Below are 288,358 nucleotides of genomic sequence, written 5' to 3'. Positions count from 1 at the left end.
TCAGTTTATTTCAACCAGGTTTTCTTGTTTTATACTCCCACCAAACTCTACTCTTTTCCTCTCCAACCCTGATGTCAATTGGCAAATAAACATTCCTGAGCATGATGTGGATTAACGTCTTCCTTCTCCTCTGGCCTCCAAAGCCCAAGAGAGGGGGACCCATGTTTGTTTGTTTGTTTGTTTGTTGCACTGATTTATCCTTAGATCCTAGCACACTACTCAGGACAGAGGAAAGCCATTTACTTTTAATGGAATCAGGTCGCATACACTCGCAAGGAAATCAACTGTTCGGAATTATTACAACCATCTCTGATGCTTAAACCTGGGGGGGAGTTGATAGCAACCCAAAATCCTGGTCCACCAAGATGAACAAAACAAGCACTGATGTCATCCCAACTGCAAACCCAGTAATCAGGGTCTTGCCTCCTGTGTCTCACTCAGTTCCCAGGGTGGGCCAGGGGAAGACCTGCAGAGCATGCCACAGTGGTGACAGGTGGATGGAATGCGATACTCTGCAGGTACACTGCTCATGGCTGATGGTCTGGCTTAGTCCAGAGTTCATTGGTAGCCCTCAGAGGAATAGATGGACTCTATATACTCCAGGCCATATTCCAAGGATATTGTTTCTCTCGGCCAAACTTTTGGAAAAGTACTGCACATCACCAGTGTTTTTAAGATTTGACTCACTGGAGGGTAGTTTGGGTGGGTTCCAGTAAAGGGTGAAACCTTATGCTTTGCAAGCAAGCCAGCCTAGATGAGAAACCTAAGCCCTGAGTAAGCTGCCCAGGGCCTCCTGGGATAGCCAGGGTTACATCTATGATCGTTTTCTCACTTTCTGACCTCCCTGATCTGCAAGCCTGAAGCTGTTAGGCTCCAAATTTGCGATAGGAAACAATACTGAAGGCACAAGGATTCATGTAGTGGGGAGAATGGGCGTTGAGCATGGATCATAGTTACCCGGGTTCAGAGTCTGCCTGTGCCATCAGCCAGCTGTATTCCAATGAGTAAATGATGTAAACCCTCTCTAACCACCGGTTTCCTCAACTGAGAATGTTAAATGTGTTGTTTTAAAAATTAGGGATAAATAAATGTATGTAAAATGTCCAGGTCATAAAGTACAATAAATGCTATTTTTGTTGTCTTCCTTGACTCCTGATTTTAATCAGCTATTATTTTTAAGAAACCTGAAGCCTCCCATATTACCACAAAGTAATGTCACAGGAATTTTCATTTGTGAAGCAAAGCAGATTTGAAGCCAGGCCAAGCCTGGCTACCAGCCTTTGTTCCTGTCCCCTCTAATGCCTTGAGAAAAACCCAACAGAAGCTTTTTTCAAAACACTAAAATAGAAAAAAGTGATTCCCCCAGGGCCTAGTCGATGATGGGGCCTAAAAGAATCAGGCTGCCTACTGCTCTCAGTAGGTGACCGCCGGGGAGGCACCTGGTCCCGCCTCAGAGGCTTTTGTTCACAGCTGAGTCCTGCCAAGAAGGGTGACCCCGAGCACCTCGTGGCCAGGTACTCACCTGGCCCGCGCAGCCGCCAGGTCCCCTCCCGGTGGCCTCTGCAAGGAGGTTTAAGTTTGGCAGCTCATTTTTCACTGGCAGCATCTAACTTTGGAAATGGCAAATGGTCTTCGGCCGCCCCCAGCTCTGATCAGCACACAGCACGTTTTTTAAACCGACTCTCTCATTTTTAATGCAGCTTGCGGAAAGTACTCAGAGCGTGGGGAGCCAGGTTTGGACCCGCCCCTGCCTCTGAAGGGGCGGGAATGGCCCGCGCAGCTGCGGCCAAGGGAAGGACCGGGCCGTAGGAAGCACTCGGGAGCTCAGTGGAGCGGCGGCCTTTGGAGTTCAGGGAGGGGTGGGAGAACAGCTCAGGCAGACGCTGGAAACAGGCATTAAAGGCCTGTCTTGTTCCAGGTTCTTACCATCTAAGCCTGGAGAGCGTGGCCGGGGAGAGATTGTTTATGAAACGCCACTCCCCCTCTGGCCAGCTCCGGAAGGGTGGAGAGAAGATAACGGAGGCACAAGTAAAACACCGGTTGGGATGTTTCGAAGTACTTTTTGAAATAATCCAGATTTTAAAATTACATATATATATATGTGTGTGTGTGTGTGTGTGATGTAATTATATATACTATATAAAATGTACACTTATAATATATAATAAATGTAATTATACATAATATATAAAATATAATATACGGTGTCCCAAAATATGTATACACACTTCAACAGCTGATAGCTGTTAAATGAAAATGAAATGTACAGGGTATAAATACTGCCTTTATAATGATTCAAAGTGTGTGTATACAGTTTTGGGGACACCCTGAATATAATTATCCATAATTATATATAAACATGATATAAATATACTATACATATATAGATAATTTAAAAAATATAAAAATATATATGATTTGAAAAAGCATCTATATATTCTTTCCTTACCCACTGCCTAACCAGGCATACCTGCGTGTGCATGAACACGGCCTAAACAGAGGAATCACAGTGAGGATGGAGAATGGTCATTATGTTGAGGAAGGGAGTCTAAGGAAAAATCAATTGGATGTGGGAAGAGATGGGGGAAAGAGCAGGTTTTTTGTTTACTGGGGTAGTGTGTCTGAGTGGATAAGAAAATTATCTAGAGGGAAGCTCTGAACAAAAGTCCTTCCCTCCAGTGTGCTGCTTCTGCCATTTGTAAGATTAGCAGATTGGAGGGCAGGCCTTCATCGGGGGAGAGGGAATGTGTGATCTTCGCTGCCACCGCGGCGATGCCCAAGGTGGCCTCTGGTCAGCCAGCAGCAGCTGCATTTTTGGAAGGAAGTTGGTGATTTGAATTTTCAGCACGAAGCTCTACATGCAAATATTTAAAAGCCAGGGTTAGTACTTCAGGGCTTGCTGCATGTTTGAACACCAGGATAAGAACATTTAATAATCTCATAACCTGGGATGATAAAGCTGGCTTCTCAGTGTGCCTAGGCTGTTTAAATAAAAATTCAGCCAAAGACACTATTTCCCAAAATGTTGAGTTCTCTGCAACAGGAATCCATGAGCTGGTTCTGTGTCCTTAGATAATTTATGTATGCCGCCTCAGCCTTCATTTCCTTAACTCTAAATGGGGTTATTAATACTGATCTCATCAGACTTCAGTGAGGACAGAATGACAGAAAGTGAGAAAAATGACCACCATACTTTTTAATACAGAGAGAGGCTCACTTGAAGTTACCCCCTCCATTCCTCTGTTTACAGGGTGCAGCCTCATGTCATGAAATAGACGATAATTTGGAGTCAAATAGGCCTGGAGCCTATCTTATAAGCTTCAGTAATTTCCCTGAGCCTCAATTTTCTCATCTGTGAAATGGGGATAAGAGTAGCTGCTTTACATGGTTGATGAAGTCCATGAAGGCAATAATCTGGTCCCATTTACCCTCATTCAACATAGGGTCTCAATAAATTGGATCAGCTGTTACTGAAAGAGCTGCAACCGGAAGCAGAGCATGGTAATAGCCAGTCCAGGAGAGGAAAAAATGGGAACATTCTCTTTTTAACTAAGTTAAATGGTGATGAATGTGTGTGTGTGTTGGGGGAGTGATGAATATGTGCAGGAAATAGACGCCTAAGCTCTAAATCATTGGGAAAGAAACACGATCTAAATTTTTTTCTTATACTAATAACAAGATTATAACAATTCAATTAATGGAAAACAATTTATAGCAGCATTGATCAAATACTACGTGGCAGACACAGCCCTAGGTTTTGAGAGAAACAAGAAAATACCAGCTCTCGCCTGCTTTCCACAAAGAGTAACCTACAAGCAAGGAAGAGCAGGGTGGACTCAGTCTTCCAATTAGCGGTAAGCACATGTGTGGCAACCCACAGAACCTCTTTCTTAGCTTTCTTTTTTTCCTTACGTGACCAATACTTGCCTTTGCAAGGAGTTAATTCCTCTGGAATAACCCAACAACTTTGACTTTTAAAGAACTAAATCACAGAAGTAACAGAAGATTGTGCTCTTCACAAGAGGTTCACGCAGAGACTCAAAAAGACCTTGAACATCTTTAAAATATGGGCCTCCATCGAGGGAAGCAAAATGCATTTTTCCATTTCTACAAACTTTAATATATTTTTCATCTGGGGTTATTTCTATACTGTCAGCAGAAAAAAATCTTTGCATGTGGCTGTATATTTATGAGTGAGTTTTATCTCTAAACAGATTTGTAACTAAAAACAGAAATATCTTTTTATGGGAGACAGCTGGTTGGGAGATTAAAGATACACATGGTTGGGGGGGAGAGGCTCAAATTAACAAACATTCCTAGACATAGAATGTCTGTGAGTATTAGGAATCTTTTAACTTCTGACCTAAAAAATATCTAACCCCCACCAGTTTCCCAGGATAGATTTCAGCCTATTTGGCACTTAAAAGAAAGAAAGAAAAAATCTTGGAAAGCCTAGTTATAGAGCTATAACTCTTCAAAATCTTAAGGAATCATAGATAACCTATAAATACTATGTGAACATAAAATTCCTAAATACGCAGTTCCATTTATGGCATTCAGAGAAAAAAAACAAAAAAAACCACACAGTCAAATTGGGCCAACTCTGGGCTTGCTTTCTCCCTCTTAGAATACAAAAAAGATGTGCTTCTGAAATTTTGGATTTGATCAAATTTCGAGCATCTGCCACATCTTTGTGCTGGGAATGTGCCGTCATTGCAATGGAACTATTCTTGGGTTTATTTTCCAAAGGGCACTGGCAAACATGAATCTTCCAACCTTTTCATTGAGGCTGGTGAAACCCTTTGAATTTGGTAAACCATTCTCCAAACTGGATCTAAGACACCAATGATCAAACCATCCCCAGTTATTTGTTTCCTAGTCCAGGAATGGATTTTAAAATACATGGTCAGAACTCAGGCTGACTTCCCCTGTGGCTGTGGCCACTGTCATGGGAACATTGGTGGGACAGGGTTTGAGGACAATCACTTTCACGTGGGGAGCTCCATGCCTCAACTCAGGAGTCCCATGGGTTTGAAGCTGACTTAATATTTAGTATCATCTGAATTAGACCAAGGCATAGGATTGGCTATGCTTGATTTTAACATTAAAACCAAAGTTGCAATCACCAGGGTTGGCAGATGCAGGAGAAATTATTTTTTGCCAAGTCTGTTTCCTACATTTTCCCCAGTTTAGCTGGGTATTTCTCATAATTCCATTATTAAAACTGATTTCCATGTTTTAATTTGTTTGAAAAGGGAATGTGTGTCAAATATGGAAACCCAATATGAATTGCCACAACTAAAAGGTTATGTAAAAATAAATACAATAGCCCTGGCTGGTGTGGCTCAGTTGGCTGGGCATCATCCCCATGCACTGAAAGGTTGAGAGCTCCTGGGGGGGGCATGCAGAAGGCAGCTGATTGCTGTTTTGCTCTTACATTCATGTTTCTTTCTCTCCCCTTCCCTCCCCCCTCTAAAAATCAATTAAAAAAAATTAAAAATACAGTAATAATAAAACAAACAAAAGACTGCTATATATCATTGCTTCCTGAAGACTCTCAGCCTGTGGTTGTTACTGAGTAAAATGGGGTAGGCAAGGCTTAATAGATATTAAAGACCAATTACCAATAAAGTCATTGAATAGACTGATCTATTACTGATCAAGTTATACTTTTACGCCCTGTAATATTTATTGTCATGTGCTCATATTACCATGAACCACCACCATGAATACTCTCAGGGGTTAGTTTTGGGGAATCCTTCTCTACTGGACAGCTGCTGCTACTACACAGAACCCATATCGCTTGATGAGGCACAACGTTTTCAGGGCTTATCAATCATGAGTCCCTGGGAGTGGATGAATTTTAGATTCTTTCTTGATCTCTCTCCTGCCCAAACCCTTCCTGCCTTATCTTTTTCGTTCTAGAATTCAGACATAGGGTGAAACCTTCCTTGGCTCGTCTGTCTCCACCTCTCATATACATACATTGCTTCTACAGCCTTGAAAATTCCCCACCTTAAGGAAGTTCTTACTCCCACAAACATGTCTTTGTCCAGTTAGGCAACTTCCACTTATCCACTAAGACTCAAAGAACCATTAGGGGGCAAGTTGATCATAGATGTTAAATGTGCTGCCTATTAAGGAATCTATTAATCAGAAATACTTCTGTAAAGGTCTAAAAATATGAGTACCAGAGTGATTATTTTAGCAGTTTGAAAAAACACAAAAATGGAAGTAATGACAATATCCATAAATATAAGACTAGCTAAACAACCAGGATTCCTCCATAAAAGATAATATTTTGAACTGGTTAAAAATAATGGAGTCATCTGTATACTTAGAGGGGAAGATAGCCACCTGATCTATATAATTTTCTGAGTGCCTCCTTGCTATTTACTTGGATTAATTTATTCATTGAAACTTTACAAATCACGAAGGAGTAGCAGCATTACCCCACCTTATAGATGAGGGACCTAGGACATAGGGAGGAAAGGAGGCTATTTGCCCAAAGTCATCCTGTTAGTGTAGAGTTAAGATTTAACCCTAAAAAATTTTCTTTTCTTTTTCTATTTTTATACATTTAATTAAAAAAATTTTTTTTTAGTTTTTATTTAATTTATTGGGGTGACATTGGTTAATAATATTCTATAGGTTTCTACATTTCTATAACGCACCATCTGTATACTGTACTGTGTGTCCATCACCCAGGTTAAGTCTCCTTCCATTACCATGTACCCGCCCCCCCCCCCGACCTCCTCCACCTTCCCTACCCCCTTCCCTACCCCCTTCCCTCTGGTTATCACATGCTGTCTGTCTATGAGGGGTTTTTCCCTTTGCTTAATCCCTTCACCTTTTCACTCAGCATCTCATCCCTCCCCTCTGACAACTGTTAGTCTGTCCTCTGTGCCTGTGCGTCTGTTTCTATCTTGTCTGTTAGTTTATTTTGTTCACTAGATTCCACATGAGTGAAATCCTATGGTACTTCTCTTTCTCTGACTGGCTTATTTCCCTTAGCATAATGCTCTCCGGGTCCAAAACTCAACACCAAAAACCCCACAAATGATCCAATTAAGAAATGGGCAAAGGCTCTGAACAGACGCTTCTCCAAAGATGACATACGGATGGCCAAGGGACATATGAAAGGATGCTCAACGTCACTAATCATCAGAGAGATGCAAATTAAAACCACAATGAGATGTCACCTCCCACCTGTCAGAATGGCTCCATCAATAAATCAACAAATAGCAAGTGCTGGCGAGGGTGTGGAGAAAAGGGGACCCTCGAGCACTGCTGGGGGGAATGCAGACGGGTGTAGCCACTGTGGAAAGCAGTATGGAGTTTCCTCAAAATATTAAAAAAATACAGAACTGCCTTATGACCCAGTGATTCCACTTCCAGAAATTTAGATCTAAGAATTTTCACGACTTAGCGAGTTCTTTTAAATTTTCGACTGCATGGTAAGTCTTGAAGAATATACCTCAGATTGTTAACTTGATTTACTTTGGAAGGAAGTGGCAGATTCCCAAGGGTTATGTCTGCATCTCCAACAGAGGACATGGTGTTTTTCCTCATTGTCTAGTTGGCTGGCACCATTAAGCCCTATTTAGAGGTTGGAGACATGAGAAAGGACATGTCTATTTATGTTCTGGGTCCAGTACCAGGCCCATAACATTACTCTGTGAGCCCCAATGTCGGGGGTGAAGGTCTGAAGGGACTCAGCCCTGCAGGACTGGGTTTTCACAGCCATAGTCTAGAGATCTCACTGGGGCTCACTGGCTTCTAGTCATGACTCCTCGCCACTTCCAGTCTCCTTGACCACCTCGGTCTGGCAGTTTTTATACCTAGCTCCCCTAGCTCCGTCTCATTTCCACCTCTTCTAAAAATTGGTATTCTTAAGGCTTCCTGAATATCAGAGCCCAGCGTATCCCTCCTTTTTTGTGGCGGGGACATTTTTATTTCCAGAGTAATGCTGAGCATACATTGCTGTCCCCAAGTTAGCATGGGCGGGGCTGAAGGTGACTGCAGCCGGTGGCGCTCGTCTCTGGATCCCATCTGTGTTTTCAAGGTGAAGCACAGAGATATATTCTGGGAGCTATTGGTGAAGTCACTGAGGCAGCGGCTGGCTTATTTTTAAGTGCATTATAGTCATTACTGACAAATCTCTCTGATAATCTTTCTTTGGAAAAGAAAGCCTGGGGTGGTGTGACAAGTATTGTGAAGTACCACCTTCCCACTGACAATAACATAATTACTATTATAGGTGTTATTATTCCACAGAGGTTTATTTGCAAACTTTAAATGGCAAGTATTTTTATCTAGTTTCATGCCAGATTCCAGGCGTCCCTCTCCCTGTCTTGGTTAACAAGCATCCATTGGAAATAAGTCTGCTCCTCTGTGAACATTTCCATGATACCGAGTGGCAAAGATGACTGAACATCAGGGGTCTGAACTGTGGCCACAAGATCGGCCTTCCCGCTGGGTCTGATGATATGGGGCAGACACTATTGTGTCCTTCATGTTCAGAATCTCTCATGGTCTCAAGAAAACATCAACACAAACAATCCGCATTTCAAAGACTGCGATATTGAGGAGTCATCTGATTTGACCAAGGTCGTGAGCAAGTGGCAGACATGATTCAGACGTGCAGACTTCCTGACCTAAAAACCCAACATATTGTCTAATTCCAGCTTTCAACGCCAGACCACAGAGTTGCTCGGTAACCTCCCATCTCTGAAAGGAGTTTCTCTAACAAATCTGAACGCTAAGAAAAATCCTGTCTAAGTGCTGGGTTGTGGCCACCCTGAAGCGGTAGGGACCTACGGGGTAGGCACCGCTGGCTGGGTCTGCTGCCGGGGAGTGGGGTCAGCCAGAGGGTCACTTGTGATGGAAACCGTGGGTGATCTTTGCAAGGTGGCAAGGGGGGATCTCTGCCAGGCCTGCCCTTCCTCTGCAACAGTCATTCCCAGTAGTGTGTTGGGAGCCCCTTGGTCCCCTCCCCAGGTCCTCTGCACAAGCAACAGCTAGTCACAGTTTGCAATGCGATAAGTTTAATATATAAAAGCTTGGGTAGGACTTTGTTTTGTCCTTCCTAATGACAGCTATGCATTTTGGAAGCTCCCAAACCTCAGCCCTGTGCTGTATCAGCACACAGCTGTGGGATGTCTTCCAAAGAAGATGTTTATTTTTACTGACCCTTCCCCTCCCACACTTTAGCTTTATTATTATTATTTTTTATGGGTTTAAGTGTGAACAGTCACCATCCACATGAAATCTTCCAGCTGCTTCTGGAGCTCTTTGGAGACTATGGTATGAAAGCCAAAGTCTACCCTGCACTGTTGGAGATGCTCTATGAGGGCAGAACCCTAGAAACAGGGGCGAGGCCAAGGCTGGGAGCAGACGGCAGGGAAAGTCCAAGCCAAAGATGCCTCTGGACCCTCGGTGGCGGGGGGATGGTCAGCAGACATGCCAAGTCCTGGTGGCTCTGCTCCTGTTTGTTTCCCTGCTGTCCTCTGTGGATTTTAGGACTTGCTTTTTCCAGTGCTTTCCATTTCTTCTAAAGCGAGGGGGCCCCAAGCTTTCTATCAGGAGCTGCAACTTTTAACCTGATGGGAAGGTAATGAGGCCTACTAGATACATTCCAAGTGTGTGATGTTGCATTACACACTTTTTAAAAACTTTTTTTTTTTTTTAGCTAAAATTCACATAACACGAAATTCGCCATTTTAACCTTTTAAAGCTTACAGGGCAGTGGTTTCGTTTTTGGAGCGCTCAAAGCAGCCCTTGCCACTGTCTAACCTCAGAATATTTCTATCACATCGCCTCACCGACTCCCATCAACAGTACGCTTCACAGAGGAGAAACCGGAGCCTCAGAGACCTGGAGGGACACGACCACCAAGCTGGGCAGTGGAGCTGGGGCTCCCATACTTGAGGGCCTCACTTCAGAGCTAGCTGAGCCCATTCACTGCAGGGCCACTCACAGTGGGGTCTGCTGACACATGGAGACATTTAAGTGCCACTAAAAGCAGTGATTTACTTCTCATAAGAAACCCAGAAAATCAGATGAGGAAGAAACAAGCGGTGGCATCGAGCTTGAAATCTATCAGAAAAAATTAGAGAGGTACCCCGGGATTGCAATCTGTCACTTAGGATGGAGCTTCTTTCTTTTCGCTGCTGGACTATTAAGGCCCTGGGATTCTCTTTCCCCCAGTTTATGTCAGTTTTGGGGTCTCAAGTTTGCAGCCGAGCCCTTGCATCTGAGCCCTTGTCCTTAATTCTGTTTCCTCAATGACCGCGCTTCAATGACATATACTTCCTTTTAATACCCCATTCTACTGAAATTTTCCCATTCAGAAGGAAATATTTAAAAGCACTGCCTTGAAGAATCAACATAGTAAAAATGTCAATTCACCCCATACTGATGTATAGGTTTAATGCAATTCCTATCAAAATCCCAGCAAGACAAACTTATTCTCAAACTTACATGGAAAGACAAAGGACTTAGGACAGGTGAAACAATTTTGAAAAAGAATAAAGGAGTCACTCTATCTGATTTTAAGGGTTATTTTGTAGCCGCAGTAAAGAGAGAAAGGGTGGTATGTATGAGCAGAGAGGGAAAGATACAGAGCAAAGGAACAGAACAGAGACGCCAGGTACAGGCTCATGTAAATACACCCAACTGAATTTTGACAAAAGCACAAAAAGACAGCCTTTTCAAGAAATGGTGCGGGGACAATGGGACATCAGTAGGCAAAACAAACAAACACACACAAAAAAACAACAACCCACTTTGACCTAACACTCACAACTTGTATAAAAATGAACTGAAAACATATCACACACTTAAATGAAAAATCCAAAATGATACAACTTTTAGAAAAACAGAATAAAACCATCAGGATCTAGGGCTACACAAAACATGTTTATACTTGACACTAAAAGCATGAACCCTAAGAGGAAAACACATTAAACTGGACCACATAAGATTTTTAAATTGCTCTGTGAAAGACCCTGATAATATAAGACAAGCTGTAGGCTGGGAGAAAGTATTTGCAAACCACAAACCTGGCAAAGGATTCATTTCTGCAATGTGAGGAGAACTCTTGAAACTCAAGAGACCAAAAACACACAAAACAACAACTAACAAAACAATTCAATTAGAAAATGCACAAAAAACATGAAGAGCTATTTCACCAAAGAGAATATATTGATGCCAAATAACTACATGAAAAGATGCTCAGCGTCGTTAGCTATTAGGGAAATGCAGATTAAAACCAGGAGATATCATCACAACCTATCCAAATGACTAAATTACAAAACAGAAAAAATACCAGATTCTGGCAACAATAAAAAGCACCCGATTCACTCCTCCATCCGTGTTGGGAATGTAAAACAGTACTACCACTCTGAAGGCCAGTTCGGCAGGTTCCTATAAAACTAAATATGCAACTATTACATAACTCAGCCATCGCACTTGGGCATTTATCCTAGAGAAGTGAACATGTATGTTCACACACAAACCTGTACATGAATGTTCACAGAAACTTTTATTCACAACAGGCAAAGCTTATAAGCAACCCAAACGTTCTTCAACAGGTCACTGGCTAAGCAAACTGTGGTACATCTCTACTATTAAATACTGTGTGGCAATAATAAAAAAAGATGACTACTGATACACATAAAAAGTTGCATGGATATCAGGGGAATGATATTGAGTGAAAAAAAGCCAATCTCACAACAGTAAATACCATACAATGCCATTTACATAACATTCTTGCAATAACAAAATTATAGAGATGAAGAGATGAGAGTTGCCAGGCCTTAGGACTGGGGTGAGGGGATTGGTGGGTGTTGCTATAAAAGTATAATGTGAAGAAGCCTTACGGTAATGGAACAATTCTCTACCTTGATTTAATTATGGTGGCGGTAGTGGTTACACAAATCTACACATATGACAAAATTGCATGTAACTATACACACACACAAATGAGTGCACGTATGTAACTGATGAAACCCGAATGAGCCCTGTGAATTGTACCAACGACGTTTCCTGATACCAATACCCTACATAGTGATACAAGATGTCACCACTGCGGGAAACTGGGCAAAGGATATATGAAATGTTCCCAGATATTATTTTATAACTTCCTATGAGTCCATAATTATTTCAAAATAAAAAGTAAAAAATAAAAATTCCCTTGAGCGCAGTAGCTCTACAAATGATCCCCATTTTTTTCTCCCATGAAAAGGAGCCTAGATTTGCCTCCCATGCTCCTGGCTCTCATTAAGTCTATCACTTCCAATCTCCTTTCCCTCCTACCAATCCATTCTAATTATTTTCCTTGAGGTCTCCGGCAATGCTTTGGTCTCTTCTGGGTCTTCTGGAGGGATCTGATCACGTGGTGAATATTCACCAAACTGTGTCCTGCAGAACCACTAATTAAAGACATTCAAGTAGGGAAATGTGCAGCCGAGTCTGTTACTCAAATACATTCCTAACACATTGAGTGAAACAACTTACTTTGCTGCTAAATTTCCCAGAGCCCTAAATAAGGTGATTTGCTCTAAGTCTGTAAGGATCTGTCAGAGCTTGGAGAAATCCCCTAAGTATCTTTTCACATCAGCCTTCTCTCAGGGAGCTGGCTCCTGGGGCCAGTGCTCCATAGGAGAGCGCCTTTGGAAACTTAGCTGTGCAGTCTACAGCCGCACACCCTACACACTCACACGCACTTCCACGCCATTCTTTTTATGTATTCTTCCTCTGACCTCTGTGTTTCTTCATGATTCATGTTATTTGTTCTATTACTGTCTCCCTAAAGGCTCATTATATTTCTTCCTTGCAACCTCCCATCCTGCTTCCACAACTATGATCCCATTGTGCCGTGAGATTCAGGATTCAGGATGCACACCTCTCTATTCTGCTTGTCCTCTCTTGATGTCAATTTTCATGGTTTCATCTATCTCTATTGGCTCTCTTCTAAATTTATCCTACTCAGATGTCACCTCTCAAATGGGGCATGTGTCCAATCAACAACTGGGCATTTCCATTGAGTGTTGTGAAAGCGACTCCAAACCAACGAGTCCAATGACTAATTGAAATTTCCAAATCCTAGTTGTTATGGGCTGCATGTCTGCATCCCCCACAAATTCATATATCAAAGCCCTAACCCTCAACGAGAAAGAGCGTGACAGCGAGAAGAGACTGACGTGAATTCAGGTCATTGCCCACATTCATATCTTGAAAGAGTCGTGAAAGGATCAGTGGAAGGGTGGCTGTACTGATACAAGCACACGTGGTTAAATAAGTAGCAGATCATGGTGTGTAAGAGAATATTCCTTAAATATGTGGGGGGAAAAGAGCTAAGTTCCTAGATCACCCAACCTGAGACACAAAACAGGGAGAACTGCCTTTGCCGATCTCCTACCAATAAAGGCACAAACCCTAGCATTACTGAAACCCTAATTCTAGAAGTAACGGTTGCCTACAAACTCCACATGAAACAAAAGATATATGGAAAAACCATAAAGCCAATGGCAAGATATACTGTCCTGCCTCATCAGTGGATTTCCTGTAGACTTTAATTTCCTTATCAGGAAATTGGGGACATTGGATGAAGTAATGTGATAGGATCACCCCACCTTAATATTCTCTGGGCTTTCTGCTGGTGGATCGGCTGGGATTAAAGCTCTTGCTAGGGTGGCTTTCACTAGCTTGGCCTCAAAGAACCGTGGATCACTTCCAGCACGAGCAGGATGGGACTATGGGGCCTCAGTAGATCACCTGCATCTGTCCGAGCTCCCCTTGGGCAACCCACCCATCTGTTCTCATTTCTATTGCAGGTTTAGTTCCCGAAGATGGGATCAATGACTCAGGAACCTTATTAAGGAGCACTCGTGGGATCAAAACCTGTGGAGGGATAGGGAAGGAAGCAGAAGTGGGTAGAGGGAGAAGTCAAGTGCAACGTAGTCTCAAAAAGCATTCAAGTGACTTCATGAGGAGCTCAGAGACTTGGACGGCCTTTTAGAGCGGTCCCCAGTTGGAGCAGAGAGACAGGCCTCTCAACCCTGTCAACCAGGCATCGGGTAAGGCTGCCCCAGTCGAGCAAAGCAGTTCTCTTCAGCCAACACACTTCTTGGAGAGGATGGGCTGCTGGGTGCTACCTGGCAGTGACACTTTCAGTGGCTAGACAATGAGCTCTTTGTCCCTAAAAGGAGGTGGGGTGGCCCACCATAATGACGGATTCTGTTCCCAGGTAAAGCGGTGTCTGGAAATCAGTAATGCCTCTCAAAGAAGCAGGAAGGCCTTGTGCTGGCCGAGGCATCTTAAAGACTGGTTGGAATTCTCAGTGGTTGGAATTGTCATTGACATTCGTAGAGTCATTTACTGGCTGGCCTGTAACCTCTTCCTCGCAGTCTTTTATTGCCTGGCTAATTTTATCAGAACACAGCATTTTCACTCCCTTCTAAATTAGGTCTCCATTCAACATTCTTTTGGATAGATTGCCTGACACAGGTTGAATCATATAAGGTTGACTTGATGGGAAATCAATTTGATGGAATAAACTAGAAAAATGGATGAATTTATGAATGAGTGGATGGGCCTATTTGATGGAAAACAGAACCCTCTGCCCAGTTATCTTCAATTCTTCCCTCTTTTCCTTCTGTTGCAACATCAAGGAGAAATAATGAGGTTAAAACTGTAGCTTTGGTCAGAGAGAAGGAAAGTGAAATAAGTACACCAGGGCAAAAGGGGATCAATCTTGTTGATCTCAAATGCACCGGCTCTTGGGTCCGTCTCTGTTTATTTGCATAGATAGTTCACACCATTTGTGATTTCTTAGCCTCCACTCTGGTTTCATCCAAATCCCATCCATCCCTCCTGATCCATAAGAATTCCCCTAGATCGCTCTGTCCTTAACAATCTATGTTGCTCTAAACCAATTTGGCTCACTGCCTGACTAACAGAACTCAAGGTAAGAAAAATCCATTGATCACACATTCTGCAAGTGGATTGTGTTAGGACTTCAAGACTAAAGAGAGATGGCCAAAGCTCAGTTCTTCTCTCAGGAAGTTTCTTTCCCTTTTTAAGATATTTCACAGCTGTGCCACATGGCAGTCGTTACCGTAGAAGATACAAGGTGTGCTAAGGGCAGAAGATGTATAGTAATACTATTTTTAAAAAAATAAATGAATCAATGTATAAACAGGTTTGCATTTTAGCAAACCATTCCGGGTGGATGGGTAAAGTTATGATGGAGGAAGACCAGGTCGAGGGAGTTGCCTGAAATGAGATCCGGAGCTAGGATAGTGGCCGACAAGTCAGAGAGCTACCTGGATAGTCAAGAAAACAGTGCCCTACTTAGGGACACACACAGCCCCTCTCAGGGATCTGTCATCACAACATGTCGGGTCAATGAATGAATGATGACAGGTCTGCACCCTGTCACATCCAAAGTAATAAATCCACAAATTTAAGGCGAGATTATTTTCTTTTTCTTACTATTTTAAGTCTTCCTCTTCAATCTTCACATTTCTCCCTTTCCCCCAAGTTGCAGCAAATGCAATTATAGTTCCGTTTAAGTAACGAAGCATTTTACATAGTGATATTTTTACATTTTGAACTCTGTTGCCCTAAACATATTTACATTAAGACATTTGGGGAGCAAATTTGTAGTCTGCCAGGTATCAACTTATAGTAAAGCTTCATTTCAGCAGTTTACCAGTGAAATAAAAGCAAATGAAATTGGAGTTGTCTAATTATCATTTTTGGTTTAGGAATGACCAACTGAGAAGGTAAAAAGGCTTCCTCTTAAGCTCAGTGCTATAGCATTAAGCATCTCATTTATTGGTTTAATACATGTAGTTTTGAATTTTAGATTTAGAAAAATTGTGTCTCTTACCCATCTCCCAGTCTCACATGCTTACTCTCACCAGGCTCAAGCTATAAAAGGTGACTCATTTTGTCCCCTAAACACCGCATTTTCATTTTTTGTGCTTTTGTTTATGGGTTTCTTGAGTGATAGATGTTTTCTCTAACACTCCTTTCCCTGTTACTTAACTCCCAGGTTTCCACTTTGAGAATTAGCCACTGTCTTCTCTGTCCAGAATACATCATATTAATATGTGTCATTATTAATGTTTGGCACGAAGGATGTGTTTAGTAAACATCTATTGAATTAAGTGTGCAGAGGCCATGAGAGAAAATAAAAGACTAGGAAAGAAATATATATGTAAAATCTCAATAAATGTACACTTCAGATTTTTGCATTTCACTGTATATAAATTTTTACATTGAAAGATAAATATTGTAAATAAATATTAAACTCTGGTTAGTAGTACAAACTGAATTAGGGAGGGGAATTGTACAGTTATCTACCATTTACTTGGAAGGGCATAAAAAACGGATGGATTGATTGACAGTGGATAGAGGGATGGATAAACGGACAGACATGTGATGTACAAAACAAGTAAAATGTTCATGGTAGAAACTAGTTGGTAGGTATGTGGGTGCTGACTGTAAAAGTCTTTCAGCTTTGCTGAACGTTTGAAATTTTTTATTAAAAAAAAAATAGTTGGGTAGAATATCAAGGTGGAAAGGAAAGATTAACCAAAGAATGTATAAATGCAAAGTAATCAGTACAATCCCTCCTGACTCTGATAATCAGCATTAACACAATTTTTTCCATTAACTTATTTTTAAGTATCCACTGCGGTTCACATACAGCGTTTTGCCCCAAGATAGATAGAAAAGAGGCTTTGTAGAATATTTCCATGTGAGGAAGAAACCATAAAAGGTCACCCAGGTGGTACCTCTCTTTGCGCACACTTACCTAAATATTTAGGCATCAATCTCAGATGATACCACAGCTCATAAACGGAGAGATTAACAGTGGCTTATGTGTTTGGAGGTGTGGGCAGGGGCGTTTTATGGAAACAACCAACCCAAGATTTGTAGCAGGATCACAGGGAGCTCTGGCCTGAAGCCATTACATCATTCAAATACAGTATTTTATTTATTTGAATTTCAAGGAAATAAATTAAGGACACATTTGAGGGGTGAGAGTGAAGCTTCGGAAACCACATATATCCTTCTTCAGACTTCAGGGTTTAGAGTAGACTAATAAATAAAGGGCTAGGTTGGTTAGACTTAAGGGAAGTAGAGAAAGCAGTAAAAAGGACCTAGTTTTAAGGCCAGAGTCAGCTAGTCCCTTGGCAAAGGCACCTAATTCACAAGTTAATTCGCTTTATTTGTGACTCAAGTATACTATAAACTCTCCATAAATCAATTGCCTCATCTGTAAAATGGAGCGATAGGCTCTACCTGGGACTGTCATAGGCTTCCTGCTGAACAGGAACGTGGCAGATTGAAGACCCCGGTTTGTCTCTGGTCCCTCCCAAGAGTTCATTACAGTAACAGGAAAAGACTAAAAGAGGCACAAGCCTAAAAGGGTAAGAAGAACAAAGGAGGAAATCGAGAAGAGAAGAAATGGAAACAGGTTTTGAAGATAGAAAGCAGATGGAAAGGTAAAAACTGACTTAGTGGAATGGAAACAGTTGGGGGAACCAACAAAAGCGAGCCACTCTGTGTCTGAGAACTTGAGAAAGGCTCTGAAATTGGACACTCCAGTCGTCTCAGAAGGCAGAGTGAGTTGCAAGAATGAAGTCAGGAGGGTTTCTTTAATGCCTTTATGAGGTTGCTCAGATCCTCCGGTCACTTCTTCCACTCGGCGGGACCAGGAAACCACCATTTCCCAACTGCAGTGGGCTGTGAATTTAATACTTAGAGAAAGTGAACCAGACACTCCAGCCTCAAGGCCATGAGGCCCAGATGAGGGTTTAAATGAGTCAACATATTAAAAGGAAAGAGATGAAGTGTGAACAGCTACAGACTGAAAGGTGAGACTCCAGCTCAAATCCCCTTTCCTTGTTTGGCTCCTGTAATTTTGGTGAGACGTCTTAGAATTCTAGGAAATGTGAGGGTTCTTTACTGGGGACACTAACCAGCTCAACAGAAAGGGGAAAAAGATAGGTTAATAGATGAAGGGAAGCCTGGAAAGACAGAGAGGCAGAGCGGGAGACAGAGAGAGACACACGGAGAGAGATATTGTATAAAGCTTTTTAGGAATGTGGAGAGCGGGAGAGGGAGATGAAATGTTTGACAAGGGGAAGTGGCTATAAAAGTCCTGAATCTCATCTTCATGCCAGGAAGTCAATAGAGAGTATCTAAAAATGAAAAAGTACAGTATGAGTGTGAGCATATTATTTAGAAATATGAAGGTAAATACTTGGTCAAAAGGCGAAAACAGCCAACGGATCTGACAGTCGTTTTTAGAAATATAAGGGTGGGGAGGGTTTGAGCTGGGAACTGTTAGTTCTGTTACCTACGTTACAGAATTATGTGATTTTTTTGGTAAAACTATGTCCATATTTTACTTTTGCATATGCATTAGGGCTCATCTATAACACAGGCGCCTGCACGTGGTGGCGGTGAGTCCTGGTGGGTGAGATGTGAGCTCTGAGCTCCGATGTTGTCTGGATTCTTAGTCTGGCTCAATCTTTTACAAACTGTGTGGCCTTAGGAAACTTACACTCACGGCCTTAATCCTCTCGTCTGTAAAATGAAGACAATTTCATAATAAAACAAAGGACTTATTTCATAGCTTTGTGTGGGACTTAAAGAACTAGTACATTTCAGTGGATTTGGATAGTTTCCAACAAGCACAAAGTGCTCAATAATGTAGTTTCATTACTATGCAGGGCCATTTAAGAACGATGTTCATGTGTAACCGTACACAGCCAATAATAAAACGAAGCTAAGGTCTATATTGAGAAGCCAGTTATAGATTTTTAAAAATAGGAAAATCCTGGAAATACAGCAACACAGAAGAGTGATTTTTTTTTTCTCTCTCAGTTGTGAGGTTTCCTGCACTTTAAATTTCTCAATAGTAAACATATCTCACTTTTACAATCAGAAATTAAACCATGATTTTAAAATGCAAATGAGCTTTGGAAGATAAATCTAACTGTCAGAGGGAGAAATGATATGAAGATTAAATGAGAAATGGTAACATCTGGCACATCCCGACAAGATACTGGCTTTGTCCAAAGGTAACGTTCCGAAAGCAAGGTGACTTAACTGGTTTTGTCCAATCTGGGCTCCAGCTGTGACCTGGGGTCCTGGCAACACATATACCCATCCCCACAAGTATCTGAAGAAATTCCTTTATTCATATGCATGTGCAGCAACGATAAGTCATTTAGCCAAAAATGACTTAAACCATTATTCATAAGCACTGCTGTATACCAGTGTTTGATAGGTAGTAAACCACTTAAATATATTTATTGATTGAACTGATAAAGAAATTGGGATAAGCATTACATACAATTTACTCTATTCTTCTCTCACATGTAATTATGTGAAGCCACCCAAATGAGTCACTGATTGTATTCCTAATACAGGCTCTCAATTCCCCACTCACTCAGCCCCATCAACCGCTATCATGGGGCAACTGTATCTGTTCTGGGTTTTTTTTGGACTTCTTCCCACGTGCTGCCCAAGTTCTGCTGATTGGCTCCTGTTTACTGCTCTGTGTTCCTTTTCTCATTGATCTGTATTTTCATATTTCACATTGACCACTCTCATATCAGTCCTTGTTACCCTCTGCATAAAACCCCTGGCTTTTGCTGCCGTTCTCATTAATGTTCACTTTATGTAACTTTGTTGTTTTTATTTTTTAAGCAACTCTTTTTTTTAAATATTGATTTTAGAGAGAAGAAGGGAGAGGGAGAGAGAGAGAGAGAGAGATACATCAATGACGAGAGAGAGGCATTGATCGGCTGCCTCCTGCACACCCCTGCTGGGGGTCGAACCCGAAACCCATTCGTGTGCCCTGACCGGGAATCGAACCGCAACCCCCCGGATCATGGGTCGATGCTCAACCGCTGACCCACGCCAGCCCGACCACTTTATGTAACTTGTAATCTGTCTTGTTTAATGTTTTAACACTGTTTCTCACATAGTAGGTATTCCACAAATATCAGTTGAAAAGATAAATTAATGAGTGGCCTGCAGAAGGGAGCCAGCGTTCATTGATCTTTCAAGTGAAAAGGCTTGATGAGATGGTTACCAAGTCCTGATTCAGCTCAGAAATGCTGTAGCTACGTGTCTAATGGATCTTTTCATAAGAACGTTGGCCTCTCTGGGCCTTCCTTTTACTTGCTTTCAACTGTTTCAAAAAAAATGCATCAAACGATAAATCAAGGGCCTTCAATCAAATACTTTACTCATTGTGAAACAGGCAGTTCAGACCCATTCTTGGGGCCTCAGCTTTGATCGTCTCCAAAAGAGAAACGGCAACATGCATGGGACATAGAGAAGGCACTTAATATGTATTAGCTGGATGAAGGAACTCAGCAGAAAACTAAATAAAATAACCTATCTATACTGCCTGCATAAGTGCTCAGGTGCTCGCTTCTTCCAAGCGTGTTACAATCAGTTACATACAGGTAAATAGAGTGACAGTCAGAATGAAAATTCCTCGAAAAAAACATGCACTACATCACATATTTAAAGGCATAAAACTGCACAACTTTTCTACTTTCCACAGAATTTAAAAAGAGCAAGTGAAACGAGACAAGCAATTTATTAATCCATTTCACAATGGGCCCATATTACATTATCTTTAAGGCCTTTTAACAAACAGAAATTAATTTCTAGGCACATAAGTTGTTGGCACGTTGATAGACTCCTTAATTATAGGGTCTTTGGTTTAGAAAATAATGATTGATCATTTTAAGCTATATTTCACTTAGTTATGGATGAGACCCTGAATATTTGCACAGAGAAATTAGTTCAAAGTTATTATGATTAATAAGTGTTATAGACAGGATGTCTGAGTTATTGCAAAATCGGAGACAATGAAAGTAATTTTTGAGAGTATCCGAAAGGGCTGTTCTGAGGTTCACGACAGGAAATTGGGAAAATAAATTGTGTTTCTGTTTATTTATTCCACAAATATTTATTTGACGCTTTCTAAATACGAAACCCTGTGTTAGACATTAGAGATGTAAAGTTAGATGAGACATGATTCCTGCTCCAAAAAAATAAAAATCACTGTGTGATGGAGGAAACCAAATCTTACACAGATAAATGCAGTGTGGTGATAGGGGTGTCACGACAGAGTTCAGAGCAGGGTCTCAAATGTGCAATTTTATCTGATGTGCTAGAACAAGCAAACACTGCCTCCCAGATGCGATGACATGAGCTGAAGTTAGATGAGGAGGGGCCTCCTGGGAGCACAAGGGCAGGGAGGAGATGCCAGGCTGCTGAGATCACATGAGCAACGGCAGCACTGTGTGTCCGGGCCCCTGCCAGGGGTGGGCAGTACCCACCGGTGGGCGACAAGACTGAGACTAGGAGGTGAACTGTCCACTGCAGGTTGGCCAGCAAGCAAGGGATGAGATCACAGTCACGCTTTGTTGTTGCTGTTGTTTTAATATTTTTATATTTTTTTATTGATTTCAGAGAGAGGAAGGGAGAGGGAGAGAGAGAGAAACATCAATGGTGAGTCATTGATCGGCTGCCTCCTGCACGCCCCCTGCTGGGGATGGAGCCCGCAACCCGGGCATGTGCCCCGACTGGGAACTGAACTGCTATCTGCTGGATTATAGGTCGATGCTCAACCGCTGAGCCACACCGGCCGGGCGGTATTTTCTACAGGAGATGATAAAGGAAGACATTATGTGCTTCAGAGAAGAGTGGGACTATCAACTTGATTTGGGTTCTCTAGAATCAGATCAGCTTTTTCCCCTCTGTTCTCAGATCTATTTAGGGTTGTGGGGCTTCAAGGGTAACGGGCAAAAATATTTGAGTAATTTATCAACCCTCCACATGGCTTAGACTGTTCAGCTCTGGCCTGAGGGAGTCCAACCAGGAGCCTTGCTCACCAATGAAGCCCATCAATCATTCAATCCACCCTTGTCTCCAACCCACAGAGAAGAGCTGGAGTAGCTAAAGGGAAGTGTGCTATTATTTAGGGACCAGCCCGCACATAAATATGGTCATTTAAGATGCATGCCTTTTAAAGAAGAAATTGTTTTGCAATAAAGAGGAGTAATGATTATCAGGGCAAGAACCATGAAGTAGCAGATTGAAAATAAAATATGCTTTTATTAAGCCTCCATTTCGATGTGGCAGAAAGCGAAATAAATAACAGAATGCAGAGCTTGGGGGGCTGAGAAAATATTGCTAAGGGTGGAGTCTAACGGCTTGACTTTGAAACCAAGTCCCAGCTTTGGAGAGAGTTAACTGCATTGGTGAAATCAGATGGAGTTTTCAAGTTATCCACTGACCTTACAGGCAGTGCTTCTTTATTTCCTGAATTTTAAGCTCAAGAAGGACCCTTTTCCTTTTGTCTTATCTCTCTTGATTTCATTTTAAGAAGTAATTAGCCATTGTTAGGCTCAAACAAATCCTCTGATTCATTAGGATTCATTGAGACTTTATAATACGGTGTTTAAAATAATACCGCAATTAACATTCTTTATGCTCGGTGTTTTTATTGTCTGGTAATCTCTCTTTTGTCTCATTTCTGCATGCTGCCTTGAAGCTATCATGGCCAATTTCATATATATATATATATATATATATATATATATATATATATATATCACACATGTAATGTTGCTGGGAAGTTGTCTAGGCTAGATTCTGACTGCTTTTATTTTGTAGGTCACTTCAAAGTCATATCCCTAGTGAAGTCTTTAGAAAACTGTGCTTTGTGCCAGGAGAAAAGCAGAAACACGTTAATTTTGCTTCTCTCCTATCCTTAAAAAAAAAAAATCTCGTATTTAGTCCCTTGATGAATTTATAACTCAGGCTTTAAGGTTTTATTAAGTTTCAGGTAACAGTAAATTAAAATCTCACCCACCAATGCTTCATTAATTCCATTTGTTACCAATAAATGCATCTACATTTCCTGATACATTTGAATGAGTCCTATAAATATATATTAATAATGAATTCTCAGCAAGAAATATAGCACTTTGTTGTGTAAAGCGTATTGTAATGACAAGTATTTTTAAAGTATGTGTTTAATATATAATTCAAGTGATCAAAATGTGGGAGTACAAATCACAGCAGAGTTTAGAAATGAACTTTTCAAATTTGTATATGCAAATTTCTGGCAAGACTCTATTTTTCTTGTGAATGTGTGGGTTTGAATAAGTGCTTGATAGGCATCCACACATATTAGTGGTTTCTAAGCGTGTCGTAATTAATCCGTCCTTCTGCAGGTAATGCCAAGGTAGTTTTTCTTTAAATCACAGCCACAGCTATGATAGAAGTGCCACAGCCTATGTTTGCCTTGTATAATATCCTAATTCTGTATCTGGCTTCCCGCTTGGTTCAAAGGGCAGTTCAAATGCTGGAGAAGGTGGGTCATTACGCTTGGGTTTGTGTAAGTCAGACCAGACGTAGAGATGAAGAATTTGGAGTTTAGACTAAAGAATAAAGGAGCCAGGTACCTCCAAGCTGTCTTCTCTCCCTGGATGCTGTAGCATCAAATGTTTATCCCGAGGGTGTCAAAAATAAGAACCGTCAGCAGGGACATGGCTCCCAGCAGATGGTATGAACTCGGTCTCATCACAGGGCCTTAACCGTGAACCTATGAGCAAGTGCAGCTAACCTGACTCTAGAAAGAACGTCCGACCACTGACCAACCCAAAGTGTCCTACCATGAAGGAGGCAGTCTCAGAGGCAATGAGGTTCCTGTTACTGGAAGGCCGAGTTTCCACTTACAGTACTGCTTGCAAAGAGCGATGCAGTTGGCTGGGGGTCGTCTCCTACCCCTTGACAGGGAAGGCGGTTTCCCCTGGATGACCCTGGATGGTTCTTTCAACTCGCCATTTTATGATTCCCTCCCTAGGCCAAAGGCTGCCGAGGGAGGACCCCAGCCCTTGTGGATTCCTCACTCAGCAGGCCAGATATCCTTTGGTCACCTCGGTTGGTTTAATTCTCTGTGAAATTAATTTAGAGTCTGGTACCTCAAGATCTTAAGAGCCTTGAAGCTCAGGGTACTTCCAGATGTTTTCTGGCAAAGAAATAACAAGTCAAAGAAACGGGTGTTGAAGGACAGAGGGTAAAAATTATTTAATTAAAATTATACAGTAAATTAAGGTAGGCCTCGTTATGGGTTTACTTGTGTTCCCAGGAATTCATACGTTGAAGTTCCAACCTTCAGTACCTCAGAGTGTGACCTTATTTGGAAACAGGGTCCTTGTAGGTACAGTTAGGTAAGATGAAGTCAGTAGGGTGGCCCTAATCCAGTATGACCGGTGTCCTTATAAAGAAGGGGGGCTATTTCAGACACAGAGAAAGATGCACACTGGGAAAATTCCATGTAAAGATGGGAGTTATACTGCCAAAACCCAGGGAACTACCAGAAGTGAGGAGAAAGGTCTGGAGAAGATTCTTCCCTAGAACCTTCGGAGGGAGCACGGCCTTGCCAACACCTTGATTTCAGACCCGGTGGTCAGACCTCTCTTTAGAGTATGTCCAATTCGCACCCAAGTCTGAAGACTGATCACGGAAGGTCAGCTTTCCTTTACATCTAAAATGATATCCTCTTTTAAATATTTGGAATAACATTTTAAAAAATATTTCTATTGATTTTTAGAGATAGACAAAGGGAGAGGGAGAGAGAAAGAGAAACATCTAAGTGAGAGCAAAACATTGATCAGCTGTCCCTACCGGGGATCGAGCCTGCAACCCGGGCATGTGCCTGACCGGGAATCCAACCAGCAACCTTTCAGCGCACAGGACACCCAACCAACTGAGCCACTCTTTGTTTTTGTTTTTATTTCCCCCCCAGGGCTTTATTAATTTGATTTGATTGACTGATTTTTATTAAATTTATTGGGGTGACAGTGGTCAATATGAACATATAGGTTTCAGGTGTGGGTTTCTATGTTACAACATCTTCATATTGCTCCGTGTGCCCACCACCCAAAGTCATATCTTCCATCACCATATATTAGGAACCCCTTCACCCCACACCCCCAAGTACTCTTTGAAAGAAGTACTGTAAATTAAAACCCTCCCAAGACACAAAGGATGAAGCAAACCTTTACTTATTTTCTCGCTCCATGTTGCAGCTATGGCCAGCGGGTCTTCCTATCTTAGGACAATCCCCAGTCTGTGAGGTGAGTAGACACAGTGGCATCTGATACCTGGATCCCACTGGACTTTTGTTTATCGGGGTTTTGATTTGCCAAACACTTTGACACTTTTACACCTAATCCCTTCCTGTGATCAATTCTAGAAAGTAGGCAAAGAGTCTAGGACTTCTATTATAAATAAAAAATTGCCTCATTGGTGGAGAGATTAAGTGAACTGCTTAAGATCACACAGGAAATTAATGACAGAGTAGGGACCCGTGTACTGGTATTTGGTGCCAAATTTTTTGGCTAGTAGATGTCTGCATGGGTTCTAATTCTCTCCTCTAGTGCTCCTAATGCTTCCTCGTATATGGGACTCCTAAATATGCATTGTGTCTACCTTGGCAAGGGTTAACTATTTTGGCTTCACTGTCTTCTGGTCTGGATATGTGACTTGCATTAGTGAATGAAAGGGAGTGGAAATGACATGTTTATGTCTATATTTCAGTCACTGTGCGGTCCCAACATGCACAATCCCTCTGGCAGGAGACTGGCAATATTCCCAACAGGAAATTCTCTCTCGGCCTAATGTCTGATATACTGGTGGTACAGTGCCGGCCGCATCCAACCTGCTATGGTCGTGTAGAGTGTACGGGAATAATACTTGGTTGTAAACTATTGAGACTTGAGGGCACTTTTTTAGCACAGGCACCTGACTGATACAGGCTTCAAAGAAGGCATCTTCTCTAAATATTTTTAAAAGGTTCTTATCTGAGAATGTGTCACCAACGGCGCTGTTCAAGGTGCTGACCTGTCAGCCATTCAGAGGTGAGAAAACTACTAGAGGCAGCGGGTGTCTAGTGGCATCAATTACAAGGTCACCGTGGAAGACAGTCTCAAGCGGTGGACTTGCCTCCCTAGAAAGCTGCGAACCAAACCAAGAAGTGAGCGTAAGACGTATCAACTGTCATCACTGTGGATTTGAAAGTGGAGGAAAGGAGGAGGAAATGAAGAGCGCCGGTCCTCCTGTCCTGCAGAGGGGAAAACTGCTTGGGGAAGGCCGGAGAGGACTGTAAAATGTGCCTGAGATCAACTACACAAATTGTACAACATAAATCACGCTTAATTTTTTTTGGGGGGGGGGGTATCAGTATAAAACTTAAAACTATTTCAACAAGAATGAAAAGAAAGTGACAAAGAAAACTTGTAACAAACAGGAGAGAGAAAGGTAGAGGTTTAGGAAAGAAATCGGACCGTGTTTCAGGTTTTAGAAAAACATGGGCGTGTGCGTGTGTGTGTGTGACATAGAGATGAACAGGAATGGTTGTGAAGGTGAGGTTGGCCAGAGGGTGAGGGAGGCCTTGCAAACATTTCTTTACAGTTATGCTTATTCTATGACCTGTTAATTAGAACCACTTGCCTCTGCACCCCTTCTTGCTAAAAATCACAGTTCTTTCTAGAGAATCCAGTAGGGGAGATTCGTGTGATGTGATAAAATGAAGAGAGAGGCATTTGCAGGAATCCTTTCTGCCCCCTGTGGTTTCACATCCTAATGAAGCTCACCCACATTCCCTAAGTAGAATCCTAATGACTGAGGTCTTTTGACTCTCTCTTTGAACATTTTAAAGCTACGCTAAAGTGTTTGATAATTCATTATACTTTATTTGACTTCCTTTCATTGTACAGAAATAAGGAGCCCCTAATGAAATTCTGGAATCAACCTGTTTCAGGAATTGCACCGAGCAGAGTGAAGGAAAATCTTTTAAAAATGATGCTCCCTGGACAGTTCAGCATCTATGTACACATATATGTTCACCCCATGTGCAAGCGTGTGCATCCACATGCTCACCTGTGTATCACCCATGACATGGTTACACATTTCCAGGGAAGCCAACCCACCGCACCTTAAAAATAAGGTCTGCCCAGCTTTAAAATAAAGCATGTATGTGGCAAATTACATAGGGAGAGGAAAAAAAAAGTAAAAAAGAAAGCAATCCAGAAGGGCAATAGAACAGAAAGTAGTAGTTAATTATGATTTATAAACTTATTAACTTGCTAAGCATTGTAACGAACCAAAGAACAAATTTAATTTTAAATAACATTAAAGTAGCAAAGTTGCCTAGATGGAAACCCGAACCGAGGAAATGTATTTAAAGACTGAGAAATCACAATTTTTTTTAGGAAATAGACCAAATGTCACCTTTTAATTCAGCTTTCATCCATTTAACGTGAACACAAGTAGAACTAATACAAAATAATAATGATGCAACATTTCCTGGATAATTGTTATTAAGTGAAATAATGTGTGTATTTTTCCTCCTTTGACACAAGTTGAGTATTATTTTCAGGACCAAATTACCACGGCAGCTTATAGTTCTGAACGCCAATGTTCTTTGTGCACCTACTGTGTGCAGATCATGGTCTGATCGTCCACACATTATGCACGTACAACGGGCAGAAGAAAGCACTGCATTCTCTACTTTGAAAGCAAGAAAAACATTAAAATAGTACAGAAATGTTCATATCATAGAAATCACGTGCATAACACGTCCTCACACAGGTAGCTTCCTTATATTTGATTATATAACGTTATACTTGAGTTGAATTATAACTCTGAACTTCGCTGTTTTTGCCAGTTTGCATGTGACACAAGAGGAAAATTATAGTGAAAAGCAAATAAAAATGTGCTTCTTCAGGTGCACCCCCTACTTACGAGTGTTTGGCACCTGGGAGAGATGCTCTGCACCAATCTCTTTGAACATGGGCTATCAGAGGGAAAGAGGGATGCTAGCATGTCTCTCTATACTAAAAAGTTTTAAGGAGCTAAAAACTTAACATACCCTCGTCCTTCTTAAAATGAATACATTCCTACAAAGCACTCAAATTTTAGGCTAATTTCCTCTTTGTTTTTCTGAACTCCCCAGGCGGAGTTCATCTGTACCCTCACCGAATCCAGCCCTTCTTTACATGCGATAAAATCTCACACGCGTTGAACGCTTCCTCTGTGTCGGGTGCTGTGTAAAGTGTTTTACAGAGATCATCTAATTCCTCAAAAACTCCATTCACTGAAGGAGAAACTGAGGGTTACAGAGTTTATAAGAAAGCTTCCTAAACACATCAGGCTGAACGGGTGGAGCTGGGAATGGATCTCAGCCAGCTTAACTCTGTACAGTGTTCTTAAGTATCACGCTGTTAGTGCAGTAGGACGCACTGGGTGGACGGCTGGATTACTGCGGGGTTGGTCAGTTGGTCAGTTGGCTGGTTGGTTGGTTGACTGGTTTGCATGCCTTTTTAAATAGACTGGGAGCTCCTTCAAAGCAAAGATTACCATGTTTTCATTTATCCTGGAAACAACAATTGTCTACTAAATACTAGACACTGTTCTGAGTAATTGGGATATAACAAGAAGAAGACAGAAGAAACATCACCACCTGCTGGAGCTTACCTTCTGGTGGGGGAAGAAAGCCAAAGACTTTACACATGGGTAGGTCGTGTGCCTGGTGCTGTAACGTGCTATGGAGAGAAGCCGCCCAGGAAACGGAATGGAGAATGTCAGTGGTTAGAAGGCCGGGGAACTACTTTATGAGCGGTGGTCAAGGAAGGCTTCATAATAAGGTGATATAAATCCAGGCAATGGATCGATTATTGTAAAGGCCAGGAAGCATGACTCTGTGAACTACATAGAAGAAAAACCACCAGGAGCAGGTAGTAATAGCAGCATGGGAGGTCAGGAGAGTAGCTGGATGAGGGAGATGCCCATCAGACAGTGCCTGAAGGCTATATCGAAACCTTTAGTTTATGTATACAGCTGGCTCCCACTCAATAGGTTTTACTATTTTCAAAAAAATACCAAAAAACAAAGCTTGACCTTGACCTTAAAAACAGGTCACTCCTTGTCTCACTGATTGATATAGATAAACAATAGGGCGGGTAATGGATTCCTTGATCTCTGCAAATCTGATTTTAGGATTTTTATGTAGATGTGTATTAGTATAAAAACCTATTCTTTAATGACTTGATAAAATAATAAATTTTTCAACCTAGGTCAATAAATTCCTGAGAGAGAAGTAACCTTAGACTTGTCCTAGATGGACTATACGATGCTCAGGACTATGGTTTATGGGATAATTTAAGATGTGATATGAGGAATCAAGCTTAACTAATTGACACTGGCTGCTGGAACACTCAGCAGAAGTGACCAACCTCTGGATAAGAGTGCCAGCTGCACGTGCCAGGCTGCCGTCATTGACAAGTTACAAGTTAAGGGTGGCAAAACGTGAAGTGGGCAGAAACCCGGTCCCGTGGGGTGATGTGGAGTCACTGAGTTAAACCCTCTTGGACTTGAAGTGGCAGTGGTGTCCTTTAAGCCACTCTCAGATGGGTTTTCTGTTTGTTGCACCTGAAAGCCAACTAAGTAATAAAATTCCCAAGGTAGGTGACCTCCTTTCATCCACCAAATGCTTAGAGGGCCCTCGCAACCCTGCTAGAAGCGCAGGGTACACGGTAATAAGGTTTCTTAATCCCGCTGAGACTTAACTTACAAATCTGCAAAGTGGTGCTGCTGATACTGACCTCACAATCTTGCTGTGGAGATTAGGTGATTATCATTAACCTCGAGCTTTGGAAACTGTAGGAAACCCGCGACGGGATCACTGTTGTGTAAGTGGAAAAGCTCAATGGATGTCCCTGGCCAGGAAAAATAGCTCCCATTCAAGCTCTGGTAACTGAATGATGGCCTCTCTTCAGGACATTCACACCACACGAGAAAGTCTAAAATGTAGACGAGCCTCAGTTTTTACCTTGAAGGAGCCTAGGCTACCGTTGAGGTGTCATGAAGAGAACACAGTTTGGAATCTGGCATCCAGACGGCTCTGTGATTTATTGTTATGTGACTTGGGAAAAGAACATCATTTCTCTTGATTCACTGAGCAAATAGAAGCTCTATCAGAAGAGAAATTCCACCTGCGTCCATCACCAAACACACCAAAGTCCCCGCGGCTGCATCCCCGAGGGGGTGTCTCTGCTCCTGTTATGATGTGTGAGCTCGGCTCACCTCCCCAGCGTGCCCTGGGCCCTCTGCAGATAGCTCTTTGGCTGTTACCTTCTCTCTTGCTGGCGTTATCAAGTTTCCCTTATTTCTTCTATCACTCCTATCATGAAACCAAACGCCCTCAACATTCTCCATCTCACCATCACCTCCGTCAATTACTGCCCGGCATCTCGGTTTCCCTTTGCAACGGAACCCTTAGGAGGAGATGCACACTGGCCGTGCTGGCTTCTTGCCCCGTGTCCCCTTGGGCCCACGCCAGTGAGGCTTTGAATCGGACCTCTCCACTGGGACCACTCCTGTCACTTATTTGTCTCCAAACACCGTGCTCATGTATTAGTCCTCATGGCACAAATCAAATCGGCAGCCGCTGACACAAACCCCCTCCATCTTTAGCCACTTAACTCGGCCTCCAGTACAACCACCCATCCGGCGCTCGTCCTGTGTCACTGGTCATCACTTGTCACTTTCCTTTCGTTGTCCCTCTGCCTCCCCAGCTCCAAAGAGTGAAGTGATTCCTGGGACTCTTCTCTCACTAACCGCAATCCCCACGCTAACTCCTTCAGCCCTTTGAGAGCTGACCTCACGTGTGTATCTGGCCCTCTGACTAAACACCTCAAAATTAATCCATCCCAAGCCAAACTCCGGGTTCCCTCCTCCCACCCTACCTTCAGACTGGCTCCTTCCACAAGCTTCTCTTGGTCCATGGCAGCTTTATCTCAACGGTTTCTCAGTGCACAGGCCTCGCTGCCGAGACCGGGTCCCCTTCTGTCCTCACGTCCCATTTCCGACGCGCATGCAAACCCAGTCACGTTCAGCTCTTAAACATTTTAAACCCAAACGTCCCTCATGCTCCCCCGCTGCTATCTTCCAGCCCAAGCTACTGATTTCTTCCCTGATTCTGGTTTGCCCACCCTGCTCCCAATCTACTTCCTTCACAGCAGCCAGAATGACCCTTTTAAGACAGATCCTGCTGCACCTGAGCTCAGAGTCCTGCCAGAGCTTTTCATCTCTTTTAATAAAAAAAAAAACAAAAAAAAAAAACTCCTGAGAATTGTCTACATGGCTCGCTTGATTGGCCCTCCTGCCAACTGCCACCCCCAGACCCCTTGTCCTGGAGCTTTCCCTCCTTCCCATCAATCAAGTCCATTTGCTTCCTTTTTGCCAAGTACCCCCAGGGCCTTTGCACGTGGTGTTCTCTCTGCCTGAATGTGTGTCTCCAGCTACCTGCCTGGATATCTGCACCACTTTGTTCAGGCCTCTACCTAAAGATCCTCTTTCCCAACATACATAAAATAATCCCTCATCCATAGCATTCTACCCCCTTCTCCCAGGTAATTCCCTCCAAAGGCGTCTCATCAGCTAATATACTATAGGGGTGGGCAAAAGAAGGTATACAGCTGTTCGTATGGAAAAACATATAATACAAGAATAAATAAAAATACAAGAATACACTCTGTGTTTTGGGTACTCACAACTGTAAACCTACTTCTGCCAACACCCGTATATGCTTATGTGTGTCTCCAGGCCCTCCCCCCACTATAATGTAAGCAGCAGGAGACAGCAGATTGTCTGATTTTCGAGGCTGTACCTAGAACTGTGTCCACAGTGTGGTCACCTCTCTACAAACGCCGACTGGAAGAATAAACGAGGGAATGTAATAATCACCCGTGGCCTACAGATCATATACACAAATACCAGTGGCACGTAAGAGTGGGTTTAGCATTAGCGTACATTTCCTTCTTACCCTTTCCTATCTCCACATATACCTTTGTTTTTCTATACAGCTGTCTTAGAGTGAAGACCTTATAATATATCCCATTTTCTATTCTAATTGTTTCACTTACTGGAAAGCCAAGCCACCTTCACACATTATTCTGAACTTGTCAAAAATGAGTCTTTTAACACTAGGGGTGACCTTGCTCCAAACAGATGAGTCAGTTTACTTATCCAGTTCTCCACCACGGGACAGTTAGGACACTTCCCTCTTTTCTTCTCATTAACAGCACCGTAAGCATTTGCATCAAATAATTTTTTACTGTTTCAAATAATGTCCTTATAACTTGGTAAAAACAGAAGGGTTGGGGGTGAGCTCTCTGAGTGAGATTTAAAAAAAAATTTTTTTAAATATATCTTTATTGACTGTTCAGAGACAGGAAAGGAGAGGGAGAGAGAGAGGTAGAAACATCAATGATGAGAGGGTCATTGATCAAGCCCATAACCCGGGCATGTGCCCTGACCGGGAATCGATCGCCTGGATCCTAGGTTGATGCTCAACCGCTGAGCCACGCCCGGCCGGGCTCTGAGTGAGATTTTAAAGACTGTTTCTATAGCCTTCCAGAAGGGTGAAACTTGCTTGTACTCCACCACTGGGTTTCCCTGGCCAGCATTTGACTCTGCACTGATATGAATGCATGGTCTTGGTAAGCTTTTTCCTTGTATTGTTAATAAATTTCTTCTTATTAATTCTCCACGCCTCGTCATTCCTAGAAGTACATGTTTGAGTTCTGTTTCCAATGCTCCAGAAAGATGATGACTATTAAAATGCATTTTTCTTGAAGGAGCTGGATCACCTTTATTTTGATGGTCAGTGAGGCTCACGTTTTTTGTTGGGGTTTTTTTTTTTTTTTTGGAAAATACATGATGGGAAGTAACCTCACTGTTTTTAGCACCTTCCTGCTTCTACAATTTAAGCATTTCCTTCGATCTTTACATGCTGTGCTTTCTCTCTGCCCACTCAGCTCACAGAGGGGCTGCACTACTGAAAAGTGGTTTCCCCAACCGGGCTGGGGCTTCAACTTTGTCCACACATGAGTGCAGGAGTCACTGTGTTGTCTTGGGAAGGGCGTGGCGTTCCAGTTTGCTGGGCACTGATTCCAACACCAGCTCTCACACATACTAACTGTGACCTTAGGCAGGTGCCTGAGCGAGCCTGCACTCGGCTTCCTCACCTACAGGCACAGCAGAAGGAACAGCACGTAACTCCTCGGGTTGGGGGTCAAGGCTGAGTGAGAACAGCATATAAAGTTCCTGGAAAATACATTGTAAAGACGTTTGCTCTCTTTCCCTCTGTTCACCCACTTGTAGATGATTATACTTGGCCAACTATTCCAGTTAACCATTGTCGTTGCGGGGGCCACCTTTAAAAGATTGAACCTACCCTGTTAAACTCTAAGGGCCACGTGAACACAGGGATGAGTCATCTCTAAGCAGAAGCAACTTGGTCAAGCATGTCTCGTCGGATTCAGGTCCGGACAGCCAAAGGAAGCCTTGCTCTACTAGCATGGGCCCCAGAGTGAGGACAGCAGAGGACAGAGCCATAGCTGACCTTCAGTGGACACATAGCATATGAGAGACCAATGAACTCTCCCATTTGTGGAGTCACTAGAATTGGGGGACATCTATTACCACAATTTCATCTAGCCTATCCTGACCATCCAACGCCCCTCCTCCCCAAAGAAGCATCGAGAGTGTGTCTACGTGGAAAAAAAAAAATTAAAGCATACAAACAAAGAAGCCATGCTTAATTAGAACCCAAGTATGACCATGGCCCTTTGCGAGTTATTAAAACTATTTATAGATGCGACTTGCCCTCAAAGAGATCACAGTCCATTATTTCAGCATATGTCGTCGGAAATTATCTCTTTTTCGTTCACGCTAGGGAAGATGTTCTCTGACCTGGAAACATGAAAGATGTGTCTCCAAAAAAACGTCCTTCTGCCAAGAGGGTGTGGAGTGAAGAGAGATTTTTCTCATTGCACCCACACCGTGTTCTGCATATATCCCACAGTGGCTAGCTCACTGCGGTGCCTGTGATTGTAGAAGGACAGAAAGCAATCCCACAGCTATTTTAGTTTTCCTAATGGAAAAACTAGATGCTGCAGATGAAAGAGTTATTAGAAAAATAAGTCTTAGCTTTTCTATAAAAGCATCCAAAATGTGCTGCAGATCTGGGCCAGTCCATCAGCGCGGCGAAGGTGTACATTCACAGACAGGATCTCTAATAAAAATACATCTTACACATACAGACTTCTTCCCCCTGTAGGAAGTACCCAAGGAAAGGGGGCCAGAAAAGACCCCTGAAGTTGAATAAATGTGTTTCAGCCCCATTTTCGAGGTACCCTGTTTCCTCAAATGACAGACAGGAGCCCTGGTATCCACCCACGCCACTCACCAACCTCTGTCTTCTCTCTTACCTTCCTTGGCACGATGATTCCCTACCTCCACTCTCAACTTCTGCTTTGGATGACACCAAAGGATCAGGCTTCTCTGTCCCTGTCCCTTGCTATTTCTTCTTTTTCTGTGTAAAGTTTTAATTGTGACAAGCTACACGTGATATAAAATGTACCGTCTTCACCATTTCCAAGTGTACAGCTCAGTAGCGTTAAGTACGATTGTGCATTCGTATCACTGCGCAACCCTGTTTTCAGAATTTTTTTTATCACGCAAAACTGAAACTCGGTGCCCATTAAACAACAACTTCCCATTTCCCTCTCCCCAGCCCTGGCAATCACCATTCTGACTTTCTGTTTCTACGACTCTGACCACTCTTGGTAAGCTACGGATCAGACCAAGCAAAAGCTCCTTTATTACTGTCTCTCCGAACCTGAGGAGCAGGCCAAGTTCCATAGCTTAAGTTATCATCAACTCTGCCCACAATCCTGCCAAATATATCATTCTTTGAAACGCCCCTTTCTGCGAAAATACATTTTTCATGGCCAAATTAGTTTTCTGAGTGATCCGTTGATCACAGCTAAACAGATATTACTTGAGGATGTCTAGGAACATATGTATCCTCATGGGCCAATGTGTCTTATAAATCTCCGAGGGAGGCGGAGCCTGCAGTAGTTTCATATTTAAGCACGAAGTCACCTTTCCAAGGACAATCCAACTCAGGCATCCACAGAAATGCCCAGACAATCTTAGGGAATGCGTCTCAATAGACTTTCTCGGAGAAGACGCACGCAGCTTGTGAGAAGGTAAACTGAGCACAGGCCTGCTGACACCAGCTACAAACTGTCACTGCAGAGAACCGAAAACTGCTCACTGGCCACTCGGGGGAGGAACGTGTACGTTGCGTGGTTTAACTTACACCCGCTGTTAGGTCACACCCAGCTTCGAGTGGGATGGAGGGCGAGGGCTGTCCATTATCCTTCACAACCCTTTTACAGGCGATAGGCATGCACCGCCTGAGAAGCATCGCTTTGCTAATTTCATGTTCACGTTCATAAAATCATCACTTAGAGTTGAAAGACAGGGTCAACGCTGGCTGCATAAGAGGGTGGGGAAATGAACTGAAATCGAGTAATCCGAAGGCATGGAAAGAGGCTTCTTTCTCTCAGCATTATGATGGTGAAATCCATTCCTCCGGGTGAGGCAACGACGGGGAGTTTCCTTATATTATAATTATATATTGGCAGGGCAGTGGTCTTAAAGACATCCTATTACAAAGAGGAGGCACAGCTTACTGGTTACTCTCCATACGCCGGACCCTGTGCTAAGCACTTACGGGGACGATCGTTTTTAATACATATGACAGTCCCATGAGGTAGAAACTGTAATTACCCACATTTTGCTCAAGAGGAAATTAGGTTCAGAGAGGGTAAGTCACTTACGGAACTCACGTGCCTAGTAAATCGCGGCGCTTGGACCAGCGGCCTGACCCGGGCTGGCTCGCAGCCACTAGAGGCCACAGCCTTAGCCCCTCTGCCTCTGCGCATCAGCCTGCGGCCCGCTGGCCTGCGGCTGGGAGCGAGCTCAGGCGGCGGGGATGCCAACCCCCGGGCCCGGGCCAAAGCGCGCGTCTCAGGGGCATCAGCGCACAGCGCACAGACGGGCCGGCAGGACCGTCGGCACTGATAGAACAGCTTCACACGTCTCACGTGCCTAACGGTCAACGAGAAGACAAGGAAAAGCACGCCATGGTGCAGGGGGTCATCCCCGCAAGGGGACTGCTTCCCAGGAAAATGGGAGGTTGCGTCTCTCTCTCTACCACGTGGCGTCCGCAAACTCCCAGCGAGAGAAAGACGCTTAGAGGTAAACGCTGCTCAAAGCCTGACTGCGGCCAAGACGTTCGCTCTACTTCAGACCCACGTCTCCCCCCACGTTTCTCAGCTCCCTTCCGGGAGGGCCGCGGGGTGAGTCCTGACCCACGGGTTTGGCAGAGATCTGAGAGCGAGTGTAGGCTCACCAGCTCTTCTCTTTCCCCCTCCGAGGATATACACATTTCAAAGGCGGATTCAAGGACAGAGAGCCCTGGGTTGCTACTGCAAAGAGGGCGCCTTCTGAATACTCTCCCGCCGGGTGGATGCGATGTCTTCTTTATCCATTCATCTCCGGATGGACCCTTAGGTTGTCTCCATACCTCGACTGTTGTGAATAACACCGCGATGACTGCGGGAGCGCGGCGATATCGTTAAGATCCTGTTTTCCTCTCCTTTGGATACATACCCAGAAGGGGGATTGCTGGGTCACATGGTGGGCCTCTATTTAATTTTTTAAGGAACCTGCGTACTGTTTCCCCACCGTGGCTGCACCAATTAACATTCCCACCAACAGCGCATAAGGGTTCCCTTTCCTCCACATGCCTGTGGAATCGACCAAAAAAAACACGCTCAGAGAAGCAGAGAGTAGAACCACGGCCGCCGGGGGTTGTGGGCGGGGGGAATGGGGAGATGTCGGTCAAAGCATACAAACTTCTAGTTATAAGATGAATAAATTCTGGGGACCTAATATCCAGCCTGGTGATTATTGTTAATAATACTGTATTATATGCCTGGAAGTTGTCAAGGGAGTAGAGCTTACATGTTCTCACCACACACAGAAAAAGAAACGATAATTACGTGAAGTGATTGAGGGGCTGGCTAACCTCAATATAATGTATTACATGTTATAATATATAAGTGTTTCAAATCAACATGTTGTACTCCTTAAACTTACACAATGTTATACATGAATTATATGTCCATAAAGCTAAAAAAAATAAAAAAGTAAAAAGAGGACATCTTCTTTATAGAGTCACCCAAGCAGTGTATTTGTAAGAATACACTTGAATGTGATAAGTTCCTGATATTCATGGTTAATTTGTTACCACAGCATTACACAGCCTCGCCTGACAAATACCCGGTACCAGGATCACCTAGGAAGCGTACAAAAAATGCGGAGTCTACGCCCACACTCCGGCCTACTCCATCAAACTTCTAGAGATGGAGCACGGACCCCTGTCCTTCCAAAGCTAAGACTCTAATAATTAGCAGTTTTGAAAAACACTGTTAGGCTAGGCCCACTCAGCCTTCCAATCTGTTTCCTCTCCAAACCCTACCATTACAGACATCAAAGAACCACAAAAGAAAATCCACAAAAGCTGAAGCTAAGCCTTGGGTGTGCTGGCAGAGCATAGCAAGGCACGGGGGCTGGCCTCCCAGCCTCGCTGCTGCGGTGGCCCTGGGAAGATTGTTTAACTCTTCCCAGCCTATGTTTTCTCATCTAGGAATCAGATCTAAAAATAGCGTCTACTTCTGGGGTGATGGAAATGTTATCTTCTTGACTGGAATGTCGGGACAAATATATACATTTGCCAAAACCTATGAAATTATATAGCTAAGATATGTGCATCTCATTGATTGCAAGTTCGACAGCAATAATAATTAATAATAATAATAAACCTACTTGGCAGAGGCGTAGAGAGCATAAAATCAGATAACCATGGTGCCTGGCATTTTGGGGATGTCTGGCTACTATTAGAAAATAGTAGCTATTAGTATGTTTATATTTTGAGTTATGTATTATTTATTAGGTATCATTATCAGAATATCTTCCAAAGCTAATTAAACATACCTAAAGCCATGGTAGATCTGGAAAGCTGGGAGGAGAACTATTTTAGACTGTGAATTGTGTTCTCAAAGTGTATTTCTTCATGTTTCAACTGCATAAATTCCCTTTACCAAAAATATTCCGAAAAGCAAATTTCATACTTACTCTGCAAGTTGCTTACAGAATGTTTGGATTCATACCTCTGCTTCTACATGACTTATAATTTTGCAAATGGTGCCTGCTCCCACACACAATGTATATTTTGTTATGCCTTTGTTATAATTAATCAAGTGAAATAGGAGTATTATGTTTCCTAAGGACAACTTTGTGCCTGCAAAGAGAAACCTTGCCACAGTTAATACGGCTGCATGGTCGCCTGCATCAAACTTGCACAATCCTTGATTCTAATTTCAAGCTTTAATTGCTATAGGCCATAATAATAAAGGATTTTAAAAATACATTCCCCACAGGTATTCTCTTTAAGAAATGCAACGCAGTAGAATGATGTATGACACACAGAGAACAACAGGATAGAGACCACCGCGCATTACAAATGTGTTCCCAGAGACAAAGTTGCTACAAATTTTAATTTACTGGAACCCAAGAAAATGCATTTAACAGCCACAGACTTTCTAAATAAGGCCAGAGTTTTTGTTGTTAAGAAACATGTGAAAGGTAATATTGACTCCTCTGTCAAGGGTACCCTAGGACATATTTATTGAGCTTCTAGTCTGTGCTAGAAAGGCTGGGGGTGCCGACCATGAGAAAAGCAAGACGCCTTTCCTACTTTCCTAAGAAGCTCACACTTCGTGTTGGGAACGTTGCCTGTGGTGGTTGGGGGTTTTTTGATATGTTATAAGTCTCCTGTCTCCAGATCTCAGAACAACAGCAACAACAACAAGCTCCGAGATGAAAAACCTTAAAATAAAATGAATGATAAATGTGATCATCGCAGAGAGATAAATGACTCCTGGGCGACGGAAAGATTTGGCTGTAGCAAAATTGTTTATATTAACATATTTGAAGAAAAGCGTGGCTCTCAAAAGAGAGAGAAGCAGGAGATGAGAGAGATTTCCAATGTGTCCCAGCGAGGCATGGGTCGGGGGGGAGCCAGGCAGCCCACGGGGGGCTCTCCCCCCTTTGACAGGGCCCGTCCTATTGCAGGGATGGCACACGGGCTAGGAGTCTGAGGCCGTTAACGACCTGGGTCGTCCCTGAGTTCTGCTTCATTAGCGAGGCTCCCCCAAATCTGTAGTTACAACAGGTCTTTTCGTACCATTCCCGGCACTGGCGCAAGGACCCAGACGTCTCATCGTTACCAACCCCGTTAACGTGCTCAGTGTCCTGCGAGTCGTTCGTGTAAGTTGGTTTTCCCACAAGAAGACAGTAAACACGTGTGAAGTAGCTACCATTTCCAAACAGCTTATATATTTTTTGTTAATCTTCTTAACAGTCCCCAAAGCTGGATATCGTTATCTCATAATTACGTGGAACCCACATGTCCTGTCCTCTTTGAGTTTATAAGCTGCAGAGAAATTACTCGGTTTCACTGACGGCAACTCAGATTCTTAACTCACCGCCCCCCCCCAAAAATAAATAAAACCCCCAAACAATCCAGGGTCATCAAAGCATCATCAGATAGGATAAAACTGACTGAATGTATCCGGCTGGAAAACAGAGGACTTACGTAGCATCTATATGAAAACAATCCCCACTAGAGAACTGCTCTTTCCCACAGTCACCTCCCGTGTTTGATGCCAGTGGTGTACCCGAGGTTGTACGGCTGAGAGTTATAAAATAAATAAGTCACGGGGATGTAACATACAGCACAGAGAACATGGTCAATAACGTCATCAGCACGCTGTACGGTGACAGACGGCTACCAGTCATCTCAGGGCGATCCCGTTGTAAGGTAAATAAACGCAGAATCACTAGGTTGCACACCTGAAGCTAACACCGTACGTCAACTATACATTAATAAAAAAGTGAAGAAAAAAAATCTGCCTCGGCTCTGACTCCCAATGTTTCATTTCTCAACCAATCAAGGTGCTCAGTCACAGCAGAAAACTCTCTGGGCGCTATGGTGTCCTTGAGAAGGCAATTTGGGAGCCATCTGTCTTCACCGGAGTGTTTTCTCGCCGCTCACCATCCGTTCCCCGTATTATTTATTTCTTCGAAACACACATGGGGCTCCTCTTAGGAGGAGTTCTGGGGAATGAGGTTGCCTTTGTTGCCTTACAAGTAGTTGGGGTCGTGAGTTTCTGTTTTCTCCAGATTTCCTCCACTTCACATTAAGATAACTCAGGTGTTAGGAAAATGCAATAAATGCTCTCATCAATCATCATTTCTGGGACTCGGACAAGACTGAATTCCTGGGCACGTGATGCTGAAGGTTCAGTGTATTCTCAAACGTCAGATTCCCCGGGCAGTTACCCGAAGGCCTCCAGTGGGCCTTTCTGGTGATAATGCAACTTGCCACGTGCACTTCTTTCCACTTGCACGGGAAAGGAAAGCAGACGCAAAAGAAAAAACATCCACCAGGACAAGACAGCGTGTGGTCCTGAACCTAATTCTGTGATGTGGAGGGTAACTTCTACAGAAGCTTCAGAGGGAACCCAGGGTCAGAGAAGCGAAAAAAGTCTTCACAGGGGCGGTAGGTCTTGAAAGACGGCTGGGGAGCGTCCGACACATAGAAAGGACATCATTTGTGAAAAACCGGGCACGAGCGCTATTTATATGCTTTCCCTACATTTATTCCCCTGAAGCTTGGCATGTCTGTGTGAAGCGGCTCATCCAACTTGTGTTTTTAAGCGCCCTTGGGCGGAAAGAGACGGCATCTATCAAAATTGCTTTCAGATACATATTTAATTTCACTGTTCTTGACGTGAGGATGCTGTCCCCGAGTCTTCCCGCTACCTTTGATCTCCCAGTTCCTGTTCCAGTTATTCCACTTGTCGTACCTAAGTCCCTCCTGATTTCCTTTTGAGAAGAGGCACAGGAGCCACACACATAACCTGAGCCATCCTCACGCAGCGCTTCCCACGAAGAGTGCGGGGGCCGCCGCACTGAACGGACCCATCGGCGAAAGCGTCGGACGGGGGAATCCGGGGTTGGCCGTGACCGTCTACGCGAACAGCAATGCCCAGCCAGATGCACGAGAAATTAGGACATTTCAAGAACAGAGTCTCTTCTTTTTCCCCCAAGCAAATCAGGCTTAAGCCTCGGATTATTTTATGTTAGGTCTCTCCTTCGATTTCCTCTCCTCTCTGTTCCTCTTTTCTTCCCCCTCATTCTCTCTGTAAAACAGAGATAACTGACTTGCAGTCAGACGCGCCCGGGCTTGAGTGTTACTATCTGGATAACAGTGAGCAGATCACTTCACCTCCCGGAGTCTCGGTTCCCTAAAACTGCGACACGGGGCGGATAACGTCAACCGTTCAGGATTGCCGGGTGGGTTAAATCGCAATGTATGCAAAATGAAAACTGTCTCGCAGAGGGAATGTGTACCTTTTAGGCAGCGGCTACCCTGCAAAGAGTAGCTATTATATGACTATTAAGAGTAACTATAGCAGTAGTGGCACTAGTGATAGTAGCTTTAACATTAGCAGAAATAAACTTTTGTCCAAGGCATATGCTGCTCTAACTAGACTTGTTACAATTTCTTTTCTTTTTTTTTCTTTTTCTTTTTTTAATATATCTTTATTGATTTCAGAGGGAGAAAAGGAGAGGGAGAGAGAGATAGAAACATCAATGATGAGAGAGTCATTGATTGAGCCCACAACCCGGGCATGTGCCCTGACCGGGAATCGAACCCCGATCGCTTGGATCCCAGGTCGACGCTCAACCGCTGAGCCACGCCCGGCCAGGCTAGACTTGTTACAATTTCCATTACAGTTTATACCTAGAGGAGACCCTGGCGGTCCTGTAATATGCTCTCTCAACCACAGCAGAAGTCTCCTGCGACACAGGACAATGCCTGTCCCATGGACATCCGGCCTGAATTTTTGTGCCTGAAATGACCCAAAACTATTTATTGTGAGGCGCACAAGATCTAATGGCAGAGACCTTTCTGGCCAGATACCCTACAGACCTGGCGGCATTCTCTCTGCCTCCCCGAAGCTTCCACCCATTCGTCCTGGTCTTATACCCACTGGGGCCCAGCCGGCCAAATAAATCAAATCACTCTTCTTCACCACAGCCCTGTAGATATTTGAACAAAGTGATCGCGACCTCTCAGGACACCCTCTTCTCAAAACTACACATCCTCAAATCATTTCTCCATGTGGCTCGCGTTCGAAGCCCTTCAGCGTCCCGAGTGTTGGTGTGGCACCCGGGGCTGACAGCTCTAGCACAGCCTATGGCAGACGCAGAGGGTGGAGGGCCACTTAGGATCTGCACTGTGTGACTGTCAACGCAGCTACACAAGTGCCAGTCTCTTTGTGTTGAAACTTCTCAAGTGTATAATTAAGTTGAATATCCAGATCAGGGTGTGTGTGTGTGTGTGTGTGTTTCCACAGGTAAGCTACATATGTATTTGTGTAGACACTTCCCTTTCTCCCTCTTTCCATCCTTCCGTCTACACACGAAATGCTTAGAATGGTGCCCGAGCCACGTAAGCGTTCCATGAACGCTGGTTATTATTGCTTTACCCTCACATGCATCGGCACGGTCCATGTGCCAAGGGCTGTCTGGTAAGTTCTGGGGATACACAGGATGGGCACAATATGGACCTCACTCTTAGAGCAATAAGCACCTTGGAAGGAAATCTGGTAAGCGACAGGTCAGATGCTATGTTAGCATTAGGTACAGGGCGTGTGTGGTGCCCATTAACCCAAAGGAAGGATGTTAAGATCTGGTGGCCGGGGAGTCAGAAGGGGAAGGTATATCAGGAAGATATTTCTGGAGACCAGGACCTCTGAGCATGCTTTTCAAAGACTAAATTGGAATTAGGCAGAGCATGAAGGAGGGAGCTTATTTTCAGCGCCGGGGAAAGCGTATGCAAAGATGCTGCCGCCGAGGGCATCTGGAGATGGGCAGAGCTTGACAGGCGCCCATGCACGTGCCTTCAGGATACAGATGGGCTCTCGGACGTGCAACGTCCAGTGTACAGGGGGAAGTGATCCCATCAGGCTGAACGCCTGCCAGTTTCCATCTGAGAAACGCCAGGCGTGAGCAAGCTGTGTGTAGACACCCAAGCCCCGCGAGGCCTGAGCTGAATGAACTCGGACGTCCGGCTCATCACCGGGCACTGTGGGCTCTCCACCAGCAAGATGAGAGCCACGAAACTCAGCGATAACACAGGGAAGGCGCCTCCGTCCCAGCGACTGGTCAGGATCCACCGCCAGGCCCACTGCTGCCGATTTCCATACAGGACACGACCGTGAGGCCGACATTGGCCCAACGAAACACAGAAGCCTTCTAGAAGCCACGCAGTGAACAGAAGGAAAGTAAAAGATGTTTATCATGGGAAAGCAAGTACTGGCTGTTAGGCACCAGGGTGAGAAACGGGGTGAGGAGAGAGGGGCTGGGAGGACTGACTGCCGCCTGTCTGCGTTGAAACCCTCCCTCCTTGGAAGGGATGGTCTGGCTAAATCTCTCTATTTCTTCCACCAGAATCTTTGGTAAATACACAAACTTTTAGCTGAAAAAAACAGCCTCACTTCATTTTAGATATCTGCCACACCCCAAACAGTTTTATCAGATGATGGATTATTTTGTAGGCCATCTCCCCGTGTTTGCTTCCGGGACTCATCTGACTCAGAAATTAGCCTGTCTGGCGGCTTTTTCCCCCTTCCGCGGATGTGAGCAAAGCTGAAGGAAGGGAGCACTTCCGACTGCAAATACGTGGTAAGTTTTGCTGCTTTTGGTAAACATTTACCAGCCAGTCAAGAAGTGCTTGCGCTGAAGACTAAAGGAGCTGTTAATGCAATGTGGGCCGGCTAATGGATGCTGATTTTACCCTATTTCCCCTTCACGTTCTACACCAAAATCTTCCAGGAGGATCTGACATGACTTAAGGGATTTCTTTTCCTCCTCTTATGTCCTCATACCCTCTTCCAAAATCCCTTCTTCAAATATCCTCTTTGGCATAGAGGTTAGCACACATTTATTGAACACCTAGCATATGCCTGTGTGCTGGAGATACAAGGAAATATTAACCCTTTGCGGTCGTTTGTCTACTCTCAGCCACCAAAGCTTTTTTACCGTTCCGGTCGTATGTCTGCTCTCAGCCACCACAGCAAGGAACCGTACGAATCTTAACTCTATTCATTCATGTATCAGTTCATAATTTCTCTGAAAGCTCTTAATTCCGACCAGTACGACACCCATGTCCAAATTTAATATGACTGCAAAGGGTTAATAATTATTGGTCTCTCGATATCTCTTGCAAGGACACAGGGGTGAGACCGACAAGCATAGGGAATAAATACACTGTGGCAAGATCAAATTAGGAACATGACTCTCTGTGGGAAGGGAAAGGTCAGGGGATTTTTAAAAAAAACATATTTGACCCCTTAGCTTTCTGAAAAATAATAGATAATGAAGAGTCGTCAGGAGGGGAGGGGAGAGCAGAGGGCTAAAAACATTTACTATTTTTTATATTCTGGGCACTATGAATGGCCACCTTTCTAACTTATAATCATTCTCTGAAGTAAGCACAGATGTTGTTACCATTTTACAGATGCGGCAACTGAGGCTCACAGAGGTAAAGAGTTTTCCCACAGCAAGCGAGGGCCGCAACCAGAACTGCAGCTTGAGCAGCCCGACTTCCAAGCCCACTCTCTGTGCCGTGGAATCCCGCTCTCTGCCCTGAGGGGAGCAGAGGAGAAAAGCGGATGAGCCCTGGTGTGGGCATTTTAGGCAGGAAGGAGAACCAGTGGAAATCTGTGCATGCCATGAACATGGTCTTGAAAAGCTGCGCCTGGCGTGATCGTAGTCTACACACAGGGCGTTGAGGGGGAACCGGGAACACAGAACTCCTCCTCATTTTAGACAAGAAGAGGCGCAGAGTGAAGTATTTATCCAAAGCCAGAGTCCAGAATCCAGGTCTCTTGCTCAGAGTTGAGTGATTTCTATTTTTAACTAAATAAGCATCAGACAGCACAGCCTTCTGGACCCAGGAGGACCTTTGTGGGCACAGGAAAGGAGAGCAGAGCAGTGCTCACAGTGGTTTCATAAAACTGCAGGTCGGGGAACCTTACCTCCCACACCTGGCCATTCCCCAGACTTGTCCTAGTTAATAAGAGACACCGCTCTCTACCCAACTGCTTGAGTCAGTCACATGAAGATGATCCTTGACATCTTTCTCTCTCGCGCCTGCCATCAGCAATTCTGGGGATACACACGATGTATAAAATATGGCCCTTACCCTTAAGGCAATAAGTGCCTTGGGAGAAAAAAAACTTGTAAATGACAGGTCAGGTACTACATTAGAATTAGGCCCACGGCGTGGTGCGCTTAACACAAAGGAAGGATGTGAAGCTCACACTGGCAGGGGAGTCAGAAGGGCAAGGGATGTCGGGAAAATATTCCTGCTGTCAGTAACTCAACGTCAAGCCCCGCTTCCATTTCCAAAACACGCCTAGAACGGGCGCCCCTCATTGCTGCCACCGCCTTAGTCCAGGGCAGCCGCCCGGCTCCTGTAAACGGCGCCAGTCTCCACGCACCCATCTGCTCGCATCCGCTCACAGCCATAATGCTCTTTGTCAACAAATGCAATCAGATCATTCCTTCTTTAAAAAAAAATTCCACAGCCGCCCACTGCATTTGAGGTACAATTCACGATTCTTTCCTTCACCTACAGTACAAAGCCTCTGTGTGCTTCCTCAAAACTCAGTCAGCATCGGCCTGATGGCTGTTGGGTCCTCAGACGCTCCAAATGCCACCTTGCCTCAGTGCCCTTACAGTGCCTATCCGTCTATGGAACACTCTCTCGCTCGCTCTTCTGCACATTTTAACTCTCAGCTTAAAAAAGAACACGTTTCAGAAGTTCTCCACTCACCTCTCCTTACCGCCTCTCCCATATAAATTAGTTCCCTAGTTATATTCTTTTTTTATTACACTTATTGGGGTGACATTGGTCAACATATAGGTTTCAGGGGAAGATTTCTATGGTACAAATTCTGAGTATTAATTACATTGTGTGCCCACCACCCAAAGTTAAATCTTTTCTACTTACCTCTCCTTACCACCTCTCCCATATAAATTAGTTCCCCAGTTATATTCCCTTGTAGATTCTGAGCAATTAAGTCACATTTAATGATTCATCTAGTAGCAAACTGTTTGAGTAAGCTGTTCAATTCTCCGAGCTTTCCCATCCTCAGCTTATACAATGGGCATAAGAACACTTACTCTGTAGGGCCGTTGTAAGCACTGGAGTTAAAGCACTTCATAGGCATTCCATGAATAGCTATTAAAAGTATTCTTCTTTAATTCTATCCATGCCCAGAACAATACTCCGTGCAATGGGGAATCAATCACGGTGGAAGACCCAGAACTAAAGTGACTGTCAATCAGAACAGAGAGACTTTTCTGGGATATTGTTTCCAAGACCAAAGCTCTCGAGCCCCCCGCGCATAATATTACATTCCGTTTTGACCTACCTGTGCTCTATGGAAACGCTGTTATTAGCTCTTAGCCAACCAAGGAGGCAACTGAGCAAGGAGAGGAAACACACAGCAAGGAGATAAAGTACTGAAACACTCACAGCCTATGCTGTGAAATTCATCTATCTTAAGCTGAGGACACCAAAGGAAGATTTTTTTTAAAAAGCTTTCTCTATTGGGTACCGAGAGGCGACGTTTCAAAGTTAATGAAGATCGGAACACAGAGCTCTCTTAAATTCTGTTGTCCAAATTGCAGACTATTTGCAAAGCCAGCCAGCACCAGTCTTAAATAACATTTCCAATGGTTCCCCTGGAGTGCAAACACATTTAAATGCCTCTATTCACAAGCTTAAAAAAGAACGAAAATACATGCACATACGACATTGAAATAGCCTTCTGTGTCGCGTTTTAATAAACCAATCTCTTAGTCCACACAACAAACTAGAATTAGAAATCAGAAGCAGAACTCTCAGTTGGCACACCTGTAATTCATTTCAGAAAACTCACATGTTCTAAAAAAGTTGTCTGCATACCACCATTTTATAAATTGGATTACATATTTTAAAGGATGGTAGGAGGTATCTGTTTTAACCAGCTTTCATATTAAGTCTTCGGAAGGTGAAGAATGATCTTTGTTGTGTGAATAACCGGCGTCATTAAATTCGCTTTGTAAACAAGGGACACTGTGTCACGTTGAGATTCAAGCAGATAACCCATCTGCTTTTGGTCTTAGGACTCATTTGTTCAGTTAGCATTTTTCACGCACTCACAGTTCATGTGTTCACCGCACAACATCTACTGAGGACTTACCATACGCCTGGCTCTGTATTAGGTGCTCCACATACGGGACCGAACAAGAGAGATGACATACTTTACGGTCCTGAAGACTGTACCCTAGTGGAGCAAGATGACCAATAAAAATTGGTAAATACGCAGACAACACAAGGGGAAGGCCTGGGTGGGGTGGGGATTGGGTGGGGGGAGAAAATGGGAGACATCTGTAACACTGTCATCAGTAAAATAAAATAATAAAATAGGGAAATAAAAGTATGCAAGGCGCTTTCAAGTAGATATATAGGGGCGTGAAAGAGTAGGCTAATATTAATAAGTAATGCGATAATTCATTAATTAAAAATAATACAAGACTAAACTGTTTCACAGACTCACAACTGTAAACCTACTTTTGCCCACCCCTGTATGTGTTATGAACATGAACAGAGACGTCGAAGGGGATAGAAAGTGATGGGCTATGGAGGGTTGGAGTGCTGAATGGGTGCCTCAGCAGATGGGAGAGCCAGGGTTAAATAAGCAAGATGAGGGACTAAGCCGCGAGGAATCCTGGAGCTGGAGGCTTCAGGCAGAGGGAAATGCACATGCAAAGGCTTTGCGCCTGTGGTACACTTTTGTTTGAATAGCAAGAAGGGAACTGTGGCCTGAGTGATCAAGGGAGAAATGAGAAGATCAGCGAGAAAGTCAGGGGCCAGCTCATGTGGCCTCTTCTAGGCTATGGCACAGAGGCCTACAGGAGGCAGCTGTGTCAGCACCAGGAGGGGCAGGGAACGCACGACCCTCAGGGTCCACAGATTTCTGCTCACCACGGAAAGGGATGGCTTATCCAAATAGAGCGACGTGCTTATATCTTTTTTATCTCTCTTTTTAAAAAAAATATTTTTTATTTATTGATTTTTTTTGAGAGAGGGAGAGAAACATTGATTTTTTTGCTCCACTTACTTACGCATTCATTCATTGCTTCTTGTACGTGCCCTGACCTGAGGTCGAACCCACAACCTTGGTCTATCTGGATGATGCTCTGACCAACTAAGCGACGGGATGAGGGCCTATCTTTTCTCTTATACTGTCCTTCCTCTCTTACCTTCTCTGATTCTATTGACCTCCCCTCCCTCCCTCCCTTCCTTCCTTCTGCCCCTTCATCTTTTACCCTCCCATGTATATTTATTGTGCATCTATTGTGTGTGTTCCAGGCACCGTCCCCACGGATCTGATGGATGCCCTCTGCCTTGGGTGTTGAGAAAAGCACTTCTCTCTTTCCCACCCAGCCCCCATCACATCAAGACTAGCATCTACTGCGTGAGCTTCTCCACCGAAAAGCAGGCTAGTGGGACAACTTGTGAAACAGGTTGGAACCCCAGCTCTCATACTCACCAGTTGTATTACACTGGACCGTGCATGCAATTTCCTTGTTGTCCCAACACTCTCATCTGTAAAACAGAAATAATAATAATCATACATACTTTGCAGGAATGTTTTGAGAATCCCTAGCTTTCTGTATAAGCGGGTGATCAATGTTATTGCAAGGTTATTTCTGCTTGCTTTCTTCCTTTCCAACTTGAACCTCAAAGTAAAGGAAGGCCATAGTTATACCGATTCGGTTCCAGACTAACATCACCTCTGATTCTCTGTCTCCTCTAATGTTCTAGGATGCTGTGTTCCTGATCACAGGATACAACCCACGGGAACTGACAACCCAAGATGACCAGAGTGGCGACATGAAGGGAAACTCTTTCTGCCTGTGGAGAGTGCATTAAGGGCCCCTTCCCTGTATTCACTCCCTTTGACATGCAGCTCTGAAGTTGTTTTTTTCACGAAAAAAAGCAGATGATATTTCTCTACCCCTTAACTTTCAATACGGCCAGCTGGTATGCTTTGGCCAACAAAATTAAGTAGGAGTTTCCAGTTCTAAGCCTACACCTCAAGAGGCTGTGCTGATTTCTGCTTGACATCTTGTGCAGTTAAATTGTCATGAGAATGTGCCCACGCTAGTCCCAGAAGACGAGAAATACAGGAGGGGGAGCTGAGTTGGCCCAGCCCAGCCCGATCCAGACCAGGCAACCTCAGCAACCCATAGATATACGAGAGTAAGTAATTGCCATTTTTAAGCCACTTAGAGCTGGGACCATTCATAAGCTAGTATCATTGTGATGATGTTTGACTGATATACCGGACTTAATAAAAGTATTACTTAACATTATCAGTTAATCAAATATATTTACTGGACATCTGTATTTAAAATACCAGGTATTGGGGATACAGATATAAACCAGACAGATATCATCATTGCCCTTGGGGAACTTACAGTCTAGGTGAAGGGAAAAGACACAGAAATGCTACAGATTGTGTTGAACAGGGATGCCTGGAGTCAGGGCTTGGCTTGAGATGACTGACTGCCCCTAGTGGCATAAAGGAGATTTTCATCTATGGGATGCTTTCATTTTAATAAAAGTAGGACTTAAAAATTCTAAAATTTCAGTTCTGGAAGGAGCCTCTCCAGAATTTATCTTAGGCACACGCTCACAGCTAGGGAAACTGATGTTCAGAGAAAGAGAATGACTTTTCCAAGGTGACTCAATGAATTTGTGGCGGACCTAGGACGTGAACCCAAGGCCCTTGACCCCAAGGTTGGCGCACCTAATTCTCCATGACCCTGAACAGGCCTTACAGTGTCAGGACATGTTGAACTGCTATAATATTCTTGCCCAGAGGTTTTATTACTAATATCAGTTAAGATAAGATTAATCTCCATCATTATTATAATTCATAATTGTAACATGACTACTGCCTTGCTCAGATCATTTAAGGTGTGATAATAAACAGACCTCATAATCAATCATAGTAATTAATAAATTTCATTTATTGAGCCTCTGCTCTAAGCAGAGTGCTTACTGCTTTAGGTATGCGGGCACATTGACTCCTTGCAACAGTCTAGGCACAGATAGTAAGCCCCATTTTACAGACCTGGAAACTGAATCTCCTGGAGATAAAGTCTTTACCCAAAGTCATACAGCTAGTAAGTGGCAGAACCAGGAATGGGACCCAGATCACAGGCCTGTGGTCTTCCCACTTTTTTCTTCAGACCCAGCTGTGGGAATCTCTATCTGAAATATCTGGTTCAAAAATGGCATCCCCGCCCCATCATTCTCATCACGATCAAACCATCTCTCTGCTTGGATCCTGCCTCCCTTTTTACACCAGTGGCCAAAGGATGCCTCCAGAGCCGGAAGCTTTGAGAAGGCCTGGGGGAGCCTGGAGCTTCTAAGTGGAAACAAGGAACTGACTCAGCAGGGGCTGGCTATCTTCAGAGTCTGAGGACAGGTACTTCAAAGGCTTGAGAGCCTGGGACCTTTGATGAAGGAACCAACAGGAAATTATCAGCCCAGCGCCCACAAGGACAAAGACAAGAAAAAGCCCACTCGGGCCTCATCTTTGTCTGGATCCGAACCAACCGGCAGGAAGCAGAAGAGACTGTTTAATCCTGGCTCCAGAGCAACCATGAACCCTGCCTTCCTCTCGTAAAGAGAGAGGTAAGAGAAAGGTGAGGCAAGTTGAAATAAACACCCAAACTTTTGGCTGCCTGGAGGAACTGAAAATCTTTTAATGGAAGCTGCCAGTGGGTTCTTCCCCTCCCCCACCCTTTCCTTTTTAAACCTAAACTATAATCACACGATACTCCACCCAAGTACTTGATATGGATTTCTAAGACAGATCCTAACATAGTCATAAAAAACCCCTCTGAAATGTGCACTCTGTGCTGTGTCTATGTGTAGGTGTGTTGAAAATGTCAAGAACTGGGATGCCTGACTCTAGTTCCCAGGAATTAATCACTTAGAAGAGTGAAAGGGGGGAATTAACTTGCTTTAACATGTAGAAGACTCTCCGAAACAGTCGCCAAAACAGAACTAGAACTTTTTGTTTTACATTTTCCTATCTCTCAAACTGCCTTGCAAAAAGTTTTCCCCCTGGGGCTCAGCGGCAGGTCACAGATAATTGGGGAATAAAGGATATTCTTTTTGCCCTTTTTAAAGTTACTGATTGATAATTTTTAGTACATGTATAGATTTGCACGACCGTCACCATTTCAGAACATTTCCATCACGCAGCAAATTTCCTTCATGCCCATTTGTAGTCGATTCCTGTTCATACCCTTAGCCAGCACAACCACTGATCTGCTTTCTGGCTCTATAAGCTTGCCTTTTCTGGACATTTTAAAGTGATGGAATCATTCAATAAGTGGTTTTGCACCAGGCTTTTAGCATATGCTTTTAAGGCTCATTTATGGTGTAAAATGCATTGATGTTTCTTTTCTTTTTAATGCTGCATACTATTCCATTACGTGGATATACCACATCCTGTTTATCCACCCACCAGTCGATAGGTATTTGGCTTGTTTCCAGATTTCGGCTATTATAAATGACGATGCTATGAACATTCAGGAACACGTCTTTATGTGGATATACACTTTGAGTTTTCTCGAGTTGAACCCTAGGCGTCGGATGGCTGGGCTGTGCGAAGGAACGCTGACTGCGGCGATACCCTGGGCTCCACCTGATTCAGGTGTGCAACGCCAGTGGAAATCTACCAAGCAACTTTGAACTTACTTTTCAAAACCCACTGAGGCTATCATTCATGAAAGGGATGGCAAAAACAAAAACACACCACCAACCAACCAAAAAAACCAAAACACAAACACACAAAACAACTGCTGTCATTGGATGGATTCTGAAAAGACAGCCAGAAAGCAGAGAACAAATGGCAGCTGGTGGCAGGTCGCAGGTGACCAGGCTCATCCTTGGACCTGCCTCCTGAATGGAATCCATGAAACTTTCTCACGGATTGAGAGATGTCCTAGCCATCACAGATCCCGGACACCTTCCCACGTGGAATCTATGTGGGGAGGGTGGAAAAATCCAGACAACAGTAGCCAAACCAGGGCAAAAACCCAAGCATCTCCTAGGGACAGTGGGGCCCTCTCTCCGGGGTACCTTAATTTCTTAGGGGAGGTGGTGGTCGGGGCTCCCAGCACCACCGCTGGGCCCTGTCAGAGTTCATGTGGAGACTTTGGGCGGTGACCTGGCACAACTTGAGTTTTAGGGCTTAGAGCAGACAGACCTGGCAGCTGAAAAGCCAGGTCCAAGGAGGTGGAGCGAGGCGGCAGCTGGAGCGAGGGAGGGGTCGGGCCAGGACCAACCTGCGCAGGTAGAAGGGGCAGGCGGGCGCCCGACTCCTCGCGCTCTCCGGGGGAAAGCGCGTGGCCTGGTCGGCCTGGGGAGCCCCTCGCGCCAGGCGTGTGTGCGCTGGGCTGGGGTGTGAGGGTCCTGGACCTGGCGCCCCGGGGCCCGTCACCTTGGAGGCCTTTGCTTGTGGGGAGGGAAGCACAGGAGCGAGAGAACTGGGCAGCTGGAAACTCAGCGCGCCTTCCCATCCCAGGAGCGCGCAGTTTAAAGGCCACGACCACGGCCACACGGAGGGCGGAGGAGGGCGCGTCGGCGCAGCGCGGGACCCAGGCTGGGGACCTTTGGGCGCACATGGGGCACTGGGCGTCGGGGGGAAGCGGGGGGGGGGGGACGCGGCGGGGGGGAGGGGAGGGGCGTGGTACCCGGATAGCCGCGCCCCAGGCCCACGCACGTCGCCCCGCGCCGCGCGGAAACCCGGGAAGCCCTGTGCGCACGCGGCCCGCCGCTGGCCGCCCCTCCTTTCCCTGCGAGCGGGTCTCTTCTCCGCTTGCGCTCTGCCCCGGGCTTTCTCTTCTTCTTGGGCGTCTCTTTCCGTTAACTTCTTGGCCCCGCTCGCCCCGGCTCATCCCTCCGGGTCCCCCTCGCCATGCACCAGGGGCCCGAAACTCCTTCCCCTCTTTCCCGGTCCTCCCCCCGTGCCCCCCCCCAGTGCCATTTTCCCTTTTATTATCCAATTGCTTTTCACCCCCACCCGGGAAACTTGTTCTAGCCTGGGGTCCCCACCAGGTCACAGTTGTTCCCCTCCGTGCCCGGGGAATGTGTGGCCCCCACTCAGCTCCCCGAACCCCGAGCGCCCCGCCCAGTCCCCCCACCCTCCCCGTAGGATTCCGAAGTCCCGGGGTGCGCCTGCCTTCCCCTCTCCCCCCCCCCACTCCTCCAGGGCAGGAAGCGGGGCCGGGGCGCCCACCCTCCAGCGGGTCCTTCGGTGGGAACCGGAGCGCAGAGGGGGCACAGGCAGGGCCCTTAGGCCCGCGCTTCCGCGGAACCGCATTCTCCAGCCCCGGCGGGTGTGCGGCCCGGGGACCTGAGGCAACAAGTGACGCTGCAGATGGGGGGCCACGGCACCCTCGGGGGGCGCAGCGGTGGCGGGCTCCAGGCCGACCCTGGCGAAGCGATCCCCGCGCCCCGCCCCGCACGCGAGGCACAGGAGGCGGAGGTGTGCGGGAGAACCGGGAGGGAGCAGAGACGTGGCTCTTCCCAAGTCCGAAATCTCCCTCCTCCGCTTTCGCAGCCCGCGCCCCAAGCACAATTTGCAAGGGTTGGGGGGCGGGGGCGGTGCCGAAGCCGGCGACTTGGGGGGGTTCACCGAAGGTGGGGTGGCATTGTGAGGAGGCACAATGCCCGGCTGCCTCCCCCACTGGGCTGAGGCTCCCCCCCAACCACCATCCAGGCCTCCCGGGCACGGGCCCAGCCAGGCCAGCTGGAGCGGATTTGGGCGAAGACGGCAAAGGGGATCCCACCTCCTCCCCAGCGTCCCTCCGCCGCCCGCCCTGATTGGCTGTGCGTCCCTGGAGCCCAACTTCAGTCGCTCCAGAGTCCGTCTGAGCCCCAAGTGAGACCGAGCGCCGCGACCCGGGGCGGGAGGGGCGCGCGCATCCAGGGGTTGGCACCGCTGGGGCCCCTGGGGGGAGGGGCGCGGACGGGGCCGGCCCCGCAGCCTCCGCCAGGCCCCGCTCGCCCCCGCTTCTCTCCGCCTCCCGCCCTTCCCTCCCCTCCCGGCAGCGGCCTCCCTCTTCCTCCGCCCCCCCCACACCCCACCCCGCCCGCCCGCCCGCCACCTCCCCCCGTTTCTCATTCCTGCCACTAGCGCGCTCGGCGGCTCATTCCGCGGCCGCCGCCAGCCGAGGGGAGAGGCGCTCGGAGATGCCGCGGGGGCCGCTCGCAGCCTCCGCCGACTTGTGAATGGGACGCGGGCTGGGGCCGGGGCTGACTCCGCCGCGCTCGCCCTGCGCCGGGGACGGACGGCGGGAGCTCGCGCCCACCCTCCAGGGCTCCAGGTAGGCGCGCCGCCCGAGCCTTGCCCGCGCCTGGATGGGGCTTCTTGGGGAGGGAGGTCTCTGGATGAGAATTTCGGGGACGGGGGGCTGCCTAGAGAAGGTCTCTCCAATGCAAAGGAGATGGGGGTGGGGGAGATAAGAGGAGATTTGTTTAAAAATTTAAAAAAAAGGGAGAAGGGAGCCAGCTGTGGGCGCGGGCGGCGCAGGGGGCACCGGCGCCAGATGTGCGCTCCAACCTCTCCCCCGCGCCTGCCTCGTCTGAGGTCTGCGCCGAGGCCGCGGGAGGGAGGGTTTGCCCCCGGCTGGAGCGGGAGGCTGCGGAGCTGCGCCCTGGACACGCCAACTGCCCTCGGTCAGGTCTCTGGGGAAAGTCGCCGCCGGGCAGTGCCCTCCCGCTCGCCCTCGCTGCGCCCGTTTCCCCAGGCGGCGACGTGACTGCGCTCTGCAGGGCTCCTACCCCTTTCCTCCGATCCCCGCGGAGCGCTCCGGGAGGCTCAGCCCTCCACCCTAGACTGCCCGGGAGGCCCCAGAAAACGGAAGGAATCCGGCTCGCCTCGGCCGTTCCCCCGCACTTTAATAGCTTGGGCTCGGGTCCGCTGACTGCGGCTCCGGGCTGCTGACTGCGGCGCGCGCTCCAGCCCGCGTCTCTCGGGGAGCTCCGGGGGGGCCGTTCATCAGCTATCGCCCGTCCGAGGAGAGATCCGCGAGCGGCTCAGACTCGGGCACTGGCCTGGGGTTGGCGAATCCTGCCAGGGTCAACGTTAACTTTGTGAACCAAGCTTTCCCCGAAGCCTGCGCCTGCCCCCGGAGCGCGCCGAGCCTCTCCAGCCCGCACGGCCGCCCTCCCTCCCCGGCTCTGCCCTGGACCGAGCCGCGGGTGGGAAGCGCTGAGCCGCGGGCAGGAGGGGGAGGGCGGCGAGGAGAGCACCCCTTTCCCCCTCCGCCGGCGGGGCCGCGCCGTGAAGAGTCCCCAGAGAAAGTGGGGTCGGGGAGGCCCCTGGGTCGCTCTTCCATCTCTCCCTTTCTGGCCAAGGCCCTGCTTTGGCCCGGGCGCGTGGGGGATGCCGAACGCCTCCCTTTCCCGGGTGAAAGGTTTTCTAGATGCTGGAAAAAGCCCTGTTGCTTTTGCTGATAATGCAGCAGGAATTGAACGGGCCATCGCACTGCTGTTAGGAAACGGCATCTTTTAATTATTTAATAATGCCATCCCTGCTCGATGACGGGTCGTCCCTAAGGGGTGGGGGTGGGGGCGGAGGGTTGTTCCCCAAACCCTGCTGCCCGCCGGCGAGTATAGATCTGCCTCCAGGCTGCCCTCCCATGTCCCCCTTAAGAAATCTTGGTCGGGTGGCTCTGAAATATTTTGTGTTTTTTTTCTGATCATTCCTATTGGTTTCAGATGAGGCAGGGAGTAAATTTCCAGTTTAATCACAGGGAAGCCACGATAATTAATCTGGCAAGAGGATGGATCAATTTCTTTATCACTTAGGCTTGTCTCGGACATCGATGGTTTTGCGGGGGGCAGCGGCTGTGGTGGGAGGTGTCTCGATTCTCCCGGGATGGAGGTGGAGTTTTCTTAGGAGCGAGGACCCACCAGCATCTCATCAGCATATAGGCCAAGCTGGGTTTTGAGCCCTAGAGCCTAAGACGATGGGAAAGACGAAAAGAGGCTGACCTTCATTCCTTTAATCCTGGCATTATTTTTCCTGCAAATGCGGAGCCTCGCAGACACCAGAACCCAGAAGTCGGCACTGTCCAACCCCAGCAGCAGGGGGTCTGGGTCTTGCCTCCGTAGAACAAAGGAATAAAAGTTGCCAAACAAAGGGACAGAGTTGTGGCCAATACCGGAGGGACCCTGAAGCTCCTCGCCACTGAAGTTTATTAACGGTGAAATCTGATGCAAAGTTTCAGAGTTGGCCAGTGGGCCCTGGAATTCAAACCTCTGAAATCCTGCCTAGTACAAAGGAATGTGAGGAGTTTTCCAGCCTAGGCCAGGGAGAGGCATCTGAGAGGCCAGGGAACTTTGCTGGAGTGAGAATTATCTGTACATCTTGCTTTGGAAACATTGTAAAGTAATGCATCAAACATACCTGGCAGCCGTGCTTTATTAATAACAATTATTTGTATCATTATTTTAGAGTCTGTATAAACTGGCTATTTTGTTACATTGTTTGAAGGGGGGGGGGGAATTGTCCCCATCCCACCCTTGAGGGAAGGGAAAGGAGGAGATGCATTGAAAGGAATGAGATTAAATAATCTGTTGAGGCCCGGACATGTAGATTGACTCAAACCGGGCTTATTGCTTACTAGAAAAATAGGCTTTTAAAACGGTTCTAATGGAAGCAGTGGACCATCTTGATAGCACTTCAGAATTTCCATTATGTTCAGCATCCTTATCAGAACACCAGACAGTAAAATTACTAGAAACCTAAATTCTGTTTTCAATTAAGATGCAATCTTGTGTTAATTTGAGAATTAAAAAAAAAAAAAAGTTATAGCGCTAATGTTTTTTTTTTGTATGACCCAGAACTCAGGTTTTCTCTTTGCAGTGGTGGCTGTGGCTGTGTATGTTTCAGCGGTTTATTCCTGCGAGGAGAAGGGGCAGGGCTGGAGAGCTGTGCCGTGATTTGGGGGGCATACAGATCAATTTCATGCTGCTTTACTGCACTTGTCTTCATAATTCATGGTTTTTCTTCCACTTTGAATGGAATTACATGGCCGCTTTGTAAAGACTCTGGGTTGGGGACCCTCGTATGGGAAACGCCGTGACTTTGACCTCGAGGCTGGATTTACAGGGCCAGTGCTGCCATCCCATGAGCATGGTGTCTCCAAACCTTGCCTGTGACTGTTGGTTACTTATGAAGTTGGACAGTTCTCGTAAACTTTGATCTGTGATATTCAAATCTATTTTCAGAACCATCTAAACGGATCGGCAATCTGACTTCGGTGTTCCTTGATTTTCAGTACATAGAAGTAGGCCGATGTTCAAGCAGCATAATCATTTAAGTTTATTTTCAATAATGATTTTTTTTTTACTTTGATATAGGCATACCTAATCATTAAATAACGATGATAGAACAGTGGCTTATAGAGTTTGAAAGTAGGAAGCAAACCTTTTTTTTTTCTGTTGAGTTTGCAAAATGATTGAATTCCTAGGTTTTTCCCTAGAAAATCTGAGCAGTGTGTAAATGCACCAACCTTTAAGAGGTTGAAATGGGTCTGAGATGTTTTTTTCTCCCTTATGAAATCAGTTATTTCACAAATAGTTACCTAATTTGTCAAGAACTGCCATTTCTAGATTTACTAAGCACTGCGAGTTGTCAGCCTTTCCCAATGGAAAATTACTGCCCCTGAAATAGGTACAGCTCTTTGGTCTCTATAAAGGCATGGCTGAATTGACAAAGAAGGACATCAACAGGTCTGTTAAAAAGAAAAAGAAAAAAAAAAAAGGCTGGAGAAAGTTGGATACATTCTGGTACACCAGTAGGAGAGAGACTCAGCCTTTGCCTCCAGGATTCCTGCGATAGCCATCCACAGCCGCCTCCATGGGCAGGAGGGACCAAAGAAAACACTCGAGGAGGGTAATTAGACATCTTTCTGCTATAATTTTACCCTGACACTGAGGGCCTTGTGCATCTCTGGAAAGGCGCGCCTTCGCGGAAGATTGCGCTTCTGGCCACTAGAGGGCAATGGCGCCCTTCTCCAGCTTTCTGCATGGGGCCCATCTGCTTTGGAGGGCGCCCTGAAAAGGGGCTTTGTTACCCGCAGCCTTGTCGGGCCCTCTCTGGGGAGGCGGAATTCAATCTAGCTGTGGTTCAGGCTACTGCTCCAGCAGTTTGTCGGGATGAACATCTTTCTAGTCGGTGGATCTCGTTACCTTCAGCCTCTCCCTACCTTGGAGTTTAACTAGAAAGTTGGAAAACCTTATAACTTGAGATTGAGCGGAAGATGGGTGTGGGGCTGGGCTGTGTGATAAACAAGGTCAGCGCTCACTGAGGCAGTGATCTGGGAGGAGTTTTTCTGGCTCTTTATTTTATTTTATTTTATTTTATTATTTTATTTTATTTTATTTTTTTCCTGCTAGAGAGAGCATCATTTCAGACTCCGAGGGGGAAGGGACTGGAGAGAGAAGAGAGAATATTAGTGAGATTGCTGTGATACCACGGCTTATCCTTTTAAAGAGGTTTTGAAGACATCTGCAAGACATTTCTAATTTGCAAAAAAAGAATAAGCGTTTGATCTTTGGTAAACCCTTGGGGGCATGGAGTTCCAATGTAACAGTAAATGTTTCTCTGTTACCTTTAAACCATCTTGACACTGGACGACACAGAGCCTAACTTGAGCAGAGAATAACACTTAATGCAAGGTTGGTCCTCACCGACCCGAGTTGAATGGTTTGATTTCCCCCCCTCCTCAGTGATATGGAAATTACCGCTGATGATTAAATTGCACATTTCAGGCTGCACAAATTTGTATCTGTTACAGTTTGATAGTGTCATTATGGAAGTTCAGAAGAAGCATGAAAAAAAAAAACATACGCTACGTTATAATTAAGAGGAAAGCTCTGTTTAAAAAATAAGTACTGTCTTAAGTGGATTCTTATTGCATCTTTTTTTTTTTTTAACCGAGGACAGTTGCCTCCCGTGAATCAGCAGTGTGCTGTTTGGGAGCCCGGGTGGAGGGCGGGAAGGCCTGGCGGTTGGTAAGGAAGGAACCGGTGCAGGTGGATGAAGGGAGGAAATAGTCCGTAACTCGGTGGAAAGTAAGACAGTGTTTCCTAAACCGGTGCTCACTTACCGCCGGACGGTTTAGTTAACATTAAAATTTTCCATAGTTATTCGGTTTAATGAGGCGCAGACGGTTGCAGAGTTCGGAATTCTTGCCGAGATAAAGCATCGTTCTCACCGTCTTTGTGGTCCAGGCCTCTGCTCAGGCGGAGCACCTGGCACGTCAGGACATTAAGTGACAAAGGGGTATGAGGAGAGGAAAGGAGGGAGGGAGGGAGAGAGAGAGACTAAGGATGCTGTTTCCAGCGGCAGGTCGAATACTGGCCTGTCTGTCTCTCTTTCCCCCTCCCCCCCTTGTTTAGACCAAATGAGGTGCTGAATCCAGAAGGTTGGCACAAACTGCTTTACAGGCCACGGTCAGCAGTGGCCAGGGACCTACACTGTTGCCTCTGGTGCTGGGTGCTCCTCCAAGGATACTGTGAATAATCACGGCCCTTCCCTCCGATTTTCCTGGCAGTGGCAGGTGGAGAAAAGCCTTCACTCACCCCCTCATGAGCTCCCTTTATGTGCCAGAAACCCTTCACGAGTTACAGTTACGTCTCCACGGGCCTTGAAGAAAATGGCTTTGGGCTCGGCGTCTTGCCGGATTTGAGGATCACCTAACCCGGCAGCAGGCGCGGGGGGACCGCCCCCCTGATTTTAGTGTAAGACGCATGGAGATCCCCTTCAGCCTTCGTGAGGCTCCATCAGCCGGAGCCCACTGAGAACCGAGTAGCGTCCCTGCCGCCGATGCTCCCTTATTCTTAGTAAGAACCAGCGTGGGCGAGGGCAGGCACGGACGTGTCTGGGCTAGGTGCTGAGCACCATCCCCGTGGATCTCTGCCAGTGTGATTCCCATGGTCACAGACCGAGGCTCAGGCCTATTTCCACCCTCCCGAGGCCGGGGCCAGGCCTCAGACCTGGAGGCGGCAGAGCCAGGACCGGGGCGAGGGGAGTGAGACCGAGACGTTCCGGTGTGGAGTTAGAGCCCATCTTTATTTAAAATTTTGTTATTTTTACCCGTCTTGGATTTTTCTTCCATTCATCTTGATTTCTTTCTTTTTTTAAAATATAGCATTAAAATGCTACTTATCTTGATGACTGAGGTGTTTTTTTTTGGCATTTCCTTATATTTTGTGCCTCACCTGGTTCCAGCCCTGCCTGGCATTTTGATTCTCAATTCCAGCTCCACCGCTTCCAGAGGGTCTGACCGAGATGAAGCCGCGTAAGTTCTGAGACTCGGTGCCTCACCTGCAAACAGCCCAGCCGGTGATAACACCGATGTCCCGGCACTGTTGTGACGACATGGAGAGAGAATGGAGCGCAGTGGCTGGCTCGTGGTCAGCAACCAGTGAATGCTCAGCCTTCGGTCCTCTTAGAAATAGGCCTGCGGCTGCGTTTTATAGACTGAAGGTAGCCGTAGCAGTTCTTTCGTCCAGCAGCTTGGCCGAAATCCTGCACCGAACATTCACTTCCGATCAAGGCCTCTCCCAATGAGTGATGAATCGTTTATGAACCATGTCATAGGTTTAAGGGATGCACCCCTCTTCCATTTGAAATATTCAAGAGGCAGGCGAGATTTCAGAGATAATTACGGCCTTTGAAAAGGGCCCGGCTCCTACCTTCGCATTCCCTCCCTGTTCCGTCTTACACGTGAGTTTCTGTGACGCGTCGCCCAGAAGTAGAATCTTAACCGGGAAGGTCCGCTGGGCGGGCGATGTTGAGATGCCCATCACAGGGTTTGCTTTCCCTGGAAAGGGCCTCCTTACTGTCCCAGACTAGCTTCAACGATAATGAGCCTCCCGGTAAATCGGCACCGTTTCAGGACGCTCCCTGTTTGTTTTCAGGTAAATGTAGTTTGGGATTTTAAGGGGGGTTGGGCAGTGGCAGTTTTGACTCACGAAGAGACTTCGGCTGGAGAAGCGCTGGCCTTGACTGTGGTCTTCCTCAGGCCCCCGCAAAAGCACAGCCGCCCCCCGCGGCCCTGAGTGGTTTCCCAGCTGTTCTCCCACCCAGGACCGCGGTCCGGCTGGGTCTTCCAGGCCGTCCTGTCCCGTCGGCAGCCCCCTCGTGCCGTCTGAGTGCGCTTGGCAATGGCGGGAAATACCTGCCTGTGTTTGTCTGGGAAAGGCGAGGGGAGGGAGCCAACTTTCTGAGGTGCTGCTCTGGGCCGGGTGCTGCACCTGACGCCTCGTTTATCCTGTGCGGTCACCCGGCGAGGAGGGCGCTGCTGTCTCCGTTTTACAGATGGGCACGCTGACGCTCGTCTCACCTCCCGAGGCTGGAGGGAGGAGAGTGGGGTGTCCAAGCCTGTGACTCCACGTGCCCACCCGTTTGATTTTACCCCCACCCAAGGCTGTGTGTATTGATCTTAGAGAGAGACGAAGGGAAAGAGAAGGAGCGGGGGAGAGAGAGAAACATCAGAGTGAGAGAGAAACGAATCGGTTGCCTCCCGTATGCGCACCAACCTGGGACGGAACCCACAATCCAGGCGCGTGCCCTCACCAAACCCGCGACCTTTTGGCGTGTGGGACAGCGCTCCAACCGACGGAGCCACCGGCCGGGGCAGCCCGCCCGTTATCGTTAATATGTCTTTATTGACGTTTTAGAGAGGAAGGGATAGAGAGACTGGAACATCGACGGGAGAGATGTCCGTCGGCTGCCTCCTGCACGGCCCCTCCTGGGGATCAAGCCCGAAACCCGTGCGCGTTCCCTGACCAGGAATGGAACCGGCGACCTCTCGGTTCAGGGGTCAACGCTCAACCACGGAGACGCACGGTCGGGCAGCCCGTCCGTTTCCGTACTAAGTGTGACGCGTGTCCCCAGCCCAGGCTTCCCTAGCTTTTGAGAGAAGAGCAAGCGGCCCTACAGAGAGCTGAGCTGAGTGCTGGACCTCGTGCCCCTACGAGATCTCAGATCTTATCCATAAAAGGAGCTTTGTTGATCTTCTGGTTCAGCTCTCCTCTCAGCAGGTTTCTGTCTGGCATTCGTTCTACAGCTTCTTAAATGTCCTTGACGAGAGCCCGCTCAGGACCTCTCGGGGAACCCAGGGCACTGGAGGTGACGCGTTAACTCTGGTCGTTACAATTCCCCATCGGAAGAGGGGCTAACGTACCCCCCTTTTGTAACTTCTCCCAATAGATGCCCTCTGTCTCTGCTCCCCCTCACTCTTGCAGCTCTACAAACACTTGAAAATTGGTATCAGGTAACAGTTCAAACCCAGCATTTACGGGGCACTGTGCTAGTTTCAGGCCCTGTGCTGAGAACACCCCCTGTCGTGTGGGACTCAGTCACCACGATCCTGGGAGCTGGTGAGAATGTTGCTAGCGTCTTACAGAAGGGAGAAAAAAACCACCTGGCATTCCCAGGGGTCCACAGAAAAACGTATTTAAAGTCAGGCATCCAGCACCCACCCAGCCTAGCCACGGTGTCAGGATACTCGCCACTGAGTGTGTCAGCCAATCTTGAGGAGCTGCAGTTTCCAGACTTCTTGCGGCCCTCCTCTCCCCCATTTGCTTCCATTCCATTCTGTCCTTGTCCCCTCTAGCCGCTGGCTCCTCAGGCCAGATTCCTCACTGCAGGCGATAACCACTGTGCAGCACTTGGAGGGACCGCTTTCCATGAGGAGGGCTGGACAGTCCACTTGACCAAGTGGAATCCCTAGGAATCAGAGGCCTGAAGTTGTTAACTGAATGATGAGCTAGTCCAGCCCACCTTCACTGAGACATGAGCCTCTGGGGACCCACAGGGACCACGACGTGTCGATCACACAGCAACTTAGAGATGGATGGAATAAGAACTGGGCAGTCCTGGCTCTTAACTCAATCTCCTACCACTAGGTACAAGCAAAAGGTGTGTGTTTTTGTTTTTGTTTTTTTCAGAGTGGATATACCTGTGGACTGATTTTTATTTACACATATCATTATCTCAGGGGTGTGTGTGTGTGTGTGTGTGTGTGTGTGTGTGTGGGGAAGGAATACCCTATATGCCACTGAGCAGTTAAATTGTGAGACCTAACTGTGGGGTTCTGCCTGAATCTCTATTCTTTGGAAATCGTGGTCAGCAAATCCAGTGTCATTTGATAATATTTTGCAGAATGTACCACTTAACCCTGGTCTTTAGCTCCATCCTACTTAACAGTCACCTGCTCTGAGTTTCCACTGGTAACAGTGTAAGAACTGTGTCCTCACCTTGCCGCCCCCAGGCCTTCAAGGGACCCTCTGGCTGGGTTTGGGCTGAACTCAATTTCAGGCCCATTTCGTTGTCACCTGTTTTAATGAAAAGCTCTGTGCTGGGCACACGAAATGGTCAAATCCCAGGGCCTTCCCTCAGAAAGCAGACCATATCTAGGGTGCAGAACATAGTAGGTCTGTCTACAAAAACTCAAGGCTGTAGACAGTAAGTGTGGCAAAGGGAGAGTAAACAAACGGAGCCACAGGAAGGACAAGTCATGTCCAGTTCAGTTGTCAAAGATGCTTTGGGGAAGGAATAAGAGAATTGCGCTCCTGCATGGTGACTGCGGACCCCCGAGGCCCCTAGGCCAGTGCACTATCCCCCCAGGTGCTCCAGTGTGGCTGCCACGGGCTGGTGGTGGCTGCAGCCTCACGAACACCCAGGCACTGGGAACGCCCACTGTTAGAAGTGCTTCCTTAGATTGAGCCAAACTCTGCCTCCCCAAAGGTCGGATTCTTTGATACAAGCCTCTCAGGTTGTGCAGAATAGAGGTCATCCTTCCTCCCCATCGCCGTGACTCAGGGTTGAAGCTGTCCTCCAGGATGCCTCCTCCCTGCTCTTCACAGCTCCAGAGCGAACACCCCATTTGTTTTTGCTCCAGCCCCCCTCGGAAGGGCTGGAGACAGAAATGTAGTCCGCTGCACTCCAGACCATCGACTCCCTTCTACACACTTTTATTGCAGCCCGAGGCGACATTACATTAGCTTTTATTGCCAGCCACATCACCCAGAGGACTCCTGCTCCGCAGTTTATTTGTTTATTTGTTTTCCCTTCCATGCTGCCCTTCAGTCGTATTTCCCCACCTGTCCCTGTGCAGGTAAGACACAACCGGGCACCTTCAGGGGCTCTCTGGTCAGGCTCCCTGCTCCGCAGCTCGGCCCTGCCACTCCCCAGCCGTCCCCCCCACTTCATCTGTTTCTCAGTTTCCCCATAGCCCTGGGTCTGCCTAATGGGGTGGCTATGACATTAAACGATACTGATATATAAAAATGCTTAAAAGTGCACGGAATGGGGTGGCTGTTGTTATTATCTCTGGTATAGTTCATACAGTTGGGTTCAGTCCACTGACCCCGCCTCCGGAAACGTTATTAAACGTAAACCTTCAGTCTGTTTTCCAGAACACCCTACATCATTCCTCCTGTCCTCGATGTGCTCAGTCACCAACCTTGCTTGGTAAAAACAAAACAACACAACAGCCAGAACAAAAACAGCAGCACAGAGTGGGGCAGAGCCTGCTTAAACCGCACCGGACACTCCCTGTCCAGTGACTCCTCCACACCCTGGAATACAACACTCTGTCTGTCACTCATTCCTTGTAGCGCTGCTTCGCCGTTTCGTTTGCTTGCCTGTTTGGCTGCACAGCGTGGGAGCCCCCTTCCCGTGTTTGGAGGGTAACCCTCAGTAGGGTTCTGTATGGAAACAGAGCTCCCCTCCTGCTCCACAGGCCTGAAGGGCTAGAGAGCCCTCCTCTGCTCTTCTGGCAGCTGGAACGCTGACTCAGCGCCCCCTCTCCAGTGTGATGGAGCGGATTCGGTGTCTGACGTACGCGGCGGGCACACAGGATAGGTGCGCGATGGGCGAGCAGCTTCCTGGAAGGGACAGGGCAGGCTGTGCGGGAAAGGGTACTGGCTGTGGAGTGAATGCAGAACTCCACAAAGGATTACCCAGAGGAAGCTAAGGCCAGATTCAGGGATATGAGTCCACATTGGATCCCGACCCAAGGGTAGCTAGATAGAAAGGAGTGTTCTGAGCCAGACATCTTGGAGAAGCCAGGTTGGCATACGTAAGACCTCCCCAGGCATTGGTGAAAGATGCCCCCATGAGAACAAGCAGATGGACCCCGGTCACATCCCCACGTCCTGAGGGGACAGCTCCCATCCCCTGGCAGCGTGGCCTCTGGGCTGGCCCGAGGATGGCACGATCAGGTAGAAGTTGGCCGTGCTTACAGCTGGGCGAGTCAGGGCCGCAAGGACAGGCAGGCGACAGCTTCCTCTGCGGTGGGTCCCATTCCACTCCAGGACAGCTTTACTGGCCGCCTTTGAAAGGAATCAGCACCCCCCTGCCAGCGAGGGGCGCCTTCCGGGGAAGCTTAGGTTTCAGAATTTCTGAGACTCGGCAAGTAGTCTGTCTAACGGGCCGCGCAGTTGAGCCATAGAGTGGCTTTGCTTTTGACGGAGCCGCTAGCCCAGACTTGACTCAGTCGTCACCCAGCGGCACAAGCTCTCGGAGCCGGGAGTTTTTACATCTGCACGATACTCTCCCGTGGGTCCCGGTGGACACCCAGGATGACTAATCACACATAGGTGAGGCGGCCGAGCAGCTGTATCGGTAGCTACCTACTTTCTGTTGTCTACTTATTAAAGCGTGTGTATTTAAAGGTTTTAAATATTTAGCAAGTTTTATAAACTATTTCATCAACAATAGCAGCAAAACTGTGTTTAAATTCCAAGCCCAAATTGAAACCCAGGGTTCAGTTACGCTCACAGTTCCAGGTCACACCACTTAGCCCTAAACTAGCCTAATAGTCAGGGGGCTCACTCGAGCTGCCTCACTCCACCGTATGCTTTATGTACAGACACAGCTGTAGTGTAACACAGTTTTCCTTTTTATTAGTATTCTTGGAACCTAAGAAGCACTGTATAAATGAACTGTCACTATTAGTATTATTATCTTAGAGTAAAAAAGTTGCAATTTAGCACGTAGAGCTGGGCACACCCGCCTTCAAAGTGATGCCTTGGTGATTCTTGTGTCTTAATCATCACTGTTCCTCCTGCAAACATCGCAGAGAATCTTTAACTTCAGCAAATCTCGGCGGTGCAATCGGGAGCATTCCTTAGGAGACTCATGCCGCCTGAGAAGACCCATCTTTGAAGTGAGGGATGGGTCCCGGGGAATCGTTTCAGCCGCCCGGTCCCCATCAACCCCATTCCCGCCGTGCCCTGCCTTGCGAGCCAGAGGCCCGCCTTCTGTTCTTTTCTCAGGAGGTGAATAACTTCCGCCTCCTTTCTCAGGGATGGAGAAAGATCACCTGTCAGCAAGTCTGTGGCCAAGTGCTGACAAATTTTCCTTAATAGGCTGCCCTGTGGTTCCCTCCCTCTGGGCAGCCCAGCCCAGGGCAGCCCTGGCATTGTTGATAAATAGCCATGTGGCCTTGGGCAAACCAATTAACCTCGGTTTCCTCATCTGTAAAGTGGCCTTCTGGGTCCTTTCCAGCTCTAAAATGGCCTGGCTTTCAAATCTGCTTCCGCAAATCACTTGGCTGGGTGCTCTCTGACCGTCCCGTCCCAGCCTTCTAGAGGAAAGTGCAGACAGGATCCCTGGTACGTGAACGCACAGGTTTGGTTTTCCCAAGCAGAATGTCCCTGTGTGTGACAGTGGGCAAGATGGGACTGTAGGTGATATGTTTGGGACACACTGTGGAGCCTGCTGAGTGCCAAATCCAGGGCTTTGGACTTCATCTCCTGGGTCCCAGGCAGCCTTTGCAGAATCTGGAGCAGGGGAGTGATGTGTTCAATACTTAATTAAATGATTTCCGGAGCAGCATGGAGAACTGATCGAAAGGAGCAGAGACTTGAAACAGGGAAACTGGTGGAGTGGGAGTGAGGATGGCAGGGGAGATGATGAAGCTGGGACAACGGTGGTGTCATCATTATAACAGCTTTTGTATACTGAGAATTTACTATGTGCACACACTGAGCTCAGCACTTTCCATAAATTATCTCAATTCATCCCCACTACCACCTCAGTGAGGGAGAAGCTGTGTAATTATCCCCCTTTTATGAAACGCAGAAACCAAGATTCAGGGTAGTGAACTTTCCTAGTGTTGTACAGTTAAGGGGACCGGCGGGGATATGAACAGAATCCCTGTTTACTGCTGTGTATGGGGAGACGGATTTACGAAGCTTCGAGGGGGTAGGTTCATGAGACTTGCTGTGGCTGTTGAAGAGGAAATGGAAATGGGTATGTTGTGAAGTGTTTACTGAGTGCCCAGGACTGAGCTTTCCAGAGACGATCTCCGTGCTCATAAACAGGAGCCCTGAGACCACATGGGTATACAGTTGCAAAGGATTTGAACTCAGGACCTGAGAGATCCAGAAAGCTTTTCCTGTGACTCTTCTAATGCATCCAAGATTTTGGCTTTCTCCCCACCTAGGTTTTATCTAATGTGCACATATGACTGGAAAACTTAAAAAGATGTGTTAGGATCTGGCTGGTGTGGCTCAGTTGGTTGGGAGTCATCTGGGGCATCAAAAGGTTGCCGGTTCGATTCCCAGTCAGGGCCCATGCCCGGGTGGTGGGCTCGATCCCCAGTAGTGGGCGTGCAGGAGGCAGCAGATCAGTGTTTCACTCTCACATCCATGTTTCTATTTCTCTCTTCCTCTCCTTCCCTCTCTCTCTCTCTAAAAGTCAATAAAAAGTTAAAAAAGAACACAACTTAAAAAAAAGATGTATTAGGCAGAAAAGAAGTTCTTCCAAGATCCATGTTCCTTCTTGAAATTTTGATTCCTGTCCAGCCCTGGCATAGATAAATTGAAGATTTCACCGAGAGCATCACATCGGAATGTTTATTTTGCACCCTGGGTTTACAGCGTATTGAGAGAAGACATGCAGACTCAGTCTTTGTCCATCAGTGGGTGCTCTCCACTTGGGACAGGGCCGTGACCTTGTACAGTGTATATAAAAGGTGGGAGGAGAGAGTCTCATTGCAGCTACTCCGATGCACGATGCAAGTTAGTAAGGACTCAGGCTTCTGGGAGATCAGAGATTCATCTCCCCTGGATTTTGACAGGACATGAAGACCATCAACTCTGTCGCTCTAAGCTAGGACTTCTCAACAAATGCAGTTGCAAACACCAGCTTGGCCAAGTCTTGTTCGAAGAGACAGAGGTCGCCAGGTCTCTGTGCTTTGTGTTTCTTTATCTGCTCTAATAGCCTTCGAGCATTTTCCTCTGTAGACCGCCTGATCCATCCTTTCACCCATCCCTTCCTTGTTGACTCACTGGGGGACAAGCGGGAACTTGCCTCCCTTGTCTGGATTCCAGTTTCCTCTCTTGCAGAAGGAGGGTTAGAATGGAAGATCGCCTCCCCTCAGGAGGGATCAGGAGGAACAGCTGAGCTCTGTCTAAAAAGTCCAAAAAGAAGTTCTGATCCCCCTGCATGACCCAGAGAATGCATGTAGTATTCCCCTCTTAACACATCTCCTGGGGTTCAGACTTTTATTTGGAAAATGGAAACAAAATTGATGGGAGGCTCTTGGGAACTCAAAACCTCGTCCTTAGTTCTGGCAGAGAGCCTCCCTAACCTGTCTCCTGGCTCATTTAAATCAAGGGTTGTAAAAACAAAGCAAGTAAGAAAAGCTCTGTGGGTAAGAATGCGAATTGATTAAATTCATGGAAATAGCATCGCCCTTCAAGGATTGCAGGTCTTTGCTAAATGTTGAAAATATTGATACTATCTCTAGTATTGTTTCCCTTATTTTCACATTTGCATGGGAAATGGATTCGATTAGCATTTTTTTCTGAAGATGGGCTTTCTGCTGAGAAAGTTGGGTCGATCGTACGCCTTGGCCCACTGAGCTTACCTTCCCCGGCAGGGCTGAGGGATGTGAAACGGTGCTGTTTGGGAAACGGTACCTCTCCCCGCATTGTTGTGCCTCTTTTCAAGGCTCAGCTGGGTTTGCAGGAGGGGAGCACTGAGCATGCCATTCACATGCTCTCGGATGGGAGAGACTGTGCTAACACAACTTTAATTTTCATATCGAATTGAACAGGAAATGAGTTTGTCGGAAATAATCACGTCTGGCGCAGAGGCGCCGGGCTGGATAGTTACTGAGGTGTGACTGTGACCCCTCGAGGTGACCTTGTGTTGTGGGGATGTGTAGGTAGAGGACATCTAGGATGCTGGAGCCAGTTACCCCCCCCCCCCCCGGGGGACTCCTGGGGGCCATTCCTGGCAGCAGCTCACCCCGGCTAAGACTAGTCCCTAGTGTCCTGCTGTATCTGGCCCAGCCTCTGCCTCATTCCCCTGTGCCCTGGTAGGCCCCTTACAAAAACCAAACCAAAGTTAAAAAAAAAAAGAAAACCTTTTTGTATAGCTCATTCTCTATGAAATGCATGCTTTACCTTAAATAAAAAATAATGTGTCTTGCCCCAACCGGGTGGCTCAGTTGGTTGGAGCGTTGCCCATTACACCAAAAAGGTTGTGGGTTCGATTCCCAGTCAGGGAATGTGCCTAGGTTGCAGGTTCAATCCCCAGTTGGGGCGTGTATGGGAGGCAGCCAATCAATATTTCTCTCATATTGATGTTTCTCCCCCCCCCCAAATCAATAAAAAGATATTGTTGAGTGAGTATAAATACATATATAGACACACATACATATGTATAGCATGTTGATGCTGGGTCTGCAGAGGTGGGCCTGGACATCAATGTGGTTTGGGGAAGAACCAAGAAGACCTTAGTTGCTCAGAATATTGACCCTGTAGACGCTGATTTTAAACCTATCAGTTATCTTTGACTTCATATTTCATAGGTTAACTTCTGAACACATTTCCCCCAAATACTCAACAGTTCTCACAGGATGCAGGGCACTAATGCATCTGAGTTTCCAGAGTTATCTTAGGTTTCTCCTCACGTCTGGGGGTCATGTTAAGCCACTGGGGCGCAGAGCAATGCAAATCCTCAGGCCTCCCGGTGCCCCGTTTCACCTTCACGGCCACGCTAAAGCTACGTGTCCTTCCTTGCCGATCTCGGCAGGTGCCTGGAGCTTGTTGTCTCCTTTAGTTCTCATAACAGTAGGAAAGTCTAATCCAAGTGTGGGGCAGAGATTGAAAGCTCAAGTGCTGTGGGGGTTCAGACTGAAAGGGTTCGGACTCCCCTGCAGCCAGTCTTTTACAGAGCCCATCACGTTTCATAAGTGACATCGTTTTTATTATTTATTTTCCCACTGTAGAATGAGGGTGGGTGGCTCTGCACATGAATAGCATAAAGGAGCCTGTAATTCAAGCTGAGTTGCAAGAAGACTCAGGAGACACATCTGTGGACTAGGAGAGTGGACACCTGGCCCCTGGTCTGGGCTTGGTCACCTGGCTGCGGCCATGTGTCCCTACCAGTAATCAGAAGATAGTTCTAGCTGCCCCATCGATATTAATGTACAAATGCCTGTATAAAGATGGTATTGTACTTAGGTAGTGCCAAAAATAGCCAAAAAAAAAGAGGTTCCAACATTACTTTGGCTCAAAGCATCTGCATCTCCCCGGGTTCCTTATGTCTCTGCTCCAGGCACAGGGGCCGGTGTCACTGGGCAACAGGGAAGGGGCACTGGCCTGGGAGTCAGGAATTCTGAACTCTCATCCAAATTCTATCATTATTAGTTAAGTCTTGGGCAAATAATTACCTCTCTTGGGGCATCTATTTACAGACTTTTAAAATAATGGGGCTAAACTTAGTAGCTTCTAAGAACCTGTCCTATTCTGAAGGGCTACTAAATTAACCATAATGCTGCAAAATGGAGATATGTAAGTGAACGGGACAGACCCTGCCATCCATTGAGAATTCTGTTGGTGAAGGCAGACCACCCATGAGAGGACAATCTCAGATTGGGGTCATTGCCATAAAGGAAATAAATGGAGTTATGTAACAGAGAGGTGACATGGGTCATTCTCACTAAGGTGACCCAGGAAGACTTCTCTGCTGAGGTGACCTTATCTGATCTTTCTCTTCATCCTTGCAAACTAAACAGTTAAAATGACATCTGAAAGAATAGCTTTGTCCTTTGCAAATCCATTTTAGGAATAGCAACAGAAGACAGAATTGATTTAGGAGAGGCCTCCTGCCCTAAATTCTCTGTGAAATGTGTCAGGGTCTAAAGGGAGGAAAACAGAGAGAAAATCTTTTCAATGTGAGCAAGAGATGCATTTGGAGCTCTGGGGCATTGAAAGAAAGATGTTTAAGAGGCATTAATCATTTCAGTGACTGTTTGCTGAGCACCTACTATGCGCCTGAGCTTGAGCAGGGAACTGAGGATAGGGTGTTTAATGATCTGCAGTCTTCTTGAAGAAAGGCCTAGTCGAGGGGGAGAAGAGGTACACAGAAATAAATACCTCCCTTTCATTAGAACAGTGATGGTGGGAAGGGATATGGGGTGTTTGAGGGACATCGGTGATGCTGCTCCATTTACTAAGATAGGATCAGAACATTTCACAGAAAGCACAAAGGATGAGTGCTTAGGTGAAAAATAAACCACTGACGTTTTCAAGCACTGGTGTTATTTCTGCTGATATTTTGAAATTTGCATTCCAAAATATCTTTTGGAATTAATATTAAAGAAATAACTTGAGATGCTAAAAAAAATTTGGTGCACAAATTAGTCACCATAGGAAGTAAAACAGGAGAAAGAATACTGAAGTGTCTAACAGACTTAAATGAGTGATGGCATATTTTATGGGGGGTTCTACTCGCCCCTGGAAGAGTTAACTAAGAAGCCGTATCCATGCGGACATACGGTCACAATGAAACGTTAAGAGGCACAAAGGAGGCCGTTGAGTTATCTACTCAGTATGATTTCGACTTTCTACACGCACTCGCCGGAGGAGGGAATCATTCTGAAATGCCCACAGCAATCATGAAGGCGTGGTGTGACCCGTTATTTTATTTTCTTTTGAAACTTGATTCATTCCCGAGAAGGAAACATGGAGAGTAAGTTCTAACCTGGCCATTTGGAGGGCCATGGAAACCGTGGTTCCTTCTAGCGCGGGCTGTTTCTGACGAGTGATTTGTCTGAGACAGAAGAAGCCGAGCCTCGAATTTAAAAATGAACTTCACGTTTTGCTGTTAATTCGAGGCGCTTGCTCATTGCGATTTGTTTCCACTGTCCACATTTTGCTCTGTCCGAATTTAAATGAAGCAGGAATAGAAAGCGTGTGTGAACTCAGAAAACCGGTTTTAGTGGTGGCATCTGGGAAGCGCTGGGAGGGGGAAGGACGGCCCATCTACTGCAAATAAAAAGGGCCTTCGCCCGGCCGTCTTCCAGCTGGGAGCTCTAAGGAATGAAAAGATGAGGGATGGTTTGTCCTGACCGCGTGGCTGGTTTGGAGGGACATTACGGCACCGTCGTGGTAGGGCCGGAAAGAACAAGGCGGAAAGTGCTTGGGCCAAGACCCACTGTTACGTCGGCGGTGGTCTTGGTGGTGCCGGTGACGATGGGGCCACGGTATTCAGCGCCAGGACGAGGCGTGGAGCTCCCGCTCAGTGAGATGTCGCCACGTGGTCACCGTGGGAGTGTCGCGCCTTCAGGATCCCTTCTAGTAAAAGCAGAAGCAGGATGTCGGAGAGGCAGGTGTCAACCCAGGGCTGAACCAGGCAGCACTGAAGGTCTGCAGTTAAAGCTTTGCTGTTCTACGAAAACTTAGAACACGCCGGTTTTCAGAGTAGAAGTGTTGATCTCCACATCTAAATTTTAAAATTCACTGTGCATATGTTCTGCAATGTAAAAGCAACGGTCTCTTCCATTTTTTCTCTCTCTCTCTTGCAAACTGCAGCCTCATCATGTCATCAGAAAGCGATTTAGCGACAATGTACGCGGAGCCAAAAAGGTTCCCGTAATCTTCATGTTTTTTCCACATTCTGAATGTTAGTGATTAAGGTTCTTTTGTGTGTTCATTTAAAATAATATATTATTATTATTGAAAATAAATATAATAATAAATGCAAAATGTTGGCTCTAACGGCATATGCTGAACATTTTCACAGTGCAGTGCAGTGTATGCTCAGCTCTTCGTTACGAGAGTCTAAAATAACTTGTATTTAGTAAGAATACATTATCTTTTATTCAGAATTAATTATATGCTGTTTTGTGTACCATAATTTAAAGCGCTACCCACGTCTAATATGTAATACGCAGAAGAAACTATGGTTACGATTCATTAGAATTGGCTTCTTTCCTTTGCAATTTAGTGGCATAATGAATACATAAAACCAAAATGCTATTTGTTCCTTGAATCAAAAGTTACATGACGTGCTGATAACTAACAGTTACAAATCTTTCATTTCTTAAAAAAGAAAAAAAATCACAGCATGCCTCAGGAGAATGGAGTAAGTCATGGGAGTAACTCATGCAGAATTCTGTTTGTCATTCTTTGTTCGTTTTAAGAAGTTTTTAGAAGGGCTTTCAGAACTAGAGGGCAGAAGAGCATTTAGACATCGCTTTTGTATATTCGGAGTGTTATTCGATTGTTCAGTATGATCCTTCCTTGACAGCGAACTATGACTGTGTGAAGAAATTTGATTCTAGGTGTCTACTACACAAGTGTAATATACCTTCTTACAGATGAAACCCCCAGTGGCCTGGAGATGCAGTAGCCGTCTAAGTCTCTGCACCCTTCATCTGGTCATCTCCTATTTCAACTATTTTTATTTTATTTTATTTTTTTAGCAATGAGGAAAATGATACCCAGAGAGGCTAACTGCATACCTAGGGTAACATAGCTCGTGACTGGGAACCCAGAGGTGGAGTCCAGGTGTCTTGGTCTAGGGAAGGCTGTCATTCGGGCTGCGTGCCGCTTGCTCGTAAGTGCCACTTGCATCATCAGCGATGACCAAGGAGTTCTATAGGGAGGTCCGTACAGATCATAGGCTGCCGTAACGACGCGTGAAAGGGCCAAGGCGGTCAGAGGACATCGGAAGTGAAAGCCAAATTCCAGAGCGCAATTTCCAGTTTTGGACTCTGCGATGACATCTTGACTTTTTTACCAAAAGCGACAGAACCTTAAGTAATCCTCATGCTGACCCGGGTGGAGTGAGACGAGCACTCTAATACTTTGCTGATGGGGGTACAAATCAATACCGGAGGGCATTTGGCAACAGTTTTCTGAAACCTAAACATATACAGACCCTATATCTCAACTGTTTTACTTCTGGGTATCTATGCGAGGGAAACACGCCCCAACACAGGTTGAGTAAGGACAGAACGAACATTCTTCTGGGTGATTTCTTGGAGTACGTAAATGGTACCTCGATAAAGCTGTGAAAAAGCGCTCATCACGTTTATATTTGTTGGCGTCAAAAGCGAAAACATGGTAAATGACTACCCCTTAGATTAGAGGAACTCTTTAGTAACAGGTCATTCGTACAACTTAAATTTGAGAAATGATCCATTAGATTTAGGAAAATATTTTTAGAGAAAGAGGAAAGGAGAGGGAGAGAGAAACATCCACGTGAGAGGGAAGCATCGATCGGCGGCCTCCTGCACGCCCCCTACTGGGGATCGAACTGGCAACCTTTCAGGGCGTGGCACGAGACGCCCAACGGACGGTGCCACACCGGCCAGGGCCAAAGATATTTCTAATAATATGGAAAAAAATACTTGGGGTACAGTTTTTATCAGCAGATACATGATTAAAATTGTGTACACCACAACCTCTACTTTGAAAAATAAAAAGATCAAAATAATTAGAAATAAATCAACAGGGTAACGAATGATAGTTATCAGAGTGATAAGATTATCCATCCATTCATTATCCAATCATTGGTTTATATATTCAGTCAACTCTATTTATTTTAAACCCCTGCATTTTCCAAATGCTGTGTCATGAGGATTAATTACTATTAAAAGTCAGGAGAAGGTGTTTTATAAAGGTCACGGGGAGGAGTCCTCATAGAGAGGTACCTGGGTCATACCAAAGGCTGACTACATGGGGCACACTTTTTAGTCGATTCTTAGATTCTAGTCCAAGGAGAGTCCTTTCCCGGGAGGACCCAATTAAATAGGACTGACAAAATTCAGTACCATTTCACTTTCTCAATCATAGCAAGTAAGGACATCACAGGGAGCAGGCTGCTCACAGTCTACCTAATGCGGGTAACTGATATCCATCCGCCTCTTGACATTTATCCAACAGTAGGGTTTTAACTCCCATCGTCTGTGTGGATGGAAATCAAAGCGTTAAGAGCACGGACTTCGGAATTTGCCCAGGACAGCGGCATGTGGTGAGCGATTGGCGTTAACAAGCCAGGCCTTGCTGCTTGACACCTTCTCGCGGTCAAGCCCTGGGTTTCAGTCCAGGATGTAAATGTGTTTCCCGCAACTTGTTAACTCAATTACACAACCCTCGGAACTGCAGCAAACGTTTCTTCTACAAAGCCGCTCGCATAGCCCCTATGGTAGCAGACACTTCATAATTCGTAAGCCAAGGCATGAAGCATTAGACTAAGCTCCCTGGATTCTGAGAGAAAGGGAAGGTGATTAAGACACTGAAACTGCTCAGGCCGTGCTGGTGTTCTTGTTGGAGAAAGAGATCCTGTGTCAGGTACAAAATGTAATAGTTCTGATTACCAGGCACCCGTCTTCTGGGACATTTCCAATTCACACCTAACTGGGAAGCCTGCTGTAAGTGGGAAGATTCCAGAGTGCTCTGGGTCTAGAGTTTTCTTTCATCTCAAATGATATATTTTTTTTCTCATTTAACATTCACTCTGAAGGTCCTAAAGTCAAATATTTGACTTAGATGTTTCCATGGGGAAAAGAAAAGTTCTAATGCATGTTCCCTCTCTTACTCTCTGTGGTGGAATCTAAGAGTGTACCATTTTGTGGGGTGCCCTATCTCTAGACCAAACCCCGGCCTTACCAGCTAAGGGTGGTGAGAATTATTTCTTTTTGAAATTTTTAATTTATGTTTAATGTTGAAGGTATTACAGATGTCTCCCTCTTTTTCCCCCATTGACCCCCCTCTCCCCCACTCCTCCCCAACCCTAGGCCTTCACCACACTAGTGTGTGTCCATGGGTTCTGCATATATGCATATAAGTTCTTTGGCTCTGGGAACTTGTCTTTGTTTTACAAGAGTTTTATAAGAGATGGCCTGCACGTCCTCTGCTTCCAGGTTGCCTGGGGACCTTGTGTCAATGGAAGTTTTCAAGGCCCTAACCCAGGCCCTGTGTGGCAGGGGGTGGGCTCTGAGGAGCTACATTTGCAACAAGCCTCCAGGTCATTTGAGATTCTCTAAAGTTTGAAAAGTGCTATATTAGCTCTTTGCCATTTTCAGGAAGCTTTCACCCCTGCTATCCTACTCTTTACTTCATAACAGCTTTCTCTACAGAGACACATGAATGCTCCCAGAGGGCAAATGAACGTTCGAACATCCCAGAGCCACCAGAGATGCATCTAGACTTGACTTTCAAAATGCACTCCCTGGATCAGCAGCATCGGTATTACCTATGGATGTTAGAAATGCATCAATATTACCTAGGGATGTTAGAAATGCATCAGTATTACCTAAGGATGTTAGAAATGCATGTTGGGGGGCCCGCCCTGTGACTTTCTGAATCTGACCCACTTGGGGTGGTTTTAAGAAGCCATCTAAGTGATTCTGATGACGTATAAAGTTTTGAGAACCACTGGTCTAAAGTACAGGTTTTCAGTCTCCCAGCACTAGCTGCATGCCTCCATTTATTCGAGTTGGTCACCTGAGCAATTTCTGTAAAGGGTGAGACAGGTTTTTTTTTTCCTTCAGACCCCAATTCTTTTTAGGAAAAAACCCCTCACAGACTTAAAGATCTAGAAGAGATTTTAGAATCAATGTCACAGGCAAGTCATGCCTTAAAAACAGGTAATGGTCCTACCAGGAAGGTAATGGTCTGGTCTCTTAAAAGCAGCATCAAAATAGCATGACAAGACCCATCGGCTTTTAAATTAGATGACAGGCTCCTAAGTTAAAGCTAGCTCCCTTGAATCTTGGTTTTGACAATTACCAGCTCTGTAGCAGCTTTTGAGACAACTGCAGATTATCTGGGAGCCTTACTTTTCATATCTGAAAAAGAGTGTAATGATAGGACCTTCCTTTCACGTGGCGACTCTGAGCATTAAGTGAGGCAATGAGTGGAGAGTTGGTAATCAGCAGATGCCTGAAGGGTGTTGTAAGGTGCGTAACCATGGATATGCATTCCCGTTTTCTGACCTTTTAGTTCCTTCATTTTGAATTGGGAGTGAATGTAGTGCCTAAGAGGGATGAGTTTTAGTAAGGAAATGGAACTGAGTGGATCGCAGAACCTAAGGTCTTCCTGCAAAGTTGGAAGGATGGAGACTGCACCTCTCTGCACCCCCAGCCTCGGTTTTGGCACATGCTTAGCACTCGGTGGACACACATGGAGCAATTCATCAATAGCTAAATTTTACAAAAGGAGCTATTTCAGAATCAAGCTATCAACGTTGTTTGGCTGATATTCTCAAGCACCTCGATAAGGAAAGTGTAGCAACTACTCTCATTTTACAGGGGAGGAACCTCTCGCTCAGGGAGCAGGGGCTAAAATCGTTTCCGATTGAGAACCACTGCTATAGGGTTTCCCATTGGATCTTGAATGTGAGTCTTAGTCAGATTCGCTGTTTGTATGTTTATTTTAGTCATTGCTAAGACTACTTCCTAGGTGTGGTGTGCGATTCCTCCTGGAGGCACCGATGCTGGTGATCTCTCCTTCTGTGATGTTGGCCACCATCACCGCCCAATGCTTACACCCTTTATAAGGGGTTGCAGAATGTTGATAGGCCAATTCTATCGTCCCTCTGACATTGATTTGTCAGAATGTTTGTATAAAGAGAAGCCTGGCTCAGCTGTGATTTGGGTGCCAATGTGGTTTGAATGGGAAGTGAATGACACAAGGTTCCCATTTTCCTGGGATGGCTCTCAGCTAACAGCCCGCCAGAGGTTAAGTGGCCTGTCCCACATTTCCACGCAAATGTGGGTTGACTCTGGACTTAAACTCAGACCTTCCTTATTCCAAATGCACTATACTATCCGCTACGCACTCTGACTTTAATTGGGTGTTAAGCTTTGAATGAATTCATGAATGAATTAGTGAATGAATGACTACATGAGTGGATATAAGAGGACGATGCTGGAAGTTTATTGGCAATTATCCTTTCCTTCCAGAGGGCCCCTTTTTTCTGGAAGTATGTTGAATCCTGACTTTATATTTCCCATTTGGGTTGAGGCAGGAGCGAGCAGAGCCCCTACTCCGGTGTGGACTTTGGGAGAAAGTGGAATGTCAGCCATCCAGCGTGGCTTCTGTGACTGCCCCGGGGTGTGGTCTGTGTGCGCCCCATCTGCGCTCAGACATTGGCACCTGTTTCTGCCCAGCTGGCCCCCTCTTGTGAGGAGGTGCTCATTCATCTACCCAGTCGTATGGGCAGCCCAGCAAGGCCTGGGTCCCTGCCGCTTTCTTTCCACACAGCCGTTATAGTGTTAAAGTGTGAGCTTTCTTGTTGGCACCCGGGCGGACGGAGCTCGGCGGAGCCCTGCACCTGGCCAGATGTCAGGGTGACCCTAAGAGGAATTTAACCTGGCATAGCTCAGGAAGCTGGACTCTCTTGAGAAGGATGTGAGGGGACAAGCAGCTCTGTGATTTACTCCAGGGCTTAGAGATCTCCTGCCCATGGCCTCTGGATGGGACTTCATCCAGGCAGGAAGGGAGAGACTATTAGGCAAACTCCAACTGAAATGGGAGCAGCAGTGCTGAAGAAGCAGTTGGCATAGGGCATGGACTGGAGGGGGTTGCTGGCACCTTCTCTCTCTTTTCCCTCCTCGGGCATCCTTCGTAGACTTTGTGTGATATTTCCTTGAATTCATTCTGTGTTTGCACGACGGGTCACATCTACGTTTTCAACACAAATTGATTTCAGAGCAAATCAGTAGACGATATAGACATTGGAAATCGATGAGATTCATTTCAGAATCTATTCAGAGAGATTTTTTTTTGAGTGATCTGATGTCTTTATGGTTTGCAGAATACAAAAAACTCAGGCTCCCTTTGGGGTGTTCTGGGTCTTGACACTGACAATAACATTCTACTCTGATAGACAGCCAGGGTGATTCCCACTCAGACAAGCTCGGTTGCATGGTAGCCAATAGCAGACACTCCCTACCAGTCTGTCATCACCGTTACACCGAATGGCTCATCCCTGGAATACCACGACATTTTTACACCAGTTTTCAGAAGATGTGGTTTCACAGATCAATTTAAATATTTCAGAGAAATACTAAAACAGCGAATATAGAGAAGCATATATACGCAGTATTACCCAATATCAACTATATTCCATATGTGTAAATTATAAACATGTGCATTCTAATGTATAAAAGCACATCGTTTAAGACGTGCCTTTTACTGAGACAATGGGACACGGCAGCCTGGCGAGGGTCAACGGAGGGGTGACTCTATTCTGAGCACTGCCGTTTTATAAAATGCCGGCCACACAAAGATTAATAACGTGGACGCTTGTCCTCATGGAGCTCATGGCGCGTCAGGGAGCCAGACATGCGAAGAAACAGCCGTAAAGGAACCAAAACACAGACCAAAGGGCGGACAGGCTACACTGCCAACTTCTGCACCTCAGAAATACCACAAGCGAAACATTGACAGAAGAGCGAACCTGGGGAAAAATCCTCAAAACAAATCGGACCGACCTAAGGAAGTATTTTAGTATGTGAATGAAGAACTCTTTCAAATAAATCAGAAAAATCTCACTACAGTTCCCAGAGTTGTACATGACTGTCACACACACGCACACACTCACATGAGCAATGCAACCGTGTTACTAGTCAGAGAGTCAAGCAAAATGCATTGATCTGTTTTAAGAAAAATCTGTGGGGGAAGGGATGGTCACGGTGGGACTCGGGAGCGTAACGGACATCCCATTATACTGCTGGTGGGTACGTTAATGAAAACATCTTTTCTGGAAAATAACCTGCGTACGTACATAGAGGTTTAAAGTCTCACCTATTTTGTCCCAGCAATCGCACTCCTAAGCATCCATTCTAAGAATAAACAGGTATGTGGACAGAGATTAATGCACCATTAAGTTTGGTGCATTGTTACTTATCACAGGAAAAAATTTAAACTATGGAGTCACTCAGTGGTAAGGGGTTGGAGGGTTATGTCGTTCGTTGTACATCCTGACAGGCAGTTACGCTACTATTAGGAACAGGTTTCCCAAAGAATGCTTCTGGTTATGCACGCTCAGGGTATGTATTAAGTCAGGTATGATAGAAGAAAGATATTTATTGTTTAAAAATAGTGTGAGTGTTGGGGGGGGAGAGTGGCCAGAAATGTTTATTTCCTCATTTATACATTTCATTTTCCAAAATTTTGACACTGAGTGTGCATTATCTGGTAATCAGAAAAACATCATGAAATAAGCCCTAAGAATTGTATTGGTAATCATGATGCGACGTGAGGTGGGAATTACACAAAAGGAAGGAGAGGTTTTCAGAAGATTGATCAGTGAATGTCCCTTGATGATCAGTCAGGCAGGTGAAGCTAGAGAAGAGAGATGGATTTCAAGGTCCGGGGTATAATTTGCCCAGTGAACAAGGGAGAGAGGAGGTCATTTCAGAACCTCCAGGAGCATGTGTTTTGCAAATGACAGAAGCATCAACATACCTGGCATGTCGAGGGAATGAGATTGATCTGGTGTGACCGGACCGTACACTCTGCAGGGCAGAGGGTCTCCCATTGAATCAAGGAAGATGAGAGACACCAGGTTGTAAAAGGACTTTCCATTTTGAGGCCACGCTAAGTCACAGAATCTGGGAGACGCACACGGGAATGCTGATTGGAAAACACACACGCACCTGCATGCATGCACACGGACCAAGTAAGAAGTTTCGTTACAAGGATCAAAGTAAAAGCATATCTATAAATACATGTGCTAATACTTTTCAGAAAACATCTATGTGGGGTGGGAGTGGGATGAGATCATTGTTTCTTCATGATAAGATTCAAAGCAAACCATGGTAGGAAAAAAATACTTAAAAATACTATTTCTTGTCTCATGACTGACTCCTGCCCTTCAAGGCTTCCCACCCTTAAGTAGACCCATTGAGAGGCTTTTCCCTGACCAGCTGTCCTATAGCGGGAGTTCCTTCCCACCTTTTATCTAATAATAATCACTAATTAGATTTGTAAAATTTATGCAGATAAGGCAATCTATTGTATATGCCATTGTCTGTGTGTATGACATAGTCCATGTTCCTTAAGAGTTGCTACCTGGGTGAATTTCACCAAGTCCCTGCATATGAAAGGCTTTGTCAAAATTCATAACATTAATGACTATAACTTCTCATGACTCATACTACTCCTACTCTGGGAACAAGTGGAGGCATGCCAGGCGGGGGTGATGGCACTTGGCACATAAAAGTTGCTCTTTGTTATTTTGGTTTTTTTTGATATGTTTTTATTGATTTCAGAGAGAGGAAGGGAGAGGGAGAGAGAGAGAAACATCAGTGATGAGAGAATCATTGATCAGCTGCCTCCTGCACGTCCCCGACTGGGGATCGAGCCCACAACCCGGGCATGTGCCCTGACCCGGAATCGAACCGCGATCATCCTGGATCATAGGCCGATGCTCAGCCACTGAGCCACGCCAGCCAGTCAGAGTTGCTGGTTTTGAACTCGTTAAGCCTGGGGAGAAGGACAGGTGGACGAACCGTTGCTTACCAACAGGCAGTCAGAGGCCCTGGTTCTAGTGCAGCCTCTGCCGTACATGCCCCAAATGGTACTCGGTTCCGCCTGTTTCCTTCGGTTTTCTCCCCTGTGCTGTAGGATCCCTTTATTTCCTACCTGCCTCATCTCAGGACGCCCAGTGCAGAGTGCAGCAGAGCAGCGCCTGATAAATGCTCGATGACTCGTTGATCCAAATGGCTATCTGATTAGAATTCTTTCTGTAACAGCCTCCTCTTAAGTTTCTGGGAAGTTCTGGAAAACAATGTTTGTTTCTCTCAGTGTGCCGGGGTGGTTTTTCAACTGTGTTTCAGTGTGGGTGCTCCTGGTTTCCTCTGAGGACCCTCTATGCCTCCATGAGGGCAAAGTCGTGTCTTCCCCGATGCCAATGCTGAAGATGTGCTGCGACTGCTCACATATTAAACGCACCTGCTGCCACCGGGAACACGAAGGCATTGCGTGTCACAGGAGGCAGGAGGCAGGAGGTGTGGAGCTCAGTAAATACATGCATGTTTACTCACGAGTAAGGATCTGCGAATTGTTTTTTCCGCGCATGCAAACAGCAGAGCGAGGGCAAGAAACTGTCAAGTCTTGTAGACAAACACTGTCGCAGATTTAGCACCCTCGATACCATGATCGGTGTCAGGAAGGCTTCTTTGCCTTTTACTTACTGTCAGAATATATACAGACACATGCACATGAAAGAGATCTCCAGAAGCATGCACAGACGGTGCTCTCGGGGATAATGCATCTCCTCGGGGCGGGGTGGCGATGGCTGGAGCAAGCGATTATCGTCCGAGAAGCAGAAGACCAACCTAATTGCGCCCTTCCGCTCAGAGGCGAGAGCAAGGTCTCCGCGTTTCCTGTGACTGCAGTCAGCGAGGTGCGAAGCGCACAGAACATGCAGATGGATGCGTCTCTAACATTAGTTGGAGCAAACATGTGTGAGGGGTCAGCTTTATCCTGGAGAGGAAGAGATCCAAAGAGGGGGTCTTGCAGGTGAACAGAACAGGGAACTCTATGCTGCTGAAGCTCTTGTACGCCCCATCGAATGTCTGCAAAAGTTAGCGTCACCGACTTCTGTAGCCGTGTAATGACAATATTTAATTTTAAAGGACTTCCCCCTTTGGCTGTGAAACCTACACAGCTCCTTCTAAGGCCCCTCGTAATGCCCTTCTTCATTGCCTTGACTACGGGGGACACGCCAGGGTTCTGTGTGGGGTGAGATGTAGCATCCACTGATTTTATTTCCCCTTTTCCTGTTCTCAGTTGCCATTTGGTTTTGCAGGAGATGCTTCTTGTAAAATGAGGCTATGCAGTATACTCATTTCTGTTGTTATTAATTGTCCTCTAGACATTACATTGACACCTTTCTGCCACACGAGCCCTGCAATAAACTTTTGTTTTCCGGAGCCGAGAGAGGAAGACACACGCGTGTAATGAGCTGTGACGCTGTGCCAAGCTCTTGGCTCCATCATCTGAATTTATCCGTGGGTAATCGTCAATAAAGATGCTTATCCCATTTTTTTTTTTTTTTTCTGAAATAAGAAAACTGACATTTAGAGAGATTAAGTGGTTTTCAGGCGTTCGTATGTCGGAATGGTAGAGTCGGCGGTTACATCTACTGGCGTCTTCACTTCTTGGTGACCTTCGCATGGAGTGCTTGCTAAGGAATGAGAACCCACGGTTGCTTTTTCCACTTAGAAGTGACCTCGTGCATTAGACGGTGTAAGGAATGTGCAGTCAGGCAGGTCTGGGTTTCATTTATGCCCCAGACCCTCCCTAGATTGGGGGGTTGCTTAGACTCTCTTGAGTTGTAGTAGCCCCTTGAAAAAGCGGGGTTGACCAGAGCTTTTCCCCGGTGTCTGTAGGAATGGAAATAACACAGGACAGGCTCCCAGGGTGGGCTGGGTCAGCGGGAGCTGTGCTTGTCTCTACCCGTCCCCGGTTTGTTCAGGCTGTGAGCCCCCAGTGGGGTTACTGACAGCCTCTCCAGGTGGAGAGCAGCTCAGGGAGACCCCAATGTGGGGGGTGTTCTTTTTGTTCTGCGAGAGAGAAAAGAACAAGCCCTGCCTTTCAAGCTGGGATGCAGGAATTGGAAGATGGGTTTGTAGGAGATAAATCAAAGAAAATTGCTTCGAATTGGTACAAACAAAATTTGAGCTTAACGAGTGCTGGAGCGGTGAGGAAGGATTTGTGTTCCTCTAATGGAAACACAATTACAGGACTGCTCCTCGAGGGGGAAGGTGGCTCCTCGGCAAACTCTCAGAGGCACCAGTGTCCTCATCCCGTTCTTCCTGGGACCAGCGACTCCTGTCGGAGATTCCTGTCCCTCCCCGAAGGCACCTCCTCATCACACCTCCTTTACCGAAAATAAGAGACTGTGTATTAAGCCCCACCCATGAACCAGGTGTGGGGTATACCAGGTACTTGATGACACCAGGGGAAAATTACAAACAGGGACATCCATGGCACTTCTTATTAATAAACTTCTTGGGTGCTCATTTCGGACGTTAGGAAAAGTAATGTTCCTGTTCATGTATCATCCATCCAAATATTTATATATTCTCACAGAAACTGTTTAACCTTCATGTAGCTCCACAAAGAAGATCTCACTATTTCCATTTCATAGACAAGACAGCTTGTTCAGAGACGTTGAACAACTGCTCCAGGGTCACACAGCTGTCTGGAATAGAGCTGGTCCACTCGATGCCAGGTTGTCTGCACTGGCTTTGCAGCAGCGCTGTGTCCAGGGACGGTGGCCTGGGAGCACCGGCTGTGCCTGTTTCATCAAAACAGACAAGTCTTCAGGGATGTGTCACTTGTTAGAGGTAGATTCTCCTGAAATACTCTTTCACTCTTCTGTGATAGCCAGGGATTCAGAGATCCTTGCCAAGGGATCACCATAAATCCTGCTTAGACAGAGAAATTGCTGCAGGAAGACGGGTTCTTTGCAGAGGCCCACAGCCTGGAGCAAGTGTCCCAAAGAGGAAAATATGCAACAACCGTGCTTGAACGAGCGCAGAGGGGCTCGTTGACATGGGCAGGGGCGCAGATGGTAGGCTTGGGTGGAGAGTGCCCCTCACAAGGGCGTTCGTAGAGTGCTGTCTGGGTGGCCACTGTCCCATGTGGCTTGCTAGAATCCCCGGCCTGAGTTGCTGTGCCTTTTTCAGGGGTGGGGACGAGCAAGCTTGTCCGATACTCTGTCCTGTGCTATGGTGAAAATTACATGCATGGCTCATAGCCATTCCTCTCGGCCCTCTTCTCCTTGCCCCTTTAGTCTGGCGTGGCTGGCAGACCAACCTGGCAGGTGCACCCCCCCAAATGGTGGAGAGATGAGCGGACTACTCGCCATGCACGCTTTTCCTTCTGGGTAATAAGTCTGCTCTTATTTGCCCGGCGCCACCTGTGGAGGGCACAGTGCTCTAGGCTGGAGGATGTGGGATGCGAGGAGAACAGGAAACTGTGTGAGTGTGTGTGTGTGTGTGTGTGTGTGTCTAGGGATGCCGTCTTCATTTCATAAGGATATCCCCAGGTACGTGCATTTAAAAAAAACCTAACCATTTCTTCCCCCTGAGAATAGATGATCTAATATTTCCCTAATTAGTCTGCAGTGTTCTGTACAATAACTAGGAAGGGTCTGTAAGAAAAATACTGCCTGAATGCATATACACGCCCCCTCTGAGAAAGCCTTGGACTTGGAGCTAGAAGGGAAAGTCACAAACGCGGGTGCGCCCATGGGAATTTCTTAGTGATGTGGGACTTCTCAGGTGCTTTTTTCTGGACTTTGGGAAATTCATGTTATTTTTCATGTATCTTAGACAGGTATATGTGAATTACCTCACAGCAATAATCCTATAAAGTAGACACTGTTAGGACCGTCGTCCAGATTGAGAAACTGAGGTTCAGAGAGGCTAAGTCATTTCCCTGTGGTCACACAGCTAGTAAATGATGGAACCTTTGTCCGAGCCCCAGGTTCCTGCGTGCAAAGCTCTGGCGCTCTTGCTCCTGGCTGGATTTTTATTGAAGGACCATGAAAGAGTTAATTTGGGAATGCTGACCAGGCCCTGTTTTGTTACCCTCCTCAGCAACGTGTTCCCTTTGGAGCCTGGGTGTTTCCACAGGGCTGACCCACGCACAGCCCTGTCCCCTCTAACATCCCTGCCCCTGCTTCCACAGCTGGGCAAAGGGACAAGGGAGACGGAAAGTTAAATGAACTCCCCGAAGGGCAGTCACAGGGAGTCAGTGGGTATTTGCTTTTCTCTTATTTGTTTGATTGAAGACAAAACACAACAACAAATGTTCTCTGCCTCTGGGTCCAAGGACTTAGCTGCCGATTGAACCACAGTGGTTCCCATGAATAATGAAAGAGTTTCCACGTCCTCTGAAAACAGCCATGACATCAAAGAGACACAGCAAAATGGAATTCAGGTGTTTACTTCCTCCCCTCGGTGCTCGGAGCCTCACAGCCGCCTCCTGGGCACTCACTCGGTGTGCTGGGCCGCAGCCCCCCGGCCCCAGACCTGCCAGAGGAGAACCTGCATTTTAACGAGGTGCCCAGGTAACCTGCACATCACAGTGGGAGCAGCCCTGCTCCAGGAATGCTGGGAAAGACGATTTCCCTCCCATCAGGGCCAGGGGTAAGGCAAGGAGCATGAGTCCCTCACTCCGTGTCCAAAATTTAAGAGTGCCAAAAAAATTCGGTGATCAACATAAGCAACGTTTAAAAATATATTTTTAAAAAAAATTTTTAAAGGTACTTGGGCATCAGCAGTCTTCTCCTTTCTGGATCCTTAGAGAGGACAGGAGCAGCTGCTAGAGAAGGTCTTGGAGCTTCGGTTTCCTATTTTCTCTAAATATTCTGAATTTCCAGCAAGTGAAACTGCATTGAGTCATTTCCCCTTTGGTCTGCATACCTCTCTATTATCAGGTTTTTCAAACACTGTGATTGTACACGGAGAACTTAGCATCATACCCTGAACAGCTGAACTCCAGGTTCAGTTCCACTGCTGAACACAGATCATACTAATGGTGAGGATAATGATCGTGGTACCTCACGCTCATAGGGGGCTTTCTATATTCTGAGTGCATTATGTGAACGAACTTATGTGAGGCAGGTGCCATTTTAATCTCCATTTTAGAGAGGAGGAGATGAAGTGTTGGGAAGGTAGGTAACTTGTGTGAATAGCTTTATCCAGCCAGTAACCACAGGGGTAGAACTGAGACCCACCCAACCTGTCCCAGAGTGCACACTCTTCATGACTTCACAAGCCTACAGTAAAATAGTATAAAATGAAATTACATGGTGTCCAATGTGCTAAAGGAAATTTATGCATGCTTTCTTTCCCCCTTCAATGTGTATGCATTAGGTTGCCAAGTTTTTTATTCTGAAAATCTGTCCCCTTTTTACGCTTTTTATGTTAAAATGCTCTTGAAAACAACAAAATGAGATTAATAGATGATGGTAGTTGCCTTTTAGAAATGTACGTAAAATTCTGGCTGTGCTTTCTTTTTAATTAGGCCAGGAGGAGAGGTGGGGGGGATGCTTTGGGGAAAACAAATATTTCAGGGTGCTCCCTGGGGTGCTGGGAGCATCTGTGAGCCCAGGTAGGCCGGCGGGGCTCTGCCTCATCTTTGCTTCTGTGGGTTTGGCAGTGGTGCCTGCACTTGTCTCTCTGGCTTGGATCTGTGTGGGACTCATTAGCAGTGGGTGTGTGTCTCCTCACAGTGGCTCATTCACAGGGCTGCCAGCAGTGCCAGGGATGGGGGCTGCGTCTTTGGCCGGCCTGGGAGGCTGCCACTCTGCGTTGACCAGAACAAAGCTGGGCCGAACCCGAACCCTTTCACGGTCCTGTAGCCTTTGGTGTCCCCACAGGAGGTGCCCTAAGATCGGAGAGTGACGGTGGCTTTTGAAGGGGGTGTTGGCAAAGCTGCATCCTGCCTCTCAAGGAAGACGCTAGGTGGCCAGCTGCTGCTCGGTGACCTTCTCGGTGGTGGAGTGAGTAGGCTCTGGATTACCAAGCCTGGCATCTCCATCTGTCAGTCTGCGTGCAGGTGCCAGTGACACCGCCCAGCCCAGACGGGGATGGGAATGGTGGCACAGAGATCTCAGCAAAGGGGATTGGCTTTTGTGGACACACGCTTTAGGTTGGGAGTGCTGTTTTGTGTGGGTCCTGCCCGCACAGCAGCAGCTGTCCACTCCGTACCTCTGTACTTGTTATTTCTGTACTTTAGACTCGGGTCGTGATCTCCATCTGATTCCGGGTCTGTTTTTAATTCTGGCTTCCTTCCTTATGTTAGGAGTTTCTGAATGTGTACATGGGAGAAATGGCATGGGCTGGACCCCACTGCTCGATTGTGGTGTCAGGGGACACACTCTTGGGCACTATTTCCATCTTCTGCCTTTGTATCCTCCTCATTAAATCTTTCTGGGTCTGTGGAGTTGACTACCAATTGGTGCCTGACCTAGTTACAGAGACCCACCCCATCACCCTCTGCTCGTTGTAGCAAATGGATCATGGTGGCTTGCTCACTGGGACTCAGAGTGGACTCTGTTACTTTAGTCATTTCTATCTCTTTGGAGTGCATGTCTGTGAGTGTGGATGCATATGTATGTGTACATGTGTGTACGCATGTGCACGCACATGTCCACGTCTTTATGCATGCATGTATGCATGTGTTTGCAAGCATGTCTGTGTGTGTGTGTGTGTGTGTGTGTAGGATGCAGCTGCCTAAACGAAGGCTGACATTTTCCTCTGCTGTGTTGGGACTTGGCTTTTGGACACCAGCAGTCCTGTGGCTTTTGTATCTGGCAGTTGATGGGCTTTGCTGGGTTCCCTGTGTTATCTCCTTTCAGTTTTTACTTGGAGCGCTTTTCCTGGAGCACAGGTTCTCACATTTTCTCTCTTGGTGTCTGCTCTGTTTGTCTCTCTTCCGCCAAAGGGCACTGCGGAGTCACTCACAGGACCTTTTGAATTGTTTGTTCAATGAATGAAGAGCTCAGTCGGGACAGTTGCTGGGACAGACATGCTTCCACTGGGTCCTGCTGCAGCATTGCTGGGCCATGACTCACTCACTGGGGTTTTGCCTCTGCTGATCTCGGGAGCCAGGTGTGGGGTCGGCGTATCCTTTCCAGCACCATTTTACCTTGCATTTTGAAAAAGTAGCCCCCCCCCCCAAACAAACTGTATTTATAACGTAATAACTAACCTGCATTCTCATGTTTAATTAATCATATGTACATAATTACCAATCATAGCTTCTAATCAGCAGGAGTTCATCAGAGCTAACATTTATTTATTTACTGAGCATCTTCTAGGTGACTGATCTATGCCAGGTGCTGGGACTAGAAAAGTGAGCGAGATAATGTCTCAGCAGGAGTTTCCAATGTATAATATTCTTGTTAACTCATCATTTTAATTTGGGGACATTTCGCTGGGCACCCTGTGAGTGTTTGGAGCGGTGCCCTTATCTCCTTGCATTTTCAGAGCAACCATGTGAGTTGGGCAATGGAGATGCCACTCCTGACACAAGGAAGCTGACGCTTGCAGAGCTGAGTCACTGACTCCAAACCACACACTTAATCACACAGCGGAGGCAGAATTTGAACTCAGGACTGAGCGACTCTAAAACTCTCCCATGGAGATCAGTCACCCGCTCCCTGTACCTTTCCCTCTCTTTCCTAGTGGATAGATTTTTGCTTTGGGGGCAGGAAAGTGCCCTGTGTTCTCACCATGTTCTATAGATTCTGTTTTTTTCCAGTTTTACTGAGATATAATTGAGATGGAACATTATATTAGTCCAAGGTGTACAACACAATGATTTGATACAGGTATATACTGCAAAATGATCGCCAAGAGTAGTTTAATTAACATCTGTCACCTCACATAGTTAAACTTTTTTCTTGTGATGAGAACTTTTAAGACCGATTCTCTTAGCGGCTTTCAAATATAATACATTGTTGTTTGATCTGCAGTGTCTGGAAACCCTGAGCACAAATGAGCCTGTTGTCCCACAGAATGATGGAGCTTCAAGCTAAGCATTCAGCTTCCTCACCTCCTGGTTAGGTGGGGAAACTGATGCTCTGAGCCGCAAAGGGATTTGCCTGTGGCCACACGGTGTCAGAGTCTGGGCTTGAACTCAGCACCCCCGATGTGCAGACCAGCTGTGTTGGTCATAGCACATGGACTTGCCACTGGCTGATACCTTCTGGGTTAGGTAGCAAATCTCAAGAGCTCTTCTGGGTAATTCTATCCAGGTTCGAGCAGCCAAAGTTAGGCTATGATGCAAGCTCATTAAGGGCAGGGGTCTACCTTAGTGCACTGCTGTGTCCCCAGCCTCCAGCACAGCCCCAGGTTTACTGCAGGTGGCCCGCAGGTGTGTGGATGCACTACGGAGGTGAAGGGGCCTCGGGGGATAACCTCCTGCTATCTGTTCGGTAGTTGCTGACCTCCCAGCTTGGATTTTCCCACACCTGAGAGTATTTTAGAATCAAATTGATAGTATCAATATTTAATTCGACACTTTGGTCATTCAGTCGTGCAGTATCATGAACTATTTTCCCGTTTCTATTTTGGAATACATTGGCCGGTTCATGTGGCATCTTTAGGGCAAGTAGGGTTTTTATGGCCGTGAGGGACAGAATGCAGGGCGCTCAGGTACCAGACCGCTGGTTCACTTTGAGTGTGGCCGGCTCATGCCTGTCACATATCTGCCCTGCCACAGGGCCACTTCCAGTGGTATGATGGGACTTCATAAAGTTACAAATTTGTGTCTAGGATACATAGTATTTTTAAAAAATTACATAAGAGCCCAGCTGGATGTGGCTCAGCGGTTGAGCATCAACCTAGGATCCAGGAGACTATCGCCAAAGGGAGGCGTGCAGGAGGCAGCCAATCAGTGACTCATCACTGATGTTTCTCTCTCTCTCTCCCTCTCCCTTCCTCTCTCTGAAATCAATAAAGATATATTTTTAAAAAATTATATAAGAAATGAGGAAGAAGAGAGGGAAAAGTTCACCCACAGTTCATTCACTGGGACTCCTACATTGTCCTTACTTTTCTCCTAGCTTGCAGTACTCAATTTAGGAATATTTTTACATCACTGTAATTGTATTTACATCCGATGTAAAATCTTTACATTTTCTCTCATAGTGAACCATTCTTCCACTTGGCTCTACCACTCGCATCACGGCAGCTTTGGGAAAGGCCTGCTGTTCCGTGCAGGGGGCGCACTGTGTCTTAGTCAAACACTGTCCTGTTACGGCAAAGGAACGTTGACTTTCTGTGTGAATGAAAGGATATGATTCTTATTGGAATCGGGTGGAATAGAACGGGACTACAAAAGACTGGCGAGATCTAGGAGGTTCTGGGCTTCAACTGAGTTTTCCCATATGTGTCACCTCCTTAAAGCCCCATTGCTCTGTTTCCCTAATGAAAAAAGAATACTTGAAACGTATATAGAAAAACCTAGACTGAGTCAGCATCAGAATTCGGGGGGTGGGGTTCTTTCTCTGTTGTTTGAAATTTAAAACCTCAAGATGACATTAAAAGCAAGCCTCTTTCCAAATTGCTGGGAGCATTTTCCTCATTTTCGAAAATGGTGGCATTTAACTGGCAGACAAAACAACAGCGATAAAAGTTTAAGACGAGCTGCTTAGGAAAGCTAACCCGGTCCCTGAACTTCTTCGGGAAAAAACGCTGGGAAGGCCGGGCACGGTTGGTTGACTTGGAAGACAAGGTCGAGAGCGCTTTCATTGACTCTGTGTGCATCATAATTTGGCAAGGTCACTGGGGAGAATCGTCTTTAGGACACTAAAAATAGACAGTCTCACAGATGCAACCATGCCATCATCTCTCCTGGCGTTTTCTTTAGTCGTGTCTTATTTTTGGGACCTCTCTTCATTTCCCTCACCCACCCACTTCCTCTGGGACGATAAATTTGCTCTGGATAAGCCATTGCCTCTCATGTGTCGGGGAAGATGGGGAAGGCAGGAAATGTCAGGACCCCCACTCAACCGGCTAGTTTACCTTGAAATTACCCCTCCCTCTCTCCCTTTCTCCCTCTGTCTTACCTTAACATGGCCCCCAATTCTATGTGTTAAGAGACCGGCACATAGAAATGTTCAATACATAATTATGGAATAAGTGAGAGGAAGAATAAATAGAGCCCTAGAGAAGGCAAAGTTCTAGATCGGTAGGGCTAGGAAGACCTCCGCCTCCCTTGAAGGCACATCCCATTACTGTTTTAATAGTCCCCCTTTCTGCACCCTTGCACGTCCACTTTGCTTCCTAATATGGGGCCCGTTCCCCTCACGCGTGTGTTCGCTCGCTGTCTAGTCATCTGTCTGCTGGTGTGTACACTTGTCCATATCTAAAGCACGCACATCGGGTCAGAATGAGGTTCCGTAAGAATTCAAAGGAGTCATTTAACTCCTGGATTCATTATTTCTTTCCTCTTGAGTCCGTGAATTTTGTGTAGATTTTTATAAATAAAAGCTTACCCTAAACCCTGATATATATAAAACAAATAGAGCAGAGCTCCTGTGCATTAAATACAAGAAAGCAGGAGAGGTGGGGATCCCAGAACCACCTCTCCACACTGCCTTCACCCAGTATAGCCCCTGTAGCAGCCTTCGAGGGACCCCTGAAAACCCAGAGTCTGCCAAGCACAGTTAGTAAAATCCCTGGATTGGATCACCACTGAGTTGCCACCCGGTGCTTCTATCCTGTGTTGTGATGTCCCTCCAGCTTCAAGTCTGGGTTTGTGTGTTCATGGTTTGCAGCAAATGCAGATATTATGCCGTAGGTCCTGGGGGAGCTGTAAATGAGGCAGACGCCTGAGCTCCTCTCCTCATAAGCTCACAGGGATTGGGGGTGGCAGGCAAATGATTGGGAAGATGATTCCCTAAAGCCACAAGGTGTCCTAGGACTCAAGGCCTAAATGTCTGAATGAAGGTTGTGATCAGTAGGTACTCCTTTCATTCCATGGAGCACAGACTGAGCATTGATTGGCTCTGGGCCAGGCCAGGCCCGCGTGTGCTGCTTTGAAGAAGTCCTACGAAAAAGACACTAAGTGTTTGCCGGTGACTGTTCTGTTGACTTCCTAACTCTACGCTCTACCGCGGGAGGAAAGCTCTGTGTGAATGGCTGCCCTGTCTGTTGGATACTCTAGTGGCTTGACCGGTTCTGGGGCACATGCTCAAGACACAGTGGTTGACGGGATGTACAGTTGAGAGAGGTGATACCGCGGCTCGGGGGGTGTGTGTGAGAGAGAGCGAAGCTGGGGAAGGAAGGAGGGTTATCAGGAGGTAGCAGCTGGACCAGGGCCCGTCAGGACAAGGTGGAGGCTACAAAGGAGAGACGAGGAACCTGAACTCTGAGCAGAGGCAGAGAGAGGTAGGGGCAAAGGTAGGGGACAGAGAGACAAGGTGGTACATTGAGCAAAACCAGTCCGTTCTTGAGGAAGGGGCCCAGGTGCAGCCGAAAGCCAGCAGCGCTTCTCCGTGAAGAGCTCCCGGGGCCCGGGAGCAGGGGCGGCTAGGAAGGGCGCTCTGGAGGCCGGTTGCCTGGGTTTGAATCCCTGCAAGCTGTGTGACTGGGGTGCTTGACTCACCCTCTCCGACTCAGTTTCTCCACTTTCAAATGGATGGGACGAGCCACCTAAGCTCAACACCTAGAACAAAAGGGAGCTTGGCTACTGTTAAAAACAGACCAGGCCCATCCAAGGAGACTTGTGGTGCTTTGAAGCAGGAGTGGCCTGAGCAGGCCTGTGGTTTACAGTGAGCGTGTGGCCTACCTGCATGGTCCCCAGCCCCTTCCGTCACCTGCTAGCGACTCTGAGTCCTCCCTGTTCCTCCGCCTTACTCTAAGTGTTGCCTGTTGCCTGAGGTAGGATCATCTTTCTCTGCTTCCCCCTTTCATGTTGTAAAGCAGGACCGTATGTTTCTGTACCGTATGCATCTCTGCAGGCAGCCTTTGGGATAAAACGGGGTGCACCGTGCAAGGCAGGGATTATCGGGAGAGGTGCAAGGTGGGTTCTGTGCCCTGTGAGTTTTCAGCGTAGTTTCTTCTTCACGAAGACCCAGATTTCTGGAGAGTTATTGGACTCTGCTCCCCCCTCTTCGTCCCCACATCGGGCCTGGCATTTGCCTCTCCCTGTAATTCTGTCTCTGCCCTTGGAAGAGAACCGGGGTCGTTCCTCACAGTCCCCGCCCACAACAGCCCCCACACGTGGTACTACAGCAGGTACTGCAGAGAGATCTTGGGAAACCGGAGCCAGGGGTTCTGTGGTCTCCCCTTCTCACCCACTTCCACCCAGGGCCTCTCTCTCTCTTCCCCCAAAATAATTACAGTGCGATGGATGGATCATGTCCCCCACCCGCCAGTCATTCGTGTTTGTCTTCACAATACCTGGCCACCACCCACCCTGTTATTTACTTAAAATTTTCCCTTGACTCACTATGCTTTTCTTAAATATTTTGAAGAAAATTGTATCATTGATAGGAAACTGGTACCTCTTGTCTAACCCCAAAATAGATAAAATTGAAAGGAGACGGTATAATTGGATTTACTTTGAGCCGGAGACTGCCTTCTGTGTTAAAGGAGAGGTCTGTTCAGGAATCACGGCAAATAGAGGCTTTCTCTTTGCTGAGATCAGCTTTGAAAGAGAATTGAAAAGGTACTTCCTGAGCCATTGAATGCCAATAACAGTAATAACAGTAATCTTTGAGCCTCTGTTGTATCAGGCATTGCATAGACTTCTTTAGATTTCTTTATATTGTACCCTTGTAACGGAGAACTGATGCATTTTTGATGATGACATCCCCTAATAGGTGGTGAACAGTAAATCTGTGCAGAAACAATAGCGTTACGTAATCTGTACACATGATCTCATTTGCCCTCACAGTGCGGTGAGGTATCACAGTGTCCGGTTTACAGATAAAGGAGTCCTACGTCACGGAGCTGGTGAGCAGTAGTGCCCCCCCCCGTCCCACGCCACGGGCACGCCCGCTGGACTGAGTCCCACACCCCAGCCGGGCTGCGCTTCCTGCCAAGGTCTGTCTAATTCCACAGCCTGCCCCCCTGCCCTCTCCCTGCTTGCTCGGTGACGCGCACACTTGGTTTGGCTCCTGGACAGGGTCTTCTGGCTTTCCCCAGGCAGCCAGAACATCTTGTCAGGGACTGTGAAACCTGGCCCTGTCTACACTTCACCCCGAGAGCTAACGGGAGAGCTTCTGCACCTGCACTGTCCTCTTCAAGGTCGTCTTCGTCTCGGTACCAGGTTCAGCCCATGAAATCACAGGCTCCTGTTGAATACCCTAGAAGGAAAGCTCCTAGACATCCTCTAGCTCACTGTCTCCCCCCGTGTGCTCAGAACTCTGCCGAAGGGAGGTGGGCTGCTGTTGGCTGGGGGCCTGAGGACTTGTTACAGAATTCTATGCACTTGAATAGGAAAGACCCTTATGGATTATCAAATCCACCCCAGTACTCAGGGTCACATTGATTTTATAAGTTTCTGGATAAGGAATGTGGTTTCAGTATTTCGAGAGAATGACCAACATGTGAATGGTGTGTGTGTCTGCAAGCGCCTGGGAGGTGACTCCTGGGGGAACAGCCTCAATAAATCTTCCCACCAGAACATTAGATTCTTGATCTTGGTGCGTGATTTTCCCCAAGATCTTCAAGAATGTCGAAATCTGTGGCTGCAAGTACAATGCATCCTCCATCACTCAAGCAGAGCAGCAAACTAACGGAACCGTTTCACTGGCCCACTTCCCCTGCGGGCCCTGGATAGTCCAGTGTCGTCAGTGAGGTGTGATCAGGATGCAGTGTGCCCTCTCGCTAGACTCCCTCGCTGGCTCGCTGGCTCGCGTCAGCCCCTCGGTGGCCAAATTCACGTTCCTGCCTGGAGAAAATGGCCCGTCACCACTCATCGCAGGCCGTCCGGGGCAGCTGCACTTAGCAGAGACCTCCAAGTCAGGGACTCAGTCTTTACCAGCTCCTTGGTTCTAAAGCTCTTGGGAGCATTCGTTTCAACCTTTGTCCACCTGACACACAACAGGCAAGCAAGTGTTCATGCTTCTTACCCTGGTGCAGCTTACAGACAATTTGAATTTGTATGGTCTCTGTCTTTGGAATGCATCTAAGAAGAGGTAAATAAGACAATGGCATTTTTCTCTTAACGTAATTTTACATTGTAAAAGGACAGTCCCAAACCTTGTTTATTTCCTTCTGAGCATAGGGGCCCCAGAGAGAACCCTCTTCGGCATATCATAAATCGTTTTTTTTTGCCATGGACGGTGCAGCTTACTTTTCTTATTATGAGAAGAAATCAGCAGGCTGAGCCCACTGCTACCTCACAGCAAAAACTGTGTGTGTGTGTGTGTGTGTGTGTGTGTAAATACTTCTCTGACTTTGTGAATATGGGGATTTGCAAATAGGTTGACTTCTCGGTTGTATGGATGTTACACTGTCTCATCCCTCGGGTCGTGGTCAAAGGTCTTTGCTAGTCTTCATTTCCTTTGGGGGTGCTTCACTAGTGGCCTCTCTCTCTCTCCCCACCTCTCCTCTCTCTGCATAGTTTGTAGCTTGGTAAAGTGATGTCATCCTTAGTCAGTTAAAAAAAAAATCATTGGACTACTTCCCTAAATTAGTGTCTCAATTTATGTCTGGAAAAAGCAGTTGCATGAACTGCTATAGATTCAGGCTGCTGCATCTGTATCCTGGCTTCAGGGCTTCCCGGCTCTGTCCGTGAGGGCAAGTTCACGCACCCTTCCCGTGCCTTGGTTTCCTAATTATGACAGAAGGAAACCGTACTGCCTGACACAGAGGATTGTTAGAAGATCACATTATATATTATAGGGAAGTGCTTAGCCCAGGACCTGGCACATGCAGACTCTCAATAATGTTAGCAATCACTTTTGCGTGTTTGGATTAACACCTAGTTCCTGGAGGTATAGAAGAGCTGAAAGAGTTAGCATCACGTGGCCATGACTAATGTCTTACCCGTAAATCCTCAAGGATGATTAAATGCTTCACTTGGCATCTGAAGGATTTGGGAAATATCGGTCACACTTTTTCAGACTCAGTACTTGCACAAACACAGGTCGGTCAAGAAATACCTATAGGCTACACAGCCTTGTTAATAGCCAATTGTTTGCAAAATGATAGCCTGTGTGACTGATCTGAACTAATTTAGAGAACAAACCAAACAGCTCGCCATTGCTTTGATGAGGGCTGAATCATTTAGGCCAAGTGAGTACATCATTACAGTCCTTAAAAAAATGACCAGTTACACAATTATAACTAACAGATTTTACATTTGTCATTTGACATCATGTATATAAAAAAGCTATAGGTTTTCAGTGTTTTAAAATTGGAAAAAATACAGTTTTATGCTGGTTCTGGTTCTTTGTTTAGCTCCTATCACTCATCTAGTTTTCCAATAATCAAGGCCTATAGAGGGTTAGCAGTGTACTGACCCAGATCAGAGAAAAGCGAGCATGAAATGTGATTTCTGTCTTCAAGGGGCTGAGATCCCTTGGACGCAGCATTGGAGGGGCAGACGGCATTAATAACAGAGAGCTCTACCTGTAGGCTGTATGGTACACGAAGGCAATCTGGAAGCCCCCTGATTCCACACCTGGGAGTGAGGGAAAGGTCCCCCACAGTGATCCTGACAGTGAATGGGGGAACAGTTATGTGCAGAGGCACAGAGGTGTGGAGCCTGCTGGGCTCAGGGAACAGCAGGCCTTACCTGGGCAGGAGGCGAGGCTGGGGGCAGACCAGGGAGAGAGATGCATTAGCTGTGTTAATGTGTGTGGGCATCTCCTCACCTGATAGGGAACCATTTAGAGTTTTAATATTGTCATATTTTTTAATGTAAAGATGGCCATCCTTCTAGTAAGTGGCTTCCATTAAGAAGGGAGTTTGTGTTTGTCCATCTGCATTTCCGTTGAATGCAGAGGTATTTGTTCATTCACAGCAAGAGACAAATAGGTAAAATAAATTACAGAAGAGGAGGTGAATGTTCTCAAGCCTATGTGATTGTGTGTACCCCGAGTGCTCTGTTTACCCCAGTAATTCTTTCTAAAACGTTACCAATTGACCGTTGGGCATCCCTGAAACTTTCCCAAAGCTTGGTTATATTTATTTTGCTTGCTTGCCACCTAACCACCGTCGCCCCAACAAAAAATTTTTAAAAAGTAAAATTTCAGGTGTTTTAGGACCAAAATAAAACATACTTTCTTGGAGAAACACTTTTTATTTCCTTCTACTCTAAGAATTCTCAGATTCCTTAACGATATAAATAGACATGATGTATTTTTGTGACTTTTATAGTGGATGTGCTTAGATTTTTCCCCCTTAATCTGATATGTTATCCCTTCTTTATTCAGTAGAGAAATCATCAGGGCCAAGTGGGAAGGCAGAGACTTTGGAGCAGGGAAATCGAGATGCGAATTCCCATTCTGCTGCTAATTAGCTTTGTTATCTCGGGGCAAATCAGTTCACTTCTCTGAGGTTTAATTCCCTTCTCTTTTAGGAGGTAGGAATCAAACAAGCCCCTCCTGGGGCTGTTGGGAAGAATCGTTAAAAAAAAAAAAAAGCCTGTAGAAGCACTGAGGCAATATATATTGGGGGTCTGAAGTAGGGGGCAAATAACACTGGAGCCTCCAGTATCACAGTTGTTAACGTGTTAAAGGAGAGAAAGCCAAACAACATTGCTGGGGCGAGAATTAGGGATCGAATGTAGTGTAGCAGGAGGTTTGCTCATATGCTAGATGACTGTTTGTTGATTCATTTCCCAAAGATATTACAAAGGCTGTGAATATTTATTTAGTTCTGCTCCCAATAGCCCTTCTAATAGGGAATTATTTGGGTACAACGAGAGACATTTGTAAATGTGGCTGATAAGACTGGCATCGGACAAGGAGTGTGTTGTTGGACACAGGAATTCTATTGTCCCCGGCTTCAGTTGTCAAGTGCCCCGGGAACCCAGAATTTATGGTGGCAGGACAATGGGCCTTTCAGGGCCCAGCGACGGAGCTGTGAGATCCTGCTCCCCGGCTTTTCAGGGCTTCTAATCTTTTTATCGGGCCCGGACAATGCCGGATTCAGCTGCTGCCCGAGCCTCCTGACTGTCCATTGGCCGTCAGGTATTGTGCGGTAATTACCATGGCGACAATGGACTCTCCCTGCGCCCGTCCTCCGTTGCTTTGCAAAACGGAGAAGGTTGTCACTTTGCATTAGGCGCCTCTAAAGACACGGCTTACTTAGAAAAACTACTAAAGAGAAATAAAGATAATCGTGTTGAGAGTTTGATTTAAAGGGCCGCTGTGTCAAATCCATTTGGAGTCCAGAAACTCTTCATGGATGTTCTCTTGTAATTACAGTCAGATGCTGGGCGCCACCCTGGCACGGACAGTGAGTAGCTGGCCTTGGAGATTCGGGAGGGAGGCATGAGCAGTGGGCAGTGGGCAGCCTGTACCATTCTAGCGGGAGCACAGATCGAAGCTGAGCTGGTGACCTTGGAGACTCAGTTTCCTCATCTGAGAAAGGCCCGGTGTGGAAAACACTTATACATTAATAGTAACTATGTGGTTACTATTAATACATGCGAATGCATGAGTATTAGTTCTATATAAATGCTTATCCATCCTCCATAGGGCTTAGTGAATATCAAATGTACAATAAAAGGTAAAACTGACGTTTTGGGCGTGCCCACTTGGAAAAAAGCACAATCTATATCTTTTCATAATCACAGCTACTGATTATTGCGTGCCTCATCTGGGTGAGGTATTGCATTTATTATTACTGTTCCTCAGAACAGTCCTACAAAACAGTTACTATTATACCCATTTTACAGTGAAGACACCGAGGCTCCAAGAGTTCTTTCTCACCCAAAGTGAAACTGCTTGGAAGAGGCAGAGTTGGGAATTTAAGTCCTGTTTCCACACATTTAATAGCTTCCTGCTTCCCCCATTAAAAAAAAAAAAATCATAATCTATAAACCTATCTTACAAAATATGCTTCACCATATGGTTCTGGGACTTTGGTGGAAGCAGGAAAGAGAAAGCATGCAGTGGTGATTATTAATTGGGTTTATCCATCCCACTGACAATATTGGCAACATGTGACACCCACAGAAGGACAAGCCCCCGTCTGCAGGGCACCCAGGGTCTGCTGCCTGCAGAGCAAGGAAAACAGCAACACCAGCAAAACATCTCGGTATTTCGCAACTGGCAGGGACCTTTTTGCCACTGCTTGACTTCTTTACCTAATAAGAGTTTCCAAAATCTGACATTTCATTTGTTTATTTAATAGTAGCATAGTTAATGATAATTTTAGTCAACTCCATACCAAGATACCTGAAATTCCCTGTTGTGTTTTTGTACCAAAAAGTAGAAAGAATCTGTGGACACATGCCGGAGGAAAAGGTGTGATTTACCCTGGGAAGTGGGTCTCCTGGTGGGTTCTTACAGCTGGAGGGAAGGGAGGGGACTTGCTAGTGACTCAGTCCAGCTGTGCCTCTTCCTTGCTCTATGCACTCGGGCATTTACCACTTAGCCTCAGTTTCTTCATCTGTGAAATGGTGCTGTCACTGTCTCCTTGGGCTCTCCAGCTCCCCTCAGTGGCAATTCTTTCCTTTTTAACCCATCACCCCGTGTCATATCTCTACCAGCATCGTGCACACAGCAAGTGGCCTGAGGATCCTGAACCTCTCGTTGATGGAGTAGTGGGGTGGGGACTGTTTTAAGCCAACTTACTTGCAGCCTTGCACATGCCAACCTTCCTGTAGGATCAGAATCCAGCAAAAGAAATCTGCCGCAGTCACACCCCCGTCCTTTCCTGAGGTTTCTCCTTGACTTTTGTATGTTCGCCAAGTATTTTTTTCATTTCAATTTACACCCTCGGTTTCACAGTGTTCCTTTTCCTGATTTCTCAGTCTCTCTGATATAATATATGGCATGAAGGGTCTGTGCCTCTAAGGAGCTCAGTGCTGTGGGCGGTACACACAGTGATGGGAGGGGCTGTGCAAGGGTGGTTGCTGTACTTGGCCAGACGTAACTGGGGTCTTGGGAAATGAGGGCGAGAGTCCTCAGCGTAGGTGGGGCTGGATGCAGCAATACTGGGTTGTATTTTTCTGGCTCAGAAAGGAACACCTGACTCTAGGTCTCGGGGAGTCATGAGATGTGGGGAGAGGAAGGAAAATGAGCATTCCAACCAGGGACTGCCTATTTAGAAAGAGAAGGTCTGAAGTCTACCCTCCCAGCCCTCTTAGGCCCAAAGAGCTCTTTTTTCCCCATCGATTCTGCTAAAAGCACAAAAACAACTTAGATTTCTTATGCTGTTTTTTTCTCTGCTAAGAAGCATGACATCGTATACCATGTTCCACCAGGGTCCTCAGCTCCTCTTTCTCCAGTGTCTTCAGCGATCCCAGCTCACTGACAAGCCACTCATCTATTTCTGCTTTCCTTCCAAAGCTTGTAATCGTCTTTGCAGGCTTTTTGTGAAAGGAGTTTTATAGGAAACATTTTGCAGGGAGGGAAAGAATGCAAGGAAAAGTGGGAGTTCAGTTCGTTTTTATAGACTTGAGAAGTAAACTTTTTAAAACACACCGGCTGCAGACACAGCTGTATTATTTACGGGCTGGAGAAGGGAAATGGGAGAAACACAGGCTACGAAGCCCGCACTGCTGAGTCATGCCACCTGAGGCAAGAGTCTTACCCCTCGGAGCAGAGCGGTAAGATGGGTTTCCTGATACCCAGAGTGGTTATGGGTAAAGAGAACACAGTGGTGAGGCTGATGGCAAATGTCTGGTCCATTTCTGTGTATAGAGCTTTAGTCATTCACTTCTGAGTAACATACCACCCCCAAATGCTTATGAAAACAATTTATTGCCTCTTGTAGTTGAGTTGAGTGAACTCATCTAGATGGCTCTTGGTAGGGTCTCTCATGCTATCTAGTCAGGGCTGGCATCACATGAAGGTGTAACTGGGTTGGATGTCCAAGGTGGCATCTTCACTCCCCATCTGGCACCTCAGCTTGGATGCCCTGGGTGGCTAGAGGTGACTGGGCTTCTCTCTGTTTGTGCAGCTCCCCCACAGGGCTGGCTGGACCGCCCTCACAGCATGGAGATCTGGAATATTCAGACTTCCGTTGCATCCGCTGACTTCTCCCAGAGCGAGTTTTCCAAGAGCATCAGACAAGCTACAGGGTTTCTCATGACTCGGCTTCTGAAATCATACTGTATCCCTCTTGCCATGTTTCACTGGCTACCCAGGGACAGCTCAGATTCACATGGAAGGGGACCACCAAGGGCATTAGTATCTGGGGGTGACGTGTCAATGTCATTGCCAAGTAATGGTCCTTCCTCATTCGTTCTGTGCTGTATGAACCCCCCCCCCCCCCCCCCCCCCCGCCCAGTGGCTTCTTCTCCATGACTCTCTGCATCTGGAAATAATCTCAATGCTACTCTGTCTTTGACGTCCTGGGGATAGCACACAGTAGGACTGTTTTATTTTTCTTGCTTCACTCACCAAGTCAAGGTGTTATGAAGAAATTTTGGACTTAACAATAAGGATTTTTGCTTCTTGTTGTTATTGTTCTGGAGAAGGTATTATATGTGAAGGGCTGTTAGGTGGAACCAAGATGAGACAAGGAAAAGTGGATTTTGGGGGGGGTTATAATAAATAAAGTCAAAGTAAGAAGCTGGTTAGGCCCTTAGTGCAGGCTGAGTTGCTCCCAGAAGGTAGAAGCTCTAGAGGTGAAGGACGCTGAAGGAGTCCTTTCTGCCTGTTGGATTAGGGAAGCTGTGTGGGCCGCAATGTCCCAGGGTTCAATGCCTCTGTTTTCAAAGATGATAGCTGCTCAGACACTCCATATTCTGCTGTTCATTCATTCAACAAATATACATTGGACAGCTGCTCTGGGGTAGGAAATGTGGTAGACACTTAGGGAGATATGAAAATGAGTCAGACCAGAATCCAGGCAGAACAGCCCCCACACAGCTCCAGGGTGGGGGCAGTGCAGGGAGGGGGTGGGGACGTAGTCCTGATAAAGAATCGCAGCTCTGTCAGCGCAGGGCTCTGGCCTGCTAGCACGGGCACGGCATCTCCTGTCACCAGTGCCACCACTGTCATTCTTTGCCCTGGGGCCTATCACTCCACAAGGACCTGGCAGTACCAAAGAGCACTTCTCACTTTAGGGGGGAAGGTTTTTATTTTGGATTCCGATAACACGGGGATTCCAGCAGAAACTGGCTCAGAGACTTTATATCCCCCTTCCAGGTCTGTTGCTAGTTGTCTAGCAAATGCATGTGACACACATAGCATGGTATAAGAAGTTGGATGTATGACTGCTTTTATCGTGGTAATTCAAGTTCCAGATGCACCATCCTATGGTACCTGTAGATTCACGGCCAGTGTCGCCCAATTTGCATATGGTTGTGATGATTTGTTTACAACCCTCTCTCCACACCTGGACTGTTACCATCTAAGAGAAAAGTCTGCCTTAGGCACCTGTTGTCTCATAGTGTATCACTTTATTAGTGTCACCTCTAGGTTACTAATGATCCTTTCACTTTTTTTTTTTTTTGGCAGAAAGTACTATATTTTCAGCTACGTGGCCCTGTGACGATCATTCCTGCTGCCATCGGTTGAGTGACCAATCAGATGGGTGGAGTGGTTTATAGAAATTGGCAGCAAGTATCCAATGGGTGAAGGAGGTAAGATGGACCGACGTTACCGATTCAAAGGTTGCATGTAAGTGGAGGTGGGCAGGATGCCTCCTAGGCCCACCCTTCAAACCTCCTTCCAAACAGAACCTAAGAGGGAAGCAGGCTGCTTTCTTGGGCTTTCAGGAATGTCATTATTCTTGGTTACTGGGTTCTCTTTGCGGAACACCTATTAGGTACCAGTACAAGGATGGTAGTTTTTTTGACTATAGAAGAATCAGAGGAGAAGGAACTAAAGGGGATTATAATTCTTTAGCAAGGACTCAGCTGGATAGACTGGTTAAGATGACTGCTATCTTGCTATTTCCTGCTTTCCTTCTGTTGGAAAGAATTCTTTAAAAGTAAACAAGGGGGCTAACATCCCCAAAGGAAAAGAGATTGCTAGCAGGCTAGACCTGTCAGATCTCAAAAGGCAGAATGCTAGACCCTAAGCCCTGAGGCCCAGCTCTGCCATTCACTGTCTGAGTACCCTTAGGTGAATGAGCTCTCTCCTGGGCCACAAGGCTGGCTGGACTAGGCTCGCTAGCAGTTCTTATATTTTAGGGTTCTATGAATCCATTTACCTCTTCCTCCTGCCTGGTGACAATGAGCCATTTTTATGGAATGTCCAACAATCCTGATAGGAAGTTAATAATTAGTTATACCCATGGGACTCTCCACAACTTAGGGTTCTGTCCATCCAAACGTCTATAGCTCATTTCCATATGGATGCCCAAAGGGCACCTTAAACACAGATTCGGAATACCAGTTATGTTTCCCTCCTCTAAACCTTCACTGTGCCTGTGTTCCGCCTTTCAGCGGAGCGTCAACATTCACCCAGATCAGAAACTTGGAAGGAAATCCCATCTGCCTCTCAATCCCTTACCTCCAACATCAATTTATTCATTGATTCTACTCTCTTATGATCTCTGAAATACATTTATTTCTCTCCATTCCCACTACCACCGTTCAGACATAAACCAAACCCTCTTTTGCCCAGCTTACTGCAACTGCCACCTAACAGATCTTTTTGCCTCCAAGGTTACTGCTCCCTCGTCAGCTCCAGCATGATCCGTCTTCCATATGTGACCTGAACAGTATCCCTGAGCCCAGACATTATGTTATTTGCCCACTCAATCCTTTTTAATGATAAGGGTCTGAACTCCTTTAATAAGCTTCTAGGACCCTTCAAGGATGGGGCCTCTGTTTTACGGTCCAGGCCCCTCTCTCATGCATTCTCTGCACACCCAGACCTCATGTACACACCCGGCCCTCACTGTACACATCTGCTCTAGGATTTACCATATGGCACACTCATCATTTCCACAAAGCCCCACCTCCTTCTCTCTTCACAGGCTCTTACTCTGTTTATATCTTAGCTTGGACCTCACTATCTCTAAGGAGTTTTTTCTGATCCCTAAGACTGAACTGTGGGTGTTTGCTAGACCACACGTCAGTAGTCAGAGATTACACCCCTTACTGCGATTTCCACATTGGGCTGGAATTGTTTATTTCGTTGTCTGTCTTCCCAGCAAGACAGAGAGGTTGCTGAGGGCGGAACTTACTTGTAGACCACCATGCTCCCAGTTATAAGCACCGTATCTCACCCCGAGTAGGCTCACAGTGAATGCTTGTTAAACATATGAATAGAGACTTTAACTATATTTTGCACACAAAATGAGGAAGGGGGACTAATGTTACCACAGTGCAAAAGTCCCAGTCATGGCAGCTGGCAGGTACTGAGTGCTGACTGTATGTATGCCAGGCACATAAGGTCTTTAAAGGCATCACCACCCTCAGTCCCTGCAAAAGCCTGATGTGACAGGTCCTATTAATATCCAAGACTTTATAAATGAGAAAACTGAGTTTTAGAGAAGATGGGTAACTCTCCTATGTCCACATTGGTTATTTTTTAATCTGTGGAAATTTTTATTCTTGGGGAAGCCTGACTTCAGCTTGTATCTTGTACCACTTCCCTCTTTTGCCTTCTTCCTGCATGAATTTGCTACATGATTGATAAAAAAAACACCTTTCCTCCACATGAGGCCTGAGGCCTTTGCTGTAGCCCATGCAAGCTATTGTAACACAGATGGTCATCCCCTGTGACTGGGACCCACAGATCTTTAAATCTTCGGTGATGCCCCAGGTGTGTTACACTCATGTTTGAATGTGGATCTGTTTTGGGACAATAGTTCAGTTTGGGGAATCTCTACCCCACCCCCAGGTCTTTCTCCGGAGCCCTGGTCAGTGCTTGTGATGGGAATAAACCATGAGTGCAGGCGCTCCTCAGGGAAGCAGAGCTGCGCTTCCCTGCAAAGGTGCCAGTTTGATTTGGAAACTGTGTGACTGACTCCTCTTGCATTAGCATATTTTGCACTCATTTGCTCTGAAGCCTGGCTCAGCGGAGGAGATGGATCCCTTCTGTGGCTGTGCCTGGGGATGGTGAGCATCTCCTTCCTGCCAAGTCAGATGGGTCTCTTCATCTCATCAGCCCTTTCAGTCCCTCGACAGGACACGCCCGGCTGACATTTCCCATTTTTCTAGATAATAGGGACGATTAGAGTAAGGTATCAATGGAACAGAGTCAGGAGTTAAATAGAAGGTGCTTGAATTTAATTTCTCTTCTAGGAAATCTGCTAGGTTTATTTTCCACTTAGCAATGAAGAACCGCCTGTTTTGAAGAGTCCTGCGTAGCTTTCATTTCAAGAAGAGGAAGGTAAACCCATCCCGGTGCTTCGTAGGACCCTTAAAGAAGAGGGGGCCAACAAAACACAAAGCAAAAGAAACCACAGCCCCGTACAGATGGAATGGCCTTTGATCTTTCAGGATAAGATTCTTATACACAGAGACGGATCTGATTTACGTAGGAGGAGGAGAGGACTTGTTTGTGATCATACTGGAAGGCTTTGGAGAAACAAACTAAACTAACCAACAGCTTTGGCTCTGGAGCCAGATCCCTAATCCCAGTCAGTCTGCAGTGCTCGCCTTGCTTGGGAAGGTGCCTGGGACGTGCCACACACGGGGAGACGAAGCAGTGCTTCTCCTTTCCTGAAGGAACTTACAGTCAGGCTGCTTTGTATAAAGCACTCAAAATCCAAGTAGGACGGGAGAGAGAGAGATGGGGGGATCGGGAAAGGGTGAAAGAGAAAGACTTTGAACAATGGTGCTGCCGTGGTTTGGGCTTACAGGACACCTCGCTGTCTGGCTGATTCCAGGGCAACTGATTGACTTGCGCTTCGGTCCCTGGCACTTTTCTTCCTCAAGCACCTCCTCAGAGCAGCGGAGGAATGACCTGCATAGCTACAGGGCCTCTAGCAACCTGCTCTCTTGCTGGGCTTTCCATAGGGCACCGGGGCGCAGTATGAATGACTTGGAGTGGAAAATGTTTGTCCTTAAGCTCATGAAAAACACACACACGTTGACACCCTCCTGAGTGATAATCCGCTGGGGCTGCCGGTCCCAAGTTACCCAGTTATCTTTCATTTGCAGAGAAGTCCATCCCAAAGAGCCGCCAGGGGACAGCTCACCTGGCTCTGCGTGGTCCCCGACAGTTTGGAATGCTGGCAGCCGGCCTCCTCGCCCGGCGCCTGCTGGGTCTGTCTGTGCACACGCGTTTCCTATTTTGGGATGTAGGCCACTGTGGAGAAAGAGGCCAAGTACCTGTCTGTAGCTGTTGTCACCAGAATCATAAACAGACACAGCTCACTTGCTGACTACCTTGCCGTCCTTCAGTGTGTACCATGTGACTGTCACTACTGCAGTCAACTAAGAGAGGATTACAGGAAGCTCTCCCGTGCCAGGTGACCTGAATATCCCACCTTTACCCAGATGGGTACCTAAGGAAAACCTTCAAAGAACCAAAGTGGTGGTCCTCTGACCCTGCTTTATTGAACTAAAGATGGGCAAAAGTGCAGAGAGCCCTCCTGACAGTCGCAATGAGGGCTGGTGTTTAATGAGCAGCCCATGTGCCAGGAACTCCGCTCAGAGCTTCACACTCATGACCTTGTTTGATGTCACCAGAACTTGGGGTGGTAAGTGCAGTCATCATGATTCTTTTATGGATGAAGACTCTGAGGTTCAGAGAGGTTAATAAACTTGCCAAGGGCCCTGTGATTCACAGTGTAGAGCCAAGGTCTCCGTTCCTAAGCACTCTCTCTTCCAATTCTTTCGTATCTTGCCTTCCAGTCTTCGCCAAGTCAGAAGGCAGGTACATTACAGTTCTTTTCATGTGGCTATGACCTGAATATCCACTGGAGTCATAAGGAGCCCTGGCAACTTCTGGCCAATGTGCGGTGTGCAGCTGAGTGTGTACACTGAGAAGAAACACATGGGGAGAGGAAAACGGAACCCTGGGTGTGTTCACGCATCAACCGTCTCTTAAGAATCATTCCTTTTCTAACCCGTGGACTACATACTGGGGTTACAACCAGGAACCAAATGCACATGCGTCTGGGAATATAACAGAAGTTAAAGTCGTGCCTTCAAAGAGCCCCCCTTCTTGTGATGGAGCCACACAAATAACCACATAACAGGCACAGAGATTCTTTCAGACAGCTTCTGGGGTCCATAGGAGTACAGAGGGGCTGACTCTGATAGAGGAAGTCAGGGTAGGCTTCCGGCAGGAGGTGACCTTTGGGTTTGGACATGGAACATGACTAGGAGTTTACTAGGAGAAGATCAGGAAGGATTTTTCAGGAAGAAGAACAGTCTAGAAGTTCTTGAGCCAGTGTTTGTCCTAACTAGGTGGTTTGTTTCTATTTTTATTATCTTGAAATAGATAAGATAGCTAAATAGATGAAGATAGTCTGAAACTCAAAAGGTGAAAAAGGTAGCAAAGAATTAAGTCTCCTTCATTCCCTACGACCTAGTCCAGTGATTTTCAGCTGGTGGGCTGCAAGAATTTTTAAAACATGCCATACCTGACGTTTAGTCAGGGTCACTCACCTCTTTTCCCTGAGACTGTCAAATAAAAAAATGACAACAGCCAACACAACAATAGCCATCCAGTGTGAATGAATCAGAATTATACCATTTTTTTGGTCAGCTAGGCAAAAACATAATACACTTTTTGGTGTACTGCAGAATTTTAATTAGTTTATGTGTGTTGTGAGATGAAAAAGTTGAAAATTTCTGGCCTAGTCCATGAGTTTCCTTCCCTGAGGCAGTGCTATTTTGGGTTTTCTATGTGTCCCTCCAGAGATGCTCTGGGCAGTTACAACCACACTTCCCTATAGTTGCTTCCAACACATTTGTGCGCGTAAATGGTGTCTGGCTGTAAACACTGCTGTGCACACTGTCTTACACTTTGATTTTAAAAAGAAAACTTAATTTTTCCCTTTTTGTTTTGCTTGCTCTCTTTTGATTTTAAACTTTAAAAAACACTTTAAAACATTTCAAGCTTATAGAAAAATTGCAAAAATAATAGTGACTTTCAACCTTTCATCTAGAGAACTGACTTAAAAAAAATCATTTTGGCATGTTCCCTGCAACGATTGGTATGAATTCAATCCCTAATCAAGGTGCAGCTTGGCTGTCAGTTACCCACAGACGTGGCTGGGCTTCCTCTCCCCAGCGCTGACTTAGGGAGATAACCCAAGTGTACTTAAAACCAAGAACATGTTCCAGTCTGTGACAAGTTTCCCTGAGATGCCACAAGCAGCAAATCCACCCCCAGGTCAGGAATGGCAGGAGGGGCCCCTCTAAGGGCCACTGCATACCTGCCTTGTGCTCATCTTTGGGAAAAGGTCTTTGCCTGTCTCTCTAAGCACTCACTCAGCAAGAAGCGGGTGCCCCGGGTGACCCGAGGAGGCTCCCTGCTCCTGCCATCTGGTCTGGGCCCACTGGCCCAGGATGGGAACAGACAGCCCCGTGGAAATCTAATCCCTCCATTTCCGACGACCGGCCATTGAGACTGTGTGACTTCTGTTCTGCTTGTCAGAGTCCACAGGGCAGCTCAAAGGTGGGTGTAGGATTCCCTCCTTCTAAAGATCAAAGCACCTGAGCCCTGCTCACGTTATGGGTGCACTTCCTCTGTGCATTACGTGGTGGGGAATAGTTTGTGCTTAGCGTTAGAGGGGCTTTGAACCCTGTGACAGGCAGGAAGTAACCCAAGAAGACAGTGTTGATACGGTTTTCCAGCCAAGTGCCTCTGAGACCCCGAGGATTGTTTTCAGGCGTCCATTCACTCATTCATTCACTCATCAAAACATTCCTGAGGGCCTTGGTGGCACTCTCTTATGCTCTGTGCCAAGACATGTGCATGCTCTTTGCAGGCAGGGTGCTCTAGACCTGCGGGGTGACACACACAGATGCGTCTCGGCTGCATAAAGTTGTGGAACTGAGAGTGGTGGGGTGAGATCTCCGAGGAATGACTTCCTGGCCATTCATAACTCCCTCCCTCCCTCCTGAACTACTGCTCCGTGCTAACTCTGCCTGTGCACCATGAATAAGACCAGGGGAGTTCCCATTTTCATAGCACCCATGTGCCAGTGAGGGGGCACCCCCTACTGAGTCTGCCTGTTTCCTTACATTGATTTCATCAGGAAGGTCCAGCTGCTCTCCGAATTTTTCAAGACAAAATCAGGCCATTGCCCATCAGCTCTCCCTGGTCCCATGTGAATCCTAAGCATCAGAACCACCATTTCCTCTGGAGGCTTCTAACCCAAATTACCCTGTGCCCTGTAGGGGACTCAGAGCTCCAGGCAGTTTGAGAGAGAGAGAGAGGAGAGGCAAGAAGACATACTAAAATTAATCGTGTCTGCTGAGGATGTAGAAGGCTGCAGTCAGACACACCTGGCAGAAGCAACCATTGGGAAGCTTTAGAAAAACGGGGGGGCGGGGGGGAGGGTGGCAATAAGGTCATCTTTTTAAGAGGCTCTGAATTTTAGAACCTAAGCACCATTCCAAATGCCGTTAGGTTGACATAGCAACAGCTCTTACACTTATTTCTCCTAAGGAAACTTTTTTTTTTAAAATCATCTACATATTTGCAAGGGCTAGTGAGAAGATACCACTCTAAATGAATGTCTAGCAGATCTCCTGCAGTACCATATTTCTGTCCATAACAGATACTATTTTGGACATCTCAACACTCCTAATTTCTCTTCAGAATTTCCACTTGAGAAATGGATCCAGGAGGATTGTTATTCGTTGTCCCTAAACAGTTTACACCATGCTTTGGGTAAAGAAAGAAAAAGCCTTAGTCGCTTGTTTAGTTTAACTCTTGTCAAGGGTTTGAGCTGGACTCCATGTGGCAGCAAGGGGCCTGTGCTCACAGGGCAACGGCTGGGGCACAGTGGCTGGTGCTCAGGGTTGCGGGTGCAGGGCCAGCTCCATGCCCTCCTCCTCAGGCCTGATCCAGCAGCTATGGCATGATTTCTGTAATGCCTGGCTTCTAAGACTGACATGACCCAGCCCCTCCTTCCTCTCATCTCCTGAAGCCCCACTCCCTCCTGCCATTTACTCTCTGCCCATATTGTACTGCTGCTGGTCCCCGAACACACTGTGCTGATGCCCTCTTGCTGCTTCCCCTGCGTGAGATTTCTTTCTCTTCCCCATTTGTCTGGCTATGCTGAGAAGGATTCCTCCTCCAGGTGGGCCTCCCTGACCCAGTGAGAGGCACGAGTGCCTTGGCTCCCTGGGCATCTCAACCTGCCTTCATGGGTCCTGGGCACCTTCCCCTTCATAAGCTCCTTTTGTCCATACAAATATTAAATACTGCATTGTATGGTTGCTTTGGTATAAAGATGAATACAATTTTCTGCCTAAAACGTTGATTTTCCTCCTGACTTTAAAAGAAGTTAAAACATTCCTGTGTGAGAGTGTGGAGAAAAGGGAACCCTTGTGCACTGCTGGTGGGAATGCAGATTGGGGCAGCCACTGTAGAAAGCGGTATGGAGATTTCGCAGAAAATTAAAAATAGAACTACCATAGGATCCAGCAATCCACTTCTGGATATTTATCCAAAGAAAACAAAACACTAACTCGGAAAGATAGCTGTTCCCCCAAGTTTAGAGCAGCAATTATTTACAATATCCAAATCATGGAAGCAACCCAAGTGTCATGGATGGAAGAGTGGGCCACGGTACTGTGAGCTCTTACATGAGAATGATGTCACTCAGCCATTAAAAAGGAACTCAGAAAATCTTGCCATTTGCAACAACACGGACAGACCTTGAGGGCATTAAGCTCAGTGAAATAAGTCCGACGGAAAAAGACAAATACCATATGCTGTCACTTATATGTGGAATCTTAAAAAAAACACAAGAAAACCAGCAACAGACACAGACATAGATACAGAGAACGGATCGGCGGCTGCCAGAGACGGGTGTGGGGGCGGTCAAAAGGTAAACTTCCAGCTATGAAATAAATTCTAGGCCTGTAATATACAACGTGGTGACTATAGTTAATAACACTGTATTGGATATTTGAAATTTGCTAAAAGATTCAATCTTAAAAGTTTCTATCTAGAACAAGATGGCGGCGTAGGTAACCGCGGTCCCCGCCGCCTCCCGCAACCACATCAGAATCACAACGAAAACACAGAACCACCGTCACTCAGAACCTCCTGAGATCCAGCTGAACAGAAGTCGCACAACCAAGGAACTGAAGAAACATCCAAACCGGTAGGAGGGGCGGAGACGCAGCAGGTGGGGGCAGAATCTCAGAGACGCGGCCGCGGGCCCACACCCGGTGCCGGTTGAAACCCGGGAGGGACGTCTCGGCGGCGGAGGTTTCCCGGAGGAGCGAGGGGTCCCAGCCCCACAGCAGGCCCCCAGCCCACGGCTCCAGGGCCGGGAAGAGACGTCCCCACAGGGACTGTGAAACCAGCGGGGAGAGGGTTGCGGAGGCTGCAGGAGCCCCAGGCAGCTCCTCCTAAAGGGCCCGGCACGGACTCACTCGGACGCTCCCTCAGCCCCAGCGCCGGGCAGCAGCCTGAAAGGACCTGGGACACTCGGGGAGGAACTAACCTGCCTGAGATCCGGGTGACAGCTGGAGGGGCGGCTTCCTCCCAGGCAGAAGCGCTGGCAGTGGCCCTTGCTCCTGTGGCGAGTCCTGCCGCACGCAGCGGGCAGGCAGGCGCCATGTTTGAATCGCCAGCACCTGACGCACACTGTTGGCCCCGCCCCGTGATTCCCGGAGGCCCCGCCCCTCCCACCTGCAGGCTCGTCCAGGCCATTTCCGGGGGCTTTTCTGTGCAAGTGGCCTCTCCAGCCTCATGCTTAGGACTTTCCTAAAATCTCTCAAACAAGCAGCAGCGGGCCCCATACGTCTTGATAAGCGGCCCCAGGCCTGGCACTAGCGGCAGCTGCATTGGCTCATAGCTTGGCCTCTCCTGGACACTGCCAAGCCCAGCACAAGTAGCAGCCAACTACGGTTTGCTGTGTAGCTCATGCTGGGTGGCCCTGGGCAAGGCACTGGCACAGGCTGACTTTGCACCTCCCAGGAGGCCCCAGAGACAGTGCACCTGGTGGTCAGACTCGACCACAATGGATTACAACCCTACCACACTCAAGGGGTGCACTTGGTGAACACCAAAGCTCCACTGAAGTAAATCCTGCTCCATAGGGGTGTCTCCAGCACAGCAGCTCTTTGGCTATAGTTGCACCTGGTCCTCACAGCCGATCGGCCAGGGGGTCAATTCCTCCCAGGACACCAACAGCAACCAAGGCTCAACTACAGCAGGATAGTGCACACAGCCCACACAGGGGAGCACCTAGAAGGCCCAGCTCAGGTGACTAGGGAGGCTGAGCCACTGGACCCTACACACACCTACTACACAAAGCCACTCTACAAATTCCAGGAGACCCAGCAGCTCTACATAATACATAGAAACAAACTCCTGGAAGCAGCCAAAATGTGGAGGCAAAGAAACATGTCACAAAGGAAAGAACAGAAGAAATCTCTAGAAGAGGAACTAAATGAAATAGATCCAAGCAAGCTAACAGATACGGAGTTCAGAATTTTGTTTGTAAGAATGTTTAAGCAGACTATTAGGGAAATAACTAAGAAAATTGATAACATAATAAAATACCAATTTGAAATGAAGGCTACATGAACTGAAATGAAGAATAGTTTACAGGGAATCAACAGTAGAGTCGAGGACACTGAGAATCAAATCAGCAAATTGGAACATGAGGAAACAAAAAACACCCAACCAGAAGAGCAAAAAGAAAAAAGAATCCAGAAATATGAAGATAGTATAAGGAGCCTCTGGGACAACTTCAAGAGGCCCAATATTAGTATTATTGGGGTGCCAGAAGGGAAGAAAGAGAGGAAGAAATTGAAAACCTATTTGAAAAAATGACAGAAAACTTCCCCTACTTGAGGCAAAAAATAGACTTACAAGTCCAGGCGGCACAGAGGGTCCCAAACAAGAGGAACCCAAAGAGGCCCACAGCAAGACACATCATAATTAAAATGCCAAAGGTTAAAGACAAAGAGAGAATCTTAAAAGCAGCAAGAGAAAAGCAGTTAGTTACCTACAGGGAGCACCCATGCAACTGTCAGCTGATTTCTCAACAGAAACTTTGCAGGCCAGAAGGGAGTGGCAAGAAATATTCAAAGTGATGAAAAACATGGAACTACAAGTAAGATGACTCTACCCAGCAAAGCTATCATTTAGAACCGAAGGTCAGATAAAGAGCTTCACAGATAAGAAAAAGCTAAAGGAGTTCATCACCACCAGACCAGCACTACAGGAAATGTTGAAGGGTCTTCTTTAAGAAGCTAATGAACAAAAGGACCTGACAAACTAAATAGATCCAGAGACATTGATGCATGCAACAGGCGGTCATATCTCAGAGGAAAGAGGGAAAGGGGGTGGAGAGTGGGACGAGATTAACCAGAGAAGTTATATGGATATATGTATAACCCATGGACACAGCCAATAATGGGGTGAAGGCCTGGGTAGCGGGTGGGAGTGAGGTGGAGGGGTCAATGGGGGGAAAAATGGGACACGTGTAATACTTTCAACAATAAAGATAAGAATAAAAATTAAATAAAAAGTTTCTCTCATAAAAAGGTTATAGTTATGCATGGCAATGTATGTTAACTAGACTTATTGTAGCGATCATTTCTCAATATATAGTTGAAACTAATATAATGTTATATGTTAATTATATTTAAAAAAACAAAAACAAAAACACGAGCCCCTATGCCAATGTTCTTTTTATGAAACCACAGAGCTACCAACATAAATTAAGGCAGGGCTGCTTAATTTTCCTTTAATGTTTTTAGAACCAAGACCTGTTGGAATCACTAGATCCCAGTGTAGGTAGACTTGCTCCTAAACTGAGCCCCACTGTACACAACCCCGTTCCTACCCCACCGGAGGACTGTCGCTCCTCGCCCCTGGAAGTGTTCTCGGCTGAGGACCTGCAGCACTCTGCCCCTTCACACTCTGCCTCAGTTGCCACTAGCCCTTACGGTTCACCAGGACCACGTTGGTTGGGTGCCTGCCTTAGAAAGCCGCTTGGAGCAGAGGACTGGAGTCTGGGCTCCTCCACGCTCCTGCACTGAGTGGGCTCTTTAGTCATCCCCCTCTCCATTCCTCATGCTCTCTCTCCCTCTGAGCTCCTCCTGGGCCACAGTTCAGATCTTAGTGGCATCGGAATCCGGAGCACTCCGCTCTTGGGATGCCACCAGCTGCGTGTGCATCTGTCGGCCGGCTCTAGCTCCTGCCTGAAAGGAATGTGCATTTGTAATATTCTGGAAAATTGCGGCTGACATGTAGCCTGGTGCCCAAAGTGGTTTCACTCCGGCAAACACAGAGAATGATAGCCCTGCACGTAACTGCTCGCGCAGCGTCATCGGGGGAACGTCCCAATAACCCGTGTTGGTAAAGCCCGTTACGATGAATTTTCGAAATAGCACTAACCCCACTTGATTCTTGACAAATGGCGTTTGTGGCCATTGAGATCTTTTATTTCAATTATGTGCCAGTGTGGTGGGGAGGAGTTTTCTGACAATAGCAAGGCATAAGCCATTATCATGGTGCTTCTATCACTGTTCCTGTTGCTAAACTCGATCAGACAGTTCATTAAGATGAAAAATTAACAGCACATGCTTTGGGGAGAATCATCACAGAGCAGGATAGTTTGTGGAGGCATCCACATCAGGAGAAGCAGACAGATGACAGACACGCTGGTCTTTGGGAGAGGTGGCGATCGGCCATCAGAAGTCATGTGCTTACCAGGCACCTACTTCTGTGCTCAGCCCTGAGCTGAGGTGCTGGGGGAAAGACAATGTGAGAAACATGGCTTTTTCCTTCCAGGATCACACCATCTATTCGGGAAGGTGGGGAAGATTTCAGCCGTTAATCTGAGGGCCACAGAGGGCTGTCCTTCAAATTTTTTATTGACACTGGTACTGACCCTAAATTCAGGAGTAATTCAGTGTGGACTTTAGAGACTTCTTGGCCCTTGAAGACTAGCAGGATGTTGGTCAGTAAACTATGTTCTAAATACAGTGGCTGCTAATGGGTACAGGTTTCCTTTGGGCGGGTAAGGAAAATATTCTGGGATTAGATAGTGGTGATGGGGATGCAACTTTGCAGATATACTAAAAAACACTGACTTATATCCTTGAAAAGGATGGAATTGTTGATATGTGAGTTATATCTCAGAGCTGTTAATTTTTGAAATAGTCTTTAAGTTCTACACAGCTAAATTATAGTAAATTTTATTATATATTCAGAGAATTGGGCTTAGTGGAATAGGGAAAAGGGGTGCAGCAGACAAACATCGGTAGAAAGGAAATTTTATATGAGGAAATGAAGAGTCAGATGTTCATGCCTTGCTCAAGAAGCCACAGAGCTGGTAGCTAATGAGGCTGGGACTTCACCTCCAGCCCTTCTGGCCGCAGTGCTCACTCAGATGCCTCCACACCAGCCGACTGGTGCCCAGAGAAACACTGATGCTGCAATGTAGTAGTGACACTTGACAACTGTGGTAATGATTTGCCTGTGCAGAGTGGCCTCGCCCTTTCTCTCATCTTTGCTTAAGCATCCCCGTGAGGAACGATCACTATGGGTGAGTGTGCAGCTGCAGAGGTGGGTGTGTCTTAGGAGAAGGGACCTAGAGGTACCCTTCTAGGAGACAGGAGACCAAGTCTGTTTTTCCAGGCTGCATTCTTTCTTCCAGGTATTCAAGGTGTTCCCACCTCCATTTAGAGCTCTGTCTTTCCCCGGATTCTTACGTGCACCCTGTTCTCCCAGAGCGAGCTAAGTGTCTCAGTGAAACCACGGAGATGTGGGGTCCACGGCTATTTAGAAACAAGGCTCAGAATTAGGTGTCCTATGCATTAAACAGGAGTAAATGTTGCTTCCTTTCTCCTCTGTCAAAACAGATGCCTATTTCTATTGTAAAGCACACATCTAGATTAAAGCCACTGGAATCACTGTCTCCCCTGCAGCTCATAAGAGACCTTTTGATGTCATTCTCAGCTTACTAGTGTAAATAGTGGGTCAGAGTCTCATCCTGTTGGACAGGATGGAAATCTGACTCAGGGTTTGTAAATACTGCTGCATTGAGTTTATTTTCCCCGGGACGTTTTCTTCCCCAGCAGAAGGTGGAATAACAGCATCCTGGGAATCAGCCTGTGGAGGAATCTCCATGCATTAACCTGAGCAGTGAGATCCAAACAAAAGCTCTCTTTGCCACCTCCCGCCGGAGCCCCATCCAGGCAGTCCCCACTGTTTGGCTGCATTCAGGCGGTGTAAATAGAATTAGATCTTCGAGGAGTAAAAAGGAACTGGGATTAATGAAATGGAAATCTTTCCCAAGCTGCAGACATCCTCTCTCCCATCTCATGAAAGTTTTGTTAGCTTTAAAGGAGTTAAAATAACACTTTAAAAAATATATTAATGCTTAAAGATTATTATAATCACCCAGTACTCGGTGTCTCCTCTAGAAGGGTTTTGTGACAACTACAGGAGGTATCACCTCTAATGCACGTAGACCCATGCCTGTCATACAGAGAGGGCTCCCTGAACAGGACCCAGGGAGATGGTGGAGGCGGTGATGGCGATGCATCAGTCTATAGCATTTCAAATATCTCCGAATGTGGGGCTGTGTAGACAGAGGTTGGCAGTGATGGATGGACTCCAGGTCGCAGCCAGGTTTTGACAGTGTGAGCGTGCAGCCTTAGGCTGGAGAGCCAACTTCCTGTGGAGTTGGCCTATGAAGGTGGCAACAGGCACAGCCTCCCCCTTCCCAGTCCTGCTGGGGTTCTGCTGACCCACAAGCTAGTTACATGGGCGGGGTGCGCCTCTTTGCAGAAGGGCAGTGCCTGTGCAAATGCCCATCAGAACACAGAAGAAGCACAGTGCATGGTGCAGGAGGTGTCACGGGAAGGGCCAGTCCACCTGGGTGGGCGTTTCAGTTCTGCCTCTGTCTAACTGTGTGGCTTTGAACAGAACAGGTACTCTCTCGTGCTCACGTTTTTGTTTTTTTTCTAATATGTTTTTATTGATTTCCGAGAGAGGAAAGGAGAGGGAGAGAGAGAGAGAAACATCAATGATGAGAGAGTCATTGGATCAGCTGCCTCCTGCACGCCCCCCACTGTGGGTTGAGCCCAAAACCCAGGCAAGTGCCCGGACTGGGAATCGAACTGCCATCTCCTGGACCATAGGTTGATGCTCAACTGCTGAGCCACACCGGCCGGGGTGTGCTCATGTTTTGTTATCTTTTTTTTTTTTTTTTTAAATTTAGCCACATCTACAGAGTCCTTTTTGCTCTACAAGACAAGACATTTGCAGGTTCTGGGAGTTAGTCTGTGGTCATCTTTAGGGACCGACAGGGCATTATTCTTGTCCACAGGGCTGTTGCAAGGATCAAATGAGCTAAGACATGTGAAATACCTAACATGGTTCCCAGCACATAGTAATGACTCAGTAGATGTGTATCTTCTTCCTTAGAATTACCCCTAATCACACTTGCTTGCGTTCCTCCAGGAGAGCGCTGGGGGTTACCACGGTTGTAATTCCCACAGCTCGGCGCTCTGGCTGGGCCAGTTTTCCTGTCTGGCAGGGCTGGAGGCCTCCGCTCCTCTGAGCCCTGGAAGGAAGCCAGCCTGCGGAGAGAGCCTTGTCTGAATGACGTTCCCTCCAACCGTGCCGGGTTGGCCAAGTTTTGGCTTTTCTAAGCCTCAGCTTTCTTATTTGTAAACTGGGGTAAATGGGAGGAGCTTGACTCTGGGGTTCTCATTTCTGGTGAAAATCTAGGAATTACAATCACCGATTACAAGTGACTCAAAAAACGTACATGTTGGTGCTAAGGCATGTTCACCGGCTTCTCGGGGGAAACTGCCCATTGCAAAATGACAACCGAGTGGAAACAGCTCTCACCCTCTCCAGCCATCCATCCATGAGCCTACAGTAGGGTTCCTGCCTGTGGCTGCTTCTGGCTCAGGGTAGGCTATGCAGGGACGTGTTGGAGAGGCTGGCACTGGGCACGCTCTGCAATGAGAGGCTCAGCAGATAAGTGAGGATTTGAGCTCAGGTTTCCAAGCTTAAGGCAGGGGCTGACTTGTTCTGTTTTGAAAACAACATTATTCATGGTTCCAGGACAGAAGAGAAAAAAAGTGGGAAAGGAAAGAAGCCTACTGTGTGTCAGACACATGCTTACTGCTGTCTTTATATCATTGAATTCCCACCACTTCACCCTGTGTGGGGAAGCGTTTCATCTCTGTTTTTCAAATGAGAAAACAGAGCCTGAGAAAAATTTCAGTAATTTGCCTGATGCCTCACAGCTGGGAAGTGGCACGAGGAGAGGGAAATTGAATTAATACTTCAAATCCAAAACGGAGCTTCTTAGCTATGTAACAGCAGGCCCTGCCTCAGCCTGAGCTGGCAGCTTTTCTTCCCGTGCGATGCACACATCACAGGCCCCTCCGTCAGCCCCCTTGCAGGTCTCCGCTCTCCCTGATGGACAGAAATCCAAGGCCACAGTTCATTCTGTTTCAGAGTTTTCCCGTTCCCCCAAGGTTCTAGCAGAAATCACTTCTGCCTGTCTTGCCTCCTTCTCAGTCCTCTGTCTTCTCCTCTCAAACTCCCTGTTTTCCAAATCCTTTCCGAAAGAGAGACCAGTAACAGACAATCGCAAACAGATAGAGAGGTCGACACCCCTGCTGATCCCTCTTACCCTCAGAATTCACCCCCCGCCCCCCAGCTGCAGGACACTGCCTGTGGCCCCATCGTCACTGATGATCTTTCTGGAACTATTTTGGAAGTTTGTGTTCTGAATCATTTTTAAAATTGCAAGCACGCCGTCTTGGGAGAATCTTGGAAGCTCATGGAAGTAACCCAGAGATGAGATGTGTGAAGCGCATGGGGGGATACCACTTAGCATGGGTGGTGGTGAGCCCTGACTTGTGGCTCCAAGGAGATGTGTCTGCATTCCTCTGAAACCTCTCCATTTGGATGCCTGGGTTCATGCCTTTACACAAAATCAACCTCTTTAATCGCAAAATGCGGTCCCTGGGGAGCAGGAGGAGAGCGGGCACCTGCAAGCAGGTGCAGGGTCAGAGTCGGTGTCTCTGAGAGGCCCGAGGACAGTGAAGTCGAGCCTGGAATAGAGCACATCTCACATCTCTGACCTGGTAGATGCCACCGTGAAAGCCAAGAGGCCCTGGGGGCAGGGAGGTGGGGTGGAGAAAAAATACACAAACCCCATCGAATATTTCCGTTGTGAGAAAGGCTGCCCACCTCAACATCGCATTGTCAAAAGTGAAATCTCTCCCATCAGATGGCCGGGGTCACTCACTGTGTGACCTTGGGCAAGTTAACCTCTCGGAGCTTCAGTTTCTTCATTGATAAATTCAGGATAACATGGTAAAAAAAAACCCGGGGCTGTGTGTGTGGATTAAGGAAACAAAGCACGCGGAAGGCTCAGCACAGCATTCAGCGAGGAGTAAACACCCAGTGATTGTGAGGCACCCTCAGATTAATACTTATTAACCAGCTGTGTCCTGGACACGAAGCGAGCCGAGCTGAGCCGACTGAGCGCGGGACTGGGGCTGATGTTGGAGCGATCCGCTCCCAAACGGAAACTACATTCCCCTCAAGGAAGATTTTTTCCTTCCTCGGGGCAGGATTCTAGCCTTTCAGAGAGCAGCCTTATATCTTCACGGATGTCTCTGGGCATTAAAGAGTGTGACAGTTCCTTCCCTCTCCATCCGTAAAGCAAGGACAGCAATAACCCTTACCTTTGTCTGCGGGGAAGTGTGAACCGAGCTAGGGCTGGCGAAAGCCCTTTGCAAATTACAGAGTGCTGTGAAGTATGAATTATTGTAATTGCTCTCCTCCAGGCATTTCATAAACAATGCTGAAAATTAGGGACGCATGCTACTGGTATTCAAACAGCACTTATGCCTTTTTAAATATATAGCTATAAACTATCAGCAGATGGGTTTGAGAACTCTGTCTTCAATCTGATTTAAGTATTCTTAGCCCCCACTGAGAGCAGATTCCCCGCTGGGCAGCTCAGCAGATGCCAGCAGGCAGTGAGCACAGTGGTGGGCTAGGACAGTGCTGTGGTCCCAATGGATGTGTGACTTTGCCCTGAGTCATCAAAGGTCGTCTGAGCCTCATTTTTCTCAATTGTAAACTAAAGATCTTAGGACCTACCTCACTGAGTTGTAAGGAGTAAATAAGAAAATGATCATAAAACCCTGGGCACATGCCCGGCTGGCATGGCCTAGGGGTTGAGCATCGACCTATGACCCAGGAGATCAATGTTCGATTCCCGGTCAGGGCACATGCCTGGGTTTTAGGCTTGATCCCCAGTAGGGGGGTGTGCAGGAGGCAGCTGATCAATGACTCTCTTATCATTGATGTTTCTCTCTCTCCCTCTCTCTCTCCCTCTCCTTTCCTCTCTCTGAAATCAATAAAGACATATTAAAAACACACACACAAAAACAAACGCTGGGCACATTACCTAGTACAGGGTACCTGGAAACCTCCTAATGCTGCCCCCCCCCCAATTGATAGGTGTTCTCTCTTTTGCCTTAGGCCCCTCAACTCTAATTAGTGCTTGAGCCCTCACCATCAGCTGGGCTCCCAGGATCCTCACCAAGGTCACTGCCACTCCAGCTCTGCAGTTCACCTCCCAGCACTTGACTCACTCTGCTGACCTTCAGGCCTCCAAGACTAGTTCCAGCATGGCCAGGTCTTTGCTGACTCCACCACCTCCCCTTGATAAATCTCTGTGTGGGAGGTTGGGTGGGGGGTGGAATGGACTGGAAGACAACCTGGTAAAGCCAGTGAGTGCCAACAGCAGGAATTCCTAGTCATGTCCCCCACATGGTGAGGGGCTACCTGGACTCCAGGGACCCTACTTTACCAGTCAACTCCATGTGGACAGTCCAGGTACAGCCATGTCCACACTGCTTTGATGACAAACCAGAGAAATATAAAATTGACCTCAACACTATTCGTTCTAATGGCCAAGGTTTTAATGCTGATCATAATGACAGGTAGTATTTATTGAGCACTTACAACATGCTACAAAGAAGTGTCAGCACTTCACTCCTTTAATCTTCACAACCACCCAAGGGGAAATGCTATAGGATTACCCTCATTTTACAGACGAGGGCACATAAGGAAGGGCAGAGGTTGGCTTTGAACTCAGTCCCTATGGCCATAGCAGAACCTCCCAACTCGCAGGGTGCAGTTCACCTGGGGGAGTGTGACTAGGAACAAAATCAGTGCCCTGCCTTCCTCCTGGCCTCTGGTAGCCTCAGCATCCCTAGGCTCAAAAGTGGCATTCCTCCTGTGTCCCAATTTCCCTTTTTTAGGCCAACAGTCATATTGGATTGAAGTTCCCCCTGATGACTTCATCTTAACTTGATCATTTGCAAAGACCCTACTGCCAAAAAAGGTCACCTTCACAGGTACTGGGTGGGGGTTAAAACCTCAACAGTTTGGTGGGGGAGGGCACACAGTTAGACCCATAATACCATCCAAGCTCATTTCTATATTACCATGTTAGACATGAATGTGTCCCGTGTAAGTCTTTTTCTCACATATTCCTTCAACAAGTATTCACTGAATGCCTCCCCTGGGCTCCTTACCATGCTACCTGCTGGAGATACGCTGATGAACAAATGCAGGAGCCCCGTCCTCATGGAGCACAGACGGGGCCTTTGGAGAAGTGCAGTCACTGGATCCTCACAGCACTGCACCTAAACCTTTATCAATCATTCCAATGGCTCATTAAAGGGATAACTGAAGGTGGAGCTTCATCATTCTGGGTCAATCTAAAGAGAAGGCCACTGGCAACATATACATTTCAGTCCTCACTTGAGGATATTTTTTCCATTGCTTTTCAGAGACAGTGGAAGGGAGAGAGAGAGAGAGAAACATCTATGTGAGAGAGACACATCGATTGGTTGCCTCCCACACGCTCCCCAACCAGGGCCAGGGATCCAGCCTGCAACCAAGGTACTTGCTCTTGAGCAGAATCAAACCCAAGACCCTTCAGTCCACAGGCTGATGCTGTAACCACTGGGAAGAACTGGCTAGGGCACGCATATTAATATTTAACTAACTTTTTTCACTTGTGCACATCTCCAGTTCATCCGCTGCTTTGCAAAGTGGCGTGTGATTTCTTAAAGTCCGTATGTGTTTTTTCCGCTCTAGTTTACTGGTGGGGGTCTCATCACGGGCCTCCCAGACCTAGCCCTGCGCGTAGGGTGATTCAAGCAGGGTGCATCCCTCATTAGGTGGAAGAGCTATTACCCTGTGCTCTGTTTAATTAAGCTTCACTTAATGGAAAAACTTTTTTTTTTTTTTTTTTAAACGGGTTTACTGTCACCTCATCAGTTATTTAAGGCAGTTCATTTCACAGCAGGGGAAAAAAAAGAAAGAAAAAAAAAGTCTCATTTGCTTTAACTGGATTGGTCTGAGAAAAAGCATGGCTGTCTGGAGGATGCCTAATTGCCGCTGGATCGCATGCTTACTCTCCATTTAGTCCCAGGCTTCTTATTGAAGCGCTAATCACGGTGAGGTCTCACCTCCTGATGAATGATTTTGTAAAAACTTGATATTCCTCAGCTGAGCATGGAATGTCTGCAAGTATAATGCCACTCGGGCTGAATGGAGAGATAACTAATGCCCTTAATTTTGCAAAGAGGGCTGTGATTTGGTACATGCGGTACAGATCAGGGGAAATCAGCAGAAATTAATTTCCTTCTTTGCATAGGCGCCACCTCTGTTATATCATGAGCCGCTTTTCTTTAGCTGTTTTCCCTGGGGATCTAGAGAACGCTTGGCACCTGTATTTGGGCTTATTTCTTGTAGCAGGGGTCAAATTTAGGTTATGCCATTTTACCTGATGTCAGAAGTTGGGGAACAAAAAGTTGTCTGATTCTGGTCTCATTTGCCTACCTCACAAGGAGCGAGTATCACTCACGCTCTATTTCAAGGTCTAACATTGTAGATGTGCAATCCAACATTCTTTCACTTTACTCCCTGCCCCCTGCCATCCACCACCAACCCTTGAAGGTGGGACAGAGGGGCTTGTTTTTGTTTCCGTTTTCCCCACAGTAGTCACACACCCAGCCCAGGTCTCAGTCTTAGGCTCTCTGCTGCTGCTAAAAGTTCTGAGGGCATAATGCGTCCGGATGGAAAATGAACGCCTGAGGTGGAGAGGGACCCCCAAATTACGGACACTTGGCTATTTCTGCATGGCCAATTGACCTCCCATCTTTGCAATCGGTAGTAAAGGTGGGAGCACAAACAAAGGGCTGAGCGGGATTTGGCAGCACCTTGCAAAGACTCAGCCATAGGGCCTGCTGGGCTACCTCAGCTGCAGAAAGGGGAAGGGGAGGGCAAGGAGGCCCAGGCATGGATGGGTGTGTGGGGGAGATAGCTAGAATAACTCTAAGGCAGTAGAAACTATTAAGATTTCAGAGTCCTTGATGTGGGTAGGTACAAAGAGTGTCCATCACGGGGAAAAGAATGGGCACCTCCATGAATTTCAGAGTTTGAGATTATTTTGTTTGTTTATGTAATTTTCTAACAAAAAGAAAAAAGAGAAACAAGCTAGTGTCACCTCCTTTTCATTTGCTGTTGAAAACAGGGTTGAATCTCCTTTGCAGCGAGTGTGGGTTCTGAAGGGACCAGGGCTGTGAGCCGGGGTGGGTAACAGCCGCTCTTCCTGTCAGAGAGTAATTCTGGGCCTCACCTTTATGCCCTTGGAGGAAATATTGATTTGTGGGACCTGCCTCCACCGCCACATAACTCCTCCTTTCGTGAGCGACATACCTAATCTTTCCGACAATGATTAGCTCATGAGATCTCCCAGAGCTGCCTCATGCCGGCCTGGTGCCTTTTGTTAGGAGATATTTATTGTCTGGCTGGCCTCCCACAGTTCCCTGCACCGCTCGCATTTTATTAGTCATTAGCACCTTTGGAGGGTGAGGCAGCGAAGGGTGTAGAGCAAAATGTTGTTCTAATGTGGAAACCGTTCTGAGGGAGAGGTTTGAAATCATGATTCATTCATTGGAGGACTATCTGGAAGATTTGGGCAGGCGAGAGAACACCTGGGGAAGGGCGGGGGCATTTCCTCCAAGGAAACATGAAAGGAGCTGGCGGTGTTTGAAGTGCAGGATGCAAGACCCTTGGGTGAAATACCAGCTTTCTAAAAATTCCTGAAGCCTGTGAGTTCCTTGAGGCAAAGAACATGTTTCACTAAATTCATAGCATCGAACGATTGCAGAAATCCTAGTCTCCACAAGTATTTCTTAAATGGGTTGCTACGTGGAACGAAACCTAGCTGAGTTCTGTGCATCCCCAGGAAGAAACAAAACCTTCCCAGGAGCCCTAGCCGGTGTTGCTCAGTGGTTAGAGCGTCGGTCTGAGGACTGAAGGGTCAGGGGTTTGATTCTGGCCAAGGAGAGGTTTGCAAAGATGGCCTCCTGGAACCTGCCAGGTCAGGAAGGCCCGTGCCACCTCATGTGACAGGCCCCTGGCAGCTTTGTCCAGCTTTGCCCACACTCTCTGTCACTGCTCCATCTTTATCCTATACCAAGGACAATTGAGAGCCCCATGGCCTCTGCAGAGGGACCTCTGGGCTGCACCCTTATTGAGCCTGAGCCCTAGGATGTTCTCACAGCTTGCCTTGTAGGAGTCGCCACGGCCCCTTCTCCCTGCCACACCGTCCCCCAGCCCAGGAGCTAGCGCCCAAGTTGGCGTCACAAGTCAACACTACAGGATCCCTTTGTGTCCGCAGGCCAACAAAAGGATGCCCATGGCCGTGAAAGAACTCATTTGCAGCATCTGGCAGGTTTCACGTCCCTCTCAGAGAAAAGGAGTGAAATCACATCTCCTTTCTGTAATGTTATAATAACAAGTCATTTACATTGGCCTACAACCCACACTCCTCAAGGTGAAAAGCCAAAATTTTAAAAAATTACCCAAAGAAATCTGAGTTGCCACTACTGTCAGCATTTCATCACCCTTCTCACCTGGGCAGCCCACATGATGCCTTTATAAAGGGCTTCCCAGTCCATGATCTCATCCGACCCTCCAGCTAACTTGGGAGCAGGGGAGGTGGGGCACCATTCCTCTTTTTTTTTTTTTTTCCATAAGAGAAAACAGACTCAGAGAGTTCTGGGAAGTGAGTTATCAGCTGTCAGTGGCCCCACAGTCTCCCGAGCTGGGGCCTCCCCCCTAAACCAGGAGATTATGGGCACTGAAGCAGGGATTTCCTAACCCACCACTGGGCTGAGACAGCAAGTCTGTTAGGTATCAAGATCTCAGAAGCGGTTTCTTTTTTCCTTTTTTTTTCTAATGTCACCAAACTGCTTTTTAAAGCACCGTTTTGCTGAATCTATTGGCTGTGGGGTGTGGGGCCGGTCAATCTAGCCGTCCCCACCCATTATAGCCCCTTATTCCTTCATTTTTAGGGGATAAAACAATTAACATTTGGAGAGCCACCCACCTTCTCCAGCCCTTCATTTCACAGGTAGGAAAGCTGAGGTCCAGGTGACTGGCCATTGTGCCTGGAGTTCATGGCAGTTCTTTGCCTAGGACAGTGTTCTTTGTGCACCTTCATTAACTGGACAGACGTTCCATGCTTCAAATGAGGATGCATTGATGCCTGAGACCAACACGGACTAGTAGAGCTTTTTTGGGTGTTTGAAATGACCACTGAGCACTAGAAATGGGACTAGCCCCTTGAGGAAGTAGATGTTCCATCTTATTTAATTTTAATTGACTTAAATTTGAAATGCCGCCTGTGTTTAGGATGTTATCATATTGGACAGTGGGGCGCTAGACCAATGTTTCTCAAGGTCGAATGTGGAACCCACTTGGAGAATTTCAAAAATACTGATTCCAGGTTTTCATTGATTTTAACTGGCTTAGAGTAAAGCCCGAGCAATGGGATTTTTAAGATTCCCTTGTTCATTCTCATGAGCAGTCAAGTTCTAGAGACACTGGTCTAAGTGTTAAGCTCCAGGACGGACAGAGGCCGTGCCGGCTGTGTACATCACCGTTCTCGCTGGCTAGGAACTCAGCGAGGAGCCAGCTGTGTTCCCGAATCTTCGGGAACTTCACATATCCTAGGGAGAGGAAGTGCTGTATTACATTATTTAAAAGGACTATGTGGTACAAAGGAGTGGAACTGGTCACTTCCACCTAGGGGAGGGAGCAGGAGTGAGGGTCTCTCTCTCTTATTTTTTGTTGTTGTTGTTAATCGTCACCAGAGGGTTTTTTTCCCCATTGCTTTTCAGAAAGGGGAAGGGAGGGAGGGGAAGAGAGAGAGAAAGAAGGAGAAGCATTGATGTGAGAGAGACACATCGATTGGTTGCCCCCCGCATGCACCCCAACTGGGTATGGGGAATGAACTGCAACCCAGGTACATGCCCTTGACTAGGAATAGAACCCAAGGCCCTTCAGTAGTCGGGCCAATACTCTAACCACTGAGCCATATGGGCCAGGGGAAAGGGGGGGGTGTCTTTTTATGGTAATGATTCCAGTCGTGAATTATAAATAAGGTATATTTTTTCCCATTTGTTGCAATAGATGTTTCTGCCAGGCAAGTCAAAACTCAAGTCTGTCATTCACAATAGGATTAACCTGGGATTATGGAGAATCTAATTAACTGATCCGTTTTATCTAAGACCCACAAAAGACACTTCATGCTGTCTTTGAAAGTCCTGTTCGTCTGAGAGTGTTTGGTGCACGCTTCAGAAATCGCCCTGCACGTGCACAAGGCACTTGACTAGTTCGCTGTATTCCATTACTTTTATTTAATCCTTAACTTAAAAAAAAAAAAAAAATCCCATTCCTTTTGATAAATGACGCTAATACCTTTGAAAAGAAAGAACTGGGCTTCAAAGATCGGATTATTTGAAACCACAATGAGATCATTACGGAGCTATTGTTGGTGTGTTCTTTCTAAAATAAGAGGGGGGGGACCCTCTGTGGTATGAGGGATACAAATGAAAAAGGTCATTTACAAATGTGGCAGAGTTTACTCTTAGTGTGGTAAGGTGGTTCAGGGAGATGCATTAGAAAGAGGCCTCTGGAACAGCCCCCCACACTCTGGTAGGCGTCAGGCTTCCAGTACTTGGGAGCAGCCTGGCTTTCGGGAGCCCTCACCCCTGTCCGTGGCTGACTAGGCTGGGTGGGTGCGCATGGGCCGCCCTGGCCTGGGGACACCGGCTGCACTTCTCAGAATTCGGAAGGCGCTCAGCGGTGGTGAGTGGAGGTTCTCTCTGCCTTCACTTTTGTAATTATTTAAAAAAAAACAAACACACAAAATCCAAAAAAAGCCACATCAGGCCCTTGTCATTTATTAAGGCCTCGTTGGGGTAATTCCCCCTCTTATTGTTTATTCTTTAGAAAACAGACGTTGTGGAAAGCGGTTCTCTGTGAATTCAAATTCTCCAGTTAATCTGGCTCACCCAGATTGAAACGCTTGGTGATCAGTTTAAGGTTTGGTCATCACAGGACTAGACGTTGGAGATTATGGATATAGTTGTTTACTTGGAAAAGGCTGGAGGAAGCAAATATGAGAAAACTGGAGGGACATGATGCAAATTCACCTGCAGAGAGATGGTCACCGATTCCTCTGTGGCCCTATACATGGTCTTGCTTGTGCCCATTGCATCATACCATCGTTCATCTGCTTAGACGGTTGTCCCACCATTGCTTGAGTAGAGCCTAGAGATCAGAGACTCATGGCAGCCGTGTATCCCCAAGTTCCAACCCAGGCCTGGCACTATGGAAAGTTACTGCTGAATGAAGAGACGGGCAAATAAAGCATGCCGTGTGGATGTTCCCTGCTCTGAGACAAAGGGAAATCTACATCCAGGCTTTGATGCCACAGATGAGGACTCATTATGTTGAGCATGGGTTGACCCTTGCCATTTGTTGCCCTAATCTGCCCTCAGGTATTTTAGCTCATGCAAAAGAAAAACTGGAAATAAAATCTCTCTCTCTCCATATATTCATAGAGTGTTTATTTACAGTCTGCAATGGCACTGCTGACAGCGTTACCTCCTGTATGTGTTGGTATATGTTCTCCATCTTCATGATTAACATTTAAAAATATTACACTGAGAAAAACAATACTACCTTCAGGTTGATTGAGTAAAGCACAGATAATAAGCTCTTCGTTGCACACGTTGTATTTAACAGTCTTATCGTTTGAAGATGATTTAATTACTTGAAAAGATAAATAAATGATCACTGAATGATTCCGTAGGTTTGGGGTCTGCAGACTGAAGGGGGAAATTCCTATGATCCTTTGTGGCCAGGAGAGCCTGAGAACGACATTCACATCCTGACGGAGATGATAACTCAGTCCCAAATACAGTTCTGGAGCTGAGATGATCCTTGGAGATGGATCACACAGTTTCTTTGTACTGAAGATGAGGAACATGGACTCCCAGATTTTGGGAGCCAGGGAAAGCCAAAGCTTGGGTTTTGCAGCCACATAAACGTGAATTTGAACTATACATGCTTTGCAGTGATTCGGGGTGTATCCCTGGGTGATTTACTCAACCACTCTGAGCCTCGTTTCCTCCTAGATAAAATGTGTGTGATATTTCCATAAAATTGTGGTGAAAATAAAACAAAATGGTGCGGACCATGCCCTGAGCAGACTGCCCAGCACTAGAAAAGTCATGCACCTGGCCAAGACTAATCCTCACTGTCATTACCTAATTCTATGTAGCCTGTTAGTGATAAAACCAGGATTTGGACCCAGGTCTGCCCAGCACCAGGCAGTGAGTGAATTTCACACCTCCAGTGCTGACCTCCTGTGGGTCTCTATTTCTCCAGAAGCAGAGAATCAGACTTACCCTGGAGCAGTTTCAACATTTCCACCCGCCCTTGGAGAACATCCTGGTCAATGAAAAGGGACCCTACTTGCTGCACACCTTAGCATCTGAATTCCGCAGCAGAGTGCTCAGCAGCGTGCCCACTGACCCTTTTGCCAGCTCTGCTGTGTATTTGACACGGGAGCAGAAGCGATGATTACCCCAAGCCTATGCTCTGTTCCAAGTGTAGAAATCAGAGGATAAGCAATGTGATTCAGGGGGTCCTTTCACGCTTCCTCTCCCACTCTCGGTGATTTCCACAGACATGGCATAATTCCTGTGATTTGATTTGAAACCATAGACCAGCTCAGTGCTGAGCGATGAGATCTGAGGGGGAGTAAACTAGGCTGGAATTAATTTGCATAACGGAATCCGATTGGTTACAAAGCTGTGTTTGTTGCAGTGGAGACCAGAGCCCCTGGGCTCCCCAACACCAACACGGGGACCCCACACACAGAGTGGGGTTTGCAGCTCCGGCGCGGGCCTCGGTAATATCCTAATGCAATGATAACACGTCTCAAGCTGTAAATCACCGCCCTGGAAATGAAAAGAACAGGGCAGCCTGCCTGATCCTTCCCGCTCTGTGGGGAGGAGAAACCTGAAAAACCAAAGCCGCTTGCTTTCCACTAAGTGCTTTCGTCTTTCTTTCTCCACCCGGTAACAGTTTCCAGCAGGAGTCCGAATATACTTAAACACCCATATATGTCATTTCCTTTTACGGAGACAAAAGCAGGCACAGCGAGGGAGTTTTATGCTCAAGGCGCAGTAGCTTATGACGGGCGATCTGCTCTTGAGATACAAGGGCGAGCCTTCCACTTAGAGCTGGTGGTTTTGCAAATCCATTTTCCCGTCATGTTATTACTCCCGTGACTTTCAGCAATATTTATTTTTCTGTCCAAGCAATATGCTCCAATCGTAAAATAAAGTCGCTGTATGTTTCTGTAGAACCTCAATGCTTACGCATCCCGGCGTATGGTTAGAAAGCGCTATTATTTTTCCATTGCTTTTTCAGAGAGAGAGAGCAGCAGGGAAGGAGGAAGGGGTGGGGAGAGAGAGAGAAACATCGGTGTGGGAGAGACACACCGATTGGTTGTCTCCTGCACACACCCTTACTGGGGCAGGGAGAATCTGCAACCTAGGTGCATGCCCTTGACGAGGAACTGAACCTGTGACCCTTCGGACTGTGGGTCGACACTCTAACCACAGCCAAACCAGCCAGGGTGGAAGTGCTTTAATGGAAGGACTGTTCGAAAACCACCTTGGGGGTGGGTCTTTTATAAAACCTGTTAGAACACTGATATAATTTCCTAATTATTACCAACATCAGGGGCTTCTTAGGAGGGCAGTCTCCTATTCATTTTCATGCCTGATTCCTATAAACTCCCTACCACTGAATACATCTATCAGATCTCTAGATTTTAAAAGCCTTTCTAAAAAAGAGATAAAAAAAAAAATCTCCCTAAACACATCGTGTTTTAACCCATATATTTAGAAATTCTGAAACGGGTTTAAAAATAAGTAGCAAAGATTCACTTTTGTTGAATGGTGCTGTTTAAGGACCTGGCCCTACTGCATTGGGATGGACGGATGTAAATATCTTCTATGCATCTTCACTTCGGTCATTGCCATAAAATATTTTGTCTTCCTATTTCTGGTTTGGTTTTAATATGTTAGTCACAGTATTACTCCCATCTTCTCACCCCTCCCCAATCACTGGTGCCATCGAAACTTAAATTATTTTCATCGTAAGGCTATTGTATGTGTATGGGGATGGGTGTCTACATTTGAAATGCAATCTTCTCTCAGAGAGGCTTTATTTTGATAGGATTGTAAGGGATAGAATGCAGGTCCTGGAGCCAACCCTCCAGGGCTCAGATCCCAGCTCCTCCACTTGCTGGCTCTGTGACCCCAGACCAGTTACTCACTCTCACTGTGCCTCAGACCACTTCCCCGCACAGCGAGGATAACAGTATCACTGCCGTGTAGGGTTACTGTGAAACTTTATTGACTCAACTCATTGAAAGCATTTAGAAGAGTATTAGGCATATAATAATAAACGTTAATTATTATTATTATTATTGTCGTCATAGTCATGTTATTAGCAGACATCAAGTCCTAATATTGGTTTACTTTAGGTGGCATCTAGGCTGCTGTTTTTATCACAGTGACCATAGCATTTCCTTGTGAACTTCAAACGCAAACAAATGGCAAGTGGGTATTGATCACTTGTTGAGAATACATACTCCACAGCCAGATGTGATTCTGGTTCAGATTCTAGCTCTGCTCTTTATTAGAAGCAGAGCCTTGCACAAGCTGACTAATTTTCCTGGGCCTCAGTTTCCTCACCCTTTAAAATAAGGATACTCACGGTACCTATTCATAAGTTTGTTATAGAAACTTATTTGTTAGATGAATATATAATGGCTATAAAAAGCGTCTAAGTAAATTTTCATTCTGAAATTGAATAAATTAAAAAAGTCATGTCTGAAAATTAATCTTATACATACCTGAGACTGATCATTAACACAACACTGTATGTCACATAGTCACATAAGCACTTACAAATAATGGGCCCCATGAATTACTTTTAAAGGCAAGTAGGTTTTGCTGGTATTTCCAACAGAAGAAAATAGACAATTTCATCTTTCCAACAAAAGGCTTTTTATTTCTTGGTCATGTGGAAGCTCTTAAGTTCATTAGTATCGAGGTAGAATTTTTTTTTTTTTTTTTAAAGGAAATGAAAAAAGTTGTCATCTGTGGCAACACTTTTAGTGTCAGAAATAATTGTGCTTTACAGCAAAATGGCAGCCAGAAGAGAGGTGCAGAAATATCAACTTTAATTAAACCCTTCCTTTCAAATACATTTCACAGTTTGTATGCGAGAATAATTTATCACCATGTGAATGAACACTTAATACCTGGCGTGCTGTGAAATGGGCAGGGATCTTATTGCACCATATGTTCTTTCCTTTCTATTTCTTCTTGAGATCCTATGGTGGCGATATCAAGTTTGAACTGTAAGCATGTGGTTCAAATCATACTTCACCCTTCCATGAATAGCCTGCTTTGGGGAACTCGCTCGCTGGACACGTAGTCATGAGTAAGATATAATCCCAACCACTGAGATGCATTGTAGGTTGAGAGACACCAAAACCAAAAGTCCATCTCGTTGCTTCCCCTGTCACTAGCTTAGGTCCCACCAAGTGGGGAGAGAGAGATGCAAGTGGGGCCAGAGGTTTCAGGCAAAGGAGGTGGGATGAGGTAAGATCACTCCTGGTGGCATTGTTAACAATCCACTCCCGAGGGGGAGGTGGCAAAGCATCTAGAACCACGTGCCCCTATGACGCAATTAGAACTGGTAACGTGAGAGCCATCTCCATTCTCAGTCCCCATCAATCATATGTTCCTCTCCCGGACTCCCATGATGCCCTAAGTTTTTCTATTATTACAAAAACCTACCCAAGCACAATTATGATGAATAATAATGTAAATATGGAGTGCTTACTGTGTACCAGGCATGGCGTGAGACTTAGGGGCATTACTCGTTTAATCCCCTTGTCTGCCTTGCAGTGAGTATGAGTCAGTTAGCTTACTCCAAACCCATAGCCAGGAAGTGGTAAAACTGGCACTCGGACCTGGGCAGCTGGACTCCACAGCACACGTTTTATCCCCATACAGATCCTGAGGGGTTTCTCTCTGTGTGTGTGCATGTTTATCTCACCCACCACGTGGTAAGCTCTTGAGAGATGGGGGACTATCTCTCACGTCTGTCTCCTCAGTACCTGGGTGCAGTGCTCACATGGTCCAACATGGGTAAGAAACTAGGAATTGAGTTGAGATGAGGTCGGGATGGAGCCTGTAGCTAATCTGACCTTTGCTCTGCCTGCAGAAGCCGCCTGGGGAAGTGGGCAGCCCTGACGTGATGTGCTCAGCGAGCAGAGACATTCCCTTCCGAGAGAGGTCCGCGTGACGCGTCGGGGAGGCCACCGTCGGCCAGGTCGCCACACGGTTGGCGGAAGGGGCGACAGCCGCATTCTCCTGTGCCTACCACGTAACCAAAAATGAAGGAGAACTACTGTTTACAAGCTGCCCTGGTGTGCCTGGGCATGCTGTGCCAGAGCCAGGCCTTCAGCGCCGAGCGGAGGAGCCACCTGCGGCCCTCGTTCCACGGGCACCACGAGAAGGGCAAGGAGGGGCAGGTGCTGCAGCGCTCCAAGAGAGGCTGGGTCTGGAACCAGTTCTTTGTGATCGAGGAGTACACCGGCCCGGACCCCGTGCTCGTGGGCAGGGTAAGGCCGCTGGCATTCCACGGCGGTTTCTCTCCCTCCACCCCCACGGGAGAGGATCGCCAGAAAAAATCCAGGGGGGAAGACACTAAGGGTCTGGCCATCCGCTAAGAACCATAAAACACTGTTCATACATCCTTCCAGGCTTTCTTTTCTCAATTCACAGACTTACCCATGTTGGGAACACTTCTGTCTTCCACTTACTCTTATGCCACGAGAGCTACGCTGCTAAATGGCTGCGCAATAGCGAGCTGAATGGAAACGGCCATTCGTAGTTTGCCATTCTCCAGATGGGGGCATCTCCTGGCCATGCCAGCCCCACCCGGGTGCCCTCCCCTTGTGTCCTCCTACCCTCTCCGCGTCTTTCATCATCGCTTTCCTTTTTGTATTGCAAGGGTCTGTTTGTCTGTCTCCCTTGCTGGAGCCTAATGCTACTGGCCATCAGGAACAGTGACACCCTTGGGTCCGCAGGTCCCAAGGATGGAGGTGTCATAAGAGTGGGTGGGATTCTGTCCGCTTTGGCTCAGGCATGGCAAAACTCAGATGGGATGGCTGCGGAGTCCTGGCACTGCTCAGACTCTGCGTTCTCCGTGGGCCCCTCCAAAAAGGTTCAAGGGGAGAAAGAGTCCAAAATATGTTTGAAAAACTGACTACTCACTATCATTTAGGGTAAAGCATGCAGCTGTGTTTCAGAGAACAGTGACACTGACGACAAGGAGACAGGTGTTCACATACCTAAGAACGGAAAGCCTACTGTGTGCAGGTGCAGAGCTAGGCAAATGGCGCACTAGTGTCAAGAGTCCCTGACCTCAACGGGGCCTTACCTGAGCATCTGAGAAAACCAAACTGAGGAGTAGGGTAATGATGAAATTGAATACGAGTAATTTTGAATTTACATGGTAACATTTGGGAGAGATGAAGGGAGGTTTCCTGGAGACCAAGATAATAACCTGTGACCGGAAAGAGGAGCCGGAGGGGGAAGGGACAAGAACAGATGTGAGGGTGCTAATTTCTGAGCCTTGTAGATCCAACAAAGTTATCTTGGCTGCTCCTAAACATCGGAAGAGCATTCCCTATTTATCAAGTTGACACATTTGGAGGAGGTCCATGTTCGTGTCTCAATAATACTGTTCAAGTTTGGGAAAGAGTTTTTTTTTTTTAAGAGATGAACTAAAGAATTTTATTCACTTATACCCCAAAATGGGAAGATTATACCCAAAATAGAAGTCGACACGGGAGATGGGAGGGCAGGGAAATCACTACATGGAGGAGATGGGCTCTGTGCCCAGAGAGGAAGAGGGGCCTTCGGCTGCAGCAGGGGCCGTGTGGACTGAGCCACATGGAGAGCTGTGCAGGAATTGCTCAGAACTCCGCCGTGGGACTTTCCGAATGGGGTGTAGCCTGTGTGTTTGGGGGGCAGAGCTGGAGAGTCAGGACCTGGACAGCTGTTTCAGCATCTCCGAATGCCCACTAAGAGGAAGCACAGGGAAAAGAGGGGGGGAAAATGAAATAGAAAGTGATGTTTAAAATCCAGGCACACAAGAATGATCCTATGGATCTTCCTTTCGAGGTACTGCCGATATGTAGTTCCCAGCAAATTGGGGGGTAGGCTAGTTGACTTGTTCCCCAATAACCTTTGATTTGACCACGTTGAAGGCTGAGTGATTTAAGATGCTCTGAGAAAGTGGGATTTGGCAAACCGCGGGCTCCCGGGTTTCTTGCCGGAAGCACAGTCTGCATCGTGCTGTGCGGAGGGGGAGCCATCCGTCTGCGGAGTTAGGAACTGGCTGTGTTTGCCTCAGCTCCTGGGTCCCCTGATAGCACTGGATGGTTTCCCGAACTGCTTTTTGTGTTGAACCTAATAAATGCTGTTGTCAATTGTATGGACCATCTTTGTTGGCAAGGAAAAAAAGGAATTTATTTGTGACTTTGAAATCTGAAAACAAGAAAAAATTATGGGCAGTATATTTTAAAATATTTCAGTGTTTTAGTTGATCATCAAATAAAGTCTATTTAATTCCCAAGAGTCTTGCCAAATTCGTATGTATCTATAGGGATCCCTCTGCGCTGAAATAGCTGGTGTTTCACGGAGGCAATGCAAATCAATCAGGTGATTTTTGAAAAATCGAATGGATACAAAAAATTTTACAAAGCACTATGTTCAATCTTGTTTTGCAACTCTGGTAAAGCTCCCGAGGCCTTGGTTTCATAATAATAATTAAAATGGCATTGATAATAATAAATGTAAAATAGTATAATATAATAATTTATTATTATACAAATAATAAGCTAAATTTCTTTTAGTTTATACCAGGTTTTCTCATGTAGTAGGTAGAACTGAGGGCTTTCTGTCCTGTCAGCTACTCTTGCAACCTATGAGAATGGTGAAAATAATGCTGATCTTTCCCACAAAGGGCATAATGAGGGCAGAGGAATGCAGATTAAGATGAAAGCTGCAGAAATCGAGGTTGGACAGCAAGGGAGGGTGAGTTTATTGTTACAGGGAGATCAGACATGGGGTTTGGGGGAGTTTCATCTCGTGAAGCACAGAGCAGAGCGAAGGCAGAAAGGCACAGGGTGGGGAGTCAGGAGACCCCGATGACTTCCTGGCCCCGCCAGGTGTGGATTTAGGCAGGTACCACATTTCTCTGGGCTTTGCGAAAGAAGAGGGGAAACCTATGGATATTTAAGATTCTTCCTGTGGTCTGAGAAGCTGGATGTCTCAGGCCATCCACCCCACCCCATTCCCTGATTTCCCACCTTCCACTCAGCAGGTCCTCTGGAAAGGTCTAACCCGTGAATTGTTTGTAGTAACAAAATCCTGGAGACAGTGTTAGTGTGTTTTGGAAGAAAACTGCTAAAAGAAACGATAATGGCTTCCATACAGTAGATGAAGGAGGTCAGTCTGTGTGTATTGAGGTGGAAGCGTCACTCACATTTATTTTTAGAGGGAAAACAGCGGGGAAGAGGGACTTGTGCCCTATGGCACTTTCCTGCATAAAAATAAACGGGGCATTCACGTATCTGTATAGTATTCGTGCATATGCATAGAATATGTCATGGGACTGGTAGCAAGAGTTGTGTCAGTGGTGCAAATGAAGGAATGGGAATCAGAACTGAGAAAACTTAGTTATTGCACAAATGCCTGTTTTTAATTATTTGTAACATGCAAATATTTCTTTCAAAATAACTCGATTAATGACATGGATGTGTATATATTTTGTATGTGTGCCTATATGTGGGCAGGAGGGAGGGAGAGCATGAGTCTTAGAATTTAAAAAAATTCAGAATTCAGCCTGAGCCCTGGCTTCACTGCTCCCAGCTGTGTGACCTTGGCCAAGGAAGTTATCTGCTCTAACATTCCATTTCCTCACTGTGTGCGTGTGTGTCTGTGTTGTAGCAAATGGCACGTAAATGGGTCTCTATCTCCCTGTGCACCCTTCGTGGAATTACAAATCTCACTTTCTCTTTTTCTAGCTCCATTCCGATATTGACTCTGGTGATGGGAACATTAAATACATTCTCTCAGGTGAAGGAGCCGGAACCATTTTTGTGATTGATGACAAATCAGGGAACATTCATGCTACCAAGACATTGGACCGCGAAGAGAGAGCCCAGTACACGCTGATGGCTCAGGCGGTGGACAGGGACACCAACCGGCCGCTGGAGCCACCGTCGGAGTTCATTGTCAAGGTCCAGGACATTAATGACAACCCTCCCGAGTTCCTGCATGAGACCTATCACGCCAACGTGCCCGAGAGGTCCAACGTGGGTGCGTACAGCTGTGGGGACCCGTTCTGCCTGCAAGGCCGGTGTCTCCGCGGGCGGGTGGGCTGGTAGTAGAACTTAAGCTGCGCTTCCTATCGTGGAATAACAAATAAACATTGTATTTGTGTAGTCTTAGGTTCCCAAAATGGACCTGAGATTTGCAAATCTAAACTCACAAACTCTGAGGGAGTGTGGAGAAGTGGAAAGCATGTGATTGAATCCAGGTCATCCTGGCTCTGGGGCTTATTAGCTGTGTGACTTGGACTTAGTTACAGCTATTCTCTTAGTCTTAATTTCTCCTTCTGGAAAATGGGAATAACAGTTTCCAGTCACACAGGATTAGAGATAATACGCGTCCACAACTAGGGCCTGCCGATGTGTAATTAGTAAGTCATGGTAACGTGAGTTGCATGTAGGCATTGTGCTAATTAATGACGTACATGCACCACTGCATTTAACTTTTGTAAGGATTCATCCTTGCAATGAGGTGGTTCCTATTTGACATATTTTGCAGATGGGAAACCCAAGCTAGAAATAGGTTAACCAGTGGGGAGGGTTACATAACACAGATGTAAAGTAGGAAGGGTTGTAATGGACTTGGTGGCATTCTAGATGCAAACTAAGCATACAGAGCTCATCACTGCCCCGGCTGCTCCATGGTGGTAGAAGTAGAGCCCATTCTCCTGTATAAAACTCCACCCCTAGAGTACCCTGGCTTCCTGGGTAGAGCTCAGAAAAGTCGTTTGCACGAAATAAGGAATTATAGAAGTGTAATTAGAAGAAAGTGAGATTTATTGTTTGCCAGGTGGAAATCACTGGCAACCTTGTGTGTTGAAGGGGTGTCAGGTGGGACCTTTCCTCTCTGCTGAAAATGTCTTGGGAAGAACTTGGGTTTGGTTGCTTGCTGGGTGGGGGTTAGACTCTCCACTCCAGCAATAACCGAGTTTTCAAAAGAGACTGCAGAACGTCACACCTCCATACCCAGTATCTCTCAAGTACAGTGGATGTAGAAGAACCCTGAGCAGGGGGACGCTGGCAGAATACATGGATGTGCCCCAAACAGTGCCTGGCACAGAGGAGTTTGATAATTGCCAGTTCTCTCCCTCCAGCATCTCCACCCCCTTTCTTCATGCCCTCAGATACTTGTGTCCATCAAGGAACATGTTTTTTAGGAAAAACAGAATCTCATTTCCTTCAATTCCCTGGTTTGCTCTCATGCTGACCCACAAATGCTCACCTTACATTGCACCAGATGTCTGCTGGTGGTTTCTGCTGTATGACTACCAGACCCGTTAGAGGTGGGAAGATGCGACTGTCAGGCCAATAGGGAACGGCATTCTGTACTGTACTTATAGCCACAAATTAATTCAAATGTAGTATTAGCGACGTTGCTTGCAAAGCAGCAATAAAGTGGTGTATCTGTGGCTCTGTGACACACAGAAGCCTGCATTCTGTCCTTCCATGAAAAGCGAGTAGTCTTCAATTCTCCTTTATTATTCTCTTTGGGAAGGCTTTTATTTAATTATTTGATAGGCTGAACATTTCAACTGCATGGGTTTCAGAATATTTTTGAAATACTGTCCATAGAATTATTTTAACTACCAAGCACAGCAGGATGTACTATGAATATAGAAAATTCATTTTTAAGGTGTGGGAATTTAAGGGAGGGAGGGAGGGAGGGAGGGAGGGAGGGAGGGAGGAAAGAAGGAAGAAAGGAGGGAAGGAGGGAAGGAGGGAAGGAAGGAAGGAAGGAAGGAAGGAAGGAAGGAAGGAAGGAAGGAAGGAAGGAAGGAAGGAAGGAAGGAAGGGAGGGAGGGAGGGAGGGAGGGAGGCTATTTTGCATTTTGACCCCAGGAAAATGAAAGCATGTTAGATAACCTCCATTTTTAATTTTAAGGTGGAACTTTGTAAACGAGAATAGAATTTGAAAAGCTGAGGGGCTGCTGCTAATGAATCTATTTCCCTTTTAAGGAACATCAGTGATCCAAGTGACAGCTTCCGATGCAGATGACCCCACCTATGGGAACAGCGCCAAGCTAGTGTACAGTATCCTCGAGGGACAACCCTACTTCTCGGTGGAAGCACAGACAGGTACCATGAAATGCCACTGTGTCTTGTGACACGTTGTGAGTGAGGATCCCAGACCTGCTCGCTCAGCCTAGTTGATTCCCCACTGCCTCAAATACAAAAAGGGCCAACTCCCAGGGTTAGCGCGAGTATGGGACTCTATGCACCTGCCTGACATCCGATCAACCGTATGTGTTATTGTTTCTGTCTATATTTAATTATCTCACAATAAATATAACCTTAAAATGCAGCTTTTTATCTTAAAACTGTGTCTGAGAAGTCAACTTAAATTTTAAGGATTTATCTTAAAATATTTAAATTTTATTTTAAAATTGAATGGTGGATCCAAAGGAAGAGACTACAGACTTGAGGGCTGATATAAAACTGGCCGATCCCGAAGGCCAGGGCGCGGAGTGCTGGGGTCGGGTGCTAGTGCTCACGTGCCTCTGGGAACCAACACTTTCCCAGCCTCTTCTGTTGCGCTGACAGATGCCCCATGGGCCTGAGCATCCAGAAGGATGCTTCTGCTCATTTCTTACAGAAAACGAGTAGCAAATCAAGAGAATGAACAAATGCAACAACCCAAAGCAAAGGGTTTCACTTCATCTCTGCCAAATTTGATGTGAAGATCCTTTCACTGGAATACACACTAAAATCCCATGCAATCCATGTCCCCACATTACCCCCTAAACCCCCTCCTTTTTTCTACGATACGCCCATATATGTTTACAAATAATTCACATTTATTGTTAAACATTTATCCAATGCACCTATGTTTATATGTATACACACAGTCTACCAATCAGATAGTTTGCTCATTTACTTGATGTTATTTCCGCTCACCTGTGTCATCATTTATTGGTAGCCACTTTGCTTTAGATCACAGTTTATGGGGCTCCTTGCTTTGGTTTCATCAAAAGCATTTTCATTTAGCCTTCCCAGTGTAACCAAGGATGAATGTGGGATTTCATCTCAACTCTTGAGATGCTCAGAACTGGTGGGGGACTCTACTTGCAACCTTCTTTGTTTCAGGGACTCATCAAACTATTTACAGATCAGGAGAATGGGGCGCAGTGAGATCAAGGGTTTTTCTGAGAAACATGCAGACATTGGGGGGTATGAGAGAGTTAGGGACTTAAGGCTTCCACGATGCTCTTTGTATTTCCATTATAAATGGTGCCGTACGTACAGAAGGAAAAAGCTTGCACATGTTCCCAAGAGATTTAAGTGAGCCTGGTTTTTATATAAATCATGTGCTAATATCCAAGGATCTTGCAGAATTACATCATAATTTATCATTGATATCAGTGATAGGTAATTGTAGAGTAAATGTTTGTTTAAGCATTGTGTATACTTTTAACACAACTGGTATACTCTTAAATTTTAATATTAACATTTTAAAGTATTGCATGAAACATATGCCTTCTGATTTTAACCTAATATGGACCATAGAAATGTTTCTAAAAATGGCATGCAGGGATAGACTTTCAAATGATTCCACTGACAATCCACAAGCGTGGTTTCACTCATGGATACCCTCAAATATTTCCATATTCGGGATCTTTATGTGTTATACCTGAGAATATGAGGCTATTACTTGCACTTGAAATATAATATATAAAACATAAAATTTCAATGCTACATTAATTATGACAGTTTCACCCGGCCGGTATGGCTCAGCAGTTGAGCATCAACATATGATTCAAGGAGATTGAGGTTTGATTCCAGGTCAGGGCACATGCCCAGGTTAAAGGCTCGATCCCCAGTAGGGGGCATGCAGGAGGCAGCTGATCAATGACTCTCATCATTGATGTTTCTATCTGTCTCCCTTCCTCCCTCTGAAATCAATAAAGATATATTTTTTTTAAATAAAAATAACAGTCTACTGGAAAGTACATCTATATGACGCTCCAGGTACAGCTGCTTTGGGTTATAATTATCATGTTGAAGTAGCTCTTCTGTGAGGGTAGGTGCTGACTCACTCACCTTTGTACCCCTGGACCTAGCACTTTTTTGGTTATAATGTTATTATATATATAAGTGAATATCTGTTTTCTGCTCCCCTGCCCAGGTATCATCAGAACAGCCCTTCCCAACATGGACAGGGAAGCCAAGGAGGAGTACCACGTGGTGATCCAGGCCAAGGACATGGGCGGACACATGGGTGGACTCTCAGGGACAACCAAAGTGACGATCACGCTGACCGATGTCAATGATAACCCACCAAAGTTTCCGCAGAGTAAGTAGGTGGGCTTGGCTTTCGCTTTTCAACGGTGCCGCAGCCAGCCGGCTTCCCTGACCCCCATTCCTGCTCTACTCAACTCGGAAGCAAAAGTCTAGAAAAATGGGTGGCCTTTATGTCATTCTTGCAAAAAACTAAAATAAGACCAGCAGCAACAACAGAAAAATACAAGCTGAAATGGAATAGATTTAGTAGGAGAAACGAAAGACATAAAAAGTCCCACGATACCGAGAAAGTCTATTTTGCTTGGTATTTTACCAGATGCAGTCTAGTAAATAATGACACCGTCTCTGACTCAGTGTTCTCATTTCTAACTGGGTATAACAGTACCTGAGTTAGTCATCTACTGCTGTGCAACCGACTGGCCCAAACCTTCATGGTTTAAAACAATAATAATCGTTTATTTTTGTCACAAGTCTGCAATTTGGGCAAAGCTTGGAAGAGACTGCTTGTTTCTGTTTCCAGGGTGTCATCTGGGGACAGTTCACTGGGAGTAGAGGATCTACTTCCAACGTGGCTCACTCATAGGGCTTGGGGCCTCTTTCTCCACGGAGTGGCTTGGATAGGATCTGAAAGCAAAACCCCCAGGGACACCAAGCAGAAACTGTACTGCCTGTTGTGACCTAGCCTCAGAAATCCCCAGCATCATTCCCACGGTAGTCTTAAGACTGGCCCAAATTTAAGTGGAGATCTTGTAGGCCCCACCTTTCAACAGAAGGACTGGCAAAGTCAGGTTAAAGAAACAGCATGGGGGACGGGAGATGATTTGGCCATTTTTGGAGAATACGGTCTTCTATAGGACCAAATTAACAGGATGTTGTCAGAACTAAATGAGCTGGTATAAAATCTTCGTGATATCTGGCATAAGCTGTCAACAAATGTTAGCCATGATTATCTGAGGGAGTATGTCCATCCTTCTACAAAATGTATAGGATTACTGAGGGAAATGAAAGAAAAAAATCATTTTGAAAGGTTGCTAGTAATAAGCTTAACTCCAGCTACCATGGTTTCGAGAACAGTCACCACTACTGCAGATCTGTCTAAGAGCCCACATCTTACAGGTAAAACTGGGTTCCACGGAAGGCTCAGGAAGTTGCCCAAAGAATGCGGCAAAGCCAGCATTTGAACACAGATCTGCCTCCGTGGGTCTAGGTATAGCAAAGGTACAGCTTGATCATAATGATGCCAGTGCTGCTGGTGTACATACGTTCACCACGAACGTGTCTTCATTACATTAGGAGAGTAGCGGGCAGAGCCTATGAGTTTATCGCCTGAGAGATGACCCTTTTTTGCAAATGAGAGAACAAAGAAGGAACCAAATATGGCCCCATGACGGTGCTGTGGTCGCTCAGAGGACTCCAAAGACAGCGAGCTAGGCAAGGGAGCCACTAGATAGAGGCTTATAGGCGACAACCGCTTGTCCAGGGGTCCCAGAAGAGGCGAAGGAAGACTGCTCTGCCTGATCGGGCACACGGTTCGGCAGCCCCAGTGAGCTTCAGGCTCATAGGGCACTCAAAGAGCCTTGCTCCGTTCGCCACCCGTCATGTCACACTGCCTAGCGAGCCGGGAGGTAAAGGCCAAGCAGGATTGTTGGCCCACAGCCGTCAAGGCCCTGGCTCTCCCACAGTCACACAGCAGCGAAGACTCATTGCTATGGTGCAGTGACCAGTTTCATAGCCGTGAACGCAAATGAGATTTGGAGAAAATCAGCTCATAGCTGGTGTTTCTGAGCCTTCATGGGGATTGGTCAGTTATCCACAGACTCCCACTTCCCACTTGTCCCTTAATACGGAGGACATGCTCTGATCAAGCTGAAGATGGGTCCAAATGGAAAGTATTCCAAGCCAAACGATATACATAAATGTACACAGAGTATTGGAACTGAAAAAAATTCTGTGTGAGGGGAAACTAAAACTTACAGAGGTTGAGTAACTTGCCCCAAACCATTCGGCTTGAGGTGGTGGAGGCAACACCCCCATTCCGTGCTTCTCCATATTGTTGCATATAGGATACTTTTTAAATATGGAAATGCCAGTAACATCAACTCACGTCTCGCTTCCCTACTGAAAACCTTCCAGTGGCTTCCCACCAAGTTTAAACAAAACTTGTAGGACATTTCCTATAATAACCCCCCCCTTTTCTTTTTACATAATCAGGCCCCAATCTACCTACAGACCCTTATCTCTTAACAGAAGGCTCCAGTCACCCTCTTCTTGCTGCTCTGTAGTCGGTATGTTCCCACCTCAGGGTCTTTGCCATTTGCTTTTTCCTTTGTGTGTCATTTTTAACCCCAGAGAGTCACATGATTTGTCTTGCTCAGCCCCTTCAGGGGAGCTCAGGTGCCTTCTTTCAGGGATGATGTCTTCCCTGCCCACACTATTCAAAACCTCTCTCTCCAGCTCTCTCCTTCTCAGCCGTGTGTATTTAACACAAGGGTACACAGTCATGCACACTGACCCGCATCTCTCACACGCATATACACACACACTCATGCACACACCTTCATACCACGCTGTCCCACACTTACACACAGGCACACCCCCGTCTCCTTCCCCCCCTCCCCTTACCCTGCTGTGTTTTCCTTCCCCCTCGCAATGACATCAGAGCGTGTACACATTTCCTGTTTTCTCTTTAGGGAACAATCTTGACGATTTTATTTATTACTGAGCTTCCAGGGGCTGGGGCAGTGACTGTCACATATTAAGTTCCCAATAAGTATGAAATAAATACGGACGGCAGGGTCACACCGTGGGAAACCTTTCCAGGGAAGCTAGTGTTGGATCAAACTGTGAAGGAGGTGAAGAGAGAGAAGAAAGTCAGGTACAGAGTTAGAAGGGCCATGGCGCTGAAAGGTATGAAAAGACGTCTTGGCTGTCTGCGTGTTTGAAGATGGCATGGTCCTCCGTCACTCGCCGATGGGAAACGTGGCTGAGCGTTCTGTTCCCTCCTCTCGCGGGGCAGGTGACCCCACTGTATTGTCTCGGACCCCGGTACTGTTTCATCATTCTTTCTAGAACACATTTCTTTGACAGGCAGGCCATGCGGGATCTTCCATCCACTCACTTCTTTTCATGTTTTCAATCAATAGGAAGTTCAATTTCAAACCCTTTGAGAAATGTATTGGGATTCGATGGAATCTAATGTCTTACAGCTGACGAGTAAAAGGGAAAATAAAACGAGATGTCTTCCTCTTTTAGGCGTATACCAGATGTCTGTGTCAGAAGCAGCTGTCCCCGGGGAGGAGGTCGGAAGAGTGAAGGCGAAAGACCCAGACATTGGAGAAAACGGCTTAGTCACGTACACGATTGTTGATGGGGACGGGATGGAACTGTTCGAAATCACAACGGACTATGAAACACAGGAGGGAGTGGTGAAGCTGAAAAAGGTGAGCGAGGGGAGGAATCGCAGGTATCGGCGGTATGGCCTGCTCTGCCAAGGCCACGCGGCCGGACACACGGAGCTGGAGGTCAGAAAATGCAAATATGGGCACTAGGAGCGGACCTGATTTTGCAGTTGAGCTCCGAGCTCTGGGGAAATAGCAGAACTGTATTCCAGAGGGGGAGCTAGCAAGGGAGACGTGTGATGCCTGCCTGAGATGGCTGGTTAGTTCTGGGCACAGTTTTGCCATGGAAGGAAAGACAGCTAGATGAATCTAGATTTTGGAGAAGCAGCCCTGAGAGTGTGTGGAGTTCCCCCTGTGGCTCTGCCAAGCTCAGTCCATTCATATTGGCTGATCAGAAATTTTTCTATCTCAAACATCCAAGTTCCACTGCATTGCTATGACTTTCTCTCAAAACTGAACCGAAGAAACAGCAGTAACGGTCCTTCCCCAACAGTCAGCTAAACTGTCAGTAACGACGTGTCCTTGGGATTAACTCACAACAATGGGAAGTTTATTGTTTTTGTTTTTCTTGCTTTGTTTTTAAAAATCTAACATTTCCCCAATACTCAAAATTGTCCAGAGAAAGCCTGAGCCTCTTCCAAACACTCTCTCCTTCACTTTTCACAAAAATCACAAAAAGTAGATGGTATGAACCCTATGGGCAAGGAGACCTCAATTTAACTATGAGGAGATTGGGGCTCAGACAGATTAAATAGCTCACCCCTGTTATCACTGTCATAGGCTAGCAACTCACAGGCATGGGTTTCAATCCTGCAGTGCTCCTGAACAAACCTCCCTCTCAAGGCATTTTAGAAAGAGCTGGACCGGAAAGAGCTCATAAAAGGGAGCCAGCTAGGACTCACTTAAGTGAAGGAATGGCTGAAGTCTCTCCTAAAACGGTTTCCCCCCTGATTTACCACGTGAGAAATCAACACCTCTCCATCGTCAAAGCGTGTGGAGCCTCACGTCTGAACTGGATGATGGGATTACCTTGGTTTCAATCAAGCATTCATTTTCAACTTGAGTTTTCCAGTGTGACTATTAAGCTCCTTGGTGTGATGGAAAAGATAGGACTGTAACACTGCTAAAAATTTAATTTGAAGAATCAAAAAAGAGGCCAGTGGCTGGGGAGAAAGCGAGGGTGGGGTGAGGGAAATTCCTGGGAGGAATCTTCCAGTAAGAGGGGCAGGGAGAGATGTGCTCTAGGGATGGGGGGGGGGGGAGGCGGCCTGTCACAACATTTGAAGGCATTGTTGGGTTTGGGAGAAGTAAGATGAGACACAGAACAAAGAGAAGATAGGCGTGACTGTGTTGTAAAAGAATATGGAATTGGGGTGAGCTTTGGATACGTGGAAAAGTTGACGTTAGTGACAATGAGCTGCCTGGCCACAGGGGCTGGGGGAATCACTTGCTCTGGTTTCTCCTCCGGAAAAGTCGCCGTACGAATTGTGTGTAGTACAGAGCTGTCAACTTAGCACGTTAATTAACGTTACTATCCCTCCTTCTTGACACTGACATACAAGCATTGACATCAGCGATTTCTGCCTCCTGTCCTTTACTGTTCAAGTAATTGGGTAGCTGGTTATGCTAAGGTTGTCACCTGTTTTCCATGTATTCAGGGCATAAACACACACTCTGTCTCCCAAATCCTGAAACACTGAAATCACCCCATGGAACCTGCACGTCACAAATGAGCTCTCTGCATAAGATTAATTCGCACATTTCCCCCCCAGTTCAGTGTGTTTATTCCAAGCAAAAGGCAGATAGTCTATAAAGCACTGCTGTGTAGGTTTAAGACAGAGTAAGATGCTATTTCGTTTCTTAAACTTGTAGCACATGGTTCCAAATGTCCACTGGAAAAAAAAAATCCAGAGGCAGATGTCACAGAGTAGAATGATGGGTCCTCATGGAAGTCATTATATGTGATTTAATAATATAAAAGGGTATGGAGAGATAATGGAGATATTTTTGTCATTTAAAAAGTCTTATTTAGTATAGTTTTTCCTCTCATTTCTTGATTTATTAACCCATTTTTCTACCAAGAGTTATTAATTGATTATTTGTCAGGCAGGACCTGTGTGAGTGGCTGAACATCTAAAATTAAAGCGACAGAGTCCCGGCTACAGGGAGGTCACAACCTAACAGGACAGAGACGTGAAATGACAACTAGAAACAGCAAGTTTTCTCAGCCTCAGCACTAACAACATTTCGGGACAGATGATATTTCTTTCATGGAGCTGTGCTCTGCATCGTGCGATGTTTAGCAGCATCCCTGGCCCCCTCACTAGCTGCGGGGGAGCGCGCACCCCCCCGCCCCACCCCACCCCTCGTGCCCCATTAACCCCGAGGTGAGCAGAGCAGAGCAGAGCAGAGGAACTCTCCAGCTGAGAACCAGCCGGAACAGAGTGTGATAAGATCTATGATCAGCAGAGTCTCCCACAGATGAGTAGGAATTGACCAGATTGATAAGGAGAGGGGAAGGGCAGGAAAAGAGCTCACGAAGGACCCCCTGGAATTGGGTATCGATGGAAACAGGACAGGTTTAAGAAACTTGAGTAGGTTCATTCTCGAGGCTTTTGAGACGGATACAGTGGGACCAGCTGAAAAACTGTTGCTGGAACTCAAGGGAGAAATTACAAAGAACTGGGGAAGGCAGAAGAGGGGAAGACGGAGAGTTCGAGAGATATTAGGAGGTAGAGCCATTCATTTATTGAAGCGCTTAGGAAGCAGCAAATAATACTCGAGCACTGACTGTGTCAGACCCAGGAAGCGTCGGGGCCGAATGGGGCATAAGAGAGAGAGGATGGTCCTGAGGCTCTTCAGAGGACCTCTGGGTGGGGACCTGAAGGGGAGCCAGTGTAAAATGAAGATGAAACTTGTCGCAGGCTTGGTCGGCGTCCGGGGGAAAATTCAATCTGTTCACAGCAACACCCCTGACCAAGTGGGACTCCTGTTTATCACAGAGGTATCCTGGCACCGTTACTGAGTTACTCACTTTCAACCAAATAAACTCCTTGTAAAACAGTGTGAGAGCAGCATTAGGAAGCGTTTTAAATATTCTCTATTTTAATAACCATTTTATGTCTAATTATTCCTTTATATCCTTGCCCACATGTATATGGCCGTGGATATATAACATTTAACACAGCTGCAATCATAGGGCCATCTGATTTGTTAACGTAATGTCCCATCGTAAACGTTTTACATGCTGTTATGTAAAATATACATAATCGTTTTTAATGACTGCCTAAATCCCATCCTATGGATGGACCATTATTTCCTTAATAAAATCTCACAGTTGGATTTGGGGTTTTGTGTGTATGCTTCTCTGTCTAACAAACATCATGCCTTTTTTGAATATTGTTTTCCTCTTGAATTCGTCCCTCAGGGAGAATTTTCCGAGGTGGGATTGGCAAACGAGGGGGTAGTCAGATTTTTATGGCTTATGTAGTGTGTTGCCTCATTTAGCTTTATTTCAGCTACTCATAACATGGCTATAAATGATCCCACGGGCAACGACCTTAAATCTTTTTTGGAAGGAGGTGGGAATACGTTTTAGGTAAATGTTGCAACTCTCTCCATCCGCCCCGCTTCCCACTTAGTCGGGACGATGGATGCATACGGTCACCTGGTACAGGCGTTCCTGGGCAGCAGGGAGGCGAGGGTTAGCAAGAATCAGCAAGGCTCGGCTGGGTGCCCTGGGATGCTCCCCACCTTCCGGCGGCCGGAGATGAGGGGCTGCAGAGGGCAGCTAAGGGACCCCCTTGATCTGTCTGGGGGAGCTGAGCAGGACTCTTCAAGGCAATGAGGTTTGGGCTGACCACCAGAAAACTTAGTAAAATCTCACCAGTGTAGGAGAGGGCATTCCAGACAAATGTTTGCAAAGATTTGGGGCGTTTTGCTTGGGCTCTGAAAAGCACCGATCGAATTACAGCATGACTGTACCGGCCTTCAAGCCAACAGGGCAGGGCGTTCCATTGGAGACATGGCTCTGGGCCTGATCCTAAAGCAAGGTCAAAAGGTTCTGCCCTAGGAACATCCAGACTCCCTGAGATTAGGAGTGTTCTACTTCCCAGGTCTCAGAACTATCGTAGTCCATTTAAAAAAAAAAAAAAATGATCTAATGATTCAGAGATTTTGGAGAAACGTCAGCGATCTCATACATTCAGACTGTAAGTAAAACCATTCTTTTCTGCTGCTTAGTAACCCAGCGAAGGGTAGCCTTCTGCCCAGTTCCAGAACGGTGGAGCAGCTGGGGCAGGCTTTGCTTCAGGAAACGGGAGCGTCCCCCAGCTCTGGGGAGCGTGAAGGCGGGAAGATGACAGGAAAGCGCCCAGGCTGCTGGATGTGTTTAACCTTCCTGAGACTCGAGTCACCCTTCCTTTGGAGTTTTGTAGAATCGGGTCAGGACTAAACCCTACGGTTGTGCCCGCGCCCATCTGCCACGCGGGCAACAACAGCACAGCGGGCAGCTGTTTGCCTTAAAAGACCCAAGTCTTTCCAAACATTTGGTCGTTTAGCATCATCCAAAGTGCTAATTAGAAAGTCCTGTTTCCCAGGCTGGAGGACTTGTTTCTCTGCTACAGTTTTACTTTTTTAAAAAATATCTTTTTACTGATTTTTAGACAGAGAGGAGGGAAAGAGAGATAGAAACAGTGATGAGAGAAACATCACTGATCAGCTGCCTCCTGCACCCCCCCCCCCGAGATCGAGCCCACAACCTGGGCATGTGCCCTGACCAGGGATCGAACCAGTGACCTTGCTGTTCCTGGGCTGACACCCAACCAACTGAGCCACAAAGGCCGGGCCAGCTTTCCTTCCTACCCTTTGCCCACTGATTCACTGTATCGCCCCATTCAGAATTAGGGAGCGTTTGCCGTCCATTTCCCAGTAACCGCAGCCGTTCAAATGCGACGTCCCATTTTTTCTTATATCTGTATAAAATCTATGTCGTTTATAATTATTTTTCTTTAAGTGGACATTTTTATATGTATACATTTTTATAACAAGGAAGCACTGTTTTTATTTTCCTATGACTTGCTCATAAATAGACGGGATCCTAAAAATGAGCACAGTCAAAACAAAATAGCGTCGTTATCGTCTGACTAGCGCGTTGTAGCGGTCTCTCAAAAGGGAGGTTAGGAAGCATATGGGATATGTTAAAACGCAGCATCATGCTGAGATAGCCTCGATGTGTTCAGAAGCGGAAGAACTGGAATAATTGTGTCAATAACTCAGTAAATGTGATCCGACAAACCCGACCCACCGAAATCGCTCATAAACCTCCCTGAGTCATCTCATGGGCCGCTGCCGGTCAGGGTCCCAGACTTTGGAAAAGGTTATAGGGTCAGAAACTTAAAAAAATGAGACTGTCAACAGGATTAAGCCGGAGGTGTGTATGTGTGGAGGGGGGCAGTCATCTAATAAGACCCCTCTGGCTGACTTCAGTGGGTACTTTTATTACCAAGAGTCTCGGGACTTTACAGAATCGTCTATAACATTTATTTCTATAGTGTTTTAATTCCTCCTCATCGTGGGTGATTTTTAGGGGCTTTGGCAGCCTTCGTGTTGTTACATAGAATGAGGTTCATTTCAGGTCATGTGCTCCTAGACTTGCCCATTAAGCATCTCCCAAGGTTCAGCCATTGATTTGTCTGATTTTCTGACCAAGTGGCTCAGGTAATTGGATATTGAATAGACACTGATTTTCTCGCTTTGAGGAACTGCACACCCTGCCCTGCGAAACAAGCAGGCCTTTCTCCTTCATTATTCTTTCAAGGAATCGGTTGCCAATCTTCTCTTCCTTCTTGCCAGCCCGTAGATTTTGAAACCAAGAGAGCGTACAGCCTGAAGGTAGAGGCGGCCAATGTGCACATCGACCCGAAGTTCATAAGCAACGGGCCTTTCAAGGACACGGTGACCGTCAAGATCGCAGTGGAAGATGCTGATGAGCCCCCTGTGTTCTTGGCCCCAAGTTACATTCACGAAGTCCAAGAAAATGCAGCCGCTGGCACTGTGGTCGGGAGAGTACATGCCAAAGACCCTGATGCTGCCAACAGCCCGATAAGGTACGACGGAGTCATTGTGAAAGCCTGGATGGGGAATTTTAGAGGCCAGAGGGGTAAGGAAAGCCCCGCAGAAACCATGTCCTTCAGTTTCAAAAGGGCCCAAGACAATCGGGTTCAATGCAATGTGAACAAGATTAAGATTTGGAAGTTAGGTGTCTACTTCGAGTCTGCTGTTGGCTTTTTCCATAGGCTTGTTTAAGTTACATAATTTCGCCCGGCCGGGCTTGGCTCAGCGGTTGAGCGTCGACCTAGGATCCAGGCTATCGGGGTTCGATTCCCAGTCAGGGCACATGCCCGGGTTGCGGGCTCGATCAATGACTCTCTCATCATTAATGTTCTCTCTCCCTCTCCCTTCCTCTCTCTGATATCAATAAAGATGTATATTTAAAAAAATAATAATAATAAGTTACGTAATTTCTCTCTGGAGCAGATTTCCCAGCGATGTCACCCTCAGCTAGGCCTGTGGGCCTCGGGGAACTGAGGGGAAATATAAATACTAATTATAAATTAAGTAGAGTAATTATAACTTATGGAATGCCTTCCTATGCTCCGGTCACTCTCCTGGGTGTGCAGACCTGAGCATGACAAAAAATTGTCATGGACAAGGGAATTTTTCTATTTACACCAAAGAAAATGCTGAGAGAGCAGAAGGAAGTTCCGAATGTAAACACTATTCCATTGCCTTTATTTATTTTTCAGTACTCACTCAAGGATATGTTGTTACTGAATTCAGAGAGAGAGTAAGGGAGAGGGAGGGAGGGAAGGACAGAGGGAGAAAGAGAGAAACATTGACCAACTGCCTTCTCACCAGGGATTGACTCCGCAACCTGGGTATATGCCTTGGCGGGGAATCGAACCTGAGACCTTTTGGGGTACAGAATGATGCTCCAACCAACTAAACCGCATCAGCCAGGGCTCCATTGCCTTTCAGTTCGTGAACATTTTTACTTCTGGGAGAAAGGAAGAGAATTGCCCTTTATTGAGCATCTTCTTGGTTCCAATGACATGTTGCACTAAGTTCAAGTTAACACTCAGACACTTTTTGAGGCTCTAACTTCTTTCGGATCCCACAGCTGGGCGTACTGAGGCTCAGGCCGATGGTCTGAATTCCTCAAAGGCGCGTGGCCAGTCGGTATTTTAGTCAACACCTATCCTGAGTCCATGCTGAGCTTTCTACTCTGGCCAAGCCGCACTCCTGAGATTTCCCGCAAAGGTTTGAGCACTGAGCTCTCTGTGTGCAGGAAGATGCATTACATGCTGGCTGAGGGTCATTGCACCACCTTTAAACTACTCAAAAATGTTCTTGGTATGAATTCTAAAAGACTTAGCTTTGGTCTCGAATAGCGAGCGAGGTGTGTTAGCGACTTTTGAGAAGAGTGACGCTGTGTAAACGCGCGCAGCAGCTGCTGACTTCCTCTCCGCCGCGTGGCCTCCGAGGACCCATTTCTGCGATTGGTTATTTGGGTCATGTTTAAGTGGCAGCTGTTTCGTGCATGCAGGCAAGTCCCGCGTCCGTGATTAGCCAGAGGTGCTCAGAACAGCCCCCCTGAACCACACCCCCTCACCCACTTGGGTCTCTTTTTACTCACGGGGTCTCCTATCCTCGCTACCTACTTTCCTAATCACTTATCTTCACCTCTAAAGGAACCTGTGTTCTTGGACATACAGGTCAGGCCTTACTGTGTCACCTGGACTCTTAGCTGCATGGGCATTTTGTGTATCTTTTTTCTTAGGCTCTGTGGCATTAGACACACTTTCCTTTCCAATTGCTTTCCTCAGATCTTCCCTCCTCTTAGCTTCCTCGGCAGGAATCTCTCACGCCTCCAACAGTGCCACACCTGAGAGCCCCTAAACTAAGCAAACAAGCTATAAACGAGTTTGCTCAAAATGCAGTTCGCATTTTCCTTTAAGTAAGTTGAAAGCTGATTGTTTAGGACCATAAATGATCCTTGATGATAAATTTAGATAAGCTGGGAACTATTTAATATCTCTCATGCAAAAATCTGGCGAAGTTTGATACCTTTATGACTTTCTGAATAGTTTGGGAGCAAGGCAGACCTACTTCCCAAATGCAATTTCATAAATATTCAGAGGGTGGGTGATTGTAGTAAATATGGAGAAATATGCAACGAGTTATTATGCTTCTCAATCAAATATGCTGAACAGCTCTTTCATTCATTGTACTGAATAAAGAATTCTACTGTGGCAAAACGATTTCTATAAAAGATTCATGTACGTACGAAGTTTGAAAAGTAAATTTGATTAAAAAGAAAACCCAACTCAAGCAACTCATTGAAAAAGTTGCTTTAAATATAGCATAGAGAAGATATTCACATATTAAACTGCTTGGAATGTCTCCTCTAATTGCCTCATTTGCATTCTGCTTAGGTATTCAATCGATCGTCATACTGACCTCGACAGGTTTTTCACTATTAATCCAGAGGATGGTTTTATTAAAACTACGAAACCTTTGGATAGAGAGGAAACTGCCTGGCTCAACATATCTGTGTTTGCAGCAGAAATCCGTAAGTGCTCTTCGCGGGGTTTTGATTCTGCCTTACCAAGTACTGTTCCTTCAGACTCTGTGTACTCTGGGAAGGGACAGATAGCTGAGATAGAATAAATTTTTTAGTCTTAAACATGTTTTTCAACCTTTAAAATTTATTTTTGGTTGTCTATCTAGTCCAGGGGTGGGGAACGTCCGGCCCATGGGCCATATAGGTCTGGCCCTGCCAATACAACCGCAGGCGGGACTTGAAATTCAATAAATCTAAGAGCTTTTTTCATAGCCAAATTTTTTTAAAAGCATGTTTTTATTGATTTCAGAGAGAGGAAGGGAGAGGGAGAGGGAGAGAGAGAAACATCAATGATGAGAGAGTCCTTGATTGGATGCCTCCTGCACGCCCCCTGGGCATGTGCCCTGACTGGGAATCAGATGGCAATCTCCTGGATCATAGGTTGATGCTCAACCTCTGAGCCACACCGGCTGGGCTTCATAGCTAATTTTTAAGTTGATAATTTTGTATGGCCCTCCAATGATGTTATAAATATCCAAATGGCCCTTGGCAGAAAAAAGGTTCCCCACCCCTGATTCTAGTAATATAAGTAAATACATAGGTATGTTTTTGTTTTCTCTGGCACAACTAGGTACAGACTTGGCAAGTGAGCTCATAGCCCCCAGCAGCTTGAAACTCATAACCATTGCTGTTGGATTCCCCACTTTTTCTATCACTCAGTTTTGTTTAAACCCAGAGCCAAGATTTGTGGGTTCTTGTTTACCTGTAGACCAGTGGTTCTCAAACTTGATCATGTGTTCAAATATCATGGAGGGCTTGTTGTAGGATTTCCAGATCACACCCTCAGAGCCTCTGATTCAGTAGGTCTTGGGTGAGGCCTGAATGTTTTCATTCCCAAAAAGTTCCCAGATAGTTCTGCTGCTGCTCTGGGGAACCCCAGTTTGAGAATTGCTGCTATGGAACTACACTCAGGGGTGCCAGGCTCTATCCTGAGCATTTAGAATATAACCCCGGCTTCAGAGTCAGCAGAAATGGAAAAGTGGTTGAGTTCTGACTGGTCTAATACTGACATTTATCTCAGGACATCTCCCTCACCCTGGACCTACCGTACTTCACTCTTCAGGTGTCTTTCATGCCAACAATCCAACAATGCCCTTCCCTACACTGCCTGGATAAGTGGCTGGAGCTTATTCCTTCCCAGGGACAACCTTGGACCAATGTGGATTCCTCCCTGGCACTGATTGAATTCTCTCTTTCCAGACAACAGGCATCAGGAAGCCAAAGTCCCCGTGTCCATCAAGATCCTTGATGTCAATGACAACGCTCCCAAGTTTGCTGCCCCATATGAAGGCTTCATCTGTGAGAGTGATCAGACCAAGCCCCTCTCTAACCAGGTAACACTGCTTTCCCCTTCCCTGGCCATGAGCAAGGCATTGGGCATCGAGTTTGGTCTTGAGAGCATCAGGTGGAGCTACCTGCCGCTGCCCAGGAAAGCTGCAGAGCCCCAGTTTAGCTCTGGAAACTATGTTCTCTCATTCCAACCAGGTTTCTTAGCCAGCCAGGAATTTTTAAATAAATGATGTGCCGATGTCAGCATGGTTTATTTATGGGCCACCTTTCTCTTTCAGCCGATTGTTACAATTAGTGCTGACGACAAGGATGACACAGCCAATGGACCAAGATTTATCTTCAGTCTACCCCCTGAAATCATTCACAATCCCAATTTCACAGTCAGAGACAACAGAGGTTCGTACCAGGGTCCCTGTGCATTCAGAGAAGCCGGGGTGGGAACCAAATGGCCTGCACACTGCAGAGCACCCATGGTTTCCCCAATCCTACCAATGCCTTTCTGTCCAAGAGCAAGCAAGAAATAATAACGCCATCTTTATTTTGAGACATGGGCTCAGTTGGCGCCTAGGAGTGAGTGAGTCTAATTCTATTTTTCTTTTGTCGCTGTTGCTGGCCTTGATATTCGTGACGCAGTGGGGAGACGGAGTGGGGAAGCTTACAGGGCCGGTATGCAAACAACTCCACTTGTCATTTTTTAAGAGGCTGATGAACCCTTGGGGGGGAGTGTGGCTTTATGAATATTGATATCAAGTAGAGCATTAAAAGCAATGCGTTCAGCTTTGCAAGGTGATGGGATTTTTCCGCTGGCCTTCGCTTCCATTGCAGAGTTTGGATGCGGTGTAGCTGGGTACAGAGCTGCACCCCTGAAGGTGGCTGAAGGATGACTGGCGGCAGGGGCGGGACAAAGCGTCGCGTGGCCACAGGGAGCATGGAAGGCTCAAATGCTTTCTGCTTCCCACGGCAGATCCTTCAGGTTGCTTTTGTTGTATAGATCCAAACTGATGCAGTCCCTTGACAGAGTTGGTGGCAGAGGCAGGATGAAAAAATAAGTTTCTTGAACTCCCAGCCAGGCGATTTTGGTCTGCAGCTGTTCCTATAAACCTGTGACAATACGGGTCTGTAAAAACAGGCTGGCAAATGCCATCATCGGGCATAGGAATAAAAGGCCGTCCTCCTGAGTGCATACGTTTTCGTAAGTTATGGGCTAGCTGTGTGCTAGGTTATAGGTTGATTGCTCTCTCAGCGACTGAAATCAGGCTGATAGGATCTTACGTTAACCTAACAAGTAGTATTGCTTTCCTCCTCACTGTCATCACTATTATCAGTGTCATAAATGAACATGGTCAATGATAGGGTGCTAGAAATATTGGGGAACACTTTGTATGACTGTCTAACTGCCATGCTGTATACCTGAAACTAATACAAAATAACATTGAATGTAAACTGTAAGTGAAAAATAAAATTTAAAAAAGTCTATCAGCTATGGAGGAGTTAGATCTAGATTTTAAACCCCAGCCCTCAGGGATTAGAGCTTACACCATAACCATTGCATCCTACTGGGTGATTATTAAAGCAGAGGAGTGTTCCCCATGCCTCTTGGATTTGAGGGGATATGATCTGACCTACTTTATTATTGCTTCTTGAACTGATTTGAGCATTTAAAGATTTTTTTAAATTGATTTTTTAGAGAGAGAAGAAGGGAGAAGGAGAGAGAGAGAAATATTCAGCGGCTGCTTCCTGCAAGCCCCCTACTGGGGATTAAGCCCAAACCCACCCTGTGCCCTGACCAGGAATCAAACCTGCTGCCTTTCAGCACACGGGTCGGTGCCCAACCAACTGAGCCACACAGGCCAGGGCTGACTTGAGCATTTAAACATGGTCCTTCTAAATCAAGCACATATTAAATGAGACTAGGGGGTAGACTGTCCTAGGTGCTGTGACAGAGATTTCCGCTCCCGATGCCTTGCTTTCTGAAGGGAACATGCTCTCGAAAGCCAGGGTGTGAAGGAAGTTAGAGGGAGAGAAATGCATTTTAAAGGAACCCAACCAAACAACCTCTGATTCACTTTGTAAATGATTTCCACCATTTTGAAACAGAAACGTTACTTGGAGCTCAGTACTATTATATTTAACCTAGGATTTTTCTTGTACTTATTGGCTCTGGTTCCTGTGCACACGTGAGCCCCGTAAGGCCCTTCGAGAGAATTTGCAGAGCGCTGAAGTAGATGAGTAATTCTCAGCTGGGAGTGCATGCGCCTCCGTGGTGCACAGATGCCATGAAGGCATTTCCTTTGGCAAAGGTGCGTTTCTGCAAAGCAGGGAGACCCTGGCACGCAGTGGACATTCCTGTTCACCGAGCTGAACTGACCAAGACGGCATAGCAGTGTTTTTATCATACTTTCTACCATATGTGTGCACCTTTGAGTTTCTGCGAATCCCTATCTCCACTCCTGGAATTTTCTTAATTCCCAAATTATTTCCTATCAGCCGTGGGTTGGTAGATGGCTACATTGTTTCGGACTAGGCTTACGTCAGTTTTATGATTAAACACAACAACAACAAATTTCAACATACAATTATTTTCATCAATAGTGGGGTGTTCTCATGGACCTCTTATGCTACCACCTCTTTTATTACCTGTTTTCTCAAATACCTGTGGTCAGACATTTATCTGTGTGTTTGTATAACCCACAACTTTCACCTGAGGCCTCACTGCTGGATCTGTTTCCCGCACCCCCCCCCCCCCTTATCCCCGGACAGCTCCTGAAACAGCGGGTGTTTTCGAGGCTTTCCTCGCCGTGCCAACATCACCTCCATCATCGGCCTTGTCGTCTCGTTTTTATGTGTGCAATAATATTTAGTCGCTGTTAACCTTCTGAAACATTACACCAAGGTGTACTGTTCTCTAGGGAGTTGTAAGCACGTCCCACTATCACCATGCTTCAAGGATGCCGTCTCTATTTTCAAGGAGATTATGTTCCCGTAGATGAGCCAACCCGCTGCCCACTCTGTGTCCCCTGCCCTTTGCTATTTAAGAGTTTCATCCTAGATCGGAGCCACCACTTTTGCAGGAAATTGCTACTTTTTGAGAAAAATGACTTTATTAACTATGGCAAACAGTTAATGAAAACTCCCGTGTTTAGAGCTATTACGAAACCTTAAAGCAAATACAGTCCTATAATTATCATTTAATAGAGTTTCTTTCTACCAGCTCCTAAAAGTAATTACATATTGAAGCGATCCAAAAGGAGTAATCACGTTCCACATCCTATTAATAGCCCACTGAGCTACCAAGGTTCTGGGCCGAGACCGTTTCCCGTAGAAAACATGCGGTAATGGCTGGCGTCGTGCTGAGGGAAAGCATCGGCCTCCTTTCTCCTTGAGCGTTTACTGCACCGTGCCATGTAAACACTCGGGGCTGTGTTTGCCTAACTCGGTGTAAGCACTGGGCGTCTTTTTTTTAAAATTGAATTTATTGGGGTGACATTCAGTGATAAAATTATAAAGGTGCCAGGTATACAACTGTACATCACCTGTATACTGTTTTGGGTGCTCACCACCCCAAGTCAAGTCTCCTCCCATCACCATTTACCCCCCCCACCCTCTTCTACCTCCCTGCCCCCTGTCCCTCTGGCAGTCACCCTGCTGTTGTCCGGGGACAGACACCGGGGATACTAACGTTCAACACTGACGTCCCGCCTGGGCTGTCAGTATCGAGAAGGGTGCTGTTTGGGCAGATGCAGAGCTGATCCGCCCAGGTTTTGAGATGCATTTACTCTGAAAATATCAGACTGAACGGCATCTCAGAAAACACAGGAGACGTGTAACGGATAAGAGAAGAGCCATGGAAAAGAAATGCTGAGACCTGCCCCTCTCATCTGTCTTGTTCTTCATTAATTTGTCACCTAATTTCTCAAACAGCCCTAGGAGGCGGGCATGTTGAGTATTTTTATCCCCATTTTTCTAGATAAGGAAGGAAAAGAGGCAACAGAGGCTTCCGAGATGGCTCAAGGCGATGCTGCCAAATGAGGGAAATAACCGAAGCGTCTGAGGGTTTGGGAGGGTACTTTCTAGGGTGTGTAACACGCCTTATTACCAGTATAAAGCTCCTGTGTTTTCTAGTTCCTTCCTTTTGCAAAATCTGTTTATCTTGTAGTCAAGTAGTAACAGTCTTCAGAAGAGGCAGAATCTGAATTTTCAATTCAGTTCATCGATCTAGTTTTCCAGGGAAAGTGGGAGCCGAGGACAAGCTGTTCGTGGATTTCAGTTTTAATCACAGCCGTCCTCACGGTGGTAAACTATATTTGCAAAGAGTTTTATAAGTTTCTCTCACCACATAATTAATACATACTCCTTGAAGGAAAATTAGAAAACACAAGCAAGAGGAAATACAATTTAAAATAATAACTTGATGATAATGGAGTGGCCGGAAATAATCACGGCTATTCTGTACACCCTTCCAGACTTGCTCTCGGCATATATTTTGATCTTTAAACATGTCATAAATTACATGTCCAGTTTTTCCCCACTCACTCATGTCAGCATTTTATTCTACAGAGTTCCTAATTTCCACCTTAAGAATGTCTGATAACAGCAAGTACATTTTCACATACCGTTGCCAAATATCTAGTTATTCTTTTAGGCTGAATTCCTGGAGTGGAATTACTGGATCAAAAGATTTTGATACCTATTGACAAATTGCCCATCAGAAATATCTATAATAACCTGTTAGTAAAACAGGTGAGGTCCCATTTCCTCACCTTCAAGCTAACTCTAGATAATATATTTTTTTAAATCACTGACAAATTGATAGGTGAAATATAATCACATTTTGAAATATCAATTTCTCTCATTATTAGGAAAGGTAGGAGTTTTAAATAAGTATTGATAATTTGTTTTTCTTTGCAAACCTGCTATCTAACAAAAATCTTTGGAATTGTATTCATATTCCTTAGTTTGCAATTGATTTGTGAAGTCTCTTCATCTTTTAATGTTATTAACATCTGAGCTGTCAAACCTGTTTCATAGATTTTCCCCCACGTTTCCACACGCTTTCAGTTCTGACTGTGCTGTGTTCTCAAGTATAAATGTTGCACCTTTTGTATCATGTTTTCCCTGTTTAATATTATCCTTAGTTAGCAAGGCTTTCCTTACCCAAAGTTGATATCTACATTCACCTGTCTTTTTCTTTCTTACACATCATGTTTCCTATTTCCAGCACTTATTCATTTGAAATAAATATTCAACTTCCAATTGTTGTCCATTTCCTAAATATCACTTAAGAAATAATCAGTTATTTCCAGCTGCTTCATAACATCGCCTTTACCATCGCCTACGATTTGGGGGAATTCCATTTCTTCCCATTCTGTCTACCTACTCAGTGCCAGTCTCATCTTTTCCTTTAATGGCTGCGTGCATACATATGCCAAAATCGGATGCATATTTTCTCCTCACTATTTTTATTTTGTCACTCTTTCTTAAATTTTGGTTTCTTTGTTCCTATAGATATAATTTAGAATTATTTTAAAAAATTTTTTAAAATATCTTCATTGATTTCAGAGAGAGGAAGGGAGAGGGAGACATAGAAACATCAATGATGAGAGTCACTGATCGGCTGCCTCCTGCATGCCCCCTGCTGGAAATTGAGCCGACAACCCGGGCATGTGCCCTGACCGGGAATCGAACCCCGATCGCCTGGATAATAGGGGGATGCTCAACCTCTGAGCCACACTCAGCTGGACTAGAATTAATTTTTATGGTGCCTAAAAAGTACCTTTTTGAATTTTATTGAGTTTACCTTAAACTTATGGGTTCACCCCGAAGCATGGTCCGACTTTCCATTGAATCAATTCTTTTTTTAATTCCCTCAGGGATATTTTGTAGTTTTCTTCATTTTTGTTCTACAGATTTCTTATTATGTTTACAGCTAGCTACTTTATACTTGGATGCTGTTGTGAAGTGGATTTTTAACTTATGTTTTCCAAGTGACTATTTTTAATACAAATGGCAACTATTTTAATTAGTTACTTGTTCTAAAGTGATACAACTTCTTAGATGATTTTTCTGGATTTTCTAGGGAGACAACTATATAAAAACTTAATGACAATTTGCTTCATCCATTTTTAACATTTAGTTATTTTTTGACCAATTGGATAAATTTGCACTTTTACAATATGCATTAAATAATAGCAATAATATTGGATATTCTTACTTTACTTGCTACTTTGATAGGATCATTGGTTCTAGAGTTTCATTATTTAAAATTAAGATTTGTGTTGTGAGGTATGTGTGTTTGTGTGTTTTAGGGAATGTCCTTTCCATTATTTTATTAGAAATGAATGTCCAAGTTTTATCACAATTTTTGGATTCTAACAATAAGAGACCCTGATTTTGTCTTTTGACCTAACGATTTGATAAAGTAATTAAATTGAAACTCCTAATATTGAACGTAGTATTAATTTCCAAACCTCTTGTTTTAAACAATGATCATTTGATAAAGTAGAGAGAAAGGAGCAAGGGTTAGAGATTAAATGCTTGTCTTCACTTTTTATCCCTAGAAGGGGGTCAGGAATATTTGACACATAATTAATTCTACTGTCTCATTTTAAAAACTGTCAATTATTATATCACGTCTAATTCATGGACCAGGCTGGTATTTTGAGAGAGAACGGCACTGGCATACCGAAAGCCCATACAATTGGAGCACATCCCGAGTCCCAGGGCTGCGTGCTGCCCGATACAAAACAAATATATTTCAACTAATGTTGAAGGCCTCTCAGACCATGGAGTCACCTGGCTATTAGCACATTGTCTATTGATGAGCAGCAGAGGACAATTTTAGGAGCTTGCCATACGTTTCTATTATAATAACAACGAATGTACTCTTAGGACTTTCCAGGCAACAAATTGAAAGTGTAACCCTTGACACCTTGAAACACCTCCCCTACTTCCTTTGACCTTCCCTGCCCTTGATGTGTGTTCCACATTTAGCGCCGGTGTGGCTTCCATCAAAAGCTCGGTATTTCCTAGTTCTATCACAATCTCCTTTCTGTCCCTCCATAATCACGGGCAAATGAGCTGCTCTCATGTCCCGTGTGCCGGGAAGTGTCCTAGGAGTGGGACTTTAGCAGCGAAGAAGACACAGTCCCCGATGCCAGGGAGTTCCCAAAGCCCATGGGGCTCAGTGAGTCATAATGTGAAAGCAGAGCTGACTTCCATAACGACTGACCTACGCACAGAGGACCTGTGACTACCACGGGGGTCCCCAAACAGGCCTGTCTGACTCCAGTCTTGCCACCACTTAAATCAGTCCTTACCAATAAACATACCTGAATATGTCTCTTCTTAAAACTCTCCTCTGGCTCTCCATCTCCTATGGATTTAACTGACACTTCACAGCAAGGAATTATATGACCCGCCCCCACCCTGTGAACTTGGCCTTTACCTCCTTCCTCTTGCTACCTGGAACCTTAAGCTCCAGAAACTTCAGGCCGCCTCTCACCTGTCCATGCCCCCTGCTCCCCCTTTCACGTGTCACCGCAGATGAAGTCCCTTAGGTGAAGCATGGCCAGGGAGCCCCAGCCCCAGCCCATCTTAGGGGCTTCCTCCTCTGTGCTCCAGGACTGCTGCACTAACCTGTAGCATTTTTCTTGTCATTCTCCTTTCTAAGCAATTATTTCCCTGCCTGTTTCCCACTACAATGTGAGCTCTCTGCAGGGATTATCCCGACATTAAGTGGGTTGACCAAATGTCTGGATTAAAGTGAAAGAGTGGATGGAAAGGAACAAACGCCAAAACCATGTAATGTGCTTCAGAACTTTCAGGGATTAGTTATTATTACGGGGGAAATGGTTATGTTATGACATGCACCTCGGGCTGAGTGTTCTGAAGGAGTCAATGCACATCACCGGCCCCTCCATCCATGCATTTTTGATTAGTTCACAAAGTTACACTGGGTAGCTAGGGCTTGGGTCCAGGAGGAGATGGCCTCCGGCCTCCACACATATTTATTTTGCAGCATATTATCTCAGATGGGCCAGTTGCAGATCAAATGAGCTCTGATACGTGATACATTCAGTTTCATTGGAACTGCTTTAAAAAACACACCGCAAAACAAAACGGACCAAAAAATAAAAGTCTGCATGAAAAGCAGATTTGGCTGAGTAAGGAAGACAGCCAAGAAGATTCACCCCAACTGGACCAATTGGCAAACATCTTTTTTTTCTTTTTTTCTTTTTTTTTTTGTCTAAACTAAGTACATTTCTTTTTTTTATGAGCTGCACCAAATAACATTCAAAGACACTTCTGGTTTTTTACTTTTATAATTTGAAGATACACAAGCAGATTTCTGTGGAACTTTTTCCCCCCTTTAATTGCTTTTGGCAGATCAAAATGGCAGATGTCTTTTAATGCCCTGCCATTTTCGCTGTGTAAATAATTATGTTCCTTTCCTGCCTGAAATTCATTGCTGCAGTTTGTCCAACACAGACACAGTTTATCTGGGAACCCACCCCCTCCCCATCCAAATGAAGAAAGAAATAGGCCTTCTGGAGGGATCAGATACGTGATGCGTTCAAGGTTTCCTCCTGTCACTGACTTAACTAACTCCTGGGATTTCTCAACTCACTGAAAGACCATAAATGTTTATATCCCACTGAATTCTTTAGAGGTTTTGAACCGAGAAAGAGTTAGGCCGTATGTTTCTCTCTCCTTCCCTATCACCAAGGAGAAAATTATCCCCCACAAAAAAGTGGAGGGAGAGTTGATTCTAAGGGATGTGATAAATTATAACAATGGAAAATCTACTGATACCAACAAACAGTGTACAACACTTAGATTACTTTATACGCACACACATACAGGAGCAATTATTCCTACAGTGCTACTTACTGTATTTCATATGTTGCCCCTCCCTCAGATTCAAAGGTGTTAATTAAAAGATCATGATCACCCCCTCCCCGGTGGTGTGCAGATTCTTGACTCAGTGGGGAGACATTAGGGCCAGCAGGGTCTTGGGTCAGGCACCTTTCTTCATGAATACATCAAGACTACCTCTTCTAGAATTTACCTCATTGTAGCATTTCCTTCATTGCAAAATCCTGGGGAAATAGTAGATTTCTTTTTGCCTCTTACATGTTGGTTAGTTTTTGAGGGTGTGTGTGCCTGTGTGTGTGTGTGTGTGTGTGTACATTTCAGGAAATACTGTGAGAAGAGGCATTAAATGTGGGTCTCTATGCCATAAAATTCTTAGGTTTCTAAGAGAGGCTCTTTATCTGGCACCTGAGTCTACCTAGATCTTCCCATAGACTATGATGGGGTCCAAATAATTATTTAACCATACTGGGAAAATTTGGTAAAAAAAAAAGAACCAATATAATTGGCATGCTAACTAAAGTATTTTGCAATGAAGGAACTGCTCAAATGAGATAACCAGGTGAAGCTATTTCGCAGGAACACAGCCCACAGAATAGACACAGGCAGTGTTGATCAGGTCGGGTTCAGAAGTGAGAAGTGGGAGGAGGTGGAGACTGGAAATGGACTGCAAGATGTAGTAGAAGGAATATCGTTCAGCTCTTCATTCAGTTAACACCAAGACACGGCTAAATGCGCCAAGGGGAGCAAAATAAGGTCCCTGCCCTTAAGGAGATTACTGTCCGGTGAAGACGACAGACTTCCAAACAATCACCACAGGCTGAAACGTGCAGTTTTGGGCAGGACTACAGGCAGATGGAGAGTGCATATGGTGCTCAGAAAGGCAAGAAAATAAAGGTTTCTACCCAAGCTCTTATGTTCACCTTTAATCATTAGCAATATCAAATATAAATAATAGAAACTTTAAAAATATTATTTGAAATTACTATTATTTCAGTCCCTCAGACTGAAGACAGCAAATACTGGCATCGAAAATTAAAATTGATTTTTCAAACATCCCAACTCTGAGTATAAAAAAATATAAACAAACTTTCCGACAATGTCTCATGTCACTGCTCAGCAAGTATACATCTGACACTTGAAAGCTTCAAACCCCACTGGACTTTCAGGACACACACACTCTGCTTATACTGCACACGTGTGCTTATGTATACATATATTTTTCATCATCCTGGTAGTGCTGTTGCTGCGCTTCAGGGGAAAATAGGGAGGGCGCAGAGGGAAGGGATCTAGTAACGACTGTCCCGCTGGTGACTGCTGCGTAACTGACCGTCTCCAAGGGCTGGGAGCTTTTCATGAGGTACCTAGACTACTTGGTCCCTTGAGGTTTGAGCAGAAAGGGTACAGTAGATCGATTTGGGTCAGAAGTGAACAAAATAAGAGCAAGGCTTGGCCTAGATTCTTCAGATTGTTTACAGTCTTAAAACAAGGGCCCCAGCCCGATTCAGCCAGGGCCTTTCGCCACCGGCTCAAGAGCCTCTGACGGGTGAAGCAGCGGGGAAGCCTGAGCCGGGCTGAGGAGGACAGGGGAGAGGTGTGAGCAAGAGCATCGTGAGAGCTTTAGGGCAGCTTCCCCGCCCCGACGTCGGGGTGAGAGCAGAATGTACTGACCCTTTATAGCAATGCTTCCTCTTTTCAAATTATTAACATGCAGGGGCCGTGCCCATATTCTGCCCATTTTTCTCTGCTCCTACTTCTTTTTTTTTTGGCTAATAGAAGGTTGGCACCCAGTTGAGGACTATTTCCCCATCATAATTTTCCTTTTTATTTATTTTTTAATTCGTTAAATAAATGGTGAATTTTAATAACCAGTGACGTTAACAAAAGTTGAAGATACTGCCTTAAAAAGCTTTGTTTGTGGCTGATGGCAACCAAGATGGTAATTAATATCAAGAGTCACATCCTAGGAACCAGTAATTATAATAAAAAGTCATATTCAATGAACCAGGAATCATGAGGCATTTATCTTAGAAAAGAGTCTGATATTTGAAACCATTAGGTAAAAACAAAAATAGTATGTCAACATTATACCATGAGTTGGAAAAATTGCAAGCAATGTAAGAACGCAAGAGTAGAGTATTAGATCATAGAGAAATTAATGATATCTTTTTGGAGAATTTAATAGCATTGTGAGATTCTCAGGAAAGGTCCAGGAAAAAAATCATGACACTAATGTCCTGCTTGCTTTTTTTTCTTTTAACATGGCATTATATCGCCAAAACGTACTGGGTCAGTCAACTATAATTTCCCTTTCTATTGTCAATTGTATGTGCCCCTCCATTGGGCCACATTGTCACGATAACCTTTAATATGCATCCCCATTCTCAGGAACCTTTACATCGTGTTAGCGTAACGACAAAGTGTGCAGGCAAAAACAGCGTATGATTAGCAGTCCAGGTTGTAGGCATAAAAATCAGAATCTTGAATTTATTTTCCATTAACAGGACACTATAATTTGTGCATGACATCTACCGGTAATGAATGGCCCCGTTTGCAAGTTTTTGCCTAAGTGGAGGGGAAATAATGGAACTGGTTCAGTGTCTGTAGCCAAAGATGAGAACATTGGGTGTCAAGATGAAAAACCGAGGTGCTTGAGAAGCATTTTCTTACCTTGGGAAATACGTTGCCCGGACTGAACAGTGTGGACTGTGTCCTTACCTCTGGGTGACGCGGCCCTCGGTGGAGGCGGTGAGCTGCTTTCCAGGCTGCGCTGACATTTCCAGGAATTCACTTTCCTCTCTTTGCCAATAAGCTGCTCTTCCTCATTAGTCTCCTGCTCAAAAAAGGAGAAGTTCCAGAAAAGAATTAATATTTACTGCACATCTCCCACAGCCAGGCACTGTGCTAAGTACTTTTGTAATGAATATCATCAAATTTAACCCTAAAATTATTGCTTTCTTAGATGAGAAGAGAGAAACTCGGGGCATTTACTTAATGTGTCTAAAGTAAGTTAATGAATCTGTAGATGATTCAAGATTCAAACCAGGTCTGTGTGACCCTATAGACTAAGAGATTTGCTCTTTGGAAGCTTTATAAAGGAGAAAGATCTAAGAAATCTCTTGGTGGATATTTAAAATTAGATACAGTTGCCTTTTTCTGCCTCCTCTTATTAAATGTGGAGCCAATTTGACACGTCCCTGAAAATCTGTCATCATGGAACCTCTTTTTCCCCTTGGGTCACCCAGAAACCTCAGGAATGTGTATGTCCCAAGTGAGGGGACCCTCTTAAATACAGATAGAGAATAGCTGGCTAATTAAAAGTAACAGATGAAAGGGAAGCTGTAGTCAAACCTAAAATGCAAAATTGATTTCCAGAATAGGGCTCCTGTTATTGGTGGTTTTTTTTTACCATTTGTTTTTCTAGATTTGCTTTTCATGAAGTGCCTTTCCACTGTGCCTCTTTAGTGAAAGATCGGTGGTCAGAGTGGACCACAAGAAGGACCATCACAGGCCACAGCACTGAATCCTCTGAAATGTCCCTCTGGAAGAAAAGCTCGTCTTCCCAATGGTGCTGGGCCGCTTGGATCTAGAGGGAAATATTTTATCCACTCAGGCTGCATGGGGCACCCAGGTGCCCAGCCAGGCTGGTTAAACACCTTTCCCATCCCACATTCACCCTGCACCGATTCTCCAGCCCTGGAGGGTCTCAGGACTGGGTGTTACTTTTTCTGGTAGGATCCCTGAGCCCTCTGGAAGCACAGCACGAGAACAGCCATCGGCTTTTATTACATTATTCGGTTCCAACAATAGTCCTGTACTTCAGGCATGCTTGATGTCAACCAGGGTCCTCATTTTAAGAGATGAGTGAGGGAGGCTCTAAATGGGACAAATGACTCCTTCTAAAGTGTATAATTAGTATATGCCCCAAAAGAGACCCTCAGCCCATTTATTTCCCACCTCTGGAGCTAATCTTAACGTTCCTATGTAAAACATATTTGACTAGGAGAGATTAAAAAAGAGTCCTCGAGATTCCACTGATCTATCGCTCAGAGATTATAAATGTTCCAGTCAGCTGGGGACTTTGATGAGCTTTTGTGTGGTGGTTTCAGTGAGTCTGAGAGGGATCCGCTGTTCAGAAAAAGGAGCATCTTGAATTCACAGGCTGGTGTCCTGCTCAGATCCGTGGTTTCCATTAGTGTTTGATTTTCATTTGCTTTCATGTGTAAGCCAGCCTGCTGGGATCTGGAGGGACAGTCTTCCGTGGATGGCACAGTGCAGGACAGACTTTAAATTATGGCTTCCACAGGTTTAAAACACCAGAACCACTCAGCTCGCATTTCCTCCAAACCAATGCCGAGAGGGATAGGGTGGAACCCAGTAAATGAACGAAGAACACTGGGGATGTCCCCCACATCAGAGAGGTACCTTTAGCCAAGCCATTTTACTAATGAGCTTTCCTTCTTACATTTTTAATTTTCACTTTTATTCATGATATTGTTAGTGACATTTCAGATCATTAAAATGGGGGTAGACAGCGTAGCTTAATTTGCGAAAGTCTTACTGAACTCCAAAGAAATCATGAGAAGGGGAAACAACGTATTTGAAATAATTTATTAGGGATATATAAATTATTTTCTAATTGTCAAGCCTAGAACAGCGGTATAGCCTAGAAAGGACCAAAACAGTCAGGAAACGGAGCTTACAGTGAACATTTTATTCGACCCATTTAATTTTAACGTTTTCATGATTTTCCGTAGTATGTACCATTTTCCTCCAGCGATAAGAGCAATGGATGTCAGTCACACACAATTCAGGAAATACAGAGACCAGGGCTGGCTCTTCGGCCTTGTCGTGACTGAGATGTTGGCAGCGAAGGGCCGAGACCCTGTCGTCACCGGGCTGGTGCACACACTCTACCTTCCACTACCGAGCCCCTGCTCATCCCTAAGGGGGACTCAAGCTGCCGTTTACATGTGTGTTTTCTCCCACAGAGAATATATTACATTTCCTTAACCTAAAATATATCAATGTAATTTTGAGATTCTAACGTATTTTCTCCTACGACAAGAGCTAATTCACGGTTCTGTCAGTCCATTGAGAGCCTGCTAGCTATTGGGCCATCATGTTGGGGTTAACATTCATATCGCTATAAATTACTGACTCTTAACTCACAAACAGAGGCAGGCCAGCCACACTGAGGATCCGTGTGTGTGTGCGTGTGCGTGTGTGTGTGTGTGTGTGTGTGTGTATGATTTGATGGAACTGTTTTATAGCACCAGTGTTTCCCCCCAAAGCGTACAGCCTGGGAAACATAATTTTGGTGTGTCGAGAGATGCAGAACAGATGAGGAGGGAGCATTTGGGGACATAGGTTACAGAAGATTGAGAAATATATGAAAGCTAACATCTGGAATTTTGGTTCAAACTTTTCCCAGAACACAGTTACATCACTTGTTCAACAAATATTGATTGAATGTCTGCTCTGTGTCCAGCACTGGAGAGAGGCTGAGAGGGATCAGATAAAATCCCCATTCTCCCAGAAGTTCATGGTCTAGGAGACATCAAATAATGACAGAGTAGCGGGATTGCAATTTCTCTAGGAATATACAGTGTTATAGGTCACAGAGGAGGTGACAGAAGAGGTCTAGAAAGGCCTCCCTGAAGAGATGACTTTTGGATTCAATTTTGAGGCCTGAGGAGTTCACCTGCCCTGATCAAAGGAACGGCTCTGGGGGCATTAGAGCAGCGGGTAAAAAGACAAGGCCTGTAACTGAGTGCTCTGCCTCGGGACAGCGGTGACTCTGACATGCCAGGCTGACTTGGGACCTGTGGGAAGGGGCTGGATGTGAGCCTGGGAGGCAAGATCAGGTCTAGATTTGGGCAGTGTGTACAGGTGGGCTGTGCTGTGTAGGCGACAGAGAAAACCTGTAATCAGCCCTGGTGGGTGCGGCTCAGTTGGTTGAGCGCTGTCCAGTGCACTGAAAGGTTGCCGGTTCGATTCCCAGTCGGGGCACATGCCCGGGTTGTGGGTTCTATCTCTGGTTGGGATTTGTGTGGAAGGCAACCGACTGATGAGAAACAACAGTTTCTCTTTCTCTCTCTCTGTCCCTCTAAAGTCAATAAAAACATATTTTAGAAAATTAGAGAGAAAACTTGGAATCATTTTAAGCAGGACTCATTTTAAGCACGTCCCACCCAGTTCAACTGGGTGCCTGATAGTGTTTGAATTTCAAAGACAGTAAAAACCTGCTGCTGGGTTTTATAAAATATTTCTCTTAAAGAAGATATTTTCCTGTAGGACGAGGTTGGAGGGTGGGCAGGAAAGCTCTAAAAAACCCCACCAATAAATGAACAAAAACTGGCCAAAGGCTTATCATGAAGTAAGGAAAGTACACAGAAGGAAAGGAAGGGGTTTTTGTGTGTGTGTTTTCCCACTTACGTATTTATTTATATCCTGTACTAACATAGGCTATGTGGTTGAAGTCCACACTTGCTTGTATTTGATGAAGGACAGCACCCAACTAGAAAACGGTGTGGTTATCTCGTCAATAAAGGCATCCTGTGTCCACCAGATAAAAAAGAGCCGATTTCTGAGTTTTGTTCCAAAATGCAGAGAGGTTATTCTGTGCTATATTCACACCAAATGACTGCAGCACCTAGAGACACTGAGAGTAAAGGACAGGTGGCGAGAACTGCTTGTTAACCTTGGCATTGGGAGGAGCACCCTCAGACCCGCCAGGCTGAATGCAAAGATGTCCAGGCTGTGATGCGAACGGTCGGCTCTGAGAGCTCACCCTGTCTCCCCTCTTCCGACAGATAACACCGCTGGGGTGTATGCCCGGCGCGGGGGGTTCAGTCGGCAGAAGCAGGATCTGTACCTCCTGCCCATCGTGATCAGCGATGGTGGGATCCCACCCATGAGTAGCACCAACACCCTCACCATCAAGGTCTGCGGGTGCGACGTGAACGGGGCCCTGCTCTCCTGCAACGCCGAGGCCTACATCCTGAACGCCGGCCTGAGCACGGGGGCGCTGATCGCCATCCTGGCCTGCATCGTCATTCTCCTGGGTAAGGGGTCCTCCCGTCACCTGCAGGGAGGGCCTTGCTCCGTGCCCACCCTTGAAACATAGATGTTTTTCGAGGGCAGCCCGGTTACCAGAACTATGCTGTACACTGTGGGTAACATTGGCGACAAAGAGGCAGTTCCTGCTCTCGTGCATTTTACGGGATGGCGTGTGGGGTGTGAGTGGGGGAGGCAAGTTAACAAGCAGAGGGGAAGGGGGAGAAGGCTGATGATGAAGTTGCCAGGCCTCACAGGACTGCATAGCAGAAGTGTTGTCAAGAACAAGGCGCAGAGGAAGGTCCCCGTAGGTGAGCGGTAGGGCCAGGTACAGCCTGGGCAGGTGCAGGCACTCATCCCTGCATCCCAGAGTGATGGGGGGCCCAGAGGGCTCTCAGATCGCCTGCCAAATTCAGCCACAAACATTTTCTCCAGTGTTGCTGAGTGTGTGTGTGTGGGGGGGGGGTGCTCTAATGGGACAGTGTAGAAGCCCCCTGTGAGGAGGCGACAGATAAAGAATTAAGCCTTGTCTGAACTTTCCCTACAAGCGGCTCTGTTCACTCGTCCCAGGTTGCCTGAGCTTAGGGGGATCCCTTCCAGCAGAGGGGAGGGGACAGAGTTGCTTCCTCTGGACTTCCAGCTGATGCAATTTTCCTATATTCAAACAAATAAGAGAAGACTTGTCTCTTGGGGTCTCTCTAAACGTTCCCTCCCGTGTAGGGTGGTTTGAAGAGGCTTCAGCCGTGCTTATGGTGACATTTCTCATTAAGACAGAGTAGGTCAAGGCGGACCCCACCCCCAGAGCTCTGGGCAGCTGGGCCTCACCTCCAGGGAAAGGCCGGGCCTGAGCGCTCTGCATGTGCCTCTAACCCCCTGCCCTGGGAGAGGCAGCTGTCTTCCTTTGCAAAAAGGAACTGGCCTCAGCCATTTTTAAGAGGCTGCGGATCACATATTCAGGATCTTGCTAACTCTTCGGAAGATGACTTCCAAATCGTGTCAGATTCGTTTGCACCAAGCTCAAAATAGCTCGAGAGCGGTTTGCCTGGATGTGCCGCGGGCCCGGCGGGCCTCTGCGGGCCTCTGCGGGGCGGCGGGCGCGGGGCAGGTGTGCGCGCCTGTGGGGGTTCTAGGGGGAGCCCCCCTCGCCGAGACCGGCCCGGCTCTGCGCCCCACGGCGGGCAGAGGACCCGGGCCCGGTGGCCCCGGCCTGCGCTCACTTCCCTTCTCTTTCCCTGCAGTCATTGTCGTGCTGTTTGTGACGCTGAGGAGGCAGAAGAAAGAGCCCCTGATCGTGTTTGAGGAAGAAGACGTCCGCGAGAACATCATCACCTACGACGACGAAGGGGGGGGAGAGGAGGACACCGAGGCCTTCGACATCGCCACCCTGCAGAACCCCGACGGCATCAACGGCTTCATCCCTCGCAAGGACATCAAGCCCGAGTACCAGTACATGCCCAGGCCCGGGCTCCGGCCGGCGCCCAACAGCGTGGACGTTGATGACTTCATCACGGCGAGGATACAGGAGGCGGACAACGACCCCACGGCGCCGCCCTACGACTCCATCCAAATCTACGGCTACGAGGGCCGCGGCTCGGTGGCCGGCTCCCTCAGCTCCCTGGAGTCCGCCACCACCGACTCGGACTTGGACTATGACTACCTACAGAACTGGGGACCTCGTTTTAAGAAACTAGCGGACTTGTACGGTTCCAAAGACACTTTTGATGACGACTCTTAACAGTAACGATACAAATTTGGCCTTAAGAACTGTGTCTGGCGTCCCGAAGAATCTAGAAGATAGGTAAACAGGTATTTTTTTTTTTTTTTTTTAAATCAAGGGAAGGCTCATTTGGAACAAGCACCGTTTTTACAGAGAGGATGCATTTAATAAAACCGCGAGGGCATCGAAGCGGTAAATACTGTGAAGTACCTTTGCTCGCAAAAAGGCAAACACTGACGTTGTTGATCGGCTTCCCCGGAGGAAAACCACTTGGCGTACAAGAATATTTAAGTGAAGGAGAAGCCCGACGGTGAACTTACAATGAAGGGAAATCGTTTCTGTGTTATGAACATCTAAGTCTTTCTTTCTTCCTTTTCTATTTTTTATTTTATTTTATTTGTCAAAGAAGCTTCCACAAAATTAGAAAGGACAACAGTTCTGAGCTGTAATTTCGCCTTAAACTATGGACACTCTCTATGTAGTGCATTTTTAAACTTGAAATATATAATATTCAGCCAGCTTAAACCCATACAATGTATGTACAATACAATGTACAATTATGTCTCTTGAGCATCAATCTTGTTACTGCTGATTCTTGTAAATCTTTTTGCTTCTACTTTCATCCTAAACTAATATGTGCCAGATATAACTGTCTTGTTTCAGTGAGAGGCGCCCTATTTCTATGTCATTTTTAATGTATCTATTTGTACAATTTTAAAGTTCTTATTTTTAGTATACATACAGATATCAGTATTCTGACATGTAAGAAATGTTACGGCATCACACTTATATTTTATGAACATTGTACTGTTGCTTTAATATGAGCTTCAATATAAGAAGCAACCTTTGAAATAAAAGAAAAAGATTCTTTTTTAATTCTGGGTTTGATTCTTCACATTGGAAAAATTAAATCTTTCTAACGACCCATTTCTATTCCTAATTCAAGATGTTGATCTTTTAATAACCCTACTTATGATCTGTTGTACCCCGCTGCTTTTGTCGTTTATTTGAAATCAAGCCTGTTTTGCAGATGCGTTTTCAGATAAGATTCTGTAACATCCTGTGAAGCTTTGCACGTTCTCATGTGAGCTCCCCGGCCTCTCTTCGCGCACATCTGGAACAGGAGGATGCTAAAGATCTAGGTCAGTCTATGACTTTGCAGTATTTGTTACATGATACGCATTTATCTTATACATCAGTAACTCTATGGTTACGAGAGATGAATCCGAGAGGGAGTGAGGTGATCAGAACTGTAACGTTCAAGATGTAGATTTTTATGCCCCACACCGAGCATTTGGGGCTGGGGGAGTGAAGGGTCGAAAATATAAATTTGCCACGAGCAGTTATCCGATCTCCACTGTTATTCTATATTCCCTTACTTTGATCTGGCCAGGGTGTCACCATGACTCTGGCAGTTTAAACTGCTTACTTTTCCTCCTAACTTTAACTTCTTTTACAAGAAGGTGCTGTTATAAATTTTGATAAGAGAAAGAGCAATTCATTTCCAAGCCTTTGTTTTAAAATACGGCTTTGGGCCACAAGCTCGGAATGAGGGCGGGGACCGTGGTGGGTTCTGAGGGTGAAGGCCGCTTGATGGTGAGTGAGCCTGCAGGCTCCCGCAGTCCCCCGCAGTTCCGTCCAGCTGCCGGGGACCGGAGCTTCCACGAAGGTCATCGCACCTGCTCAGTTGGGCCGAAGGTCAAAAAGGTAGCAATACTCGGGGGGAAAGACCACACAAGGTCATGCTGCAAGTGCTTCCCTCTTTGCCCCTTGCTCTTGGATTGCAGACAATTTTTAGAACAATCTTTTTCTTTTCTTTTTTTTTTTACTTTATTGTGAAAGTTTCTTTGAAGCATTTCTTGATAGCTTGCTACATGCTATTTTTATGACTGAGTCAAAATGCATACAAAGAAAAATGTTTCTATGAAAGTGCTCACTTCCATTTACTTTGCATTTAAGTCAAGCTGTCGGAAGACTTCAATGGAATCAGTTCTGCGGACAATGTCCCTTTGGAATCTTTCATTTCGGTGAAGGATAGCACATTCTCAACACTTCCATAATTGCAGGTTTTGCTCATTTTTTACATAGTTTTTGTAATCCAAAGAATATTTTGCTAGATTTGCACAGCTTTCCAACTGAATCTGAAATGAGAAATCACTCAAAAGGAGTATGAATAGTATTTAACCAAGGACACAGCCACACGTAACACTGTCACCATGAATGGTCTTTTTTTCTACAACTGTGTTTGGATTCAATTTGACAAGTATGTTTTCACATTTTTATGTTTAAGTATTTTAAAAAAAGGCTGTGTTCTTTTCAGTAGTTAAAAATATTTGTTTTTCTTATTTTTCTTTTTATCTTTTTTTTTCCACTTTAAGCCTCTATTGTTTGTAGAATCCTCTTAGAAGCCTGGAAATAAAATGTCTTTTCTGATTAGTGGAGTCCTTTCTCATTTGGAACGCATTGTCTTAAAAGCAATCTTAGTTTCAGTGGTCCTTCCTTATTTTGATGTAAAGTGACTGCTGCTTTAACGACATCGATTCAGCTAAAAAGAGTAGTGGGTGTGGCTTGCATTCATCATTCATTCATTCATTTATTCATTCATTCATTCATCAACATCTTATTTTGCAGACCCTGTGCTAGTGACTTAAGGATGCAGCAGGAATCTTGCTACCTCCCTTGACATCCTTCAATCTTCCCAAACCTGTTCCAAAATATCTACCCTGTTGTCTTATAATCACCTACTTATTTATGTGGTTACCCACCTTCCCACACAATGTAACGGAGTATTTCCCCTTTTTCAGGATTGAGGGAACAGAGTGAATAAAAGGTAGAACAGGAGATGGTGAGGTGCTGACCGTGGATGGAGGGCAGGCCAGCCACGTGCAGAAGTTCCTTGATGGATCTCGTGTTTAGCTAAGTTATGTCTTCTAGGCCATTATTCCTGGAAATGGTGGGAAAATAGGAGAGCAGGTTGTCTACATCTTCTGGAGAAAATTATTAAAGTACACACTCATGGGGCCCGGAGAGAGTATGGCTCTGTGTGCCAGGTGGGACTGGGTCAGCAGTGTTTGAAATCGCTCTGGGGTAATTGTGTGACATCCTTCGTCTCCTTTTGAGAGACTATAGGACAGTGAGCAATGAGCTGGGATCTCTGAGCAGAAGAGTGTCCAAGTCTACCTGGCAGACAGTGTGGAGGACACTTGAGGAGCATATAAACCTAGAGGCTTGCCGGAGGCGGGGTTTAATGAAAGTCAAAATGCAATACACAGAGGGCTTAAAATAATCCGGGAAGCTGAGGATGGAAAAGAGGCAGAGCTTCTCTGCTCCTGCACCAACACCAGCTGGGCTGGACCTCTCTCATCTCCAGCCTGGATGATCAAAGCAGCCTCCGAGCCGCTGTCTACCTCCAACCTCTTCTCCCAAAGAAGCCAGGCTGAGAGGAACACACAACTCAGGTCACTTGACACCATAGCTGAAACCACTTCACTGGCTTCCCCGAGTCTCCGAACAAATTCCAACCCCCTTACTTTATTGTCATCCAGGACCAGGGCCCTGCAAACCTCTCCAACGTCATCTTACTCCAGCCTCCTCCCAGGACACTGTGCTCCAGCCTCACGGGCCACCTGTCAGGTCCTCATACAGACAGAACGTGTCCCCTTTTCCATCTAAAGTAAGTCACCCTCTGTTGGTTTCTTTTGTATCAGTTACAATCCACTTTGCTTATTGGCTTTTCAAGTGTCTGTGGGCAGCCCCAGCACAATGTAAGCTTCAAGAGGCAGGGATCGGCTTCTCCCTCTCCCACAACACCTCGAGCTCTTCCTTTCCCACTGGGGCCAGGCCGGGTGGCTCCCGCAAAGAAGGGTGGCGAGAAGGGCCATTCTGCCATCAACGAGGTGGTGACCAGAGAACACACCGTCAACATTCACAAGCACATCCATGGAGTGGGTTTCAAGAAGCGTGCCCCTCGGGCACTCAGAGACCTGGAAACTTGCCATGAAGGGGATGGGGTCTCCAGATGCGCGCACTGACACCAGGCTCCAGAGCTGCCTGGGCCAGAGGAAGAAAGATCGTCCCGTGCACTATTCGAGGACAGTTGCCTAGCAAACGTAATGAGCACGAAGAGTCCGCAAACGAGCTCCAGGCGTTGGTTGCCTACGTACCTGGCACCACTTTCAAAGATCTACAAAGAGTTCATGTGGATGAGAACTGCTGATTGTCGAATAAAGTCTAAAATGGCAAAAAAAATAAATAAAAGAGAGAAAGGGATCCTGTTGTCTAGTATGCCCTGTGGTGCCTGAGATATAACTGGCGCACAATCAAGACTTCTTGAATGAACGATGGGCGATTTATCAGGATTTGATGACTGACAAGAGAATGCCAGTGTGGTTTTAAGCTTCCCTACCTGAGAAGCTGAGTGGATTGTGATCTTGGTGCCTGGGACTGTGAATTTAAAAGAAGTGAATTTGGTGGAAAGAAGTTGAATTAAGTTTGGGTTGGGCGTGTAGATCGCGGGTGCTTGTGCGACAGCTGGATGGAACTGTCTAGCAAGCTAACCAGAAAGAGGAAGCTGCTGCGAGCTCACTGCTGAAGCAGGACTGGGCAGGTGGAGGAGTCCTTGGACGGCAGCTGCAGCCTCAGGAGTGACTGTGTCTAACGGTTTCGCTGCTCACTCCCAACTTTAAGGGAGTATTTCAGTGGTGAAGGGAGTCCCTCTGGTGTTGAAGAGTAATGCTGACTAGTTTTATTAGTAAGGATAATTAGTAAGCATAAACCTTACCCTTGTATGTGAAATGCACTGAAAAGTAAGGAGGGAACGTTAATTAATTCACCAATACTTTTCTTCAATTAGTGAGACTTGTTTGAGCTCATACTATGTTGGAGAGAATGTCCTGGATAGGAAACACTGACCTCATTCCTGTAAGAAGACAGAGTATGTTCTACAGTCCCCACGTTTCAGTGAAGGAAACTGCAGACCAGAGAGGCTAAGCATCTCTCCGGAAAATGCACAGGATCCCATTTCTCCCCTTCCCCCTTGGTCAAGGGCCTTCTCTCCTTTAAACTTATAGAGCCCACCGCAATGAGTGTTCTCCATAGTCAGTGACTCACTGAGGCACTGGCAGGAAGAAGTCGGGATGGTGACTCCCCAGCCTCCGTGGGTTCAGTCATTACTTGGAGCAGCCACTGACCACAGAGCTGGAGGACGGGATGTAATCACACATCGGAGTGCCCAGCCAGCCTTCCAATGCCCAGAGCAATACAAGGGACAGGATTGTGAACTCTTTCTGCAGGGCTCTGCATCTTTCTGCAACATGAATGGTGAAAATCAAATATAAAAGAAACCAATTAGGCATTTTATAGCTGTTTGTATTATGTTTCATGGAAAAAAGTTTGATGTTTCATTTTCTTTATGGGATTTAAATTGTGTTAAAAAAAAAAAAAAAAAAAGTCAATGGTAGAAGCCTCTGTTAGGTCCCTATGGCCTGGGAGTAGGAACTGAATTTTCATCTCAAAGGCTAACTCATCTAATCATTTTCTTTGATTAGAGGCTACCATCTTCTTAAAGGGGCCTTCTTCATCTCAGGTGTTTTTATTCATTTTAAACATGATTTTATAGTTCTTTGTCACTTTAATCAACTGATTGCCATTACTTGGTCATCTCTCACAGGCTCACAGTGGCAACACTAGCCTAAGGGTCGTCCTGTGAGGAGCTCAGATCTTCAGCTTGAGAGTGAAAGCAGTCTACCTCGCGCTGGGTGTGACATTCAATACACCCCTATGGATAAAGCCTGGCTCTAGTTCTTACTTGCTGTGTGACCTTGGGCAGGTATCTTGGTCTCTCTGAACTTCATTTCCCACAAACATGCCATGCAAATAACAAGTCTTATGTCGCCAGTGGTGGTAAGGAATAAATGAGCTCATGTTCCTAGAGCCACGAAGAGTTCCTAGGACAGGGCGACCCCTTAATATAAGGCAGCGATTCTATCGTTAGTGTGCACATTCATCTCCCAGTCGCAGGGTGCAGAACGAATGTGAGGGAAGGGGTTACTACCTCGTGACCCCCTTTTTCTCTTCAAAATCAGTTCACTGTCTCATTTCTCTCTCCTGAGCCAACAATAGAACATGGCTTAGCACATAGGAGTTTAGTTTAGGGAACTGTTGATCAACAGTTTCCTACCACCAAAAAAATTAAAAAAAAAGCAAAAATCTGATCTTCTGGCTGGGCGTGGCTCAGCGGTTGAGCATCGACCTAGGATCCAAGAGATCTTAGTTCGATTCCTGGTCAGGGCACATGCCTGGGTTGCGGGCTCGATCCCCAATTGGGGGTGTGCAGGGGGCAGCTAATGGGTGACTTTTGCATCACTGATGTTTCTATCTCTCTCCCTTCCTTTCCCTTCTTCTCTCTGAAATCAATAAAGATATATTTAAAAAAATAAAAAAATAAAAATATCTGATCAATGAATTCACTTACTTAGACTACAATATGTAGCATAATATTGGCAAGGCCAACAGGTAACATAATTTTTAAAGGTCTTACTGAAGAAAATGAACCCACAAGATTATGAATTATATTTAATTAGATAGAAATGACGTATTAAACAGTATCTGAAATTTGGATAACCTTTGTGACCCCCAAGAAGACTCATGTAATGTGACCCCCGAGACGGAATTAATATGCTGAGATGGACTCCCCATGGCGAATCGATGGCCAAAAGTTTATGAAGGATGAACCTAGGGGCGACATGCTGACAGGGGCTCCTTGCCCCCTCTGAATACTGGGAAGAATCTCAGGCTGAACTCTTGGCCCTCAGCTCTGTGCCCGGCTTGTTTACACCATGTGAGTCAACCACTGTGGAAAACCCAGTTTCATCTTTCCACCAACAGCATGAGACCCACCCCATCAGATCTACACAGACTGAGCCTCATTTGTACCCATTCCAACCAGTCAGAGCTGCACGGCTTGGACACCTCATTTACTAAAACAGACCTAACTGGGAACCTGGAGAGGAGCTTAGGTTGCTACCTGAATCTGTGTCTCCTGGGCTGCAGCTCCTTTTGCTCAAATAAATGCTTTTTATTCTCCATTGCCATCTAAAATGAATGTTGGTTTACACCTTGTCAAGAATTGCACAAACGTTGGCATTTCTAATATAAAGGAATTTCATATTTGATATATTTTTGCTCGTTTGTTAAAACAATAGTGCTCCTTCTTTCATAGACATAATCCTTTGAAAATATTTAGATTTGCAGACATATAATTTTCATTAGAATACTTTTTTTTATAACATTTCTGATGAGTTTAATTTAACCACATTTTTACTTCATTTAGCTCTCGGGAAATTGGAAATTATTTTATGCTATGATAATTTTCTTTTTTTTTCCCAAGCACTAACTTGGATGTGAAAGAAATAGTAGTGCTTGGAAACGTAACTGCAGCCTTCTCCGCCTGGCGAATTAGGAGAGAGGTGGGATGAAGCTGTACCCACCCAGCTCTTTGGTTTGCGGTAGTCGGCCCAAGGTGTGCGGAGCTGCGACTACCGGCTCTCTGGCTCGGAAAGCGGATAGGTTTAATATCTCAGACCACAGCCCCAGTACTGCAAAAAATACCACTATCCTGTTGTCTTCCAAGTCTATTTAATCTCCACGGGGCATGCCCTTTCTGCCAAACCAAAGGAATTACACCCCAGGCGTTTGCCCCAGAATTTCCTATTCGGGGCTGCACTGGAATTTAGGAGCTTTCGGGAAAATGGGGAAACCGTCTTTAATCTCTATCTCAGTGTAGTCTTGGCTTGCTTGTGCAAGCCACAAAGAAAATATCTAATGCCTACAGGCTCCCTTCCTTAATCCCTCTGCAACCCATCTCCTCTGACTGAGGCCCGGCTCCTTGGGGCAGCTCGGTCAGACGGCCACCACACCGCTGTGCCTTAGCTGAGAGTGGAGGTGGCGCAGTCAGTGCCCCCCCCTCCCTGCTATTACTTCTTCCCTGGGTTTAATCTTGTGTGAAACAGTCTGCAAAGCTATTTGACTTCAGGCTATGTCTGCTTTCTCCAGCACAAATATCCTTGAGGCTAGAAGCACAGAACATTCTGGCAGCCCTTTTTAAAACTGAATTGAGTGGGACAGAAAATATAAGGAGAATCAGGTCTGATTAATATTTAGTAAAAGTAGTCTGTGCTAGGTCATCCTGGTGGCGGGAGGGGGCAGACAAAGCCATGGCAGACCAGTCGATACATGTATGGTTCTAGTTAACGTTGTAGATCATTGTAGAGCGCTACGTGGTGGGGGGGGAAACATGTATAAATGAGGGGAAGCAGGAAGGAGCTGCCCGATGGGGGGAAGGTGCTCCGGTCTCTGTCTGGCCGGGGAAGGCGTCAGCCAGATGTGAGAGCTGAGGGAAGCCCTGATGGGAATGGGCAGCTAATCGCGGGACGCCGGGTCTCACACACTTCCAGGCAGTGGGAACAGCAGGAGCAAAGGCAAAAGAGGAAGGAGGAAACATATTTATGTGAAATGTTTTAGGTAAGGGGGTTATGTATTTAACACCCAAATGGCTCGTATAAATCAATAAGGTGCTAACATATAAGTGAGTAAAGATTATAAATAAATTACCAGGGGAAAAATGCAACTGACTAACAACAGCCCGGAAAAATCATGGATAGGATGCCACCAGCTAGTAGTCAGATAAATACATACTAAGCTAACGCAGCATTTAAACCACTATACGTCAATGAAACCAAAATAAAAAGAGTTAACTTTTTAATACTAGCACTGGTAAGAATTCAGAGAGGCCAACACTTTAATGTTTTTTGTTGTTTTTTTAATTCTCACCTGAGGACATGCTCTTATTGATTTTAGAGAGAGAGGAAGGGAGAGGGAGAGAGAGAGACATTGATCAATTGGTTGCCGACTGGACTTATCCCAAAGGGGCTGAACCTGCAACCTGGGTATGTGCCCTGACCAGGAATCAAACCTGTGACCTTGAGGTGCATGGGACGACACTCCAACCAACAGAGCCACACCGGCCAGGGCAACACTTTAATGTTTTGATGGCGGGAGTGTAAATTGGTATACTTCTTTGGAAAATTAATCTGGCAACGTGTTTCATGAGCCAAATTGCCACTTTTCCCTGAGTGACCCTAGTCTTCCATTAGGGGGAAACTGAATGCCCATGGCCTTCCAGCATGGAACCTCCCCCTATAAATGGGCTGGGGCAGAGGTAATGAGGTATTAATGAGAGGCAGGGTGAGAAGCATTTTTTACCTGTCCCTCCAAAAGTAGAGCTTCCCCCATAGGAGTGAGGGGTGGTAGATGGAGACAACTCACACCTCTCAGTCACTATTGGAGTAGAGCACAGAGACCCTGTGGCCTGGGGCTCAGGGATAAAAACTGAAGGCAGCCTGCTCCTAACCAGGTGGGCCGGTAACCCCACACTGCGAACTGGGAAGGGGGGCTCCATCTTCTTGGGTGCACCTGTCCAGAGTACAGTGCCCAGGGCAGAGCTTCTATTACATGGGGCTGGGCAAAGGGAGCAGGGCTTGGCTCATATGCCACAGACTCTTGCTTTTCATAATGAAATTTAGTAAATTTTCTTGAATATATATTTCGCCACTTGAGAATGTCCTTGGGACAATTTCCAGGCACTTTAAATAATTACTTTTTGTTTTTTGTTGTGTTTTGTTTTTTTTTTATAATTTCACCAGTTAAATTCTTCTTTTGCTGGGCAAAGGGTCCACCAAGCTCCTTACTCCATCATTTTAGAATTCCTGGAGTTATTTTCTTCCCACATCAAGCACATAATGTATCAAATCAGGGAACAGTGGATGCTCTGTCCATGCACAATCTCAATTTACTTAACTTCACCATGTCGATTTCATCTATCTGAACTTCTGTCTCCTAAGTTTGGATTTCTGAAACTCTGTCCCAAACTCCCCCCTCCCCCCACACACTTAGTTTTCATGTCTCTTTTAGTTCTTTCTATGAAAGTGTTTATGGAGTTCATTCAAATCCTTGCTTTTATTTCTCTGTAGCAGATTTCTATGTGTTTAGCCTATGAAAGTGGTTTAATAAATCTCAGTCTCCCTCCCTCCCTCCCTCCCTCCCTCCCTCCCTCCCTCCCTCCCTCCCTCCCTCCCTCCCTCCTTCCCTCCCTCTCCCTGCAGCACTTATCCGCTAGCCTTAGGCTTAGGTGTTAACCAAACCTATCTTATCTCCCTTGCTAGAGAGCTCAATCTCTGAGGGTAAGGGCATCCCTTTTCCTTTCCCTGAATTTCCCAAGGAGCTGGCACTATTCTTTTCACGGGCCGGGGGCTCAGTACCTATCTGTGTATTGATTAATTATACACAGTGAAGTTGCCCACTCGGAGTTCTTCCACAGGAAGGAAAGGTGGAGAGAAATCGGCAAGAGAAAGCACCAGATGATGTATGCAGGTGTGTATGTTTTAGCAGTAGACCAACGGTGGGGAGGCTGGGGGGCGATCTCAATGACTGGGCCTAAATCTCATGCTGGGTGATCAGGGTACCTGAGGGTTGCAGACAGTGGGAGACCTGGGGCAACAATCAGCATTTCGTCACAAAAGGTAGGAAAGAGGCCGTCCAACGGGAGAACGCCCTGGCCTTGCTAAATGCAGGCTGCAGGCGTTGAGGGAGACTTCGAGGCAAAGCATCACTGGGATGGCAGGAGGCTTGCGCTGGAAGGTGCAGAGACCTTCCAAAATGAGCTGGCATTGCCACGTGTGGGAAACCGAGCCCCGGGGCATGCCGAAGAGAGGGGCGGAGAGGAGTGACAGCGGGGTTAGGGCAAAGTCTGTGTTGAAGGAACTGGGATTTTCACTTTAGCACCATGCAGGGGTCAAGAGCACCAGGCAAGTTCCAGAAATATGTATGTTTATTATATACTAAAATAGCCAGACTCTCTGTATTCTGCGGGTGGGCTGGACGGAAATGACCCTGACCCGGGAGGAAGTCAGCCAGCCTGTGTGTCTGATGTCGTGTGTGTGGGCTGAGAAGCTGCAAACATGTGAAATGTATGCGGGCCCAGTCTGATCATGAAGGGAGGCAAACGGAGACATCTGGCCGGCTGGCTCTGCGCGAAACATCGCCCTGGCAGGAAGGCCGAGACGCTTTTTGATAAAAAGGTGCCTTTAAAAATTTACTGCAAACATTATACATTTAAAAAAATGCCTTTCCATTTGAAGAGTTCCTAGACCACTCAGGAAAGTAGATACAAAGGGTAGGAACAATTCACCCTGAACCCGGCTGTCCACATTTCTGCCCCTTTCCTGTCCCTCACTCTTCTCTTGGCTTCTAGCCTATGTCATATGCAAGTTTTATATGGTCATGGTCGCATTGTAGGCAATTTTCTGCACTTTCATCTTTCTCCTGACAATATATCATATGCATTTTTTATTTTACCAGTTTTCCATAAGCACCATTTTAATGGCTGCATAATAGTCCGTCATATGGATGTGCTATCATTTAATAATTTCTTTCATCATCTACCTTGATTTTTTATTATATCAATAGAATGGGAAACTATTATATGATAGGCATACTTCTGCAAATATAGTATGTGTGTTTATTTTCCCTTATGGCTTAGGTTACTTCACTTAAATGGATTTCTAGAAGTGGAATTCCTGGCTCATAATAACCCTGCATGAGCATTTTAAAATTCTTGATCCATTAATGCCAAAGTGCTTTCCAAGACTCCCTCATCTATTTACATTTCCAAGCAGAGTCTGGGAATTCTTAGAGAGATAGATATTAAGGCACAGAGAGAGCATGCCAGAGTCTCTAGGTAGGAATTAAAGGAATGAGCTACTGGGTACCGCCCAAGAGATGAAAGGAAATAAAATCCTATCAATTATGTACACACAAGTAGAGCACATCCCTGGCTTATGCCTAACTGATAAGCGGGTGCTTATTTGCAGATAATCGCCTTCATTCCAGAGCCAACTTCTATGATCCCACCTCCATGACACCTTCCAGGGAACTATCACTCCAGTCAAAACAGGCTACTGTCTTCCTTGTGGAAATTCCTTCAGGACCCTTTCTCTCACCTCCGTTACTAAAGGCAGTTCCACGGATGGTGCCTACTCAAGCCCAGGTTCATCACAGGCTCACGCAGCGTTTGCTGAATTTAACTTGTGTGCCCGAGGTCCCTGGGGATATGGAGGGGAAGAAAGATGAGCTGTGGCTAATTATGGGGAGAGGGGACCAAGAGAGCAAATCAGTTTACTGGGCAGAGGTGGCTTCCTCTTTGATCTTGATGAAGCAAATGTTGGCATCAAGGTCTTCTGAAGCCGTCAGGGAGGGCAGACCAGAGCGCCGGTGTAGGCTGAGGTCATCTCACGTGTGGGGTATGAGACTGAGCGCTCACACTTTGAGAAACGTGCTGACGTCTGTGTATCGGGGTACGGCTTCACGGGAGTCACAGCCAGGTGACACTCCTGCAGTCCGTAGTGGGGATGGAGGCGCTCAGAATGTTTCTTAAAGGGAACAGGCACCCCAGGTGCCAATCACCTTGGGAAAGAGTCATCTTGAAGAGGAAAGAACCGGGCTGGGAAGGTCTCCTGAGTTCTGCCCAGGCCATCAGTGTGGCCTGTGTCTCAGAGAAGGGACACGTAGGCTGTGCTTCCTTTCACTGTAATAAGAATTTCAGCACAACCTTCGCATACCTTGCCAGCATGTCTCTGCAGCCCTGTGGACCTCAGAGCAGGAGCTTGTCTCAGGACTGGAGGAGAGGAAGCCAGAGGAGCACAGGGTCGGGGAGGAGGCCACGCACAGAGTCGCCATCAAGACACAGCTTAGCCCGGGCAAAGGGTGCCTTCCTCAGGGTAACTGCCAGAGAGGGAGCCGAAGTCCGCGAAGTGATGAGATGCGGGAAAGGCCAGAGGCCCTGCTCCTGAGCCCACCTGAGGCAGCACTGTGGGGACCAGGCAAGAGCAGCGCATGGTTGCATTAGGCACGGCCGGCTTCCAAACACACAGGGGAGAAGGAGCTGTTGCCACCGTGGCTCACGTCACATCGCAGCACAGCAGGGACAAGACGAGTTACCCTACTCAGGTTTTCCACCCCCTCCTGCGACATGACTTCCACATACGCAGACTCAGTCAGTCTCACGCTGACCTTAGACATGCCCTGGATAGTCATACGTTTTTCCAAGGAAAGAGATGAGGCATATAATTTATATTAAACACAGGTATTAACCTCTGAATCAGCAAAGTCAACATCTGGCCATTTTAAAGAAAATCTCAAGAAAAAAGAAGAAGAAACATAAAACCTATACAATGTGTTAACCAGGACGCTGGAGATGGAGATACGCTGGAGATCTGAACATATTTACTAGGTAAAGGGAAGGCATTATATTAAAAGGTTTATAAATGGCCCTTGAATTAGGGTGACTTGACTATAGGTGATTGAATCGTATTATTTAATGTTGATTTGATACAGTTGCTAATTAAATATGTTTAAAAATAAAGCAGGTTATCTTGGAGTGGAAAGACAAAGGGAAACGTGGAGAACATACTTTTCGAGACATCAGAAAAGCTCACATCTTGTGTGCGTAGCAGACATGACTCGCTAAGAGGCCAGAACACATCTGATGGAGATCAGAAAGGGAAAACTTGAAGAAAAAAGAAAGTTCTGAAAATACAGAGTTCATAAAAAATTGGTAACATCTATCCTATAGCTTAAGCTGTGAAGAAATATACCTGTGTAATATAAAAATAGCCTTTTAAAATAAAAACATGATCAGGATGCAGTTAAGTACCATAAAGGGTTACAACAAGTATAAAATTACTTCGAGAAGTTGCGATCATTATTAATATAACTGAGGCAAACTAGCAACAGATGGACAATTCTTTCCATCAGAAGACTACCCTTCATCTCTGTATGGGCAAAGGCTACTGATCTCTGCTATGTTCCAAATCAAAGACCCCTCGTCCCTGATCAACGGCGCTTTATATTTCCACGTCACTGAATCACAATAGTTTTCTTTGGACAGAGTCAGTGTCTCCTCTGGAGATCCCTGCTTTTGCGATTTTATGTTCAGTGGGCATTTGGTAAACACGGGCGAAACGCATGCAGGACAAAAACTGTCATTTCAAAGCTCCCTCCCTGAATTTTAGTTTCAGTAACGCATCCATTGTGAAAGTAAAGTCTCATTTGCAAATTTATAGTGAAGAAGAATTACCTTGGTCCCCTTCAACTTCAATATTTGATGGCCCTGTGAGTCAAATGGAAAATAAACAGCCCCACCAGCAGCTTGCATTGACGGAGCCCATCTATTCTGGGCAAAGCTCTGTGCTCAGCATGGGGGCGGCTGAATCAATACAACCTGAAGCCTCAAACCCATCTTGGAGACATCTGCATGCCCGAGTGGAAAGGCTGACCTTTTCTTGTTGGAAACTCACTCCCCTGTTTAATGAAGTTGCAGCTGCAGAGAAAAGTGCGTGGTCAGCTGGACTCAGAAAATAATTTCATACTGATTGGCTGTCGATCGTTTCTGATATCAAACCCCCTACCCTGGATCCTGTCACCGCAGACCCTCAATAGGGGGCATACCCTTGAATGGCCTGGCCTCTAACCCCTCTCTGAAACACAGCCAGGAGAAATGAGGTTTCAGGAAGGCCGGCTAAGGGACACATCACCCAGCCATCCTCCAAGGGACTCAAAGATGGATCAAAAAAGACACTGAAATGCCATCACCTGAGAGGTTGCAAAGGAGATGAAAGAATGGTGACTTGAAATTCTGGCTTCCCTCCAGTTTCTAGACAGAGGAAAGATGACATGTCCACGGGACACACAGATCTTAGAAGTAGATGCTAAAGACACAGCTTCTCCTGGGCTCAGGGTGAGCTCGGGGACTTTTAGTGGAAGCCTCAGCCCTTAGGGGGAAACCAGATTCCTTGATAACTGTGAGGCTATTAGAACAGGTGCCAGTTTCCCTGTCTTGTGAAATGCTGAGTTTGTCACTCAGTGGCAATGATGGGCCCCTTTGATCCCATGGAGTTGTATCTCAGCAGAGACAAGAACGTTTTTCTTCCCGACTTCAGAAGACTTAATTAGAGCCTCGATCAGAACACTGAGGATGGACACAAACAGCAGTGTGGTGGCTGCCAGAGGGTAGGGCGTGGGGAGTGAAGGGGGTCCTAACATATGGTGACAGGAGAAGATACGACTTTGGGTGGCGGGCACACAGTGCAATATACAGATCTTATAACATAGAAATCCACACTTGACACCTATCTGTTCACATTAACCATTGTCATCACAATAAATTTAATAAAAATAAATAAATAAAATAAATACCATATTTAGTTAAAAGAACACTGAGGAAACCGGATCTCTTCTGATAAAGAATGTTGTTCTTGCTTGTTTTTAAATATTTTTTAATTGACTTTTAGAGAGAGAGGGAGGGAGAGGGACAGAGAAACATCGATGAGAGAGAAACATCATCAAGGGCTGCCTCCTGCACGGCCCCTACTGGGGATGGAGCCCGAAACCCCAGCATGTGCCCCGACCAGGAATTGAACCGGTGACCTCTTGGTCCATGGGTCAACACTCAACCATTGAGCCACACCAGCTGGGCTGTTTGTTTTAAACTGTCAGACCACAGTCATCCCAGAATGGACTGAACCACCCTTTGGAAAAGAGGCCTGAGCTCCTTCTTACAAGTGTTCAGTTCTGTTCGGAAAGACTTCTCTGCAATGCTATCAAGCCATTAAAGAGACCAGCAGGCAACAAATGGGCCAGGCAGTGGCTTGGGTGTCCTTTAAGGCCCACTTCAGTCACTCAAATCTAAAACTTAACTTCATCACCTATAAAATGGGAATTTAGAACCATGCCTCCCTCACAGAGAGTCCGAGAGAACTGAGCGGGGCACCGTGTGTGCAGAGCCTGACACGGGCCACGCCTATGGGAGCACCTTAATTAAAGTGAGTTCTTCCCAGAGACATTCAGCTCCAACCAAAGTCTCACTGCTCTGGGTGATTAAAATTTCAATTCGTATTGCGCTCCAAGGTGTCCACCTGAAATGTCTCGGGAAAGAGGAGTTTTAATAAGTACACATGCCTACAATGGTGATATGCTGACATTTAAAAGCAATAATATTTGAACTGGGCAAGGGAAAAGGCTGGCACCCTAACGTGACTGCCCTGCATAATCACCCCGGCCCTCTCCTGTTCCGGAGGCAGGACTGTGCACCGGAGCTCAGCGTGGCCCTGCTCACTCTATCTGCACGTGGAATCGATCCAACATCAGTCATTGATTGGTTATTGCCCTGTTTGTTTAATGTTGCTGTCAGGATGTGGAAATAAAAATCACATGATTTTTCTCCATAACATTTATACCCAGACCGCCGGTTGGCAAGGATCTCAGTCCTAAGGGAGCACCATCAAAACTAAGTCCTGAGCAGAGACACAAGGTAATTAAACTTTTTCTTTGATCCCCAAAAGAAGGCTATGGGTGTTGTGAAATTTCACTAAGTGTCCAAAAAAGTCATTTGCTTACTATATATTTTTGTTTACCAGTTAATTCATATATTCATCAAAATAGAACATCAAAAGGAAATGCCCTGCCCCAAAGTAAAATTATTATAAAATATATTAGGACATATACATGTCAAGTAATGATTTAAAGAGCGAGGAGATGTTAGCTCTCTGGGATATAAAACTATTACTACACAGTTTGTAAAAAATCAGACAAATGGATCAGTGAGACAGAGAGGAAAACCTGTATGTGCAATTATCCATATGACTTCAACATATCATGTGTAATTGGAGGGAAGAGACCAATTTATAAAGGATGTTTGTAAAATTCACTAACTTTTAAGGGAATAAAAATTTCAATAAGTACTTTGCAACTATATACTAATATAAGTTCCTGATGGGGAAAGGGCTTATTTATAAAATAATCTAAGCACAGAAAATGAAAATAAATTGGACACTTTATGAGATATTTCAAGGAGAAAATACTTGCAAATTCTGAAGCAAAAGAAAGTCTTAAGGGAAAAAATCCAACACTTTTATCTCCCTTAAAAATGAAAATTTTCTCTACAGTAATATAAAGCAAAATAATTTAAAAATCCGATTCAGAAAAAAATTCTTAAAATTATCAGTGAAGTTGATGATATCTAAAACACCTATGGGATTTATACAGAGTTGTAATAAAAACTATCCCAGTTTATATAGGATATATTAGTAAAGAAAAATTTGAGAAAAGAATAAATGGTAATCGGAAATGAGAAAAAAAGAATGTTTTCATCTGTTACATAACCAAGTGCAGAAAAATGAAGTAATTTAACATTTTTAATTTGTGATGAACTGGCAAGATGTTATGCTATGGGGAGCAATGAAAATCTATAGAAACCGTTTGGAAATTAGTATACAAAACGTCAAGAGTCATAAAAATATTCAAGTCCTTTGAAGCACTAACCAAAGAATTAATATTAAGGAAGTTATTTGATGGCAAAGTATATATCTGATAAAGAGATGATATCCAGAATATAGAAGAACTCATACAATTCTATAACAGAAAAATAAACAATCCATTTTAAAAAAATGAACAGAGGAACTGAATAGACATTTCTTCAAAGAATATATATAATTGGTCAACGGGTACATGAAAAGATGCTCAGCATCACTCATCATCAGGGAAATGCAAATCAAAACGCCAGGGAGCGATCACCTCGCCCTTGTTAGAAAGGCTATCCCCAGGAAGGCAAGCGGTAGATGCTGGCAAGGATGTGCAGAAAAGGGGACCCCTGTGCACTGCTGGTGGGAATGTAAATTGGCTCAGATGCTATGGAAACGGTATGGAGGTTCCCCCTAAATTGAAAGTAGAATTACTATATGATCCAGCAATCCCACTTCTGGGTATGTATCCAAAGGAAATAAAAACTGAATTTCGAAAAGATATCTGCTCTCCCTTGTCCATCACAGCATTACTCACGCTAGCCAAAATATGGAAACAACCTAAGTGTCTGCCAGTGGATGAATGGTGAAAAAAAGACGTGGTATATACATATGCAGTGGAATAGTATTCAGCCGTGAGCCAGGAGGAAACCCGGCCATTTACAACAGGGATGCTTCGCGTGAGCTAGCGCCTGCCTCCCCACCCACGGTTTCAAGCCCTGGGGTGGGAGCTAGGAGCTCTCCAGCCCCAAGCAGCAGGATCCCAGGAGGGCTTGGGGGCTGTGCCCTACAGGGCGCATTAGAAGCGGCCTTACTTCCCACGCATGGGGGCTCAGTGGTAAAAAAATATTCACTCGCTCCCTTAGGCTTTTCTACCATCCCTTGCATGGTCTTAAGAGGTCTCTTTCCATCCCTGGGCCTCTGAACAAGGAGCTCAGAGCACTCAAAGTGCAGCTCACTTTGCCACCTTCACAAGTTTATCCAGAAGCGAGGGAGGCTCAGCTGGAAGGTGACCGCTCAGCCAAATAAGAGAATTATTCAAAAGCTAGATCCAGAGACTTTTTAGCAGTTTGGCTTAAACTACCTGCTGCTAAAATTTATGTTTAAGTGCCTGTTTTCTTTGAACAAAGCTGCTTCCTAAAATCAGCCTTTGCATTCCCATAGCCCATTTGGCATATACAAGAGGGTATGTCCTGTTTTGGCAGCAGGAAAATAAATATCCTGAGTAACCCCCTGCTACAAAAAATCGCCCATCTACTTGCCTATCTCTCCCAATAAACCGTAAGCCTCTCAGACAGACACGAAATTATCTCAATCATTTTAACTCTAGCATCGCATGCGGCACCTAATCTGTAAATAAGTATTTATTGGATGGTGAAGGAAGGAATGGTAAGACCTTGCTTATAGTTCTAGCCTTCTGACAATAAAGCTAAAGGTCAGCATTCGCTCCCTCTGACAAAAGGTTGAGAAGTTTATAGCTACGAGAGACCTTTAAGAAATCCTATGATCAGGACCTTCCTTTTTATAGATGTCTAAGAATGGTGGTGAGAGCATCTAAAGTCACAGGGTGCAGAAGAGCAAGAGCTGGGTAGCTAGCTGGATGCTGTCCCTATGTATCTGCATCCACACACACACACACATGGAGCTATAAATCCAAACATACCCATGAGCCCAAATGCCCCTATGGGTGCATGTGCATATATATATATACACATATTTTTATTTATTTTTTAAAAAATATATCTTTATTGATTTCAGAGAGAAGAAGGGGGGGAGAGAGAGAGATAGAAACATCAATGATGAGTCATTGATCAGCTGCTTCGTGCACACCCCCTACTGGGGATTGAGCCCACCACCTGGGCATGTGCCTGGACGGGGAACGGAACCTCAATCTCCTGTATCCTAGGTCGGTGCTCAACCGCTGAGCCACGCCAGCTGGGCTATATACATACTGTATTTTTAAACCAGACCGCATTTAAAGAATGCTCACTGGATGCTGACCTTCCTCTCCCCCTCACGCCCTCCCCTGCCCACACATACTCCGCTGGCCTCTGAGGATCACTGATCCTAGACACTAGCTATGAGGCTGCTAGGACAGACATCGGGGAGGCTAACCAGAGGGCCACTGAGTTAGTCCATGCTGAGAGTGACAAAGGCCTAGGCCAAGGCGCATGAGGAGAAGAGATCTGATGGGGGAAGGGAGACATTCAGGAGGTGAAATCAAGGAGACACGCTGCTGGTGTTCCTCCTCTTCGGAGAACTGACCGTACCTTGGGTGTGTCAGCGACAGCCCTGTTTCTGGCTTGAGATGTACAGTTTATGCCACAGACGGGGGCCTTCCTGGGTGAGAGCACACACCGTGGAAAATATAGTTTCCAGCTCTTGAAAACTTAGAGCTGCAATGTATCAAAAAAATCTTGTAACTTGAGGTGTTCCTGCATTGAACAGATCACCCCCCTTCCAATGAGCAGACAGACCCACAGGCTGGTGACACAAAACAGTCCCTCCTCAGATAAACCCAGTCGCGCGTCCCAGAACAAATCCCCCGGCGCCTGCCGCTTCAGTTATCTGCGGGTTCTTCCTGTCGTCTCTGCTCCCCCTTTTAACACCATCTGTCTTATCTCCTGCTTGCCTTGGAGTACTGTGGAATGATCTTCTGCTCTCTCCCTGGCCTCTGCAGGCCAACACGTGGCCCGTGCTTCGCAGTGGACTTCCTGATGTTTCTGACCTTGGCCTCACTCCTCTGAAGCAGGGCTTTCTGGCAGCCTTGGCCAGGCTCTTATCTCTCCAACCCATGCAGGGGTGTCCGAACGTCCCAGGGACTCATTAATCAAGGGCCCCATCCTGACGTCAGCTCTTTAGAATCTCTCCGGAACCCTGAGTGCATCTGGAGGTCTCGGCAGCCCGCACTGGGTGGCTTTTACCCACAGGCCCTTCCCAGAGCTGCGAGCTGATTGATGGCAAACGGAGAATTAAACATTTATGTAGGGAAGAGCAGAATGGGACAGGAAGAGCGAGCCTAAGTGCGTGCGCTTGCTGGGGAAACATCGCCCATGTCAGCACCGCGGCTCCCCTGAGCACCGCCTATTTCTCTCATTGCCGTTTGCCTTCAAGGAAAACCACCTCCGTGCACCTTCGGTCCAAGGTTTAACACCTCATCTTAGGTAGCTGAGCTGCTTCTCCATCCAAGCAATTGCAAAAGACCTGTACTCTCTCTCCTTTGTTTAAGATTTGTTGCAGTGCTACCCTGTGCAGCTTGCTTCCTGGCCTCTTCTCCCACCCTAACTCCACAAGGAGTCTTTTCTCCCAGAAATAGCTGAGAACCAGCTACCTCCTTTCAAAGGATAGCCTGGGGTCAGGGCGAGGGAGGGTGATGCCCACCTTCTCTCGAATGTGTGTCATGATACAGAGGGTCACACTCATTCTAGGTGAGGCTGGAACTGGGGGAGGCGAGAGTCATCTCAATAGAAGCAAGAACTCTCTAGCAATGCTGGTGCCAACCAAGTCAAATGCCCTGTCCATTTGTGGGTCTTTCCACATCTTGAGAGTGCGAACAAGGTATTAATCATCTCTGTACCCCCAGCTTTTAGCATAGTTGGATGTATTCAAATTGCTGAATGAATGAATTTATAAATAAATTTTAACTTCTCTCTCTGAATGTACTCGGCAATGATAACTTTCAGTGTCAGCCATAGATGATGCTGGGAGAGGAAAAACAGGATTTCAAGGCCCACCATTCCACCCCTGCAATAAGATGATCCTTGCGGGTATTTAGTTTGTTTTTTTAATATAATTTATATATGTGTGTGTGTATATATAAATATATGTATATATATGTGTGTGTGTATATATATATATACACACACACATATATATTTAAATGTCTTTATTGATTTCAGAGAAAGGAAGGGAAAGAGCGAGAGAAACATCAATGATGAGTGATTGATCGGCCGCCTCCTGCCCGCCCCTGACTGGGGATCGAGCCCACAACCCGGGCATGTGCCCTGACCGGGAATCGAACTGCAATCTCCTGGATCATAGGTCGACGCTCAACTGCTGAGCCATGCTGGCTGGGCTGTTACTTTTTTTTCCCTTTTGAATCTTCTTTTAAGAAAGCAATTTCAGATGGATGGAAAGCTCTCCTGCCAACCATGTCCATCATAAGAGAAATCAGAATAATTTATAAAATTTTCATTCCAGCTCTACCCGATCATTTTAAGCACAAACATGAAGGCTTTTTTTTTTTTTTTTAATGATAATGAGGGTGGGTGACAGGGAAACCTGGGTTTCTGTAACTCAGGCTCCCTCCTGGATAAGGTAGTACCACCCTTCTCGGAAACTACATCCACGTCATGATCCTCGGGTCCCCGTGAGACACTGACCCTACCCTCACACATGCATTGTGGAGGTCTAGGCCATCCTGCTGTCAGAGGGGCTCGTGGCTAGCCATTTCAGACTTAGCGGAAACAACACTTTGGTGTGTGATCTCATCTATAAACGGCTCCTGGTACTGGGCTTTCCTCTACCCCAACCCATCCAACCGCACTCCTTAGAGATTTCTCACTGGGTTTTAATGTATTATCGAGGCAGGTGTTATCACACGGCACAGGAACTTTCCTCCACATGCTGCTGTGTGTCATAATAGATGGTCGTCCCCTTCCTGTGTATCAAGCCACTCACGTACGTATGGCTGCATTGCATCAGCATTTGCGTTTCTCAGAAAGTTCTGAAACAAATGTTCTATTTGAAAGACTTTTTCTCTGTTGTTGTTTTGTTTAAAGTCTATTTATTCAAATGTGGATACCAACAATAACCAGGAGTTTGATTTCTTTTTTTTCCTCTTGTAATTTCTAATGAAAGAGACTGCATTAGACATTTTCATTTTAGAATCACAAATGTGGTCCCATTCATGGAGGGATCATTCAGAAAGGCACTGATCTTTGCAATCCTGATCAATCCTGGTATTTAATCTGGCCTCTGTCTCTAACTCTAACAGTGACTGGTATATAATATATTCAATTCACTAATATTATCATGGTTGTCAGGCCAGTTCAAGGCTTGGCGACATGGCCATGAGCCTCAGCCATTCCATACTCTACCTGACTTACATCTTAGCCCTTCTTGGATAATTTCCTCTGCTAGAATCCCATCATCTGCTGTTGTGCTGGAGCTGAGTTCTTTGAACTCACATTTTATATTGCGATGCAAAGGGTGCTTCATGTATTATGGCCCTTACCTATCTCTTCAGTCTCAACTATGACTTTTTGCTTCTCCTAGTCTATATACCACCATAGAGGACACCTATAGGCACAGCGATCTTAGACAATTTACCTAGTGTCTGAACCTCCTTCCCTGTAAGGCGGCAGTGATCATGGTCCCCACCTGAGGGTTGTGTTGTGGGAAGATGAGCTGAATTCCTGCATGCAAAGTGCTTATGAGCATTTCAAGGTCTCAATAATGAGAACGGGCTGACCGGACAAAGAGGGGAGTCCAGATAGGAGTGAATTATGATAGAGACGGTGAGAGCCCACACTAGAGTGTTATAGCGGTGAAAACACCTACTGTGTACTGGCAGTTTACACTCAGGGGCAGGGCCAAGCATTCATCCTGAATTGACACCTTTAGTCCTTGGGAGGGACCCTGAGATGTAGGTATCCTTAGTCTGAAAACAAGGAGATAATTTTTCATAGGTATAAAAACAAAACAAAGAAATCCCTTTTGATTGGTAGAGCCAGGATTTGATCACGGTTTATGTGAAGCTAAAAGTTCCAGTCCATTTTTGAAACAGAAGAGAAACAGAAAAACAACAGTCCGCACCATGTTCATAGCTGTGCTCTCAGACATTTGGTCCACCGTGCACCCAAGTCATACAGTAAAATCTCAAAGAACCCTATTTAAAGCTTGATATAAACAGGGATGCTATGGTTTAAAGAGATAAAGAACTGAGAACCAGGGGCAATAGTACATCCATTCAACAAAGTGTCATGCAGCCACTTAAATAATAACGGCAGAGCCAATTTTGACGTGAAAACTGTGCTCCGCGTGTTGCTGAGTGAAGGGAGCGGTCCACGCGCCGCGTGCTTGTGAATGAGCACGCATTGCTTCCACGACCAGAAAAAGTGATTTTGCTGTTTAAATCCTGCATCTGTTTCGGAGATGCCAGGCTCCCTAGTGCAGAGACTTAAATACTGGCGTCCACCCTTCTCCAGATTTCAAAGGAGGGGGGTGGGAGAGAAGTCGGGGGGCAGGGAAATTCTGGACTAGACTTCTTCTAAGCTATCTTTTATCTTTTCAATTCACCATCTTTAAGGCCCACGTCATTTCTACTGCTGAGATCCCAGTTTTGCAGGGACGGCCCATCGGTATTCCGGGTTCGCCTGGACTTATTTGTGTTCAGCACGGCTACACTCCCAGAAGCCAGGGTGGAGGCATTCAGAGGAGATGCAAACGGCACGGCACGGGGATTTTCACCGACCGACCGACGGGACGTATGTAGACAATCCTCAACAGGTCCACAAGCTAGAGGGCCCCCGCCAGAACCCCCTCCTGCCAGCGCCGCGTCCTCGTCAATCGCCCGCCGCGCCTCCGCTACACTGACATCTCTGCCGAAGTGTAAATGCCGCAGCTGTTTCCCCCGGTGTTGGTGCCTTTCAGAGCAAACCATTAACTTCCCATCTCAATCTTCTGAAAAATGCTTATGATTGACAAAACTTTATGAAACACTGGCAAATTGGAAGAAAATGAGCGCCGCTAACAAGGAAGAGCTAAGCAGCCTTCTGAGAGAAACCAGTCGTTGTGGGCTAACAGTGTAATTGGCTGGTTAAATACATTATAAACAGGTTCGGCTATACCCTCCCCCCCTCTCGTTTTTCCTTCCTTTCTTTCTGTGTCCCCCAAGACTTAAAGTTGTACAATTTCACGTCACGGGGCTTGGCAAGAGTTTTCCAACCCTCCCCCCGCCCCCAAATTTGAGAACTTTCATTTTAAAAGGAATGCCGCATGAATATAAATTATAGGATAATGATGTTTTTTCAACACAGAGTGACAAAATTGCTGTGTCCTCATTAGCAATGAGTGGCTCTCTTAATCAGCTGATACCACATTAAAAATCGCCAAGCAGGCGGGGCATCTAGGTAAACGGAAAATAACTTGTTTATTTTTAATTGAGGTATCACTTACGTACAGTAAACACACACATTTTAAGGTAGAGCGGTGACTGCTGATACAGCTGTGTACTGCTGTGATTGTCACTGAAATGGAAAGAAATCAGAACTTTTTAGAAGTAGAGTCGGAAGCTTTATTTTATAGTTTTTCAACTCCCCCCTCACACCCATGAGGTAGAAAATTCCTTTGTGAAGCATGCTCCTTTAAATCTTTGTAAAGAACCCACAATTCTGAGTCTAAAATAAGCCTTGTCCAGGAGACCTTATTTTTGAAGCAGCAGCTGGGTATATGAATAAAGGAAATGCAATGAGTATGATGACTATGGCGAAAATTCACTCTTTTCTTGGACTGGAGTTGAAGTCATATAAGAAGCACCCTTTTTAGTCTCTCTGTAACGGCTCCTGGAGCCCCAGTTCGAGGCCTGGGTTCTGAAATAGAACATTGCCGTCAGCAAGTCACTCAATGTTTATTCATTTTTATTGTGTCTGAAGCAGCGTGGCTGCTAAATGCCTGTATAGGGGCTAATTAAAATTGCTTTGAGACATCACATTTTTCAATTAAGATGCAATTCACTAAACGAATCAATAAGGTATTAGAAAATTTCAAAGGTGCCTTAAAATGCAATCACACAACATTTAAGAAGCCATCGTTTGCTCAGAAGGACCAACAATCTTGATTTTTGAAGTGTCAGACAGCTGGACTGCGTATGATCTCCAAAAAGTGGGACGGTTTTGTCCACTCCCTTTGCAAGCCTGACTACATATTAAAGTCAATTAAAAGGCAGTATGGAAATACTCCTCGGAAGCTGCCCCCTCATTATTAATTCAGGGACAAAGAATCACATTCTTGATGCCAGCCTGCCATAATAAATACTGCCCCTGACATAAACACAAAGTGGGAATAGCTACCATCAGGTTCTGTAAAAGGATCAGGTGGCATTAGAAAGGCGTGTTCTTTCTGATTTGCCAACGCACCTCTGCAGGTGCCAGATGTGGACGTACGCCTCATCCAGACGCATTCTCCTCCTGACAGGAGCTCAGGGTGGGGAAGTTTTCATTAGGCAAGAGCTGCTGGGTGTCACTTAAAAAGAACAAGATTAGTATTGACTGTGGCAAGCAAAGGTCAGGGAGGGGTCTGCCATTCCCATGGCTGTTCTTTCCCATATGTACCTAATCATTTCAGGTCCCGATGAGTCCTTTGTGTGCGGAACGCCTGCTTTAAATGTTGTAATGCTTCAAGCCAAGGTTCATCTAAAAAAAAATGTGCTTCGGAGGCTGTTCCAATTTTGCTGCTGTAAATTTATTATTTAAAGAAAATGCTGTGACACACAATATTTCAGTATCTTAAAAATGCAGGAGGCTAACACAGAGGGCAGAGACAGGAAGGGAAGGTGAGCAATCACCTTCATCAGCTGCTATTGGAGCCGGACTCCCCAGCGTGGCCAGAGATCGAAAGCGGTGGAGGCTCCAGAAATAACCAAGTGGATCAGAGGAGAAGGCCTTTTATCTGCATTGCCCTGCTCCCAGGGTGAGGTCTGCAGCCAGGGCCCTGGGAGGCAGGTGCGGCAGGACAAGGCCTGATCCAGAGACCTGTTCTCCTCTTGCGCTGCCAGCAACGGCAACCTGAGCCTCCGCTGCACCACCTCCTTCCAGGCTCCCTGCCCAGCAATGCACGCCCAAGGCCCTCAGGTTCTCTCTCACAGCCACCTCCCATTTTATCAGCCTGACAGAGTGGGTTCAGTTATAATCTCTGGTCACTTCCCAAATCCCCAAGGATTTAAAAATGAGTGCAGTCTGCTTGGGCCACGGCCTGGAGTGCTAGGGCATGCTTGCCCGGGGAAGACACACACAAGCTCCAGGGCATCCATCCATCTGTTATGTCAGGCAGCCTGGGTTCCCGCCTTCCCAGCCCGGCGCTCGGGACAGTCCTCCTCTCCCTGTGCTTCAGGGGCCTCACCTGCAAAATCACAGACCCTGCCTCAAAATGAGCGCACAGGTCAACGATGTAATGCGTGCAACCTGCTTGGCACGGGCCTGCCACAAAGCAAGGACACTGTGTTTCAGCTCCTTCTCTTCCTCTAGGGCACCTCCCTGGCTCTCCCTTCCCTTCCACCTTCTTATTGCCCTACAGCCCCAATGGACTGTGGCCATCAAAACACCCCTGGGGACGGAGGTGGGTTTCTTTTGCCTAAATCCTAAGGCTCCTGACCTAGGAGGAATGCAGCTCTGTTCCTTTGCCTAGGATTCAGCATGTGACAATGCCAGGTTCCTATGGTCCCCACCTTGCAAGGGGCATCTTCCTCTTGTCCCCTGAAGCCACCTATGATGGAACACCTGGAATGGCACTGTGACATCCCAAGAACTGTCCCTTGACTGCAATCATTTGTTAGCCAGTGCATTAATTTCATTTTCATTGACTTAACAAGTACTCACTAAAAGCTTCCTCCATGCCCTCAGCTTGCACTCAGGCACTGTCTCTTGCTCTCCAGTTAACGCATCTGTGTCTGCCCCCAATAAGAAGAATAGGTGAGCGGCACTGCAGTTATTATCATCAATTCCATCTCCACTGCTATTATGGGGAAGTTCCTCAATTACTTTGGCCAGTGACAGCTAAACGGAGTGAGGACGTGCCCTTCCTACCAAAGAAAGAAGCACCAGGTAGCTGTCTACGTAAAGAAGAGCACCGGCACAAAGGCTGTGATGATTTGTGATATACAGTTTCATGTTTCTACGATCCTTCTCTCTACCTGTCTTCCTCCACTCTTTCCTAAAACCCCCCAGTGCCCAGGAAAGCACACAGTAGAACCTCTCCTACCCCCCCACGGGGTGTGCCCCCGGCATGAGTGATCCCTCTGGTCGGCTGTTTCGGCGACGGTCAGTTTAGATGAAGTCAGTGTCTGTGAGGAACATAAGCTTCTGGATGGCTCCCGAAGATGTATCATCCAGGTGTGTCTCCTGTGTACACTCAGACAGACTAACACCTGGGAACCAGTGTGAGCCACCTAAGAACTACCGTCCGTGTCACTCCTATGTGCCGGAGAGCAGGAACGAGACATATATCATCCATGTTCATACCTAGCATGAACTTGTGAATGAGGCAATATCCCCATTTTAGAGATCAGGAGACTGAGCCTCATAAGGTGAGTTACCTTGAAGACTTTAGCTCACTCAGCTTTCAGAGCAGGATTGGGATTTGAGTGTAGCTCTATGTGAGTCTAACTTGCTGGTTTTCCTCTAGGACAACTCAGAAAATGTTGGGGGGTGGGGTGGCGGCTATCTGCTGTTTGCCTGTATATTTCACAGTCAGTGGAGGTAAGGGCCACTTCAAGCGTGGATTTTTGGGGAACCAAGAACCCAAAATTAATTCTGCTGTTTCCATGAGATAGAGGAAGTCTTAAATTCTCAGCCTAGTGCTAAAGTTAATGGGCCGGATCATAAGGGAATTAGATAGATGAATAACAAAAATTTCAAAAAGAGCCTTCTCTTCAATATGTGGCATTACCCGTATTTTTACAGTAAAAAATATTCCCCTGCTTGAAAGTGTAAGTAAAATGCTCTGACATTTGAAAGTGTGATATCCAGAAGCTTCAAAGATCCTCCAGTGTTTTAACTACCTTCCTAACACATCTCGTTTCCACTTCATAGAGGAGGGAACTGAGGCAGCCAGGAGGAGAGTGGTAGATCCAGTTGGGGATCAACATGATCTTTCTGTGGCTCAGTCCACGCAGCAATGAATTGCTCTCCTCAGGTGTCTTCACGCTGTCCGGCTTAATGGTGAGATTATGGGCCCCAGAATCAGTTCAGTGCTGGCTCCGATGCCAACTCCCCCTTACATCTACAGGACCTCGCTAAGCCCTGCCACCCTGGGGGACTTCAGTTTTTCCATCTGGAAGGCAGAAATGACATCGTTTACCTCATGAGCCTTTTGGGGCGATGGGGTTCGATAGCATTTATGAAAGTGGGTTTTGCCAAGTTTGGCACACGCTTCACGCTTCTAACAAATGCTGCTTTCACCTCTTTTCTTTGGATAGTACTTTTGACAAATAAAGTGAACCTTACCCCATTTCTCAGATTAGGATGCCCCGGCCACGGCTGCTGACAGCTTGTGTAGCTTTATGTCCAATAAAGAGACGCATGGAAGATTTGTCAGCCAGATGTGACAAGTGGGCTCCTTCCCTTTTCATTAGCTGGTGGCAGCCCATATATTGAAATTACAACCTGTCATCTCTCTTGATAAACCTTGCGCTATCCATCCTTGTAATTTTCTTAAATGAATATGCCATCTATAGGACATGTACCTGCCAATTTCAGAGATCAATACCATCCTTTTCAGTGGTCATTACAGGAACTTGCAATGCTCCCCCTCAAACAGATGCCCGAGCCAGAGGGAAGCCCTTTGTTCTATCCAGTGCAAACAGACCTCAGCAATTTTTGTTGGAAAATTCAACCATCTCAGAGAATCGACTTTCTCTAATGAGCAATTCTTAGTGGGAAGGATTCTATGCTCCAGGGGAATTTGAGTCAGTCATCTGTATGGTCATTAAATATTCTTTTATTTTTTTAAAGCACCTATAATGTGTCAGACATGGTACTAAGCCCAGTGCCTGGAGTCAGTACTAACTAGGATATACACACACATTCACATAAACACACATTCTGTATATTACATGCATCATATGCACATATAGGTGTGTGTGTGTGTATATATATACACATCATATATTATATATATATATATATATATATATACACATATATATATATGATAGACCCACTGATTTGCGGAGTTGACCAAATATATTATCTGTCAAAAGGAAGAGATAGCTACTATGCTAGGAAAATTTTGAAGAAAAGAGAAAATACCATTTCCACATTGGCTATCAGATATGACTTCACAGATTGTGAAGTCTGGACAGGATTTGGACAAATAAATTCATGTGAGGAATTAAAGGCTTTCAAAGAGGAAAAGCAGCGCGTGCACAGAACGTGGCGATGAAATGGCGGACAGACCGTGCGCAGTACAAACCGAGAGCAACGTCCTGTCTCACTCATCTTTGTTGTTCTGGTACCTCGTGCCAGCACATAGTAGGTGATCATTAAAAGGTTTGTTCAATGAGAGTAGCTGTGGGTAGACTAAGCAAGGCTTTTCTATAATACCACAAGAGCTACAGGTCTGATCCTTGGGAAATTCAGGACAAGAAGGGGAAATATAAATGCGGCCATAAATACGAATGTATCAGTCACATGCACGTCTCCCCTGTGCTACAACGTGCGCCTGTCCAAGATCATAAATATCACGCTGATGGCTGACCTTAGAAATATATGGTATTTGAATAACAAAGATGACTTCATTCCGTTTAAAATATGGTCCAAAACTCATTCTTTTATGGTAGAGGGGAAACTGCCAAGAAGGTCTGCTTGCTTCTGACGGAAGCAGCTTGTTTCTGAGCTGGAACTCGGACTTGTGGAGCCTAATGGTTTGGAAGAGCTTACTTTTATTTCTGGCCAATTTTGAATGTGTAAAGGCCTCAGGGCTGAAAGAGGCTAAGATTCTCTAAGGCTGACCCCATACGGATTCATTAGGGAGCAGGCAGCAAATCCCTAAAACAACACCCATCTGATGCGCTCTGGACGTAGGTGGCTGGAGGCGGGGGTGAAGCGTGGAACACTCAAGGCTACTCGGCATTTGACCTACGTTCCCATAAAACTGTGCACCGGTGGCAACCTGATCTTGGGAGCTGGTCATGCCATTGTTAAGGTAAGGAGTTAAAAAAAAAAGTTTTTTATTGATTTCAAAGAGACAGAGAGAGAGTGAGGGAGAGAGAGATAGAAACATCAATGATGAGAGTCATTGATCGGCTGCCTCCTGCAGGCCCATCATCCGGGGATGGAGCCCACAACCCAGGCATGTGCCCTGACCTGGAATTGAACCTCGATCTCCTGGACCCTAGGTCAATTCTCAACCACTGAGCCATGCTGGCTGGGCAGGAAAGGCAAGGAATTTGAAAGAAGGCATGATAAAGGGGGTTGAAAGCACCACGAAATGGAGGAAAAGGCCTTTCAGTAGGAAGTTGAAAGAAATCTGACTCAAACTAACCTGGGGGTCGGGGGGAGAACACACTGACTTTCTCATATGGTGAGAAAACCTGAAGTTGGAGCCAGTCTCCAGTGACTTCAAGAATATTGTCATCTCCCTCTCTTTCCCCTCATGTCTCTTTCCCTTCTGTCTCCCTTTCTCCAGGTCTTATCTTTGATTCTCTCAGCAGGTTGCCCACTGGTAGGCATCCCCCGTGTAGCTGGCAAAGAGAGGAGCAGGCATCCAGTCACACGTCGCTTATCCGTGGGGATAGGTTCTGAGAAATGTGTTGTTAGGCAAGTCCGTCATGTGAACATCATAGAATTACTTGCACACACCCGGACGGTGTAGCCCACTGCACAGCTAGGCCGTATGGTAGAGCCTATCGCTCCTTGGCTATAAGCCCGTACAGCATGTTATTGAACTGAATACTACAGGCAATTATAAGACAATGGTAAGTATTTGTGGCTCTAAACATATCTACACATAGAAAAGGTACAGTGAAAATATGGTATAGGGTATTTTCTACGACTGGCAGGGTGGTGGGTCTGTTCCCCCAGCATCCCCAGAAACACGCGAGCCATGCATTGTGTTATGATGTTACAACTGTGATGTCACGGGGCAACGGGAATTTTTCAACTCCATGATAATCTTACGACACCACTATTGTAGATTTGTTCCGCCGCTGAGCAAATTGCATTATGTGGCACGGGACTATATTCTGCCCCAGGCTCACATTACTTAACTTTCTGAGCCTGGAGGACATAGGGAGCTTACTTAGTCAGTACACAATCCTGGCTGGTGACAGAATCACCACTGTGCAGTCGCTGTGGCCAGAAGGATGGGGGGGTACCCTGAGTGACCAGGCCTGGGTCACATGTCCACACTCGGGGACAGGATACTGTGCGTGTCAGCCAGAGCGGAGTTCCATTAAATTGGGGGGGGGGGGGGACAGGTTCCAAAGAAGGGTATCCAGAGTGGGAGGAGCCTGCTATTTTAGAAATGGGGGGGAAATCACTTTTTCTGAATAAATTCATTAATTCAGAGTCTTTGAGGAGTCGAAAAGATTTGGTGGGGGTAGCATTACAGAAACAGAGAAAGGAAAGCAAATCTCTGGGCATGTCCGCAGTGTTCCAGCACGTGGCGGAACGGCCTCACACGCCCACAGAGCCAAGCTAAGGCCTTCTGAAATGCTGCGGCCCACCCTCACAATCATTTTCTTTAAAGCTAAGCGCGATGGCTATGGCTTCTGCTACGGGCAGAGTCGTGTGTTCATCACATACATGATTCTGATGATGACTTTGTTGGTTTTGTTTTTGGTTGGATGCCTAGCTCTTAGTGGGGACAGTCCTAACACTGAGCTTCAGCTCTATCCAGAGCCTGTCGAGCCTTTCTATACTACTCTCCCAGGCAGTCCTCGCACCAAGCAGAGGCGATTATCATGTCTTCGTTCAGCGGAGGAAGCTAAAACACAAAGATATTCTTGTACAAAGTCAAACGGTGACCGGCGGAAAGCCTGTTTTTGCTACAGTGTCACAGAACAACTAACCGGAGCCATCAGCAGTAACGCACAGTCACCATACGTCCTTCCAACACGGTGAGCACGATCGGCCTAGGAAGATACGACACTTTAGGACGCAAAGGAGCGGGCGAAAACTGCGGCTGGATCGGAAGGCTGCATAAGGCACCCGGATGAGCAGGAAAAAAGGGGGGCGGCTCCCCGGGGACGCCCTTGCAGAGACGGGGGGTTCCGAAGGAGCCGGCACTTCCACTGTGAGCCTGGCCCCCACGGTGCGAGAGAAGTGCCCATGAAAGGGGTGAGGGGATGATGAATGAACGAATGAATGAATGTATTCATTCAGCATTTTTTTACTTATAAACCTTCATTATTAATTCACATGATGTATTATGTCTGCTCGAGTCTTTGAGGAGTTCAACAAATCAATATGTTCCCCATCTCATTCCCACAAAGCTTTCCACAAGAATGAAGCTGGGAGGGAGCGGAGGGGGGGTTCCCTGCCCTTTTCCCGCTCACGCTCACCCCTAGATAGCTCTTCCTGAGGGGTTGTAAATCTCTGCCTGTGCACTGAAATCCTGGTGTCTGACAAAGAAAACCTTTCTATAAATTATAATTTAGATCTTTTTTTTAATATAGGGCAGCCGGGATGATGCTTTGTGGTGGCTGCTTAATTTGGAGGGCATTATTTTTAGACCTGCAAAGGACCAGTGGCACGAAAACAATTAGGATCTTTTGTCAAGTTAATTAAATTTTACTAAGTGTAGTAATCTCAGTGGGCTTCGTACGGCAGAGGTAAAACTAATTAAAACGCAAATTCTTTCTAGTCTAATAAGGAGGTCTAACTTGGGTAGCTGAGGAATGTTGTGCATACTGAAAGATATTCAAAACTAATTTATAACGAGATGAGGGCAGACCCTTAAACGGCTCGGTTCTGGGGAAGGCTCACTTGAGAATGCCAATAAGCCTGTTAAATTGGAGGCGGCCACTTAATGGAAGGAAGGCAGGTTGGCGGGACTTGCTGGGCTCAGGAGAAAAACGGGCCCAGTGTAGAGAAGTCAGGGTGGGGAAGCCGGTGAAAGTGAGGGATCCAGGTTTTTCCGAAAAACGCAATTTTCTCCCCAGGTTCCTTCTCTTCATTAAATTCTCCCAGGGCAGGCAATTGCTTTTCCTGTAGTAGTCTTTTCTTGGAAAGCTACGTGGAGTGAGAATGCTTAGTTCACAAGGGGCCAAATCCGCAGTTAATCCACACCAAGTCTTCTATGACCATCACAGGGCATTTTTTAAGATGAGGCCACTGAAAGGTTAAAACATGCACCCTGTTCTTGAAACCAGCGGACGATTAGGACGGCGATCCGAAATGGCTCACCCTCGGCCCCTTCTCTGGAACCCACGGACGCACATTTGGAGCTGAGAAGTCGGAAATGATTGCCGAGTCCCAATGGGCAGCCTTTGCATACACCCGGGCACGCTTCGGCTGACAGGCCATTACCCGCCCAGTGAGCGCAACAGGCCCCAGCCCGCTGACATTTTCCTCGACTCTCTGTCTCATTTCACACCCTGGCGCCTGGCTCCGGACCCGACAGCCCGCGGATTCTGGCACGTCCTGCCGACACCCTTCCCATCGCCAAATCGAGTGACTTTTCATCGTCGCTACTACGTTCAGCCGGACGGGGTCCTCTGTCACACCGGCCACCCCGTCCCCGCTGACACGCGGCTCTGCTTAGATCCGAGATGCCCTTACAAACGCAGCGGGGCCTGCGGGGCGCTGGCAGCCGTGAAGCCCCTTCCTGGCAAGGGGGCTCCTTGCCCGGTCTTCGGCAGCAGGGACAACAGGGTTCTGCGTGGAAATGACAGGCGGGGGTCATCATAGGCGAATACCTACAGCACACCGGATGCTTCCCTTCCTCTGTTGCTTCAACCTTTGCACTCTGTAAGTACCGCCTGCGTATTGTAGAGCTTTCAGAAAGAACAGGAAAGTGCCCGTGGCGTTTAATCAACCCGCAACTTCGTCATTTTCTTCTCTCCTCCTTTCTAGTTTCCCTTCACGGTCTTAATGCAACACATGCATCTCTGGTCACCTCTGTCCTGTAACACGGCAACCTGAGCCCTAACGGGTCACTAGCAGCATTATCGTAAGCAGTTCACTAAAGAGGGAAGGCCATGCACGTCTTGGTTTGGCACCTCTGGTTTTAAGTCCCACATTCACCCACCTATGTGATGTTAGGCAAGGCCTTCCATGTTTGTTTGTTTTTTAAGTCCAGGTTCCTTGTCTGCAAAACAGGGGTGACAATGACTCTATCACGAACTTGATAATAGGATGAAGCAGGCTAATGTTTAAAGCTCAGCTAGCTGTTGTTTTTGTTTCTGGTGTTATATTATTTTAACTTCACAAATGCAGTGTACAATCACCACGCACGAGAATTAACTCAAAATGGGTTAAAGACTTGAACGTAAGACCTGAAACCATAAACGTCCTAGAAGAAAACATAGGCAGGGAGCTTCTTGACATGGGCCTCGGCAATGACTGTTTGGACCTGGCAACAAAAGCAAAAATCACGAAGTGGGGCTACATCTTAATCTAAAAAGTTTCTGCACAGCAAAGGAAACCATCACAAAATGAAAAAGCAGCCTCCTGAATGGGAGAAAATATTTGCAAATCCAAATATCTGAGAAGAGGTTAATATCCCAAATACAGAAAGGAATCACACAACTTAATAGCAGAAAATAAAAATAAATCAAAATAAATCAATCTGATTTAAAAATGGGCAGAGTATATGAATAAACATTTTTCCAAAGAAGACATACAGATGGCCAACTGGTACATGAAAAGATGGTCGACATCATTAATCATCAGGGAAATACAAATCAAAAGCAAAGCAAGGAGCTATTACCTCACACTTGTTAGAATGGCTATTATCCCAAAAAAAAGAGATATAAGGGTTTGCCAAAATGTGGAGAAAAGGGAGCCCTCGTGCACTGTCGGTGGAGATGTAAACTGTACAGCCACTATGGAAAACAATGTGGAGGTTCCTCAGAAAATTAAAAAATAGAACTACCATATGATCCAGCAATTTACTTCCAGGTTATTTGTCCAAAGAAAATGAAAACACTAATTTGAAAAGATAGATAGATGCCCTACCTTGTTCCTTGCAGCATTATTTACAATGGCCAAGATACAGAAACGACCATCAATACGTGAATGGATAAATTGTGATATATACGTACAATGGAATATTATCCAGACATAAAAAATGAAATCTTGACATTTGTGACAACATGGATGGATCCTGAGGGCATTGTGCTAAACGAAACACATCATACAGAGAAAGAAGGCAAATACCATATGATCTCACTTATATGTAGAATCTTAAAAAACAAACAGCAGCAACCAAAAACCAAGCTCACGGACGCAGAAAACAGACGGTTGGTTGTCAGAGGTGGGGGGGGTGGGTAGGGGGTGGCTGAAATGGGTGAGGGGAGTCAAAAGGTATCAACTTCCAGCTATAAAGTAAGTCATGGGGCTGTAATGTACACATAGTGACTATAGTTAACAATACCGTGTTACATATTTGAAAGTTGCTAATCGAGTAATCCGAAAAGTTCTCATCACAAGAAAAAATTCTGTAACTATGTTTGATGACCAGTGTCAACCAGACTTATTGTGGGGATCATGTCACAATGTGTACTAATATTGAATCATTACGTTATACAGCTGAAACTAATACAATGTTGATATTCCATAATTTACTTCATACCTATTATTAAACATTTAGTTTCTTCTTTAGCTTCCTAATATCAATAATTCTAGAATGAACATCTTCAGATCTTTATTAATGTAATTTTCTGCACACAGGCGCACAAGGTATTCCCTGGAAACTGTACCACTTGCTACTCTTGCCGGCTGTGGACGACAGGCAGTGTCTCTGTTCCCCCCTGTCTGCCTTGGTGCCGCAGCAGGAAGACGGGGGGCCGCTCTAGCACCATATCCATGGGTAAAGCACCACTGAAGGCTTCTGCCCGAGCCTAAAAAACCTCCCCGCCACCCAGGGTGGACTCTCCCTTTTGAGGAAACTCCACATTTGCAAGATTCTATAAGCAGCCCTGGTGAACTGCTCCCAGGTCTTCAATGTTGAGTCTCTCTCTTCACTAAGTGCTGACTCCATAAAAAGGACACCCGCCTGTGTAAAACCAGGCCTAGAGGTAGGTGCCGATGAACAGAGACATTTCAGTTCATTTGCGGTGCGGCCAAGAAGGAGGCAGCCAAGGAGACGGGACACGCCACTGCTGAAAATACGAGGAGGTCAAATGCTTTGTACTGCGTCCTGGGTCCTCTAGTCACCGGACATCACTACGATGCGACATCCCGAGGACAACCCTTGTCTCCGGGAATACAAGATAGAAACCACAAGCGTTTTCCTGTGCAAAGCCCGCTGTGTGACTGGGTGCGGCCCACAGGGACAGGCTCAGCAAGGACACTCTAAGGCAAGGAGAGAGACGGTGGGGAGACACGGGACACACAGAGGAGAGGTAAGAAAAGTGATGGGATCGCAACGCTTCTCACTTGAGCTGGGCCTTTCATATTGAGCATCGAGTCACCAAGGAGAGCGGGAAGCCCAGCGCTGGGAACTGGAGGACAGGCCGTGCCGGGGACTGCATCTCCTACCGTCTGTGGCTGCGCTGGCTACGGTCTGGACGAGCTGGGATGGGAAATGAAGCTGAACAGATAGAAGGCATGCCGTCGAGAGGGCTCAAACGCCATTCTAAAAAGATCTGGATTCTGTCAGCGATGTGTTGGGGGACCCCTGCAGATTTTGATGGGATTTGCTCTGTCAATCAACGGCGTTACTTATGGAGGTATTCCTCTGAGCCGTGGTGACTGTAGCGAAGCTAAGGGCCTCAGTTCATTCATCTAAAATTAAGGGGAGCGGTGAGGCTGCCTGCCCTAGCGCATCTTTTGGTGGGAAAATCATGTGACTTACTCTAAAATAAGTGAAAGCAAAGCTAAGTATAGGTAAGATTTCCTTCCGAGAGTGTTACACAAAGGGGAGGTTCCCGTGGGGACAGCCATCAGAGGCTTTTAATAATTGCAGGGCAATAAGCTAATTACTGTGTTTTATCTTCTTTCTTCATAGAACTCCTAACTGAATGTGTCAACTTGAAAAGTTAATTTAGGGCCACGAACAAACAAAACCACCAGCCCCTGGAAGGAAGCTGATAAAAGAACCATGGTAGGGTCCTCAAACTCTGTGGGTTAACTCTGCTTTCCTTCCCTCAAACCCAACGTACCTTTATTTGGGCTCAGGTGTGCTGAGGTTACTATAGAAACCAGTGTGGAGAAACCCTATTTAGAGGCAGAGTTTTAACACAGTGTCCAATTCTATGATGCAAAAGTTCTAATTCTAACTCTGCAACTTAAGTAATTCGCTTGGCCCGAGACTCAGTTTCTCCATTTGGATTTGATGGATTGGATTCCAATTCTAGTGTCCAACACTGGACTCATTAGCTGCTTGCTGCCTTTCTAATCCTGGGGGCATGGATGAGTGTAGTTATTTGACATTCTATTGCTTTAATGCCTCTTTTTATAGCAAATACTTTATAGCATTTCCTTTATTATCCTAAAATGAAATTCATAGATAATATAAACTCTCTACCTACATAATTTTAATAAAATCAATGCAATGCCCTAATTGTAATACAGACAAGAAATTAAAGAAAGTAGATGATAATAAAGTAATAATTACTTGCCATGAGTTAAATAGTGATGTTATAATACTAAAAACTATTTTCCGTAAGTTAAGTTATAATGTCTGGCGGGACATTATAAGAAGATATAATGAAGTAGTAAGATCCCTACATCCATGCGCAAAATCACCATGGCTAACAATGCGCACTAAAATAGGTGTATTAAACAGGCAGCACATGTACTAACAGTAGTAATCCTGTGGCTGATATGATTGTCCAACAGGTAAATAATTCTTCGTAAGATTTTTAAAAATTCCACCTTTCCCTATTCTCACAGAACTTCTATTCCTGAAAAATTCAGCATTTTTAAGCAATGAGATCAATTCCAGATATGCATATGTAAAATGGACTTGAATCTAGATATATATGATTATAAAGAACTTGTTAGGAGAAACTGTTAGAAGAACTTGGCCGACTCTGATAACGCTGAGATAGCAGGCATTTATAATTCGTTTATACCTTAGAGGCGGTCTTGAACAGCGGGTAAGAACATTCATTTCAGAGTTAGGTAGCCTGGGATCAAATCCCTGCTCTGTCACTTACAAGCCAAGTATCGTAACTTCTCTGTGACTCAGTTTCTCCATCTGTAAAGTGAGAGTTCCTATCTCATAGGGTTATGTTGCAGCTCAAGTGAGTTAATTCACATAAAGAGCTTAGAACAGTGTTACAAATCAGGGGTCAATGTGAGTTACTGAGTGTTAGCATCGGTAGGGATTTTACAAATGCCATCTCACTAGTCCTTAGCAGCGGCCAAGAGCACTGTAGCCTGTCTGACACTCAAATCAAAGCCCAGGGAGGTTCTACAATCTTCTCAAGGTCACACAGCTAATCGATGGAAGATCTGTGTGACTCCCAGTCCTTGTTCTTTCCAAATGCTCCATTCCTTTTCTCAGATGTTTCCAAAGTTCTTCTCATATTAAAAACAAAACTCTTCCCCTTACCCACTCTCCAGATAAGCTCTATTCTTTCTGCCAAATCATATACCTATCTTTTTCATGGCAAGGTGGGTTATCATAGGAAGCCCCGGGTTTTTGTGCCTTATGGCTATTTTCTATTCTGCTGGGTAAAAGAACAAACTGACAATAGGTTAGTTTATTCATTCAAACCAGAAATAGATTCCTGCCCTAAAAAATGTATAGATATAGGATAAAAAACACAGTCTATCACCTAGGCCTTTCTTTTGCTCTTTGGTGCCAAATGCTTGAAGATATTGAAGCATCTATATGCTCAACAATCAGAAATTATCTGGAAAAAGCCCCCCACCTTTTTTTTTTTTTTTTTTTTACTTTCTACTCAGGTGCTACAGAAACATGTGGACACACTCAGGTCTTTAGATAAGTTAAAGCCTTCACCTTCATCTGAAGGTCATGTTGCACATGGAGCTTCGCTATGTCCATCCCAGAGCATGGGCGTCACTACATTTTGGTTGCCCGAAGAAACGGTCTCCATCCATCCTTCCCCCACCCCCAAGAAGAGCGGGAACGTATCCACCACCAGATTAAAACCAGCATCAATCTGAATCTTTGCTCTACTTCACTGTAAGTTCTGTGAATATTAATGGAAATGCCTTTGTTGGATGGTTGGCTGCTTAAATTCATCTGCCATTCTTTGCATGGAGTCACCTGGGCAGTGAAGGCTGAGCATGTGCCCACTCAAATAGGGGCCAGGCACAGGTCAAAGGCATGCAGGCAGTGTGTGTGCCTAAAGGTCAGACTTGTCATATCCAGGAAAGATGGAAAAGCACTGCCGTAGATTTTAAGTGACACAGAGGCAGCTCATTTTTTCATTCTTATTTGATAACCTTCCAGTCCCGGGGCTAACAGCCCCCTGCCTGTGGGGTTTCACCTAATGCCCTACACTCGCTACCAGCGCAGTCCAGGTGGCTCTCGTGGGATCCATAATTGCAACTACCCCGGGCAGGCACTGTGCAGCTATAGACCAGTTTCTTAACCTCTCTGAGCCTCTGCTTCCTCATTTGTAAGATGCGAGTAGTAACGGTACTTACCTTGCGGGGATGTCTGAGGTTTAAAAGACTTCCTAGAAGTCAAGGTCTTGGAAAAGTCCCTGGACCGGCATATACACTGAGTTCCCAATTATTATTTTCAGAGGGAGTTGGGCCAATGAAACCACTTCACAGAGAACATTAAAAAAAAAAAAAAAGTGATTTCAAAACAATGTCAAGATCAGAAGGATTAAAAATATCTACTTGTTAAGTGCAACTATCAAAATTAGCTTGCCTGCTGCCAAGATACCTTTTGAGACAAAGATTATGGTCATAGGAGCAGGCTGGGTTGGAATCCAAGCTTGGCCATTTGCTGGCTGATTTTTTTGGAGGAAATTCCTGAACTTCTCTGAACCTATTTTCTCTTCTAATATAAGAACAACAACACTTGCTCATGATATATTTCAATAAGAATTAATGAAGTAAAATACAAGTGTTTAATAAACAGTCATTTAAATGAAGGACTTGGGTCAGACTTTTTAGCCACTTTTCTCATCACTCCTCGAGGTAAAGGTTGTATGTTTTTCCATATGTCATTCCCAAAGAGTAGCTGTCCTTTCCTCCAGCTGTACCTTGGCACACAGGTCCCCCCCGAACGCCTTTCCCTGTGCTCGGTGCCCAGCGCAGCCCACGCCCTGTTTAGGGCTGTAGTCTGTTTTGAGAGAATGGAAAAGCAGAGCTATGGAGAGAGCCCCGCTCTTCAGTCAGCCACAGGCAATTATAACCTTGAGAACAGAGCAGGCAGAGTGACCAGGAAAACGGGCTGGAAGCTGGGGAGAAAAAAGCCATCCCAGGCACCAGAAGATCTGTCTGTGGCTTTACAGCTCAATGTCCAGTCTGTTCCTTCAAGCGCCCACGACTGTACAGTGCAAACGTCCTCTTGTGACACACGCACACAGTCACACTGGCCATGGGTCATGTCCGTGGGTGCGGCTTTCCTGGGAAGACGTCTGGCACTATGCAACGGAAGCCCCGCTGATACCAGCTGGGACATCCGAGGCACAAGCCCATTTATAAATATCAGTCCATAAACCAATGTGGATCGATAAGTGAGGACAAGATAGTCATCAATATAGTATGTGCTACAGACCCAAATTCAAACCCAGCAATATAAAATCGGATAGTAACGGTACGTGTGTGAATTGGTCTACTTTTCTGCCATTAAAAATGACAGTACAAGAACATTTAATGATGTGGGGTAACAGTGATCTTAAAGTAAGAAACAAAAAGGAAAACTTCATACGGAATGCAATCCAAATTGTGTGAGAGTGTTGGTTTTGTTTTTGTTTGTTTTTTGTTTCTGTTTTATTATGTTTCCGAAAGTTAATTCAAATGAGCAGGAAAAGTATTCGAAATGTCTCCTTGGAATTCCTTTGTGTTGAGTCCGCGGCTCTCTGTGGAGTGTGGGTGGGCTGGGTCAGCGGGGTCGCTCCAGAAGGCCCCACGCTGCTGTGTAAGCTGGGCCTCAGCATCCCTGCCCTGCATCAGTGGCTGCCTTCTGATTGATGGGCCCCTGGGTGGTTACGGACACCACCCCTCCATGGAAGGGAGCCAGGCGTAACATCTGGATGTGGCTCTGGCTGCACCAGGCAGACGTGTATCCGTGTTTGTGAAAATCTCTAGGAAAGGCCACCGCTGACCAGGTGTCTGTGCTGTGGAGTGTAGCAGGTGCTGTGATGTCTCCATGCATAAGATTCTGAGGTTCAGAGATGGGGTCCACAGGAAGGGGAGGCAGGCAAGGTGCCTGGGTGAAGAACTTAAGGCGAATCTCAAGGTCCTGCTTGTTTCCTTAAGTTTTACACCTGGGGTGCCTCCCCTTCCACCGCCTTAGTCCTGGTCCCGCTTGCAGAAGCAAGGTGACTTGCCCACAGTCATGGAGCTAGCAAAAAGTTGAGTTTAGGATTAATTTCAAATCCAACTGATTCTCGACCTCATGTCTTTTCCATGATATTAATCTATAGATTTTTAAAAGCCTGGTATAAGTACAACGGGCACTTATACTTGCATATGTGGGCACCATGATGCAGGATCTGTCCTATTTAAAAGCATAAAGAGATTATATATTTGATCAGAGAGCAAGCACCCTGGTCAAATCTGAGCCATCTCCCCATTTCGAAGGTGGGCATCGTCGGGCACATCCCAGGCTCCAACCAGAAACTGACATACATGGAAAACAGCCACGTGGCCAAGGAAATACGGTGCACGCCTGGTTCTCCCAGCGGTTCGTGGATCCTGTCCTGTCACTGGCACTCGAGACTAATGCAACCAGACACGGCTTCTTCCCCAGCTGAGCCGAGCTCCGGGTTCACAGGCCAGTCTGCGCCACTGGGTAACCAGTTAGCAGTTGACTCATGAGCCAAACCACAGTGTGGCAGGAACAAAGCAAAAAAGGCTCCTACTCGATTTCGATTTAAGGTGGAAATATAATCACTCTAGCAGAACCTCCCAGTGCCTGACAGAGGCCTGTTGTCTCCTCCCTGTTTGGGATGGTGCTCCAACACCTGGCAAAGAGAACCCAGCCTTCCCTTCTACTTTATATTCCCGGAGGCAACTTTTCGCTGATGGGTTCTCATTTTTCCTGCACCCAAGGAATAGATCATTTCTGTTTCACGTAGGTCCCAAATCGAGAAATACCCAAAGTATCTGTGCAGAAACACAGAGAATTGCCAAAAGAAAACAGACAAAAAACAGAATGCTTTTTAAAAAGTCATTCATGCATTTAGGAAACATGTATTAGGCACTGATGTGCCAGGCGCTGGTTCCCGCATGACTTCATTTACTCTTCCCCACACACGGTGAGGTCGTTACTTATTACTGTCCTTTTACTGCCGAGGAGACTGAGACTGACGAAGGTTACGTGTTTCACCTAGCGTTACAGTCAGCTAGCATTACAACCAGACTCAAAACTGCACCCAGTGTTTTCTCCTGCTACCTTCCAAATGCCTGCAGAAGTGAACTGAATTTAATTGAATTATGGTGCTGTGCACACAAGTGATTAATACACGCTGGCTGAATGAATGGTTTGTGACTATATTTATACCTTGCATCCATAAATTTAATATATTCTGTGCTGAGGGAGATGCCTCAATGGGAAGATGACAGTTAACAAGGTCATTTTCTGATATGGGAAATGCGTAAATGTGTATGTGGCTCCTGCGTTTAATTTCCCCTCTGCTTCTGAAATGGGTAGTTGCCAGTCAACTGAGAGCTGTTGCTCTTTGTTATCTGAAAGGACCGTATCATCTTGGTCGCATACAGTGCAGAATGAAGGGGAGAGATTAATCCCCCAGGAAATTGGCTCACATCTCCCTGGAAATGGAAAATTCTAAGGCACCCGAAGAAACCGTCGCCCCTGACTGCCCCTCGCTCTGTGAATTCTGATAACTCGCTCCCTGGCCCTTGGTTTCCTTGCCTGGGAGGTGAAGAGCTGGCATTCAAGCTTTTCTCAGATAATCGGCACTCCTGAAGTCACAGGCAATCTTCTAGATCCTTACTATTTAGGGGTCGATAATGAATACAGTGGCCTTACCCTGACCTTTCTGTACCGTGAGACTAGGTCCTTGTTAAAAACAAAAGGGGGGGGGGGGCGGGGGGTTGATTTTTGACCTGGGATTGCTTTAATTTTATGGTGCAAATTTTAGTTGAGAAAGTGGTGGAGACATCACCAGCTGCCTAGAGAGGATCCCAACTCAGTAGGGTCTTCCTGAGATTGTCCGTCTACCATGTGGCCACATCACCTCTCTCTGCTCAAGCTGCTATAGCCCTTCCGTCGCCCCCCACTGCTTTTAGAGACCTGATCAATCCTAATGGCCTAAAAGACCTATCGTGGCCTAACCCCACCCACTTCTTCACCCTCAGAGCCTACAACTCACATCGCAGAGCCTTGGCTCAGAACACGTTCATCCACTCGCACTCTGCATGCACGGCCCGCTTCACGCCTCTTCACTCTTCAGGCTCTACTACATTGTGCCTAATTATTCTTAATTGTTCCTATTTGTTTTTTTTAGACATGTCTTCTCTGCACCTTTGGTCAGTTTCTCACCGATCATCTTTCTATAAGCAGGCTGTTTTATTTTTTAAAATTATATTTCAGAGTGGTGGCGGGGGTGGGGGGGTGTTGCTTAACACTCAACCGCCCCTTTAGACTGTGACGGAACACGGCTTAGGTAGCCTGGTCAGACGGCCGGGGCATTGTCTGGACAGCTGTCGTGTGAGGTGGTGACACTAGATTTGGTGTCAGAAGAATAGCAGGTTGTAAGTCAAAGCGCTCCCGCTGACCATGGGAGTCCATCTAGACAGCCCATGGAAGTCTGTTCCTCTGTTTTCTTCTCTGGAGAGGGACTGTTATCACCCCTCCTAGGGTTTTTATGAAGACTTTTGAAAAAGGGGACTCTTAAAAATATGAAGCCTAATAGGAATCTCAGGCACTGCTATCATTTTTTTTTTTTTTAATTTCCTATGGATAATTATGATCCTGATTGGCTTCTAAGAGCAATTCACACCAAGCTCCTTTTTGGAATAGAGACAATGATGATCTTATTATAATGTTGATTGTTTGCCGGGCTACAGAATGCTCCAAAACCACTACAATCACATAATTATGTAGTCTTTTCTCCTAAGTCCCACAAGTATTTTGGTTTCTTTTGGAATTTCATTTATATGTTTCTAGAGTGCTATGCGGTTTAGCCCCAGAGAAAAATAATTTCCCTTATAAGTGATGATTGGTTGACACAGATTAGAAACTCAACAATGGCATCCATAGTCATGTGAACTATCTTTGCTTTTTGAAGGAACAGTCAGATTTAATTCTATATCAAACCCAAACAAAGAATCTGCCAGTTATCGTGTTAACTGGCAACACTGCTATTGACATTAAAAGAATGTTGGCTTGAAGGCATGGATTCAATACGTTATAGTTCCCCCCGGCCATGGCTGATTTGAATAAACATTTAAGAAGAAGCCTATCAAGCCCTCTGGTTTTAGCAGCAAATATTATACACTCCCATGTGCATTCCTGCTCAAGAACCATAAATTTACTGTCCAAAAGGTATATCTGAATTATCAATAAAATAAGAACTATATTAATCCAGTGGATTACAGTGTCCTATATAAGAAGGGAGCGGGGGCTGATTGTTACACTCCACAGGACATTGTTTACGGAATTGAATTTCTATCAGAATCTGGGTATACATATTACTAAGTGTCTGTGTTATGTTTTTTTCAAGTTCTTTCTGTTTACTCCCTCGGTGATATGGGTTATGCCTGAGAAAGTGGGCATTCAATTCCTAAACCTGAGGTTTAACTCCTGGGTCTCCCTTCCCCGGCCTAGGTCTACAACCAGGGGTACCTTAACAACCCTGCCTGACTTCAGTTCTCTCACCTAAAAACTCAGGATAAAATTAGGATCAAACCTCATGGGGGGTCTTGAGATGCTAACAAGTGATTAAATCTATTAAATAAGTGGCACAGTATTTGGGACACAGTAGGCAGTCGACAAATGTTGATTTCTTTCAACTGAATACTGTACCCCTCTCTAAAAGTATTGTAAGAAAATAGAGAAGAATTTAAACATTTCTTACCCTCATTCTCTTGGCTCCACTTAAAAAATCATGATTTTTTTTTTTTTTTTTTTTTTGCGGATGACCTTTCCCTAAAGTATTTTATTGCTGGCAAGAAACGATTTAATTAAAAATTAAAGCCAGAAAAGTTTCCCCCGGGATTCAAAGTGCTCCTGCCCTCCTCAGCATAAAATGCTGGCTTTTAGACAAGAGTATTGATGAAAAGAATCTGTTCTAACTGCTAGAACAGCCCAGTCGGGGCAATTCTTCAAGAGGTGAGCTATGGCCTTTTATTCGTGGTTAGATATTTTGGTTTCAAAGTTCCCACTTAGAAATGTACAGCTCGGACTTGAGAGATAAAAAAAAGAAAGAAATCATTTAGGGATTTAGGAACATTTTCATTTCCTTGGGAGATGTTATCTGAATGCATTTTAAGCAGGTCACTGGGTTCTCATATTACTGTTCTGACCCTGAGCATCTTAAAAGCGCAGCGGTCAGATAAGACCCCTCCTCTTCCCAACACCTTTACAGAGACACTGCCAACACGGGTCTCTGGGACCCTCATTTTCTAGGTCTCCGTGGCAGATCGCTTCCTCCCACCTTTTTGGGTGGGCACATTTTGCCTTTGGATAAGTTACTCGGATCAACCAGGTGACGGCCAAGCCGTGGTGTCCACGTCCTAAGTTACAGCGAGACTCCGGGAGCTCAGGCTGCCCCCCCCTCAGAATTCCAGCTCATTTGATGGACTTGATGGTCTGGGGGGCACCTCTCTGTTGTCCATAAGGACAAAGTAAAAAATACCATAACCAACTTATGAGTCCTTACTCACTCGGCTCCGGCTTCCAGGTTCTTTTCACGCCCCACGCCACCTCTTCGGAGCTCAGAGGCCGCTGAGGGTGTGAGGCTTCTTTCCCCGGTTTTCCGACGTGTTACGGGGACTGTGTGGGAAGCAGCAGGACCGGAGGCACCAGCTGGTGGGCCCCGGAGTCTGTCTGCTGACCCATTAACACACTTGAACGCCGGCTTCTTTTCCAATCTAACACCTACTGCCTAGGGAACACGATTATTAATTCCCTATCCTATAAATAGATCTTCTGCCTCCAAACGAGCTTTTCTCAGCAGAGAGTTTTCTCAGGTCTTTATCTTTTCAGTGGTGTCAGGACAAAGGGTGTGGAGGTAGTTACACCTAAACAGACAACTGCCAAAAATACTCCGTTTTTCTGAGCCCCTCTTCATGGCCTGGTGCAAGTGTTGCCCCTTAAAATTTGCAGAAACATTTGTAGTTTCAGATCTACATAAGGGAGATGGATGCCTTTAATAAAAAGGTGTTTATTTCATGATCAGCCAGATAGATATTGTACCCTTTGGGTGACAAGTAAGTTTCATCTCATGTGGCAACTCTACTTTGTTAGTAATGGGTACCAAAGCCCTGTGTTAAGGATCCTTATGCTCCATTTTGGTTCAGCGGACAGAGCGCTACACATAATCAAGACAGTGCGAAATTGCGAAATGAATGCTAACGTGGGGGGGATTCTCACAGAGGACCAGCCGGTGTGAGCAAATACAGTTTCATTAAATCATACAGTCTACTTCGTGTAATTCCTTAACTTCTCTTATCAGAAACCCAAGGTTCCAAACTCTTGAGTCTTCAAGAATTTTCAAACTGGAAGTTTAGAGTAGAAATAAAATTGACACCCACCTTTCTCACTTTCTTTCCTCTCTACTCTCATGTGTCCTAAGGTTGGCAAATGCATTTTTAGTCATACCCGAAGCCTGAGTTCACAATAGTGAGTCATTTCTTGGCAAACAATTTTTTCGATGCAAGATTTCTTCTAATGTGAAATTTGTTGGTTTTTTTACATAATAGCAATGCTAATAATAGTACCTACCTCATAGAATTGTTTCAAGGATTAACTACGCAAACCCACGTAAAGGACTGTAACAGTTCCGCCACACAGATTTTTGGCTATCCTGTATTATTACGGCTGCTCAAAGTTAAGTTTTTGACTATGAGTGTAATGTAGACATATCTTCCACACCCCCAAATCGCAACTGGTAGCTCTATGTGGGTCAGTAATCCCCAAGAGGGTAGGATCTAACCTATTTCTTCTTTTCTCATTTATTTAACCTGTGGTCAGATCCTATCTTCTGAACGAGGTGGCCTGGATTTCCACGCACGCCGTGGTTTCAGTGGCCTTCTCCCTGCTTCCATGTGAACGGCTTCTCGGGAATCACACGCCTTTAAGAGCTCCTGGCAGGAGGCAGGGGAGGATGCCATGGGCGAGTCCGGGCTCCCCCCCCCCCTGCGCTGTTTGGCGCCCTTCAATGCCCGGCCCGCACCCAGCCGTCTCCGAAGTCCAGCAGCGGTGGCCTCTTTGATGAATTTCAAGTCCCCCGTCTTCTTCATCTGTGCTCTAGTCTCGGCTCTTAACAAAGTATCTTCCTCCTGATCTTCCCGCATTCCTTCTTCCCGCCCGAGTCGCCTTGTCCAGTCCATCTCGTCCACTGGCTAATCACGAGAGTGATATTTCTAAAACACACGCGGGTCGCGTCAGCGCTTGGAGTCCTCCAGGGCTTGCCCACTGCGAACACTATGAAGTGATGTGACGAGCCCAACGCCCGCTGCTGCTCGTCATTCCTGCCTCAGATGTCTCCGAAGACATCAGCGGGACCAGACACAGAGAGCCACAGAGGATTCTTCGCACACTTCCAACGTACGAGACGCAGTATTAGTTCCAGATCTCCCACGTACCAGTATCTCAGAAAGCTTAGTTCCCAGGGAACTGGGGGTGACGGGCGTACACCGCAAGTGGGTAACCTTGGGGAGCGCAGCTCTATCAGTTCAACGGCGTATCCATGTTTACCGGAGACAATTCTAAGTGGTTGTAGGGAATGATGCTCGTTTAGGTGTGAAAGCCCTCTCCGGTCCTCCGTGTTTCTTTCACCATTTGTAATTCCTAGGACTTGTTGCTTTTCACGATGTCAGTTACACTGCTGCTAAAAAATATAGGAACAAGAAGGAAAGAAGCCAACTCCCTGTCTGTGCAGGAATTTAATGGATTATCTGAAGCATTGAGTCAGAATCTGTTGTCCTCATCGAGTGATTAAGCTGAGCATGGAGCGTTAATTAATTTGAATGGGTGTCTGATAGTGCGCCTCAATAAACAGCATCTGGATGCTGTGGGAATGTGAGTCTTTACACAACAAACCAACACACACACACACACCAATCACATTGGAAAAATTCCGAAACTCATAATCTGCTTCATAGTCAACCTCGCAGAAATCTCTCCTTCCCAACAAAACCAGAGCCCTCACAATTTCATCTCTGCCTCACCGGCCACCTTCATTTGCCCGCTGGGGCGCTCTGAAATGCTCGGGGAATTGCTCTGCTCTCTGATTACTCCAGCCCGCAGCCCTGGGAACAGTGGGAATAAAATAATGGTAGATCCCACAGCTTGCATCCTGAAGCCGCTATCTAGACAAAGCATGTGTGATTAGGCCAGGGATTCAGAAGCGCACAAGCCCTGAGCTATTCTGTTCTGGCTGGAAAAAATGTCCTGGGCACCATCTTAATGGCACACTGTTCCCCCCATCTTAACCCTCCTCGTGTGCTCCCCACAAGGCTTCGCTCATCTTTTCCCTCCTGAAGGCAGGAGTGCATTTTAACGACAGAAACAATTTTAGAAAGTAAATTAATATAGCCATTATTAAACATTTACTAAGGTCCCGCTGTGTGGGAGACACTGATGCATTTTAAAAATAACATTCTCACCGTAACACTTGCACTATAACCTAACTCACTTTGCATTTAATTTTTTAATGTATATAGGAAATTATAATAGTTACGTTTCTGCAGTTCCCACGGTGGTCATGGCAGACGCGTCATGTTTTTGTTTTATTTTCTTTCTTTTTCTCCTTTCATTCCTTATTTTCCCCTCTAATTTTCTCCATAAATATTTCTCATCTTTTATTTCCTCCCTGTCTACTTAATTCCAGGCGAGTGACTTCTTCCTAGATTACTTCATCATAGCAGCTCAAGGGCTACAGGTGAGGCAGAGAAGAGAGAACTCTCTTGTCGTTGCTTTAGTTTTTATTTTTTAATTTGTTTTAAATAAGCTCTGTAGAAACCAAGGAATGTCTCCCAGAGATCTGACTGGGTCTTCGTTCCTCCCAAGTTTTATATTTGTATTATTTGTTCAAAATAGCCACCAGTTGTCTCCACAAGGCCCAGCCCTGTATGATTCTTTCCCAGGTCCCTTTCCTATGAGATACGCATACTTTCCCGCCCAAAGGAGCTCAGGTGTGTTAATATGACTTGCTTTGGCTAAGGATCTATGAGCAGATGTGACACATGGCGCATCTGAGCAGAAGGTCCAAGAACCATCATGTGGCTCACTATCCCCCTCCACTATCAGAAAACAGTATCCCAGACAGAGGAGCACCCTGGACCCTCAAATGAAACAGATGCTAGGAACAGGGCAAGAAACCTACAGGTAACATGCTTCATGCGTGAGAGAGAAAACTGTGTTTGCGACCCACTGAGATTTGAAGGTTCTTTGTTACTCCAGCAAAACCCAGCTCATTTGTACAAATAGCAAGAACCCTTTTCGGGTTCCTGTGAGCCTTCTCATGCCTGATCCCATAGCAATATTCTAAGCAAGGCAGATTTGTTATGACCTCCCGTTTAGAGATGGAGACCTGCAGGCTTCGGCAGCACATCACAAAGAAAAACAGTCCTCCTCATCTAGGAAGTGACGAGATGGCCTGAGTGAAGTTCTCCTGACTCCCTTTTTAGCTCCCTGCCCTTCATCAAACCCTGCCTCATAAATGAGCTCCATCCAGGCAGTTCCTGGACTCTCTGGAAGCTACATTAAGCCATTCAGGATACTAAGTGCATTTACTGTGAGAAGGGCATGAATTATTAAACATGATCCCGGCGACCCGGAAAGTTCATGCAAAGGGCTCCCGTATGCCACCCACGCTGAGGTTCATTCATCCAAGAGGCCTCGCCTCAAAGACCAGTTAGGCCCGGTCTTGACACAGCGCATTGTACACTGCGGAAACGGGGACCGTCCCTTTTGGCTGCCGGCCCAGCCACACATGGGACCAGCTGTGTCGATGCTGGGGACAGGGAGGGCAGGTGAGAAAGTCCCTGCTTCCACAGAAAGAGCAGGGCCAGAGAAATGAGCGTGGTGGGTGCTGAGCTGAGTGAGGCGGGGGTGAGCCCAGATGTGGGCAGAGGGACACCTGAGAAAAGGGCGCTCGGAATCAGCGAAGAACTGAGCTCCAGGGAGGACAGGAGCTCCATCACCAAGGAAACGGAGAGGCATCTATTCCAAATCTAGGGGGACGTGGCCACGGGTGTGATCTCCAATCCCATGGGCACTATGATGACTCTTTAAGCTTCGATTATCTGGTAAGAAAACTGGACTGTGTATTTACATTTGAGATGTTTCAGTTAAGCTATCATTCTGCTCTTGGCTTTTTATATATATTTTTTTCATCCTGTTAATGTTACCTCAGAGCAACCACTCCTCTTCCTCTCGGTCAAATGAGATGCTATGAGTACTTGCCAGAAACATCAAGTTACTGCCCAAGCCAGCTCTATGTTCTGATTTATCTTCCACGTGGACTCCGAGAAACAGAGCCATACACTAAGGAACAAAGCTCGCTGCCGGGGTATTTATAACCTTGTCTTTTAAAACACTTGGCAGACGTTCAGACCCTCCATATGCTCGCAGTATTAAACTTTACCATAAAAGGATCTAAAGAGTTACATTTGAAGAAAGCTGGTATTGTATGGTCTGAAAGTCTGGCGGTTTCAAAAAATAAAATAAAATCAAGTCCAACTTGAAATAACAGATGTTCTGTGATCCTGCTGGAAGTTTAAATGCCATGCAACCGAGTCCCGCTCCCTCCAACACTGCAGATGTCACGCGTCAGGAGCATTTTCGTGACTCAGAGCAGACGCACCGAGCTGAGCCTGGTTTAACAAGGATGCGTCCCCGAGAGGAGAAGCCTAGAAAGGGAGGCTGCGGGGTGGCTGCAGAGGGCCGGCCCTGCGGCTCTGCTACCTCCTGCCGGCGTCACTAGAGCCCGCCGAGGTCAGGAAGCGTCCTACGGGGCAGTCTCTCCAGCGGGCCGAGCGAACCTATGAAGGTATGGGAAGAGACTCCTGCGATCTATTTTTGTGCTCATGTATCTAAATTCAACCTATGCCCATTTATCTAAAATATAAGAAAAAATATTTGCAGGATACTTACGCATTGGAGGAAGTTGGGGCCATCAGTCTGTCCATCTTCAGAGGGTCCCAGATCTGGAACGAAGTTTGACGTATCCTGTGAAAGGGTGAGAGTGTGATAACTTGAGAAGCTTGGCAATTATTCCACTGCCATCGCGTGAAGTCCTGGGGTTTAGTGTGGCTCAGTTAAGTAGAGTTATGGATTATTTAAGGGGGGGTTGACTAAATAATCTATTTAAAAAGAAGTGGATTTTTTACATTTCTGAAAAGAGACTATTGATTGAAGGTAACACTAAGGAGGCAAACAGACGTGGACCACAGGACGAGAGAAGAAACTGCTGCTCTGAGGATAAGCCTCCATCAGCCACATTTGAAATTAGCATAATAACAGTCTAGTCAGGAATAGGAAGAATTAGATAAGCCAAAAAATAGAGTCAATGCATTGCAGTGTTTGGATTCTGTAGTAATTGGATTATGGAACAGAAAAAAGACATTAGTGGAAAAACTGGTGAAATACTAATAAGGTCCACAGTGTGTAGTTCACAGTATTGTATGGATGTTAATTTCTTAGTTTTGACCAATGGCTGTATACATAATTAACATGAAGAGAAACTGGGGAAGACTCTATGTGACAGAACAGTCCGATCCATCTCTGCAACTTTTCTGTAAACTTAAAACCATTTCAAAATGGAAATCTTATCAAAATAATTCAGGGTGGATGAATAAATAGTTATAAAAGAATTTTTAAAAATTCGAGCAATGAGATAAAATGCCAGCTAATTATCAAAACAGTGGAAGCTCTAACCAAAAAATACCAATTTAATTTATATATTTTTACTAATTCTGTTTTCCTTCTGTTAAAGATCTTAATTGTACATTCACAGATATTTCTGATAAAATATTTTAGAACAACTTAAAATTTTCCCAGCTTTCATAAGGTATAGTTGACAAATAAGACTAAGATAGAGTGCGCAACGTGATGACTTGATATACACAGACACGGTGGAAGTATTTCCCCATTGAGTCAATTAGCACATCCATCCCTCACGTTTTTACTCTTGCTTCCCTTTGGGGAGAATGTTTAAGTCAATGGTTACCCAGTGCAGCACTACCCACGAAGGCCGCGCGTTCTGCGTCGGGTCCTCAGGCCTGATCCCCTCGAAGGCGCGAAGTGCAGGCCCCCGCCGCCCCCCCTTCCGCAACCACTTTTCTCTGTGGCTAAGTTCTACTTAGAAAATAACTTAAAAGACAGATCAGCATCCCTTACATCTATGATAAACCTCATTCTGAGCCTATTATTTTCAATTCATGACGAAACAGAAATAATGCTTTTAAAAGAAGCTCCTGCCGTAAGAGAACATTTTGAGGACGTTTCCATCGCTATGTGATTTTCTTGTTAAAATGAATTACCTTACCTACAAGTCTGTCAAATATTTACAGTTAAAACATACAGTGTCAATACGGAAAGTAGATTAACATGAATAGGGATTCACATTTTTTTCAGAAAGAAGCAGCTAGGGGTAAATCAGCGATAACATTTCATGGCTTTGGACCGCTTCTCACCCAGGATGCTCTTGTTAAAGGCAGTGTTATGATTAGACGGTGACGGGACGGAAAGTCCAGTCAAGTCAGTCAGGAACGTAACTGACTGTGTCACCAGCTCTCCCGTCATTAACCAAGCGAGACTTCCTCCAAACCATGTTTTAAAACTATGAGAATCCACAGTATCACTAAGCCGCACCACTATTTTCAGAAAACCTTTCCAAACTCTGGAAAAAGATGTTATGACTAAGACATGTTCACACTAAGCCTATTTCTAGGAATTCATGGAGCAGCATAACCAGAGGCCCGTTCCTTTGTAAATAAGGATGTTTATCGCAGCATTATTTATAATACCACGGAAAAGGGGAGCGGCTTAAACGCCCTCAGAATAAATGATGTTATAACCATCTGACTTGAATGTTGTCCAATCCTTCAAATCCTGTCCCAAAGGTTGCATAAGGGTGTGGAAACATATTCGGAATCTCTTTTTCTACGAATCTAACGCATACAGGCACGAGGAGTTAAATAGAAGGAAATAAAAACAACAGAATGTGACTTATACTAACCCTTATTTTCCTCACTTGGAACATGGAGAAAAATAATACAAGGAGCAGCCAGATTCTTTTCTGCTGCCCAAACAGACAGTCTGAATGGGAATAAAGTTATCAAAAGCAGACAAAAGATGGAAACGAATGGAGAAGAGAGGCACCGAGAGTTACAGGAGAAAGAAGTCAGACGATCTGTATCACTCTGAATTTTATATTATATTAGCTAATACAGCAGGCTGTTGTCTGTTAGTCTCTAGCTCTGTCCTGTGCAGCAATCCTTCCAACACAGTGGGAGGTGCCCGGCTCCCTGGGTGCATCGCGACCAAATCCTCTCCACGCCTGAGGTCCCTGCACAGACTGGGGTCCTGATGGCACTCCCGCATGCTCCAGTCACAGTACAGTCACAGCGTTCACCAACTTCTGCTTCCAGCAACGTGGAAGAAATGTGTTCATTATGCCTGCTGGGGAGACGTGCGCCGAAGAAATTTCAGCATATACAGGTTGAACAAAGGAAAGAGCACTGTGGCCACGCATGAAAGGACTCATCAGGATCATGATAAATTCAAGAGAGAATTCAGAGAAAACAGTGTCACGAAACGATAGCCTGGCTTCGAGAAAATGAGTCCGACGGGAAGGGCAGGTTTGGCCCAGGGTGGCGCTCAAAGGAAGACCGAGGCATTTTTTTCTTTTATAATCTTAATAAATGCTTATTTTTATTTTTTAATAAATGTTTATTTTTATCTTTTAAATTCATAGAATTTAAGAATAGTTTTAGGTTTACAGGAAAATTCAGAATAGAGTTATTTTCCACAGGCTGCCTCAGACCCCCCACTGATCCGCAGTCTCCCCTATTATTAACATCTTGCACCAGTGTGGTCCATTTGCTTTGACTAATGAGCCAATATGGATACACTATTAATACGTAAAGTCCATAGTTTACGTGAGGGCTTATACTTTTTGCTGTATATCCTATGGGTTTTGACAAATATAAAATGGCATGTAGCTCTACCTGCAAAATCTCTCTATGATCTAAACCCCCCTGTGCTCCATAGAGTCACCCTTCTGTCCCTTCCCCAAAGTCCTTTTTACTGTCTCCCAAGTTTTGCCTTTTCCAAAATGTCATGTAGCTGGAATCCTGCTGTCTGTAGCCTTTTCTGACTGGCTTCCTCCACGCAGCACTAAGAATTTAAGTCTCCCCCATGTCCTTTTTGCGGCTGGATAGCGCATTTCTTCTTACGGTTGGTAACAGCCCACCGTCTGGATGTGCCACAGCTGGTTCACCCATTCGGCCACTGAAGTCCGGTGTGGTGGCTTCCCTGTTTTGGCCTCTGTGGCTAAGTTGTTGAAAACATTCATGTGCAGGTGTTTGTGTTAACACAAGCCTTCAACTCCTTTGGGAAAATACCCGGGAGCATGGTGGTTAGGTTGCTGTTTTAGTTTTGCAAGAAACTGCCAAATATCTTCCAAAGTGGCCGTACCATTTGCATTCCCACCAGCAATGACTGAGAGCTCCTTTTGCTCCATGATCTTCCAGCTCCTGGTGTTGTCAGTATGTTGGGTTTTGACATTTTAATAGGTAAGCAGCAGTTCGTACAGGTGTTTCATTCAAAGTTACCTCTGGTGCCCGGCCGGGCGTGGCTCAGTGGTTGAGCATCGACCTAGGATCCTGGAGATCGAGGTTCGATTCCCAGTCAGGGCACATGCCTGGGTTGAGGGCTGGACCCCCAGCAGGGGGCGTGCAGGAGGCAGCCGATCAATGACTCTCATCATTGATGTTTTTTTCTCTCTCTCTTCCCCTCTCCCTTCCTCTCTCTGAAATCAATAAAGAGATATTAAAAAACAAAAACAAAAACTTATCTCTGGTGTTATCCCGTGACTCCGAATGGCCACCTTCTCGTATTCTTCCATGAGCTACAGTCATGGCTGAATGTCCTCCACATCTTCACCCCAAACAGCAAACCTTCATCACAACCGTGCAGAACCGTGGGCTCCCCTCCACTCCCACCGCCCCAAACATCCTGCGGGAGGCCTTGGAGTCTGCAGAGCTCGCGAGCTCCCCCGATTCTCAGGAACATGAAAGTCTGAGGACAAGGGCTGTGATCCTTGTTTTAAAGCCCCTCGCCCGCCCTCCGGCCCTGGGGCTTTCCTAGGACAACCCCATCCCCCTGTTGTGAGCCAGTGCCAGTGTCGTGCCAGTCTCGCCTACGGCACTCACTGCAGATGCCGAGCTCCCGGGTCGGGTCTCAGGAGCAGCACTCAGGCTCCCTACCCCCAGGGCATCTGGGGAGACTGAGTGAAACTGCTGGTCTGAAGGTTCTGGAGACAGTTTCTCAATCAACCGCTTCTTTCCTTCCCAGTCCTTGGTGTCCACACATACCTGTTCGTGCAGGAGACCACAGCACCGCCTCGTTCAATAAATGCATAACCCAGGCCTGGCCCAACGCATCGAAAGCCCACCCGAGCCCTCCACCTGCCGCTGCCAAGATTAACCAAGTAAAGTGTCACCGGAGAGAGAGAAATATTTACGGCTGGACCTATGTTCACCCTGCCCAGCGCTTCCACGTCTCCGCTTTCTTCCCAAAGAGAAAGTAAGGGAGCTGACGGGTAAAAATGGAGAGAGAGCTATTATTTCTATCACCAAGGAGGCTTTTCTGCCCTTGCACTAACGATGTTTGTGTGTCGTGTGTGTATGAGACAAAGCTTATTAAAGAGACACCCTGACTGAGCCTTTGACTCACACGATGTTCTCAGCTCGAAGGGACCAGGAGGACGGTCGGTCCCAGTCTCACCGTCTGGGTCGATCCATCCCGGTCTCACCGTCGTGATAAGAACCGAAGTCCAGAGAGAAGCGGCAAGCTCACACTGTCATTAAGCCCAGGGCGAGGGGCTCCATCTCCTTGACTGGAAGAAGTCATGAGAAAAATGGAGTAAAACAAGATCCGCCACTACTTCCTTTCATGGGTTCGGCCCGAGGCTCTGCAGCCGAGGTCTCCTGCTTTCACCTGGCCGTGCTCTGTTTTGGTGTCCCTGTCCTCTTGCGCTATCTCTACCCCAGCCCCTTTGCTTGAAGGATCCGTTGGCGACACTTCAAGCTCCCATCTCTTCCTGTCCGTCTCCCTTTACTTCCCAAGGGCTGAGCGGGGCAATGCTATCGCCCGGTGGTGCGACCTTAACACGCCTGTGCCCCTGTCTCCATCCACACTCTAGATTCCTTGAGTCCCAGGCAGGACCCTCTCTCCCCCAACCATGTTGCTCTGGGACGAAGCCCTCTGGGCCTCGTCTAAGAGAATGATTTTCACCCCTACTTTGTTTTGAAAGGATTAACTTAAAAATATAGTTTTACATTTATGCACGATGGAATCTACCGCCTTTGGTGTCCAGCTCTATGGGCGTGGACAAACACGCACAGGCCTGTACCCCCCACCGCAACCAGGAAAGCACGCCGAGGACTGACGTCTACACGGACGCTGTTTGTTCAGCGATATCTAATTCGCTCCTTATATTTTTATCCCTCGTAGTTATCTTCCAACCGCAGTTTCTGATCTGGGTAAGAGAGATCAGAGAAATTAAAATGATTTGTTAAAACTTTCTAATAGTAAAGGAATGTGGAATTTTGACTGCCTTGGGCAGCCTGATTGCTAATAAAATACCATTCTTCTTCAGGCTATTTTAATTAGTGGAAACGTCTCTTGGATCCCAAATACTACCTTCAATGAAGGCTAGAGTCAGATCTAAGGGCCCTGAGTGGGTCTGGTCTAGAACTGGGTATAAATGCTTTCCTTAAACCCTTTAAAGTTATTCCAGGGGATCCCCCCCGTGGGGACACCGGGAAATTATTGCAGAGTTGAAAGCATGTGTCTCTAAGACACGAGGTATTATTCCTGGCACCATATTAGAGAGTTTCTTCTATCAAGTCATTTTGACGGCCAAGTTGGTATTGATCTCTACATCCTCAAATATCAAAACCAACTTGTCGGCGAGAGAAAGAAAGTGGCCTGAGACCTCCCAAGAATTTCCTGCTGGAAACAAAAAAAAAAACCTTACTCTTTGCTGTCCAAATGCTCAGCATGTTCGACCTCACTTTGAATCGGTCTCCCCAGCAGATAACAAGGTGGTAACACAACACAGGGCTGTGATAGAAATGGATTGCGTGAAAAAGAATTCCTCAGGATGGGAGCTGAGATATGTATACAAAACCAGGCCGGGCTCATTAATAAAATTCATTCTTTGGCCTTACTCTCAATCTGTCTTTCCTGCCTGGTTGGAAACTGGGATTTTTCTTTTTTTTCTTTTTTTAACAAGGGAAGAACTCATCAAACAACACATCTGCGTGGTTAATGAAGGTGTCAGACGGGAGTTGGGTTTTAAAATGGAAATCCTTTGGCAAACTGCAATAAGGAGATAAGATATTTTTTATGTGTTGCAAGAACTTAAATACTTCGAGTTGCTTTCACAGAATGTCCTTAAGTTTTAATAATATCTAGACACTCCTATTTTGCAGTGCATGAATAAAGAGGAAATGTGTCATACATTGCTATAATTAGAGAGAGACGGGCTATTTTGAAAATAAAATAAAGTAATGGGATCAGAGGGGTATTTTTAATAGCTATGAAAGGAAACCTGGAGCTCATCTCATTCTAGTCCTTCATTTCACAGTGAGAAAAACAGAGGCAATTTACTTGTTTTCTCTAGGTAATTAAATAAGGACAAAGACTAGGATGGAACCAGGATATTTGGGGACCATGAATGAAAGTCATCTTAGACAGGGGCACTGCATGTACCAGGTATGTGACCCATGGGTTAGGGGGTGAGCTTTTTTTTTTTTTTTGCATCTGTCTCATTGCCTGCAAGCAATAAGAAGCTTAAAGAATAGGGGAGATGGAGACTTGACTTGGGGTGGTGAGCACACAGTACAGTGTACAGAGCATGTGTTGTAGAATTGGGCACCTGAAACCTGAAAATTTTGTTAACCAGCGTCACCCCAATGCATTCAATAAACCCCAATACATTCAATAAACAGGGAAAAAGGAGAAAAAAGTCATTTAGGGAAATAGATAGTTAGGCAAAGAGACCGATGGGCCCTAAGAGGACCCTGAAGTGGACTAGTGCACTCACAGGCACAGTGTGGAAAGGCAAGGCACTGCGCAGCAGCGGGGAAGAATCAGTAAGCGGCGGCAGGGCAGAAAGATAAAAATGAAAAAAGCACAGGGGAGTTGGCGGTGGTTGAGATCCGAATGGTGGTCAGGAAATAAGGCCTTAAGTAGAACCATAAGTTGATGAGGCTGTTTTGCCTGGAGAAATCAACGCTGAGAACTAAAAGAATCACACCAATAAAAGTACTCAGGTAGCAGAGTGGGTTATAACCCTGTAACCAGCCTCCTCTGTACTAGACGGGCACTCTTGGGCAAGTTAGGCCCTCTCTTTAGGCTTCATTTTATATGTGTGTGTCTATATATATATATATATATATATATATATATATATGAAGAGAGGGGAGAGAGAGATTGCACAACATACAAAAAATAATAATATAAATTCCAGTCAGATAGCTCACCTCAATGGACAAGATAAAACAATAAAGCTTTTTGGGAAAAAATGCTGGAGAGTATCTTCACGAACTTGGGGTAGGCAGATAATTCTTACAAAAGACATAAAAATGATAAATGATAGACTGGACTATATAAAAATTAGGAACCTTTGTTCAAAGCATTACCCTTTAGAAAGTGCAAAGGCAATGCACCCAACTGGAGACTATATTTACAACACATACATCCCACCACGGGCGTGACTCCCCATGCAGACAGGACTGCTGCACTAAGCAAGAGGCAGAAGACTCAATTTTAGAAAATGGGCGAAAGGCTTGAACAAGCACTTCATAGAAGAGGATATTTACATAGTCAATAAGCATGGGAAACAGTGCTTAACCGGGCATTGGGAAGGGTGGAACACGGCTTGTACTCAGTCGTTGTAACATGAGCCCTTTTGTGGCACCCCCAGAACTGCATTTGGGGCCCAGTGGGAACATCGCTGGGGCAGCTTTCACATAGGACGCCCCAGAAGGTGGAAGTGGAACACTCTGCAGAACTTCACTGCAGAGCCAGGCTTCCTGGAGCGTGTGTCCTGTGTGATCTCCACTAACCGGAACCCCCCCACAGTCCGGTGGTGGGGAGCGATGCATTTTGTGGAATGCTCCTGGGACAGTCAGTAATAAGACATGCAATATGTTTTGCAGGAAAGTAGACCATTTAATGTTGTTTATCTCACGGCACGACCTTTTTATGTAACTCCTAAATATGCATGCACAGCATGGAAACTACTGGTTTAATATGTCAGCAAAACAAATTTCTCTGTCCAGCTTTGGTTCAGGACTCCCACCATTGGCAGAAGTGATGGAGTCAGGTAAGGCGAGAGAAGCTTCAAGGGAAAGTGGCCTCTTCCACCAGATGACACCACCAGATGACACTGGGACTATTTTTACTTCAGCTGGAATTATATCAAATCACCGGGAGGTGGAGCTAGAATCAGAGAGGGGCTGCCTCCTTCCACAGAGAAAGGGGAACTCAGGAGGAAGCTAGAACCATTAGGGATACTCAACCATTGTCATAAAATGCCCCCAGACAGAAGGAGGAAGAAAATCCTGCTTTTTCTTTCCCCACCCCCTTCAACCTTCCAGCATAATCCACTGACCAAATACAGTCACCCCTTGGTACTCACGGGGGACTGGTTCTGTGACCTCTCTGCAGATACCAAAACCTGTGGACGCTCGAGTCCCATATATAAAAATGGCACAGTGTCTGCGTATAACCTACGCGATCCCCCTGCATACTTTAAGTCACCTCTAGATGACTTAGAATTCCTAATAAACTGTAAGTGCCCTGTAAGTAGTTGATATACTGTATTGTTTAGGAATAATGACAAGGAAATAACTCTGTCCACGTTCAGTGCACACAACCATTGTAGGCCTCACCACACAGCACACGTCAGCAACAATGTAGCTCTTGAAAAAACGATTTCAAATCCGTGGTAGGTCCGTGCACAACCCAAGGGTACACGGAGCCAGCTGATACCCAGGATTCATGGTAGCGTGAGACACATGTACTACTTCTTCAGTAGCACAGCTTTCCAACTTCATAAAAGGGGTTGCTCAGGTCGAAGCGGGCCACGGGACTTCATTTAGCTCGCCTTGCTTTTCCTTCTTCTGGTTCACCTGGGTCATTTTCCCTAGGGTTCCCACAGAGCACACTTTAATAGAAAATACTGGGGTAGATACTCTCGCTGCTTCCTGCCAGTCCAGTGATTTTCTGGATTTATGATTTAGTGGAAAGTGACTCATCAGAAAGATCTGAAACAAAAAGAAATTACTGGGGTGTATTTGCTAAGCCCTAAGCATTAGAGTTGCCTTAATTAGTAATTCATAGATTCAGCATATTAACTATGATATAATCACATGTTTAAATATGCAATCATCCCTCAACTTGATTGTAATAACTTGTCTGTAATAAAAAGAGGTCCCCCTTCATTGCTATGTTGAGTAAATGTTAAATTAATCATGGACACATGCCAAATCTGCTTAAAAAAAAAAAGCAAATAAATTGCTTTCTAAGGCTGAATCATGCTGCCTCTCTTCCAAGAGCATTTTTGTAATTACTTCTTTGATTACCCAAGTGATAATATCAAGATGGATTTTTAACCTTCCTACCAGGCCTTTGTGTGCAAATACACTGGAAAAGATAGCCAACGATTTAATACTCCACGCAAGGGGGCGACCCCATAAGCACTGCCCCAGTTCTACAACAGACTGAACGGAGCCCCTAATGGAAAGACAAGATAACAAAAGGAGAAATCTTGGCAGGGAAATTACTTTGCTTTGAATCCTAATGGATATCTTGAAAAAGCTAAGATTTCACATCGAGGTTGTTTCAAATGTGAAGAAACTCAAAAGAAATACAAAATTCACTGTGGCGTGTAGCTGTAAGAGAACCAGAGGTGCCAGGTGTACACCATGGGCAAGAAAACTCATTAAAATCACACTGTTTTCAAGATTCCAGAAATTTTCAAAAAAAGGTCTCAAGGAAGTTCTTTAATGTCTTCGGGAAACAGTATGGGTTTGGAAGGAGGGAGGGAACTTTCACATAACTGAGTCTATCTCTTTTCATAGATGAGGAAACAATTTCATTAAGAAGTGAAGTCGCTTATCCATGGTCTTATATGAAGAGTAGCAAACTATACATTGTTATTATTATTATTTTTTAAATAGTTTAACACATGTATCTCCTTGCTGTTTTGGGTGAAATTTTAAATACACTGTTCCAAAAATTAAAGACCTGTTTACTTTGCTTTCATTTCCAAAATCCTTCTTCAGTTCTGCTTTTCCTGGAGACTTTCAAGTTCCCCGCAACGGGGTTCATTCAAGAAGGTTTGCTCAGGATGTGAAAACAATAAGCCGATTTCCCTGGGATGACAACCTCTCCTTTTAGGATGAGATGGTAGACGTAAGAAATCTCAAGGCTGTGGTTCGAGAAGTTGAACGCACTTTTCTTAGAACACAGAGGAGAAACTTGTTTTTGCTTGCCCTGAATCTTAGAAGCAGCGCTGCAGGAGGAGGCGCTGAAGACTGGAGGTGAGTCGGGATCGCCTTCTGTCCATCGGTGCAGGTAGTTCTTTGAGTCTCTGAGTGTCAGTATCAATTACAGTGTTTGTGCACCTGTCCTGAAAATGTCCCAACAGTCCCATTTCTCCCGTCTATAGTCACTTGAGTAAATAAATGCTCATAGGTTTCTTTGGGGGAAGTTCTTCTAGTACATACTGGTCATCTTGTTACAGGCTCCTTCCCTCTGGAGACCTGGCCATTTTTTCCAGTCAACTGGTTCCAGGTCTAAAAACTTTCCAACGAAACCTATGAGCAAAGCATCATCACAGTCCCTCTTTTAAGAGTGAGTCATTTGGGGACCCAAGAAATAAATCTTACCTAAAATCTGGCTTAGAGTGGGAGTGGGTCCACCTATTTGTGGGCCCATGCAGAGGCCGTTTTTCCAGTTCTCTATTGTAGAAGGAGGCTGGCATTCTTGCACCCTGCGGCAACCCACCCGTTACGGCTTTGGCCTGAGATAAGCTCTGTTACGGCGGAGGTCAAGTGGAAGACTCGGAGATGGCCCTCGATCCAGCAAAGGTATTAAATCAAAGTAGGCGAGGAGGGGATATGATGGATCATGGAGATTATCTCCACGCTTCAAGATCTCCACTTAACTGACCAGTCCGGCCCCTGCTGAAACTGAATGGATCTTGTGAGAAGGGCTGTAGGCAACTCAACTAAGTAGTAGCCCTGGCTGCAACTGCTGTGCCGGATGAGGTATCTTCTAGAGCAGATAGGTAAAGCTTCAAAGTACATGGCCATTAATTTGGCGAATGCATTCTTTCCTATCCCAGTTGGGAAAGAGCGCAAAACAGTTCTCATTCCCATGAAATATAGAATAAAAAACATTTATAACTTTGCCCCAGGGCTAGGTCAAATGTCCTATTCAGGATTATACTATAATCTGAAGATATCTGGATTACCTGGATATCATCAGGTAAACATCACCATAGTACTGATTTAAAAGCAATGCTCTGCCATGACGGACCGCCTCCCTCCAGAATGTATATCAATGGAATTCAAGGCATTGGCATTACGCTGCTCTCTCCTCATGGAGGTGCCATGGGCATGGGAAGAAGGGGTGGGGGCCGAAGTAGATCCAATGGCCCACTGGGGGATTCTGTGCCTCTCGTCCCTAAAATTCAGGGCTCTACAAGGTCGGAGGGCCTGGTCACCAAAGGGAGTGCTGTTCTCCCCAGGAGGCCCAGCAGGTGCCACCTGGCACTGCAAGTTATGGTTGTCATGTGGGAACTTCAGGCTGTGTCCAGGGCCCATCGGGCAATAAGGAAAGTAATAATTTGTCAGAGGTAACGGATCCTGATCAGTAGCAGGGGGTGGGCTGCTGACACACAGTGGGAGGAGGAGGGGTGTCTGCGAACCTCACTGACCAACTCGGGTGCCCCTTGGTCCTCTCTTGTCTGTCTGTCACTGAGAATGGACAGAAGCAGTGACTCTACCCTAGACGGACATGATCACTCGGAGCTCAGATTCCTCAGGAGTAAGATTTAAGTTATTAGATAGCTGAGGAAGAGGGGGATTTGGAATGGACGGCCGAGGAGGGGCCAAACGAGTACCAGTTGTAGCCCTGAGACCGAATATAGTAACAGGGACAGTAATTCATCCACTGACCTCTGTCTTCTAAGAGTCCTCTCGGGAGAAGAGGGCCCCAGGTCCCTGGATAATTTTGCAGAAGTGTCTCCGTGGAGTACCAGCGCGAACAGCGACAATCACAGCAATCCCCTTCAAGAAGGAACCTGCTCCCAGCTGGGAGGAACACGGCCAGCTGACAGCCCCGGTGTGCTCACTCCTTCAGCTTTGGAGCTGAAATTATACTCTTTCTGGAGTGTTCTCCAAGAAATGATCGAGTGTCCTTTGAATTTTGAAATACAGAAACAGGGACCCTTATACCTTTCCTAACTACAAAACAATCTTTTCTTTCTCTCTCTCTCTCTCCAAGAGATGTCTGAAACTACTTCTTCTATAGGCATCGGATATGGCTGTCTATCTATGCTATATTCAATAAAAGGACAACATTTTAGAATTAAGCAAATGCGGGTTTGAGGCTCAATTCTGCCACTGGTGAAGGTGTGATATCCGGCAAGAGACTTCATTTCTCTAAGCCTCGGTATTTTCTCATCGCTAAATGGAGACCACTGAAATAACCTGCCTCACAGAGTGTTGTGAGCACATAGTGAGATTTGGAAAACAAGTGAAAAGCATTTATCTCAACGCCTAATGAGTGAATGCTAAACAGATACATTTACACAGTGCAGTCAGTCTCAGGATGGCCGAGAAAACGGGTTGCCTCTGTGAAAGTTGGAAGCTGGCCTCCGCACCAAAGAATGCCACGAAATACTAAAAATAATTATTTTCCGAGGCAAAGGGGGGAGGAGGCACAGTGGTATGTATGCAATGAACCATACATGTTTACATGAAAAGAAAGGTTTTCTTTTCCCCCCAAGAAACGTCACCCCCTCCCGACTGGAAGGCGCAGATTTGCACCCTAATAAAATGTCCCACATCACAGAGCACTTTCTCAATTACTGCAGGTTGAACAACGTACTGCACATTAGCCTGAAATCAATACTAGTTTGGATTGCTTACAGAGGTCACTGGTATAATCAGTTAAAAAAAAAAAAAGAAAGAAAGGAAAAGGCGAGGGAATTTAACACCATTTAGCAATTATTCCTGGGGCTCTTATCTCACAACTGCAAGCTCAGATACTGTTGTAAACAAACCTCTTAAAGATGACTTTTAAAAAGAAATAGAGTAGTTACATTAGGGGGGTCAGACATGCAGCGAACGAGAGCCATGCAGAAGCCCAGACAGCAGGCGAGCATATTCCAGGAGTGGTTACTGGGACTAAGTGACATCGTCACACAGGGGCTCAAAATCTCTGTCATTTAGATATCACTTTGATGGACGTGAAAGTGACGCGCTCCAAAGAACTATGTTCTGTGCTTAACCCAGGGACACAGACAAGAGCGTGGTGAAGGCGGGGGGGGGGGGGAGTGGAAGGGGTGGAAGGGGTTAATGGGGAAAAAGGGGGGACATCGGTAATCCTTTCAACAATAAAGATAAATTTAAAAAATGTAAAAATAAAGAATAAATTTAAAAAAAAAAAGAGCTATGTTCGGTGACACCAAGACACTGATCTTGAAGACGGGCGAGAAGAGGCGATGTTCTAAGGGGATGATAGAAGAACCTGTAGCTAAATTAATTCAATAACCTATTGATGAGGCCCGTCTTTCTGGGCTGGGGAAACAGAAGATCGACTTATATTTGGGCATCTATAATATTTGCTGACCCTACTCCAGTGAGCGTGAATGTGTCCAAACCTCAGGAGGCCTAAGCCTGTGAATCAGAGACCACGGCGTCCTTCGCGACACGGGAGCTGCCTCTCCGCAGGCCGTGACTTGGATCATTTGGAGCCCGGGGCCGGCCGCAGTGAGCAACGCCAGACAGTGTGTTTTCTGCTTTAAAGAAAGTACCCATTTTGTTAGCAGCGGGAAGCAGTGGGAAATTACCCATGAACGATGTGTTTTTTTACAGCCTGGGGCAGAGGCAGTGGGTAAAGTTGGGATTAAATTACTAGCAGCACCACTATTTTGAGGTTGGGGGAATTACTTTAGTGCTTTGATAATACATCCAAAATGTAAAGTGCTGCAAATATCAACAGTGCACCCACCAGCTGGGGTGTGTGTGCACGTGTGTGTGTGTGTGTGTATTTGTATATATATTTGCACATATATTTTTGACTGTAGTCTTCAAGATTACAAAGAGGAAAAGGATACAATATAGGTATAATTTAAGGTACTTTGCATCATAACTTGGAATCATAAGTTGAAATTGGTTTTCCCAGCTGTGGGAGTTTTTAAAGTAATAAACTATCCAACGCTGGTAAGTATCTCCCAGTCCAAAGAGGATAGTGTTTCGTTAATGTCATTAAAATTATTGCCAAACATGAGCATGAGTGCCCAAAACAACAATGGTATAATCTCAATTTGGGAACCTTAGTCTAATCTTGAGAATATGTGCCAGATACTGAGTGAGGTGGTCGAAATAGGTTATTTCAAACTTTAGACGAACCTCAGATGTTGCTCTTAAAGTCCTTAGATATTATTATCCTTAAATGATAGACAAGGGTCATCATTCTCAGAAAGGTGACCTAGTTAAGGTCACTCAGTTGTGGGGCTGAAAAGTCAAGTCTGTTTGCATGTAAAACCTACATTTTTTTTCAAATAGAGTTAAATACAGAGGGGAGTGGGGAGAGAGAGAGAGAGAGACATTTGTTTCATTCCACTTTAGCCTAGAGGCTAGGACAGTGGTGAGCACATAGTGAGAGTTCAATAAATATTCTCAATAAATATTTATTCAGTGAATGTGTAGAACATTGCCTCCAAAAATGTATGTCTCCCCTCTACTCCACTTTCCTCAGGACATTTCTATTTCGTCAACTAGGACATGCGCGCGCACACACACACACACACACACACACGCACATACCTCACACCCTAGACAGTTGGACTTATTTTTATTTTTATTTTTTAAACATATCTTTATTGATTTCAGAGAGAGGAAAGGAGGGGGAGAGAGAGAGACAGAAACATCAATGATGAGAGAGTCACTGATCGGCAACCTGGGCATGTGCCCTGACCAGGAATAGAACCCCGATCTCCTGGATCCTAGGTCGATGCTCAACTGCTGAGCCACGCCCAGCCAGGCGACAGTTGGACTTTTTAAAACATTGATTTTACGGGCTGCTTCTTTAACAATCATAATCAATGAAGTGTCCCCTACCTGTAGAGACAATCTGACAGTGTAGGCAGCCCCATTTCAAATAAGGTATGTCTCCTGTGGAATAGTATAAAAATTCAATAAAACTGACTAGTTGGTTCAAACAAATGCAGACTAATAATGTATATAATTTCTGCTGGATAAACATAAAATCACCTTGTATAAGAGCAGAAAGGCCCTTAGAGATCAGCTGTTAGCAGCCTTCTATTGGACTTAAAGTAATGGCCTCCTTGCTGGTCTTCCTAATTCAACCGGGCCCCTTCAGTTCTCTCTTGTGGTTGCAGTCAAATTGATTTTCTTAAAAGTGCAAGTAAGTTCATTTCAGTTCCCTGTTTGAGACCTTCAGAAATATCCCACTGCTCTTGCAATAAATTCATTTGCTTAGCCTACAAGGCGCTAAATGCAAAGGGAGGAACGGGCCAGGCCAGGCTCCCTGTGCTCCGGCCACAATGGTCTGCTTCCGCTCTGCAAAGTCCATGTGCCAGCACACCACTGGGCCTTTGCACATGCTGTCCCTTCCCTCTTAAGGGATATTTCACACATCCACCTCATTTGTCCTACCGTCTTTCAGATTGCTACAGGATCACTTTTTCAAATAAGATTTCTTGGACCCCATGAAGAAAACAGGCTTGTTTGGTTTATAGGCTCATGAACTCCTGTTCCTTTTCTTCGGATTGCTTATCTCAGTTTGTTTTTATAAACTGACTTGCATGAGTACAGCACTAGTTTTGGTCTCCCCTGCCAGATGGCTAGTTTCATGAGGGCAGAGACTGGCTCACCCATGTATCTCCAGCACAGCGCTCTCACCACATAATCGGCGGTGAATCAATACTTGGTAAGTTGATCACCTGGCACCAACTCTCAATCTTGTTTGCATGAGTCTATACCTTGATAGCACTCTTTGTGGAAACACCCTGCAGTGGCCCCATGGCGAGGGACTCTGAACCAAAACAGTGCACCTACGCTAAGTGGAACCTGAACAACAATGGCACCCAAAGGGGAACCATTACAAGAGGAAACGTCCTGTGGCTGAGATGGGTCAGATGAGGTGTTCTCCCAGAGCTTCTAGAAGTCACATAACAAGAGAATGAGCTAGAATTTTAGATGAAAGCCACAATCGAAGCTAGAAAAGCAATGTTGAAAGTCAGGTTCTACAGCCACTGATAAAATAGTAACAGTGATAAATAAATGACATTAAAATAATGCACCATCAGCATTATCATCATTTTCAGCAACGGAGCCATAAGCAATGATCAGCTTCACCATCACCCGGTTGAAAGGTCCACAATCTGAGAAGGTGGGAAATGGTCAGGAAGGGGTGGGCAGGAGGAGCTGGAACGCAAGGTAATCTACTGAAAATATAAGTAGTCTGCGGGATGTGAAGGCTCACCTAGGCATTATTTTTGGAATGGTGGCTGTGACGAAAATGCCAGACTGCCAAGTATTAACCTCGTTCATTGGACTTCTCGAGCTCTGGTTTTAAATCCTGCCTCTGGCCCTGCACGAGGTCATCAGATGGTAGCGGCTCAGATCTGGGCATGTCTAGGCTGGTGCAGAGTGAAGATGGATGCCATGGAACGCGGGCAAGAGTGCTAAGGGCCTCCTGGTATCAGATTTAGCTACTGACCTGTCTAAGAGCAGAGATTCTAGGGGTTGTGATCATAAATACACTATTGGCCTCCATTCGAATTCCACCTCTGCTGATGACTGGCTCTGTGACCTTTGGCAAACTACCCAACCTCTCGGAGCCTTGGTCTCTCCTTCTATGAAATGGGCATAAGAATCATACCATCCACCTGATAATACTGTGTAGGTTGAGCGAAAGTCTGCCAAGTACTTAGCGCAGTGCCTGGCACACCCCGAGGGCTCTGATTGTTCGTGCACATCTGATGCCCTGCCCTACCACCTCGGGTCCTTAACCAGCCCCACAGAGGGGCGTGCGGTGCCAAGCGCAGAGCCCTCCTCAGCTGTGGATTCAGCTGTGGCCATCTGGCAGGCAGTGTCTGGGAGTGCCGGGGAGCGAGGTGGCTTCTGTGTGGGGATCAGCAGCATCTGCTTCTGGGAGGGAAGCTCTCCATGCTCCCTGGCATGTGCTCCGCTCATAAATTCTCCCAGAAATGGGGACGCAGCTGAGCCCCGCCGTTTGTGGAAGCAGCCGCACTCCCTTCCTCTCTGCTTTGTCGGCTCGGAGCTGGGGCCACAGCGCCATTTGGCTTGACATGCAGCTGCTGGCTTCTAATGACTTTCCCAGCAGAGTCCCTGCAGGCTTCACTGTCATAGCTCCTGGAGGAGAGGAAAGCCTATTGCTGAAGGATCGCCACACAGAAAGAAATGCATATTTAAACGGGTTTAGGTAATTTGATTTGCCTCTTTAAAGACACTCCGTGAGTCCTGTGGCTGGCAGAATGTCGAGCCAAAGGTGTCCATGCCCTAGTCCCTGGAACCTGTGAACACGTTAACATTAATAGCACAGGGGACTTGGCTGATGTAATTAAGGTTACAGACGTTAAACGGCGAAGGTAACCTGGATTATCCAAGCGGCTGCAACCTAATGACACAATTCTTTAAAAGTAGAGAACTTTCTCCAACTGGAGGCGGACGGTTGAGTTACAGGGAGAAGAGAAGTCAGAGTGATTCCAAGCATGAGAGGGCCTCAGCCCTCCGTGGCTGGGGGTGGTCACCTGGAAAGCAGGAGAAAAAATGTGGGCATGACTGAGAAGCCAAGGCGAGTGCCCCGCGGGCAGCACCAAGGAAACAGGGACTTCAGATCTACAACCACAGAAGCTGTCCCACACCATCACTTAAATTCTCCTTGGCAACTGAGGCCGAGCTCACATGCCGTCTCTTCCTTTGACACCTCCTGGATTCTCCATTTAGTAGCTTATGCTGTTTCTGTCCATACCTAGTTTTTAAAAAGCCTTAATAAATGCACGTGGTCACAAATCTGAAGCAGTGGTGCAAGCTTGTTCCGGGAAACCACTGCGCCACACCCTGGCTCTGCCGTGCATGGGCTCTCTGGCCTTGGGCAGGTTACCCTCATCCTCTGAGCGCTTCTTTTCTCAGCTGCCTCGTTGGGTGGTTGAATAATCTGAGATGTAATTAGTACAAGGCTTTGCCTACCTATTCAGCACGACTGTTGAAGCTATTATCCTCGCTGTTATTTAACATTCTCACCAAAGGGGAGAGAGCGACGGCATTCAACTGGGATTGCGCCGCTCCTGCTGGGTTCTGGAGACAGTCCACTGGGCTCCGCATTGGCTCAGCGATCAGGTGAGGAAGGTCCCGGGGGAAACAAGCCATTGAGCCCTAGAGACTGCGAGTGGCTCTTCCGTGGGTGGGACGCTTGAGCGTAATCCAGTCCAGGTCTAAATTAACGAAGAGCGGGCATTACTGGCAGCTTGGAGAGTCTCGTATCAGCCTAGTTTGTGTAAACGACCTGCCCCTCCTGCCCCCACACATGCATGCATGTGCGCACACACATACTTGCAACGTGGAGGCGTATCTGGCCTATTACTTCATTCATTAAGGCTTAGTTTGGCCATTATCTAAAAGTTCAAGAGAAATCTCGAGATTTTTACTCTGCAGAGACTTTATCACAGCCACCTATAAATCCCAATTAGGCAGCTGGTAGCTGAGCCATGAGCAGAAGCCGGGGCTCTGTTTGTGCCCAGCGTCTCATTAGGACGCGCCTCCCGGTGGGTTGCAGATGGAAGGGCCGCCCTGGGCGAGGGCTGCCCCCGGCCCGCGCAGGCTCCTCTCCTCCGCTGCAAAGCTACGGAAAGGCAGGAGGCTCAGGACCAGCCTGAGGCTGGGCAGCTGGATTCACAGGGCGCGGCTCACGCCACCTCTCATCATTGATCTTGTACTCAGATCTGAATTTGAATCCAGGTTTTAACACTGGCTCATTCAGAAGCTTGGGGAGGCCTCTAAACCTCCCCAAGCCTTCAAGGTTCCCTCTGACGCAAAAAGTGAGGGGAGACAAGACTTTCCAGGAGGGGTCGCTATAAGGATTGGGAGACTATCAAAACCCCCCACTGTAGCTGGGCCACTGTTTGTAATGAAAAGGAAACTCTCTCTATTCCTCTATCCCTCCGTTTCCTCCTCTACAAATGGAGGAGCCTGGTTCCAGCAGAATAGTGTTTGACAATAAAACCTGAGGAACGAACAAATAAAATCACATGCAGGCACGTGTGCGCACGGACACACACACACACACACACACACACACACCCCTTCCTTTCTGAAAGCAAGTTTGCCACTTTGTAATATAAAAGTCACTCTGGAACACTAACTTTTCAGAGCCACAGACTTTAAAAACGGCCAAGTGAGTACCAACGGGTCACTTTAGAAGTTAAAAATCAAAGACAGAGGCAGTGAAAAGAGGACAGGAAACGATCCCCTAAAGTGAATATAAACTGGAAAATAACATGCCACTGTAATACTTTAAACAGCTACTTGACAAAAACACTTTCACCCCCGTTACCTTGTAACAGCCTCAGCGCCTGTGCACAGCTAGTTTGCACAGGGGGCAGCTAAGACTGAAGGGCATCGGCAACTTGCCCAAGTTCACGCGGCTAGAGGTCAGGGCAGGCTTGTGCCTCAGGAGTGACAGGTTCAAGAGAGCAAACCTCTGCATTATTCAGAGCTGCCTTCTTCTCTCTTTCCCTCTCTCTCTTTAAATTGATTTTTAGAGAGAGAGGAAGAGAGAGGGAGAGAGAGAAACATCTATGTGAGAGCTAAACATTGGTCGGCTGCCTCCCGCATGCCGCCTACTGGAGATCGAGCTGGCAACCCGGGCCTGTGCCCTGGCTGGAATCAAACCAGCACCTTTCGGTGCACTGGACGACACCCAACCAGCTGAGCCAGGCCGGCCAGGGTGAGCTGCCTCTGTTTTGATGATGTGCTATTTTGTATTAATCACCAGAGTTTCCTTGGTTGAGTCCTTTATGCCTTCAATCATTAACTAACTGGTTAATCATTTCACTAATTCTGCAGACCCTGAGTCCCAACTACAAGTTGGATGCATCCATGCCCTTCAGGAGCTCCCAGCGTATGAACCAACCGACCCACATCACTCCCAGCTGCTGCGGGAAGGGAAGGGGAAGGTGCCGGGGGGCGGGGGGGCTGCCGAGAGCTGAGGTGACCTCGTTGTGTCTGTGGGGAGAGGCTGGGGTGTTCTAGGAAGAGGTTATGCTTTTATTACATTCGGGGAGATGAGCTCCCACCAATGAACAGCAGAAGAAATAGGCTTCTCCTTGCTTCTCCCCAGAGAGACCCAGAAACTTAACAGTCTTGGGAATGGAAAGTTCTGTTTAAAGTTATTAATCGCCTCTTTTACACTGGGAACTTTGGGTTTTAACAGCATTAATTCTTTCAATAAAATATTTGTTTTGTTTTATGGTGGGAAATTTAGGAATAAAAATTCCCCTAATTCCATTTCCTAGTAGTAGTCACTGTTGACGTTCTGGTGCTTTCCTATGATTTCACTTCTATATATGTCTGTTTGTGTGTCAATATGCACCACATGTGATCCACTTTGTGCAAAATTAGACTCATTTACTATCTAACTTCCCCGACATTCTTTTCCACAGGCTTTCAATCATCATTATGTAAATAGTCTCCAAAATCATGCTTTGGGATGTCCTCACTACAATGTTATTGTCATTGTTAATTAACATTCTCGCCGTGGATTTGACAGTATGTACTTAACTGCTCCCAGGGGGGGCTGCACCCCAAGAAGGTGAGGCCCACATCCCATCTGCACCTTCACCATCACCTCCCCAGCCCTCGGCCGGCCAGCATCCTGCACACAGCAGGCGCCCAGTGATGTCTGACAACCAGCCGACTGCAGCTGGATATTTATATTATTTATATTATCATTTTATTTTTTGCTGACAACACACACGCCATAGTCCTATAGTGAAGATTTTTCAGCTTAAATCTTTGGTTCTTTACTTTTTTATTTAAAGTTAATTTACTAAAAGTAGATTTTTAAATTAATTTATTTTTTTGGCTCAAAGGCTAAGGTAAACTTGCAATCCTTTGATACGTGTTGCTGAATTTGCATTGCACGGAGGCTGTAAATGTTTTTCTCTCACCACTAATGTAAGACAAAGTCCTTTCCCTGTACTCCTGCCAACAGTGGGTATTATTTATTTTTTAATCCCTGCTAATTAGAGAGGTAGGAAACGGTATCTTATTTCATTGATGAGTAGCAAGGCTGAACATTTCCTTATGAGTTTATAGTCGTTTGTAGCTGCTCTGTGAATCTGGTTCTTTCCTTCTTTTAAATGTGACTTTGAGTTCTGGATTATGAGTGTTAGTGTGAACAGAGCTGCGCCTCATACGTGATTCGTTATATGTTTTACATATAAATGTATGTTTAGTTATGTGCTTACATACGTGTGTGTATATATGTAGCTCTAAGTTAGATATATACCACCTATCGGGAAAAGCCAAGTTTGTGAATCATCATGTGTATATGTATGTTTTAAATAAGGGTAGGATGAAAGAATGTATGCAAGTAAATGATCCCTGAGCTTCTTATTTTCAGTTGTGAGAGATAAATAATATACAGGGCTGGGAAGCATACAGAATTGTAATATGAAGAGCACAGACTCTGGATAAAGACTTCCTGAGTTCAAATCCCAGCCTCTCTACTTACTGGTTGTTCGGTAAGTAAACCAACATTAGTTAATCACAGTTTTTCAGCCTAAAAAGGGGGGGTTAATTGTGTCACCTACTTCATATTGGTGTAATAAAGATGGAAGTTCTTAATAACTATACACCTAGAAATTGGCTGACACATAACATGTTCCATTATTTTTATCTAGTTTGCAAAGTAAGCAAACAGATCAGTTAAGCATACCGAGAGATAACCACACAGAGAGGGACACAGGGTGTGTGACACAGAACGTCAGGGAGGTGGGGTGGGGAGAGAGGTGACTGACCGGAGACGGCTAAGAAAGGGGTGTTCACGTTAGTGGCGAGCTGAGGAGAAAGCCAGGCAAACAATGGGGAAAGGAACGTTCACAGGTAGGGAACAGCATGTGCAAAGGGAAGAAGCAAAAGAAGGTCAGAATTGATGAGGGACGAGAAATGAGCAGGAAAGCGGAACAACATTAAGTAGAAAAAGTGGGCCAAGGCCCGACTACTTGGGGCCTTCTGGACCATCAAAGAAGGCTTTTGATGCAATTTAATCTAGTAACAGAGTATATTCACCCTTTAAACAAGAAAGTTAAACACTTAGGGGACATACATAGGAGATGCTCTGAACTGAATTTATTTATTACGTATCTGTAGCAAGATCAAAGACTAGATTTTTAACACCAACATGCATGAATGTCTTTCCAGCCCTAAGGGAGAGATAATCTTGGTTATGAACTCTCTGTGCAGGAAAAAGATTTAGTCATTTTAAGCCAGTTGTAAGCAGGAAGCCTCCAAAACCCTTACCTCACAGGACAGTGGCCATACTCTGCTGCCAGGATCCCCCCGCCCCCAGGTTACAAGTGTCTTCTTCCTGCTTCCCTACCGCACTAAGAGGTCGGCAACCTTTTTATACCCCAACCAGCTCATTCTTCTCCTCACAGGTTAGTCATTGGGGTTCCACCTACTTTATGGTGTTTGTTTTATATCTTCAGAGCCCAAAAGGCAACAGCAAGAATGTTGTTTCACCATCAAGGTTAATAATAATAGAAAGAAGACAGACTAAAACAAAAACATTGTTTGGTAACAGTTGTCTGTGAAGAGGTTCAGCTTGAACCGCTTCCTCCACTAAACCCCTATTTCATTAAGCCTGGAGGGATGGCCTCTCGTTTCTTTTTAATCTAATTTGCTGCACTGGCCTGTAAGTGGATAATATAATACTTTCATCTTTGTCCCAGGATTTGAGGGAGGTAGTAATCAGCATATTTCTGCTTCAATCCTGGAACATCTGTGTATAGCAAAGATCTATAACTGCCATCTACTGAAAGAGTTGCTATTCCAATAACATATCCATCAAGGTAATCAAGTAATATTGCTAATGCTTCTTTCATGCTAAAAAACCATGCTCATAAATACACAGAACAGACCGACAGCTGTCAGAGGGGAGGGGTTGGGGGGCTGGGTGAAAACAGTGAAGGAATTAAACAAAAAAACACACCCAACAACTCATAGACACAGAGAACAGCATGGTGATTACCAGAGGGAAAGGGGTGGGGTGGGGGAGGCAGAAGAGGGTGGGGGGGGATAGGTGGTGATGGAAGGAGACCTGACTTGGGGTGGTAAACACACAATACCAGACACAGATGATGTATTATAGAACTGTGCACCTGAAACCTAGGTAATTCTATTAACCAGTGCCACCCCAATAAATTCAATACAAAAGTTTTTAAAAATTAAAATTAAAAAGAGTACGATTAGGCATGTCTCTTATTGTAGTGTGTGCAGTGAAAAATGAAACTTCAGCTTCCTTAACTTTCAAAACAAGATTGTCACCTGACCTACCCATCTCACTGTCTATTGTAAAGAATAAATGCAGAATAACTGTAAATAAAACATATATATAGGCAAATGGCAGTGCCGAATAGCATGGAATTTGTAGAAAGATTAAATTAACTCTTAATATCTGGATTATCTCTTATTCCCTGTGTATTTTTAGAAACTTATTAAACTCTGACTTTCAATGTCTTTACCCATACAATGGTAAAAAAACAAACAAACAAACTGGAGTGGCCTAAGAGACCTGTAGAATACTGAATTCATTGACCACAACACTGATAGCATATGTTAATTTTTTAAGTGGCAATTCAGTCTTTTGTAAAATGTTAGAGTATAAAATTTAAGAAGCAAATACTCCAGGAGCAGCAGAAACAGGTTAGCCTTTTCACTCAGGTCCACAGGGGTTGGAGCCCAAGGTTTGCCGCTTGCTAGCTGCCAAGAGTTAGAATCAGTCTCACTTTCTTCTGTTCCCATCCTCTCTCACCCGTCCCTTCAGATAATATAAATTGAAGGTATTGTCAGTGCCTCCTGTTGCTATTGCTCTAAGAATGAAATGATACTGAGCTAATATATTGAGTGGGAATTGCTTACCCATTTCTCACTGAGACCTCACAATAATCCCAGGATGATGTTATGAGAGTCACTTTCAAAGAGGGAAACTGATGTTAGATGACTGGCCTACAAGAATTGGGACTCCACTCAGGTCTGACTAGCTCCAAATTTCATGAACCTTCTAAGCCAAAGCATTGACTTTCATGATGTCAAGAAATTCCCTCTTGCCTTCCCCCATGACTGGAAATCAATCTCGGCCAACCAGGGTATCTGCTCATAAAGAGGAGATGTTCACTCCCAGGCCCTCCTCTTGAGAGGATACCACTCAGAGGACCGTGCAATTTGCAATCATAAAGGATGGGCACCGAACCCAAATTTTACCCCCTTTTTTCTAGTGCTGCCCAGGCCTAAGGGAATGTTAGATCTTATAATCTCTGCATCCGATGTCAGACCTGTAACCATCTCCCCTTTTATGTCTGCCACAGCTGTCAAAATCACACTCCTATAACCTCCGCTACGGATTAATAATGCCCCCCGCTCTCAACGTTCTCCCCTCAAAACCATCACTGTCACGATTATCAGGGCGACTTCCGTGCTGGAATGTCCCCTCTTATAAAGACTGACTTACTGCCCAGTGATTCCAAAGCCTAAGGCGGGGGCCTGGCCTCCAGGACTCTGGCCCTCCTCCATCAGGCTGTGCCCCTTCCTCACACCGCCCCCTGCAGGTACCGAGTGTCCCAGCCTCCTGCTCCCTGCCCCACGTGCCGACTCACGTAGATACGTCCGCCTCTAACATCCAAATCCTACATGTGCTGAAAGGCTTGGCTTGAACTTTTCATGGTCTTTCACAATTTTCCCCAGAGAGAAGAATAAATGGCACACTATCTTTTTCTCTCATCAAATTTAAGTTACTAATGAATGATGTATGCAAATTTTTTCTTTGATGTTAGACTACAAGGTCCCTTATGAAGAACCCTTGCCATTTCTCCAGAGACCTCTCATGGTGCTCAGCACGTGAACTGCACATAGACAGAAAACACACACACACACACACACACACACACACACACACACACGAGTAACACCTGAATGACTGCACCCAGAAACATAAGCTCTTTAAGGCCTGAATTTTTGTCACCTAGGATCCATTCAGCTTGGTAACTGCTTCTTAATATTCCTTTGGGGTAAGGGTGGGGATCCACCTTTGATTCACTCTAATATCTTTATGTAGAGTCCCATCGATCAGCATATCTCATTGCACAGTCACAGTGATTGTGTGATCGGTTCAGAAACGGGCAGTCACTCAACCCGTGTCAACAATACCCAATGAGAATCAAAGGATTCTCATGTCTCAACAGGGGATGCCATGGTAATCCGGTTGTAACCGTTAGGGGACATCCTTTCCTAGAGTGGATTCGACAGGGGAGAAGCTGAGACGAAACATGAAGGGAGAGAAAGCCCACCCTGGTTACGTCACTGTGCCCAGTCAGATCCAGTCATGAATCTAGCCAGTTCTTCTCAAGCGTCATTTACTTGAAAAAAATAAATTGAGTTCTCTCTGCTTAAACCAGTGTGAGCCTAGTTTTTTCTGTCACTTGCCACCAACCGAGTCTTATGTGTTAAGTAGGTATCGGTTAATTTTTTTGAAGAGATTCTTAAGTCAGTAAACAAAGCTGCCATTGATGGCCCTAGGAAGAACCCTTAACAAGGAGCCTTTGATATCGGAGAGAGGATCTGAATATTAATGCCAGTTTTCCAGCGAGGGCAGTGTATCTTGGTTCTGACCTTCGGTAAAAGCTAAACAAACAAGACTCTATCAACTCCTCACAAGTTCCTGTCAAGCAGCATTAAGCACAACACTGCATAGCAATTAGTGTGCAGATCTTTTACAGTTTAAAACTGCTGATCAGTGATATATTTAAGGGCCAGGATGAGGGGTGCAAGGTTAGAGGGTCATATTATTTAAATAATACAGCCAAATGATGAATATGGACCTAGGAGGACCTGACAATGAGATAATATTTATTTTCTCCCTGGTCCTCTGTTTTTAGACAATTGGGCTCTGTGGTTCCAATAGTTTTCAATTCTGAATTTACTACTGTATCTCAGCCTCAGTATTCCCATCTGTAAAATGGCACTAATAAGTAAACATGCATAAACTTTAAACAAATTGTCTGGTACTCAGGGTTCCCTACTTCAATGATCTCAGACTTTTTTTTTTTACTACCTCCCATGGTAAGAAATATACAGAACAAGTCAACCCCGGACACATCCACATGTGCCTATACTTCTAACAGAAGTTTCAGAAGACAATCCTTATTCTTACAATGCACAGTGCATTCTTAGAGTTTTAACTTTAAAATGTGATAGTCTATTATCAAACACATATTCAAAATAAAATATTTTATCACGACTTATTTTTATTTTAAGATGGCCACGACCCACGAGACTGATTTCATGCAATGGGTCTTGGCCTACACATTGAAAAACATTACCCTAGATAAACAGATGGTGCAAAATACATTCCAGGTATATTCGTTCCTAAATTTCAGTAGAGTCTCCTAACCTAATGCATAAGGCAGTGCCCAATGAACTTTTAAATTCTCCTGTGGTTCCAGGCTCAGGCCAAGAGTCGACGGAAGCGGCCTGTCCCACAGCCCCTCGCCCTGGACACACCCCTCACTCTCACTCGGCTCCCCACGTGCTTCTTCCCACCTGTTTGCGGTGGGAGACTCATTCCCAGTGAAGAAACTTCAGGTCACCGAGAGGCTAAGGTTCTCACAGATTAGCTTAAGAACCTGTCAGGGAGTTCTCAAATATTTTAAGATGCTCAAAGATCGTACGTAATTCACTAAGTTTGGCAGGGGCTCTGGAGTCGGAATGTTTATAAAGCACCCAGGGGTTTCTGATGAAGCAGGGGGAAGCATACAATACTTGGATAAACACTTCCATTAACGGAGAACACAAGGTTACCCTCAATTCCATTTGAAGCTGGATTTGTGGAATCAGGTCATTCATAGCCAGCGGCAAAAGTGTGAATGTTTCCTTAAACCGAGGGTTGAGGGGGGGAAGGGAGAAGAAGCCTGTCGGCTCTATCTTTGGCATAACCGAAAAGTAAGAATGGGGGAGACCACACACAGCCATTCCCTGTCTCCATGCCCCCTCCTGCCCTCGGCCCAGCTGGCTCGCCTCCTTCAGCCGAGCAGGTGGCTGTCTTTATTAAATGATAAGGAGATTTAGGACGTGAGGAGGTGGCTGGGAGGGGGCAGTGGAAGCAATGTGGAAGTCCTCAATCTGGTTCTTTTTAAGTGTGGGTGTTCCATGTGTTGGATCCTGGTGGGTGGCGGCCTCCCTGCACCCGGGGGAGCTGGGTTCCTGTGTTTGCACCAGCGGGAGAGAGGCCTGGAGTGTCTTGGTTATTTTTCTGAACTCCTCCAACTCTCTTTTCAAGTGAGCCCGCTGAGCATTTGTTGGAGTCATGTGCGGGGAAATCACTCAAACAGTCAGAGCAGTAACTCAGTGGCTGGAAAACAGAGGAGGGAGGACCCGGCCCCCGCTCGTCATTCTGTGACGGGAATGGTCACTTGAGTGCAGTTGGCTGCGTGATATCCTTTGGGCTAGATGGCTTCCAAGGTCCCTGCCAACGTTCAAGTGTCTAGAAGTCTGTGAGTGACTGGGTTACAAATGTAATTGAGTTCAAAGCCTCGAGAAAGAGGTAGAGGAACAGGAGAAAAATGTTGGACATAAAATTTGGCCAGTGAGTTCAGGTTTCTGTGAGTCAGCCTGGAAAACAGCAACAGCTTGAAGAAGAGAAAGTTGTGGGAGGGTGGCAAGAAAGCTCAGCTTGGAGCTGGGGTTAAGTGAGGCAAAAAGCAAATTCTCTAAGCTCTTAGCTCTACAGACATGAGCAAGCCACAAAACTTCTCCAAGCCGGTTTTAATATCTGTGAAATGGGAATAGCCCAACTGTAAGTTGATAGATAGCCCTCCAGCCATCTATCCCTTCGTTTATGCACTTACTGAGCAAAATTAAGCATCTGCTCTGGCTGGTTTCTGAAGTAAGCATTGTTTCATCAAATGAGGGAGGGTAGGAGAACGTCTGGTTTAGTAGAATATATGATAAATAATTGGCTGTGCTCCATGTGCCAAGTTTTCTTCCCCCGATAACTGTCCTCGTAACGCTCCCTCGTGCGTTCTCCCGATCTTGGACCTCTCCATGCCCTCTCTATTGCCCATCCTCTGCAATAGAAATCTACCACTTAGCATCTCTAATTTCATACTTTCCTCCCCCTTCTTTTTCTTTTTTTTTTTCTTTTTTTTTTAATATCTCTATTGATTTCAGAGAGAGGAAAGGAGAGGGAGAGAGAGACAGAAACATCAATGATGAGAGAGTCGTTGATCGAGCCCACACCTGGGCATGTGCCCTGACCGGAAATCGAACCCTGATCACCTGGATCCCAGGTCGACGCTCAACCACTGAGCCACGCCCGGCCGGGCCACCTTCTTTTTCTTCTTCCACATACCCCACGTTTCTTTGAGAAACCATTCTGTCATTGTGCCAGCTGGCCCTGGCGAGGCTGTCAATCACAGCACCGACCCTCCCCTGGGAGCCAGGGACATGACCCAGGGTGTCCAACCAGTGTATTCTCTTTCCTGCCCATAGCGATTGGCCCAGGGAGGGCATCTGACCCAAATACGGCCAAAGAGAGTCTTCTCTGAGATTTACTATGTTAACATAGATATTAAGTTATAAAGTTTGAGGTCTGAGTATGCCACAGTTCTCCTAACACCCCAAAAGATTTAGAACTCAGGCACAAAGATGTTAGGGCCCTTAAAACTTTATTTGAGCACCTGGATCCAACTGTTCCTGAAGCCAGACCCTAGATTTCCCAGTCCTATGAGCCAATATATTCCCTATTGGGCTAAAACTTAGTCAACATTCAGTTTCTCTCACTTGCAAATCAAAAGCCCTGAATACTCCATCCTTCAAAGTCTGCTCAGTCAGAGGTCACCAGCAGGGTACATTTTCTTTTCTCCTATTGAGATTTTTCTCTTTTACCAGCTGGTTTGATGGTTAATTGCAAGCAGGTCTGTGCCCTCCTCTCATCCAGTATTAGATCACCTATTTTCAAAGGAAGTCATCTTAAATATTTGTCATTAATATCTTATAATTAATAATAATTTAATATTATTACCTAAGAGTAACTATTATGTGCCAGAACTTGTGCTGATTTACATGTGCTATCTTATTTAATTATTAAAACACTGTGATGAGGCAAGATTTAGTATTCCCTTTTAGAGACTGGATGTGAAGCAGATTCAGAGAAGCTAAATAACTGACGCAAATTTTTTCAGCAAGTAAAGAGAGCAGGGTTAAAATATAGGTCTGTCTTACTCAACAGGTTGTGTGCTTAATTGTGTGCATGTCTGTGTGTGTAATTTCCCCCCAATATTATAATTATCTATATTCTGCAATGTTATCCTGTATCCCACACCCCGTCCCAGTTTGGGGAACCTGTGGATATGCCGAATGCAATTAAATCAGTGAGTGAATGGATCGATGACACAAAACCGATGACCAGAGAGGCTAAGTTACATACAAAGGGCATCCTATGGGCCATTCATGGCAAAAGAGAGAGACACATGCTGATGGCACCATGACCTTTCCGGTCTCATGACTTAGTGCTTGGCAAAAACCCTATTAGGCTACCAAATTCAGAAAGACAAGGCCATTTAGAGAGAAACAAGCCATGATGGATGTGCAATCCCAGCAAATGCACAGTGAAGAATAGGACCATCGCTATGCATGATTTTTTAATAACTACAAAAAACCCCATGCATGGGATTTCTGCATGTGAAAATTGATAGCGTTGCTGATGCCGCTCATCTCTTTAAACAAGCAAACTCATCTTCCCTGCTGCTGTTATATCAGAAATAGATTGGCTCCTCAGACAGATTTGCTTGCAGGTTAGAAATGAGATTGAATAGATAATAACTTTTTGGGGTAGCAATGCCTGCCATGGCAAATAATAAAGAAATTCATGACCTGCAAAGTGCAGGGTGATAGTCATCCCAAAATATATGTCACCTGGCTTTCAAGTAGGTTCATTAGGTGTCCAAGATGCTGCAAAAAAATATTCAGTACATACATGCAGGTGACTCCAAAAGAATGATCACAAATACAGAAGAGGCAGTAGTTACGAACACAGGTAGGTCGATGAGGAACTTGTTGCGAAGTGGCTTCTAAAATCAAGACCCAAGGGCTGGGCGTTTGGCTGGAGGCATGCCTACCTCCAGGAGGGGAATTAAGCTGCATTTCTCGGGTGACCTGATGTAGGGCGGCAGCTTTTGCAAATATCACGTTGGCTGCAGATCGCTTTGCTGGGGTCTCAGTAATGGGATTATTTTGGATGATCATTTCTCTCTCTTAGAGAAATAATTAGGTGTCAACAGTGAACGGAGTCTACCAGCACTGTGCAAATGTCATTCATCTGATTGAGGGAGGCAGTGGTCGGAAGAAACTCCACAGAAAGGCCATGATGTGGACTGGAGGAAAGTCGACCTTGAGAGTCTGGCCTTTCCTTTGAGACTGAGATTTAAGCCTGCCTCATTGGGTACCTGGCCTAGTCTAAATCAGGAAATGAGTGAGGCTAAGAAAAATGTCGTCTTTGTGTGTCACAGCCTTTGAAAGCTGAAGTTCCCTAGAAAACTCTTCACATCTACATGAAGCCAATTCACTTAATATTAGATTAAGTGGATTTTTCTTTGTTTATTAACCAATTTAACCTTTGTCAGGAGTTTCCATTAGATGTCCTCAGGAATATCAAGAAATTTGGACAAAGCCAATAAATAGCCTCACAAGTTCATTTAATTTTACCCACAGTCCTTATTTCATGATTTCCTCATATAAGCACGAAGCATTACTATTTCCACTTGGAACTCGTGAAATGAAGCTTTGGAAAGGCTCAGTAACTTACCCAAGGTCATAGAACTAGCGATAACTGGTTACCTATACTCAAAGCCAGGTGTCTTTCCCCCCTACTGCTTCTTCATAGGTTGAATCCTGTGCCTTGATTAATGATGCCTGCATTAGGTAAGCTGAAATACTGCAAGCATCAGCTGCGAGGTAGCACCTGAGCTTTTAGAAACCCTTTCCGTTCACTAAGCAGTGCCATTTATAACCTTCCATTAGAGGAGAATGGGACAAAACTGTTTAAATGGCATTCTGCAAGTAACACAAGGCCACTCATCTAGCTAAGCCTCCTTTGTAGGCAAAAATTAAGAAGTCCTTGTCATAAACACGAAGAAATGGAAACAACCTAAATGTTCACCAATAGGGGATTGATTATACAAATCATGTTACGTGCAGGCCATGAAATACTGTGTAATCAATTAAAGTGACAAGGCAGACATATATAAACTGGCTGAGAAAATTATAGATGCAAAAGTAAGTCCCCACATACCTTATAGAATATAATCTCATATACATAATAAAATGCAGACTGCATATTAAATGTTAAGCGTGGTTATACATGATTGGATGGTAAAGTTATATGTGATTTTTTTCTTTACAAAAAATGAACTGTTTTTTGTTTTTTTTTAAAACACACTAAAAATCACTGGGCCAGTGTGTCTCAGTGGTTGAGCGTCGACCTAAGATCCAGGAGATCAAGGTTCGGTTCCTATTCAAGGCACATGCCCAGGTTGCAGGCTGGATACTCAGCAGGGGCCGTGCAGGAGGCAGCCGATCAATGACTCTCTCATCATGGATGTTTCTCTCCCTCTCCCTTCCTCTCTCTGAAATCAATAAAGACATATTTAAATAAATAAATAATAAAAAAACCTAAAAATCTTTCCCATACCCTAAGAACAAAGGAAGACCCGAGCCTGAACTTAGCATACAATCTTTCCCTTAGATATATTAGCTGCACCAAGGATAATCCTAATTAAGTTCCATGACACCTGCCAACAGAAGAGGCCTGCATGCTTGCTTGTCACGGGCATCCTATTTTTATAGCCGATGTTAATGAATACAGTTTGCACTTGCTGATCCCCAGACCAAACCTGTGAAAGGCTCATCTGACCATCCCCAGACTCCCGCCCGGTCTGGTCTGGACGCCTCTGTTCCTATTTCCACTCAGATGCTCCCCACACGATTATTTTTATGCCTCCCCAATATGGCCTTCTCCAGAAGCAATCACGCAGGATTTCCTCTGTCTGACACCCAGCTTAGGGAGTCAGCGCGCAGTGAGGGCGCAGGGAGCGCTGTGAGACAGGGACGGTTGGAGCCTGGTGGCGCCCGGGACAGAGATGAGCTGGGGCCTCCGAAAGCACTGCCTGGGGACCAACACGCGCCTGGGTCAGCGAGCAAAGGTGTTGAGCGCAGGTTCAGAAGAGAGAGAAAGAAAAGAAATACGGCAGAGCAGACATAGGGGCTGCCCCAGGGACTGCGGGTTGCAGAATTTCCTCCTAAGGAGGGGAGCTAGGCCCGCCCGGGGAGCCCCCGCCTCAGAGGATGCCCCCGGCCCTAAGCCATTGCAGCCGGCTCTTCATCTGTTCATCCTGTAACTGCTGAGCACTGTCACCCAGAGTCAGGGGAACTGGGTCAAAAGCAGGAAGGGATCTCTTGCTTTCATTCATCTCAATGAAGTCTTTTCTACCCAACGCAGGTAAGGGATCCTTTAAAAGTCAAATCTGTGTTTTATTTTTTTATTCATTTATTTATCACCATGGGTTAGCTTTTCCTGCTCCAGAACTCCACGTGAATGGAATTGTAGGGTAAGTGCATTCTTTTGTGTCCAACTTCTTTTACTGAGTAAAATATATTTGAGATGTACCCATATTATTCTGTGATTTAGTAGTTTGTTGCTTTTTAATGCAATGAGCATACCATTTTATGAATATACCACTTTTTTCTTTTTATTGATTACCTGTTGATGGATAACTGGGATGTTTCCAGTTTGGAGCATTATCAATACAACTGTTATAAACTTTCTGGAACTTTTTTTTTTTTTTTTTTTTGCAGCTGTGTTTTTATTTCTCTTGGATAAATATCTAGCATTGGAACTACTGCATGACAGGTTGCTTCTAAAAGTGGGTGGGGGAACTCACACAGCTCAATAGCAACAAACAAATAACCCAACTGAAAAATGGGCAAAGGACTGGAATTGGTATTTTTCAAAGGAAACATATAAATGGCCAACAGGTACATGAAAAGGCGCTCAGCATCACTAGTCACCAGGGAAATATAAATCAAAACCACAATGAGATGTCACCTCACACCTGTTAGGATGGTTATTAAAAAAAGATAAAAGATAAATGCTGGTAAAGATGCAGAGAAAAGGGAATGTTTTTACACCGTCGGTGGGAGTGTAAACTGATACATCAACTATGAAAAACAGTCTAGAGGTTACTCGAGAAATTAAAAATAGGACTACCACATGATCCAGTAATCCTATTTCTGGGTATATATCCAAAGAAAATGAAATCAGTATCTCAAAGATAAATGCACTCCCGTGTTCATAGCAGCACTATTCTATAAACAACCAAAGTTTTCACTGACAGATGAGTGGATAAAGAAGATGTCACTCACTCACTCACTCACACACACTGGAATATTAGTCAGCCTTAAAAAATAAGAAAATCTTGCTATTTGTGAAAACATGGATGAACATGGAAGGCATTATGCAAAGTGAAATAAACCAGCCAGAGAAAGACAAACACCACATGGCATTACTTATCTGTGGAATCTTACCAACGACAACCACAAAAAGTCTAATTGGTAGAAAAATTAGAAAAGTGGTCCCCGGAGGTTAATGGGTGGGGTAAGTAGGGAGAGGTTGGTAGAAGGCACAAACTTCTCAGTTATAAGATGAATCAGGTCTGAGGATCTAATGTGTAACATTAATGGCTGTGCCGAGTTGTAGAATCGCAGTTTGCTAAGAGAGTAGAACAGTTCTCAACAGCGACAAAAAAGGAAAGGTAAATATGTGAGGTGAAGGATGCGTTGCTTACCTTGGTTGGGGGAACCCTCTCACAATGTACCCATACACCACATCATCACATTGTATACTTGAAATATCTTACGATTTTATTTGTCAATTATGCCTCCATAAAGCTGAAAATAATAGTGGGTGGGAATGTGAATGCCTGGGAAGGCACCTGAGATAAGCTTTTGGGGTGATGTACTATTTTCTATCTTAAAAGGCATTTGATTACACAGGTGTATACATTTGTCAAAGATCACAGAATACATACACTTTAGGTTTGTACATTTTGATATATGTAAATTTTATCCCAAATATAAAGATGCATAAACAAATACTGAACTTTAGTTAATGATATTATGCTGACATGTTTGGGAGGAATTACACGGATGTCTGAAACTTCATCTGAAGTGCTTCAAAAACTACAAAAGACTGATGGATGGACAGACAGATAGATATGTGCTAAAACAACCATGGCAAACAACTGTAAAACCTAAGTGACGGGTACATGTGCATTCACTGTAAAATTTATTCAACTTTTTGGTATGATTGACATTTTTCATAGTAAAATGTTGGGAAATGAAAACATTTCTCTCTCCTGCACAAATCCTCCTGGGGCTTCCCAGCATACTTAGAATAAAATCCAAAGTGATTATTTTGAACTACAAGGCCCTGCACAGTCTGGTTCCTGGTTGCCTCTCTGACTCCATCAGCTCACTCTCCGGCCCTCTCTGGCCTTTTCCCAGTGACCGTGGGTTCCTGACTGGTCCCCGTTCTCTCCTAGCCCACTCCGGCCTCAGAGCTCTCACCCTCACCATTACCTCTGTACAGGATGCTCTGGTCCCAGCTATTCTGTGCCTGGCTACCTACCTCACTCCACCCATTACTCCTCTCTGCTCAGTGGCTCCTCCTCTTGTCAATCTCTTTCCCCATCACTCTTGTGCTGTCTCTTTTTCATAGCACTTACCACCACGTGATATAATTTTAATTATATTTACATTTAATTTATTTTTCTCCCCCACTGACGTGCACACAGCCCTTTGAAGGAGGGCCAGGACTTCATTTTGTTCATCCCTCTATTACCAGCTCCTAGGACACCGTGTGTGGCATGCGAGCCACCCGACACACGATCATTGGCTGAATCAGCGAATGGGACTTTCCATAATGCTACTACAAAATTCAAGAAACATTTTACTTTAGAATAGTTTAAGATTTACAGGAAAATTGTGAAGATCCAGTCCCATAGACTCCACAACCAATCTCCCCTTTTACTAACATCTTATGTAACGGTGTACATACAAAAATGAATGAACCAACATTGATATTAACTAAAGTCCACGCTTAAATATCCTTAATTTTCATCTCCTGTCTTTTTTTCTGTTTCAGGATCCCATCCAGGATGCCACATAACAACAGGCTCCTCTTGGCTGTAACAGTTTGTCAGACTTTTCTTGTTTTAGATGACCATGGCAATTTTGAGGAGTACCGGTCAGGTATCTTGCAAAATGGCCTCAGTTGGGATTGTCCATAGTGTGAATTAACAGGACATTGAATTAGCTTGGAAAATCCTGCCCCTCCAGGAACTCTGACTTGTACCCAATGATCGCAAGTTTTTGTATTACATTTAGAGCACGTATGCATTCTACAGATCTTGTCTTGCTGGTCAACGCTGTGACAAGGACGGTCTTTCTAGTCAGTCTTACATACAAGAAACCTGAGCTTCTGTAATGGTAACTGTGCAAGACCACAGAGGACACGTGGCCAGGGGGAACCCAAGCCCGAGCATCCTGACTATACATCCAGCTCCCCCTCCGCCTCCACACCGGCCTGTCGACACCATCACGGCTGCCCTTTGCTGCCCAAACCTGAAGCTATGCAAAAGCACACAGTAGCTTTTTCTCTCTTGTTTTCATTCAGAATAGTAGCTCTGAGTCTAACAATCCTGCTTGGCCAGAAAAATGAGTGTCCCGAGATAGTTAACTTGAAGCAAACACATCTTATCGAAACCTCATGTTCTGGGCTCGTCAGTAGGTAAAATACTTCTAAGATGCTCTCATTTGAAAAGAACCAACAGTCACGAGGCTGACAACACCGATACCTGCACTGCAGCCTTCCTGTGATGAGAGGACCATGGCCTGGCCTTTGCCCTCCTCACTCCCCTCTTGGAGCACCCTCCCTAACCCCACACCAGTGTATTAGTCTCAAAAGTCCTGCTTTACTTATGAATATAGACTCTAAACTGACTTGTTTCGCTCCATAATAAGATATTTCATTCTGTACTTTAAGGGTAATTATTGTGCTAAATCTAGAAGAAATAAATAAATATTAGCTTCCTATAAGCCTGGGAGAGGAAGCCGGAGGCCCTTTTCTAAAGCTCACCTTTCTTAGGGAAGAAACAGAGTCATCACTCTGACTCAGTAATGGGTACCTGGGTTAGTCGTCATTCCTAGTTATGAGCATCAAGAAAATCCAATTTTATGTGGATATGACATGGATGCCCACGATGAGACTGACTGAAGGCCGTGAATCAGGGACTTTGAGTCTCCAAGTCTTCCTGGGAGAACATCTTCCCTAAATTACTTCTAAAGTGGGACCCAGGAGAGCCATATGGAATTGGCCTAATGGGGTTACTTGCAAAGGTCATGACTGACAGAAATTAGGGCTTGCCATTTAATGATACAGAGGTTGAGCCTGTCATTCAAGTGTCCTTATGGTTAAAAGTCACCTTTCCTTTTTTTTGTCAATGGCGTGCAGTTGGGCAAAAGTCCACTCACCTAGGACATCATTTTAGTTGTTGGGTAGTGACCCAGAGGGACCTGTGATCTTCAGCAGGTGCAAACACAATCAAAGAAGATGCACCTGCAAAGTTGTTCGCACATCTAATGCATCCTTCATGGGTTTTTTTGAGCTAGGACTTTTTCCTCTCTAAATCTACAACTTCCGTGGAAGCTTATCTCTTTGTAAATTCTCCTGAGATTTATTTGACCAAGATATTCTATCCCAATCTCTTTTTTCCTATAGCATCTGTACCAGCTGGGATGCTATCTTGTGCAATATTTATCAAATTTCAGTTCCACTTTCTTCCTATTTTATATGGTTTGCTGTTTTCTCTGTTTAACTCTTTCTTCCATCTGGATCAGACGTACATCAGAATTTTACCATCCTTGTTGGCAATAAATTATTCATTAATAAGATAGTTATAGCTTCGGAGAAAAGTTTGTGATTTGCACTTAGAGGGATTTTAATCAAGTTTACCATTCTCAAAAAGTCTGTTTTGCATATAAATAAGGACCCCCTAAAAATCGATCTGTTTTTCTCAATTATAAAATGCTTTATTTAGAAGCCTTCGGGTAATTTATTACACTGAATCGGGTGGAAAGGAAGATATATTGCATTATGTTTAATCTTATCAAATGGCTGCTATATTTAATGACAACGTCTGTTTATCATAATTATTATAAGTTGTCTAGGTTAATCAGAAGACCTATGCAAGGTTTTCAAATGCGAAATTTATTATTTATGTGCTGCTGCCTCAGATACCAGCTGTTCCCCACGGATGTGCACTCATCCCATGTGTCTGATTTTTGCTGAGGCTGCCTGAGAACTTTGTGTCTGTGACACAAAGGCTGAAAACTCAAGTCCCTAGGAATTTCTACAATTAAGTATGTAGAAGATTAAAAAATACAGAAGAGGAACTAAATAACACATAGAGGTTTTCAGGTAGTATTTGGCGTTTTACAAATGTATTCCTTCCATCACTGAAGATGTCCTGTCTAGACAAGGCAGATTCAAGGGGAACCAAAGCAAAATCCCTGCTCTCTCACACCAGCGGGTGTGTCTCTCACAATTCACGTTTGTAATCCTAATGCCCGAGGTGACAATATGAGAGGGCGAGGCCTGAGGGATGTGACTAGGACATGAGTGTGGAGACCTCAAGACTGAGATTAGTGTTCTTATAAAAGAGACTCCGGAGGGCATCCTTGTCCCTTCTACCATGGGAGCGCAGGAGGAGAAGTCTGCCACTCCGAGGACGGCCCTCACCCAACCACGTTGACACCTTGATCTCAGATCTATAGCCTCTACCAGTGTGGGACATAAATTTCTATTGTTTATAAGCCACGCAGTCTGGTGTTTTGTTATAGCAGCCTGACCGAGCTAAGACAGGCTTCTGATTACTAGTAGCAGAGGGGAAGGGGCAGGCCCACTACACATGTGTCTATAATACAGGTTCCAGGGAATCCCTCTTACACATCCACTCATTCCGTGGCATTGGAGCGAGGCTTTGCAAGCTGGTTCTCTTGGTTAATCCGACCTGCACTCAAGTAAAGGAATAAAGGGGCAGGATGGTCTCTGAGCTCTTTGTCAATTAAGACATGTCCTATTTCAATCATTACCCTCTTCCTCCCCCTGCGTTCTGCTGGAGCCAGCATCATCTCAAAAAAATGAACAGGGCCCGGCCCTACCCACGTAAGTGATTCAGTGTCCGGGGGTAGGGCCCAAGCGTGAGTGCTACAGGCCACTGGGTCCACTCTGACTCCTGGTGGCTGTGGGAACGAGTGATGTCCACAGTGTCCTGTCCTCAGCAGCCCTGCTCAGCTCCTGCAGACTCATGCCTGTGGCTTCTTTTAGGGAGTCAATCCACCCCATATTTTCCTCTTTGGCAGCTGCCTCCCATTTTCTCAGCATTATCGTCTTTCCCAAAGAATCCTGCCTTCTCCTGATGTACCTGAAGTAGGACGGCCTCAGTTTTGTCATTTCTGCCTCCAGCAAAGCTTCAGGCTTAATTTGCTCCAGGACCCACATGTTCGTCTTTCAGGGGGTCCAGGGGATCCACAGAGCCTCTCCTCCAACACCCTGTTTCAAACGCATCATTTTCCCCCCCATCAGCCTTCTTGCCATACATAGTAATTGGGAATGTAAGGCTGTGAATGATCGTAGCTTCAGTCTCTAACGAAGCATCTTCACTCTTGGTGATCTTCTCTAATCCTCCCATTGCTGAACCTAAGAACTGGAATTCCGGTGACGCTAAGGTCAGCAAATACAATGTAGGTAGGAGACCAGGCAATGTGGACACTGTGCCAAGTGTGGGCCACAGCTGAGTGCGACTTAGAAGAGTTTGGCAATAGGCCAGGCCCTGCTAACCCCAAACCACAGTGTGTAGATGAAGGGGTCGTTCCACCTGCCAACCAAGTCAAGCTCGGCCAGTCAGATTTTCCCCTCTGGGAACTAGAAACTTAAACACGGAGTTGACCGGGTGACTCTGTGGAAGCAGAGTCAGCTCATGGCCAAGTTCTGGAGAGAAGGCCTGCAGTTCCCGTAGCTACGCTGCTTTCCTCTCACCTGAGTTTTGGTTGTTAAGCTTTTCTCTTGATTCTGTGAGCTATGCTAATATCCTTCCAATGAGTCATCATTTTTTTTTTTTTTTGCCCTGAGCAAGTTAAAGTGGGTTTCTTTAGCTAGCAGTCCCAAGCACTTTTATTAATACATCTGTCACTAACTGGTGATGAAACCCTGGGCAGGTCATTTCACATCTTAAGTGTACCTCAGCTGTAAAATGGGGGGAATGAGGCAGATCCCTATTTTTAAACCACTTATAAAACAAGACTCTTAAAAAAAAAAAAATGAGTTGCAGGAAACTTGCATGACTAAAGCGAGAGAAAGTGATGGTTTCCCCAGCTTAAATCTTACCTGTTTGATAAAACTTATTTTACCCCTACTAGAGCCTCAGCAAACCTCTGAGAAGAGCTACGTTTCCCTGCGGCACAGAGCGTCTTCAAGTGCTATCTTCCTAAAGAGTTTTGTGATTCTCGATGCAGAGCCTTGAGCCCAGGAACAACTGCAGTTTTCTACTGCGGAGCCTTAGATGCGAGACGTAAAAGGCCACATAATGATACCTAATGGAACTCTCGAAGTGGTAAATGTCACGCAAACGCAAATGTAAAACCTGCTTCCCCAAGAAGGCCTTTGCAAAGAGAACTGATTAAATAATCTGTTTTTCAGTTACCGAAAATTCTATCTAAAAACAGGAAGCCTATTATTCTGGAATGTTTGGTCACCTGTCGAGTGCGGTCTCTGAAGTCTTCAGGACACAGAGTTAAAACCCATGAAAAGGTCAAGACAGCTCTCGATTTCCAAATTAAATTGCTTGGAAACACACTTCAGTCGGAAGTGGGGTTTTGGGAGGCCTGCTGTGAAAGTTAGCAAATGAAATGTAAAATGTGTGAAGTTTCCAGTTTCAGAAGAGAGTGCCGATTTTAAAAGATTGCGGCATCTTTGCTTTACCAAAGGAAGGCCTTTTGGTGGACTTAAATATATCCCTTGAATATTCTGGGGCCTATATAAAAAAAATCTTCAATACATGATTCCATTACAACCTGCCCCCATGGCTAAAGGTTGAGAGGTCACAGTCTGGGTTATTTCTAGAGACATCTCTGCATGACATTTCTGTAGGATGCTCAAAGCACAGGCTCCACTGCAAAAAAGAATCTATATCAACATAATAATGCTCATGGTGCCCACCCTATCACTATGGTGTAAAAGCTTATGGCGACCACACTGCATTACGGTGCAAAAGCATCTGCTAGGCATCCTCACCGTCTTAGTCCAGGAAAACCCCACAGTGCTTCCCTGCACCTGCTGATATGTCATCTTTCCTCAGTTCTCTACTGGAACTGCTCTTGGTGAAGGCTGGGGATGGTCTTCTGCAATTCTCTACCCAATGGGCATGCTGTTCCTTTCTGAGAGCTGGCACCTACGCTGTGTGCTGCCTGGTGTCGGTCACGATCTACCTCTTGACTATTCTGTTAATGAACGTCCTCGACATTGGTGAATCGGCTTCCTCTGACTCCCATTCCCCTTCCGTGAATGTTATTTCTCTGTCTCATGATTGCACTCTCTCTCCTCAGCTCTTCCTGTAAATGCTGGTGTTTCCTACCATTCCATCTGGGGACCGCTGCTTGAAGCACGCTCTTGCCCCCCGGCCCCCTGGGTAACTCAGGCAAACGCCAGCACCCATCCCTCTAGAGTTTCAGGGTCCCTTCCCTGCCAGGTTGTTGGACATCTCCACCTAGACGGGTAGAGCATCTCTAACTCAGCGCGCCCAGAGGTGACGTTCACTAGCAGAGTGGTCTCTGGCATCTGAAGGTCTGGCCACGAATCCCTACTCAGCACGTATAATAGATGTAACCTCCAGCAAGCTTCTTAACCTCCCTGCATCCCAGTCTCCTTACCTCTAAAAAGTTTTGAGGATTAAATGGAACAGCATATAAAAAAGAATTCAGCACAGTAAATGGCACATACGAAGCCTTAAATAAAACGTAGATATATTTAACTATATTTCCTTTGAACCTGCTAAATCTTCTATTTTACGAATCACTGACTTCTCGCATTTGCTCGCCTCCATAACAATCCATCATTCAATTCCACTCATCTTGAATTTAAAAATGTTTTCAATTCTGCTCTCTTTTCTGTGTCACTATGAACATTGCCCCAGTTCGCATCTTTTTATGGTTCCATCTGTCCTATCTATCAGTCACCCCTCTCTCTCTGTGAATGTGGCTTATCCTTAGAAATCAGGGGAGTCAAGGGTTGAGGAATAAATGGAATGAAGAGAGGGACGGGGGGGAGAGAGAAAGAGAGAATTACTAACCTTGAAAAATCCAGGACATGTTCTTACCAGAGTTTTATGAGAGTGGATAAAATGTCGAAAAAGAAAAAAAAAAAAATGCATTAACAAGCACACCTGGACAAGGTGCGGTACTTAAGGAGGCGGGCAGGCCGATGCTAAGTGAACGCATCCATGGACTCATACTGTTGATATGACTGTTAGAACAACCTTCCCTTCCTCTAGGGCTGTTTAATAAAAATGCAATGTTTTTATGTACATCCGAAATGTTGCTTTACTGAGGAACTTAAAAGCAAGTTAATAACAGCATTCTTGGGGTTTAGGTGGAAGTCTGCAATAATGGCATGTTTGAAAAGAAAAATTACATAGTAAACCCAGTCACACACTGGCGGTGATTTTACAGATCGGATTTGAAATTCTAAGCAATCAGGGGCAGGCAGTGCTCAAGGTTATACTACCCAGTCAAGTTTAATGAACACAAGGAAACAGTCAAAATATTTTAACTATTGTGGGGCTACCTGCTTGTGTTTTTCCTGATGCATGCACAAATCAGAAATAAATACCATTCTTTTCAAGATTAAGAAAGTTTGAAGTGATACTTGAAAAGGGGTTGAAAAAGAAAATAAAATTGCTCATTTTCTTATAGGTTATTTATTTATTTTTTCTAAAACGAAAATTGGAGCCTGTGCTCACATTTTGCAATATATTCACACTTTCTCTTTCTCACATAACCAATTAAAGGAGAGTCATGAAAGGTGTTTCTAGATTTGTACTTTGGTATCTTGACCTGAGTTGTCTGAGTATTAGGATGAAATCTTTTTGGTAACTTTCAGTAATGCAACCAAGTTGCTCTCTAGGAATATCATTAATTGTACTTTAATAAAGCAAATACCTTGTAACATTTGTCACGATCTCTTAGCCACCACAGATAGGATGCATGATCAGCCCCTTTATGGCTGCAAGAAACGCAAGAGGCAGCTTCCACATTGTGACTTGCATACAACAAAATGAGACTAAATACTGAACCTAATCTAGATTTTAGATTATCTTTGCTACCTTGGAGTTTAAATCAAAATACTTTCTCTCTCTATCTTGTTCTCTCTTTTTTCTTTTTGGGGGGGGGGGGTGCTGTTGCCTAAACTCAGAGTCCCCTTTTCTAAGTGTACAGCACTCAAATTGTTTTGTGACTTTCCAGCCCACACCCGGGTTGCAGGTTTGATCCCTGGCCCCAGTCAGGCGTGTCTGGGAGGCAACCGATTGATGTGTGTCTCTCGTAGCGATGTTTCTCTCTCTCTTCTCTCTCTTTCTCTATCTCTCTCCCCCTTCCACTCTCACTAAAAATTAATGGAAAAAATATCCTCGGGGGAGGGCTAATCAAAAAAGAAGATTGCAGGCTACAAAGTTAATATACAAACGTCAACTGCTTTTCTATGTACCAGCAATGGACACGCAGGGTTTGAAATAAAAACACAATACCATGTATAGCACCCACCCAATGAAATGCTCATGTATAAACTTAAAAAAATACGTTTAAGAATCACGCGAGGAAAACTGAGAATCTCCGATGAGGGAAGTCAAAGGATAATGAAATAAATGAAGAGCGATTCCGTGTGCGTGAAGATTCAATATCGCCTAGACGTCAGCGCTCCTCAGCGCGACATAGAGAGTCAAGGCAGTCTCAACCACGGCCCCAGCAAGGTATTATTAAGCTGATTCTGAAGTTTAGGGAGGCAGCTAAGAGACCCCAGCCGGCCAACACAACGCTGAAGAAGGCCTGACATTCCTCAACTTTAAGACTTAACTATAAAGCCACAGAAATCAAGACAGGGTGGCACTGGCCAAAGAATACATGCAGAGGTCGGTGGCCCAGGAGAGCTCAGAAACAGACCGTCACGAATCTAGTCAACTGGGCTTTGACAAAGGAGGAAAAGGCAATGCAATGAAGACAAGACAGTCACAGGCACAAAATTAATCTGGATATGGACCTTAAACCCTGCACTTTGCAGCCAGGGCTGCCATAACTGAATTGTGCAGAGTAGGTGGCTGCAAGTTCAAGAGCAAGGTGTTGGCGAATGCGAAGCCTCTGGACAAAGACTTTGTTCTCTGATGTCCCACCTAAGGAATCAGGCCCGCAATCCCAGGTCTCCATAAAACAAACGCTCACTGAGCAGGGTAAACAGTCTCCTAAATGAAAACTATTCATCAAAGATGTCTGTGCCTGCTGAGGAATGAACAGAAGAATTAGGAAATGGTTACCTGTGTGGCACGAACACGAAAATAAACCTATGTTTCAACAAGTTGCGACTGGGTGTCCAAAACTGGCCACATGACAAGTTGCAAAAGTTATTGGGCCTCACAATTCAATACTTTGCACACTTCTTTTCTTTTCTTTTCAATTAAATGGTATCTGTGGTGATTTCTTTGTCGCAAAGCATCCCACCCTTTTCAGACAGGAATACGTAAAAAAAAAAAAAGCACCACTTCTGTTTCTCAAATACACATAGCGGGAAAACACACCAAACTCTTTAGGTTCAAACAAGAAGCACCGATTGAACTTGTGAAGGTAATTTTCTATCGGTGACTGATTTAGCAGTGTCAAGGATAATACCGTTTTTATGGCCACGAGAAAGCTGTAATCTAATTTTGCAGAAATTCTTATCTCATTGGCACTGTGTTATCACTTTTAATCTTAGCATTTTCATTTGAATCAGCTTAGAAAAATCCAATGGGCTGCTTTACTGACAGCTCAACCCTCAGATCGGTCTTCTGCACTAAATTTTCTGGTGCTCACATTGTGTTTTAAATCTTGTTATCATTACTCTCAACAGTCAATTAAGGAGTTATTTTTGCAGACTATTATAGGCTGAAATTGCCGGGTATAATTTCTTCCACACAGTGAGAACCATTCCTTTTAACAGCAGACATTGTAAACTTAATTAGAATGGCATGGCTGGTTCCATGATGAACTTCAGTAAGGGATCATTCTCAAATATCTAGATCTTTGAAAAAGAAGACATACCTTTTCTTGCTCTCGATCGCATACGCCACGTGGCCAAGCAGGCTTCAAATTACCAACCGATTTTCCCAAATCCTGCAACTGATGTGTCTCTTTAATTGTGAGGCCTGAGCTACCTTCAACACAATGGAAACCAATCGAAGGTTGTTGGTTGGCTCCATAGGGGTAGCCACAGAGTGCGGTCGAGAAAATACATCATTCACCCTCCTCCCTTTGCAAAGCTACGATTAACTTTTGCAAACACTCTGACTGGCACGAGAGTAAACCCATGGCCCTCGACCCCCGTCATTCTTGGTTCCACGCCACCTACTTTTCAGAGAGGCCACACCGGTGGCAGTTCAGAGAAGGAAGGGAGGAATGGGGCTGTCTTCTAAGAAGGCCACTGAGTTTTAGCCCCTGCTCTTCCCCAGTGGGCTCCTCATGTGGTGTTTCCCTCCTGCCCTTGGTGGCTCAGGCAATGTGCCGCCCACCGGCACGCAGCTCTTGGGATCAACCCGTGAGCACCTGCCGGGGCGTTTCTGTGAAATGGGCCTCGGCCCTTTGTGTCCAGCTTGCTCGCTGCGCAATTCCAGGAAAGCGAAGGACGGTCAGTCCTGATTCTGCACCTCGAGGTCGTATTCTGCATCATACGCAGGTGTACGCCCCTGGCGAGCCTTAGCCAAGAGCATGACCTCCCCAACGCGGCTCAAACCACCCTGATGGATGCGCTCAGTTACCCGTAGGAAAGGCTGTAAAAGGACACAGTGACCCAACTCTAGCCCAAGGGGTTCCACTCGCATCTCAACGGGGAAGGTGAGGAGAGAAGAGGGGTTGTCAGTGCAGAAAGTACAGGGATGCGCGCTTAATATCGCAGAATGGGGATGTTCTTTCCCCTCCAGGGAAGGGGAGCCATCGCTATGGAAACGGGGGCATGAGTACACAAGCTTTTGCGTTTGGAAAGTCAACTACCTGTCCTTACAGTGCTTGAGTGTGAAGCTTATGGTTCATTAGGTCGTGAACCACTTCCTGCCCATCGGCACATATGCAATTTCACAAATATTTGTGTATTTTTTTTTATGGACATCTGTCTCTTTCACTATTTTATAAATCTCAGAGAAAGGCAAGGTTGAAGGACAATATCTATTTTTGCTAAAATTGCATCCTGAGTACGTATCTCAGTGTTGAATGAATGAATGAAGCAATCTATATACCTGATGTTTATTATTTGGAAGAATTACCATAATCAGAGAATTTATTGATCCCAACCTTACATTTAAGACCTCCCGGCAACTATAATTCTCACTCTTAGTTAATACAATTGAATATTTCTATTTGTCAGAGTTTTAGGGGCTTGGTTAATGAGAGACAGTGTCCCTGAGTCTAATTATATCTGAGTGAGCTGCTAAGATGGGGTTTTGCCAAATTCAGGGCGAGAAGCTTGACACTGGGCTTCCATTGACTTCACCGATATCCACCCCTGGGGTCCCATCTCAGTGGCCACCTTGCATCAGAGGGTTTTCGTATCATTCCTTCTTTTAATGGAAACATTGTGAATAGGCTCTACCTTTCAGAATGACTGTTAATACTATTCGAATCACAGGCATACATCTATAAACACCTCCCAGGGATTGCCCATGGTGAATAAAGTTAAACATACAACGCTTTTAATACTTTCCTCTGTGAGTGAGTTAATACTGAATTCTATCCAGTATTGTTATATAATCCAATAAGGAGAAACATGTTCTCACATTTAAAGTACATTCTTAATATATAAAGTATATAGCTATATATTAAGCAATTGCTAATAAAATAAAGCATAATGTAAAATGTCTCAAGAAACACATCCAAGCCCGGCTGGGCGTGGCTCAGCGGTTGAGTGTCGACCTAGGATCCAGGAGATCGGGGTTCGATTCCCGGTCAGGGCACATGCCCGGGTTGCGGGCTCGGTCCCCAGTCGGGGGCATGCAGGAGGCAGACGATCAATGACTCTCTCATCACTGATGTTTCCATCTCTCTCTCTCCCTCTCCTTTCCTCTCTCTGAAATCAATAAAGATATATTAAAAAAAAAAAGAAACACACCCAAGAAAAATGTATCTAGATTTTTTAGTTAGATATAAAAGAGACCAAAGAATGGAATATCTCCTTTACTTTGTTGCCAAATTCAATCTCAGATTCAGATGAACTAAGGTTTACTCCACACCTGCTATGGATTTGGCTCTAAGTGAAACAACTGTACAGATACTTCACAGAGGTGGCAGCAGAGGCCAGAAAAAGTGACTGGTGAAGGTCAGAAAATACCTGGAAGAGAGAGGATTTGAAACCAGGAACTTAATCCCGGTTAGGTTATCTCTTAGTTTCCTTACCTTTAAGTGAGTTGATATTAGTATTTATTCCATTGACTCTAATGAGGAGCTAGAAGGATTAAGTGATAGTTAATAATACACACAGAGCAGTTAGAACAGTGCCTGGCACGTAATTCATGCTAAGTAAGTAGGAGCTCTTCTATTTTTTTATTATTATAGCCCCCATATAATAAATTTATTATTTTCCATGTAGGGCTCCAGTAGGAATTTATAAACTGTAGGGAGAGTGAGTTGCATGAGGCTTAGTGTAAGCCTGGCTCCCTTTCCTTAAATTTTATGGAGTATTTCGATCTCTTTCCCGAATCCAAATCCTACTTAGACTCGGTTTGACATTATGTTTTCATTTGAGCTTTGGATCCTTAATCTTATTACTTCCTGTTTTCCTAAAACCAGTGAGAATAAGCTACTTACAAGAGCATAAGCCGAATCTGTCCAAAGCTGTTTAACTGTATTTACTCTGCTCTTCGGTTGATCCTGCTTTCCCAGTTCCCGCTCGTGAAAAAATTTCAGGAAAATTACCAAATCCGAAAACATGGTCCTGATGGGGGCATGGCATGATTTTGCTGGACGGTCCTACTCACTGCCACTCAACTGGACTTGTCCTCTCTGAATGTCAGAGTCACATACACACACACAGAGGCAGTCATCAGTTTGCTATTCCGGCTCGGTGCTTTCTCTATTTTCGCTAATGCTTGTAAAGAGAGAAAGTACAAAATTGTTAACTCCTACTTTATAGATAAGATGCCTTAGGTGGAAAGGAGTTAAACTCTTTGTCCAAAAGCACAGAGCTAAGTAAGTGGAAGAGACTGGATTGAAATCCAGGCCTGGCTGAGTGCAAAGTTCATCCTTTTGGCCAGTAGTCTCACTGCCTCTCACTTCAACAAGCCCCTCTGTGCCCGAATGCTCCAGATGTTCACCAAGTGCAAGCACCTATTATGAGCTCACAAGGAGAGCTTCTGGCTTGGTCCGGGTGGTGTGGCCTTGCTAAGCCACCAGGTTCCTGGTCCGGGTGGTGTGGCCTTGCTAAGCCACCGGGTTCATGATCCGGGTGGTGTGGCCTTGCTAAGCCACCGGGTTCATGATCCGGGTGGTGTGGCCTTGCTAAGCCACCAGGTTCCTGGTGAACGTTCTGGGAATCACACAGTCCTGGGGGTGGAGCGTGACTGTGGGCTGTGCCCAAGGAATGCTGCAGTGCCCTTGAAAGTTGTGCCGAAGTCATGGGCATCCCCTGTGCACTTTCTCCGCCGCCCAACCCACAACGCCAAAGTTCTTTATTGCAGAGGCACTAAAGCCGATGGATTGCTCTCTCTTCCTAAAGAAACCACACTAATGTAATCTCTGTGTTCTGCAATTGCTCATTCAGTAAGCCATTGTTCATTAGGCTCCTGGGAGTTCGCAACCCTGGAACAATTGTTTCTCTGCTGATCAGGTCTCATTTGTCATTTTGCAGGCAGGTGAGTTTATTTGCTTATAATACAGCCCAAATAATTAGCTGTTTACCTGGAAGGCTGGCCAAGATTATGTACGACTAATGACTAATGGCCATAAAGGAACAAACTCAGGCTTTGCTGAAAGAAAAAGACTGGGCCCTCAGGCATGGCTTTGATCCTTGATGTCTTTCCTGGGACTGACCGTCTTCAAGGAAGCATATCTATCTACGATGGTGGGGTACTGGCTTGGTTTCTGGTTCAGTGCCTTGGCAGAACTGGACAAACAAGGATTTGATTCCTCTGCCATTTATAACTGTGATTTTGGGCAAGTTTCTCAAACTCTGTGAAAGCCAGTTCCCTAATGTGTAAAACAAACATGATGTCGACTAAATCATGGGCTGTTTTGAAAGCCACGTGGAACAATGCGTACAAAATATCCTATTAGCCCTGGATGGTGTGGCTCAGGTGGCTGGGTGTCATCGCCCTGTGCACCAAAAGGGTGCCGGTTCAATTCCCGGTCAGGGCACATCCCCCGTAGGGGGCATGCAGGAGGCAGCTGATTGATGTTTCTCTCTTCCATCAGTGTTTCTCTCTCTCTCTCTCCCTCCCTCCCTCTCCCTTCCTCTACCTCTAAAAATCAATAAAAATATGTTTTAAAAACACACACACACAAAAACAAAATAACATATTAGCTTCTCAATGTATATCAAGTAATCTGCATACTTCCACGTTTCAACAGCAAGCCCTTGAAGATGAGCACTCATTTCTGGGACTCATCTCGCCTCTGCCCGGTGGCCCCACTCGGTTCCTAATACCTGTAGCCGCCTTGCTTTCTGCTCTACTGCCGTCGCGGACATGCTGTGCGCTCATTTCCTGACGAGATTCTTTTAAAAATTAAATACAGTGTTCAACGGCACTGTCTACTTCGTTTCCAGTCTCTGCTAATGCCTCTAGTCATTACCCTACTTTTACAAGGGAGAAACACATTATAAAGTTCCTACTACGTGCCAGGCCCTCTGCCAGGATCTCCAGGACATTAGCCCGCAGCAGGCCCGGGGTGTGAACACTGCCATCCCCGCTAGTCATTATATTCCCATGTCAACGTCTTGGACTCTTAAGTTCACGACAGTGACAGCCATGCCCCGCTGCCTCTCTGCAGATGATCTGACAGAGAAAAGACAATTTAATCACACTTAAGACGTCTGAAGATCACCCAGTCGCACTTTGTATGCCAGGGCACGGATGACTGTCTGTTCAACACTGACAGAAAAAACACTCCACCCAAACCACACTGCAAGTGTGTCCCCTCCCCCGGCTTTGTCGCTACGTGTGAGGAAGACGGACTGGGGCCCGCGCCTGCAGCGAACACTCCCTGCACCAAGGCCCATGCTGGGGTTTCCAAGGAGGTTCTTGTCCCCCCGAAAGCCTGACAACTTTCAGGTGAATCTGACTCCCTTGGAAGCACCGTGGTGATTTAAAATGCGACGTGCAGAATCCAGGGGCCTGACTGTGAATTCTGTCTTTGTGTTTTACTCTCCCTGTCATCCTGGGCAAGGCACTTCCCAAACGTGTGCCCTAGTTTCCACATCTGAAAAACGAGGGAACCTAGACCTGCCTCACCTGGGGTGAGCACCTAGTGAGCGACACACACAGGCGCTCAGCAGGGTGCTGCATGCTGGAAGCGCCCCACACCCGGTGTGTGCTATCGATAGTTGGTAGGCCCGTGTTATTTTTCAGCAGTAAACTCGCTCTGCCTCCTCTGCCCCTTGTAACTAACTGAACATTACTTATTAATCTCTTTCAACGGCCTTTCTCTCTCTCTTGTTGAAAGGGAGGTGCTATAAAGGATGGCTCGTAACTGGAAACTGTAATATTATGTTTTTTAAATTTTTGTAGAATTTATTGGGGTGACATTGGTTAATAAAATTATATAGGCTTCAGGGGTACAATTCTATAATATTTCTAAATGTCAGTCAGTGATATTCTCTCAGGAGAAAGGATTCTTCCAAATACTCCCAAAAGAACATTATTTGAAAGCAAAAACCACTGAGAGGGGAATTCAGAGTTCTGAGTTGATATTTCTGATTAGACTTGTCTTCCCCTTTATATAACTTTGGGTGGTCTTTGCAGACAGGCAAGGCTTTCCTGTGAGCAGGAGACAGCTCTCCTCGATTATCTGTGCTGCACTAGGTTTCACACATTTTTTTAAATCATCATCGAGGATATGTTTCTTAATGATTTTTAGAGAGAGAGGAAGGGAGAGAGAAATATCAATATGAGAGAGAAACAGGGATTGATTGGTTGCCTCCTGTATGCTCCCCCCACTGGGGATCGAACCCACAACCTTTTGGTTATACGATATGATGCTCCAACCAACTGAGTCAACTGGCCAGGAGTCACTCACTTTTTAATTTTTATTTTTAGGAAGAGGTCTTCTGAGCATTTATGAAAACACTGCAGGTAAATTTGAAGCATCTGTACATCTTCACTGAAATGGAAATGAGTCTTACTATCATGTGTCACTTTAATATGGTTATATTTTAAGTTGTTATAAAATCAATGGTGTATCTTATAATAAAAGCTACCTTAGGTTTTAGTAAAATGTCACTCGAATCAGTAAATGTTTATTATTTTGGCTGACTAAAATATAAATAAGATCAATTGCTTTTCTGTAAAGAGCAGTAATTTGTTAGATGATAAAAACAAAAAAGTTAAATCTCATTTTCAGTACTGATGACAAAGGACTCTTCCAGTAAACATAACACAAAATATCTGCGATCTGCATTGGTGAATAAAATACATAAAATAAATCTCACATAAAGGAGAAGTAATCTATGTTTCTGGATACGAAAACTGAAGAACATAAAAACTGCTTTTCCAGGTTAATCTTGAGATATAGATGTGGTTCACTAACATATACTGATTTATTTTTTCATTCATAAACATTGTTGAGCACTTCATAGGTGCCATATTCTACGCTAAGTGGCGATTCATTTGGAGAAACCCAGGTGGGTCCCCGCAGGGTTTAAAATCTGCAATCCTTAATATAACATTTATGATATAAATGCATATATATATAATTTTCAAATAGTTATACATTGAACTAAATAATAACCACAAATACGAGAAGCTTGTTTTCCTGGAAGATTCAACAAGTATGTCTATCAGATGTTATTTGGATAAAAATCTCCAGCAGAAAGTCTTTGCTGATAGCAATAAAAAACCGGTGCTATGCTTCCCCCCTCAACAAACACAAGAATCCAGGTCAAAAGAACAGAATAGACGTCCAAGGACGACACCTGATAACACATATGGAACTTAATAGATGGTGGAAGGACTGCAGAGTAATAAGGAAGACCAGAGAATGACCACCCAGCAGATCACGCGGGGAAAGTGCTTGGCTAAGAAGGAACCCAATTAATTTACACTCGCAGCTTACAGCCTGTGTCAGAACAAACAATAATTGGATTCCTTAAGTATATTCATATGTGTGCATATGTATATAATAAAATAGAAGAACTAGTCAGGTCCTATAAAGCATAACAACTCCCTAAGCTTTAAGTCAATAGGGAAAATCAGAGAGGAAGAGATGAATTCAATGTTATGCAAATTCTAAGTAGAATAAAAATTAAAAATACAAAGCTATAAAAATTTTGACACCAAGTATAACTGACATAATAGGACTTTTATAGCTGATGAGGATCCAACTTATACAACCTGATGAAGGAAAACATCAAATTCCCCAGTAGAAATAGAAATGGAAATGGAAAGGAGTGGTAAAATTCACATGAGAGAAAACACATTTCGTTTTAACAGATATATTCTGTTCAGAATCTCATAGAAATGTATAGCAAAGCCATAAAATTCATATTCTGTATATATTAACAAAAACAATGACAGCATTCCTGTGAAACATCTCTACTTACAATGCGATGGTTTCCGTGTAACTGGAAGGCCATTTGATGAGGCCCACGGACCATTCCCCTATTTTCCCTGCCCATGGCTTACACCTGTAAGGCACTGTTCACACTGCTTCCAAAAGGCATCATGGATGCAACCAACCCTTCATTTCTACTCCCATCGCCTTAGTTGAAGCCACATCAGCTCTTGTTTGGAAGACCATCGACCATCGTAGCATCCTCTCTGACCCCCCCACTTTGGTTCTTTCTGATTCTGTACCCCGAAGACAGTGGGATCCTTACGCACACAAACTGCCCCGCTCTTCTTCGGAGTCACGGGCCCCACCGGCATCTTACTATATCCTGAATAAATGCCACCCGCTCGGTCATGGCCCAGAGCCGCAGCCCTCGCTGGTCATTAGCCATACTTTGTGCCACGGCCCCTCCCTCATGACGCCCTGGCCACTCTGTCCACTTTCTAATCCCTTTTCAAAAACCTCCTCTGAGCGTGCCGTTCCCTCTGCCAGAATGCTGTTCCCTCTCTCCTCCCCGGACTGGCTTCTCCTCGCCTTGAGATGCCGTCATCCCAGCCCGGCCTCTGCGAGGGCTTCTCCAGCACCGGGCCTGCAGCAACAACTCCTTCCCGCCCCCGCCTCCGGCCTTCGCCCTTCCCGCTCTCCTTCGCTGCGCACACCATCCCCGACAATTCACTTGCTCTTTCCCGTCAATCCCTTCACGAAATTCCAAGTTTCATGAGTGCAGAATCTGCCTTCCTCTCTATCCTTAGAACCAAGTACAGGCCATGCTCATAGCTGATTAGCATGTGATAACTATTTGGAGAAGAATGAATGAGTGAATGAATGAATGAATGAATGAATGAGGTGAATCTCTCTGCCCTCCACATGGTCATCTTTCCGTTGCCACACTCGCTTTCCATCCAGAGAAATCCTTTCAATGTGACTGGGTTATTCACCCAATAAGCACGTCGGCGGTTGCCTGGTGCAGTCATGATAAAGTGCAAGCCCTCTAACAGGTTTATTAGTCTCCCGTGGCTGCCGTAACAAAGTGCATGGCCCAGGCTGAAAATATCCGTAACATATTTTAGGGCCAAGAAAAATAAAAATCATCCCCACATTATGACTCTGATGATGCAGAACGCTCATGGACACAGAGAAGGGCTCGAGTGCAATACGGAAAGACAGAAATTGTCCACATGCCCGAGTGAGGCAATTAGGGGGATAATATAGCGGGATCTCTCCCCTCTGATTTCTTTCAGTGGTGTCCAAATATCATTTGCATAATAGAAGCGCTTTGGGGCAAAACCCTCACCACATGAGGATTCGCCGATCTGAATTTCACGATAATCCGAACTGCGGCTCCTATGTGTTTCTGGGCTATTAGAACAGGAGGTGCCTGTGTTTGGCTTTGACTTGATGATGCTGGTGATGATGGTTTTGTGAGAGGAAAGAGTACAAAGAAAGTAATTCAGATGGTCTTAATTTGGGGGGACCCTGTCCATGTTCATGTACTCTACCATGTCCTTAATTTCATCTTCTGTACGAGAGAGACACTCGGAAGAGAAAATTGTTTTCTCTTTCCTCCTCACAGAATCCCACAGGCATGCCTAACCTTCCATAGGCACCTCCTGGCTCAGAGATCTGTTAACTGTCTCAGGGCCCCCTGGCAGGTGAAGTCCTGCAGAAGTGCCTCCCAATTCTCCGTGCATGTTGGCTTTATCCGGGGAACTCTGAAAAATGCTGATGCCCAGTCCCTTTCCACCCCCAGGCTTTCTGATATGATTGGCGAGGGGGTGAGGCTGGGTGTCAGTATTTTACAGCTCCCTGGCAGTCAGGGGTGACGCCCACTCTCCTGGGAGGCAGGGCCTGACTTCTGAGCCACACCTACCCCGGCACCCTTCTCAGGGGGTACGGGGAATGTTGGGGTCTGTGTCTGCTTGGCTGAAACATGCAAATGTTGAAGAGAGATGTTCCTGGTGCGGATGTCAAGGATCGGCATTTTGGGGGCAGACTCTGAGTCAGCTTTCAGGTCTGTTATCATTTACTACCTGTAACATAAACTTCTCTGGCCACCTCACCTAAAGTCCACACCAGACTCTTCCCTCTTGAGAGGTGAAATAAGTCAGGCTACCCACTGAAACTGTGTAGGCGACCCCTAGGTAAGTGAGGGAGGGCGATATTAGCGTGACACTGCGATTTCTACCAATTTATTATATTTTCCCCATAAATTAAAATTCGTAACTAGCAGAGGGGTCTAATGTATTCGAGTTACAGACACAGAAGCGAAACATGCTAGAGAGAGGAATGTTGCTTCTAATTAAAGGATTTTTTTCTTTCTTCATAGCTTTTAGGTGTTTTCTCAGTTTTCTCTACTGAGTGCATGTTACTTTAACAAACAGAAAAGTAACATTAGTAAGAATAACAATAGGTTTCCCTTCAGGAAAATAATGATTTGGGTTTAAAAGCAACTGTGAACTTTGCCTCGGGGGAGCCTCCGCTCGCACCCTTTCCCTCAAGTTCAAAAATCCAACATCAGTAGTCTAACACTCCTAAATATTTGCACTTTGTAATTTTACTGCTTTCACCCCATAAACTCTGTTTCTATAATTTCTTGGTTCTGCAGAATTTAAAGCGTGTTTCTCTTCTTTAGCCAAAATCTGGCCGATTTTATTCGCTCTTAAAAATAGCTAGTTAGTTGGTTAGCGAGACCATGAAAGGGGATCAAATGACTCCAAGTTTATGGAAATCGCTTTAAATAGATTCCACGTTTATGGAAAGACTGAACCTCGACTCTGCTGACTGCAGCAGAAAGTGGAAATTAAGTCTTCCCTGAGGACGGTGCAATGTTTAATACAATTTCTAATGATGTAACATCTTGAAATTAGGAGGAGTGCAGCTCTGCGGACCACAGAAGGAAACAGAAAACGTAAACCCCTGGAAGAATGAAGAACGGAACTGAATCGAAGGAGGAGAGATGGGAAGCAAAGCAGCGCATCTCAAATCCTAAGATGATAAAAGTCGGGCCTCCGGGAACCCATTTTCAAAAGCGTCCTCTACAGTAACCCCGTCCCCAGACAGCGGCGGTGCTGGCGGAGAGGCCCCGACTGCATGCCTTGATTACAGATGCAGCCTGGCGCCTGACGCTCCAGCTCCACTCAGCGCCCTTCTCCTGCCTCTCTGCCCTTGCGGCCACAGATAAAGGGCAGCTTCACAGGATTGCAAATACATCCCTCTCGGGCAAGAAAACAGGAGATACACATCTGCAGAGTGATAAATGTGACAGGACGTGTCCGAGGAGTGAAGTTTGCTGCTTTCTCATCTGGCGTGGGAGACACGGTGGTTGAAAATTAGGAGTGTGTGCATGTGTGTGCGCGTGTCTGTGTTGGGTTTAGTTTTTGCAGTGTCATCTGAATTCATTTACATCCCCAAAGCATTTATATGCATATCATTTGTAGTACACGGTTCAGGCCAGAATTTGTTTCTGTCCTTTCAGATCATATCTGACCTTTTCCGGCAACAGATGAAAACAGACACCTTGTAGAGAAGAGGAAACATCACCGTAAAATGTAGAGTCCCACCTTGTAAGATAAACAAACCAAGAAGTCCAGGCTCCTGGCTCCTCAATTAGGGCTCTTTCCATTAACCAGAGCTTCTTAAACATCAATATGCAGCAGACTCACGGGGGGGGGGGGGGGGGGCTGTTGAAAGGCTGATTCTGATGGGGCACCTGAGTTAGGCCTGAGATCCCGGTCTTTCTAATGAGCTGCAGGGCGGCTGGGCCCGGGCCTCCCTTTGCGAAGCTAAGTATTAAATCACAGTAGCCAAACGGAGCGCATTACTTCATCATACTTTGGCCCGGACGTGCTGAAGTAAACTAGTTTTTCCCGGGATAATTTTTCTTTCTTCTGACGAGAGGATCCCAATTAAGGTAAGGAGAAGATGAAGGAGTGGGAGAGAGTGAAGGTTTCTAAAGTATTACGTGCCAAGTATCGTGCCAGGTGCTGAGGCTGGCATCCTATCATTCAGTTCGCACTGAAACAATGTCCTGCTTTCTCTTCTCTGTTCACCGTGAAATATCCTCAGAGAGATCAGGGGCCTTCCCCAAGGTAACGGAGAGAAATACCGGGGTCCCACCCGGTTCCTCCGACCTGGAATCCTACCTGTGGTTTACATGACAGCGTAGCCACCGTGGCATCTTTGACCTAATTAAAACACACCTTCATGTCCTTGTTTACTGTTTAATGGTTTTCATGTTTCCAAGGCAGAAGGTGTGCAAAGCTTAAAGCAGCTGTTTTACAGGTGGGCACTGGTCCTCACACAGGAGTTGTCAGCTTGCAGGCGCTGCTGAGCGTCTGCAGTGCTACCCTAAGATGCAATTTCAGGCGGATACGAAAATAACTTTTACTTTCATCCCTCCTATGTGCAAGATGAAATCTTTTAAAAGCTGGAGCCCAAAGAAATGTAAATACAGCTCCTTCAGCAGTGACATTTTAAAAGAGGTCACCCCCACCAGCTGTACCAGCCCTTGGCTGTTATCAGGTTTTCTGTCACTCATGTTGATGGAGGCTGATAAACAGTGCAAAGCACTGGGGGTAGGCCAGAGGGCAGGAGAGATGCAGCGGCTTGAAAAGGAGTGTTTTCCAGTAGAAAAGCCCATCCTCCCTCTACCTTTGCTTCCAAACAGGAGACGCTGTTCTTTCATGAAGAGACAGAGTGAGCATTTGGCAAAACTGTGCTAGAATGTCAGCGAGGGGGACAGTTCTCGAGCTCTGAGCCTGCTGGGTGGAAGAGTGGCCACCAGGACCACCTGTCTTCCACTGGGACCCCCAGTCCATTCTCCCAGATCCGCCTCTATGGGCTTTGCAGTCAGCGCAAAAGGCAGCTGGGATGCACGACAGCTATTGTGGGATAAAGGAAGTGTGTTTGTCAGCGATGACTCATCTCTGTTCCTACCTGCTCCCTGTCATATCCCAGTATGATTGATTCTGACACCAATCCCAAAGTGCGGGTTTTTCTCCCCCAACAGCAAGAAATTCTCAGACACCAGCTGGGTGTCCCGCAATTCAGCAGGAGTCTGACACTGTGTAGCTGGAGATAGAGTCTGATCCCACAGGTTAAGGGCCTAACCCTACGTGACTGGCAGTTCCAACCGTGCAGTCAGAAGGTTGGCTTTGCTGGCAACCAGGCCCCGTTTTTAGGTGGGGTCTAGAAGTGGCCTCACTATAACAAATGCCATCCTTGCTGTGTTCATAGATGGGAAAATGCCAAGGGTTTCAGGAGCCTTGTGCACGAAATGGAGGCAAAGATCAAATATGTATTCCTTATCATAAACCCAGGCGCACACCCAGCATTGGAGGCAAACCCCTGCCCGCGTGAACAGCGTGGCTGTGCCAGGCCCAGCGCTCGGCTGCCTCCCCATCCGCGACCAGGTGCATGTTCGGCTCGTAGCCCAGGCCCTGTGTGTGCAGGGCCAGGCCTGTGTGCTTCTGATCTGGGGACCTCTGCTCTCTTCCCTCCCTGCTTTCCCTTTCCGACCAGAGCACTTTTTTGTTAGTGTTTAGGAACTGACTTGGGATGCAAGCGACTGGTTTCTGTCTTACAAAATTCCCAAGGTAAGAGACGAAAATGAAAAGGGAAGACAGCCAACCGGGAGAACAGAGTAAAATCTGTATCTCAATGAATCACAAAAGGAATTCCTTTTCCTTTAGTTGACTTGTTTCCCCTTCAGAGGAAACCTCATGAAAGGCGGGAGAGAGTCAGGCACCGACAGCCTGGGATTCAATGCCCTGAAATGTGAACATGGGGAAAATGGAGCTGCTGCAGGATAAGCTAATAATTCTCACCCCCTCAGGAGGCCATGAGGGTCGATTCCGAAGTTCTAACACTGGACCGCATCCCAGAGCCCGGGAAATCGGATCTTCGCTGCCTAGGGTGGGTTGAATCAAACCAGAGGACTGATATGTTCCGGAGAAAACAGTGTTTATGCCCACCACTCACACAGAGGCCTGAAAGGAAACTTTATGCCAGCTTGAAATAACCCTCAAACTATAACATGCTAAAGTGAGAATAACCCTCAGTCTGATACCATCCCTTCTAATGGCTAAGAGAGGTTCTGGTACATAATTCAGAGTTAAAATAATTTTTGAGCCTTTTCTTTTAAATATAAAAGTTCAGTTCCATTCCATAAAACATAGACAGCATTTCTCGGTCATTTTTATACTACCATAGCGGGATAATATGATCATGTTTGCACAATACTCCGAATTAAATGCACGAGGTTGCTTGCAATGGGAAGCGATGGACTTGGGGGCCCACACAGCCCTGGGTCCCCTCTGACAGCCCCTAACACTGACAGACTCAAATCTTTTAGCCTCTTTGCAGCCCACTCAGGAATACCAGAGGCCAGAAGTTGGGAACCTCTGACCTAGGACACAGAAAATGTTTTTCACATATGCATGGAATCTGAGGCATTATAGCTATACTTGGGAGCAGAATATAAATTGGAATAAATAATAATTTAATTAACCAACATACCCATTGAGTCATTGAATCACCAACCGTAAGTGCCCCCTGATCTACTCTCTCATTATTTAGGGGAAAATGAGACCCAGTTCCTGCGTGTGAGGGTCTCACCACCTGGAATAACAGTGTCCAACAGAAATAACAAGCTTTAAATGAGAGCCACATATGTAATTTAAAAATTCCCAGGAAGGTAAAAAGAAACAGATGATATTAATTCTAATACATTTGAATTAACCCAATATATTCAAAATAGTATCGCTTCAACATATAATATGGGCCATTACGATATTTTGCATCCAATTTTTTGTACCAAGTCTTTGAAATCCATTATCCACATCTCAATTGGCGCCAGCCATCCTTCTAGTGCTCAACTGCCACGTACAGCTAATAGCAACCTTATTAAACTGTTCAGGTCTAGAAGACAGGACAAGCCTGTAAGTAGATAAGAGCAATAGAAAAGAAGACAGAGCTGAGTGGGGAGTGAAGAAAAAAGGAGCCCAGCGCACCTTTCAAGAGCACGCAGAAGCAGCCCACGCAGATTCCTATCTCCCGTGATTCTGAACAACAGACCCGTCTTTCTTCTTCCCTTACAGGTGAAGATATTGAGCCAAAGCTTTCTGGCAATTGCCCTAGAAATTATGGGGGGGGGGGAGGAATCATTTTGTGTATGATGCAACATCCGATCATTATTTTCTCTCCCCTTTGGGCCATTTAGAGATTGCCAAGTGCATTTTAATAACTGCATGCGTATGACCGCAAAGTGTTTTCATCAAGGGGACTTCTGTGCCCATCACTTTCCATCCCTCTACTCAGTCAGTGGGGCTGTGGCAGCTGCCATGTGTGTGACCCTGATCCAACTGTGTGAAGTCAGGCAGCCAAGATATGGGTGTTGGTGGGCAGGATAAAAGAAGGGGGTGGGGGAGGGAGAGAGGGAGGAAGAAATGTACTTCAGCAAGATCTTCCACTTTAATAAATATAATCAAGATGGCTTTAAAACCATTAAGGCCCAAACTCCAGAGACACTTAACTCTCACATGATTTGGAGCTGTCGCCTGGTCTCGCAACAGTGCCTTCCTTACGGTCGTTGAGATGGGACATCCTCTAAAACCAGGCCAGGCAGTAAAATGAAGCGTAATCGACTAGGTGGCTCAAAGGAAGGGGAGAGCTGTAATTCAATAGTACTGAAGAGATATGCAAAAGTTATGGGTTTCTTATGCCTGGCATTTGAGGATAAAACTGTTCCTTATTTGAAAATTAGACTCTTTCCCAGGATTACTGAATATCTGCACATTGAAGTTAGCTTTGGAAACGTAATTTAAGGTATAAATTAAGGTCACCTCAACCAGGATGCAATACCTATAAAGAAACTGAGATAGAAAATATGAGCCATTTTCGGGAAATGAAAGACAACTGGGAGCTGTTGAAAATGGACCCACAAAAGCCAAAAGGAGAAATAAACAGATTGCAGGACAAAAGCCTAAGCGCCTAATTTAAAACAGAAATGGTTTTCTATGGTTTACGGTGAGTGATAAACAGAGTCCACTGTTTCATCATAAAATATATATCTTTAACTCAGAAAATATGAGTCTCGCTGTCAGCTTAATGTAGTGATTTAAGTTCATAGCCTTTCTCCTTGAAAGAGTTGCAAGGCTAAAGTTAGCAATCATTCTAAATGATGTGCATTTGGAAATTATGAACTGGGACCGCGAGGCATTCGTTTTTAGTGCAACTTAATCATGAATTTCCCTATTTTAAGTTATTGTTTAGTTACCTATTTCTTAGAGCAGCTAGAGTGGTGCAGCATTAATAGCTATAAAACTTCATTAATCCGGCCTCAGACTCCTGAGACAAACCCACGCAACTGGAAAGAAAGCCCAGCTCTGGAATTCTGCCTTCTCTGGCTCCAAGTCGACTTTGTCATAATGAAGTCGTTCAAAAGACTCAACGAGGAGCCAAGAGGGTCTATTGAGAAGCCTCATGGTGTTACAGGAGGAAATCTCTGATTCATCTAGAAGACTAATGAGTGTAAAAACCATAGGAAATTCTGAGATACACGTCCTAAGAAATGTTAAAATGGCAAAGGGGGATGTTGACTCTATTAGCTTATGAAGACAAGGCAAAGAATGAAACAAGCAGGAGAGAGGGAGGGAGGGAAGGAGGGAGGGAGGGAGGGAGAGAGGGAGGGAGGGAGGGAGGGAGGGAGGGGGGAGAGAGAGAAGGCAGGGAGGGGGGAGGTTGGAGAGGGGTGAGAGGAGAGGAAAGTGGCCATTCACAGTTCTTCCATAGACAGTCTGCTCCCTGAGTCCGGGCAGCAGAATCTCCAGTCCCAAGGTCATCATCTCATAAACAAGCTCAGGAAAGCTGAGAATCACAAATCACGGATTGTCAAACAGAGCTAAACAAAGTGCAGGAGCCACAGTGTTTTAAGCGAGGGGCGCAACTGAGATCCATCACAGGAGGTGCGCAGCAAATACAAAAATCCATTCCTGTCCCCTGGAAATTTCTCCCGGGGAGATGGAGGGCGTGCAGACCAGGGACCAGCATTTCTGAAGACAGCCCTGTTCTTCAAGCTGTGGTCCACGGGCTTGGGGGGAAGGATCCGCTTCACCCCGGGAGCTCGTCAGCAGTGCAGAATCGCAGGCCCTCCTCCTTTGGACCACACGCCCTTTTCTACAAGAATTCAGGTGATTTTTTAAGCACCTGAAAGGCTGGTTGAGAAGCAAAGCTGCGCATCACTTCTGTCACTGAACGGTCCTATGGGTTGTTACTCGGACTTCAGAGACACGGAAAATAGCAGCTCTGGGAACTGCCCAGAATTGCCCTGCTGGCCAACTGTAGAAATGCAATTCCAACTAAAACCATTCAAATACCTTCAAAAAGCAAATTTTTTTTCTTTTTTGCTTTGCAGTATATTTAAATTTAAACTTATCAGTAAACTACAACAAACAACAAGTGGCAAGATTCTTGAAACTGTGTTTCAATTATTCTCACTGGCTTCTCTCATTTACATAGAGTGCCTAAGATTTGCTTAATTGAGTGATGGTAGATTAAACGTTTTGCTGTGGAATACCTGTTCTGTGTCCAGTTCTGTGTCTCTATAAAATATATCCCCGTGTCCTAAAATGATGGACAGATTGTTTGAAATCTAAAAATCAAAGTGAGAATAACACTTTAAACAAAAGATTCCCTTCAAGATTAGTAAAAAAAAAAAATCACCCAAATAATTTTCTAAAGATGTGGGGGGGGAAAATAGTGATTTTTTCCAAAACAATCTCTCAGTCTCAAAATGAAGGAGGGCATGTCAAGGAGCAAAAAAGAAAACTATGAACAACACCCCCCCCCCCTCCGCCAAGTTTCTCATCTCTTTTTTTAGGCCAGAAAATTACTTGTTGATTTTCCTAAAGCAGTGTGATTGCTGGGAACTAAGCAAATGCCCATCCCCATTGTAGGCTATCAGAATAGATACCAAGTCGATCTCCTCTCCTCTCTCCCCACCACGGGAAACAATTCTAGCACATGCCACAGAGGCTTGAGTCCATGGCGGTAACTCAATCAGTTCACGGGTCTCACAAGGAATCGCAGTGGGGTGGGGTGGTAGATTCAAGATGGGAGTGGACACGAGGCTCCTCCTGCCTTTAAGGGGTGAAGTTTAGCTTCTGTCACCCTGAGTTGGAGATGACCTTAGTTGTTTGCTTGACCATTCTGGGGCTTGGAGACGCCAGGTTATAAAGAGTCTCCGGATTCTAACAGGGCCTTCT

At 45.6% G+C, this 288,358-nt stretch overlaps 1 protein-coding gene and 1 pseudogene across 4 annotated transcripts; both read left to right on the top strand.

Moving 5' to 3' along the window:
- The first annotated feature begins 54,456 nt into the window (after window positions 1-54,456).
- Window positions 54,457-174,373, top strand: CDH11 (cadherin 11). 3 transcript variants are annotated; one of them, XM_081119670.1, is made up of 13 exons: window positions 54,457-54,645; window positions 103,728-103,852; window positions 134,061-134,460; window positions 137,935-138,229; window positions 140,197-140,316; window positions 142,364-142,531; window positions 145,732-145,919; window positions 151,731-151,984; window positions 154,373-154,509; window positions 155,761-155,894; window positions 156,129-156,246; window positions 171,537-171,788; window positions 173,019-174,373. In XM_081119670.1, exons 3-13 carry the CDS (start codon window positions 134,233-134,235, stop codon window positions 173,513-173,515), a joined length of 2,391 nt encoding a protein of 796 aa, XP_080975796.1. In that variant the 5' UTR covers window positions 54,457-54,645; window positions 103,728-103,852; window positions 134,061-134,232; the 3' UTR covers window positions 173,516-174,373. The 3 variants fall into 3 exon arrangements, with proteins under 3 accessions (XP_080975796.1, XP_080975798.1, XP_080975797.1); XM_081119672.1 differs by lacking the exon at window positions 134,061-134,460 and having other exon boundaries at window positions 54,458-54,645; XM_081119671.1 differs by lacking the exons at window positions 54,457-54,645; window positions 103,728-103,852; window positions 134,061-134,460 and adding an exon at window positions 136,494-136,567.
- A 672-nt stretch (window positions 174,374-175,045) lies between these two features.
- LOC308548044 (large ribosomal subunit protein eL31 pseudogene) lies at window positions 175,046-177,713 on the top strand (annotated as a pseudogene). Its single transcript has 2 exons — window positions 175,046-175,204; window positions 177,250-177,713. The product of its transcript is annotated as a large ribosomal subunit protein eL31 pseudogene (transcript).
- Window positions 177,714-288,358: the final 110,645 nt, after the last annotated feature.

This window comes from Miniopterus schreibersii (genome assembly GCF_964146895.1).
Source record: "Miniopterus schreibersii genome assembly, chromosome: 18".
In the NCBI taxonomy this organism is placed as follows: domain Eukaryota; kingdom Metazoa; phylum Chordata; class Mammalia; order Chiroptera; family Miniopteridae; genus Miniopterus; species Miniopterus schreibersii.
This window is presented reverse-complemented; position numbering and strand designations above follow the sequence as displayed.

Excerpts from the sequence above, each read along its gene's own strand:
- CDH11 (XM_081119670.1), top strand. The coding sequence starts at position 134,233 with ATGAAGGAGAACTACTGTTTACAAGCTGCCCTGGTGTGCCTGGGCATG. Across the intron at positions 140,317-142,363 it reads CTCGGTGGAAGCACAGACAG|GTATCATCAGAACAGCCCTT; the intron begins GTACCATGAAAT and ends TCCCCTGCCCAG. Across the intron at positions 156,247-171,536 it reads CACAGTCAGAGACAACAGAG|ATAACACCGCTGGGGTGTAT; the intron begins GTTCGTACCAGG and ends CTCTTCCGACAG.